Consider the following 288,358-nt stretch of genomic DNA (forward strand, 5'->3'; position numbering starts at 1 on the left):
GCCCAACTAGCCTACACTGGTGACCATAAGGTGAAACTAGGAGATAACAGTAAGAGAGATTGAATGATCAGCCTCCAGCTGCACTAACCAATTCCTTAATTAATTCAGTTCTAGCCACTGTCTGTCTACAACTATATGGGAGCCCTAAACCAGAACTGCCCAATTGAGCCTTTATGAAACTCTTTAATTACTAGGAGAGATAATACAATGACTATTGTTTGAGTCACTAAGTTATAAAGTCAAAATAAGTGGAAAGTATCTACCAAAAACCCCACTTATTGATGAACTAGTAAAAGCTTTCCCTTTGAGATCAAAGAAGCCCATTGTTACCATTCCTATTAACAAATACTATATAGTAAAGCAAGTAAAAGAAATGAAAATTAGAAGGTTGAAATAAAACTGTAATTTTTGTTGTTTACATAAAAACCCAAAGGAAGCTACAATAAATCATGATTAATATTCCACATTTTTCAATTCCAAAACAGTATAGAAAAGTTATTATATAGTATGTACCTCTAACTTGCCAAATAACATATTTTTAAAGATGTGTGTGTTTCCTATATCATCTAGAAATGCAAAGGGCCAAGCACAGGACGGGAAGCCTTGCTCTCCTGGATATCAACACTTTCCAAAAGCTACAGTAATTAAGAAAGTGTGATGATGGTGCAGAAAACACAGACAACGGAAAGAGCAAAGGCGGTCCAGAAACAGACCCATTCCCATGTGATCAATGGTGCTGTGATACAAATGACACAACAGAGAGGGCACATTCTTCAATAATCTGTGACAACTGAGTATCCACAGGTGGGGGATGGAACTGGACCTTCACCTCACACCATATGCAAAAACCAGTCCCAAACGCATTAAAAACCTAACTCTGAAAAACCACATGCCTCTTATCTAAATCAAAACAAACAAACAAACAAACAAAAAAGAACCTTGTGATTCTGATGAGGGTAGGGAAGGATTTCCTAAGTAAGAAAATTAATGATTAATCAAAAAGACTGATAAAACTGAACAGCATTAAAATTAACAACTCCTCTTCATTAAGATGCATGATTAACACAATAAAAATACAAGGCACAGAGAGGAAAAATGCATCCTAGAGTATCGTACACAACTAAGAGAATTCTCCTCAATATTTTTTGAAACACATACACCAATCAGAAAAAAACAAGCTCAAGAGGAAAATGGACAAAAGTCTTGCAGAGCCCTTCACCAAAGAGGACACTCAGTGGCCACTGAACAATGAAAAGGTGCTCAGCCTCCTCAGAGAACAGGGACATGCAAATTAAATCCTACCAGATCAGCAAAATCTAAAACAACTGGCAAACCAAAGATTGGCAACAGGGACGCCTATGCCTGCTCATCAGGGTGTGAGCTGGTGCCTCTCTGGAAAGCAGTCTGACCCCATCGGCCAAATTTAAAGACACCAGGAGGAGCCAGCAATTGCACTCCTTGATGTACACACAGAGAAACTGGTGCATACGTGCTCTTATGACCAGAACCTTCTGTCCCCTCCAAAGTGACAGTAGTGGAAATAGGGCCATGAAAGAGATGATCAAGGTCATATGGGTGGGGCTTTTATCCAATAGGACTGGTGTCCTAATAACAAATGAATAGACAGCAACCGTGGGCACACACACACAGAGGAAAGGCCACATAAGGCTGAGAGAGAAGGCAGCTCTCTGCAAGCTAAAAAGTGAGACTGAACCAGAAATTAACCCTGCCAGCATCATCTTCTTGGATTTCCTGGTGAGAAAATACATTTCTGCTGTTTAAGCCACCCAGTCTGTGGCATTTTGTTTTAGTAGCATTAGCTGACTAACACATGTTCACTGAGTTTCGACCCGAAGCATGTTCAGAGAAGTACTTTTTGTTTTTCTTAGCCCCCTAAACTGGAAATAGCTCAAATTATCACAAACAATAGAAAAGATAAGTAAATGAAAATAAAAGATACAGCATGGATAAATCTAATCACAATATCAAGTGAAAAAAAGTAAGACACTAAAAAATATAGAGAGTTTGATTCCCTTTACATAAAGGGCAAAAACAGGTAAAATTAGACTATAGGATTTAGGGAATGTATAAAATTTTACAAAGAAAGCAAGTTATTATGTGCCTGGGGATGTGTCTCAGTGGTAAGCTTTTGCGTGGCATGCTAAAGGCCCTGGCTCCCTCCCTAACAACACACGCACACACGCACACATGCACACACACACACTCACACACTCACACAGTTATTACTTATAACATTCAGAATAGTGGGTAATTTGCAGTTCCACTTCATGAGCTAAGTAATCATTCTCAAGGGTAATTATTCACTCAATTATCTATTCAAGCATGATGACTTATTCTCTATGTATAGTACATGTATGAAAACAACTTTTAATTCTGAAAATGTTTAAGCTTTATACTGCATCATAGAATAAGTACAAGCAAGCCAACGACACTCTAGTTTCATTCATGCTGGTTAGGCTGATCTATATCCTGTGCCTTAACATTTTATTTTTCTCCTTTTGCAGAAACCCCTGATCACCGCTGTCATAATCATGTGCTATCTGGTGACTAACCCGGTACCAAAGATGCTGGCTTGTCTCAGACCTTAGAGACACAGGAGTAAACTAACCACATGCCATCCACCCTCAAGGGACTGCTATCTGATATATCTCCTCAAAGCCAAATGCCGTCATCATCATTTAATGTCACCTGACATATGGAATTAATTGCCTGTGGAACTAAATGCCCACCTATTGTCTGGCACTCTGCAACTGTTCAATTAAAGTGTGTTTATTTCATAATCCCAGAAGAAATGGTGGACCTCATGATTCTAATTCCACATGGAAAAAAAAATCTCCTTTTTTTTTTTTTTCAACATTTATCCAGCTGTATTCTCCATTCCACTCACAGTTTCTATCAACAGGGTCTACAACTGAGAACAGGGAACAGTAGACTAGAACCAAGGGCCAAGTCCAGCCTCTTGTATGTATAAATAAAGTTTTATTGGAACACCACTGCACCGACTCATTTGCATATCACCTAGAGCTGCCTGCAGTTGCAATAGAAATGATCCAGCCCATAACCAAAACAGTTTGCCAATTCCTGGTTTAGAATTTGGTCGTTTCGGAAGACACATAGTATTAATGTTAGGTGCTAAACACATACTTTAACCGTTACTGCATTACCTAAATGGACAACTGAAGCACCGTATCTTTATTAAGACCTTTCCACCTGGTCTAAACAGGGTGCATAGAACCAGGCTGCTCTCTCAGGTCAATTTATAATTCTAAATTATTTTCTCATCTTTCATTACTGCTTCCATCACCTACCTTTACAGGAATTTTCTTGTCAAAATCAGGGAAATGAATTATTTTATTGAGCTTGGACACATACAGTATCATGATGGTGGCTGCCATCTAAAGGAAAGAAGAGAAACTTTAGCAGAACTCTTGGAAAGAGGTACAATGACATTATCAGAAGAAAACACACACAAAAAAAACCCACAAAAAACTCACTCTCCAGGTTCCAGGAAGAATAAGTAAATAAATAACCATTTCACAGAATGCTAAAACTGCTTGTCTTGCTACTAGACAGATTCCACCAGACTACAGCAAAATGTCCCACATGGAGTCGTCTCTCTCTCTCTCTCTCTCTCTCTCTCTCTCTCTCTCTCTCTCACACACACACACACACACACACACACACACACACACACACACACATTCTCTCAGAGATCCAGGAACAGTGACAGTGGAGAAAGGGTATGTTGTCCCTGACACTGACCACAGTTGGGGAGGCCACACATTGATCCTGGACCACATTTCCCATATGTATGCACATGCACCTTCCCCCAGTACAGGCCAGTTCAGGGGAGAGAGGAAAAAAAATTTTTAGGAGAGTTACACACATAAACACACTTTTTTTAAAAGTCCTATTTTTTTCTCTAACAGAAGAAAAACTTAGAACAAATGAACAGAAAAAAAATTTTAGTGGGTTTCTTTTTCTCCTCAGGCTAGCTGGCATGGCAAAAATATCTCATTCACATCCTGTAAATATGGAACACATGTAATTGTAAACCTTCCATATTGTTATTTTGAGATAAAAGAAAAAAATTTATAAAACTTTCATTATCATTTTTCTATGCAAATTTTAAAATTTATTTCATTTTCTTTATATTAGGTTGCAAAAATTTAAGAAATGCTTCAACATGACTATAATTCAAAGGGGTTTTTTAAATTTTTTGTTGTTGTAGATGGAAACATACCTTTATTTTATTTATTTATATTTAGGTGGTCCCGAGGATCGAACCCAGGGCCTCACATGTGCAAGGCAAGCGCTCTGCCACTGAGACACAACCCCAGCCCCAAAATCTTGATCCTAAGAAGTTTACAAATAATACTTTCATAGATTTCTGTAACTCGCACACACCCTGAATTATAATTAGTCTTCATATTTTTGTTTCACTTCATGTTTCTTGAAGAAATTAACAGTTGAATATGCAACTCGGACTTTTTTCTGGTGGTAGTCCTGGAGGTTGAACCAGGGCCCTGAGCCTGCGGAGCTCCATCCCAGCCCTTCTTATTTTTCATTTGAGATGGGATCTTGCTAAATTGCCCCAGCTGGCCTCTAACTTGTAATCCTCTGACGACAGCCTCCCCAAAAGCTGGGATTACGGGCGTGCACCCTCAGGCCCACACACGTGTTTTTTTTCCCCCAGGTCTAATGGTCTCTTCCCATAACAAGCTACAAGTCAGAAAGGCATATATACTTGAGCATAAACCAATGGGCTAAAAAACATTGGATTTTTTTTTTAATTTGGGGATTATCCAAGGCTCTACTACATACTCACTGATCTTTTTTTAAAGTGTTTTTTTTCTACAACTTATATTTTAGTCAAATGTTTTTGGCTGTAAGGAAATATATCATTTTCTTATGATAATTTTCATCCCTAAAATTGTGCTGCACGGTTACTAATCAGCAAGACGTTTAACTGGAATAATGTTTATTCACATAAGTGACGGGCTTTCCTGATTCACAATCAAAAATTTAATTAACAAATATAACTTCCATAATTTTAAGGATTTTTCCCCCTTTAAATTCAAGCAAAATCAAAACAAACAATCAATCTTTGTTGCCTGTTGTTGCTTCTCTACTGAAAACATGGCCAAAATAGTTACAGGCCACAAAGTCACGTTAATGGGGAATTTTAAAAAGAACCAAACAGACTAGTTTGAAAGCTCATCAAAGGCCATGCTGGCACTTGAGAGGAAAAATCACACACTGGAGGAAGAAAATTGTAAATGTGTTTTGTTTGGCCCATAGTTAATAAAAATTTGAATCCACTGCCAGCATTTGTGAGTTTGGAGATGTGATGTAAAAATTCAAATTCCTTCTTTCTCTTAAAAAAACCCCAAAAGTCTGAGAATAGGTTATGGTGGCCCCACCACATTTCCCCTCCCCCCAACCCCCAAAAGCGACTCCACCTGGTATCCCGTGCCCATTACAGGCTGGACGAGTATTGCCCCTGTCCATCCTGGGCCCCAGACCACTCTCATTTGACACCCACCAGATCTTGGAGGCCTGGAGTCTTCCAGCCCCTGCTTTAGAGTAATCAAATCCAATTATGAACTTAAAATCAGGAGTTGCTTTTCCCACAAATACAATTATTCCTAATTGTAGAATAAATAAAATGATCAATGCATGATATATGCATATACAAAAAATTCTAGTGAATCCCATAAGTTGGTACAATTAATGGATGCTAATAATTTATATTTTAAAAAAAATTCCTGCCAGACATGCAGCTTGGGAGGCTGAGACAGGAGGATCCAAAGTGCAAAGCCTGCCTCAGCAACTTAGCAAGGCCCTAGGCGACTTGGGAAGGCCTTAAGCAACTACCAAGACCGTGTTTCAAAATAAAATATAAAAAGGGCTGGGGTGGCTGGGGATGTGGCTCAAGCGGTAGCATGCTCGCCTAGCACGCATGCGGCCCGGGTTCGATCCTTAGCACCACGTACAAACAAAGATGTTGTGTCCCCTGAAAACTAAAAAAAAAATAAATATTAAAAAACAATTCTCTCTCTCTCTCTCTCTCTCTCTCTCTCTCTCTCTCTCTCTCTCTCTCTCAAAAAAAAAAGGGGGGGGCTGGGGATGTAGCTCAGTGGTTATGTCCCCCTGGGTTCAAACCCTGGTACAAAAAAAAAAAGGATTTTCTTTTAAAGTTTCCTACATGACACTGATGCAGGGACCACATATATAAGAACCAATGCTGTAGGGGAAAAAAAGAAAATTTGTGTCAATATTTCATGTAGTCTCACCAATAATCCCATGATCCTCTAGTCTCACACCAGCTATATAAATTGTTAAACCATAATCTTAAGCAAAAGCACTTAAAATATCATCATGTACACCAATGACCTGTTAAGAGGCCGATTTATTTTTTTCACTTACCTGACCAATTCCAAGAACAATTGGTGATGGGAAACTACAAGAAACACAGAATAATAAATCAGTTTAGCATCAGAAAAAAGGGGAGACAATATAGAAAACATAGTGACAAGAATTACTAAAAAAGCTTAGACAATGGAAACAATACCAGATTTACTCACTTCTCATTTGTTCATTTTTCTTTCATTTATTAACTGATCAGTGTTCAACTTGGAAACTTTCTTTTACCCTTGTATATAAAATGGCCAATATTACTGTTTATGTAGAAAATCTAGAATAGTCTGATGATAAATTATTCAAATTAATAAAAATAACTTTAGAAAGGACACTGACTACAAGAAGACCTCTACAGAGAGAAGCATTAAGATGATATTTTTTAAAAAAACTAAAGATCTAAGTAAAGGCCACAGGTTGGAAACTCAACATCATAGTGAGGTCCGTTACCTACCAACTGGTCTATAGAATCAATGCAACCTCAGTCAAAACACCAACAGAAAACTGACAGGTTGATCCTGAAACTGAATAGACAGGCAAACAGCAAAGACAATCTTTTTCCATCTTGAAAAAGAACAAAGTTGTAGGTGTGACTCCACTAGCTGTCAGGATTCATTTATAATAAATGAGATCGTGTGACATTTTGGGGTTCAGCCTGGTCCCTACCTCACTCCATACTTAAAGGGCAGCTCACTCCTGAACTGGCCCATCCACTTTCTCTGGCTCCCAGACATTCTCTCAGAGCACTAAGAAAGCTAAGATCTCCCCAAAACACTTGATCCTCAATCTGTTCAAAGAGAAAACACACCTGAATCAGGCAGGGTCAGAAAAGAGCAGCGCACCCATCTACCCCATCAGAGAAAATGGAAGGAATGGCTGAACAGAACCACTGTGAGAATAAAGTGAACCCCAGCAGAAGCTGGTAGTGCCACCTGGATCCCCTTCCAGACAGAAGCACTCATTCCTTGGATGGTGAAGAAAGCTCCTGTCAAAAGCACCCCACCCCTCCCACCCCCAAGCGACCTGTGTTCCAACGGCCAGTCTGTTGGGAGTCACCCCAGCTCCAAAGACTAACTTCCCCATCCAAGAAGAGCCATTCAATGGTGAGCCCTGCTGGCTCACATGATCCTGCCGTCCAATGGTGAGCCCTGCTGCTCACATGATCCTTACCCACCAATCAGACTAGCCCTGCTGGCTCACCTGATCCTTACCCACAATCAGACTAGCCCTGCTGGCTCACCTGATCCTTACCCACCAATCAGACTAGCCCTGCTGGCTCACCTGATCCTTACCCACCAATCAGACTAGCCCTGCTGGCTCACCTGATCCTTACCCACAATCAGACTAGCCCTACTGGCTCACATGATCCTTACCTACCAATCAGACTAGCCCTACTGGCTCACATGATCCTTACCTACCAATCAGACTAGCCCTGCTGGCTCACCTGATCCTTACCCACCAATCAGACTAGCCCTACTGGCTCACATGATCCTTACCTACCAATCAGACTAGCCCTGCTGGCTCACCTGATCCTTACCCACCAATCAGACTAGCCCTACTGGCTCACATGATCCTTACCTACCAATCAGACTAGCCCTGCTGGCTCACCTGATCCTTACCCACCAATCAAAAAGCACCCCATGCCAACTGTCAGACCACCCCCTGCTCTATAAATTTGCAGAGCTGTTCCTCAATAAACAGGCATTTTCTCTGATGGCAAGACTTGATTGTTCTTTCACAGTCTATGCAGGGATCCAAAGGCTGGGGCCTCACCCCAATTCCAGACAACCCTGCAGAGCCATCCCAGTGCAGAGCCCCTGAGATCAGGCCTTCCTGTGACTAGGCCACCACCCAACTTCTCCCTCTGCCTGTGCCTGTGTCCCAGGAACATCCTCCAGCACACTTCCTAGCATCCCAGAGGACAAGCCTGCAGCACAGAGCAAGGGTAGCAGGTGGTAAAACAGTAAAAACAACAAAACTGAGAAGATGGACAAAGAGTCCAGCTAGGACAAAACTCAACCTGGGGATGAGGACGCTTCCTAGTCCCCCCAGGCTATAGGCCCCTTAGTAAGAATAAGTAAGCAAGAGCGCAACCCTGAAACATAAAACAGCCAAAGAAGATGAAAAGAGGGCACTGAGACCTCAGGAATCCAGGTAAGGACCAATCAGCCAGACTGCCACGTGAAGAAACACCTACACAACACCAGGAACCCGACAGCCACTGCTGGAAACAACGGCCAGCTCCTGCAGGGTCACAGTGCAGGCCCAGGAAAAAAACACACTCTGCAAAGTTAGCAGGCAGGGGAGACAGGCAGACACGGCCAGCCAGGGCTAATTGCTGGGCCTGGTGCAAAGAACTCAGTAAAAGAGAAGATAATTCAAAGGTAAATGAGAAGTTAGTCTTCTTATCATGAAGGGAAAAATACGTATTGAATCTTCATGTCTAAAAACACAAGGAATTTCAGAAAATCTGGGAAAGCGTGCTCAACAATCCATACCTGTGATTTCCCCATCAAATATTTTGTGGATGAAATATTTTCAGGAAAAAAAAATGAATCTGCACTAAATATGCACAAACTGTTTTCCTTGTCATTATTCCCTAAATGATACAGTGTAACAACTATTTACACAGCATGTACATTGTATTAGATATTCTAAGTAATCTAGAGGTGATTTAAAGTATACTGCCACATTCTATGTAAGGACCTGAGCATCTGGGAATAAGGTATGCTTGGGAGTCCTGAAGCAATCCCCTACAAACATTGAGGGATAAAAATATTTGAAAATCAACAGTTCTTTGAATTGAACTGCAATTTCTCATTTCTCCATTGAATGCAGTTAAAGTAAAATTTCACACATGAGCTCTCTCCTGGGGGCCATGTCCTGAGATCCTTTCCTCTGTCATTTCCTTCCATCATGATATTCTGCCTCATCTCAAGCCCAGAACAATGGAGTCAGCCATTTACAGACTGAGACCTTTAAAACTAGGAGCCCCAAATAAACTAGTTTGTTCTTGGCAAGTCTTTTGGTCACAACAACAACAATAGCAACAAATGATTAAAATGGAAATTGGTATGGAGAAGTAGGGTAGTTGCTGTGACTCACCTGATCATATGGTTCAGAGCTTTTGAAGCTTTTTGGAATTTGTGAGAGCAATTTTGAAAAGTTGAGAGATGCAAGCTGGAAAAGTTTTAGATTGTTGTAAGTGGAGTTTAAAAATGGGCAATTCTGGTGTAAACTCAAAAGACCAAAGTGTTGATAGGGTTGTGGACAGTAATGACTGAGCTCATGAGATTTCAGAAGAGAAAGATTCTATTGGAAATTGGACTAGGGGTCATTCATGTCATATTCAGGCAAAAAAAAAATTGTCAACATTTTTCCCATGCACTGAGACTTTCTGTGAGGCTGAATTTAAAGGTGACAGACTACTTAATCTGGTGGAAGAAATTTCAAGGCAGCACAGCAGTCAGGAAGTGGCCTGGATAGTGTTGGCAGTTTTTAGATGAGTTTACTGTGATAATAATTAAGAGCAGAAAGCAGAACAGAAAGATTTGAAAAACTTGCAGTTTATCCAGAAAAGTGAGAGTAAATCTGGGGCTAGGGAAGTTGCAGTTGTTAAAGACATTACAGCCACTAGGGAGATACTAAATACTTTATCCAGAGATAATAGGAAAAGTGGCTTGAGGGCATCTCAAGAATGGACAAGATCACACGCATGTCAGGCTCAGGAGTGTAAAAGTAAAAATTCCATTGAGAAGAGACCACTGGGGAACCTGCTTGCACACAGGCTGCTATCTATAGCCATGGTCCCAGGAGACTTGACTACCTCTTGAGATGGTAGCAGACCTTCGCATCAACCATGTGGTGCTGGTTCTGCAGGATTGCAAGATGCCGAAGGTAGAGATCAGTCCAGGCAAAGTGCAGGGCAGTCAGGGCCCTTCAGGCCGCCCCTGAGCAAGCAATGCTTGAAGAAGTAAGAGGAAGTCAAAGTCACAGTGGAGACCCCCGAGATCAAGAGATGCCTGGAACGTGGCACGTCAGCATGTCTGCTGAGAAAAGCTGAAGGAATGGAGCAGAAACGAGCCAAGAGAGGCCATGCAGGCTGCGACCAGCAAAGCCATGGGGCAGAACTACACAAGTCCTTGGGATAGAATATCATGGTGCCAGGTGCCCCAGACACCGGACATGGACGTGTCTGCCTGGGGAGGCGTTGGGTCTTGTTTTGGTTCTATCCTTCCTCTCTGTGCCCTTATTGCTCCCTTATTGGAGTGGAAACTTTTACTCTGTCACATATTGGATATATGTAACTTGCTTTTGATTTTTAGAGGGGCTCATACTGAGCCTTGAGCCTCAAGGAGATTTTGGACTTAGACTTTTAGGTAATGCTGGAACTCTTAAGACTATAGGGATTCTTGGAAATGGATTAAATATATTTTGAATGGTGAGATTGGCATATGCCTTTGGGGGCTAGGACAGAATATTTCGACTTAGGTATGAGGTATCCCCAAAAGCTTCTGTGTGAGGCAATGCAAGAATTGTTCAGAGGTAGAACGGTTGGATTGTGAGTTGTAACCTAATCAATGGACTAATGCATTGATATGGATTAACTGGGTGGCACCTGTAGGCAAGTGGGAAGTGAGTAGAGGAGGTAGGTCACTGGGGGCGTGCCCTAGGGCGCTCTCTCTCTCTCTCTCTCTCTCTCTCTCTCTCTCTCTCTCTCTCTCTGCTTTCCATTGCTATGTCCTGAGCTGCTTTCCTTCACTATGCCCTTCTGCTGGGACATTCTTCATCACTTTGGGCCCAGAGGTACGGACTTGACCAACCACAGACTAAATCTCTGAAACCAGGAGCCAAAATAAACTTTTCTTCCTCTAAAAAAAGATGGAAAAGAAAAGAAAGTTTCACAAGTCCACTTGAGATCCCCGACTGAGATAACCCTTCAAATACAACCCACATGAACAGTGGTGGGCCGATCTCTGATAGGATGTGATCTGAAGTCCCCCTGCCACAAATGTTTGCATGGAATGAAATCAAGCCTCCAACTTAACTTTCAAAGGATCAAAGAAAAGTAAGTGGACCAAGACTTCGAAACATAATTCATGTTCCATAATGTGAGATATTTTACCAAACAACTGACCTGATTTTTTTCCAAGGCCATATGAAAATTGAGGTGGTATTGGAGACCTTTTCAGATTAAAATAAACTGAGAAGACATAACTACATGCTTTGCATAAGCCTTTTGTTTCAAGTGGTTTTTAAAAATCCATGAAAACAAGCTGGGTACAGTGGTGCATGCCTGATATCCCAGCGGCTTGAGAGGCTGAGGCAGGAGTTTCGCAAGTTCAAAACCAGCCTCAGCAATGGCGAGGTGCTTAGTAATTCAGTGAGACCCTGTCTCTAAACATAATACAAAATACGGCTGGGGATGTGGCTCAGTGGTCAAGAGCCCCTGAGTTCAATCCCTGGTACCCACCCCCAAAAAAGAAAGCCAACGAAACATCTGGAGACAAACAGGATGATTATAGATGAGGTGTTAGATTATTTTAGGACAGTGTTGTATTTGTGAAAATGGTACAGTGTAGAGCGTCCACGGGTAGGGGAGAGGACAGTTCACATCCCCAGGCCTGCAACCTGCCTTCAGTGGTCTCGGGGGAGGGAGTACTTTGCTCTAGGGCCATGCATGCGGGAGTCCATTGTACTTTGCTTTCTATGTCTCCGTATGCTTGAAACTTCTCATATCAAAAGGCAAAGACCTGGTCATCCTACAAACAGCTAAATAATTAAATAAAGCCTGATTTTTTCCGATTCTTTTTTGGATTAAAGAAAACAATTTAGAAATAAATGAGCAAACAAGTAACATCTATAGCATAGATCCATTCTTATCAAAAGAAATTCAAGGGCTGGGGCTACAGGTCAGCAGTATAGTGCTTGCCTAGCATGCAAGAGGACTGGGGTTCCATCACCAGACACCACACACACACACACACACACACACACACACACACACACACACACGCAATCTAATGTCCCCGTCTCCATCTCTGTATCTATAGGTACATTCATCCATTTAAAAAGATGTCTGAAATTATTGCCTAATATTAATCATAATAAATTTTTAAAATTTCAACTTAATATTTCTTTTAATTTCTTACAAAGATGACAACAGAATGACTCTTTTGTCCTTCAATACAGAGATGGAACCCAGGACCTTCAACATGCTAGGGAAGTGCTCTACCACTGAGCTACACTCCCCAGGCCCAGAATGGCTCTCCTTAAAAAAAAAAAAAAAAAGAAGAAGAAAGATATTTCAATATATTTATTCCAGATGGTAGGAATATGGATCATTATTATCTGCCTCTGCCCTGTTGGGGTCACGGACACATACCACTGCGTCCAGCTCTCTCGAAGTTCTGAACTGAATTCGTGTAGGAGTGGATGAAGTGGAGACAGAGTGGACTCTGAAAGGCCGGGAGACCCGGGGCAGGCGTGGGGTCGAGGGATGGGTGTGCGAGGAGCATCGTTCTCCACTGGTAGAAGGGAGCCACCAGCACAGAGGAGAAAGGGAGGAGTGGAGGAGGGGGCTCGACCTTCCCCCCACAGGAAGACAAGGCCACACTTCAGCAGGAAGGAGACGGAGGGGTCTCATCTGCCAGTTTCCATTTTCTCAATGAAGTGTCAGAGGAGAAGGGAGGAGGGGAGGCGCGTGGTGGTTTCCACGTGAATCAGGATGCACAAGAGAGTCATTCTAAGACAAGAAAAGCAAGCTGCAGGTCATCAGGACGTCCCGTCGAGGGCTGTGGTCACAATCTAAAGTGGAACCCGCCAACACAGAGGTGGCTTTCCACCCAGGACACTCGGAGCCACTCCAGCATTAAAGGAGGAGGGTAGGTGACAAGGACATCCACGGACAGAGAGAAGGGAGGCTCCCTCGCCCCTCCAAGAGCAGTTCCCAGAGGGACCAGAGAAGTGACACCAGGAGAGACAGACAGGGCAAGAAACGAGGCAGGAGGCGGCATAGCAGGGTCGGGAGGGGACACCTGCAGCAGATGACCTGGAGAAGGCAGGGTTCTGGGAGCAGCTGCGGGGAGTGCTGGGGATGAGGCCAGAATGGGTCAGCACCTGGATGCTGAAGTCTGGGGAAGGCTGACCAGGGTCCAGGTGGAGAGCAAGAAGACTCCGGGATGGGTCACCAGAAGGCTCTCAGGAGCCATCACAGAGGGGACGAAAGGCAGTGGACAATCCAGTCTCAACAGACCATGAGCCATGGGGAGCCAAGAGGATCCACCTCCAATGGCGGCTCCCCCTCTGGGTGTCAGAGATCCAGCTTCTCCTGGGTGGGCAGGAGTGGGCAGCGTCTCCAGGAAAGAACCAGGTTTTTACCCAATTAGGAGAAAATCAGGTGTTGGTTTTTGCTTTTTAACATAGCCCTGTAAATTCCCACAGCTGGAGACTCCCATTCAATAACTTTTATAAAAACCTCTCCAAGTGATTCAGGCACCCAAACGGGTTTGGAAGCCACTGTGTTAAAGGGGATCAAAACCCGGCGGTGAATCATGAAGTAAACACAGCAAATACTGAGCAAATATTTGTTAGACTGTGTTTCAGTCAGCTTTTCCACTGCTGTGACTAAAAGGCCTAATAAGAACAATTTTAGAAGAAGAAAAGTTTATCTATCGGGGGGGCTGGTGGTTTCAGAGGTCTCAGTCCACTGATGGCCAACTCCATTCCTCAGGAGCAGAACATCATGGCGGAAGAGTGTGGAGGAGGAACATGGCACCTGGAAGCAGAGAGAGCTCTGCTCAGCAATTTGACAAAATATATACCCCAAAGGCAAGCCCCCAGGGCCCTACTTCCTCCAGCCACCCCCTACCTGCCTACAAGTACCACCCAGTGTACCACTCAGATGAATTCATGGTGGGGTAAGGACTCGTAACCCAGCTATCTCGCTTCTAAACCTTCTTGCAAGGTCTCACACATGAGCTGCTGGGGGACACATACCTAACAGACTGAGTACAATTAAGTTCCATATTTTTTAGTAAGTATCATGAGTGAATTCTCTCATGGCACAGACAATAGCGTTAAAAAATAGAGGAAAAAAAAACACAACTGCAATTATAAACCACCTGCGTGATCCTCAAGAACCTGATACCAAAGAAGCATGAGCATAACCACTGGCCACCGACTCTCAGGTGACCTTGCTTTTTCTCCAGTCCCATCAGGTCTCACAGTTCACATCCTGCCAAAGCCACTTTTTCCAGCCAGGTAAATCTAGCGTGACAATGAACTAAAACTAATAACTAGGGACACCCATCAGTTCTGTACCCTAATCGGAATCTATCTGCCCAAAATGAAGGGGGGGGGGTCCCTGAAACTACATTCCCATGACCCTGTGAATGAGGGAACTAGCAAAAGGTCCTTCCTTCTGTCCTCCACACAAGATTCTCTCCTCAAATAGCTCATATGCTCGGATCAGATTCCCACCATTTACTGTTGAAACAAATCACCGCAACCTTCCTCCCCTCAAAAACATGTGTCCCGCGCGTTTTGAAAGAAGAGAACTATGTTGTTTGAACAGAGCTCTCCCACTGCATAACATATTGCATTACAGAAATGTGAAAAATGTTGACTTACAAAGGTTACAAGGGCTCTCGCCTTCCTGGGGCAAAAACTCTATTTGCTTATTTTTTTGTAGTGCTGGGAATGGAACCTGCGGTCTTAGCGATGCTGGGCAAATGCTCCACCCCTGAGCAAGGGTCCCAGCCCTGGCTCTCAATGTTTCAAAGTGTGAAAAGGCTGCAGCATGAATGTCTCATCCCAGTTCTTTCTGGTGGAATGTTGTCCTGCACCTTCAAAGCGTTGACCAGGGTTTACAGGCCCCTCCTTCCCATAAGAGGACTGTGTTTCTAGAAGCACTAACCCCTTGGCCAGTCAGCACCCACTCAGGCCAGGACACAGTGGGGACTTATTCCCAGCCTTCCTTTGACTAAGTCCTGACCACTCTCAATGAAGCCTGTCAACAACATTCTCTTGTTTTAATCTTGTAGGTGTGGAGATTTCTTTTTTCCTTCCTTAGCTTGCACTCTGTGTGTGAAGTGATCTAGGTTTAGGTTTCGATTTCCTTGAGGCTGGGTTGGTGTTTTCTGTGGACACCAGGGAGCAACCTGCAGCACACAGCCTGTTGGGATGTGGATCTGAAATGTTCCCCAGAAGCTCGTGCGTTGGAGGCCCAGTCCCCAGTGCAGCAGAGGTCAGAGGTGGGGCCTTTGAGAGGTGCCTGGTGGGTCAGGAGGGCTCTGAACCCATGCGTGGATCCATCCATTTGCAGGGTCAGATGCCATGGGTTTGGGGAAAGGAAACTCTCTGCTTCCTGGTCAGCATGAGGTGGGCAGCTTTGTCCACAACAGGCTCCTCACCATGATGCTCTGCTCACCACAGGCCCAGAAACAATGGCCAGGTGACCCTGGACTGAAACTGGGAGCCAAAATAAATCTTTCCTCCCGCAAATTATGTAGTCTCAAGTATCTTGTCACAGAGACAGAAAGCTAAGTAGCACAAGGCCTGGTAAAGAATATCTACAACGAGGCCAGGGCTGTATCACAAGACCACCAAAATAAAAGACAGCCACAGGGTCACCCAAAGGTACCCTACCTCTATCCCTCCCCTCCAGTCAGCTGTCCCCCCGACGTTCACCTAGGACACTGCAACAGCCTCCTCCCCTGATCGGGGGATCACCCCCTGCAGCTTGTAACCCTTTTTATCACACAAATCATACCATGTCATTCCAAGGTTAAAGGCACCCCCACGTGTATTTAGACTAAAATTAAAACTCTCACTATCTCCCTCTTCACCCTGGTCCCCCAGTATCTGGTGTGAATGTGGCAGACTGCTCTGCTTGACACTCTCCGGCCTCCCATCTCGCACAGGCAGCGCCCTACACTGCCTGCCACACCATCCCTCTCAGATGTTCTTCCCCCACCTCCCAGAGCGGCTCCCTCACGCCACTGAGGTCTAGGCTAAAGGTCACCTCTGGAGCCCCCGCAGCCAATGATTTCATCCATCACACCTACCTAGGAAGCCTCCAGGCACACTCAAAACCACAAATTCCCCCACACTCCCTAACTGACTTTCTGCAGTATTTTCTTCTCCAGAACCCTGGCCACACCTGACATCTTAGAAAGGTACAGTTCATTGTGGGTCCAGTGGGATCTCAACTCCCTGGGAGATTAGCCACCTGCACCTGAGGTTCACTTCCACCTCGGGGGCCTGGCGCGGAGCCTGGTGCAGGTGCACGCTAACATTACTCAACAGACCTGGCCGCAGTCCCTCACTCCTGGCCCCGGTGGCCTTCGGTGGCCTTCTCCTGTCTCCCGCAGCAGCCGATCAAGTTCATGGCCACTTCTGCTCACTGCACTTGCTGCCCCCTCTGCTCGGGACATCCCGGCACCAGCCTCTGGGGTCACGTCTGAAATCGCCTGGTTATTCTCGAAGCTGCTTGTTTACTTTGAGATGTTGCTCAGTAAATATCTGTTGGAGGCACAACCTGGGAGCTCAGGGGCCTTGGTTTTCCCAACTTTAAAACAGGAAAGCCCAAGGGGCTCTTAGGTCTCTTTAGGCATTTTTTTTTTAGCCTTAAATTCTCAAAGCACAGGATAGTTCACAGACTCCACTTGTGACAAGCCGTGCCAAGCCCCGGGACGTCTTTAACCTTGGCCCTGGTCCGAGGTTTAAGTCCACAGCCCTTTGGGACAGCGGCCGCCGCCAGCCGGGCTCGGGACGCGGTGCTCGCAGAGGGCTCGGGGAGCACAGACGTGCGGGTTGACTTCACACTAACCCAAGGCGACTTCACGCCGACTTCTGCGGTTTCCCGTTTCCAGGAACGTGCTGGCGGGAAGGAGAGGTCGGCACCGGGCGCCCATCTCAGGACGGGGACGGGGACAGGGACGGGTCTCCCGGCTCCCGCAGACCTGCTCGCGGCTGGGGGCAGCGCGGGCCTCCGCTCCCGGGCTCCCGGGCTCCCGCAGCACCGGGCGGGCCCGTCCCGAGACGGCGAGCGGCCCCTCCGCTGGGCGGCGACCTCGGGCGGGAGAAGGCCGTCCCTGCGCGGGGTCCCCCCGCCCTCCCGCCCGCCCGCCGCGGCGCCTCGCGGACCCGCCGGCCTCACCCGTAGGCGGTCAGCAGCGCCTTGTTGACCAGCACCAGGAGGAAGGAGCAGGCGCCGTAGAAGAGCGCCGACAGCACCCGGGCGCCCCGCGAGGCCGGCCGCGCCGCGTCGGGCTCCGCGCCCTCGGCCCGGCCGCCCGCCGTCATGGCCCGCGGACCCGGCTCGGCCCGCCCGCCCGGCGGCGGCGCCACGGGGAGGGCGCGGCAGGAACAGGAGGAGCCGCGGCGCGTCCCGCCCGCCAGGCCCAGCCGGGCGCCCGGCCTCGCCCGCCCGCCCGCGGAGCGCCCGGCGGCGCGGGGACAGCGCTCCGAGAGCCCGGCGTCGGGGCCCCCTGCAGCCCCCGTGGGGCGTGACTCGCGCGCTCCCGAGGGACCCGGCCCCGCTCGGGCGGCTCACGGCGTGGCCCCCGCCGCCTGGGCCGTGGAAGCCCCCACTTCGTGCCCATTCCGCGCGGTCACTGGCTTTTCTGGGACCCCACGTAAACGGACGCCACCCGGAAGGCTGGTCACATGTCGTTCCATTCGCCGTGGGACACGGTTTCCCGTTCAGGGCCATCAGGAACAAGGCTTCAGTGCCTGGTGGGCAGGTGTCCGTGGGTACGACTTGGGCCTTTGGCAGGTGGAGAAGGGAGGAGGGAGATGAAGGCTCAGCACTTCCTGCCCCTGCGCACGCACTCTGTGGTGGGTTCTGTCCCCACCTGGGCCTGTGTCTTTCCCAAGAGGAAAGCGATTGCACGTCAGAGGCTCTAGTTAACTAAGGAAATCCTCCCAGAACTGGTCATGCTAGCCAGCCTACCTGTTCTAGCTTTGAGCGTCCCAGGTTTTCATTCTAAATAGTTAACTTTAAAAACCTGTGAAAGTTTAGATTTTTGGAAATGCTAAAGATTAGCAGCTCAGTTGGTAGAGCGCTTCGCGTGCACAAGGCCCTGGGTTCAATCCTCAGCACACACACACACACACACACACACACACACACACACACACACACACACACACACAGAGCCGTGGTACAGGCCTGTAATCCCAGCGACTCCGGAGGCAGAGGCTGTAGCAAGTTCAAGGCCAGCCTCAGCAACCTGGGGAGACTATCTCAAGATAAAGAAAAGGACTGGAGATGTGTAGTTCAGTGGTAGAGGAAACCTAACAATTTTCAGTTAAATTCTCGAAGCCTAACTGTATAAATGACAGAACAATTATTACAGCTATGCAAAAAAGATGCCTGGGACAGAACTGGAATGTAATATAAAATGCACCCAAACACTTTCGATGGAAAAATGTAGAGTTGTCGATCATGTTTCTAGTTTTTAAGACTTTTATATTGTGGTTATATTTATGAGGAAAAATTATAAAAACTTCAAGGATAACCATATACTCTTTAAGCTTTAAATTAAAATAAAATTTTATTCAAAGCATCTTTAAAAATTACAGCATGTGTATTCATATGCTGTTAAATCTGCCAAACTACAACTTAGCCACGTGAAGCATAAAACACTTCAAAAGTTTGAATGTAAACCACATTTTTAAAACAAAAAGCAGTCTAAACACACCTCAAATTTTAGATGCCAATGTATTTCCAAGGATATAGCTTATATAAAAAAAAAATCTCTGAACTGTTTCTAGAACTGTAATAATTTCTTAAACTATTCCAATTATACAAATAAAAAATGTTTGTGAATATAACTACTGCGGTTGACAAAAGCTGACTGGAGAAACAAATAAAAACCCCTACTTTTTTTGAAGCCCTTAAATTTTATCATCTGTGAGTTGGCAAGTATTTGTATTTTTTAAATTTGTACTGCCTTTCCTTCTCAGATAAGTTTATCAGATTTTAAATTTCAAGACTAATGAGTGTCGCTTTACAGTTCATATAAATCATATTTGAAAGGAAAAATTCTAGAGTAAATGTTGAAACCTAAACCAAGAAAATTCAGATGCTATGGTCTCTGACCATGCTTGTAAGTGCTCCAAGTTAAAATCCTATATACCAGATTACAAACAAAATTCTTAGACCATTACAAATATAAATTCTCTTATTACAAAAAAAAAAATCCCTAAAGATTTGTAATTTACTGTACAGAGGAATTACATTTTTAAAGTATGTCCTCATCATACACATTATTGGTAACTATCATTTTTCTTTCACACTTCGCTCCTCCTCAAGACATTTACAGACCTCCCCTTCCCAAGGCTGTGACCTGGGCACTGCCACACACTGGGATGTTTGGATAAAGAAGCCTACCTTCTGGATAAGGTGTGAACTGCACTTCAACTCAAGAAAAAAAAGGTGCTGAAGAGCCCATCTTTCCCTCTACTATTCTTGAGGTTCACTCCAATTAAGCAATCTGTAAATTACCATGCTATGCATGTCATTTAGTTCAGCCCAAAACAAAAGCTAAAACGATGGAGGTTTTTGCCTATGTAAAGGAGGTGGACTGCTCAGCTCTTGATTTTCCTGTTCATGCTTCAGTACATAAAGTGGTGTTTAATAACTTCATCTATTTGGAAAAAAAACACCACACAAGTTAACACACTTGCAGTTTAAAACTAGTCCAGAAGCCTACATATTTGAGTAGCTAATATTTTCTGCAGTGTTTAACTCAGCTAAATTTAGTGAACACAAAATAGCTTGGCATGTTATTCTGAAGTAAAGCAAGAAGGTGGCTTTATGCACTGAAAATATAAATACGGAGGCTTCCACTTGCTAATAATCCTAAAAAGCAGTACAACTAAAATTTAGTGTTTGCTAACAAAAGATCTAAAACATTTCACTACAAAACAACCCTGTAGATGTCCCTTTTATTAATAAAAATCCAAGTGCCAAATCTCATTACAGGGCCCATTGTATATAAAAAAAAATTACCAATTACCATGTTACCTAGACTTTGCAAGATTAATCACTCAATTTCAGCAAATGTGAAATGTGCAAAAGTTCCCCAGTTAACATGCTAGGAATGACAAGTGCTTCTCAAACTTAAACATTATAGTGAGTTAGAAAGCCCCAGAAAGATAAGAATAAGACTGATTTTACTCCAATTTTGAAAATTATGAACTACTGTGCATCTTACCAAGATCCTCAAATATCTGTTTTCTTCCAAGTCCATAACTTAGAACATCATCCCAAATAGTCAGCTTCCCATTTCTCAAGCCTTATTGGACACGCTATTTTGTAATTTAAAATATATATCTTACATATTTCATACTTTCTTGCTTCAGTGTTTACAGTATTGTAAAACATATTAATATACATTGTTAAAAATGATCTTATAAATAGTCTCTTTCAACCTTCTTTGGCTATTTGTACCATTCTGTTTTTTTCACAAGTGTCTTATTCAGAAAGTGCTTCCTGTGAGAACTGCTTCCAATGAATGCATTAAACTTGCAAAATCTAGCTTCCCACAATATGTAGTTTTCTACCCTGTACTGTGCAGTCCATATTTACAAAATATTTTAAACTTTACATCCAATCCATTTCCATATAAAAAAAGTGCAATTCTCTCTCACCCCATACTCTGGGGCAATGACATTCTTCATGAATTTCTACAGAATAGCAGCCTATGATAAGCAAATAAGGTGCTTAGCTTATGCCCAAGGATCTACTTTGTAAGTACATGGGCAGTACTTCTGTACAGTGGAGAGTCTGTGCAGGCTACTGGCGGAGCGGTGCCCCCGTCAGGTTGGCCAGCTCGATGAGCGCCAGGGCCCCGTGCAGGCGCTCCCGCTGCTCCTGCAGCCGGCGCTGGGCGCCACTCTTCTCATCGTCCTCCTCATCAGACTGGAGGAACTCCAGAGGGTCCTGCTGCTCCTGGTCAGCCTTCTGAGCCAGCTTGCCCTTCAGGGCGGGGGCGCGCTGCTCTCTCGTCTCCCAGTACCTGGGTAAAGAGCAGGCACGTCAGCTCTGTGGTTGACAAATTCCCAAGAGTTACTTCTGGTTAAACAAAGTTCTTTAACACAGTATTGCTTTTCTGTGTTCCAGTTCTAAAGTGAGTTCACATATATACTTTCCATTTACAAAGGGGAAATAACTCAGAAAGAAGTGATGACTCTGTGGCTCATGCTTCTGTAATCAAAACCTGGCAGTTCCAGATTTTATGCTGGACTCTCTAATCATGAGTTTTTACCATTAAACCACAGCTGCTCTCTAGCTGGGGATGTAGCTGAGTGGTAGAGCACCTGCCTAGCCTGTATAAGTTCCTGGATTTGATCTAATACTAGAGATAAAAAACACAAAAAAAAAACCCTGCCTTAAATCTCATGAGAAATGGACTAGAGTAATACAGAAATATTAGGGGGAAAGTCATTAGAAACCTCATTAGAAACCTATCTAGCTGAGAGCAGTAGCACCCACCTATAATCCCCGCAACTTGGGAGACTGAAGCAGGAGGATAAAGTTTGAGGTCAGCCTCAGCAACTTAAAAGAGTACTGGGTTCAATCCCCACTACCAAAAAAGTACCAAAAAAATAGTCCACAGAAGGTCACCTCTGACAGAGATGACTATGTAAAATATTAAATTTCGAAAATATGACAGAAGGATTAATATCTGTAACATACAGTTTCAAAAACTTAACAATACTACCCTTATTCAACTATATGAATGACTGATATTCACAAGAGAAAATTGATATTTAAATGACAGCACCATTTTATACAAAAATGTCCATACAAAGTCTTATGTATTTGTGTTCATAATAACTTTATCTCTAACAGCTAGAAACAATCCAAAATGTCAACAGGCAAATGAATACACAAGTTAAGATGTATCCACACAACAAAAGGAATGAACTGCTGACACACTCAATGTGGATCCATCTCAGAATACTTAGGTCAGAAGCCAGACGAACAGGACATACGCTGACTACATTTGTATAAAATTCTAGAAAATGCAAACCAGAAGTGACAGTAGGTCAGTGTTTGGGGGCTAGGGTGGGGGAGTTACTGAGGGGCTTGAGGAAACTGGGAAGTAAAGTTCAAGTCCATCATCTGGACTCTGGTGATGGTCTCAGGTGTAGACATATGTCAAGATGTATCAAGTTGAACATTTCAATTATATACAATTTATTATATGTCAATTATACAACAACAAAGCTGTTTGAAAATCACATACAAAAAGTAATTACCAGATTTCAGAAAATCTAGACTACTCAATCTAGGAAAGCACTGGTAATACCTATAAGAGGTATATAGGAAATGCAGTGACTTCAGTGTGACCTGAAGGATGACTAGGAAGTTTAGAAACTAGGTCAGCAGGAACCAGGTCCTAAAGGGCTTTAAATGCCTCTGGAGGTTTAGGCTTTAGCCTGAGGGTAATATTGGCATTTTAGAGACCTCCCTCTGATAACAGAACAGAGAATGGATTGTGAGAGTTCAAGTAGCTAAACTTGAGCTAGCCAGGAGGCAGAGTCACTGATAGGACAGACACCCAAGACCAGTAAGTTTCTGGCTTGGGAAAAATTAGAATCAGGAGAAAGAGTGCTATGGTTTGGGTAGATACCCCAAAAGGTTTCATGTGTGGGACAGTATGGTGATGTTGAGAGGTAGAAGAAGTAAGTTTTAAGAGCTGAGACCCAATACAAGGTAATTAGGCCATGGATTTGCTGCCTTAGAAGGTATTAATATAGCTCTCTCGAAGGACCTGAGTTAGTCGCCTAAGAGAGTGGATTGTTATAAAAACAAAGAACTTGGCTCCTGAATCTCTCTGGCTTCCTATCTGGCCACAGGTGTTTCCACTGTTATGATTCCATCTGCCATGGAGCCCTCACCAAGAACAAACAGATGGGGCTGCCTCACCTTGAATTTTCAACCTCCAACATGTCCACTAAAAAAACCTCTTTCATTTAAAATAGCCAGTCTCAGGTATTTTGTTATAGTAAGAGAAAATGGACTAATAAGGGAAGGGAGGAAGTGATGGAAAATTTTAGTTTAAGGGCCTCAGGGATATCACATTTAAATAGAAAATTTCTCTGCATTTGAGTAATCAAATTGTATTTTCAGGTTCTACTATTTGATTCTTATATGATTTATCCTCACAAAACATGCAGTTTATCCATTCAACTACTGATTAACATCCATAAACTGTGGTAGGCCCTAAGGACACCCCAGGGACAAGACAAACTTCCTGTCCTCATGGACCTTCTAGTCCAGCAGGAAAAGTAGGCAATAAACAAATGTGTGACGGATGCTTTGAAAGGGAAAATAGTGTGTTATATAAGCATCTATTAAATGGGTCCAAGCCTGTTTGTTTTGGGAGCTATTTCAAGTTATTTCATAAGATGTACAGAAGCAACATTTGAAATAAGAACATTCTCTAACCCAGACCCAAGCCCAACAGGCCCACTCCCAGAGGCTAAGCATGGATGCCTTACTTTGCCAGCCACTCGGCAGCAGCCTTGTTGTCTGCAGCCTGGTGCTTGCTCAGTGTGTCCGTAGGCTCCTCTCGCTTCAGTCTGGCATAAGGGTGCTTTGGACAGTGGCGGTTTGCATGAGTGAATCTGCTCAGGCAGCCTTTAAAACACCAACGGAACCACTTGTTAGAACCTGGACATCCAACAGACATATTGAAAATGTTCCACCTCATTGGTATCCAAGCAAGGTTACTTTTAATTAAATGAAGACGGTGAACTTCAACAGACTAGAACCAAACAAGCCTCTGAATGGTCTTAGCAATGCCAGTGGGGGGACAGGAAGACAGCTCTGATACAACTTAGTCATCGCCATGTACATGTGCCAAGCCCCACGAGAAATGCAAGTCATAAACACTGAACACCTCAGAGCTGAGAATTCCATTCTTGGAGTCTATCACAGGAAACATCTCAAGAGATGCTCAAAGCTATAAGTATAAAAACATTCCCTCAACTTTGCTAGTGACAAGCAAATTTTAAAAACTGGTCAAATAGATATTGGATGTATTGTGCATAAAACTATAGTATACTATGTAAAACTATAGTTATAGCAATAGGGTAGAACCATGCTGAATTTCAAATATAACCATAAAAATGTGCATAAGAAAAAATCTTTAAAAATTGTGATTAAAAAATTATGTAAGAAAATATGCTTTCTTCACGTAATAGTTAAAGAATTTAAAACCAACATAAAGGCAAGCTCTACACTTACTTTTAAAGATTTTCTACTCCCTACAACTAAATGTGGTATTTTTAATTGCCTTTTAAGGTTTTCATCTGTAAAGAATACTTTATTTAAAAATCAGTCATTTCTAAGATTTTCAGCATGGGTCACAATTAACAAAAAAAGCTTTATAATGTTTTAAAAAATTTATGTCAAAAATTTCTCCATAGGGCTGGGTTTGTGGCTCAGTGGTAGACCGCTCACCTAGCATGTGCGAGGCCCTGGATTCAATCCTCAGCACCACATAAAAATAAATAAATAAAATAAATATACTGGGTCCAACTACAACAAAAAAATAAATATTAAAAAAATTAAAAATAAATTTAAAAAATTTCTCCATAGACTCCGCTGCTGAGCTTAGCCACAACCCATTCAAGAGACAGTGGACCTTGCTCCACACACACAAACCGTGCTCAAACTTCCACAGTACTTCAACACTGAGAGTAAGGGAGACAAAAAAAAATCCCAAACCAACAAGCAGACCCCACACAGGAACCACCTGGGGAGGGAGGGGCCTAAGGTTCCACTCATGGACATTTGTTCCCACAGCAAAACAGAGAAAGCCTCCAATATGGAGGCTCAGAGGAATCCAGAGTTGAGCAGCTCTCCAAGAATGACCTAAATCAGCAGCTCTACAGTGGCAAATAGAGAGGCACTGGAGCTTGAACTTCGCACTTGGATAACACTGAGCCTGTATGTTGTATACAACAACACACAGGTCAACCACTCACCAAAGAATCCTTGATGGAAGAAGACTCCATCAAAACATGCCAGTCTAAGACCTCTGAAAACTTGAGTAAACAGTCTCCCCTTTAAATTTACAATTCCCTAAGGAACCCACAGATATTGAAAGAATGAAATTCCAGAGAAAGACTAAAAAATTGATTATTAAAAGACCTAAGGAATGAATTAAGAGAGCACATATAGAAAATGAAATACAATTTCAGTAAAAAGCTACAGATTCTGAACAGAAACTAATCAGAACACCCGGGAGTGAAAGATACAATAAAATTAAAAATTCACTTGAAAGTATCATAAAAGTTGGATTACGATGCTGGGGTTGTGCCTCAGTGGTAGAGCACTTGCCTTGCATGTGTGAGGCACTGGGTTCGATCCTCAGCACCGCATAATAAATAAATAAAATAAATAAACAAAGAAATAAAGGTATATTTAAAAAAAAGTTGGATTACATAGAAAACAGAACATCAGCCAGGCATAGTGGCACGTGCCTGTAATCCCAGTAACTTGGGAGGCCAAGGCAGGAGGACCACAAGTTCAAAGCCAGCCTCAGCAATTTAGTGAGAACCTGTCTCAAAATAAAAATAAAAAGAGCTGGGGATGTGGCTCAGTGTTTAAGCATACCTAGGTTCAATCCCTGGTATCAGAAAAAAAAAAAAAAAAAAAAAGGAAAACAGGACTTCAAACCTTAAAGACAGGGTATATGAACTTTAATACTCAGTAAGTGGTTAAGAAAAAGAAAATGGGGAGACCATGATTAGAGTACACAAGAACTCGGGAACAATATTAAGAGACACTGGAATTGAAGAGAGAGTAGATACAGACTAATGGCATTAGAAACCTTTTCAGTGAAATAATAGCAGGAAATTTTCTAAACCCTAGGAATGAAAGTGACATCCCTATATAAGAGGCATCTAGAATCCCAAATAAATAAAATCAAAAAGAATCTCTAAGATACATCATAATCAAAATTCCAAACAGAGAAAACAAGGATAGAATATTAAGTCACAAGAGAAAAAACATCAAGTCACATTTAGAGATAAAACAATAAGGTTTACTTCCAACTTCTCAGCTCACACGCTAAAATCCAGAAGGGCAAATAAGTAAATATAAAGAAATAAAATCCAGAAGGGCACATAATGAGATAATAACTTAAGCTCGATGGAAAACAATTACCAAGATTGCTATATCCAGCAAAGTGAGCAATGAGAATTATAGGGAAATAAAAATATTCCAAGATAAGGATAAACTGAAAAAAATCATGAGCCACTAAGCCACTACCACAAGAAATACTTAAAAACAAACTAGAGAACTCCCAAATACATGAAGCTCATTAGAAGAGCAATTAAGCAAAAGAAAATTAAAACCAAATTAAACATATGAAACAAATCAAAATGGGAGACAACAATAAATATATCTCCATAATAATTGAATATAAATGGTCTCAACTCCTGAAAGACAGAGACTGGCAGAGTGGATTAACAAAAAGACCCAGGGGGCTGGGGTTGTAGCCCAGTGGTAGAATGCTTGCCTAGCACATGTGAGGCTCTGGGTTCCATCCGTAGCAGCTCATAAAAATAAATAAATAAAGGCATGTATCTATCTAAAACTAAAAATATTAAAAAAAAAACCAAAAACCACCATGCTGTTTGTAAGAGACTTATAGGCAGGCATCCACAGCATGAAAATAAGTAGAAAAAGACATTCCAATCAAATTGAGTCCAAAAACAAGCAGGAATAGCTATTGTCATATTCAACAAAGTGATTTCAAGCGAAAATCAGAAGCAGCAAGAAAGGCCACTAAATACTGGTAAAAGGAACAATCTAACACCTCATGACATTAGGTTTCAGATAAACCCCAAAACAATAATAACAGAGGACGGCAATACATCCCTCTCACCAGTAGACAAGTCATCCAGGCATAAAATAGACACTTCTGACCTAAATAATACTATAAATTCAAATGGAACTAAGAGACATCTTAGAATATTTCATCCAACAACAGTTAAATTCACTTTCTTCTCAGAAGCTCATGTAATCTTCTCCAAAATAGGCTATATTAAAGATCAAGAAGCAAATCTTAACACAAAACAAAGGGAGGAAAATGTATATACATATAATCCCTTGCATCTTATCAAATAAAAATGGAATAAAATTAGAAATGAACAGCAATAAATATTACAGAAACCACATAAACATCTGGAGATTGAACAATATTTTTTTTTGAATGAGGAATGGATCATAGAAGAAATGAAGAAAAATCTTAAAAATTCCTGGAATCAAACAATAGTGATAACAACACATCAAAATCTGAGACACCATAAAGGCAGTTCCAAGAGGAAAGCTTATAGCATTAATTGCCTACATTAAAAAAACAGAGAGACTCCCAAATAAACAATCTAATGCTACATCTTGAGGTCTTATAGCAGGAACAAACTAATTACAGTAGAAGACAAGAAATAATTAAGATCACAAATTAATAAAATGGAAATAAGAGTTGGTTCTTTGAAAAGATAAACAAGACTGGTAAACTCTTAGCAAAACTAACCAAAAGAAGACAGAAGGTCCAAACCAACAGACATTTCTGAAATCCAGAGGAACTATTTTGAAAACAGGGAGCAGGGAAGGTACATTTATACATTGTTAATAGGACTGCAAATTTTGGAAAGCAGTATGGAAATTCCTCAAAAAACTAGGAATGGAACCACCATGTGATCCAGCTATCCCAGTCCTTGGTATTTATCCAAACAAACTAAAATCAGTATATTATAGTGATACATGAATATCAATAATTATAGCTGCACAATTCACAATAGCCAAGTTTATAAAACCTACTTAGGTGCCTCTGAACACACAAATGAATAAAGTAAATGTCTATATTTGCACAATGGAGTTCTACTCAATCATAAAGGAGAATGAAATTAAATGGTAAATGGATGGAGCTGGAGAATATCATGCTAAGTGAAATAAGCCGGAAAGTTAAGGGTCAAATGTTTTCTCTCATATGTGGAAGTGGGTGGTGTGAGGTTGGGGGATGGAGGGGAAAGGAATTCAAAAAGAAGAAGGAATCTCACCAAAGGAGATGGGAGACCAGTGAAATAGAGGAAGGGGTTCAAGAGGGAGGGAGAAAGGGAAGACACGGAAAAGTACTAGGGAAAAAAATCTACCAAATTTAGCTGTGCCCATGTACTGTTATACCACAATAAATTTTGTGGTACTTAGGTTTTCCATACATATATGGAATGCACTAATTAAAATAATAGAAGGGAATTAATAGAGTAGAGCAAGTCCTGGGGAAGGACACTGAGCGAAGTACATGCATGTACAAATACGGCATAATAAGCCATCTGTGAGGTATCATGATAGTGCACCAATGAAAAATAAATTGTAAAAGGAGAAAAAATCTCTCCCTCCAAAAAGCAGAAGTAAAACATATTTTAACTATTAACTAGTATCTATTCTATAAATTTAATTTCTAACACCATACCATTTTCCGAACAAACAAAAGGCTTCTCTCCAGTATGAAGACGCTGATGTGTTTTGAGCTGTCCACTTTGAACAAAGGCTTTCCCACAGTCTGGGTAGTCACACAGATAGGGCCTCTCACCTAAGAGAATATATTACATGAGGCAGTGAGTGAGAAGAGGAAGAGTCAAAGAAAAATCAACCTGGTGTACGTAGATCATGACTCCAGCCAACAATAAAACACAGGTCGTAGCCCACGCAGACCAGCAAGCACTTAGATGGTATCAGCAGCTCTCCTCTGGGGAGCACAGTGTTTCCTTAGGTCTTGGGCTTTTGGGAACCCAAGTTCAAGTCCTTGAAGTTACCACTTCAGCTTATCTATCCCATACTTTTAGCCCCATAGTCCAGTCACTAGCTCTTACTGATTCTTTACGATGTCTCCCACTGCTGCTTCCCAGGGGTATTTTCCCTGGTCAGGCTGGCATCCCCCACTGGCCCAGAAAAGACCCTCCAGCAGTCTGCTAGTGGCCTTTGGACACTTCCCTGCACAGGATACCAGACTAGCTGTCATGGAACTCTGCTTTTTTGATACCCACAACCCATAAATCACCCCCAGCCTCAGACAACTAAAAATTGCCTGCTGACTATTCAGTGGTATCCTAATATCTGCACTGTAGCAGCCTCACCAACCTCACTGGCCACAGGTGAGGGACAGGGTTGAATCCTGACTTCCCTTCTGGAGAATCATTCAGTCAGGAGGCAATTCCTCCTCACCTTGTGCTAATCCTCAAAAATCCTATATTCCCAGCCCCACAATCTTCCCAATCCTGTGGGCTCTCAATCACTCTTCTTACCTGCCTTGGCTTCCAAATCCTTGAACTTTGTATGCCTTCATGAACTTTATGTCCTGTGTTGTTTATGTATCATAAAAGCCTTCTTCCAAAAATTCATACCACCTTATACTTCATTTAAATTCCTATAAATAACCCAATGCTAGGCTCACACAAAGTGCTCAAAAATGTTGTTTAAGCCAGGCACAGCTGTGCACACCTGTAATCCCAGCAATTCAGGAGGCTGAGGCAAGAGGATGACAAGTTTGAAGGCAGCCTCCAAAACTTAGCAAGGCCCTAAGCAACTGAGCAAGAGCAAGATCCTGTCTCAAAATTAAAAATAAAAAGGACTGGGGATATGGTTCAGTGGCTAAGCACTCCTGGGTTTAGTCCCCAGTACCAAAAAATAATTGTTCAATCTTAATTACAATTGTTATTTCTTGAAAAAAAAAAGATCATTTAACCAACATATTACACACTGGTTCTTCTTAACCTGACTCAGAACAATAACAGATCGTCCCCTAAATTTTTCATTATATAGAGAGATACTAAGTGGTCATGATAGTTGGATGTATCTTAATAAAACACAGGATGCAGGGGCATTATTTAAAATAGGAAGAGAAAAACTTTTTGCAAAGTACACACTATTAGAGCTTAACTACTTGTCAGGCATGTTGGTCTTAGCTTCCGGGCGAAGCATCAGGTGACACCCAGCAGAGCAGGGGTAAGTCAGGACTGGGCCTTGGGCCTCTCCTCACCAGGCTACAGAGTCTTCACTCTTACCCACACTGGCAGCAAGCATTCTATGACTTGCAAACCAGTTTTTTAGGTGTATTTCAAACTAATAAAGTTAAAAAATATATTCATAAAAATTCTCAAAAGTAACTATTTCATCAAGTAAATTTTTACTAATGGAATCTAAATTCCCCTAGCCATCTTATAATGATTCAAAATTATAACTTTACCCATTTTTCAGGGATTTATTGAAGAAAATATATCTCTTCAACAAACATAAAAAAATATGAAACAATCACCATAATGGGAAAAATAAAGGACCGAGGATTACAAGGCCAATTTTAGACCAGAACAGCCCAATAGACATATATTTTGAACTGCCTATAGAAGCCACTTTAGACAAGATAAAAAGAAACAGGTGAAATTAATGTTTTACTTAATCCAGTTTCTCTAAAATATTTCATTTCAACACCTAAAAATGAATTTCTGGATTATTTATTCCTCTTTTTTCATAGGAAGTGTACCCTTACCTACCATCTCAATTCAGACTGCTCACATTTCAAGTGCCCAACAGTCGCATGTGCTAGCAACTGCAGTATTAGGCATCTGTACTTAAGATAATGACAGTCTATAAACCAGTGGCAATTGGGTTTTTGACACTTCAGCTTCCTCGTCTTTACATTATTAGATGAACTATAAGGTAAATCATTCCTATGAGGCCAACTTTCTAGAAAGAATAGGACCCTCGATAAATTACTTTTTTGGCTCTGTACATGGTATTTAAAATGTAAGTGTATAAGTTCTATGTACAAATAAAGATGTATGAGAATCTTGGGGATACCTACTTACCATTTATTTCAAAAAAAGAAAGAAGAAAAATCAGTTCACCATAGAGTTAATGGTTAGGTCAAACTGAAAAAACTCTACAAATTCTATTAAAATATTGACCATTGCTGTTTTAGTATTTGGCCTAAAAATTAACAATTTCAAAGATAATATTAAGTAAAATTCAGAAGGAAGAACCAAATTTAATAAAGTATGACTGTGACATCTAAATTACTATAACTTTAATAGTTACACGGAACCAGTATTCTTAAAAACACCACTCCCCATCTACAGGAAACTGACTACGCAGTGCCTATTTTTAAAAACTTCATAAATGATACTAGTAACTACAAACACTTTATAAGCACAAACACTGGATCAGTTTTCCAGTTAAGAATTACTTCCAGCATTCTCTAAAATGTGTTCAGCTCACCTGTGTGAGTTCTTTTGTGAGCCTGGAGCGACTTCTCCCTTGGAAACACCCTGTTACAGATGTTACATCGGATCCTGCTCGAGGAATGTTCTCCTTCATTTATTAAATCCCGGACAGTATCTGCTCTGGGTCTACCACGTCGGATTCCATCCTGTGGACAATTTGTATAAACCTTATTAAAATTTCTTGAACTCTACTCAGTAAAGTCATGTATCATAAAAGATATCAATCTTTCTTGTGTAATATTAGCAAAAATGGTGAAGTAGGTGGCTCCAACAGGCCATTCACTACAGATCACTGGAAAAATCCAGGAAAAACTATCTCAATCACCTTTGTCACAAGCCCAGAAATAGAAATTTACAGCAACTCGGTAAAAACAAAGTCAAGAAAATGCCCACTCAAAACAGGAGGAAAGCTGCGAAGCACTTGTACTGGCCCTTTCTTTCTCCCTTCCCCAGAGGTGGTCCTGCAGACCACAGGCTGAAAGCTCAGTGTAGAAACTTAATCCCTGCCTCCAAAGGGAGCAGAGAATACCTTCTTCTGAAAAAACTGTCTGATTTGACCTCCATGGGGGACCCTATGGACTGATGGTAAGACATTTGTTTTTGTTCTGGAACTGTCTTTGTTCTGGAACTTTGTTCTTGGAACTCTCTTGGGGCAGAAAATTGGCTATTCAGAGGGCACTTCTCAAAAACCTTAAGACAAATAATAACCTACTGCATCTGGAGCAAGAGACTTCAAACCCATGAAAAGCCTGGGAGAAAAAGCTGGGAGAGAGTTTCTTTGGAAAATTAGGGCATTGAAAAGTACTCAGGTATTGGGAATCCAGAAAATGACCCAAGCACCCAGGGCATGTGTCAGAAGCATGCTTAAAAAAAAAAAAAAAAAAAAAAAAACTGTATGGACCCTAACATATTCACTTCTGACTGATTATCAGGCTCAGCACAAGCAGGAAATGAAGCACATTTTTCAGTGTGAGCTGTGGATGAAGCTCAGTGGTAGAATACTTGTCCAGCAAGGCTCTGGGAGGGATGGAGGGAGAGAGGGAGGTCCAACACAAAGCTATTCTGCATTTCTTTTCCTTTTGTAGGGAATGGGAGAAAGGGGAGAGGAGCTCTAGGCATTCAAGGAAATCTCAAAATACTAGCTGGCTACATGCTAAAGTAACACAGCTTAGAGAATGCAACAATGAATACAAAGTTTAGAAAACTAGTTCAGAAAAATCACTAAACAACCACAACACACAATAAAAGCAATCAATGAGGAGGAAGAATGTGAGTTCCAGAGTTACCACATTCAGATATTTTTAACAAATGTTACAAAACATGCTAAGAAATAAAGTATGGTACATATGCAAGAGAAATTAACAGGAACAGACCAAGAAGAAGCACATACATTAGACTTAACAGAGAAAGACTTCAAATCAACTGTCAAATAAGCTCAGTGAGCTAAAAGAAACCATGAACAAAGACTGAAAAGAAACCAGAACAATCTCTCAACAAAAAGAATGCCAACAGGGCTTGGGTTGTGGCACAGAGGTGGAGCGCTTGCCTAGTATGCGTGAGGGTTCGATCCTCAGCACCACACAAAAATAAACAAATAAAATGAAGGTATGCTGTCCATTTGCAACTACAAAAAAAAAAAAGAAAAGAAAAGAAAAGGAATGCCAATAATGAGATAGGAATTATCAAAAGGAACCAAATAGATATTATGGAGCTGAAAACTAAAAAATTAAAGTGGAAAAAAAAAATCCACTAAAGGGTTTATATGGCAGAGTGGAGCTGGCAAAAGAATCAGTAAATTTGAAAATGCTAGCTGCAATTATCCATTCTGAAGAACAGAAGAAAAATAAGAATGAAGAAAAATAAAAAGAACATAAGACACTGGTAAGACACCATCGAGGATGCCAATATACACATAAATGGAGTGCAGGAGGTAAGAGAAAAGGACAAAATGAATGTTTGAAGGAATAGTGCCTGAAAATGTCCCAAATCTGGTAAGATACAAATCTAAACATCTGAGAAGCTCAAAAGATAAACACAAGAGATCCACAGTGAGACACACTGAATCATACTGTCAGAAGACAGACTCTTGAAAGCAGGGAGAGAGAAGTGACTTGTCATGCACAAAGGGGTCCCAAGTGAGATTAATGCTGATTTCCTAGGAAAGCAGTGAAATGACACATTTAAGACACTAAAAGAAGAAAAATGAATAATTCTATATCCAGCAAAACTATCCTTCAAAAAATGAAATTAAGCTGGGAGCACCTGAATCCCAGCAGCCCGGGAGGCTGAGCCAGGTGGCTCACAAGTTCAAAGCCAGCCTCAGCAAAAGTGAGATGCTAAGCAATTCAGTGAAACCCTGTCTTTAAATAAAATACAAAAACAGGGCTGGGGATGTGGCTCAGTGGTCAAGTGCCCCTGAGTTCAATCACCAGCACCAAAAAAAAAGAAAAAAAGAAAAAGAAAAAGAAAAAAAGAAAGAAATTAAAGCCATTCCCAGTAAAATAAAAATTCATTGCTAGCACAGCTGCCTTACAAGAGATACAGGGAGTTCTTTAGGTAAAAATGAAATGCTGCCAAGGGCTGTGACTGTAGCTCAGCGGCAGAGCGCTTGCCTAGCATGCCTGAGGAACTGGGTTTAATCCTTAGCACCACATAAAAATAAACAAAATAAAGGCATTGTGTCCATCTACAACTACATAAAATTCTTTTTAATGAAATGATACTAGATAATAATTCACAGCCTGATTAAGAAATACAGAACACTGGGATGAGTAACAATGTAAATATAAAAGCCAGAATTACTGTATTTTTAGCTTTTAACTCCTTTTTACTTTTCTTTATAAAAGGCATATGTCATACTTAAAAAACAATAATTATACATCCATGTTAATAGGATCTCAATGTATAAAGAGACAGGGTATCATTAAATTGCTTAGGGCCTCACTAAGTTGCTGAAGCTGGCTTTGAACTTGCAATCTTCCTGTCTCAGACTTCCTAGTCGCTGGAATTAGAGGAGGCGTGTGCCGCCACCCCCAGTTAAAGATGTAATTTGTGACAATGTAAGGAGGAATGGACAAAGCTGTATAGGAGTAGAGCATTTGTATACTATTGAAGCTATAATCATATTGATTCAAAATATATTATCATAAGTTTAAAAGGTTAATAAAAATTCTCAGGGTAACCATTAACAAATTTAAAAAAAAAAAAGAAAGGAAGGAAGGAATTAAAACAGTATACTACATATAAATAAAAGTCAATTGAGCACATAAGGCATTAATGGAGAAACAAATAAAACAAACATAAGCCATAAAAATCAAAAGAGATGGCAGAAGTCCTTCTTCATCAGTAATTACTTCAAAAATGAACTGGTTAAACTCTCAATTAAAAAGCAGAGATTGACAGAAATGTATTTTTTTAATGACCCAGCTATATGCTGTCCAAAAAGAGTTTCACATTAGATTAAAAACCACAAGTAGATTATAAACAAAAGGATAGAAAAAGATACAATGTATAAGTATATACACAAAAACAACAGTTCCCAAAAAATATATGAAAAACAAAAATTGGCACAGTTAAAGAGAGATCAAAATTATCCAGAAACTTCAAAAACCTCATGTAGTATATAAGGTAACTAAGCAGAAGATCCACAAGAAATATTTTCCAGAACAGACCATGTTGGGCCACAAAACAATCCTCAACAAATTTTAAAAGACTGAAAGTATACAAACTATCTTCTCTGACCACATAGAATGAAACTATAAGTCAACAGGAGGAAAACAGAAATAAGTGAGAATTTAAAAATACACTTAATCAGCCAGTGAATCAAAGAGAAATCACAATGGAAAAGAAAATATTTTGACACAAATGGAAATGAAAACACATCAAAACTTAATTCAGGATTGGAAGACTTAATTTTGATACTACCTAAAGTGAGCTTATAGATTTAATACAATCCCAATTAAAACTCCAGCACCCTTTTCTGCTTAAAGGGAAAAGGTAATCTGCATGTTCAGTGGGGGATGGAGACTCACTGTTTAATGGATAGCTTTCTTTGAAGTGATAAATGTTTTGAAACTCTGCACAACATTGAATATAGTAAATGTCACTGAACTGTACATTTTTAATAGTTAATGCTGTAAAATTTCACCTTAATTTAAAAACAATTAAAATCTGAATATACCATGGACCTCAGTTAATAACATCAATATTGTTCTTTTATTGTAATTAAAGTACCACCCTAATGTAACACGTTGGCAACAGGGGAAAGGGTGCAGTTCCTGGGAACATTTTCTATATATCTTTTTAAATATTTTTAGTTGTAGATGGACACAATACATTCAAAATACATTTATTTATTTATGTGGTGCTAAGAATCGAACCTAGTACCTCACGCATGCTAGGCAAGTGCTCTACCACCAGGCCACAATCCCAGCCCACATTTTCTATATATTTAAAACTACTATAAAGTAAACATTTAAAAAATTTTTTTATTTCCCAGGTAAGTTAACTTTTAACATGCCAGTTAAAGGAAAAACATATATTTTTTAAAAGCATCATGTACAACTACATGCAAAATAATTTTTTTATTTTTATTTTTTGGTAACAGGGAATTTGTTTTTATTTTCTTATTTATTTATTTTTAACCCACAAGGCACTCAACCACTGACCAGCATCCCCAGCCCTTTTTACTTTTGAGGCAGGGTCTCACTTAATTGCTAAGGGGAGTCTCAAACTGGTGATCCTACTGCATCCCTACCACAGCTGCTGGGATTACAGGTGTGTACCATCACAGCTGGAGCTTTTACTGCTTTTAATATAAAACCCTGAATGAAACTTCCAAAAGCTTAAATATCAGCTTAAACATGAAGCCTAATAAGTTACAGCAATTTCACTTTGAAAAGCTCAATCCTTACATTCTAGGACAACTTATGCATTAAAAATCCTTAGATTTTAAAATTTACTTTCAGTACAAGTTAATGACCTGATTTTAATCTTATACCATGGAAATCCTAACTGGTTATACATCTATTTACTATTTTTGTTCTAAAAGTCAACAAAGTGTTTAAGAGTTAATGAAATCCTTACCTATATTTTCATTTGGTCTTTAGATATGGACTATGTATTAAACAGAAACCCCCAAAAATATTGATAATTGAAAAGATGTTTTCTGTTGGTAGAATAAAGTTTCATTAGTTCTCAATAGTTCTTTATTTTTTAAATAATTAATAATGTGAGAACACTACATATCCAAAAGAATTGAAAACAGGACCTCAAAGAGATATTTGTGTACCTGTGTCCTTTGTACCAATATTCACAATACCCAAGATATGGTGAGAACTCAAATTTATCTACTGACTGATAAATGGATAAAGAAAATGTGGTATGAATGGATTATAAAGTGGGATAATACTCCACCTTTAAAAAGGGATCCTATCGGGGCTGAGGATGTGGCTCAAGGGGTACCGCGCTCGTCTGGCATGTGTGTGACGTGGGTTCCATCCTTAGCACCACATACAAAGAAAGATGTTGTACCCGCCAAAAATTAAATAAATAAATAAATAAATAAATGAAATTCTCTCTTTTAAAAAAAAAAAGGGGGGGGATCCTATCATGCCATAGCATGGATGGACTTTAAGGACATAAGGCCAAGTGAAACAAGCTAGTCACAGAAAGACACATTTTGCATACTTCCATTTATATGAGGTATCTGAAGTAGTCAAATTCTTAGAAACAAGAAGTAAAATGGTAGTTGTCAGGAACTGAGGGGAGCAAGAAAAGGTAAGTTCAATGTGTACGAAATTTCAGTTTTGTAAGATTATTAAATGCTGGAGATCCTGCATGTAGTTGGCACTAATGTACTGGATACTTAAAATGGTCCAAGTGATAAATGTTTTGGGTTTTACCACAATTTTTTTAAAAGAATGGGAGAAGACACATTATCACAATTTTAATATTGTAAAAATATTCACCCCTCTCACTGTAGGTCTAGAGAACAACTGGCCATATGCTGGTCAGTAAAATGTGAGTGAAAACAACATGTGCGACTTCTGAGCAAAACCTCTGGAAAACATCACTTGGTTCTACCATCTCTCTTCCCCGTCTTGAGACCCATCTACCCCAGGTAGGGGATTTCTTCTAGGACCTAGAATGAACAGGACGTGGAATACATGTGTATTAGCCATCACAGACATATACCAAGAGTCATGCTGAGTCTGAGACTGAGATTTCGAGGTTGCATTCTGCAACTTGCTTTAGCCTACTAAGTGATTCATGCATGCTATTAATAATAACTATTGTTGATGGAACAAAGAGCTCATCAATTCTTCACTGACACTAAGACTGTAGAAGGAGGTATATAATAGAGGTCTTTCCCCAATCTTAATTAATCCTCACAAGTATCCAGTTATAATGAGGCTAGGAATTGGCATGATACTTGACCTACTTGTCCACCTTAGCAAATCAACTTTGGGAAATTATTGGTGGTTATCAGATTCTTTAACCTTTTTTGGTTACTATCTTCAAGTAGCCACATTTAGCTCTAGTCTTGCTTGCTAAAATTGTTAACCCAGAGCCACCAAGAGAGAGATAAAGCAGGAGTAAAATCAGAGAATCTACTGCCATCATTTATTGAGCCATGATAGTCATATGCATTGTGGCTGGTCATATATATATCAGGGACTGAACCCAGGGGTGCTTAACCACCAAGCCACATCCCCATCCCTTTTTATTTTGAGACAGGCTCTCACTGGGTTGCTTACAGCCTGGCTAAATTGTTGATGCTGGCTTCAAACCTGTGATCATCCTCCTCAGCCTTCTGAGCCACTGGGATTACAGGCATGTGCCACCACATCTGGCAAATCTTGCTTAAAAAAACATAAAATAGGAACTGAGAGTGTAGCTCGGTCATAGGGTGCTTGTCTAGCATGCTTTTCAGGCCCTGGGTTTGAAAGTAGGGGTGGCGGTGGTGGGGAGAGCAAAATAATAACAACTATAAGACAGCACCTATGATAAACAAATAATAGGTGATGCTCTTAAGAAATGAATTTGAAATCCGGTTAATTAAAAACCTGAGTGATACAACTCCTTTGCCATAAAAGGATTTTTTTTTTTTTTTAAACCAGGGATTGAACTCAGGGGCACTTAACCACTGAGCCACATCCCTAGCCCATTCTTATATTTTATTTAGTGATGGGGTTTCACTGAGTTGCTAAGCACCTCACTAAGTTGCTGAGGCTGGCTTTGAACTTACTATCCTCCTGCCTCAGCCTCCTAAGCCGCTGGGATTATAGGCGTGCACTACTGCGCCCAGCATGGAAGGATTCTAATATTTTCAAATACATAAAAATATTTACTCTACTACAATTTGAATCAACTGATTCATTAATACCAAAAACTTAAGTTTAAATTTAGCTATTATTATCTCTGCTTCTAGCTTTAATAAAAAGACAAGCATGTCTAACAGGGAGGGAGACAAAGTTAACCATAGAGCTGTTTTCTAGCAACTTTTAAGGAACATTGTTTCCTCCACAAGTAAATGTCTACATTTTCCAAATGAGAAGTAAAATATACACAACGTTGGCCATATACAGGTAAGGGTTCACTAAATATATTCTTTTAGCTGAGAAAATAATAAGGGAAATTAACCATCTGATGGCCTAAATAAATGAATAAAGAGCATCTTTTAGTAACAGAAATTAAAATAAGTAATATGAAAGAGAACCATTTTTCATCCTGGCTGTGACAATACAATAAAAACATGTTTCTGGGTATGTTGTAGCAATGACAGGAACTCATCCACAGCCAAGGGAGATTATTTGTGGAGCCTGTTGATGAGTCAAATGAAAAAAGCAACACTAGCATGAAATTCTAAGAAAATGATTCCATTGCCCAAAATCATTACATACTTTAGTAAATGTAATTGAACAGAATTGCAATAACTCCAGAAGGCAGGTTAGTGATTTTGAAAGTGTTTAGTCACGTGATGACTAAAAGACCTAAAAGTGCTTGACACAATCTTATATAAATAAAATCCAAATAAAGGGAAAACAACCTAGAAGGGAAAGAAAAACAGGTCTTAGAGGGAGGCATGTGTACCTTGATGAGAAAGTGTAATTGATCCTACTTCCCTTACTTCCACACCTAGATCCAAATTTCCTGCATATCTGCTTCCTAACTCTTATCTCCCACTTCGACCTATCTTCACAATTTTCCAAGTCTCAATTCCAATTCATCCAATCATTATATACCCTTACCTAAAACATCTGAACTGATAGAGATGAGCTATAAATAGTATTTCAGAAGTCTACTTACATAGGCTTATTATTTTTTAATAATAAGTCACTATAGTTAGCTTATAGGTGATATATTTATGAGCAATATGGTACAGGGATTAGGATTAAAACAAGGGAAAGTCCCCATCAGTTCTGCCACCTACCATATAATCTTAACAAGCTTGGTGATTCTTCTTTAATTTCTCCTTCCTTATCAAGTAGGCAGGATTAAATGAATTGTAATTCAGACTGTTCAACAGAGCCTAGCAGTTTGTTGTTAACATTATGAAGTGCTTACTTCATGGCAGACAATAAATGATGCTGCTATGCTAACATTAGATTTAACATGGAGTGATCAAAAATTACTGTATAACAATCAACTGTTTGTAAGACTACAGTCTAGATGTTTGGATATAGAAGGGGGGATGAAGGATGGGCAGTAGCAGGTCTTGAGGGATGGATGGTATCTGAGAAACCACGTCCCTCCAGTCTCATGGTGGAGCTGTAACATCATGAATGTCATCCTAGTTGAGGGCAGAGGCACAAGCTGTGAGGCAGCAGAGGGAAGTTATACCTGCCTCTTCCCTCCCAGAATTCTACAACTTAGAAGATAACATTAATATATAATTATATACCAACAGTGCTAAGCAATCTCATGATGAGAAATAAGTTGGCAGATGAAGGATGTTCTTTTCCCAGGCAAGAGAGGCAGTGTCTAGCAAGAAAAAACAAAAGAGCTAGAAAGCAGACACTGGGTGTTCAGAACTCAGATGTAAACACCTCCCCTGGGAGCAGAGGCAACAGACAGACATTAAATGAGCACAAATGCTCTCAAGTCCACAGCTGTTAGTGCCTCGGAGTAGCATTCTGCTCGGTTGGAGAGAGCATGTTCCCAGCACTGGCTATATTGCAAAAACAGTGTCACCCATCTTCCCAAAAAGTGAACTGAGTAATTTAGAGAAGCAAAACAAAGTAAAAGGGGTCAGGATTTCCTGTCTTTAGTCCAATTTGCTGACCACAAATCAAACTAGGTATACACCAGACCCATCTTTCTTAAATTGGGGAAGTTAAATGAATTTTTGAGTTGAATCTGGATTGCTTCATCAATAAAGGAGCAATATAAAATCAGCTTATCAAATAATTTATAAAAGTTAAAATATGGAAGATTGTGTAAGAAAGGAACAAAGAGAACTATAAAACAGCCTTTTCACTTCTACATGTTCTTCATAACTTCCAATATATTTTACCTCTGGATAAAAGGTGGACAATGTATAAGTAAAATTCAAACCTAGGCATTTTGTTAACGACTTTTATAAAAGGTTTCCGTGACAGTCTGTTTCAGACCAAAAAGTTAATTCATTTATCTATGACAATACTAATCTTGGATAATGCAAAATTAATTACTGAATAATAAATAATCCTCCACAAACATTCAGACATCTATGCCTTTCTCTTAACTATATAACAGAATCAAATGTGTATTTTAAAGGATTAAAACATGCAAATACGTTAGTAGAAAAATATGCCTACATGCCTAAAAATATCTAAGATGGGTGGATCCCAGCCACCTTAATAGGGCTACCTAGAGTCAGCCAACAGTAACAGTCCCCTTCATTAATATCCCCCACTACTAGCATTTCTACTCTTTCAAATTTCTACTGAAGCGTAGTCTCGAGATTTAAAATATCAAAGCACCGTTCTTATAACTTTGTAGTTTTTTAATAACAATGTGAGCAGTAACAAATTAATTTCCTCAGCCAAAACGATAGTTTTGGGATTCTTGCTTCTCATGTGATGACCAAACTTGTTTCAATTTGTAAATAAGGTATCTGCCAACAGATTCACCGTATCCACTCGGTGATTTACCTCTTTAGCAAATTACTCATCTCATACAGAGATAAACGGAATCTGGTATCAACCTTTTATGGTATAATAATAGTATCAGCACCATCTACTCATCATGCTAATATTTAAGGAGCGCCTTTATTGAGCACCGACAGAATGGAAGGCCTTCAAGTCGCACAGTCCACTAGATAGGAAAGGCCGCCCTGCCAGCGCTCGGGGTCTAGGAAGGAAGGCACGGCCACAGAAAGGCAGCAAGACCAGGGCCCCAGAACCCTGGCCAGCTCCGGGCTGTCCCGCAGCTTGGTCGTGTGCTCGGGAGGTCATCCACCATCCTCCAGCCTCCACTGGCTGGTCTGCAGGACGTAGGTGCGCACCAGGCGGGCACACCCTCCAGCGCTACGGTGACAGCGAGCCACTAGCGGTCAGCGCCCATGTACCACTGTCCAGTGAGCTTCCCAGAGAGCAACAGGCTGGATGGATGAAAGGCAGCAAGGGCTCAACTTCCGCTAGGAGGATGCCCCGAAGTCCCCTCCCGGACTCGGTCGTCTCCGCAGGACACCTCTGGCAGGGCGCGGCGACATCAGTGACAGCGCAGTAACCGCGCGCTGCGCTCCTTCCCGCACCCCGGCGCACCGCTGCGGGCGCCCGGCCCTCGCCTCGCTCCGGGCCGGAGGAAGCGGCGACCGCTAACCTGGCGTCCGGCGCGCCCCGAGCGCGCCGCACCTGCCGGCGGGGCGCCGCGGGTCCCCGCCGCCGGCCGCCCACGTGACACCGCCCCCCCGCGGGCGGGTTTTGGCGCGCGGCAGTGACGTCAGGGCCTGTCAGCCGCCGCCCCCGCCGCGGCCAGAGGGACCCGGCGTTGCCACTCGGCCCGGCCCCGCCCCGCCCATCCGCGGGGCAGCCGGCAGCCGGCGCGCCGTTAACGGGCCGCGGCCCCGCGCTCACCTTGAGGGGGCCGCCGTCCGGGCTGCTCGCCTCCTCCTCGTCCTCGCCCCCCGAGGCGGCGGCGGAGGGGGCGGGCGGGGGCGCGCCCCGGCCCCGAGGCCCCGGGCGCTCGGCGGCGGCGGGCGGAGCGGCCGAGGCGGCCCCCGCAGCCCCCGGGCTGAGCGTCACGTTGTGTGCGTTCTCGCCCCAGCGCCACGGGTACACCATGAAGTCGCTGAAGCCGGGGCTGGTGGGCACGAGCGGCGGCGGCGGCTCCGGCTCGCCCCCGCCGCCGCACACGGGCTTGATCGGGGTCGTCCTGATGACCGACACCAGCACCCGCTTCGGGGACTCGTGGCAGAAGACGACGGGCGGCGGCGGCGGCGGGTGCTCTGCCATCGGCGCCTCCCCGCCGCGGATCATCGCCGGCCGCGCCGCGCTCTCGACCCGGTCCGGCCCTCGCTCGCCCGCCCGCGCTGCTCCGCGACGCCGGCTCAGGCCCGCCGGCTCATGGCAGGCGGACACGGAGGAGCGGAGCGGCGCGGCGGGCCCGTCCGGGCAGGAAGGCTGGACCCGGCCCGGCCACGCCGCCCTCCGCTCTCTGTAATCCCGAATGCAGGTAGCGGCGGCGAGAAGCGACGGGCGGCCTGGTCTTGCGGTGACAGGAAAGCAGGACGCGCGATGCCGAGCCCCGAAAATAACAACCTGCGCCGCGGTCCCCGCTTGGTCTTTTCCCGCGTTACATTTCGCGCCTGGGCGGAACCAGCCACCGCTAGGCGCCTGCCCGCTGGCCGCCGCGGCGAGTGACAGGCCGCGCGAGCCAATGGCCGGACTCGGGATTCTTTTTAGCGGAACGGGGCGGGGCCGGACCTGCGCGCGGGTCCCTACTGCCTCGCCATTGGCTGCCGCGCTCATATTTTTTCTGCCGCGAGGGCCAACAGCGTTCGAAACTCCGTGGGCGCGCGCGACGTCGGCACCCGCCCACACACGCCCGCCAAGAGTCCCGCCCCACCGCCCTCCGCGGGTCGGCCTGGACCGGGACGCGGGGGCGGGCCGGGGAGGATTTAAGAAAGCTACTGATTGGCCAGGCCTTGGAAGGGGGCGGGGCCGAGGGCGGTCGTTGGTCGGCCGCAGCGCGCGCCCCGCCCCGCCCCGCTCGGCCCCGCCCGCCCGTGTCTGTTGGGCCGCGTTTCCCGCGCACAGAAGTTTAAAGGGCTGGGCAGCGCCGCCCGCCCCGCCCTCGGCTCCAGCCACCCGGGTCCCGCGGTCCTGCCCCTCCCGCGACACCACCTCCTAGCAAGCACGGAAGACGCTAGGGTTTTCCGTCGAGTTCTCTGCCCAGTTGCGCTCGCCGCGCGCCAGCCTGTTAGCGTCTGAGACTCGCGGGGCTGGCTGTGAGCGCGACTCCGCGTCCCTGTAAGGACGCACTCAGGCCGGGTCCCCGCGGGCACAGACCCAGCAGGTGTCGGCCCTGCCATCCTGGCGGGCGCACCGCCACCTGGAGGGTCCTCCCCCTCTGCCGCGCGCAGAGCAGCCGCCAGCCGGCCTCCCCCTGCCCTGGTCCTCGTTCCGCGCGGACGCGCCCGCCTCGGGGGCCGGCCCTGCCCACACCGTAAGAAGGGCCATCTGGCGAGCCCAGGGCCAGCGAGGGCTCGCACGGTTAGCCCAGGACGCCCAGCCTCCTGTTCGGTGCCGTGTCCCCGGGGCCATTTGTTGGCTGAACGAGCGAATACCCAGTGGTTCAGGGCTGGAACCGGTCATCGGAGCACAGCTGCGCGGTAGTCGGTGGCTCGCTCCCCGCGCTGTCACAGCCCTGCCCGATGTAGCCACTCTTGTTTAAGAGGAGAAACCGTGCCCAGTGGTGCTCATCTGTGATCCCAGGGGCTGGGGAGACTGAGGCAGAAGGATCCCAAGTTCAAGGCCAGCCCCAGCAAATTAGCGACCCCTAAGCAACTTAGTGAGACCCTGTTTCAAAAAAACGAAAAAGTGCTGGTTAAGCGCCCCTGGGTTCAATCCCCAGTACCAATAAATAAATAAGGAAACTACTGAAATGGACAATTTTCAAGCTTAAAAGGAAGGCAAAAATAGGCAATAGCATGATACTATTTATGAGAATTTTTTAAAAGTGGGGAAAATATACTTTTTTCTTTTAGATACACAAAAGACATCTGGAAAGATACACAAGAAATATCTTGGTTGACTTCATGGAGACAATTTTTTAAAATATTGTTTAGCTGTGAAAGAACCTTTATTTTATATGTGGTGCTGAGAATCAAACCCAGTGCCTCACACATGCTAGGCAAGTCTCTACCACTGAGCCATAGCTCCAGACCCATGGAGGGAAATTTTTAAGTGGCTGGGGAACAGAAGGGAAAGATTTTAAAAGATACAACGTATAGTGCTTTGTATCTGTATAACTTTGACCCAAGAAAAAGTATCTTTTCAAGAAATAAAACAGCACATAACTCCATTTCCCAGAGGCCTAATGGGATCATAGCTTCTATCTACTGATACACAATATATGTGGTCACTTCCCTTAAATTCTGCTCTATGATTCTGAGTTAAATATTATTACTCATCTTACAAATGAGGAAACTTGAGGCTTGTCCAAGAACATAGCTCAATAATAAATCCCTCAAGATGGCTCTGAAAACAGCTTTAGGATTATATCTCAGTCTACCAAGCACACAGAGGAAAGGGCTGATAAACAGGCTACATAGATTTCTGAGTCCCATCCCATGTTTCAAAATTTTCTCAAGTTTTAGAGGCAAATCCAATTTGATACTTTAATAAGAGATCTAGAGAGCTGAAAGTTTAATTCTTCTCCATTAATTAAATATTTATTTTGTGTTTATGATTTGCTGTCTCATAATTGTACCATATTCTTCTGAATCCATTGGAAAGAAAATACAAACCATCTATTTAATATTTGAAAGGAGTGGAAAGAAAAAAGTGATAAGCATCATGGACACTTAAGTTAAAGCAAGAGCCAGAGAATAAACACCATCCAATGGTTCCTGTTTAACATTCACAGTGTGCTCAGAGTGCAGGACACTGACTTAATGCTTCTAAAAATTGCCTTTCCTCAGCAGTAACCTGGCAACCCCACTTCACTCTCTGCCACCAGAGATGAAAGGCATGCCAGGAAAGTGTGAACTGGACTGAGGGTGATTCCAGGATTAGAGCTGAGCTCATGCAAGATCTTTGCCTGTTTGGCTCCACTTTCTTGCAACTAGGAAGCTACCTGAAAAGTGTGGGTAGTATTCGTGATGTCTTTGTTCTTCCCCAAATATAATCAATAGCCCATATGAACACTAACTGCAGAATATTAAAACCCATCTCAGGGTACTTATTATTACAGTAGTCTTTCCAAGTACTAGAACAGAGCAAGATTTTTTTTCACCTTCAACATGTAATATCAATAAGAGTACTTGAGCTGGGCAAAGTGGTGCAAATCTATTAACCCAGCAGTTTGGAAGGCTGAAGCAAGAAGATCGTGAGTTCAAAGCCAGCTTCAACAACTTAAGGCCTCAGTGAGACCCTGTCTCTATATAAAATATAAAAAGGGGCTGGAGATGTGGCTCAGTGGTTCAGAGCCCCTGGGTTCAGTCCCTGGTGCCAAAAAACAAATGCACTTGAAACTATCATAATAAGTAGGGACCCTTTACATAAATCCTTTTAAATAATTTGTTATTACAGCTAAAACTGCAAATAAAACAGCTTTACAAATGGTGATAAAAATGGAATAAAATACTTTGTCGCTGATTTAGGAATTAACAAGAAGATATTTTACCTTAGAATTTCTCCAAATTAATATCTGCTATATTCTACTTGGCAGCAGATTCAAATTTGAGTTCCTCTTACAAAGAAATCTAGACAGAAATGATTTCTCATGAGCTTCCAATGAGATTTTTAACTCTAACAGCAGGGAAATATCTGTGTAGACCAATCAGATACAGTTTTCATCCAAAGTGCTTCTTCAAAATATTTTCTGAGGGGCTGGGGTTATATGTCAGTTGGTAGAGTGCTTGCACAAGGCCCTGGGTTCAATCCCCAGCACCGCCAAATATACATATATTCTGAGAACTTTGCCCATGAAAGTTTCATCAAGCCAAGATGAATACAGAATCACTTTCCGCGTCAGTTTGCCACGTATGTTGTAACCAAGTGCAATGGTGAAGAGAGTTAAATAAGGTTTATTATTTACAGGGAGATAAAACAGTGCAATAAGGTTTATTATTTGTAGCAGATAGTGTAAGGGTCTGGCGAAACGTCGGAGGGAGAGACCACCCAAGAGACTGACTCCATGCAATTGGCAAAAGGGGATTTATTGGGGATCCATTCCAGCTCGCTGGGACTCTGTGCCCACTCAAGAAGGGAGAGCAGCCCAGAGCCCAGAGCAAAGGTCAAGCAGAGCTTAAGTACACTTTTTGGAGAGGTCGGTGGGCTTTGCATACATCAGAACAAATTATCATGAGGCGCGGGAAAATTAAACAACAACTCTGAGACGTGATTGGCACATTCATTGGCGGGAACAGGTTGGGCAGGGGTGATTGGTCATTCCTAAGCGGGGTACACATTCAAACTGATTGGTTCAGGCCCTGTGACAAACTGCACAGGGCCCTAGGCTAAATGGCCTGTAGGGCATTGTCTTAACTATCTCAGGAATCTGGGTGTAACAGAGGAACTTAATAATACCCAATTTTAATTCAAGCTTTCCAGCTTAGAAACTTTACACTTTCATTAAGAAGAGCACTTGAGATAATTTCCAAAGCACTGCCTCTACCCACACAAAGTAAGGGGAGGTCTGAGGTTGTAGCTCAGTGGTAGTGTGCTTGCCTAGCATGTGTGAGGCCCTGGGTTCTATCCACAGCACCACATTTTAAAAAACAAATTAAAAATAGTGTGTCCATCTACAATCAAAAAAAAATTTTTAAAGAAAGAGGATTTTATTGCAGAAACATTCATCATCGTTGCATGTAGAAGTGAGCACGTTACTGAGCATGAAGTTCAAGGTCATCCTTCTCCATAAGTCTCTTGTTCAAGAAATGGCTGACTGAGGTGGGCTAGGTTGGGGTTCAGCAGTAGAGCACTCACCTAGCACATTCGGGGCTCTGGGTTTGATTCTCAGCAACACATAAAAATAAATAAAATAAAGATATTGTGTCCAACTAAAACTAAAAAGTAAATATTCAAAAAAAATGGCTGACTGGGGAAGGACTAATGGGCCGGGAACTCAGCTTTATGATGAGATTATAATGAGTAAAGTTTATTCTAGGTCACCTACAAAGGGGCTGGGAGGCCTTGACTGGTTTTAATTGGTTCCTTTTGGTTTTCTCTGGAGGGTCTTATCTGAAACAAAAGAATAACTTGTCCCTCATTTAAAGGGACAGCAGCTTTTCCCTGTTAATTATAGGAGCTTACCCCTAAAAGTACCTCCCTGGCAGCTAATACTGCCACAAATGCCAGAATAACATCTCCTAATGAGCAGGATTGTATTGCTACTTTTCATAGAAATAGCTCTTTGGGTTTCAAATGGGAGCTCTAAGTTGGGTCAGATCAAGGAAGTGTGAACCTGCTAGGCCAGGTTAGAGACAAAGGTGGGATTATTAAAAGGAAATAGGTTTCTCATGGATTCTAAAATCAGGTTTAGAACTGGGTACCACACTGTCATGGATGGTTTCTGGCTTTCGTCTGTCTATGTTGGTGTTCTTCATTCTTTTTTCTTTGTAAGCACATGTCTTTGATTCTCCATATACATTGCTAAGCAATACACAACCATCTGCTCAATCCCTTAATTATGTCACCAACAACAGACTGGTCTTTGCAAATCTCAATTTCAAATTACTAAAACACAGAATTTGACTGGTCCATCTTAAGTAGGATGGTTCAATCAGCAGACATCATCCAGTAATAAAAGGTGGACTGAAATCTTCTTATATCCAAAGAATAGTTCTCAGAAAAGAGTAGATGGCTTGTAGACAGCATTGAGAATGCCAAAAGCTATATATTTTCTACTTCATGACAAATGATGAACATGATTCACGTGTCATTACTATTCTTTCTTGGTAGTTTAGGTGACCTGACTATATATATATATTTTAAAGAGAGTGAGAGAGAGGGGGGGACAGAGAGAGAGAGAATTTTAATATTTATTTATTTCTTAGTTCTCGGCGGATACAACATCTTTGTTTGTATGTGGTGCTGAGAACCGAACCCGGGCCGAACGCACGTTAGGCGAGCACGCTACCGCTTGAGCCACATCCCCAGCCCCGACCTGACTATATTTGGTTGCATAAGAAAACAGTAACTTCTTAAATAAATCCTGTTTGAAATTTTTAAATACTGCTATTTGTTTTAGTTTGCTCTAATGAACATCCAAAGAGTTAAATCTTTTCATGAACCCTTGGTAATTTTCTCAGATTGTATTTTTCTATGTAGAATTGATAGGTCAAAAAGTTTGCCGTCCTTAAGCTTTTCGTGTGTACTAGAATATTATTTGACTTTATTTGTCCAATTTGATGGTCCCTGAACTCAATGGACTTAGGTCTTGTGTCTCTTCTTCATCCTCTCCAGCAGCTTTCAAATAGCAAAGAACTACATACAGGCTAAATTAACATGCGCTAGTTCACCGACTGACTTCATAAATGAATAGATGAGATGCAACTGGGAAAACATTAGACTGAAGCATGTGAAACACATAAACAGGGATGACAACTGGTGATCATTTAGACTGTTAGAAATTGGAAAAAGAAGTCAGGTGCAGTGGCGCACACCTGTAATCCCAGCAACTCAGGAAACTGTGACAATAGGATGGCGAGTTCAAAGCCAGCCTCAGCAAAGGTGAGGCACTAAGCAACTCAGTGAGACCCTGTCTCTAAATAAAATACAAAAGGAGGCTGGGGAGGTGGCTCAGTGTTCCAGTACTCTTGAGTTCAATCCCTGTTTTCCCCCCAAAAAAAGAAATTGGAAAAAGAACAGACCCTAAAGTTTTTGTAGTCTATTCATTTATGTAATCAATATGACTAATCAGAGGGAATAAATGTGCCATATCAAACCTTTACCACCTTGAAATGTGGTAGGAAGCAGTAGATTCCTCCTTTCCACACTCAGAGCGACCCTGTGGCCCTGTAGACTCCCCAAACATCCATTTGCCCCTTCTCTCCCCATGATAAAATTGCTCTGCTGTTGGTACGGCATTGCATCCAGCTAAAATTGTACTTCTACCCCCCTCGCTTGACATTAGATGTGGTCACAGTCAAGGAGGTACCAGGTGATGTTAGAGTCTGTAAACAAGTCAGGATGGCGCCTGGCATTTTGCCAGAGAAATGTTAGAGTCTGTAAACAAGTCTGGATGGCACCTGGCAAAATGCCAGAGGGAGTGGTTTGTGAAGTAGCACCAGCTAGCCATTAAGTGTGGAGATTCCTTATTGGTTGACTGATGTATCTAGTTTATGCTAATTAAGATAAGCTGTATGGAATGTATAAATACCGTTTCTGTCCTACAATAAAGGGCTCCTACTCCTGCTGTATCAATGTACACAAGTTGCTCGTCACCCCCCGGTTATTTTGCCCAGCCAGCCTGGCTGCGGCAGATGGTGGCCCGTTACGGGGAGCCCCGGGACACTCTGGGGTAAGTGACGGAAAAAAAAAGCTGCCCATCCAAAGATAGGACGGGAGCAAATCTGCTCGTCCCTAGATAGGGCGAGAGGAAAAATGGCCATTTCGAGAAAATGGAGAAGATTGATGCAGTATATTTGTGTCTTGTTTTGTCTCAGTGTATTGTATTGTCTTTATGATGAAAATATGGAAGGGGTGAGAAGTAAATTGATAAGGGAAGGAGGCACCCCAGTGGAACCAAAAATAGTTAGGGCATGTGTTGATAAGAGCCCAGGAACTCTAGTCAGAAAGAAGAAAAAAGTTCAGAAGAAGAAGGATTATTAGGAAAAAAGTTGCAGCAAAAGGCTATTACTAAATACTTTTCGTTACCGGAGGGTGTGTGAATCAGAATCGGGGCAGCGGCTGGCACGTGCGCGAGCCAGTCATGGTGCAGCAAGGACTTTCCAAGTGGTGGCAGCCGGCTCTTCCAGTGCGTCGAGCCCAAATCTAGACCTGACCTGGAGGCACAGTCTCATGGGCTCTTGCTCCCTGTGCTCCAAAGCAGTTTGAGTCCCGGACTCTCCCCAGGGCCATCTGGGGATCATTTCCAAGGCCAGTAACTACAATGGTTCTCCAACACCTGGAAGCTAATGAGTAATGAGCAGTATTAAGGCTTATTTCAAATGTAAAAAAACCTTGAGATAATGTACTAAATTGTTCAGAAGGTTGTTTTCTTAGTGCCTGCTGGAATGCTACAGGATTTTCTTTAGCCAGCGTTGCGGAGTTCCTGCCTTCATCCCAGTGCTGGTGAAAACGAAGGTGAAAGAATTTCCAGTGTTTCTGAGAACCTGATGAGACTTCGGCTGAGAACCGGACAAGACTTCAGATCAAACTAGCTGCCTGCAGAACTTACCTGGACTGTGATTTAAGCTAGCTGCCTACAGAACTTACCTGGACTGTGAACTTACCAGGACTGTGATTTAAGCTAGCTGCCTGCAGAATTTACCTGGACTGTGAGTTAATCTATTGAGACACTGCTTTACCTGGCCTGAGACACAAACTGTAATCTACAACAAATTGTAACTGGGTATCTTTGCTAACGGTGTCATCGCTGGTATAATTTTTCCAAGGGCTTCTTGCATGGAGCCATCAATTGGCTTGGTATTGTGGCATTTTGTATCCTCCCTTTCTGTTTGTAGCAGGTTATTTATGGTGTTTCTGTAAAAACCACTATGGTCGTTATTTAAATTAAACAAAAGAGGGAAATGTTAGAGTCTCTAAACAAGTCAGGATGGCCATCCAGACTTGTTTACAGACTCTTAACAAGGTGACATGTTTAGGTGGAATTTTAGGGAACCTTTTTAAAAGAAAGCCCATTAATCTTTTCTTGCCCCTTCTAGCCTATAAGGAGCTATATATATGGCTACAGATCTAGCAGTCATTTTGAAAGACAAAAGGAATCTAAGTCTTTGATAGCTTGATCTAACAGCACAATCTGCCCAACCTCTCAGTTCTGGATAATGTTTATGTGAGAAATAAATGTTGATCTTGTTCAAGACACTCTTATTTCTGGAATACATTATTAAGAGTCAGCTTTCAACTGGATGGCTGTATGATAGGGAGGTCTGGTGTGGCACACACCCAGATGTCCACCAAGCTTTGTGCTTTCTTTCCACATGCGATGCTTTGCCACAAAGGGACCTCCCAGGTAGAGCCCCCTGCCTGTGTACTCTGCACATCTGGATATGGCCACAGGACTGGTTCTTAGCCAGGAAATGTGAGCTTGCCCACTCCTCCCCTCCTTACTCCATACCTTAACATGACTTTTCCACTTGACGGTCTTGGTTACTTTTCTGGGATTTTCTTCATTACTTTATTGGGATGAGAGCAAAGATTGGAGAGTTCACTACAGGAACTTCCCAAAGACCCATTCCCACTTCGAAGGCAAGAAGACATCCACAGCTTGTGCCGGAGAGTCACTGAACCCAGGCCTCAATGCCTCCCGTGTTTCCACCATCCTGAGCTGATCTGCCTGATGCTCACCCAGTTCTAGTAGTGAGCCTGGACCCGCAGGGAACAAGCAGTGTGCTCCATCACTCCCTTGGAGAAACTTCAACAGAACTTCAAGGACCTACAGCTGCTCTAAATTGCTTCTTGAAACTTGGAGCCCCCAAGCTTGCGCCCATTCCCACCCCAACTCTGCTGTGGAAGGGGAAAACCACACCTGAGCCCCTGTCCCTGAGGTCTCATGTCGCTGGCAGCCAGCACCCTGCCAGAGGAGTTTCCTGCTCAGAAGGTGTGACCACCTGAGAAGAAGAAAGTCTGAAATAACTAGTAGAGAACACGAGATAAGGGCTGGGGTCGAGCACTCGCCTCGCACGTGCAAGGCCCTGGGTTCCATCCTCAGCACTACATAGAAATAAATAAAATTATTTAAAAAAAAAGAATAAGAGATAGAGCCAGATCTTAGATCGAAGAGGAGCATCTGACAGGTTGTCCAGTCCTGTTAGGAGCTGGAACTGAACAACCAGAAAACGGTTCGGTCCTTTTTTAAGGGGCAGTACATCAAAGGTAGGGACAAGGTTTCAGCGGGAGGAGTCTTGTTTCTGGGTGTGGCAGGGGAGCTGCCATCCACAGGTTAATTGGCATCTTGGCAGACCACCATCTCTGAGAGGCCGTGTGGCTGTGTGGCTCCTGGGGGTCACCCCATCTGCGGTGCTGCTGGACCTGTGACAGAGCTGGGTACCGGGGAGTCCCAAATCAGCAGGTTGCCGCTGGGAGTTCCCAGACTTTCCTACCCAATGGCCTCTGTGTGGATCTGGTTCCTGCAGAGTTCACGGATGGCCCCAGCTGTCTTAGTCTAATGGGGACTGGTGAACTCAGACCTGAGGATTTACAGGAGAAGCACAGATCCTGGACAAACCCAATCCCCTTGTGTAGGGATCTTGGTCATGTGAGACGCAGGAGCCGTGAGACACTTCCACGGCGGGGTTTAGAAGGTGGGACTTCCACAGGGATGAAAACATTGTGGGGCCTCCACAAACTGAAAAAAAAATTGTATAAAATCATACTTCACAAGTTTAGCAGTCATTTTGAAAGACAAAAGGAATCTATGTCTTTGATAGCTTGATCTAACAGCACAACCTGCCAGATCGCTCAATTCTGGATTAACTGGAAAAAGAACAGACCCTAAAATTTTTGTAGTCTTTTCATTTATACAATCAACATGACTAATCATAGGGAATAATGTGCCACATCAAACCATTATCACCTTGAAATGTGGTAGAAGCAGCAGATTCCTCCTTTCCACACTCAGAGCGACCCTGAGCGATCCTTTCCTTATAGAGAGGAAAACAAATGAGTGGCTGCCTTGGGCTACAGGTCGAAAGAACATTGAACTCTGATTGGGCAGAGGTATCTTTTGGGGGTGAAAGAAAAGCTCAAAACCTGCATTGAGTGGTGGTATACAATTGTGTAAGTTTATTAAACTGAATTTTATACTTGAAACAGAAGTCTGTGTGATATACATCATGCCTCAACAAAGCTGTTCTTAACAAAACCCCAAATTACCCTTTTTTGTTTAAAAAAATTTTTTTTTAAATGTACATATCATTGATGGAACCCTCATATGAACAAGCATCCCAAGGTACTGCCTCTGCCCCTGTGTTAGTCAGTTTTCTGTTACTAGAACCAAATACCTGAGGCCATCAATTTATAAAACAGTTTTGGAAGTTCCAGTCCATGATTAGCTGACTCTATCTTTGGGCCTGTGGTGAGGCAGCACATGGTGGTGGAGAGCATGTGGTGGAGCAAACCGTTTACCTCATTACCAGATATGAGAGAGACGGAAAGAGACCCAGGTCCCCCAGTCCCCTTCAAAGGCACACACCAATGACCTATGCTCTCCTACTAGACCCTACCCCTTAAAGGTTCCACCATCTTTCAGTAGCACCGAGGACTGGGGACCAAGCCCTCAACACATGGGACTCAAGGGGTCCCCTATGCAAACCACAGCAGCTTCCTTTAGAGAAGAAACAGAAAAAAAGTCAATTCTAGAGCATTTCATTTGAAGTACCAAATAGGTGACTGAATTGAGGACATGATCATATGGTACAGTTGGGATGCCGAATGTCCCCGAAGGCCCACGCATTAAAGACTTGAGTCTTATGGGCTTTCTCATCTTTTAATATTAACTTAAGATTCTTTCCTTTCCTCTCCTTACTCTTTGGTTTCATTTGTTTTTGTTTTGTTTTAGTTTGGTTTGGATTTTTGGTTTTTTATGTAGTTTTTTATGTAATCCTGGACCTGAGGTTATACAGGTCCAGAACCTAGTACTTGATGATCAGACCAGTTCTCTTGTTTACAACATTGTGTGTGTGCACGTGTGTGTGTCTGTGTGGCGGTGGGCATGTGCCAAGTGATCACACCCCTTGTTCACCTCCCTTCTTTTTATGGGTTTTGGAGGAGGACAGGTGGTATTTTGGAAAGCGGAGTAATGTGCTTCCCTGCCAGTCTGCCTCTGTGACACCAGGTCTTGATAGGAGATTTATGCTGACTCTCCATCACACGGCGGGCATTTGGGTAGTTTCTTCTTTGGGGCTGTTAATAACGCTGCCATCAACACTCACACCCGAGTGTCTGTGTGAGCATATGTCTCCAGCTCTCTTGGATGTGTGCCTCGGGGAAGAATTGTGGGTCACGTGGTAGCCCCATGTTTCAGTTTCTGAGGTCCTGCCACGCTGCTTCCCACAGAGGCTACACCACCTTACATTCCCATCAGCAGCGTGTGAACATTCTAGTTTATCTGCTCTCGCACCAACACATGTCAAGTTCCTTTTTAAAATGATAGCCCTCCTAGTGGGGGTGATGTGCTTTCTCACTATGGTTTCGGTTTGCCTTTCTGGGAGTCTCCTGCTGATGGACATCTTTCCCTGTGTTTATTGGCCACGGCTGGATCCTCTTGGTGTGCCACAGTCATCCGGAAGCCTAGGTCTCACCCTTGGAATGCCTCAAGTAAGAAACATCTAGGGATGAAAAGACCCTTACCGTGAACTCAGACGCCCCCAAAAGTATTTTTGCTGAGCTGGAAGTAAGAAGAAGCTGCATGGTAAACATTTTACTTGGCATATAGAAACGAGACCCGTTACAAAGTGAAAAATGGTTATGTCAGAGTCTGAAGCTTCTTGCAAATCAATTCTGAATGGTTCCAGCAAGAGCCTCCAGAGGGCAAAGGTGAGAACACAGGTGAGCGGAGCTCACTGGGAGGCCTGGGCCCTACAGGGACCCCAGCGAACTTGCTAGAGCAGATGGAGCAGATCGGCTCAGCAGAGGAGGGCCCGCTGTGGGGCAGGAGTGAGAGAGGGAGCGGGCTGTGCCAGCTACTCCTGGGAGGGGAACTAGCTAGAGAACTAGGATGCCCTTGTCACCTGCGTGTGCACCGACTTGTTTATTCATCCCTCACCAAAAGGAGTCATCTCAGGTAGGCTACCAAAGTCGGTGGGTAAGGACACAAGCTTCCTAAACCCAACGCCATCAGCAGGGGTTGTAACTATTTTATTCCTTCCAAATCTGGGGACTCAGGTGGGTGACATTTGCCATGGAGAGTCCCCCACTTTCTCCTGAGCACCCACCCTAACAACAGAAGACGGAGTCAGCCCCGGCCCCCACTCCAGCCCCTCTGTCAGCAGCACAGCCGACTTCAGAGCCAAAGGCGCTCCCGACCTCACCCCGAATCCTTACGGGGACCCCATTCAGGATCCCCTTTATCTCACATGTCACCAAGGGGTCTGCTAACCTGCCACAAGCCCTCCTGCTCGGCCTCCTGTCCCTTGCACACTTCTGTTCCCTTTTAGACGTGGCATCTGGGTGGGTCTTCCTCTCCTGTGTCACTCATTCATTTCCCCAGTTTTACCTGAGTCCCACCCACTCATGAGACCCCATCCTCAGACTCGTCAATGGTGTCCCAACAGCAAAAACCAGTGGCTCCTTTAAATCCATTTCCCATAGCCCTCCCCAGACATGGCCTTAGAAGGGTTAGCAGGGTCTTTCAGGCCTTTCTAATGCTCTTTAGGCCTTTCTAAATGAGTGTTCACAAACGCATGATATATACTATGGCTTTTTTCTGTTTCACCTTTAAATTTTTTATTTTGTGGCTTTAAAATATGCATTATAAATAACATCAAACTATTTCTCTTGCTCCGTAACTTGCTTTTTTATTTAGGAAAAAAAAAATGTCCTGGGGCTCTTTCCATGTTGTGTGCTGAACTTTGCCTCATCCTTTTTATTCACTGCCTAGTATTCTACAGTATGTTCTGAACAGCATGGTCCACTTAACAATATTATTCCTATGTTGTTTTGGTGGACATTTATATTGCCTAAATTTTTCTATATTTTAAACAACAATTCAATGAATAGTCTTAGTTATTCCACCTCTTATACATGTGGAAAATCTTTCTAGATTGAGGGCTGGGGATTTAGCTCTGTGGTAGAGTGCTTGTCTAGAGCACAAGGCCCTGGGTGCCATGCCCAGCACGAAACAAATTGCTAGGTTGAAAAATTACTGTGTGGAAAGCTACAGAAAAAAATTAACTGACAGAGTCAAGTTGCCCTGCTAAAGTGCTGTGATGACTTGCATTCCTACCAGGATAATAAAAAGAGTGCCTATTTCCTTACTTTCACTTTAATACTGAACATTAAAAATATTTTCTATTGTTGCCAAATGGATAGGCAAAAAATATTGAAGTTTCTTTTATTGTTCAGATATTTTGAAATTACATGTAGTTAAATCTGTCAATCTTTTCTTTTATAGTTCCTTGGCTCTGTGACATTTTTAGTCTTTCTAAACCCAAAATTTTTTAAAAAATGTTCTATTTTTGATCTAATGCTTTATGATGAAGTTTGGTGTTAGCTTACTAATTTATTATTATTATTATTATTATTATTATTATTATTATTATTTTAGTTGTAGTCAGACACAATATTTATTTATTTATTTACTTTTATGTGGTGCTGAGGATCAAACCCAGGGCCTTGCACATGCTGGGTGAGCACTCTACTGCTGAACCACACCCCAGCCCTAGCTTACTAGTTTATATTAAATTTTTATATAATTTGTCATTATGAATTTAATATGAAGTACAATTCTAGCTTTTTTTCCCCCCAGTCCGAATGGATAGCTGTGGCAGGAAATGCTAAATACCCACAAAACCATTTCTTCTTCTCTCCCTCACCCCACATCCCTGGAGCTGGGATTGAACCCAGGCCTTGCACGCGCTAGGCAAGCGCTCTACCTCCGAGGACCTTCCCAGCCTGGAGCCATTTCTTCCTCCCCAGCCCACCACGCCCCGAGACTCAGGTATTGGCGCTCTCAGCCTCCTTTGCGGTGTGACCCTGTGAGTCAGTTCATGCCAATGAAATGTGGACACAAACATTAGTCCTGATCTAGAACTGTTGCACCCCAACTTCCCACCCTCATCCCCCTGTTCTCTTCCCTCCTGCCTGGTGCAGATGAACTTGTATTCTGAGAAGTTTGGAAATGGAAGTGTCCTAAGGCAGAAGTCTCCATGCCTCACTCACTGCTGCCAGGAGGTGGCCTGACAACCAGGAATGCACATTTTACAATCTGGAGGAGAGAGAAGCAGTCTTTTATGGTGTTGAACTCCCGCAGCTAGTGTAGCTAGCAACTGCCTGCACTGTTTATGGAAAGGTCCATTCCTTCCCCTCTGACTTGAAGGCTGTTCCCTCTTTCAGAGAGCAGCACAGCATTCTGTGTGAGCTTTGGCACGGGGCTTACACTCCCTGAATCTTAGTTTCCAGTAAAACAGAGTCCATGAGAACGTATTGGTCAGCTTTCCGTCACTGTGACAAAATGCCCAAAGATAATCAATTTAAAGAGGAAAGATTTATTTGACTTGTAGTTTCAGGAGTTTCAGCAGATGGTAGCTTGGTCTGCTGCCTTCGAGCCTGTGGCAAGACAGAACATTGTAGCAGAAAAATAGGCAAGAGAAGCTCTTCAAGAATCAAAGGAAGCCAGGTGCCCGCCTGTAATCCCAGCGACTCGGGAGACGGAGCCTGGAGGATTGAAAGTTCAAACCTCAGCAAAAGTGAGGTGCTAAGCAACTCAGTGACACTCTGTCTCTAAATAAATACACAATCAGGCTGGGGATCTCCCTCAGTGGTTGAGTGCCCCTGAGTTGAATCCCTAGTACCTCCCCCCAAAAAAAAGAACCATAGAGAGAGGACCAGGCTCCCAATATTTCCTTCAACCGCATACTTGACCTTATTTCCTCCCATTCAGTCCCACCCCCTAGAGATTCCACCACCTCCCAGAAGCACCACAGGCTGGTGATCAAGCCCTAGACACCCGGACCCTTGGGGACCGTGTAAGACCCTGGAGCAGGGAACATGGTGCAAAGTGAGTCTTCAGCAAATGTGAACTGTTGTCGATGTTGTTCTAATGATTCTATGCTGAAGCCCATGAGCACGAGTCCGCTCCATTCCGCAGTACATCTCTATTCCTGGTTGGTTTATTTTAGCCTGTGACTTCTTTGGGATTCAATTCCCATTTGTTGGACTTAGTGTTGCCCCTACCCCTGGGCAGATGGGTCTCTCCTGTGGGCCCCTTCTACTCTGGAAGCCAAGCGTCTCCCAGAGAGTAGAGATTACCAGAGGCCTGCCCAGGCCCATGACGCTGCCTTCCAGAACTCCAGATCCCCTTTCCATGGGTCCCAAGGCCACTTCCAGGTGTCTGCAGCCCTCTTCTCTCGGCCTTACCTCTCAGAGCGGACCATACTTCCCACTAGACCTGAGGCCCGCTGGTGAGAGGCTGCTCCAGGTGGGGTGGGGGTCTTGCTTGCTGGGATTCCTGTGCGCATGATGAGCTGGGAGATGGAGCCCAGGGGAGGAGGGGGGTGCGGAAGGTCACAATTCGGACATCTTCATTTGTATTCACATCTGAGCTCTGTGAAGGTGGAGGAAGCCCCTGGTTGGACTGTATCCCCTGGGGTTATTTTTTCAGTGGATTTGTGTCCGGAGGTACGGGGTGACTTGAGCACTCGCACTCAACAAGACTTGATCTTGTTATCGAATCTGAGAGCAAGCTGAGCCGGGACTAGGGTTTTGTTTCCAATGTAGCTTTGCACTAGTGATTTCCAGCATGTGGCTTTTCTGATGAGCGGAATGAAGCCATCTAATTCTTATCCCTCCTGCTGCCGAGGCCTTTAGGATTCCTTCCGAATCCTTGGTGTTTTGAAATTTCACCATAACAAACCCGAGCATACCTTTTTACATTTATCTTGTTAGGCACTTGTGGACGTGCTTTTTTGTTTGTTTTTAGTGATGCTGGGGACTGGACCCAGGGCCTTGTGCATTCAAGGTAAGCAGGTACCAACTAGGCTCATCCCAGCCCCTTGTGGACGAGTTTAATCTGCAGACTCCTACCTGGATTCAAGGATAGAAGTGTTCAAATTTTGCTCCAGATCCTGAAGTTCTGTCTCTGGCCAGTTGCTACAGGTTCAATGTGGAATGTCTCCCAAAGGTGCTGAAGGCTTGGTCCCCAGCTTGAGCACCATTGGGAGGGGTGGAGCCTCTAGGAGGTGGGGCCTAGTGAGAGGAAGTGAGGTCACTGGGGGTGTGTCCTTAAAGCAGGTTTTGGCAGCCCGCCCCTTCCTGTCTCTCTCTTCCCTGCTCTGCAGGCTCCTGACCTGGTGTGCTGCCTTGCCACAGGTCCAACGGCTCATTGCATGGACTGAAACCTCGGAAACTCTTCTTAAGTTGATAAACGTGGGAATTTTGTCACAGTAATGTAACCACACACTGGTTTTAAGAATTTGGACCTTCTAGACAGTTCTTCCCATCGTTCCCCTTGTCTCTGTTGTCAGTGAGTGTCCTGGCCACTGTCCACTACGAAGTTCTTATACATTCTTGCAGTTACTTGGTATGTGTATCAATTAGCTAGTACCAAAGAGCAGTGTCATAACCCCAAACCTCAGGACATTAAGCAACGTAAGCTTAAAACCTACTGCCTCTGCAGCTGCCTGGGGGCTCTTCCCTAACCAGGCTTCGCTGGGGCAATTGGGTTCCACCAACTTCTCATCCCCTGGGAGGAGTGCTCTCCCGGGGTCAGGGAGACCCAGGAGTGCGCAGGCCTGGTGGTGCCCACCCCACATCTGCTGAGGACCCTTCAGCCAGAGCAGGACACGTGGCTGGGCCCCAGGTGGGAGAATCACACCTGACGTGGGAGGACACAGCAGAATAACATGGCTGGGGACAGGGACAGGGATGGGGACAAACAGGCTCTGACGTCAGCGCAGGCTGGCTGTGGGGCCTTCCTGTGGTGCCTGGTGTCAACTCCAGCTCCACAGTGGGAACAGCCTCCGTGAAGTAGCAGCCTCCCCGGAGCAGCTCAGTGGCACCCTGTCTCAAAGGAGGGCTGGCGGTGTGGCTTAGTGGTTAAGCACCCCGGGTTCAGCCCCCTACCTAAATAAAGAAATTAATAAGGTTTTTGAACAGTGGCAGAGCTGTATGAGGAAAATGTTAAAATACTGTAAGACAGGAAGAGAACAAATGGGAAGCCATGCCCTGTTCTTAGAGAGAATTCTATAAAGGTGTGAGCTCCCTGATCACTTGTAAATGCATCCCCAAATTTCAAAAGGGGACTTTGTAGAGTTAACTAAATGGGTACTGAGGTCACACAGAAAAACAAATCCTGCAGAAATGATGAAGAAAATACCAAAAAAGGGAAACTGTGTGAGACCACTGGCTCTCTGAGACATTAATACCTGTGAGCCACTATAATTGGACCATTTCTCACTCAGGTCAGAGCTGTGTGGTGCTGGTGAACCAACAGGCAAACAGATCAGTGGAAGAGAATATAAAGTTATAAAGAATTAGACCCAAATCCATGTGAATACAGTACACGACAGGTGGCCCCTCAAATCACAAGCGTAAAGATGACATAGTTAATAAATTTTGACGACAGTTCCATCAACAGCTCGAGGGGAGACATCGGCAGGTCCACCACAGACAAAAAGTCACGATTCCAAGATATAAAGAACTTACAAGTTAAGGGACATCACAATCACCAGATGACCATGACCACAACCAGAGAGGGGACAGGCGTTGGCAGGAATGTGAAGAAATTGGACAGTACTGGTGGGAATTCAAAATAGCACAGCTTCCCGGGAAAACGGACAGATCCTGAAAATGGTGAACACGCAGCTGGAATTCTACTCCCATAACTGAAGGAAAATAGAAAAGATGGCCACGTAGAGCTCATGTGGATGCTCAAAGCACCTGCTGTCAACACAGCCCCAAAGGGGAGGCTTAAACATTCATCACCAGGTGAAGGGACAAACAAACATGGTACACAGTGGAACATGATTCATTCATAAAAAGGAATGAAATCTTGGATTACACAATGACACAGGGAAACCCAGAAAACGTGCTAAGGGAAAGGAAAGCCAGTCACAAATTCAAGCTTAGGACATTTCCACAAGGTAACTGATAGATTGTCCTCAGAATGTCAGAATTGCCCCGCACAGTGGCACTTGCCTGGAATCCCTGCAGCTCGTAGGCTGAGGCAGGAGGATGAGAGTTCAAAGCCAGCAAAAAAGCAACTCAGTGAGACCCTGTCTCTAAATAAAACACAAAACAGGGCTGGGGAGGTGGCTCAGTGGTTGAGTGCCCCTGAGGTCAATCCCTGATTACCATCGCTGCAAAAATACAAAAAACAAAAACTGTCAGAATTATGAAAAATAGAGAAACACTGGAAAACTGGTGCTCACTAAAGGCAACAAAGGACAAATGGTAACAGAAGGCTATGTGACATTCTGTGCAGGGTTTCGGAACATTGAAAGAACGTGTGGAAAAATGAGTGGAATTACAATAAGCATGGTAGCTTAGCAAATAATATAGTACACATGTTAATTTCTCTCTTTTTTTGGGGGGGGTTGGGGATTGAACCCAGAGGTGCTTAACTACTGAGCCACATCCCCAGCCCTTTTTATATTTATTTAGAGAAAGGGTCTCGTTTATTGCTTAGGGCCTCTTGCTAAATTGCTGAGGCTGGCTTGGAACTCACAATCCTCCCCTCTCAGCCTCCAGAGCTGCTGGGATCCTAGGAGTGCACCACCATGCTCAGCTAATTTCTTGGTTTGGGTAGTTGGCTATGGTAATATTAAAATAGAATTTGGGGAAGACGAGTGAAGGATATAAATGAAACTGCACTACCTTTGCAATTTTTCTGTCAACCCCAAATCATAAAGTTATTCTCTGACACAGGAAGAGTAATAGAATTCAAAACTAAAAATCTGTCCATCCTTACTTACCTTCATTAAATGACCACAATCATGATGGGTGTCACACTGGAAAGTCTCCAAAGATGCAAAGTGTACTCACTACCTCGCCACATGCTTACAACTAGGGCGCTCAGGGTACCCGCAGAGCCTAGGTATGATAAAAAGGGAAACTGTCCCAAGAGTCACTTCAGTGACCTCTTACAGGATTTAGGTGATTCTTGAAAGTTCTGCTCATCAGCCGCCCTAATTAGACTATTTCATCTAAATCTACTTTGGATTTTATTCTAACCAGTCAGATTAGCACGTATAGAGGGACAGCCGAGTCTCTCTGACAGTGGACGTCCCGAGTGGCCCTCTGCATCGCAGGGAGCCCTCTAGACGTCCGGGGAATTCATCTGCTGGAGTAACTGAGACTTTGTCAACCTCGTGACCATCGTGTGAACTTCCTTCCTAGTTTAGATCCACATGCAGCTCACGCTGCGCCCCACTTACTCTGAATGTGGCTGAGTCCACGGCGTTTCCACGCAGAGCCCCTTGCCTGTGAGGTTAAGCCCTTGAACTTATCTGTCATAGCCGCGCCTGGTGCTGACCTGGAGTCCCAGCCACTGGAGGCTGAGGCAGGAGGATCACAGATTCAAGGTCAGCCTCAGCAGTTGGTGAGACCCTGTCTCGAAAAAAAAAAAAGGGGGGGGGGCTGCGGATGTGGCTCAGTGGTTAAGCCCCTGGTTCAGTCCCCGGTCCAAAAAAGAAAAAGTCCATTGTACAGTTTGCATCTGGAGCAGCTAGAGGGCCGCCATTAAAGGCACGATCCGCGAGGGGGCTGGGGGCTGGGGGCTGGGGGCCGAGGCAGGTGGTGAGGCCTCCTAGAAAGTCCTCAGGTCCTGGGGGATTCCGGGGCCCGGCCTCCTCTTCCACTTCCTAGCCTGTCATGGACTGGCTCCTCCGAAACTGTGAGCCAGACAAGCCTCCTCTCCTTCTAAGTTGCTGACCTCCGGTATTTTCTTTTGTACCAGGGATTGAACTCAGGGGCACTAGACCTGAGCCACCTCCCCAGCCCTGTTTCGCATTTTTTTAGAGACAGGGCCTCATGAGTTGCTTAGTGCCTCACCATTGCTGAGGCTGGCTTTGAACTGTGATCCTCCTGCCTCTGCCTCCCTAGCCCCTGGGATTACAGGCGTGCACCTCGGCTCGCGGGCTCGGGATGACCTCACAGTGATCAAAGCCGACCCTGGAGCCCGCTTATTACAAAACTTCTTCTGTGAGATTGAGTCATCCATCAAGGTATCTGCAGAGGCACGGAGTTGCAGCTGTGCCCTGGAGAACACTTCTGATTGATTGATTTATTTTATTTATTTGGTACCAGGATTGAACCCAGGGACATTTAGCCACTGAGCCACATTTTTTAATCTTATTTTGAGACAGGATCTCACAAAGTTGCTTAGGGTCTCACTAAGTTGAGGCTGTCCTTAAACTCAGGATCCTCCTGCCTCAGCCTCATGAGCCACTGGGATTCCAGGCGTGGGCCACTGGGATTACAGGCCTGAGCCACTGGGATTCCAGGCGTGGGCCACTGCACCAGGGGAGGCATTACTTCAATGCTGTTCCCACTGTGGAGCTGGAGTTGACACCAGGTACCACAGGAAGGTCCCCCACAGCCAGCCTGAGCTGACGTCAGAGCCTGTTTGTCTCCATCCCTGTCCCAGTCTCTGGCTGAAGGGTCGTCAGCAGACGTGGGGTGGGCACCACCAGGCCTGCACACTCCTAGGTCTCCCTGACCCCGGGAGAGCGCTCCTCCCAGGGGATGAGAAGTTGGTGGAACCCAATTGCCCCAGCCAAGGCCACATTAGGTCACACTGTACATGTACCACACATGCGCATTTCTTCTCGTTGGTTGTTGAATTTAGTCCTAAACACTTAATTTTGTTTGCTATTAGAGCAAATGGGATTGTCAGTAACAGCGCGCCATCTGGGTTTTGTTCATCTGTGGAAGGGTTATTGATTTTTGTACGTTAATTTCATATCCTGCTACTGTCCTTAATTTTTTTAAATATTTATTTTTTGTAGTTGTACACAATGACTTTTATCTATTTGTTTATTTATTTATTATGTGGTGCTGAGAATCAAACCCAGGACCTTGCATGTGCGAGGCAAGCGCTCTACCGCTGAGCCATAACCCCAGCCCCTGTCCTTAATTTTTTATTGTTTAAATTAACTTTATTATTGACTTTCTGGGGGTTCCTAGGTGCTCTATCATGTCTTCTACAATCTTTAACTGTTCTCTATCCTCTTCATCCATTGTTAACCCTATACGTGATTTCCCCCATCTGACTGTATTGGCTGACACCTTAATATCGTGCTCAATGGTAGCCCCTTGCTTGTAATCCTAGATACCTGGGAGGCTGAGGCAGGAGGGTGACAAGTTCAAGTCCAGCCTGGGCTACACAGTGAGCACCTTACCTCAAAATAAAAATAAGAGGTGGGGGTGCTGGGATATAGCTCAGTTGATAGAGTGTTGGCTTCACTTGCACAAGGCCCTGGGTTCAATCCCCAGCACCAATTTAAAAAAATGAGTGTACTTTAAGAGATGCTTAATATGAGGAATAAAGACAAGATAAGGACTTTCTTCATTTTGGGTTTTTTATTTTGGGGGGTTTTGTTTTGGTGGTATTTTTTTTTGCTATGTTTTCATATTATTTGAATATTGTAAGGTGGAAATATTCATTACAACAGGGATTGAACCCAGAGGTCTTTAACCACTGAGCCACATCCCCAGCCCTTTTTTATATTTGATTTAGAGACAGGGTCTCACTGAGTTGCTAAAGGCCTCACTAAATTGCTGAGGCTGATTTTGAACTTGTGATCCTCCTGCTTCAGCCTCCTGAGCTGCTGGGATCACAGCTTGCATCACCATCTCTGGCGATAGAATTTTTAAAAAAACAATATGAGCAAAAGAATAAGGCCCCCAAAGGGACACAGACACAGACAGGATGGTTCCTAACCTCCAGGTGGCGATTCTGTGGAGTCAGTGGCTCCATCAGTGCCCTGTGATATTCATCAGCCTGTCAAGATGCAACTGGAGTCAGCAAATTTTTTTCGAAGCCTCCATGGGCATCTGAGGTACAGTGTAGAGACGATGCATCCCTGGGTGAGCAGTGTCTTCACGCACCTGCTGTCCCCCATCCCTGGACTGCCGAGGTCGCTCTAGCAGCTCAGATGTAGGCTTCGAAGGTTGCACCAGGTCTCCAGAGTAGACAGGCAATGACTGCTTTACGTGCTGCCAACTCCTAACACTTTCACGAGGCTCTTCAGGCGTTTAAGCACTTCTGTTTTCTATCCGACCCTCTCACCATCCCTGACAGGCAGACTTGGTGCTGTGTGTTTGAACTTTATAACTAAAGAAAAAGATTTCAAAGAGACGAAATGGCTTCACTGCAGCTGTGTGGCCCATATGAGGTGAGTCTAGCACTGGTTCGAAGTTCCTTCCTCTTCATTTTGTGCCACAGAACTGGCCCAAGCCTGACCCTTTCCAGTGAGGGGTTTTGGCAGCATGCCTCATCAGAGTGTGCGACATTGGACACAGACGTTATGCAAGTTTGTTTGTACTGGAGATTTAACCCCCAGGCGGTGGACCACGGAGCTCCATCCTCAAACCTTTTTATTTGAGATGGGGTCTCACTAAGTTGCTGAATGCATCCCTAATTTGCTGAGGCTGGTGTCTACTTGTAATCCTCCTGGCCCAGCCTCCAGAGTCACCAGGATGACAGGCATGCACCACCACACCCAGCAAACCTAGCCACTTTTAAAGACTTAGCCCTAACAACAGAAATGATCTTTGATGCTGAGGACACTGTATTGCTTAACATTTCCATTTCATAAAGATTTCCACCCACACCTCCACTCATCCAATAAACATTGATTAAGCACCAAGTATGGACCAGTCTGCTGTCAGCCCTGAGAATGTAGCAATGAACCAAGTGGTCTCTGCTCTCAGAGAGCTCCCTCTAGTGGAGGGGAAGAGACAACAAGCACGAATATGCACAGTGGACAATGGACATGGAGGAAGAATAGAACATGTGGGGGGGGGTCTTTAAATAGGATGGACAGGGTAGGTCTCTCTGATAAGGAGATGTCTGAGAAGAATCTAGAAGAATATCTAAGAGAATTTAGAGATTAAGCCATATTATGGAAGCTTTGGCTCCAAGAAGAGGAAACAGTAGGTAGAAAGACCCTGGAGTAGGAAAGAGAATCCTGTTATTCTTGAAAGTGTAGAAGAGAAAACAGATCCCCTCATCCTCAAATGATCCACAGGATGGCTGACAGAGCTCAGCATTTCCCCCAGATCTGGGAGCTAGTAAAAAAGGTGTTTTGTATTTATACAACTGCTTTTATCTAAAATAACATTTCTAACCAACAGTTAAGTCTGCTATGTTTCCCTTGCCTAATCAAGGTCAAATATTGTCCCAAAATAAAATATTATTTTATTTATTCATCCTATTACATCTTCCTCACATAGATGCTTTCATTTTTGTTATTTAATAAATTGGATTTTTACCTCTAGGGCTTATTAAACTACACATCATGAGAGCCTTGAAAATTTTAATTGGCAAGAGAACAACAATCAGCAGAGATGTCTTTTCAGCTGAACGTTTGTTTTAGTCAGCTTATTTGCTAATGGGACCCGAAGACCTGACTAGAACAGTGGAGGAAAAGTCCATTTTAGGGCTTGAGGTTTCAGAGGTCTCAGTCCACAGATGGCTGACTCCATTCCTTGGGGACCGAGATGAGGCAGAACATCATGGCGGAAGGATGTGATAAATCAGCTAGGGACATGGCCCCAGGAAGCAGAGGGAGAGAGAGCTCTGTCACCCCAAAAGCACAGCCCCAGGGACCCCCTCCCCCAGCCACACCCCACCTGCCTCCAGTTACCACTGAGCTCATGCTATCAGGGGATTCATGCACTGATTAGGTTAGGGCTCTCCTAACCCAATCATTTCACCTCTGAACTTCCTGGCGTGGTCTCACACCTGAGCTTTTGGAAGACAGCTCATAGCAAAACCATAGCAGCATCTGTTGAGCTGAGATGCCGTTTGTGATAAGGAGAGCATATTTCTTGTTCAGAATGTTCATCTGCTTTCCTCTTGTATTATTGTCTGTGCTGTGGGAATAGAATAGCCAAGCAATGAGGATCTTTGTGTGTGGGGGCGGGGGGTACTGGGGATTGAATCCAGGGGTGCTCTACTGCTGGGCCACATTCCAACCCCTTTTTATTTTTTGATCCAAGGTCTCACCGAGTTGCTAAGGCTGGCCTGGAACTTAGAGTCACTGGGTTCACAAGTGTGTGCCACCATACCCAGGAATGCCGACTATTTCTATGTGGATGACTGACCCACCTAACGGGCTCCAAACCCATACCCCAGTGGCTTAAAACAACAACCATGTCATTATCCTGTGACTCTCAGGGTTGATTTGCTGGTCTTGTGTGTCACAGGCAGTTGCAGACAGATGGCAGGAGGGGCTGACGTCACTGCAAGCTTTCCAGTGAGGCAGGAAGGAACCTCTAAACCTTTCTCCCTCCCAGAGAGCCTGGGCTTTCTCTCTCCACATGGTCTCTCCACACGGCTGCCTGGGCTTCCTTACAGCATGGCAGCTGGGTGCCAAGGACAAGTCCAAGAAAATGAAGCAGAAGCTGGTATCCCTCTTAATTGGTGGCCCTAGCATTGGCACATTATTTCCACTATGTTCTATTGGTTATCACAAGTCATGGCAGTCCCTCAGTGACAGTGGGGACTGCACATGCACAGATGGCCCCCATCTTGTGATGGTCTGAGAGGATTGTTTGACTCTATGGTGATGCAGAGCATACCCATACAGCCATTCTGGTTTTCTCTCTCAGTACTATATTCAACAAATTGCATGAGATATTCAATACTTTCTTATAAAATGGGCTTTGTGTTACATGATTCTGTCCAACTGTAGGCTGTTGTAAGCATTCTGAGCACATTTGATGTAGGCTCGGCTATGGTTGTAGTAGGCGGGGTGTATTCAATGCATTTGTATTTTTCAATTTACAAGACTTTATTGGGGCGTAAAGACATTGCAAGTCAAGGAGCACCTGCACATGGGTACGGTGGCATGTGGTCATTGTGAGCCATCTTTAAGATCAGTTGAACACCTTCTTATTCTGCATTGATAGGGAGTATTTGCTCCTGTTAGATAAATGCGCTAGTCAGCTTTTCATCTCTGTGACCAAAATCTCTGTCAAGAACAACTTAGAGGAAGAAGATTTCTTTTGGCTCCTGATTTCAGAGGATACAATCCGTGGTTGGCTGGCTGTGTGTCTGGTCGGAACATCATGGCAGAAAACTTTCAACTCATGGCAGTCAGGAATCAGAGAAGGAGATAGAAAGGGCAGATATTGTCCCCAAGGCCACATGCCCCCCATGTCCCACTTCCTGCCATGTCCCACCTGCCTATCCTTTTTACCACCACCATTCAAACTGCTAAACCATCAGGTGGATTAATCCACTGCTGAGGCCTGAGCCCTCATGACCTAACCCTGTCATCTCTGAACACAGCTGCACTGCCTGACTCGGGAGCTGTAGGGGACACTCCAGGTCCAAACGGTAACAATAACCAAACAGGCCCCAACACAAGCTGGTACAAAGCACTACGCAATCGCAGGTGGAAAGGAGGAACTAAGGAACACTGTGCGGTGGAGGAAAGAGCAACTCGGGTGAAGGAAACTTCCCAGATAATCAGGAGTGATGAGTAGTCACCTTGAGCAGCCCAGGAAGACCAAGTTAAGCAAAAGAAACGGCATGTGTGAGGTCGCGAGCCCTGAAGGAGCCAGGGGCGTCCAAGGGACACGGTACTTTAGGAAGCATCTGATGGGGGTAAGAGTGAGCGGGGGGGGGGGGGGGGGGGGGGGGAAACAGAAAGTAAAGGTGGAGACTCGGCAAGAAATGTGGGTTGGGCCAGCTCAAGGTTAGGGGCACAGTCCCCAGACAGCCTGGCGTGCCAAGACTTCTGACACCAAGCGCAGTGAGTTTGCAGGAGTTCAAGGTCAAAGGCACCTTTAGACATCAGCAATCATGTGGGGATTTTCAGGGGCCCTTTCAATGCCAGTGACTACAATGCCAGTTCCCGACGACTGCCCTCAGGTTTGATGACTCACTAGAGTGACTCCCGGGCTCTCGGGGAGGCCTTGTGCTCATGACGGTCGTTTCCTTATAGTGGCAGGACACCAGTGAGCACCAGGTAAGGGGAGAGATGCCCAGAGAAGAATCTAGAATGGGCATCGGTGTGAACCTTGCCTACCCACGTCCCTCCTCTGCTGGTGACGATGGTGACAGTGCAGCCTCTAGGGCGTGTGGGACTGCCTGCCCTGTGTGGTGCCACGTGGCTGTTCACGACAGCATACCTGGTTCTCTTCTGGGCGGATGGCGGGCTGTGCTTCAACACGCCTTCTCGAGATGTGGGGCCGTATGACCCGCGGTCACGGGGGTGACTGATTGGAGCCAGGGGCAGGCCAAGCCGCAGAGGCCAATTTGAGGTCCTCCTCCTGGGGACGTGGAAGCGGTTGGCATGGCGCTCCCTCAGCCTGCGCCCAAGGGACTCTGGCCCAGCCTGCTGCACTGCGAGGACTAGACCTTCGACTTAGTCTCTCTTGCTGTGACAGCATGAGAGACACTGGGACATTCTCTACCTCCCGTGCCTGGCTCCTCCCTGGAAACAGGGACCAGAGTTCCTACCTGTTGAAGCTGAGCTGAGAACATGGGTTACACATCTATATTCATCTTCCAGAGACTCCAGAGCCAAGTCAGGAGGTTTGAACATCAGAACTGATTTCCTCCCACTCTGGAGCTGGTCTCCATGGGGGTCCGCAGGGCTGTTTCTCCTGAGGCCGTGGTTTGCACAGTCACCTTCTCCCAGTCGTCACATGACCTTTGCTTTGTGTGTGTCTGTGTCCTACGCCGGTCACATCGATTACCGGTCACCACACTGACGTCATCACCTCTTCAAGGGCCCCTCTCCCCTGCACTCTGAAACCCTGGGGGTTAGGGCCTCAGCATATGAAGTTTAGGGGGACCCAGCTCAGCCCAGTCCACACATGGAGAACACTTACAGCAGAAGTACAAGGCACATAGCACAAGTTCAATGGTTAGCTGTCACTGCCATTACCATTATTATCTCTTATACACACTGACAAGAAAATACAGCAAGATTTACACAGCGTCAGCTTAAGAAAACTACTGAACAGTCTGGGTAGGGTGAGGCACGCCTGCAATCCCAGCAACTCAGCAGGTGGGTTGAGGCAGGAAGTTCAAGGCCTAACTGGGCAGCTTAGAGGCCCTGTCTCAAACAATAAAAAGGGCTGGGGATGTGGCTCAGTGGTTGAGCACTCCTGAGCACCCAGCACACAAAAATGAACAAGCCTGCCAAACAATATGTTCGCTATTTTCCTTATCTAATTAATTCTCATCAAATAACAGTGTGTATTTAGGGACAAAAAATTCTAAGAATGATAAAAATAATGTCAATCTGAAAAGGCTGCATTGTGTATGAACTCAACTGTATGACAAACTGGGAAAGGTCACTTACAGTGACAGAACACAGTTCCCTGGGACAGACGGGGACGCACAGGGCAGCACAGAGGGTTTTTAGGGCAGCGAAGCTACTGTACATGACATTGTGATGGTGGATGGGTGTCACCACACATCTGTCCAAACCCAGACACCAAGAGCGAGTACTAAAGGAGACCACGGACCACGGCCATGTGTGAGCGTAGGTGCCACCCTGGGGTGTGGGGCTGGCTGTCGGTGGCGTGGGAACTGCGCTTTCTGCTCAGTTTTGCTGTGAATCAGAAACTGCTCTAAAAACGTCCATTTGGTTTTTTTTTGTTTGTTTTTGTTTTTGTTTTTTCTGTTTGTTTTGGGGATTGAGCCCAGGGGCTCTAAACCCCTGAGCCCCATCCTCAGGCCTTTTTTATATTTTATGTTGAGACAAGGTCTTGCTAAGTTGCTTAGGGCCTTTCCGACTAGCTGATGCCGGATTTGAGTTAGCTGTCCTCGCACCTCCGCCTCCTGAGCCTTTGGGATTACAGGCATGTGCCACTGCACCTGGCATCATTAGTTTTGTTTTAATAAAAAAATAATATGTCAGGGGCTGGGGCTGAGGCTCAGTGGTAGAGCGCTTGCTTCGCATATGTGAGGCCCTGGGTTCGATCCTCAGCACCACATAAAAATAAAATAAAATAAAGGTATCGTGTCCACCTACAGCTAAAAAAAATACAAAATAAGGAAGTAAAATGATATAACAGAAAACGCATTATTCTCTGCCCCGTCTGAAGAGTTGAATTGTAAGTAAAATAAAAATAAACATATTGTGTCCATCTACAACTAAAATAAATAAACAGTCAAACTGTTAGTGATCATTGAGGTGCATTCTATGAGGATTTTCTCGTTACATATTTTGATGGTGTTTGAGGTTCTTCCTAAGTATGTACACACACGTGTGTGTCTTTCTGTAAATCTGTAATAATAATAAAAACATGTAAGCAACAAAAGGGTAGGCAGCTCCTGCTGGGGACCCGTGGTCAGAGGGAAGGCGGGCCGTCCACATCCTGTGCCTCTGTGTCACACCTGCAGCTGGTGCCCCAGAAGGTGTCCACATCCTGTGCCTCTGTGTCACACCTGCAGCCGTGCCCGGGAAGGTGGGATCTCCTGAGAGATGCTCCGGGAAGAGCAGCTCCATCCCTTCAGAGCACCAGCTGCCCTGCCCTGGTTACCTCCAGGGGAGCAATGCCTTCAGGAGGCAGGGCTTAGGAGGGAGCCCCGGGTGCAGTAGAGGAGTCAGGTGTCCAGGACAAGGGCCCCAGCAAGGCGAGCCAGCAGGGCCTGAACACACAGGGACTTCCACAGGGCCTTCGGAGATCCCGGGGCATGATGAGGCCCTCTCAGCCAACACAGATCAGCAAGCCTACTGGGCCTTCTCCTCTTAAGTTATATATTTTCCTATAACATGGTGGTTCCTGCAGATTGGACTTGAGGAACCTGGTCTCAAATTCCAGCGTACTACTTGCTGCCTCTGTGACCTCAGACAAAGCAGGCAGCTTTTAGCCATAGATTCCTTGTATATAAATGGTCATAAGGTTATCTTTTAGGATTCTTGTGAGGTTTGCATGGCATAATGTTCGTGCCCAGTTAATTAATGGATTGAGGTAGATCTTCAATATACTTCAGGGTACAGGGCGAATGTGAAAGATTCCTAGTTCAGAACTAGGAATGGGGACGGGGAAGACAAACTCCCTGTGCAGAAAACAGGCCCCCCTAGAGGTTTTTTGTTGTTGTTGTTTATAAACATTTACCTACACTGGATCATTTTTTTGATACCAGGGATTGAATCCAGGGGAGCTTAACCACTGAGCCACATCACTAGCCCTTCTTGTATTTTGAGACAAGGTCTCACTGAGTTGCTTAGGGCCTCACTGAGTTGCTGAGTCTAGCCTCAGCCTCCTGAGCCACTGGGATTACAGGTGTGCGCCACCACACCTGGCTGAATACTGGGTCTTATCTAGCAATACAAATTTTAAAATATTCCCAAGGGAAATGAATTAATCTCCCAAGGAGAAAGACAGGATCCTCAGGTGCCAAATAAAGAAGTTCAAAGAGCAAGGATGGTCCCCGGGGTGAGAGGGGAGGGGAGGTTACACTGACGGAGGCCTGAATGGCAGGAGTTTGGGCTTCAATGACATTCACATGGGAGACGAAGCTTCAGGCCTCTGAAGACTTCTCAAACAGAAGTTGTCCTGGTTCTGCAGACTATTTAGGAAGCAGCGGAGGCCACCTAAAAATAAAGCCCTTGGCCCTCTCTGAGTAATCCAGGCAGCCACTGATGTCCACATTTCCCCCAGACGACTTCAGCCCAAGATTTACTTTGATTGATTAACCCAAGAATGGAATACAGATCTCTTCATGTTCTTTTCCTCAACTGAAAATCCTCTTGAGATAATCCTTCAAGTGTGACAATACATCTGCTTAGGGTCGTTCTAAGAAGTTTTGTTGAGAAAGGTGAAAAATGGGACATGCCATGATGTCCATTAGTAGGAAACTGGTAAAATGCACTGTGATGTGCCCTTACTGAGATATCAGTGGCACACCCCTGTGATTCCAGCCACTCAGAGGCTGAGGCAGGAGGACCACAAGTTCAAAGACCAGCCTGCGCAACTTAGCAAGACCCTGTCTCAAATAAAATTCACAAACAGGAGACGCTGGGATGTAGCTCAGTAGTAGAGCACTTAACCATGCTTAAGACCCTAGGATCAATCCGTAGCCCATCCGAAGCTCCGAAAGAGAAAAAGATATCCCCTGACAGTCCACCCTTCATTGCCTGCTCTGTGAAAAGGATCCGAACCTTTTAAGTAGTCTCCTTTGGCAGTAGAGGGAGGTGAAGCCCTACCAGTAGAGGGAGCTAGGGAAAGAGCTGCTCCCTCCTGGTTCTGGGAGGCTTGCTTTTCCCGCCACTGTCTAGCTCCAGGTGTTCTGTTTAGTTCTGTTTACCTTAGTGGCTGCTAGGCTTTGGCTTTTTCTAGCTCTCTACTTGAGAAGTGGCAGGATAGTCAGGAGCCCCAGAACACATGGGCCTGTGCTCCCGCCAAAAACTCTCTGTCCCTCTTGGTTAACTGGACTCTTTAATCATGTGCTACTTCCCTGGCTGAACACCTCAAATGTTCCAGGTACCAGATAAGGTAACCTGCCTCAGCCATGGATGAACAAGCTTCCGTCGCATGGCACCACAGACCCAATGGCTGACTCTGTTTTCACATTAGTTAGTTCAGAGTTTCTCAACTTTTCCTCTGCACAGGCATCTCCTAGGAATGTCATAAGGTGCAAATGTTGATCGTCTAGCTCTAACATGGGCCTGAAATTCTGCATTTCTAACAAGCTCTGGGTGGGAGGGACCTGCTGGCCCACAGAACATACTTAGGGGAAAACAATGTTAGCTTACTTTGGAACACATTTCTGAAATATAAGTAGAAGAACAGCCTTATTTTGACATCTTAGTCCAGTCTTAGCATGGACGCAATTTAGCTTTCACCCTGCAGAACGATATTTTGGGACATCTAAATATACCGCCTGCCCCAACTAGGGCCTAAGTGATCCCTCATGTGATTTTGATTAATGATATAATTATGGACCCTCACATAACCCCCACCCCTTAGGACTTTTCTGTGAACTAATGTCAAAAGTGCACAAAATTGTTTGTCCCTGGCTTATATTGGTATTTAAGGAGAGTGATTATGGCCTGTGCAAATCCCAGTGCTTAGCACAGTGAATATTAGCAGTGAAGCATGACTCAAGCCAGGACGCCTACGTCCCTGAGCCCGATCTCCCACTTAAAGAGGCACTCATCCCCCTGTCATCAGGTTGGTGTGAGGACTAAACAGAGCAAATGTGTGGGAGGCCATCCTCCCACGTGATTTGAGTTACCTCCCTGGCTGGGTGAGAGGCACTTAGACACAGGACCTCCAGGTCCGAGGGCTTATCCCTGCAGAGGCATGTCTGGCCACTGCCCTGAAGACCCAATCGTTTCCCCTGACCTTTGGATGCTGCCCCCCCCCCCAATCTTCATTGGACGGGATTTTCCCCAGCATTTTTTGTTTCCTAATAAAAGCCCACTCCCTGGCATGTTCTCTCTCGATAGCCTCTTCAGTAAACCTCTTGCTACCACTTTTGGTGGCTTGAGGCTGGAGCTGGGAGGAGCCGCCCTGGAGCTGGTTTTAAAGGTAATTAGAGTCTTGTCTCTTTAATTTAAAACTCCCTAGCGTTTTCTCACAATTCGAACCTTCTTTCAAGAAGCCAGTGCTGGTCACGGGCTAGACAAATGCTTAGAATGACGGCTGGCACCTCGTAAGTGATAAGATTCAGCTGTGATTACTAGCAAACGTAATCAGAAAAATTAAATAGTATCACATCCATTTGACCCGGTGACTTGTATTTCTCATCAATTCATCTGTTGCACTTTGACTTCATTTTTTAAAATGTTTCTTTAGTTGTTGATACACTTTTATTTACTAATTTATATGTGGTGCTGAGAATCGAAGCCAGTGCCTCACACATGCCAGGCAAGCATGCTACAGCTGAGCCCCAGCCCCAGCCCTTGACTTCATTTTTAACACATGCAAAATTATTTACTGTGAGTACACGTATACAAACAAGAAACTCGTTCATCCAAGCAACAGAGAGTTACTGAATGAAAGGTGTCTGTCCTGGAACTGCAGATGAAGCCAGGAAGAAGGGAAGCAAGGGATTCAGAAATGACCTAGTGATTTCTGACCTTAGGGAAGAGAAAGGAGGAGGAAGATTTATAACAGGGTCATGCCGTCCAAGGTCGCAAGGGGCACACCATCGACATGTCTGTGCAGATCACAGCCTGTGGGGAGTTCCGGTCACCTGCCCAGCATCTCTTCCTACCTGTTATTAGAAAGCTTATTTTCCCCAGGGAAACTCCACTGGCCCCCATATCAGCTACCAGTCCCAGTGGATCATGGGAGGCTGATTCCAATCAGATTCCTGCCTGGATGGGACCTGGGCCTGCCTGACCAAGGAATCAGATGCCCTTTGCTACCGCAATGGCTCCATGGTGAACCTGTCACCCAAGATGGGTCAGAGTCAGCAAGCTTTGAAAGGAAAGCGCTCTCTCTTTTCCTGCTGGGGTTCAGACTAAGGCTTCCTCATGGCACAACAGGGCTTATCAGAGAAGAGAAACTGGTAAAAGTGAAGCAAACACCTATGAAAATAAAGCAGAGTAATGAGGAGGCAGAGAGATGGGTCAGGTCTCCCTGTGATTCATCCCTGATCTACTCGCGCCAATTTCACCCTTGGACTTTCTTCTTGAGCCAACAGGTCTTTGCTTTCCCTCTTCTAGATGGGTCTTCTGTTCTTGAATCAGAAAGAGATCCAGGATAAATGAGAAAATAAGAAGTGCTTGTCAGGGTTTGGACCTGGAATGTTCCCAAAGGCTCATGTGTTGAAGATCTGGTCCCCAATGCAGCCATGTCCAGAAGTGGGGCTTTGGGGAAGTGGTGGAGTCGGGAGGGCTCTGGCCTCGTCCATGGATTAATTCACTGACGGCTGAAAGGACTCTTGGGAATTGGTGGAAACTGTCCACAGTGAGAAATGGTTGGTGCAAGTCGGTCACTGGGGTGTGCCTGGAGAGGGTATTTCTCTTTTTTTTTTTTTTGGCACTTGGGGTTGAACTGGGGTTGGGGTAGATACCACTGAGTGACATCCCCAGTCCATTTTATCTATAATATTAATTCAGGGCCTCACTAAGTTGCTTAGGACCTTGCCAAGTTACTGAGGCTAGCCTTGAACTTGCGATCCTCCTGCCTCAGCCTCTTGAGTGGCTGAGATCACAGGCGTGGACCACCATGCCTGGCAGGGAAGGGCATTTCGTAACCTGACCCCTTCCTCTCTTTCGATTTGTTTCTTGCTGCCATGAGTTAAATACTTTTCCTCAGCCAGGCCCTCTGCCATGATGTGCTGGCCCCACATGGGCCCAGAACAATGGAGCTGGCCAACTGGGGAAACCCTGAGCCAAAATAAATCTTTCCTCCTCTAAGTTGTTTTTTTGTTACTTGTCAAAATAATGAATAGTTGACGAACAGGTTCTAAATCCCAAATTGTTTTATTTAGTCTCAATTGAAGTTACAACTGAAGATCAACCTTTTAATAGAAGGAATTTGAAAGAATAAAAACTTCTAATGTTGTCATTGCTTTGAGCACTTTGCTAATACAAAGCACTATGCTAGACAGTGACACTTTGTCCTAAGAGAGTTTGAGAGAACCTCAACCACCCAGGAGGGAGGTAGTGCCAGGTGGGGGTAGAGGCCTTTCCTGATTCTGACCTTCTGTGTCTAGTCATGATAAATGGATTCCAGCTTGCTGGGAGTTTGCCTGCAGCATCCCAATTGTGAACTAATGGTTCATGGTCCCCAGTGCCTGCCCTTGGGACTATGTACTTGCTTTATTCACCTGCTGTGACAAACTGAACTTGAATTCATTGATCAACCTTGGAATAGCTAAACTAGGACCTATTAACTTCATCAATCTTGTCCTCATCAACTCAATTGTCAAGGTATGTTGCTGGGCACCTGAAGTCTTATCTACTTGGGACACTGAGGCAAGAATATCATTTAAATTCGAAAGTGTGAGGTCAGTCTGGGCAACAGAGCCAGACACCTTAAGAGTCAGGAAAAATATTTTTGTTCTTGCATATATCATATAATTAGAAACAATTATTCAATAAAACATTTTTTGAACTTTTTCAATTCACTTCTTTGTTTTCGTCTTCTCTTCAACCACATAAGATGAACTATAATTATCCTGATTTGGAGGGTTGGGGAGGGGTACCAGGAATTGAACCCAGGGACACTCGACTCCTGAGCCACATCCCCATCCTTATTTTGTATTTTATTTAGAGACAAGGTCTCACTGAGTTGCTTAGCACCTCACCATGGCTAAGGCTGGCTTTGAACTCATGATCCTCCTGCCCCAGCCTCCCAAGTCACTGTGATAATAGGCATGCACCACCACGCCCAGACTAATCACTCTAATTTTATAGAGGAGAAAAGATCAACAGCAGTAATTTAGTGGCAAAACTAATAGGTGGTGTGCAGTTCTTTGGCAATTAACAAAAAACTTGCATTCAGTGCAGTCTGGCCCAGCCCCTCCTCCTTGGCCTTTACCTAGGTGTTGCTCCTTGCATGCTATTGAAAGCAATCAAACTTTGGAACTCTAAATTGATTTGTTCTGTGAATTTTAAGAGAGTGTGGAAGACTTTAGTGTGTTTTAAATTATTTCTAATGTAATTACTCTATTGAGTAACTCAGATTAATTTACAGTTGGTATGTGGTTAAGCTTCACTGCATTTCCACTGGTGGTAATAAATAACCACTGTCGTACACACAAAGACATCCCATAAGCACACAAGGGCTGCTAGTATTGTGCAGCATCCACCTTTCATTGCTTTTCTTGGTGTGCTTCATTTTTCTACACTAAAGACTGTTTTCTTACCTTGGATTATTAGAAAGTGGTGTTGTGAACAACTCATGCTAGTATGGTAGAGTTGTATTTCAGAAATTCACTAAAGGATGCAATCTTTCAGTAGGAAAATGGTTGATGAAAAATGTGAGGGTGCTTAATACATTACCCTAGATGTGCTGTAATAAAAAGCTCCTTCAGAAATCTATAGACAGGCCTGGGGTTGTAGCTGGGTTCTATGGTGCTTGTCTAGCACATGCGAGGTACTGGGTTTGATCCTCAGCAAGATATAAAAATAAATAAATAAAATAAAGAAGCCAGGCATGGTGGTGCATGCCTATAATCCCAGCAGCTCTGGAGGCTGAGTCAGGAGGATCAAGAATTTAAAGGCAGCCTTAACAAAGGCAAGGCGCTTAGCAACTCAGTGAAACCCTGACTCTAAATAAAATACAAAATAGGGCTGGAGACGTGGCTCAGTGGTTGAGTGACCCTGAGTTCAATCCCTAGTATCAATAAACAATCAAACAAAAAAAGCATACTATATCCATCTACAACTAAAATTAAAAATCTTTAAAAAAAAGAAAAAAATACCTTTGGCCAGCTAATACCAGCTAGAGACCACTCATCTGTATGTTAGTGGCTCTAAGCACTTTAAAATGTTTGGGACATCCGTGATTTGGAAATCAGGATGGAGGGTCATAGGACACACCTTGAAAACTATAGTGGTTGGCTCTGCTGCAAAGAAAGCTGAAAGAAGTCAGGAGTGGGCTGGCCCAGAGTCCCAGCGGGAAGATGCTTGCCCTCCTCTCAAGTGGAATGGTTTCATGGTGCTGTCATTTGGCGACAGACTGCTTAAAGATGTCAGAGACAACACTGGCTTGAAGCAATGTTTTTCAAACTGTGATCTTGCATACATGCAGTGATGCTGGTGCACTAAGAATATCTGGAAATTTCTAGAGATGGCTCTACTTGCTTTTGAGCCTGATTCAAGATGATGACAATGATGATGATACTACTAATGATGATGATAACAATGACTCTGAGGACTTGGTCTGTTCTAGGCACTGTGCTGAATGACATGCATTATCCCACTCAGTCTTTACAACAACCCGAAGAGGTAGAGACCATGATGTCTCCATTTTACAGATGAGAAAACTGAGGCACAGAAATGAGCACGTCCAAGGTCACAGAGTTAATTAATGGTACAACTGGGACTGATCTAATTCCAAAGTACACACTTTTTGTTTTCATTTTTCTTAAATTGGGGTAAACAGATAAAATCCATTATTTTCACAATTTTAAAGTATACAATTCAGTGGCATATAGTACAGTCAATTTTGTTAACTATTACCACTGTTTTCAGAACATTTTCATTGCCCTAAAAGAAACCCTGTATTTAACTCTGTGTTATTCTCCAACATCTCCTAGATGGTATCTTGCCCCTGGTATTTGCCCATTCTGGACAGTTCTTATAAATGAAACCATATGCAGCGTTTGCTTCTGGCTTCTTTCACTTACTGTTTTCAAGGTATGCTTCTCTTGTAGCTTGTTATGTTGTAGCATCAATACTTCATTCCTTTTGATGGCCAAATAATCATCTGCTGTACCACATTTTATATATCCATTCATTGGCTGATGTACTTGAGTTGTTTCCACTCACTGGCTATTGTGAACAGTGTCTTTGTATACTAGTACAAGTTTTGTTTGAATAACTGCTTTCAATTCTTTTGGCTAGAAATTTGTTGATTCAAAGAAGGAAATGACTAAATATCTTGAAATCTTCAGTCATTCAACATATATTACTGAGAACCCAGAGTGCCAAGCCCTGAGAATACAAATTGCAACAAATGAGACAAGAAATCATCCTTGAGCTCCTTAAGAATGACAGTTGAATAAGTGAATAAAACACAGACTCTTGCAATATTTAGGATTAAAAATTTCCTTTCATTTGCTGTTGAAGGTAAGTCAAAAGTGGTCAAGAAGCATCTGAGCAAGATGCTCGAACAGGCTGTTTTTGGATACAAGAAAAAAAACTCAACTCAGAATAGCTTCAACAATTCATGCATGGATCATCTTATATAGTGATGTCTGAGGTACAGGGGTTCCTAAATGAGCCAAGTCAGTGGCTCAACAATGTCAAGGACCTAGGGCTTATCCATCCTATTGTCACAACAAGAGGCAACAACTAACTCCAAGCATTTGTCCTCCCCATTCAGTAAGGACCAAAGTGCAAAAGTGGGGAAGCTGTGGGAAAGATTTGGTTTTGTTTTGTTGGCACTTGGGATTGAACCAGAGCCACTTTACCTCTGAGCTACATCCCTAGTCCTTTTTATTTATTTTTATTGTTTTGCAACAGGGTCTCAGTAAGTTGCTTAGGGACTTGCTGAATTGCTTAGGGGCTTGCTAAACTGCTGGGGCTGGCCTCGAACTTGTCATCCTCCTGCTTCTGCCTCTTGCACTGCTGGAATTACAGGTGTGCACCACCTAAGGATTCTTTCTTAATCCCTGTTTAGGTGCAAGACAAAAGTTTACCAGAATATTCCCCCTCTACTCTGTTCTGCCAGATTTGTGACACAGACTATTCCTCAGCAATCACTGGCAAGGGAATGGAATTACAATAAATGATTTAAGGTTAATCGAGATTGAAGCTGGAAGGAGCCCCACTTCCCCTGGGGCCTACAGCCACCTGACACCCGAACAGATTAGAAAATGTAAGAGGGAGAGAATGACTGTAGCATGGGCAGCCAAGAGTACCTGTGCCTGGGCAAGATTTCCTGGAGGAAGTCCAATTCAGCATTCTGAGCTCCAGGCCTTAACTGAATATCTCAACACACACACACACACACACACACACACATACACACACACACACAAACCTCAACATGGCCAGGACTGAACTCACGATTTCCTCTTCCAGTGTTCGCTTTCTTTGTGACTAGTACTCCCATTCCAAGCCCCAAATCAGAAAAATAGCCCTCCTGCCCTGTTCCTCCTTCTCCATCGCCCATACCCGTAGGCGCGACGCCAGGGCCGGCTGATAGAACGTCCTGGACAGCTCTGGAGTCCACTCACTCTCTCACTTACGCTGCCATCACCCTGGTCCGAGTTGTCATCGTCACTTCTTCCCCGGACTTCAGCAACCGTCTTCTGCTGGCCTCGCAGCATCCATTTGACCCCTTCCTCCAACGGGATTCCCTCACGTTAGAGGCCTTTTCAAGCGCCAATGGGCTCCTGCTTCCCCCGCTCCGACACGGGAGCCGGTAAGGCCCTGCCCCAACCCTGGCTGAACCCCGCCGCTCTCCCCGCCGTCCGCACTGGCCTCCCTCCGGCCCTTAACCGTCACCTCGGCTTCACCGTCACTTCCCAGGGGAAGGCCTGCAGCAGGACCGGTCCCTGCGCGGTGAAGAACCGTGCCTCCTCTCCGCGCACCTTCTTTCCCTCCACAGCCTGAGGCCCGGGAAAACACCGAGTGGGACCCTCCGACACAGTACCCGGCGCACAGTACGAGTTCAACCGCCAAACGGCTAAAGGAACAGCCACCTTCAACGACGTGTGGCTGGTAATGAGCGCGGAGCCAGTCCTGAGAAAACGCGTACCGGCGACCCGCTCCGCGTCCGAACCGCCCGCACCGCGGCCCCGGGTCTCCCTAGTGGCTCCGCCCCTGGCCCCGCCCCCTTCCGAGTCTGAGGGGGCGGGACATAGAGGTCGCGTGACGCGACAGCCGCCGGCCGGTGATTGGGCGTCAGGGCGCACTGGATAGGGAAGGGGGCGTGTCTTCGCACGCTGATTGGCTGTCGGAGGGCGGTGGGGCGGGGCGGGCCGCGGCAACGCCAGGCGGGGGCCCGGAGGGCCGGGCCGGGCCGGGCCGGGTAGGGTAGGGCAGGGCCGGGCAGGGAGGGCGGTGGCAGCAGCGGGATGGGTCCTCGCCGCCGGCTTCGCTGAGACTCGCGCGCGTGGGCTGCCCGCGGCGGGCCGCAGTGCCGCGGCGGCATGAAGGGCGCCCTGGGGAGTCCTGTGGCTGCGGCCGCCGCCGGCGCCGCGATGCAAGAGAGCTTCGGCTGCGTAGTGGCCAACCGCTTCCATCAGCTGCTGGACGACGAGTCGGACCCGTTCGACATCCTGCGCGAGGCCGAGCGCCGGCGCCAGCAGCAGCTGCAGCGCAGGAAGCGCGACGAGGCGGCGGCAGCGGCGGCGGCCGCCGGTGGCCGCGGGGGAAAGAGCCCGGCTGGGGCCTCGGGTCACAGGCCCGGCGCGGGCGGTCGCAGGGAGTCGCAGAAGGAGCGCAAGAGCCTCGCTGGAGCGCCGCCGGACAGTCCCGGAGGTGGCCCGCAGCAGCCCGGTAGGCGTCCGGCGGAGCGGGGCGGGGGTGAGGGTCGCGGGGCCGGCAGGCTGGGCGAGGGGTCGGGCTCACGTCCCTCCTGCGCTCTCGGGACCCTGAGCGGAGAGGGTCTGCGGATCCTGCAGCTGGGCCTGCGCAACTCCGGCCAAGTTGCTGGGGCGCGTTGGGGGCGAGCACCGGGCACTCCGGGGGCGGAGCCCGCAGGACCTCCGCCGCCCTCCGCCCAGCCGCGGCAGGTTGCGGGTCGGGAGCGGCGGAGAAGCCTGATGGGAAGGAGGGGTCGCCGCCGGCCTCGCGGATGGAACGGGAGCCGCGCGGTGGCCGGGCTCGGCTCTGTGACGGAGGGGCCCCAGGCGACCGTGGCGGGCTGCCGCGGGGCCCGGCCTCCGCGCGCTCTGCGCCTCTGCCGGTGTTCGTGCGGCGGTCCAGGTGCCGCCCGGTGCTGTCTTCCAGTGCCGCCTGGAGTGTTGGTGGGATGTGTAACTCGTGGTGGACGCGAGCCTGCATTAGGGAAAGCGCATTTAACCTTCGGATCAGAAGGAGCGAGTGCGCAACCTGGGCGACCGGAGCGGCCACGCGCGGCTCGTGTGGTGCTGTCCGCAGCCCGAGGTCTCACCTGGACTGCGTCAGGGCCTGGGTCGGCGGTCCTCCTCCGGTGTCCTCCGTGCTCCTGAAATAAGGTAGTGGGCCTGCGGAAAGAGTGTTTGGAAGTGAGTGAGAGTCAGCTTTATTGGCACATGCCTGATAACAGTTATGCATCCAGCCCAGGAGAACACTCCTGGTCTAATGACTGGCTTTGAGCTTGCAACTAGGTGATGTTTACCTTTGTGAGAAGTTAAGTTCAGAAACGTGCTTGAGCATCATCAAGTCACTACAATAAAGATGTTGAAAGTTGTAAAAAAAAAAAAAATGCTATTGGATACCGCAGTGTCTGACCGTATCAAAACAGTGAGACAAAATATACTGCACGTTTTGTATTATGCTCTGTGTTTTTCTCAAATTCATTTGGATTCATAGAAATAACAGAATTGAGGAAGATCATGCTTTTTAAATGTATTTTTTAACAAATGAAAATATGCTAAAAGAAGTGTGAAACCGCAGTTAGTGCTTTTAATATATTGATTTTTAGCCCTTTTAAAGTTCAAATGTATTTTTATTATGAAAATTCAAAGTCTCAAAATGTAAGAGGTTAAGTGAAACCCCAATTTTTCCTACTGTTAGCACTGTGCATTTATATGCATAAATTTATACACAGAAAATGTACAGTGTTTTCTATATTTTTCTAAACTTAAATGTTAGAAACTGGGTTGCAACCTACTTCTTTCGCTTGACATTGTAATCTAGTACACACGCTTATAGCTTTTTTTCCTGTCAGTTGTTCACAGTCTAGTCAGTCTGGCTTTTGAGCTCTTTATTAAAGATCTTTAGTTGATTTTGTGGTTAGAATGGAATTTTGTCATTGTAGGTATTTTTCAAGAATATGTAATTTCAGGAGTAGACATCTCATTAATTTCACTTATGTAGTTACTGTACTAAATTTGTAGTGGGTATTAGCCATTCTCAAGCGTTGGTTATTAATAGGAACTGAGCTTTTCTACCCTCATAATTTTAATTTTGTTTGAATGTTACAGGTGGAATGCTTAGTATAAATATCAAACAGGTTTGACATGTAATAGAAACATTTATTAATCGCAAAAAAATTGTGAAAGTTGTAAGATTTGTCCTAGAGAAACATTGGGTTTTTGTATCCTGGAGGGTCTAGTGATGTGCATAACCCCTTGGGCTAAACCTTGCCCAGTAAATTTGTTCTTGAATCGCAAGAGGCTGTTTAAGCTTTGCTTTTTCCTAGCCTTTCAAAATGGTCTTTGAGCCAAAGCTCAACTTTATTTTATAGTAAATATTAATGTAAATTTCACTGTGGACAGTTTCTCCTGTGGGCTTGGGTTTACATAAGTAATCAAAGTGCATGTGCCAGCCTTTTATTGGAAAGGGCTGGTGAATTGCAGTGTTTGCAGTACCTACTTGAAGCTGCTGATCCAGCACAGAAAGACAAGTGAGGTGCAGTTGCACTCTTGATCCCTTAGAACCAAGTGGTAGGGAAAAAATGTTTGCTGGTTATCTTTTCCTCTCTGCATTTTGGAGGGAGAATGGAATGTTTTCAGGGTATTGGTAAATTATCCTATCTTATTAAGTAACCAATTGTATAAATGTGTAATAAATGTAATATTTTAAGTTTTGCATGGTGGAGTCCAAATTTTATTGATATAGTTAAAAAATAACTTAGAGAAAGTGGAAAGTAGGTGGAATAAACACCCACATGCTTCTGTAGTTGGATGGGAGATGTTTTTCTTCCTTTCTTTCTTTTATAAAATTTATTTCAGTTGTAAATGGACCTTTATTTTATATTTATGGGGTGCTGAGACTTGAACCCAGGGCCTCACATACACCAGGCAAGTGCTCTACCACTGAGCCACAACCTCAGCCCCTCTTTTTTTTTTTTTTAAACTACAGGTTACAAATAGGGAATCTGAAGCTGAATTAAAACAAATTAGGGGAAAGTATTGCTGTTGACAAATGTGCTGAGGTCTGTCAGGTCCTGGGTAGACCTTTTACATTTTTGATTTGTTAGTTGATATTCATAATGACATTTTCTCTCTTAAATTTCAAATAGTTGTTCTAATTTTGTTCTCTTGATAATGTATGTTTCTGCAATAAAAGCTTAATGCTCTGTTTATGATAGTGTCTTTCCCATATCCTAACCATGTCACAAGCTTAGATTGTGACCTCACTACAGAATGCAAATTGGATTCAATATTTCTAGTAATAGGATATTGAAACCATGGCTGATTAGACTTAGATCTGTCATGCAACTTTTTACACTGAAGAAAAATAAAGTAGTAAGTTGTGCTGGGAGTGGTGGCACTGCTGGGAGGCTGAGACAGGAGGATCATGAGTTCAAAGCCAGCCTCAGTAACTTAGCGAGGCCCCAAGCAACTCAGCAAGACCCTGTCTCTAAATAAAATACCAAAAGTTGGGGGGGGGGGTGGCGAGATGTGGCTCAGTGGTTAAATGCTCCTGGGTTCAATCCTTGGTACCAAAAAAGTAGTAAGTGGCACAGTTTTGTGTTACTGATGTTACAGACATGATTTTTGCTTTAAATAAGATCTGATAATATTTGCTTGTGTCTAGGTAGGGAATGTTAGTGGAAAATGCAATATGTGTATGCATATATTTCTCAAGAATTATAGTGTGCATCTAAGTGGGATGAGAATTCAGTTAAAATACACCCATGAATTTGAATAATATTTAATGGCTATAGAATCAATGTGAAGGGTAATTTCTACCAAGAAAAATCGAAGTCAACATAATACCAATTGTACATCGTGTTTGAGAGAAGACCTTCTGAATGCATGCCACAGCAGATAATCGTTCTGGAAAGTGGTCTACGATGTGACAAAGTTCTCCACAACGTGTTTTTACCAAGGATTAGGTGGCTTCAAATGCAGACTTTGGTTAAAAATTTTAAAGCATCAAAACTAGAGGGGGGTAAGAAAGGGAGAGGGAAGAGAGGAAAAGACTAGAGCTACCCCAGCGTCCTGTCCCTGCCCCAGGCCAGCTGGACTTTGAGTGCACAGAAGGGATGCCCTCTGAGAACTCTCTGGCTCCTGAGTGATAAAATACCAGATGGGCTCATACTTGAGAGCTGTGGTGGCAACTGTATAAATCCTGTCAGCAGAAAAATCTGTTTTAATTTTGAAAACACTCCAAAGTATGTAAAAATGAAAATCTTAGTAGCCTGTGATTAACTGTAGTTGCCCTTGGCTATGTGCAGTTGGAAATCTGAAAGTACAATCTGGAATGTAGTATATTTCCCCTATAATATTTTGGATGGGGCTTATGATCATGTTTTGGTAAAGCTGATTTTATGAAATATAGTTTATTTAGTGAAGCAAAGCAGTAGCTGTGTCAGAGTTGCTGTGAGATGCCTATATGATAAGGAGGCTTGTGTTTCTAGAATACAAGGGAAAGCATGATTCTAGCAGTAGTAAAGTTTTATGGAACAGTAGTAGCGTCTCCAGGTGCAGAGGTGCTCATCTGTAATCCCACCCCCTTGGGAGGCTGAGGCAGGAGAATCACCAGCAAAACGTGGGCAACTTAGCAAGACCCTGTCTCAAAATAAAGAACCAAAGGGCTGGTGGTGTGGCTCAGTGGTGAAGTTGCCCTGGGTTCAACCCCCAGTGGGCTCCACTCTAGGCAGTGGTAGTATCAGCACCTTTTGTTCATAGTAATTTCTCAGGCTTGCTGGATTTGGGGTGACCTTGATTTCTAGGAAAATGAGAAGTACCTGTTGCACTTCCCGCGCAGGCGCTGTGGTGGGCGCCGTGTTCAACTGTGCGCCTTGATTTTCTGCTGCAGGCCAGAAGCGAGCTCCGAGGAGAGGGGAGCAGCAAGGATGGAACGACAGCCGGGGGACAGAGGTGACGCTTGATAGAGCAGAGCGGAGGCCCTACAGAGAATATCGACCCTATGAGACCGAGAGGCAGGCGGACTTCACAGCCGAGAAGTTTACAGATGAAAAGTGCGTACTGCGCCCTCCCAGAGTGGGGACGTGCGCCCTGGCCTTTCTGTGGTGGCCATCCTGGGGTTATTTTGTCAATGCCGTTGAATCCGATCAGGTGACACTGGGGGATCGCCCATGGGTCTCACAGATGACCTTCTACCATTGTTCAGGAAATGATGGGCCAGTTGCTGGAAAGGGAATGGCTGGCTGGGGAGGTGGCTCAGTGGTGGGATAATGGCCTGGCATGAAGGAGGTCCTGGGGTCAGTCCCAGCATAACCCCCACCCCCAGTACTGGTTTTGGTAACTATGAGAAACACTCTTATGAAATTACATGGGAGTGTGTTGAACTGGTTAAAATTTCTTTTACAGTTCTAGGCTCGGGAGCTGATTTGGAGCTAGGGGTATAATAAATTAATTTGATTTAGCATTGCTAAACAGATTTAAGCAAATTCCCAGCTCCCTGGGCAGTCAACAGGCTTTCCTGATGAGGTTTGAAGGAAAACCTGATGACATGTGATACTGATCTCTGACCCCCGCATCTTCTCTCGGGAGCACTCTTAGGTCCTTCCTGAAGGATGGCAGCACACAGGCATCTAGCCCCATCTGTACATAGTGGCAGTTATGTATATATCTTGTGCTTGTCCTGGTAAGGTGGGTGCTTGCTGCCTAAAGTGCCTAACGGAGTTTAGGTTAAAACAGAGAAAACCAGTGCGTCACATTTAAAGGGAAATACACTCATCTGTCAGTATCTCCCAGAGACTGGCCCTGGGTCCCCAAGGACACCAAAATCTCTAGACGGTCAAGTCGCTTTTATTAAAGGATGTGGTATTTGCAGAAAACCTACACACATCCCCTTGTATACTTTAACTCACCTCTAGATTACCCATAATGTTCAATACAATGTAAATAGTTGTGCTGTATTTTTTAGAGAATAATGTCAAGGAAAAAAGCCCGTATCTGTTCAGTACAGATGCAGTCTTTTTCCCTAAATTTTTAATTATTTTTTGTACTGAGGTTTGAATCCAAGAATGCTTTACTACTGTCCACATCCCCAACCCTTTTTATTTTTTATTTAGAGACAGGGTCTTGCTGAGTTGCTTGGGGCCTTACTAAGTTGCTGAGGCTGGCTTTGAACTCAAGTTCCTCCTGCGTCAGCCTTCCCAGCCACTGGGATTACAGGCGTGGGCCACCGTTCTCTGAATATTTTTGATTAGAAGTTGGTGGAATCCACAGATACAGAATCTGACTCTCACCCAGGGACGTGGCAGGCTGACCAGAAGAGTGTTCAGTTCAGTGACAAGGCAGCCACTGTACCTAGTCTTGCAGCTTCTTGACTAATTCCATCTAGGATCCTGGCCATTGGTTTTAACCAGAGTACATGGCTTTGAAAAGTTAGGTGCCTGTTAAAATACCCTCCCACCCACCAAACAGCAGCGCAGCAGAGAGCTGCTCAGTCTGAGAGGCCATGCAGGAAGTGACTTTGTCACCTGCATCACATGCAGAACTCTGAGACAGTGGAGGCCACCAGGCTGAAGAGAGTGACAGAAAAGCTTGATTTGAGACCTTTTTTATTTTTGCTGATAACATCAAATTTGCTGTGTAATGGCCACAGTCTACTTGTCTATGAAAAACCTCTTGGGCTACTTAATTTTGAAACATTTTTTTTTTCCCCTCACATCAGAGATTTATTCTGTGGAAATTATAGTTCAAATGCACAAACCTGTTTACCACCTCCTTTTCAGTGGTAAGAGCATGTAGCCCTTAAAAAGGATAAAGTAAATCTCTGTGTGTGACCTGAAAAGATGCCTAAGTGAGCTAGTACTCACAGGTAAGGTGGGACATGGGAGCGTGGATTCGTCTCTTTCTTTTAAAATAATTTCAGATTGACAAATGTTGCAAGAATTATATGAACAGTTCCCATATGCCCTTCATCTAGATTCCCAAATATTAACTTTTTACCAAATTCATTCTTTCTTTGCACATTGATATGCGCACGCATACACACACACACACACACACACAGTTTTTTCCTTTGTCATTTGAGAGAAAGGCTAAAATCACGTATATTTCCTAAAAAATGGCATAGAGGCTGAAGATGTGGCTCAGTGGTAGAGCACTTGCCTGGCATGCATGGGACCTTGGGCTCTAGTCTCAGCACTGCAAAAACAAACCAAAATACATGGTACAGTTATCAAACTCATTAGCATTGATACATGAGTACTGTTATCTAATGCCCTAAATCATGAAATCTTCAGACTTTGCTGAAATTTCCCCAATTCTCCTAGCAAGGTTCTTTTAGCCAAAGAGAACATATTTCTGGTTCAGGGTCCAGGAGTGTACATTGTGTGTCACTGACTTTAATCTTGAATAGCTCCTAGTCTTCCTTTATCTTTTATGAACTTTGTATTTTCAAAGATCGTGGGCCAGTTCTTCGTGTAGCACATCCCAAAACTTCAGTTTGTCTGATGCTTCTCAGAGAACAAGGTTGTGCACTTTTGGCAGGAACTTGGAAATAGTGTGTTCTTCTCGTATGTCCTATTAGGAATATGTAGGGCATTTTACTTTCAAGGAAATTCGAATTTTTTCATAAGTCCTGTGATATCAGAAAAGATGTTCCCTGGTTTCTTAAAATATACTCTTCTGCTTAATAAAAGTCCATAAGATCTTTAACAAAAATAGTCACTTTAGACAATTCAGGAAAAAAAAAAGAAAATTATAAAGAGAATTAAAACCACCTATTTTGCCACCTAATATGATTACTCTTAGCACTTTAGCCCATTTTCCTGCCACTGTGGTACTGGGGTCGAATCCAGGGCCTGGCACATGCCAGGCAAGTGCTTTACCACTGAGCCACATCCCCAGCCCACTTCCTCTCTTATGTACTGATCTACTTTGATGTTAAGATGATAATCATGTACATTGAGTATTCCATATTCTTTCTTTTCCTCTTGACACATCGGCCTTTTCTTCTTAGAAAGTCAGTACTTTTCCCTGCTCTGTGCTTGCTGTGTAATATAACCTTTCCGTAGCGTCAGAGCTTTGCTCAGCGTCCGGGCCTCTGCCTTATAATCCGTCGACCCAGCGAGCAGCGGAGGGTCTACGTCAGGAGGTCCCTAGATGGAGTCCTGGAGGTCGGGCCCCGTGGGGTCTGTAGCAGAGGCTGCCAGGTGGGCACCATGTGTCCAGGTCAGGACCCACCTCATGCTTCAGTGCAAGGTGGGACAAGGTGGGACAGTTGTGTCATGTGACGGCAAGTAAAATGTGTGTGCGGTGGGAGCTGTTGAAAGTGACAAATCACCATCCTCTAGCCTGTCAGGTGAGAACATTCACAGCATTTTCTCCAAACATGAACATAATCAAGTTGGATTTCTTAATTTAATATCGAAAACTGGTATTACCTGGAATTTCTATGGTACATGTTTATTGGACAGAATTATGGAACCTTGGGACTGGAGTTGTGGCTCAGTGGCACAGTGTTTGCCTAACACATGTGAGACACTGAGTTCAATTCTCAGCACCACATATAAATAAACAAAATAAAGGTCCATCAACATCTAAAAAATATTAAAACAAAACAAACAAACAAACAAAGAATTTTGGAACCTTGCTAGTCTTGAAAGTCTATCTGAAGTCAGCCCTCTCGATTTGCAGATGAGGAAACGGGACCCAGGTTTTCAGCAGTGCGTGTGCTGGTGGCAGGTGGCACGGGTTTTATTCTGCCGAGACAGCGCAGTTCCCCTGGGGAGTGACACCATGAGCAGTTCTGGGACTGCCTCCCAGTGTGTCTGAGCGCCTGAGCTGAGCTCCGTCACGTGGCACACGTAATATCTGGGAGGACAACTGTGGTTTCCAATGCAGTAGGAATTCTTCCTTAGGCTCCAAATAAACTTAATTGAACTCTTAGAATATAGACTATTAAGAAATGTGTCTGCCACTGTCTGGATATATTTTGGCTCTTCCTTTACTGCTAGTCATTTGAAGTCAGTTCCAATTGTGAAAGAGCCACTACTCAGATGTTTAACTACCTTTCCTCCCCTAAATAAGCTTAAGAAAAAGAGATGTGGTACAGTATACCCATAAAATTCACCCGACGAGCCATTCTGTTGCATTAAGTACATTCCAGGCCTTTTCCACCTTCCATACTGAACCCCTGTGCCCATTGAACACTAACTGACCATTCACCCTCCATGAACTTCAGTCTCTTTATCTGTAAAACTGGTACTCATGTCTCATTAGGTGTGTTAGCCAGCTTTCCTTTACTGTAACAAAATAACTGAGATAATCCAGGTTTTTTTTTTAACATATCCCCAGCCCTTTTTCATATTTTTATTTAGAGATGTGATCTCGCTAAATTGCTTAGTCTGCTTTGAACTTGTGATTCTCCTGCCTTAGCCTCCCGAGCAGTTTGGATTATAGGCGTGCGCACTGCACCCGGCTCGATCACTCTTATTTTAAAGGGTTTGGGGTGCTGGTATGGTATGTGGATGTCTGTGAGTCAGACCCGATTCCACCACATGCTCTCCATGTATGCTTTTGCTCTTCGTCTCCTCTTAATTTGGGGGTAGACTTTTTTCTTTTTATTGGCTTGTTGAACTTCCTGGCTAAGGATTCACTTTTACTTTCTTTTGTTACTGTTTGAGAACCCTTCTTGAGACACTGACTAGTTTAGAATCAGGTTTTATAAAGATTTCTATTTAAGATTCAGCTTGGGGTGGGGAGGTGCAGACCCAGAAGCCAACGTGGAGAGTTAGATGTAGGATCCTGTTTCTTGTGAGAGATTGGCATAAAAGTAACAGTTGATACTTCTGTGTTTCTTCTTCTTTTTGAGTAAGGAAAATTATGAGTTTTGTTTATTTTACCCACTACCATATAGTGACTTTTATTTATTTATTTATTTTTTGGTATGGGGATTGAACCCAGGGTTGCTTAACCACTGAGCCACATTCCCAGCTCTTTTTATTTATTTATTTTTTATTCTAGTTGTTTTTTTGAGACAGGATCTTGCTAAGTTGCTGTGGCTGGCTTTGAACTTGCGATCCTACTGTTTCAGCTTCCTGCGGTGTCGGCCACTGCACCTGGCTCTAATGGCTTTTTTAATTTTAATTTTTTAGTTATAGATGAACACAATATCTTTATTTTGTTTATTCATTTTTATGTGATGCTGAGGATTGAACCCAGGGCCGAGGTAAGCTCTCTACCACCGAGCTTCAGCCTTTCTAGTGGCTTTTTAATGTAATATTTTATCCATGAAAGTAGGCTGCTAGTGCAGGTATTTAAGTTACTAACACCAATAGGTTGCTTGATGCCAGGACAAGTAGTTTGTGGTGACTTTAAATGTTTTAAAAATTCTAATTAAAAATTTAAAACTTGGGGGGATGGGAACCAGAAAGACAGGGGAATGAATCGGACACCACTCTCCTGTGTTCATATGTGCGTACAGGACCAGTGAAACTCCACTCATGTCCAACCACAAGAATGGCGAGTCTGGGCTGGGTGGAGCTCAGTGGTACAACCCCCGCCTTGCATGTGTGAGGCCCTGGGTCCCGTCCTCAGCACCACATAAAAATAAGTAATAAATAAAGATATTGTGTCCATCTATAACTAAAGAATATTAAAAAAAAAAAGAATGGGAAGTTGTACTCCATGCAAGTATGATATGTCAAAACATACTCTACGGCCACGTGTAACTAAAAAGAACAGATAAAAAAAATTGTATAAAAATGTTAAAAATAGGGGCTGGGGTTATAGCTCAGCAGTAGCGCACTTTCCTCGAACATGTGAGGCACTGGGTGTGTGAGGCACTGGGTTCGATCCTCAGCACCACATAAAAATAAATAAATATATTTAAAAATTAAAAATAAAGACACCACATTTAATAATAAAAACAAAATTAAAAAAACTTATATTAACCTTTATAACAACAAAAAAGATGTGGTCCTTTCCTGCGGGAGCCTCAGGTCTGGCGGAGGAGGGTGGGTGTTGGCGGGTGGCAGGAGGGAGTGGAGGAGTGGCGTGGGTTCTCTTACCTGTGCGTTAGGGACCGTGGCAGGAGGGGGTGGGGTGAGGGGGTCAGCACAGGTCATGTCTCTGACGGGCGGGAGACGTCCAGGAGACGTCCAGGAGGCAGCTGGCCTTGTGGCCTGGAATCGGGGAGGCCCACGTGCGACAGGCCGGTGGCATCGGTGAAGTCACGGAGGCTGCGAGCGGGAAGGGAGTGGCACGCGGTGGCTAAGCCAGAGAGTTCCGGGGCAAGGAGGAGGCTCTCTGGAGCTTCTGTGCTCACTGTGGGGTGTGATCTGGAAGTGGCTGCACTGAGAAGTGGAGGGGACCGAGAAACGCAGGACTTGGTGCCACACTTGGGTGACTAATGTTAAAGAAACAGTTTTTTCAAGGACAGATTGGGAGAGGGAATCCGGAGAGGTCAGAGGGAAATGACACAGGGAGGCGAAACCAGACCGAGACGATGATCGGGTTTAACACACAGGTCTCTGCTGACCTTGGAAGTTCAAGAAGCAAGACAGGTTTAAAGTCGGGCTATGGCAGGTCAGTGTTCTCCATGCCAAGTGTCACCCACTGGCTGTGGGCGAGGAGATCTGGGAGGGCATGATGTAACGTCGGCCGTTTGTCTTACTGGGTGAAACAGTAAGCAGAGATCAGCCCTGGGACAGGACGGAGCCTTGGAGTCTCCCTAGGGATCAGGACACCCTGCGCAGGTGAGTTCAAGACCTGTCTGGGGTCTGCACTGACCCCCCCACTCAGCAGCTCTGCGTGACCTTGACCTTGATCCAGTCACCTGCCTGCTCTGCGTCACTCTCTTCAGGTGTATATCTTAGATTTGCTTGTGAAATTCCACATGTGAGGTCTTCAGAAGGACCCCAGGTGTGGTGGGCACACAGTGAAGACAGGGTGACATTTTATGCCAGCCACCATCCTTTCCAGCGTACTAGAGCCAGGATGTCCTTCTGGGATTGTTTTCTCAAACAGGTTTTAGACCTTCAGTCCAGTTCTCCAGGTTTCACTGAACCCATGTCTTCCAGACCAGTTGACAGGTTTGACCGAGACAGACCTCCGAGAGGACGCGGCGGCCCAAGAGGGGGCATGCGGAGCAGGGGCAGAGGTGGTTCTGGGAACCGAGCTGTCGACACCCTTGACCAGAGAGGGAAACGGGATTTTGAAAGATATGCTGGGAGCGACAAAACGTGAGTCTCCCCAAATGCCCTTTCCCCTGCGCGTCCCTGGCAGCGTAGAGCGTGAGTGTGTGCGCTGTGTGGTAGCACTCAGTTGGCTTCTGTTGGTTCTGTGGGTTCTCGTGGGAAACTGACCCTGGAACATCTTTTACAATCAGCCTTCTGTGACTTAGGCCAGCTTAAGGGATACTCGTTCTTCCTCAGGGCTCTCAGAACGGAAGACAGCACAGGTGGGTGTGGAGTTCGCACCTGGGCATCCGGGAGAGACACCAGGTAAGTTGCCGACGTGTACCCTCAGGGAGCCTCCATTTAGATGGGGATTTATGGATCTTTATTTGCTTTTTAAAATTTTCTTTGAGAATGAAGTCCTCTTGGTTTGTTCTGTGGCCAAGGGAATAAAGAGAAAGTTGTCCTTGAGCCCTGTAGCTGCTGGTGGGCCTGAGGGCTACTGGATGCTTAAGTCAGGGGACCCCCCGGGTTGTGATATGCAGCTGTGGGTTCCCGAAGCAGCCTCTAGGAGCAGACCCCTGCTGTGCCCCTCCCCAGCATTTCATTTAGGATCCTTTTTTGTTTTTTAAAAGTAAAAGATAATCAATCAAATTTTTAAAAACAGGTTTTAAAACTTGATCATAATTGCTTAGAGCTTAGAATTTAAAAATTATTTAAATTGAAATGATCTATTATTACAATTCAACTTATGTAACTTATTTATTTTTATACTTATTTGATTGGCATATATTTAGTTGTAAAAGGACAATACTTCTATTTATTAATTTATTTATATGTGGTGCTAAGGATGGAACCCACTGCCTCACACATGCCAGGTAAGCGCTCCACCACTGAGCCGCAGCCCCAGCCCCTTAACTTAAACTTTTAAAGCCCTCATGAAACTTTTTTCCCTGAGGTAGGATTAAAAAACAAACAAACAAAAAAAAAAACCTGGGTTCTGTCTGTAGACTGTAAAATACGTCTAATGGACATGCAGTTATAGCAGTTTACTGAAAGCGAAATTTCTTTTGCTGGGACTTTTAAAAATAATGCTCGCATAGGATTAATGTTCAGACAAGATGTGAATTTAAACCCAAGCTATTTTCCCTCGTGGGTGCGTCTGGAGGGGATGGCATAGAAAGCCAGGTTGCACAGTGCTGTGTTTCCGGAGCAGTTGTCACGGACTGTCTGAAGTCACACCTGCTCAGTTTGTGGGGTCTGTCTCCCCTTGTGAGCATTTTCAAATAGTTTGGTATGGAATAATCTTATGTTTAATAAATCATTTAATACTTACAGTTTCAGAATTCTTATGGCTCCATTTAATAAATGGAAAATAAGAGTTTTGAGTGGGTGTAGTGGTGCAGCAGCCGAGGCAGGAGGATTTCGAGTTCCAAGCCAGCCTCAGCAACTTAGGGAGGCCCTGCCTCTAAATAAAAGAATAAAAAGGTCTGGGGAGGTGGCTCAGTGGTTAAGCAAACCTAGGTTCAATCCCCGGTTCAAGAAAAAAAGAGTTCTGAATATTTTTTCCTAATAATTTATGTTTTTTTGATTTTAGATCATTCACAAAATCATTTTTGCCAAAGAACTTTAACCATTTTGCAAGTCATTTACGTGAATAAGCAATTCAGACCGTTCCTTCTTTGGTTTGGATGTGGAGACCTGAGTGTGTAGCTTCTTGAAGAGTGCGCCCTCGAGCAAAAGGACACGAGCATGTGCGTCTCTGTCCAGATACAGAGAGTGATTGTGCCCGTACCCTGTGAACAGAGGGCGCTTGCTGTTTTTCAGTGACGCGGAGCTGGCTGCCCCGATGGAGGAGACGGCGGCGATGCAGGAGTCCCAGGGCCTCCCCGAAGAGGAGTCTCCAGCCAAGTAGGGGCTTCTCCCCCTCCCTTTGGGCCACAGGCTGATTTCCTTGAGAGTCTGGCCTCGCCCCATCCCAGCGGGCTGGCCTTGTTCATTTACTCAAGGGAGCGCGTGTCACAGAATGTCGTCACCTGTATTTTAGGGCACAAGGCTGAGGAGCCTGTCCTGGGTGATCTTGCCGTACGTGGCATGGCTTGTGGACCTGCAAGTCACCAGGAGAAGGTTCCAAGGGCACCTCCCGCTGTGCCCTCCAGTGCAGGCCTGGCTGGTTCTCTGTGGAGGGTGTCACCTGGCATAGGCTTTGAGTCCCACCTGCTTTGCTTGAGGTGCCTGGGTCACTTCAAGGTTGTACTGCTTGGATCCAGTTCTTAGATATGAACTAAATCTCAGACAAAAACCTGTTAATACTAAGTGTTTCCTGTGTTGTGTCAATACAAAATCTGTTCTTACTGAACCTTCTGGAATTTATTAACTTTTATCAGGTTTTCTTAGTTATGAAAGAATCCCCAAATTTATAGCGTCCAGTTCTGATTTCTCAGTTCTGTCACAAGCTGCCTAATGAAGATTTATGACCTTTAATATTTCTTTACTTCTAGCTCTGCATAAAAAATGATGGGAAAATTTATATAAAGCAAGTAAGGAAGGTCCCAGTAATTTGTTCTGCTTAAAGCCTTGTCAGGTCACAGCCATTCCAGGGCGTGCCTACCTCCTCCCCCTCTACTTCGACCCCCAAGATGCCAAAGTCATTCATGACCGCTCAGGACGTGATGTGGGGGGGGGGGCTCAGTCCATCCAGAAGGTCCAACGCTTCCTTAACACCGTTAATAGCAGGGCAGTGCATTAGTCTCCCTGATTATCTCAAAAACTTTTTTAAAACTACTTGGTTGAATCAACACCAAAGTATACATCCTCCCGGAGTGTCCTGTGTTCCCGTCACTCCTCTCCCGCCCTCTGCTCTCTGTCACTATGTATTAGTTTGCAGTTGTCATGATTCTGCGTCAGTGTGTCTGGACAGCTTGGACTCTGAGACTTGTCTGCGCTGCTGCACTCTCAGTGTCTGTCCCTGTGGCCAGCCTGTGCCTCAGAGTCCCCGTGGCTGAGCCTGTGCTGTCGCTCAGACACACCTGTCCCTGTGTGATCAGGTGGTGGCTGTTTGCATTGCTTCCAGTCTTTGTTACAAAAGCTACTGCAGACATTGGTGTAGACAAGTCACTTGTGACATCTGCCTTCATTCCTTTTTTTGTTTTTATTGTTTAGCTGTAGATGGACACGATACCTTTGTTTTATTTATTTTTATGTGGTGCTGAGGATGGAACCCAGGGCCTCTCAGTGCTAGGCAGGGGCTCCACCGCTGAGCCCAGCCCCAGCCCCGCCTTAGTTTCTTCTGGATGAATACCTGGGGGTGCAGCGGGGGACTCTAGGTGGCAGGTGGATGTTGACCTTTGTAGGAAACTGCCAAACTCTTCCCAGCATGGCTGCATCGTTACTATTTTCCCACTGACAGTAAATGAGAGTTTAGTTCTTTTGTGTCCTTGCCAATACGAGGCAGGGTCAGCTTTTATAACTTTTGACCATTGTGGTTTAAATTTGCCTGTCCCTGATGACTGACCATGTTGAGCACCTTTTCAGTGGTCATTTGCCATCAGTGTATCATTTTTAGGAAGGCAGCCTTAATTAGGAGCCACTCCTAGGCTTTTGATGATCCTTAGGGTGCTCAGTGGACAGAGCTGGAATAGACAGATATATAAACATCGCGAGATAAAACACGTTCGTTCAGTACTTGCCCATCAGATCGAGTATGGAGGGTCTTTACCTGACCTTTCTTACGTGCTTCTCCTTTCTTTAAATACTGGGGATCTTGGCGCTCCGTGGTGTCACCCCATCAGGCATCTGCTCCGTACACAGCAGTCACTGTATACAACTCAGTGTTCCAGCCCACACTGCCTTCAGTAACACAGCTGCTGAAAAGTCACTCAGGACAAGACAGCCATCAAATTTGTATTTAAAGCCATTTGAAATAGCCTGTGAGTGGCTGGATCACCAGCTTGACAAACATTTAGGTTAATTTTGATTCATTTTGCTTTCAAATTATAGAGATTGATTTTCATTTGGTAATCATGTAAAAGATTTACATGTTTCCAAAATTCAGTCTGAAAAACATGGTATTTTCTATCCCTGTTCTTTCCTAGCTTATATTCCAGTTTCGAGTGTGTGAATGTGCATGTGTCACACATGCTCTTGCCTGCCTTTGCACTTCCTGAGTGGTCACACACTGTCCCCCCCACCTTCCTTGCCGGATCTGGGAGATGCTCCAGTGTATAGACAGTCCTATGTCCTTGTTGGCTGGTTAGTGTCTGCACGTGATTAACCATAATTTTTCCATCAAGTTCCTCTCTAAGTGGTCTGAGCTATTCCCATGAAGTCTTAAGAGCTTTTCATGTTGTTGCCAATTTATGTTTGAGGACTATTTTAATTCGTACCTTCCTACATTTTGTTAGGAAACTTCTCGAACAGCACACTTTAAGGCATTTTACAGGAACTGTCTATTTCTACTACCCGAGCTTTGCAGCTCGGCTCTCTTGTTCCTCTCATCTGTCATCATCAGTATGTTGTGTGGGGCACACTTCACCGTGAACCGAAGGTGTCCGTTCTCCTCCCCGTAGCTCAAAGTGCATGTCACTGGCGTGTGAAAGTCAGTATTTTTGGTCTGTTTGGATGTAAGGTCTTCACACCATGAAATGTGCAGAGCCCAAGTGCACGTCCCCTGTTGGACGAGGGCGTGTGCTTGTGGGGCCTGGACATCTGGGAATGCAGAACCCTGCCAGGCACCAGACAGTTCCTACGGTCACCCTCACAGGCAGCCGCAGCCGCAGCCACAGAGGTTTTCCACCGCCACTGAAGGCCCTGCAGATGCGCGTCTGGGGCCTATGGTCAGGGTCCTTCCTGATGTCAGCTGCGTGTCTCGGGTCGTCACCCAGCGGTGGCTGCAGGACCCTGAGCTTGCCAGCCTTTAGGTGAAGGTGCAGATAGACCCTCCCCCACTCCGTCTTCTTTTTTTACTTTTAAACAATTTTAATGAGAGAGAATTATCCGACTATACAAGTCAGTCACTGTATATAATTCAGTGTTCCGGTATTTTTTAAACTGCGGTAAAATATAATTAACACGAACGGCCATTTTGCATACATGATTTAGTGCTTCCTCACAGCTGTGTGTGTGCAGCGGTCCCCGTCATCTCCTCATCCTGGGCAAACTCTGGCATCCACCCAGCCAGCTCTGGTCACCCCTGGCCCCAGGCATCCTGTGTCCCACCGTTTGGGAGTTCGCTGGTTCTGTGCCTCTTGAGACCGGAGCCACCTGCAACCTGAGTGACCCCATGTGGCCCCCACGTGGCCCGGCGCTGTCAGGCTCTGCATGTCACAGGGCATCACACCTCGCTTCTTCCTCTTCTGCATATTATCTTTAAAAAATTGGTTTTTGTTGTTCTTGGTGGTAAAATACGTACAGAATTTACTGTTTTAACCTTTTGAAGTGCATAGTCCTCATGACATGTACTGCCACAGTGTGACACACCTGTCACCCCATCTCGTTCCAAGACATTTCATTGTCCCAGTACCCACTGAGAATCGGCCCGATGTGCTTGGTGTCCTATTTTGTCCCCTGTGGACATTTCAGGTCACTGTGACCCTGCCCAGAAGACACACCTGCCTGTCCAGCCTGGCTCCTTTCATCCCCTGATTCCTTGAGGGCAGCAGGCCCCCTTGCCCTGGTGACATGGGTTAGTATTCTACTTGCCAAATGACACCTTTACAAATGTACTGTATCTTGCTTCTCTGTTCATCCCTTGTTAGACGTCGAGGTCGTCTCTGACTTTTGGCTACTGATGACCAATGCTGCTGTCCACACTCGGGATGTCTTGACGTGGACATGTCTTGATTTTTCTTGCTATACATTTAAGAGTAAAATTTCTGGCTCAACTGCTTCACTCTACGTTTCAGTTTCTGTTTCCCAAAGTGACCACATCATTCCTCGGCGACGCGCCTGAGCTCTGATCTTTGCGTGTCCCCACCAGCACTTGGGTGCCTCTGATTCTGGCCGTCCTAGTGGGTGGCCCTGGTCTGACTCATTGGCATTTCTCTGATGGATAATGATGTGGCACATCTTATTGGCTATTTGTGTATCTTCTTTGTAAAAATATCTATTCAGATCCTCGCCTGGTTTTTAGTTGGGTCTTATGTTAGAATTCATAATCCTTTGTCAGATGATCTTAGATCAAGTCCCTATTCAGATAAATGATCTGTAAATTTCCTCTCCATGTTTGTATTGTCTGCACACACCATGTTAATATTCTTTCTGATTTTATGCCTTTTGCTTCCTCCTCTTGTCTTATTGACTCCCACTGGAATGTTGAGAGGAGACATCTTTGCCTGTGAATGAGCTTAGGAGAAAAGCATTCATTATCGCTAACCATTAAAAAATTACATTTTAGCTGGACATGGTGGTGCGCACCTGCAATCCTAATGACTCAGGAGGCTGAGACAGGAGGATTGTGAGTTCAAGGCCAGCCTCAGCAACAGTGAGGTGCTAAGCAACTTTTATTTAGAGACCCTGTCTCTAAGTAAAATACAAAATAGGGCTGGGGATGTGGCTCAGTGGTCGAGTGACCCTGAGTTCAATCCTTGGTACCAAAAAACAAACAAACAAAGATTAAGAAGATTTCATAGTACTTAGTTTACTGGGAGTTTTTGTTAGGAATAAATGTTGAATTTTTAAAGTGTTTTTTTTTCTGTATCTGTTGAGATTATTAAATGGTTTTCTTTTACAACTTGCTAATTTGAGGGGCTGGGGCTATAGCTCAGTTGGTGGAGTGCTTGCCTTACGGCATAATACCCTGAGTTCAATCCCCAGCACCACAAAAAACAAAAACAAAAAAAGACAAAAACTTGCTGATTTGATCCATTAGTGGGGCTTTTTGTTGTTTTTTTTTTTTTTTGAGACGGTCTCGCTGTGTTGCCCAGGCCAGCCTTGAACTCCTGGCTCAAGTAGTTCTCCCACCTCAGCTCCCTAGTTGCTGGACTCCTAGGCGGGCACTTCCACACCCGACCTGTGATGTCAGAGTGTCACATCAGTCCTGCATTCCTGAGTGAGCCCCGTCGTTCTCTTTCCCATGTTCCCTTGGTTTTGGTTACCTAGAATTTGGCTGAAGCGTTGTGAAGCACACTGTCTATAGAGTTTTTCTTTCTAATAGTGTGTTTTCCTGATTTTGGTATCTGGTTAATGCTAGCTTCTTGCAGGGAGTTGAAGAGTCCCCAGAAGTTTCTGTTTTTCTGGGTTTGTGTGGAATTTGCATTTCTTAGTGTTTATTGGAATTCACAATGAAGCCATCGAAGCTTTCTATTTGTTTGGTTTTTGACCACTGGCTATATCTCCAGTTCTTTTTTATTTAATTTTTAAAATTTTGAGTCAGGTCTCACTAAGTTGCTTCGGGCCTCCTAGGCTGGTCTTGAACTTGTGATTCTCCTGTTTCCACCTCCCAAACTGCTGGGATTACAGGTGTGCACCAACATGCCCAGCTGAAGTTTTCTTTTTATTTATTTATTTATTTATTTATTTATTTATTTTTTTTATTGATTGTTCAAAACATTACAGAGCTCAAGACATATCATCTTTCATACATTCGACTCAATTGGGTTTTGAACTCCCCAAATACATAATACAGACTCACTTCTGTTACATACTCACATTTTTACATAATGGCATATTAGTGACTGTTGTATTCTGCTACCTTTCCTATCCCCTACTATCCCCCCTCCCCTCCCCTCCCCTCCCATCTTCCCTCTCTACCTCCTCTGCTGTTGTTCAATTCTCTCCCCTTTTTTTCCCCCCACCCCCTTGCCCCTCATAACCTCTTATAATTTTGTGTATCACTGAAGGTCTCCTACCATTTCCATATGTTTTCCCTTCTCTCTTCCTTTCTCTCCCCCCATTTGTCTTAGTTTACTGTTAGTCTTTTCCTCATGCTCTTCCTTCCTGTTCTATTCTTAGTGGCTCTCTTTATATCAAAGAAGACATTTGACATTTGTTTTTTAGGGCTTGGCTAGCTTCACTTAGCATAATCTGCTCTAATGCCATCCATTTCCCTGCAAATTCTATGATTTTGTCGTTTCTTAGTGCTGCATAATACTCCATTGTGTATAGCTGCCACAATTTTTTTATCCACTCATCTATTGAAGGGCATCTAGGTTGGTTCCACAGTCTAGCTATTGTGAATTGTGCTGCTATAATCATTGATGTGGCCGTATCCGTATAGTGTGCTCTTTTAAGGTCCTCAGGGAATAGCCCAAGAAGGGCAATAGCTGGGTCAAATGGTGGATCCATTCCCAGCTTTCCCAGGAATCTCCATACTGCTTTCCAAATTGGTCTCACCATTATGCAGTCCCACCAGCAGTGAACAAGTGTGCCCTTTTCCCCACATCCTCGCCAACACTTATTGTTGTTTGACTTCATAATGGCTGCCAATCTTACAGGAGTGAAATGGTATCTTAGGGTGGTTTTGATTTGCATTTCTCTGATTGCCAGAGATGGTGAGCATTTTCTCATGTGCTTGTGGATTGATTGTATGTCCTCCTCTGAGAAGTGTCTGTTCAGGTCCTTGGCCCATTTGTTGATTGGATTATTTGTTATCTTATTGTTTAATTTTATGAGTTCTTTGTACATTCTGGATATTAGGGCTCTATCTGAGGTGTGAGGGGTAAAAATTTGTTCCCAGGATGTAGGCTCTCTATTTACCTCTTTTACTGTTTCTCTTGCTGAGAAAAAACTTTTTAGTTTAAGTAGGTCCCATTTGTTTATTCTTGTCATTAACTCTTGGGCTACGGGCGTTCTATTAAGGAATTTGGAGCCCGACCCCACAATATGTAGATCGTAGCCAACTTTTCCTTCTATCAGACGCAGTGTCTCTGTTTTTATATCTAGCTCCTTGATCCATTTTGAGTTAACTTTTGTGGCTGGCGAGAGAAAGGGATTCAATTTCATTTTGTTGCATATGGATTTCCAATTTTCCCAGCACCATTTGTTGAAGATGCTATCCTTCCTCCATTGCATGTTTTTAGCCCCTTTATCAAATATAAGATAGTTGTAACTTTGTGGATTAGTCTCTGTGTCCTCTATTCTGTACCATTGGTCCACCTGCCTGTTTTGGTACCAGTACCATGCTGTTTTTGTTACTATTGCTTTGTAGTACAGTTTGAGCTCTGGTATCACTATACCTCCAGATTCACACTTCCTGCTTAGAATTGCTTTTGCTATTCTGGGTCTTTTGTTTTTCCATATGAATTTCATGATTGCTTTATCTATTTCTACAAGAAATGTCTTTGGGATTCTGATTGGCATCGCATTAAACCTGTAGAGAACTTTGGGTAATATCGCCATTTTGATGATGTTAGTTCTGCCTATCCATGAACAGGGTACATTTTTCCATCTTCTGAGATCTTCTTCTATCTCTCTCTTTAAGGTTCTGTAGTTTTCATTGTATAAATCTTTCACCTCTTTTGTTAGGTTGATTCCCAAGTATCTTATTTTCTTTGAGGATATTGTGAATGGAGTGGTTTTCCTTATTTCCATTTCAGAGGTTTTGTTGCTGATATACAGGAATGCCTTTGATTTGTGCGTGTTGATTTTATATCCTGCCACTTTGCTGAATTCATTTATTAACTCTAGCAGCTTCTTTGTAGATCCTTTTGGGTCTGTTAAGTAAATTATCATGTCATCTGCAAATAGCGATAATTTAATTTCTTCTTTTCCTATTTTTATGCCTTTAATTTCTTTTGTCTGTCTAATTGCTCTGGCTAGTACTTCGAGAACTAAATTGAATAGAAGTGGTGATAGAGGACATCCCTGTCTTGTTCCAGATTTTAGAGGGAATGCCTTCAGTTTTTCTCCGTTTAGGATGATGCTAGCCTGAGGTTTAGCATATATAGCTTTTACAATGTTGAGGTAAGTTCCTGATATCCCTAGTTTTTCTAATGTTTTGAACATAAAGGGATGTTGTATTTTGTCAAATGCTTTTTCTGCATCTATCGAGATGATCATATGGTTCTTGTCTTTAAGCCTATTGATGTGGTGAATAGCATGTATTGATTTCCGTATATTGAACCAGCCTTGCATCCCAGGGATGAATCCTACTTGATCATGGTGCACAAGTTTTCTGATATGTTTTTGTATTCGATTCGCCAGAATTTTATTGAGAATTTTTGCATCCAAGTTCATTAGAGATATTGGTCTGTAGTTTTCTTTCTTTGAAGTGTCTTTGTCTGGTTTTGGGATCAGGGTGATGTTGGCCTCATAGAATGAATTTGGAAGAGCTCCTTCTTTTTCTATTTCTTGAAATAGTTTGAAAAGTATTGGTATTAGTTCTTCTTTGAAGGTTTTGTAGAACTCCGCTGTATACCCATCAGGTCCAGGGCTTTTCTTGGTTGGTAGTCTTTTGATGGCTTCTTCTATTTCTTCCTTTGTTATTGGTCTGTTTAAATTGTGTGTGTCTTCCTGTCTCAATCTGGGCAAATCATATGCCTTAAGAAATTTATCGATATCCTCGCTATCTTCTATTTTATTAGAATATAGGGTTTCAAAATACTTTCTAATTATCTTCTGTATTTCTGTAGTGTCTGTTGTGATATTGCCTTTTTCATCCCGTATATTAGTAATTTGAGTTCTCTCTCTTCTTCTTTTTGTTAGCTTAGCTTAGGGCTTGTCTATCTTATTTATTTTTTCAAAGAACCAACTTTTAGTTTTATCAATTTTTTCAATGGTTTTTTTTGTTTCAATTTCGTTTATTTCTGCTCTAATTTTAATTATTTCTTGTCTTCTACTACAATTGCTATTGTTTTGTTCTTCCTTTTCTAGGTTTTTGAGGTGTAGTGTGAGTTCATTTATTTGTTGGTTTTTTCTTTTTTTGATGAAAGAACTCCAGGATATGAATTTCCCTCTTAAAACTGCTTTCATTGTGTCCCATAGATTCCGGTATGTTGTGTCTGTATTATCATTTGACTCTAAGAATTTTTTTATCTCTTCCTTTATGTCTTCTGTAACCCATTGATCATTCAATAACATATTGTTCATTTTCCATGTGGTGTAGGATTTTTCCTTCCTTTTTTTATCATTGATTTCCAATTTCATTCCATTATGGTCAGATATGGTGCATGGTATTATCTCCACACTTTTATATTTACTAAGATTTGCCTTATGGCATAATATATGGTCTATTTTTGAGTAGGATCCATGTGCTGCTGAGAAGAACGTGTATCCACTTGATGATGGTTGGTATATTCTATATATGTCAGTTAGGTCTAGGTTATTGATTGTGCTGTTGAGTTCTATAGTTTCTTTATTCAGTTTTTGTCTAGAGGATCTGTCTAATGGCGAGAGCGGTGTGTTGAAGTCACCCGTAATTATTGTGTTATGGTCTCTTTGACTCTTGAACTTGAGGAGCGTTTGTTTTATGTAGATTGCAGCTCCATTGTTTGGTGCATACAAATTGATAATTGTTATGTCTTGTTGGTGGATGGTCCCTTTTAACAGTATATAGTGTCCTTCTTTATCCTTCTTAATTAACTTAGGTTTGAAGTTGATTTTATTTGATATGAGTATGGCCACTCCTGCTTGCTTCCGAGGGCCATGTGAGTGGTATGATTTTTCCCAACATTTTACCTTCAGCCTGTGTATGTCTTTTCCTATCATATGAGTCTCCTGAAGGCAGCATATTGTTGGATTTGTTTTTTTGATCCAGGTTGCTAGCCTATGTCTCTTGATTGGTGAGTTTAGGCCATTAACATTTAAAGTTACAATTGAGATATGATTTGTACTTCCAGTCATGCTTCTTTATTTATTTATTTTAGTTTGGCTAGTTTTACTTTTTTGGTTATTTTCCTCCTCCTTTACTGAGATACCTCTTGTTGTTAGTTTTGGGCACTATTTTTCAATTCCTCTTCTTGTAGTATATTGCTCAGAATGCTTTGCAGTGCTGGTTTTCTTGCTGCAAATTCTTTTAGCTTTTGTTTATCGTGAAAGATTTTAATTTCGTTGTCAAATCTGAAGCTCAATTTTGCTGGATACAGTATTCTTGGTTGAAATCCATTATTTTTCAGCGTTTGAAATACATTGTTCCAGGATCTTCTCGCTTTCAAAGTCTGTGCTGAGAAATCAGTCGTTAACCTAATTGGTTTACCCCTGAATGTAATCTGTCTCTTTTCTCTGGTAGCTTTTAATATTCTCTCCTTGTCCTGTATGTTGGCTATCTTCATAATTATGTGTCTTGGAGTTGGTCTATTATAGTTTTGAATGTTTGGGGTCCTGTAGGCTTCCAGGATTTGGCAATCCATTCCATCTTTCATCTCTGGGAAGTTTTCTACAATTATTTCATTTAATATGCTGTCCATTCCTTTGGTTTGAATCTCTGTGCCTTCTTCTATCCCGATGACTCTCAAATTTGGTTTTTTAATGACATCCCATATCTCTTGAATAGATTGCTCATGGGATTTAAGCATCTTTTCTGTGTTGACTATACTCTTTTCAAGTTGATAAACCTTGTCTTCATTATCTGATGTTCTGACTTCTACTTGATCAAGTCTATTTGTAATATTCTCGTTTGAGTTTTTAATTTGGTTTATAGTTTCCTGCAATTCTAGGATTATAGTTTGATTCTTTTTTAAGATCTCTATCTCCTGGTAGAGCTCGTTCTTTGCCATTTGAATTTGTTTGTTTAATTCATTTTCAAAATATATTTTTATTGCTTGGACTTGCTGTCTCATGTCTTCTCTAATATTCCTTTCCATTTGAGTTAGGTATGCCTTGAGTTCTTTCCCTATCCCTGCTTCTGATGTTTCTATGTCCTCTTGTAGAATTAAGTTGTCTTGCATTGTTTGTACTCCTTTTTTCCCTTGTTTTCTCATGTTGTCCCTGTTGCTTTCCAGCTCTATTTGATTGTCGTGTTTCTACTCTCTTCTATAGATTTGTTTTGGTTCTGTATTACTCTGATGCCTCTCCTTAGTGTTGTTAAACTATGCCTGCTGACGTGGATTCCACTGTGAAGGAAGATCCGACGTCCGAGCTCCAGTGACGACACTACTTTGCTATGACCGGCCCCAGTTCCTTGCCTGGGTGTCCTGATGAGGTGGTGTGACTGGACTGTCTCTGTTTGATTTCAGCTCCCAGTCGCGGCAGGCAGGCGGTCTCTAGCCGCCCAGTATCACAGGCCGCGGGCGGGTGATCGGTCACCTGCGGCCGGGTGTTCTCCTACCGCCCAGCTATGCGGGCAGTGGGTGAACTGTCGCCGGCGGGCCTGCAATTTCCAGCTGCCCAGTCTCGAGGGCCTTGCCTCTAGCCTCCTGGTTTCTCCTGCTAGCCTTCTGTAGCCGCAGGGCAGGCCGCACGAATCAGTGGGCCTGGATCTCCGGGGTCCCACAGTTGGCAATTGGGATCCCAGGCACTCTGTCCTTTGGATTTTTCCTGCTTGCCCCACCCCCAGCTCTAGCTAGACAGGATTCCTTTTGGCTGCAGATGGGTAGGGGGGGTTGCAGGTCAGGTGCCTCTAGTTCCCCCCTAGTCTTTATGCAGGCTCACTCTGATTCTCCCTCCCCCAGCAAGCCTGGGAGAGATTTTATGCGAGTTCCCAATGTATGGGGGCTGGGCTGAGTGCCACACACCTGTTTTGTTGTTGAGATCTGTCAGAGAATGGCGGTGGATATTTCAGCTGTTCAAGGTGCTGACTGCTGATTCCCTTGGTGGAGTGTCCGCTGTGGGGGATGGGACTATACCGCTTCCTTCCCCGTCTAAACTCCCGTACTCAGCCTGGGGGTCAGTGTGGGCTTGGCTGTCGGGATTCCACCTGATCGCAGCCCAGCCTCTCCCTGCTTGCTAATTAATCGTTTCCCTGGGGCGCCACGCCTTCTGTAGCCGCAGGGCAGGCCGCACGAATCAGTGGGCCTGGATCTCCGGGGTCCCACAGTTGGCAATTCTGAAGTTTTCTTTATGGGAAGGTTTAGTCTGTGTTTTTTGCTGTAGATTGAAATTTCTCCAGTAGACATGGGGCTGATGAGCCTGGATGCTGAATAGGCTTTGGTATGTCGTGCCTTTTAGGGAATTGCCTACTTCACCTCACTGGTTTGACTTATTGGCACAACGCTGTTTACGTACGCAGCCATTTACCTTTTAACACCTGCCGAGTCTCTATAATAATGTCACCTTTCCTAATTCCTGGCAATTTGTGTAGAAAAAACTGGAAGGAGGGTTGCACGTCTCTGTCCTCTCCCAGGACAGACTACTAGATATGCGTACTAGAGACGTGACCAGAATGAGCACGTAGACTGGAAGGCCTGTGTTAGTGGAGAACATTGTCAGACGTGTGCGTTCGCGGCTTCCTGTTGCTCTTCCCGGGGCTTCTTGCATTTTCTTCCCTGTGGTCTCATTTTGTCTGTCTGCCATCGGGAGGGGAAGTGCGGGTGGTGAGGTGCCATGATCCTAGCATCGGGACGCTACCGTCCCCACGTCCCGAGATGCTCTGCAGCCACACATGAAAGGACAGGACTGAAACAGGGAAGCCGCGATGCAGAGGACTTTCTTAATTATACCTGAGATCCACAAAAGTGCACTAAACCGAGCTATTTCTTTGCTAAAATAGACATTTCAGTCCCAGCGGCAGTGATTTTTCCACGACTGTCCCTCTTCACAGAGTTCCTGAGTTGGAGGTGGAGGAGGACACTCAAGTTCAGGAGATGACCTTAGACGAGTGGAAAAACCTGCAGGAGCAGACCAGGCCGAAGCCCGAGTTCAACATTCGGAAGCCAGAATCGTCGGTTCCTTCCAAGGCCGTGGTCATCCACAAGTCACGGTACCGAGATGACGTAAGCAGGCGCTGGGCTTCCTCCTGCTGTGACGGGCGTTGTGGCCAGGCGTCATCAGGTGGTGGTGGGAACCCAACCTGGTGGCCTGGGGTGCCCGGCACTCGCCTGGAAGTGCTGGCACTCCACACCCTTTGACGACTGGCCTTTCCTCTCCCAGGTGGCACTCCTGGACACGCCACTGCAAAGCGTGGCCGCCCGCGTTGTCTTAGACCACGCTGCCCCCCCCCATGAGCATTGCGCGTCACTACCGTTGGGACCCACATTGGGGGCCTGGGGCCTGGTGTCAGCAGCTCTGTTCCCGCCACCACACTGCAGGGGTTTTCCTGGGTGGCAGTGGCCACCGTGGCCTGGAGGGCTGCCAGGGAGGCTCTGGGTTCCGAGCCCCACTTTGCATGATTGACACTGAGCTGTTCATCGGACGCTAGAAGTTGCACGGGTGTTTACAGGTGTTTAGGGATGTTTACAGATGTTGACCAAGAGATGAGCTGGTCCTCGAGTCACTGATTACATTCTCTTTAAGGTACTGACCTTCAGGGTACACTGAAGCATTCCAGTGGTAGAATTTAGAATCTGTCACCTGGTCCCTGTGTGGATGACGGCGAGGAGCAGGCTCTTCCTCTGCTGGATAACATTCACTGATTTTCGGTAGAAGCTCCAGATGCTGTGGGTTTGTTTGTGTTAGCTTGCCGTCGCTGTGACTGGGAGTTGACAAGCCTGGCCCAGGTTCCAGAGTTCCAGTCCGTGGTTGCTTGGCCTGGTTCAGCCCATCCCTCTGGTTTCTGGTGAAACAGAACATCATGGTAGAAACAGAGGGCCAGGGGACAGAGACGGGAAGGGCCAGGATCCCAGGGTCCCCTCCAGCAGCCCAACTCCCTCCCACTGGGCCCCACCCCCTCCCAGCAGCACCACAGGCGGTTTCGGAGCCTGTGCGGGTCACTGAGATCTGGACCATCACAGTTCCCGCTTCCTTGGGTTGTGTTCTTGGAGGGACCGTTTTCTGTAGAGGCCCTTCATGATGCAGTGTCCCCGCTGCCCATGTTGGTCAGCCCAGATCTTCCAGCAGAAATGGCTTTTCCAGCAGGAGGCCAGAGCAGCTCCTCTCCAGGAGACTCTGGACACGTCCAGGAGGTGCCTGCAGGCCCCGAGCTGGCCGGCTGCCTCTTCGCCTGCTTTCGTGGTCCTTTTTGTCCTGAGCATGTAAATAAAACTTGGAACAAGGATGCCATGGGGCTGGGGACAGGCAGCTGCCGTCTCAGGTGACCAGAGACCTCTCCGCCGACCCCCGACCTGCCTGGCTCCCGAGGCCGCTGGGGTATCAGGGCAGTGGGTCGGCTGAGTCACTGCGCTTGGCCTCAGTGAAGCCCTGGACCCTCTGGTCCTTGCTCATCGTGTGGCCTTGTAGATTCCAGCCAGAGACTCTTCTCGAAGCAGCCCAAGCCCAGCCAGCCATGGGCTGCTAGTGTACCTCGTTCTGGGTGCCTGAGAGGCAGGAAGCCTGGGACAAGACCTCGGCCAGGGCCAGACAGCAGGGAGCCAGCCTGGGCCCTAGGCAGAGCTGGCCTCGCTCTGTGGCGAGGCCTTCACACCAGGAGCCCGAGTGGCCGTGGTGCTGATGGGGAATGTCTTCTAGGAGGGCAGGACTCGACTCTTTCGTTTGACTCCTTCCCGGAGTGCAGAACGCCCGCCCAAGTTGTTCTTGCCTTCCCCTTTTTAAAAGGCGTCCATCCACCCAAAGCCTCTACACTGTTTTAATCTGAAACCTTGGAGGAGATAACCGCTTCAGAACCTGAAGTCCCATGCACATGTGGCCCCAAGGAACCGGAGCTCTTGTGGAAACCCCAGTGCATTCTGGGGCAAGCTGCAGGACACCGAGCATCGGGGGCTCTGGAGAGTCCCTCCAGGTCCAGGGCACGTTCTTCTTCCTGGAGGGTTGACTTATGAATTGAGGCCAAGTCAGATTTGGAGGAGATTTACTGTAGTTTCTTTTAAAAGACAGAAACGTAGAGCGTGTTAACAAAGCGGTTCCTAAACGCAGGTTTTGTGCAGCACCAGTAGCGATGCGCAGGTAACCATACTTGGTTATTTACAAAATTCCCACACATTTCGAGTCAGAATTTCTCATTGTAAGTTGTGTGGTTCTTAACACAGTGAGTCCAGTCAGTGCCCATGTTGAAGGGACTTTCTGTTTTGTTTTTTAATATTTCTGTTTTAGTTGTAGTTGGACACAGTACCTTTGTTTTACTTTTATGTGGTGCTGAGGATGGAACCCAGGGCCTTGCATGTGCTGGGGGAGCACTCTACCACTGAGCCCAAACCCCAGCCCTGAAGGGACTTTATCAAGTTCTATTCGTGGAATAGATATTTTCCTTATTTATCGAAGTAATATTTGTGAACAAATAAAATAAACTATGCAGAAATTAAAGCCTTGACCTCAGCCAAGTACACTTAAACCACTCCTATCGATTGCTGTTGGTCACGTCAGACCTCACATCCTCACCACACTCACAGAAGTTTAATCTCACGTGAAACAATAGTAGGTTCAGAGAGTGAGACTCCTGAGACTGTGGCGCACAGGACTCACCGAGCAGGAGCCAGAGCAGTGCCACTTTTGTCCAGTCCTGCAGACAGGGTCAGGGACACACTGCAGGGATGGCTCTTCCCAGCCCACAGTGGCTTAGCTCCCAGGGCGTGTACAGGAGGTGCGCTGTCCCTTGGACACCAGCCAGGGGACCCCGGGGACGCTGTGCATGTGAGACGCTGGCGTGTGTTTCAGATGGTGAAGGCCGACGAGGATGAGGCCCACGTGTTCCGGAGAGCCGCCAATGACATCACGTCCCAGCTGGAGATCAACTTTGGGAACCTGCCTCGTCCTGGGCGCGGAGCCAGAGGTGGCACCCGGGGAGGCCGGGGAAGGATCAGAAGGGTGGAGAACTATGGACCCAGAGCAGAGGTGGCGGTGAGTGTCTGGCTGCGTTGCAGCCCGCGGTGGCCTTCTGAGGGAGGCAAGGGCACCGGGACGCACTGAGCCCGCCGTGGTGACTTGTCAGTTCTGCAGCTGCCTCTCCTCTAGGCAGCATGGCTGACGGGAGGGCGTCTGGGAGAGGGATGGAGCCTTCCAGAGGTCAGTCGGGAGCAGACCTCTGTAGCCCTGGCCACTGCAGGGAGCTCCAGTGTCCTCTGTGACCTGTAGGAACCTTCCCTCCAGCGAGCGTAGGCCGAGATCTCCGGGCCTGACCCCAGACCACCGGACAGTGCGGTCAGGCCGGGCAGAAGCCCCGGAAGCTCCAGGGCCCTGTGTGGGGGGCTCTGTCCCCACTTCCTCCCCGCTGCTCGGAGCGCCTCCCTCTGCATGTCCTCCCGGGCCGGAGCGTGCTGATCCGCCTGCTGACCTCAGAGAGGTCCAGCCTCCCTTCCTCCAGTATAAGCCACATCTCCTCCTGGACCAGCCAGGGCCTGGGACCAAGGAGCTTCTTCCTTTGGGCGTTTTGTCCATTTGCAGTTGTAGCTCACTGGTGGCCACGGATCGGCCTCGCCAGTGGACAGAACCACGTCTGCTCATGACGGTTCCCCAGCCCCACGCACACGCTCAGCATGTCCTAAGTGTACTCTGAACACACACGGACACCCAGGGTCGAGGCGTGTGGCTGGCCTGGGCCATCCTGGGCCCACTGGCCTGGAGCGGTGCTGGTCTAAGCCGTCCTTGGGCCCCTGAACTCCCCGCAGCCACCCGAGGGTCCGCCCTGCAGAAGTGCCTGGGTTTTGTTTTCCTCTAAATGCAAAAGCATGCCTTTTGTTTTGGGTGCACTTGAGGCCAGGTGCACGTTAAGGTCCATTCTGGGAACAGCAAATACTTGGCTCCTGTCCAGTGGCAGAGTGTAGCGTCCACCCTGAGGCTTACCTCAGGGAAACTTGCCCCTCTTCTTTGTACTGGAGGTCCCTGATGGGGGCCCAGTTTCCAGGGCATCTGACTGAAGGTCTCAGCCTTCCCGGTGCCTGTCCCTAAGGCTGTGAGCTCCTGGGAACAGTCGCTGCCCTGGCCCGTCTGTGTGGGCCTGGCGGGTAGCAAATGTTGACTGGATGAAGTTCGTACCAGATCCTGACTTGGCAGGAAAATGGGAGCACCCCCACCCTGTGCAGAGGTGTCCAAGGGGAGCTCAGATGCCTGCCCAGGGTGACCCTGCCACCTCCCCTCGGCTCTGCCCCCAGGGTGTGTGCCAGGGCCCCACTGCCCGCTCCTGGTGCCAGCCACAGGGGACGGTGGGAGGGCACATGGGAGGGCACACAGCCTGACCTTTCTCTCTGCTCTAGACCCGAGACGTTGCCCCCAACCCCGACGACCCTGAAGACTTCCCTGCTCTGGCTTGAAGGAGCCGTCCCCTGGCCACCTGGGGCAGCACTGGAGGACCTATGAAGAGACTTTTGCTGTGGGAAGAGTCAAACTCTAAGAACAATAGATGTTGCTTTCCCGTGTCGTGACTGGCACTTTTCTGGTCTGGGGTGCGGGCCAGGGAGTGTCCCCGCTCGAGTTGGGTTAGGCGGGCACGGTCCCGAGGTGAAGAAGGCTGTTTTTTATTTAAGGACCCCACGTGAAGTTCGGGAATCACGTGTAAACCGTGTACATACTGTCCAGCTCCCAGGGGTGCGGGGGGCAGACACGCTGTAAACACCACCCGTCGTTCCTTAGTGAGCTGTAGGCAGACCCCCGAGTCCCAGGACTCCCAGAACTTGAGCTCCGGAAGAGTCCCAGCCTCGCGTGGACTGTCCACTTGTAAATGCTCGACTCTCCTCAAACTCCTGAGTTCTGGTTTTCGTTTGACCAGTGACTTAAACAGCTATTATGCAGCCAGTGGTCACCACCAGTGACAAATAGCAGTATTGGTTTTTTAATGGTCATTTAAACTACCTCGTGGTTTCCGTGTGTCGCGCACACACTCATTTAGTGTACCTGTACGTGGACCTTTAGTGTCTGGGGGTTTTTAGGATGAACGTGGAGTATGCGACTTAAGTCCTGCAATTTAACCCACCAATGAAGTGACTTCCTGGCAAGAGAAGAGCGCAGCCTCCCTCATAACCAGTGTCCGAATCCCGCAGCTGCGTGCCCAGCGCCCCTGGGCAGCCCTGAGACAATCCTGTCACTCGGGTGACACCTCTCAGAGGTTCGGCACTCGCTGGAGTCCCACCCTGAATGTGGCCGAGACCCAGGGCCCGCCAGGCACCAGCAGGGCAGCGGTGACAGTGGCTGGAGTGGGGCGAGCCACTCCACAGAGGGGACGGGGTCCAGCCTTCTGTGCTTGGGATGAACTGGAGCGCTGGCCCCGGGTCTGGGGGCTCTGAACTGGACCAGGTGCAAATAAAGGTTGGTGTTGCCTCTGAAGCGTGTGCAGAAACAGTCCTTTGGTCGTTCCTGAGCCACAGAGAGGTTGTCCGCCCTGGGCACCGCCTGCTGTCAGTTACTGAGGTGTCTTGACTGACCTTTCTCTGGGGAAGACGCTGCAGCCTGACCTACGTGAGGTCTGAGTGGGCGTCAGGCCACAGTCCCCAGCTGGCGCCATGCGAGGGCCGTGTCATTACTCAGCAGGTCTGAGGTGGTCACGTTGTCACTTTGAAGACGGGCAAAACATCTCTTCTGAGAAAATTCCCTTTGGTGCAGTGAATGACCTTGACAGGCCACAGCACTGGAGCTGACATTGGGCGGCTGCATCCTCAAACCCTGGAGATTCCTGTGGTCAGGGCCAGTGGACGCCTGGCCACTTCTGCACCTGTAATGGGCTTCTGCTTGCTCCCCAGGGCTGCCTTGCTAACCGAGCGGGACACAGGGACATGGCTTTGTGTGTGGCCTTTCTAGCTTGTGCTGGGTGTCCAGAGGACAGCAGGACAGAAGCCAAGGGCAGAGGAGGTCACTGGCTGACAGTCCAGTGTGGACCCTGTGGCTGGAAGTCCCCGCCAGGCTCCTTAGAGGGGCAGGTGAAGGGGTGTTGGCATGAGGCAGGGCACCCGGAGCGGTTTTCCAGCTGGGGACTTAAACCTAGCGGGTCGACCCCACCGAGGAAAACGAGTCTGCCAGGCCCAAGGTGCTCTGGGAAAGTGGGTGTGGGGCAGCTCTGAATTCTGCCCAGCCCCTGGACAATCTGATCCGCTGAATCCCCAGCTGCAGCAGCTGCAGAGGGGAGTAGGGTGAGGTCCCAGGGCTGCCCCTCGTGACAGAGCTGGGGCCAGGCCCTGAGCTGCCCTGAGCCAGGAGTGTCTGTCTCCCCGGCCCCTGGAGGGTGTTCCACTCAGACTGGCTGCGACCCTGACCCACCGGCCGGGAGAGGTGGCCTTCACCTGGAGGCTGCTGCTGCCAGGAGTGCCTCCAGGGAAACGCACACACGCCCCAGCTGCTCTGTCACCTTGGTGTCCCCCCTGCACCCACGCCAGGCCCTCCACACTCTGGGCCCCTCCAGCATGGGGCGTCCACAGACCCGGGCATCTTTCCTCGACTCCGTCCCCGCGGTGCCGGCTGCTGAGGAGCTGGCCGCGGCTCAGACAGGGAGAGAGCAGAGTGTCCTCCGGGAGGAGCAGCCCGCCCCACGGTGCTCCCCGGCGACCGCCTCTGCAGGGGCACATCTGCCCTCCTCCTCACCCACTGCGGGGTGCCCTGGGCCTTCTGCAAGGACCACACCTTCCAGGGCCTGCTCTGTCCCCAAGTCCTGCCAGCATGGCCGGAAGTGACCCGCTAGTGCTGTGGCTCGGGACGGGCTGGTGTGGAAGAGGGAGTGGAGGAGAACCAGCAGTGGGATTTGGGGGTTTGGGGTTTTTTTGTACCAGGGATTGAACCCGGGGTGCTTGGCCCGAGCCCCATGCCCACCGGCCCCTCTTCTCAACACTATTTGGAGACGGGGTCTCACTGAGTGGCTTAGGGCCTTGCTAAGTTTCTGAGGCTGGACTTGAACCCGTGATCCTCCAAGCAGAAGTATTTGAATAATAAAATTAGATAAAACCCCGGTGACAGTGGGGAGCTTCCTGGGGACCTCAACTTCATCCAGACACTTCCTTGGCGCCTGACCCCCAGGCTCCCACGGCCCCCTGTCCTGACCCAGCCATGGCGGGGCGCCCTCAGCACAGAGCTGCGCCTCGAGCTCACGCCAGGTCTCGGGGCCACCGCCACCCACCTGCTGCCCTGCACCCGTGGCAGTGGGACCGCTGGGGGACAAGCGAGGACACCATCTCCCCCACCCCTGCTGGGCCCCGGGCAGCAACGGACGGGGGTGTTGGGGGGGCTGGAAAGGAGGCTGCCCCCCCCAGTGACACCCAGCGGGCACCAGGTGCAGCAGGCCCACCCTCGGGTTCTCTCTGTAGCCAGGGTGGCACTAGGCGTGACCAGGAGTGGCACAGGACACTCCCTGGACTCCTGCACAGGTGACATGCGAGGCACCTGGGAGTCGGCTCAGACGCTCTGCCCTTCCAGGGCTTCAGGGAGGTGACCACAGGCCTCAGGGCCCGTGGCTCCTGCCACCCCTGCCTGTGCCATAGGCTCCCCGTGACTCTAGGTGTCAGGCACGTCCCTGATGAAACCACACAGAACACGAGTCCCGTGGGCACAGCAGGCCCCTGCGGGATGAGTGGGCCCAGTCAGCGGAGCAGACGGCAGCCTCCTCAATATCGTTTCTTTGCAACATGTCCCCAGTTCAGAAGGGTGACTCCAGAGTTGTGACATACAAAGCCATTTGAGAATTGGGGGACGTCTGTCATGTGAGAATGTGGTGACATCAACTTTACATAACCCCACCGAGTGCTCACATCCTGAGGCAGGGACAATCTTTCCTCAAGAGCAGTCACCCTGCACACTGTCATGTCACGTCAACCTTGGTGTGCCTGACACTCCTTGTGTGATGAATGACCTGTGCAACCGTGCTGGGCCCTCTCGGACACTGGCTGATGCCTGTGCAGCAGAGCACCAGGGAGGAGGGTGTGGAAGTCTCTGTGGTGAGGCCGGAACCCTCAGGATGCAAACTGGGCAGAACCTGTCGTCCTGGTGGTTCTGGAGAGTGGAAGTGAATGGGGCACCAGAGAACCTTCCAGTAAGAGGGAAAGGTGGACAGAAGGCCTCAGGTGGGAACACCCTGTGGAAGGGGGAGGGGACTCTGTGACCGTTAGGACACACCCAGCCCTGTGAGTTGACGGGGGAGCCCTGGGAGGCACAGGCACCTCATGAACAGTGTCCCCAGTGTCCCCCAGCCAGGGACGCCACAGTGGGCCTGTGGAGTGCGTCCTTCAGGGACCGGCAGAGTGCTAAGGAGGCAGAGGGGCACCTGGCGTAAGCAGGTTGGAGAAGCCAAGCCCCTGGACAGGGGCCTCCCCACCCCGTCCTGCCACCGGCTACCTCCAGCAGGCGGGGCTGCGGTCCCACCCAGAGAAGAAGGAGGCAGAGACGCGGTGGAGGCTGAGGCTCAGGCCTGGGGCCAGGCTTCAATTGCAGTGGGAACCGCAGCACGGGGTCGGGGAGATGGTCTCTAGAGGTCTAGTCCCTGCGGATACCCAGCCACATTAAAAGCCGGTCCAGGAAGGTGATAGCCCGAGACAGCCAACTGTCGCTGGGAGGAGAGGGAGGGGACAGTTAGAGCTGAAGGTCCCTCGGAGCCCCGTCTCAGGGAGGGCAGGTGGGGACGGGTCTCAGGCTGGTCACACTCCTGGCCACAGCAGAAGGCTCCAAGGGAGAGGGGGCCAGGGCGGCCACCAGTCAGCTCCCCTCCTGTCCTGCCCCACGATGCCAGGGGACACCGAATGGCTCCTGAGGACACGCAGCCACCCAGCCGGCACAGGGGTCCCGGGTGGGCTCCAGCTGGGTGACGGCAGCCCCCTCCCTCCTCCGGGGACGAGACGCACACGGGCTGCCCCACCCCGGGTGCAGGCTGTGGCAGGACAGGAAGGCAGGGGCCCTCTGTAGGTGAAGGGTCTCTGCCCTTCCTCTGCCCAGCGGGCTTGGGCTGGACCAGAACGGGGCAGGGAAGTCCCTCCGGCAGGGCCCGGGCACGTCTGCTGTGGCCATCAGGGCCTTGCACCGTGAGTTCTCCACTGGAAGCCAACCGGCCGGTCCCAGGTGGGGACAGCGCAGCCCGTGAAGCTGGCTGGGAAGGGGTGGGGGTGTCGCTCTCCACTGGCTGGGGACGTGCGGCGCCGGGTAGGCAGGGGTCCTCGACTGCCGCATTTTCCAGAGTCCCACGCAGGGAACCGTCCTGCGTGGGAAGTGGCCTGTTTCAGAGCCACTCGCCCAGGGCGGGACGGCGTTTTCAACACCATGCCACCTCCCTCTTTCCCACCCAAAACCTCTATTTACAAAGATGGCCTGTGGCCATTCTGAGATTCGGAGGGCCACAGCCAGCACCTCGGTGGCAGGCAGCCTGTCCCTGCGGGGCCTCCTCACCTGGGGTTTCCGCCGTGGTCAGAGTCCTCGTCACCCAGGAAGTCGTCACAGTCATGCAGACTTGCTGGCAAAGAGATGAGGCACAGTTACGGGGGTGGGGCGAGGTGGCCAGTGAGCCGCAGGATGGACCTCCTCCATGTCCACCCGGGCCAGTGTCCCCGGGGAGGGCGCTGGGGGAGGGGCTGGGAAGGGTTCACCCGCGAGGACCCACTTCCTCTAATAGGCAGGTGGAGATACCGAGAGGACGCCAGGGCCCTACCATGCCCGCCTCTTAGGACACAAAGTGTCCCACGTCCTGCTCTCTCCACATAGAGCCTGGCAGAGTGACAGTGTCACCCCACTTCAGACAAGAGGAAGCAAGGTCAGGGAGGGGCGTGACAGGGCCCAGCCACAAGGCTACCAAGTGGGCGGAGTGGGGCTTGGCGCTCAGTCTGGGCCGCGCCCCACGTTCACCACCGTGTCAAACTGCGCTCTGATGCCCGGCCTGTGACCCAGAAACCTCTCCTGTCCCAATTCACCCCAGGAAAGAACCAGCCTGGCCCAGGAAAGACGGACACAGGGCAGATCCACACAGGGCTATCCCCAGGAAGGCGGGTAGCCACCACACGGCCAAAAGGCAGGGCACTATGGAAAAGGGTGACAACTCCTTCCAGTGACCCGCGAGTGCCCACAGGCGCCTGGGGAGGCGACGACAGAGCCGAGGCCAGTCGCCCTGGGCAGGCCCTTCCTGTAATCCAAACCGGACACTCACTGGCCAGCTCCACAGGTGAGCCAGGTGAGGCTCAGAGGCACACTACGGGTCCCCAAGGTGGCAGAACAGTGGCACACCCAGGACTTGCCATCTCAATAACAGAGCCTCACCAAGGGGCGCGTCCACCTGCTGACAACCCGCGGCCTGGTCTGTGCACCAACCACTCACAAGAGACTTACCTCTGCTGGATGGACGTCCCTCTTCCACTCAAAATATTTTGTGTCTTTTAAAATAACAGCATTATGGACACACAAGGGAAAAACAGATCCGGAGCCGCCACAACCTGCTACAAAATCCATCTCTGCCTGACGCCTAGAGACAATTCCCTAAAATTCACGGCAAATTTATCTGAAGCTGCGTGCTACACAGTAGGACAGCCTGCCACCCGACACGCCTCAGGGGACACTGTAGGGGGACAAGCAGATAAGGAGCTCTGCACAGAGGACAGAGCCACTTGCTGCCCCACCCTGGGGAGCAAAGTGCGGGAGTCTGGAGGGGCAGGGAGACAGGTTTGCGAGATTTTCACTTTGAAAATCTGTGTCCCAGTGTGAAGCCAAGCCCAGTCCTTGGGGAGCAGAACAGGACTCGGGAGGGTCCCCAGTTCCGACACAACCTCTATGAGGTGGGGGCTCTGGGTCTTAGGATCCTGCGCAGCGAGGGACCACGAGGAGGGAAGTGGGGAAATGGCATCCGGGGTGCCAGGTCAGGCGTGGGGGGCTCAGGACCACTCCTGCCCAGCCCTAGAAGCTCCTATGAGGGGGCCTCCGCCTGCGCCCCACACCCCGGATGTCCCGGTCTCCTGGAAGGGGAGGGTGCGTGCAGTGACTGTGCGGGAGCCCCCACTTGTCTTACTCCTGTGTCCCTGGAAGTCTAAGTCCCCCCAAGCACACCCCTTGGCACCTTAAGGTCTGACTGTGTCTGGGGACGCTGCGGAACGATGGGGCTAAGGAAACAGAGGCGACTGGGTAGGACCAAGTCCAGCCTGGCGAGGGCTTCTACAGACGAGGACAGAGACATCAGGGACAGGGAGGCAGAGGAGGCCCATGAGAGGGCCCAGCTAGGTGGTGGCCTCGGGACAGACCCAGCCTGCCACACCCTGATCTTGGGAGAGAGGATATTCTGGACTCCATCTCGGCTGTGGAGCTGTTTTGGTGGCCCTGACAAACCCACACAGAAGGGTACACCTGCTTTATATTCCAACACCGGCTACCCTGACAGAATGCTCAGTAAGTGAAGAAACCGGAAGCCTCTTTGGTTAATACTTTTAATTACACGATTGTAATTGTACAATTTCCACTATTCAGTGTTTCGTATAAAACCAGTTCCAATACACAAGATTTTCAAATGCAACAGTATGTATCAAAGCACATATATATGCAAAGTTTACAGGCCATTATGAAGCTGTATCTTAAAAATACCGTCAGGAAAATACACATTCAACCAGTTCTCTCAGCTTTAAAAAATATGATTAGAAATATACATTTTAATAAAAAAAATCAAAACAATGATTGCTCAAATACTGATTAATCAGTTACATTTTAAAACTTTTAATAATCTGTACATGAGTGCACATTAGATAAAAGTCTGCAAATAATTAATATAAATCTGCAGTACTCTCTACGGGTGATAAGGAGGTAACGTCCTACACAGTATGGGCGAATGTCCAGTCTTTTAGACACGTCCCTAGTATTTCCACTTAGAGGCGGGGGGAAATGGAGGAGCAGCGAGGGCCTCACCAGGACATCTCAGTTGCTAAGAACGATTCGGAAAATCCCATGTTTTTAAGGTGGAAGTTTGATGAGCATTGCTTTTTAAATGCACTAAGGGAAGAGAACAGGGAGAGAGAGCAGCAGCTGGGTCCTTCTAGAACACTTCAGGTAAGCACGCTGCTCACCTATCACAGAGGGCCACTCGACAGCGGGGAGAAGGCTCCAGAACTCCTGGCACAGGGCACCCGGAGCACCCGCAGCCCCCGTGGCCTGCAGGCCCACACTGTGCCCCAGGGCAGGCACCAGGGCCTCAGGGGGACACTGGGAAGGCCTCAGGAGACGAGTCTGGGCCTGAGCCAAGAGGTAGAAACCACCCCGGGACGAGGCAACGGGTGGGTGGGGCAGATGGGGGGAGTGAAAGGCTCAAGCTCATAACCAGAAAAGTCTCGAGACAAGTAAAGCTGCCACGCTGGGCAAGTAAGGCCACCTTTGAACGAGGCACGGCTCACCAGGACTCTGTCCCCTGCAGGGAGCAGGGTTCGAGTCTGTCTTGGCATTCCATGGGTCTGTCCACACTTCCAGGAGCCCAGTTGTGTAGACACTGCTCCCAGGGTCTTTCCCCGACTCTTGATGATCTGAGTCAAGGGACCTATAAATATTTGTTTCTGATTTTACTTTCCCTGGAAGTGGGCTTGGTGTGCTTCAAAGCTATTTAAGGCTGGCTCGTTGCTCAGCCTGACGAGCACTGCCTCATCTTCCACAGCCACAGGGTCTTCAGCAGGACCCCCAAGCTGGAGGCCCAGAAGATGCGGGTGTTTTGTGGTTTCGGGTGGGACGGGGTCTGCTCTTATTCACAGCAGGAAAAACTTTGAGTGTCAGACCCAGAGACTTCTGGATCCTACCCGTGTCCCCGTAAGCTTAGTGATGTTTCTGTGAGCTCCTTCTTGGGCCCTGGCCCTGCTTCTCTGGACACCCCAAGGAACGTGTCTTCCAAAGCAGCCTCAGACTCATTTCAGTGAGCTAGTGACACAGGGATGTTTGGCAAGAGCCACAGTGATAGCGATTTTAGCTGGAGAGCTGCGAGGCCGACACGAGAAGGCGACTTAGAGGAAAGCACTGTGGTCACCAAAGGCTTTGGCCCAAACCCAGCTGGCTTGCCCACACGAGGGGCCAGCTTGGTAGGAGCATGTGGGTAGACGCATGCTCATTCTGGTGCAGGAGAGAGCCCGATTCAGATGGGCATGTGGCTAGTTGGGGAGGAGGTGGCTCTGGCAAGGTGTCCCTGAGACACTGCAGCCCACTCCTGGCGTGCTCAGCCTGGCCTCAGCCCACAGATGCTCCTCCTCCCAGCCAGCTCCTGGGCCTATCTGCCTCCAGGCACAGAAAGCCACTGCTTTCCTGTGACTAGTCCCTAAGGTTTAGAAGCTGGCCTGACAGGACTGGGTGTGGAAATCCTGGCACCCTGCCTTTGCCCTCAGTGCCTGTCCAGGCCACGCTGCTCTCTAAGGCAGAAATCCTGCAACAGGCACGGCCACCTCTCGATGACTTCATCCTGTCCCACGTCCCACTCATGGGCAAGGCCGCTCTGTGGGATCCCGCCCCCATACATTCATCTGGTCTTTGGAGGAAGGTGGTGCCCGGAGCCGCCTTCCAACAGCGCCCTCTCCAGACTAGCCAGGAAAGCGTGGCCACCACGGAGGAAAAGCGCTTGCTCCTCAGGGAAGGTGCTTGCAAAATGTTCTTGAATCACGGGCCCTGTTTTTTTAAGCAGCAGATAAACTGCGTGACTGCTGTGGTCACAGCCACCAGCGGTGGTGCTCCAGGAGGTGAGGGGACAAGGCACAGTTACTGTTGGACTCCCTGACCAGAGGCATCGGTAGGGGCTCACTGCCAACTACTGAAGCCCCAAGCAACGCCTGTCAGCCAGGGGGTAGCCTCGGCCCAATGGCTGAGGAGGAAAGCCCACGCGGTTCAGAAAGACTCTGAAAACCTGTTGACAGTTTTCTTTTTAAAGCCACCACAATGTGAGATGGCTGTTTCCTGGGACAAAGCCCCACTATGTGTGCATGTGCGTGTGCATGTGCATGTGTGTGCATGTGCGTGCGTGTGGGATTGTTTCTTCATGTCTAGAGGAAAACACTACTTTACTGCCTGGCTGGGCCATACAGGAGCGCAGAGCCTTCCACTTCTTCAGTCCCTAAATGATATCAGAAAGGAAGGACCCACCATCGCCTTCCAACTCGGAAACCAGCTTCTCCTCCTGAGCCGACTAAAGCTTCCATTCCAATTCTCTGGCAAGCCTGAGGTGGCCCAAGTACCTCGGGGTGAGACAGCGTGCGACAGTGTGCAGGTGTGGCTTTCACAGGTTCTAGTAATAAAGCACTCTTTGGTGGAAGACAAGCAGCTTGGGTACTTCACAGAGGGAACGTCACAACAGTATGTCAAAGGGAAAGGGAGGACAGGGAACTGAACAGCATCCCGTGTGGAAAGGACCACGCAGGCGCCTGCGGGGCCGCGGGGCAGGAGAAGACCAAGGCATTAAGGTGCACCCTCAGATGCTCCGCTCTCCTGAAGGCCAGCAGCCAAGGGGACTGTGGTCATGGGGACACAGGCCACACACACCGGGCAGCTCTCTGGACGGCAGAGGCGGCGACTGACACCTGAGCTGGGGTTACAACAGTGTTCTGTGGTTTAACTCGAGACAATGCTAGAGAAGGGAGAGCCGGGCCCTTGGCGCCGCCGCCCGCACCCCGGGCTCAGTGGCACCAGACGCCGGTGGGTCTTTCCTTCTCTGAACGAGCTTCTTGGGTGGAAAGCGGCTAAGGCGTCTGCAGTTTCTTTTGTTCTCAAAGAAATTGTGCTACGTCTTGTTGGAGTTTTGTGTTCCCAGAGTCTCCGGCACTTCTGGTCACGGGTTTTTAACTTAACGCAAGACTGTTTTAGTCCTTGACAGAGAGGGACTGGGGAGAAAGAAGAACAAAGAAGAAGAAAAGGGTTTTACCGTGAGGTTTTAAGTGTCCCAGAGGCAGTCACCAAGGACGAGGGGGGCAGCGCAATGAAAGGATCGACATGCGGAGGAGAGCAGGCTTCAGGTGCGTTTGAATGACAGACGCTTTGGAAGGGACAGCACCCCACAATGACAAAGTACAGACAGAGAGGAGGAGGGCCGAGCGGAAAAGGGCTCAATTCTGAAAAAAAAAAAAAGTTTTAAAAATAAAAACAATAAATAAAAATGAACGGAGGTGGGAGGGCAGGGGTGGCAGAGCGAGGTGAGTACCATACTGCCACCAAGGGCACTGGCTGCAGAGCTCTCCTTGTCCTTCCTTCCCTCTGGGGAACGCGGCTGCGAGGAAGGCGGAAAGAAGGAAAGACGAGGAGGTTACTGCAGAGGCCATCAACTGGTCCCAGGCACCACACGCCATTCCCAGCTCCGCAGGGCCCATTGGGCACATCTGTGACGGGATGGCCCAGCAGGGCAGTGGAGCACACCCAAGGACCCCGTCCTGCTTGATGATGACCCTCCTGGATCCTCACCCCCCTCTCCCAGCCCCACCATGCGCTCGTCTCTCTTCCAACTCAGGCACAACTTGCGGAGAAAAGCAAAAGCGAGAGTCACAGGAAGGCTCCCTGTCTGGAGGAGGCCTCACTCGGATGCCCCTGCTGCGTCCCCTTCCGAGAGCCCAGAGTAAAAAGGTCCTGGTCACCTGGTGGAGGCAAGTGGGAAACAGCTGGAATTTTAAAGGGTCGTGAATTCACGTTTGGAAAGACCGGAGAGAACTTCCTGGGACCCTGCAGGTCTGGGTCAACCCCAGTGGCCACAGGCCACCAGACAGGCCTCCCATCTGCGACTTCTGAATCCAGATCAGCCACAGGCAGGACAGAGGGGACTTTGCAAAAGGACTGAGGAAGTCGAAGAAGCCAAGGTCACAGCCCTCAGCCGTGGGGGCTGGAGAAGGATCCCCAGCATCCCTCCCCCCACCACGGGAACCACCGGGAACAAAGCAGCCCAAGGCCACGGGCAGCAAAACGGTGGTTCCCAAAGACGCCACTCACAATGAAAGAGTCACTTGTCCAAGAGATTCCTTAGAACATGGGATGGAGAGTTAAAAATAAGACTGCCCAAAAGAACAGGCAGGGGCTTCCAGAAAGGGGCGCTCAGTGGGAGAGCGGGGTGAAGACAGGACCGGAGCACAGGCCAGCAGGCTCCAGAGGGACACGGTACACGACGCGCCTCCAGACAGCTCACGGGAACCCAAGAACGGGAGGAACAGGCCGATTTTCCACCGCGCTTTCTAGTTCTTAAGAGAGAAATGTCAGGCGGTCCCGTGGCTCAGCCGGAAGTGGGAGGAGCAGCCCACGGATTCTGCTTTTGGACCTGAGAAAGGGAAGGAGGCGTCACAGAGTCTCACGGGCACTGAGGGCCACTGCTCTCAGTCACCAGGCCACACGCCCTCTGCGTCTGCTGTGCCTGGGCCACTGCATTGCGCGTGGCTCAGGTTTAGCATGGTGTGTCCAAAGGGACACGTGACAGAATGATCACCTGCCAGGACAAACATGGAGGCGTCTCTTTCCCAATAACTTAGCACAACATTCCCGTCCCCACCGGCTACCCAGTAAGCTCGCTGAACAGGTTTGGAAAAAAGTTCTCCAAGGCTGAAGACCCCCTCAGCCGATGGCCCAAATGAGGAGAGCCATGAGGAGAGCCAATCCAGCGTGAAGTGACATCCGACAGCCCCCGCCCCCGCCCGGTCCTGGAGCCTGGAGGAGCAGACGCGTAAAGGATCCCTGGAGCTCCTGCGCCCCAAGATGGGGTCGAGGGAGGAGGCGGGCGGGGCCTGCAAGACAGAGGACCTGCACAGGGAGGGATGGCACGGCAGTCTGCCTGTGCCCGGAGGGGACAAGGGACGCCTGTGGAAAGGGTCCTGATTTTAAGATACTCTGCTGAAAGGAAAGACTTCAGCCCCGTCCCGGGAGGACTTGCCGGTCTAGCCCACACTTCTCCTCCCCGAGTCAGGCCACGCAGCAGGGCCATCGTTCCCGCTCTGTTCCTGTGCCACCCTCCAACCAAAAACAAGTACTCAGGATGACCCGGCCGGGGCCCTGGCTCCAGTGCTCCCAGAAGCAGTGTGGACGCTGCACCTGGTCTCTCTGTCTTTCTTCTGAAAACAGGTGAGATGAACAGAGGTGAAACCCCGACCCCGGGGAGGAGGTGGCTGAACAGAACCTGAAAACCCCACTCACTCGCTGTCTCACTCCTTGGCTTCTCTAAACAGCCCCCTCTGAAAGTGCATCTCAAAATTTAAAAGAAGTCTTTCTTGGTTTTTGGCACTGCCCCAAATTCCCGGAGCCTGCTCTGGGCCAGCTCACTGCTGAGCCTGGGTCTGAACTCCCCACGAGGACCCCCGAGCACCCTCTGCGGAGGCTCCCTGCATCAGAAGCCCTCTCTCCTGAGCAACATGAGCACAGGCCACCCAAGTGACATCAGAAAATCCTGACTCTGGTGCACGGCCCACCCTCCTTAAAGGAGCACGGCAGCACTCGGGCACGTGCAGCTCTGTGACTGGACTCTGTTCCTCCACAACCTAAAAAGGCACAACCCAGAAAAAGCAGAATTAAGTACCCAAGAAACGCGACGCTGTGATGGAAGCCCTGTGATACACCTGAGGAGGATGGTGTCCGTTCAGAGCATGTTGAGATTTACCATTTTAACTTCTGACGGTCTGCCTCACGTAAAAAGTGTCAGAATCAAAACACTCCCATTTCCTACCGTTTAGCATAGAAAAGTTGGAAAATAAGAAAATGAGCTGGCCTGGTGGCACAAGCCCGTGATCCTGGTGGCTCTGGAGGCTGAAGCAGGAGGATCATGAATTCAAAGCCAGCCTCAGCGGCCCCTGTTTCTAAACAAGATATTAAAAAGGGCTGGAGATGTGGTTCAGCGGCTGAGTGCACCTGGTTCAATCTCTGGTACCAAAAAAAAGGATAAAGAAGAAAACCACAGTCCCCAGCTGTTGTGTCAATCATACGTAAGAATGTTAGTGTCATGACACATCTTTCCTCTGGTCTTATTTCTCTAGACACAGAAATCCGTACATCTGCCAGTGTGGCTGTAGCTGTGCACCCCTCTTCCTACAGTATAACGTGCATACACAAAATCAGGGCAATATCTCAGGTTTTTTGTGTGTGGCCCTTTCCTTTTGCTTCTGGATCATTTACTCAGGTCACTGGATTTTCTTCAAAAACATGTCCGAAGCTTTGCCCATCATGGATCAGGCCCTAGGTTGCTCCCCAGCATCACCAAAACCAAAAATAAGTAAAAACACTGCTCTCAACTCCTTTGACCTGATGGGACAGCTTGGGTCATCTCCTCTTCCCTGCTGTTATAAATGACACTCTGACATCATGCTAAGGATGGAGTACCCAAATCTAACCTTCTGCCAGCAATTCTCTAAGCCTCCTGTCAAGTGGAATTGGTCGGTGAACACAGTGTGAATATTTGATACATTTCTCATGAAAAATTAAAAGCCCCCAAAATCATGAGTCAGTGCCCGACAATTCTCAAACACTCAAGCAGGGGCACTGTCACCTTCCCGTGTACATCGAGTAAGGAGTGGACATTTATAAAGGAGTCGGCCATGAGGAAAGGCGTCAGAACTGAGCCACTTCTTAGGTCACTAGCGCACACAAGTCCCAGACCAGGTCTGCTGCTCCTGGCACCCATCAGGGACCGACCAGCGCCACCAGGGAGCAGCGAAGAGAAGCAGGGAGACCGTGCGGACGCGTGACCTGGACACACGAGTGCCTGGTTCTGCTTCTCCACAGGCCGCCAATGGTCTCCGGTAAGAGACCTGTGTGACCACAGCACAAAACCAGAGCCGGGCAGTGGCAAAGGGGCCCCACCTCGCATGCCCGCGACAGCTGTGACCACATTACTAACGCGTCCCTCAAAGAGAACGTGTTTTCAGAATCCTTTCAGAATTCAACGTCCGTCTTTGGTCCATGATAAGTAAACAGGGACAGTGGCAAGTGGCTAGTGTGGTCCTAGGACAGGTCCACGTCCCAGTCAGGGCTTATATTTAAAGGAAGAGGTGATGAAAACTGGATCACAAATGGAGGACGAAGGAGCAGCACTGGATGTGGGCGTGGCCACGAGGACCGGCGGGCCTCGGGTCAGGAAGGGCCTCTGTACGGGCAGACACTGGCCACCAGCTGAACTGCAGCCAGTGCTCCAACAGTGGAGCTAGCAGACAGAAAGATGGTCAGTGGTCTAGCAGAATGGAAACTCCATTTAAAACTCTTCAGAACAACCACATTCTCAACTCTCCACAGCCCACATTCCGGGGGTAAGAATTTCCTGAGCCACAAAAGGAAACAAAAGCCTGCATTCAACCGCCCAGAACCTCACACGCCCCGGGTGAGTCCTCTCCCACTGCAGGGATCCTGCCCTCTGCCGTCTTCTGCCATCTTGAGAGCTAGGGCCTAAAAGAGCAATCTGGAAACCCGTGCTGGGAGCGGTTCCCAAGAACAAGATTCTTTTCTCACCTTTTAAAACTGCCTTTCCTCGCAGCAGATCGGGTGGTTCTTTTAGTAATGCCTGCACTGCCAGAAATGTCAGGTTCAGGTGTTCTACAGCTCTGAACACTGGACTGGAGAATTACTCTGAAAACAGTTGGAAAAAAATGAGATTATATTCACCGCAACGACTTTCAGACACTTTGACAGAGGAAGGCATTCGCGTCTTTAGTGCAAATTATTTTCTAGAGAATGATGAGATTGTCTATCAATACACTTGCCAAAAAAATACCCCAAAACACATTCTAACACCAAGCCTTTTTGAGATGAAGCATCTCCTTTCCCTTTGAAGGTTAAACAAAGATAACCAGGGTGCTCTGCTTTTGGAGAACAAATGCCAGGCATGATAACCGATTCCCACACGAAAGAACCCATCAAACGAATCTGTGAAGACAGACTCAGATTTCTAGTCATGGAAACAAGTCATAAACCCCAAATTCTGAAATATTTGAATATGATTTAGGAATAGCTACACAATACTCTGCTGATAACAGCTCAAAGTATGTGATGAACACAAATCAATAATTTCCTGTAACATTTCAAAGTTTTAAGATACTTTCAAGCAAAATTTGAGTTTTGTCTGGATTGTAACTGCTTACTAAATTTCTATGTACCATTAAAATGACAGTGAAATCATTTAAATGTCGTGAAACTTGCCTTAACTCTAAAAGACAAAACCTTCCTGCCATAGCAGACTGCCCAGGAGGCAAAGGCAAGAATCGGAAAGAAGAGCCGAGGTGACGGCCCAGAGCCCTGCTCACAGGGTTTGTTTTCATCTGCCTGAACTGTCACTGTGAAGATACCCAAGACTGCACAGGCACGTCCTCACTTCTGAGCTCACCACTGGAGAACTAAACAGCACCCACTCACTGATGCCTATCAACGTTTACTCATCTGAAAGAGAAAACACTGACTTGGAAAAGCTTTCTCCTCTCACGTTTGAGCCTCAGGGTGAGAACTGGTCAGGACCCAGCTTGCAAAGTGAAACAGCCACTAGGACCCACCGGAGCCTCCTGGGCCTCTGCCACCACCTCGATTAGCTAACGCCCAAAGCCAGGGCCTGACTGTGGCAGGATCAGCCAAACTAAAGCACAAGCGACGTTCGGTAACATGGGAACACCTCATGGCTCAAACAGCAGGTCTTCCTGAACACGGCACAGACTGGGACTGGTCTCTGCCAGGGGCCTCAAGCCCCCAGGGAAGAGGAGGCGGTCCTCCTGTGGCAGCGGCTGCCCTCGTCCCTGTAAGATGTCTCAGTCCCCTGAAGCAAGCCCTCCACCTCACAGAAAAATCAAACCCTGGATGAATCAGCCAACGCTTGGTCCAGCTTCTCCTAAGGTCTCGTCACTGGGAATACAGAGTGATCTAACAAGACAGAAACGCCGCACGCAGGATCTCATGTGGTCAAGTTCTTGAGGCACGGACTGCCTGGATTCTGAGCTCCGCTCCCGAGGAACGGGACAAGCTCATGACATTTATGGGGTACACTGTGACACTTCGACACACATTTGTGACACGTAGCCATCGGATCAGGGCCATGGCCTCACCCTTGCCTCGCACACATGTCAAAACCCTTGCTCCAAGCTATTCTGAAATAATTACCAACCACTGTTACCACACACTGGGCTACGAACGCTACTCCTCCTGGCCGACTGCTAACTTCTCTCTGGTGACATAAGGTGAGGAAGAGACTCTTACCCGTCTCTGTGAAGGATCTGACTCGGGATTCTGCATAAAGAAAAACAGCACAAGCCAGATGCAGTTCTGCACACCTGCGATCCCAGCTACTTGGGCAGCTGAGGCAGGAGGATTGCAAGTTTGAGGCCAAAACTGAAAAAGGAAAAATGAAACTCAACTGTCACCTCCTAACTCCTTCTGAGGTCCAGGTCCAGCGGGGTGGCCGCTCTCACCAGTCCCCCAAGCCACTTGTCAGGTGGAGAGAATGGGGGTCCTGCTGGCTTCTCTGAAACACCACACCTCATTGTTCCCAAATCTCAGGGATTCTAATAATCAAAGGCCTAGACATTTCCATACCGTAAAATCATTAATACGAAAAAACCACCCAAGAGCCTGTACATTGCCTGCTGAGGAAGCCTGAGCTCTGACTCCTTCGTCTTTACTGAAAGGTTAAAATACTACTGAAAACAAAGCTCGGGCTCCGCTGGGAAGTATTTCTTAGGATTAGAAAATGCCTTTAAAAAGTACTTATTTCCCTGTAAAATGTGCATAAGTTGATATGAAATATCACACCAGTAGATAACGATTTCTGTGAAATACTGAAACTAAGAAGAGCAGGGCAGACACTCGGGGTGCAGTTGCTGCACCGGGCAGACCCACCATCTGTGCTCCTACTGCGTGCTCGGCACACCTGCAGGCAGGCACCAAAGTGGGAAAGCCCCACCGCGCGCTGAAGTCTTCCAGAGGTGCCCAGAGGTGAGACCCAGGCCAGCTGAAGGCTCTGGAGCCACATTCAGCACAGATCTTCCTCCCTCCCATCCTCCCTGAGGGGTTCCCCAGCCCCACTCCCCTCTGCCTCAGGCCACGTCCACTCTTCACATGGCAGCATTTCTGGGCCCGCAGGACCCTCGGATGTGGGCACAGGGACACCCGCACCACAAGGCACAGAGCAAAGCAAAATGCTGAAAAGCCACGCGTCTTGCCTGTCAGGCCAGCGAGGGCCTGGGCCTCCAGGGCCATGGAAGCCCATTGAGGGCGCCACGCACCTGTCCCTGGGCAGCCCTGAGGTGGGGTCTGGAACGAGGACCCTAAGACACCTTTCCCAGGACCCGAGGCTGCCACAGGAACGGGATGTGCTGCTCCGGACAGTGCTTCTCAGCACGGCCAACCCACCAGGCCAGGCTCCTTCACCTGCCCACAGATGATGACCTGGAGTGGTCGCCTTCCAGAGCAAAGACCCTCTGAAACAAGCAAGGGGAGGCAGTGACCACGGGGGTAGGACCTGTTCAGTCACTGGCACTACGGACAGCTCCTGGCTTCCGGGCACTCCCAGTTAAAAGGCCAACCTGGACACTGAGCTCGGGTGTGGGGCGCAACGCCGACCCCGGGGTCAGGTGTCTCCGAGCCAGCTGGGAAAAGCCGGCAGCAAGGGACCCTGGGAGTGAGGTGCCCAAGCACCAACTCCCCGACTGGAGCTCCGTGGCCACCTGGACAGTCTGAGGTCAAGGAAGCGCCCAGGCTCCTGCGCACGTGGACCTCAGAGCTCACTGAAGGAGGGAAGGAGCCGCACCCAGAAGACCACGGACGTCAGAGACCGCCAGGGTGAAGAGACGCCAGGAGCTAAGGACACTCAAGAAAGTGCCCTGAGAAAGGACAGGCAGAGGGGTTTCCTTCTCAGGATGCAAAGAGCATAATCTGCTTCATTTTTCAGTCTCTCTTGTCCATGTGAAAACACTCACTGAAACCACAAGGCACCCAGTTGGCGGCCGTGGAATTTGACTTTGGAAGAGATCCTAGAAGGAACTCTCTGTAATTTCCAACTCCAAGATGGGACCAGAAAGCATTTCTGAAATATGAGTGAACGAAAAAATTTTAGAAAATAAAGAATGTAGGGTGACCAGCCTCAGGGTCACCGGTCTTGATTCAGTGGCGTCCCACCGACACTTCTCACCACATTCTCCTGCACAGAGCAAGTGTCTCCACTCATTTCAAGGATGAGGGGTCTCAGGAGAATGAAGACATTCTGGTTATTTTTGGGAAAGGAGAAGAGCGGAGCCCAGAGACGCCGGAGGGGATGCAGACACAAGCACCCAGCCTCTTGCCTTCTATGTCCTTTAAGTCAAGGTCAACAGCTCTGCCCACTGCGCTCCCTACAGAGGAGGAGGAAGGAGACGGAAGACTCTGGAGAGCCACTGTGTGATGGCAGGGGCCGGTCACAGGCGCCACAAGCCCACAAAATCACCCTGCTGCTGGAAGCAGACCAGAGGGAGAGGATTCTTTTTTTGCCACGTCAGTGAGGACATGCTCAAGGTACAGAGAACGAGAGGGGGGCAGCAGAGGCGACCGACTGGAACCCCCGCTGGCCCCAGCGAGACGCTCCTGACAGGAAGCAGGAACAGGTGAAAATGCCTGCGTTAACAAGTGGCCACTTCAGAACACCAGGGGAGAGTTCAGTGCAACTTAGAAACAGGCCGTGTTAGGTTTCAGATCCTGCGTGAAAGGAGCAGCGAAGCCCTCCCTCCTTGCCAGCAGCCCCGGCACTGGGAAGAACCTGTGGATGGGGCAGACCCAGCAAGCAGCAGAGCCGGCATGGAGGACGGCATGCATGGCAGAACCACGCCGCAGGCCAGCAGAGAGCCAGAGAGAAGGAGCGGGACTTACAGCAGCCACCTGTCAAAGGGTCCCGCTGGCTACTGTGCTCTGAGACCCTCGAGACAGAAGAGGAGGACGGGAAGAATGTAGTCACACACAATCCACCAGACGGCCACACCACACAGGGCCGAGGTCAGCACAGCTAGGGGGCATCTGGAAAGGGGCGAAGGGAAAGACAGGTGTTCACTGGGGGACGCCACAGTCGTCACGTAGGAAACAAACAAATTAATCCATCGAGCCTTATGGGAACCGCAGACACCCTGACGGGGCAGGAGCAGCAAACGGGACGAAAAGGGCCAAACGGATCTTAACCTTCTGCATGGAGGAAGAGACATCGTCTTCAGCAAAACAGATTCGACACCTGGAAACTGTTGGAGAAAGGGAGGGGCTGCAGGGAACCCGACTCTGCGGGCAGGGCATGCTCCCCAACCGGCGGGCGCCCTGTCCGCTGTCCACCTGATGTAGAGCTGCCCTCGGCCCTGATCAGAGGCTCGGGCAAATCTACGCTCATTTTAGAATCAGGGTAAGCAAAAGGGACAGGCTACTGCAACTGGCTAAATGCTGCGCTTTGAAAAGGCACCACCACACTTTCTACCTCTCACAGAACAAAGGGCCAGACTCAGTCTCTAGTTAAGTGACCGCCCACACTGACGTAACTCACGACCTAGACCGCTCACAGTTAAACGCACAATAAAGCGGACCACAGCGGTGGGAGCTGGGCCTAGACTACCTGACCAGCTCACAGGAGGCACAGCTGCCGATGGACACAGCTCTGACGCCCACTCATCCAGGAGTTGGGGCAAACTCTACAGGGGCAGCTGGCCCTGAGCCACACCCCACCCAGGGCAGCGGACAGCACACTGCATGCTCTGGTCTGTCTCCCCACGCAGGCCAGGTCGGCTTGCGCTGGCTGCTTCCCGTCCACAGGTCCTGGGAACCTCCCCACACCTGGAAGGACAGTAGCTCCCTCCAACAGGGAGCTACCACTTCCACAGGGTCCCCTGGACACACATGTGACCAGACACAAAGGGTTCTATGGAGCATGTGCTGTGTGCAGAGAACTGGGCTGAGTGAGTCAGAAGTGCCTGGCTCGCCTCATGGCCACCTCTTCTCTTGACCTTGTCATCGTGGTCATTAAAAGCTCTGTGCCAAGGAAGGGGACCATAGCAAACGGAGAACCTAAAATAAAACCTAACTTGTCCCAAGTCATACTTACGTCATTTTGTTGGTGCTTCCTGCAAAACAGTGAATCTAATAATCAAGGGTTAAAATGACATAAGACCACATTAGCATACAGACAGAGCACCTGGGAACCCTGGAGACCCCACCCATCCCCACCTGCACCTGCAGCTGTTACCCTGAAACCCTGGCGAACCCCGCGCATAGGAAAGCCAAGCAGCCTGGCTGAGTTTTAAAAGCCACCCCCTCAATCACCACAGAGAACCTATTGCCCAGCAGGTCAATGTCTTGCTGCGTGGTTTCTATCTCCACCCAAGTCATGTCTGGGACAGGTTCTGAGGCAGGGGCCCGTTTACCATTTCTAGTAACCTCACTGCTCCCCAGATATGGGCCTCTCTAAAGGAATAGTATTTGACGTGCTTTCTCCTAGAGTCCCCAGGACTCGTCTGTTTCTCACCAAGCGTTCCTTCCTGCAGGTATGTCCACATGACTAAGGACCAGTACCCAGGCAAAGTGACTCCCCGGCACGAACAGTTGAGTCAAGCCCAAACTGGGGGATAGCATTTCTCTACCCAGGCTATGGCTCAACACTGGGGTGGGGTGGGGCATTTCTAAAATACCAACAAAGACCTGGGAGGGAAAAAAGGTAAGAAAGCTAACCTCTCCCAGGGCCAGAAGGGCCACAAACAGAGCAAAAGATGTTGATGAGAAATGCAAAAGGGTCTGAGAAGTGGAGGAGGGCAAACCAAAAGGCAGTAAAGGGCCAGGAAGGTGATTCACTGTGTCACTTAAAAGCCCCCAGGGACTAATTAAGAGATTAAAGGGAAAAAAACAAAATGCTCAAATTTTTCTAAAGCGTGGACTACAAATTTGTGAACTCCTAAGCCAGGAGGGGGGGAGTGGGTCTGGTCTGGTCTGCAGCTCCCAGTTACAAGGCAGACCCCCCAGCAGCACCACCTCTGCTTGGGTGGGTTTGCTCTTACCATTGCACCAGGAAGGCCAGCCGAGCCACACCCTGACGCTGCGGAGAAGGCGGACCGCCATCCAGGCCTGCTCTCAGTGGCTAACGTGGCTCTGCTGCCCTGGCCCGACCCTGCAGCCTCTCCCGTGAGAGATTCCCAGAGCCTCCAGAGATGCAGGAAGTTTCTTCCTTCAAGTGGGCTTTGAATAGAACCCATTTTCCTACCACCTTCACTCTGGATATCTGCAGCCAGCAAGCAGGGAGTCCAGGTAACCATACGATCATTCGCCAAAACATTCCAGCTGACTTTCCATCCCGTTCCTCGAAGGTCGGGTGAAAAGAAAGACATCCAGGGTCACCTGCAGGTTCCCCGGCTAGTTAAAATCTGAACACCAGTTTCAGTTGGGCACAGTGGCCCACGCCTGCAATCCCAGCAGCTCAGGAGGCTGAGGCAGGAGGACCTCAAGTCCACAACCAGCCTCTGCAACTTAGCAGGCCCTGTCTCAAAATTAAAGAATAAAAAGGGCTGGGGACGTGGCTCAGTACTGAAGGGGGAAAAAAAAACTTACCATTTACAAATTTTATAATCTCAACTTTCCCAGAACTGAGCACCAAGTGATTGGAACTCTAGAAAACATACCCCTGAAGGCCGTGCAGAGGGCGACTAAAGGACATCTCCTACAGGGCCCTACTTAGTGGAAACTTTACCAAGAAGCATCTAAGCCGGGTGCAGTGGTGTACACTTGTAATCCCAGCGGCTCGGGAGGCTAAGACAGGAGGATCATGAGTTCAAAGCCAGCCTCAGCAAAAACTAGGCCCTAAGCAACTCAGGGAGACCCTGACTCTAAGTAAAATACAAAATAGGGCTGGGGAGGTGGCTCAGTGGTCCACTGCCCCTGAGTTCAATCCCTGGTAACCAAACAAACTAATCAATAAAAATTAAACCATGTTAACAAAGAAAAAGAAGAAGAATCTAGTCCAATCCTAACCCTGAGGGCAGTGACCTATTAAGAAATAAAGGGCTAGTGCAGATTCTTTTTTGTTTTGTTACCAAGGATTAAACCCAGGGGTGCTTAACCACTGAGCCACAAGTTGCTTCGGGCCTCACTACGTTGCTGAGCCTGTGATCCTACTGCCTCAGCCTCCAGAGTCAAGCCTCGCCACTGAGATTACAGGCATGTGCCACCTCACCTGCCATGCTGCAGATCCTCAAAGAACAAAACAGAAACTTTGGACACAGCCAAAAGCGTCAGTTTTCTAGAGCCTGCAATTCACAGGATGGTCAGCAGCCTAAGCGCATCTGCAACAGGGGAGCCTGCTGGGGGGGCAGATTCTCTAAAGCTACATACAGCCCCGCCCCCCCCAGTACAGTCGCATTATGAGGAGCTCCCCAGGAACTCAAGGGCACTGAAGAGTCTCAGAGGCTGCTCGGGCCTCCTCCCTACCCTTCCCCATCACGTCTAATTCCAGGACGATGATTTTCTAAACAAAAACAAGTACTAAGGCCTCAGATAAAAAAAGTTTATGAATCCCAGCGGCTTGGGAGGTTGAGGCAGGAGGATCATGAGTTCAAAGCCAGCCTCAGCAAAGGCAAGGCGCTAAGCAACTCAGTGAGACTCTGTCTCTAAATAAAATAGAAAAAAGGCTGGGGACGTGGCTCAGTGGTTGAGTGCCCCTGAGTTCAATCCCTGGTACCCCTCCCGCCCAACAAAGTTCAATGAGTTGGGCATGTGGAGGCATGGAGGAGGGCGGCTGGAGTCCAGGAGTTCACGGCCCACCTCGCCACACAGCAAAACCCCGTTCCAAAAAAATAAAGAAAAAATTAATAAGATCAAATCAAAGGCCTTGAATCTGAAGTGTATCCCACAGTGCACTCCACTTTATCTACTCACAGGACACGCACCTCACGAAAGGCACGCTGTGCAGGGCCTACCTGACGTCAGCACCACTCACAAGGCACTCTGGATGGAAGACCTGATTCTCCGCTTGGGGTGTGTAAGATCTTCCTGGGGAGCCTGGTGTGTAATGTGACCTCGGCACCTGAATCTAGGGGTGGCACCACTGGACCACTTTTAATTAAAAAGAAAGCCTGTCCCGGCTCACGTCAATGATTTGTTAAGCTGTCAGCTCCTCACCACGTTACAGGATGTTTCCTAAATAAATGACTTGCTCCTCATGACGAAGGCCAGAAACCTGTTGGCCCACAGTGAAGGGAGGTCACTAGGAGGAAGGGACCCAAGTCCGGGGGACACTCGCGGAGAAAACCTAGGAAAAGTACGATGACCCTCCACACCATCCAACAGCCCAGGATGGCCGTGAGCTTGACTCCAAGCCAGCGACGTGCAGAGAAGCCACACGGGGACACACCCTCCACGGTGGCACTTCCTAGTCTCACGTGCTGTCTCTGCAGCAATCTGAAAATAACTCCCCAACAGGAAATCTACCCAGGTATCATCTAGACCAGTTCACTGCGGTCCCCACACCACACGATGACTCTACGGTTCCACTGGAGCACAACAGGGAACCTGTGGTGGGTAGTGGACATCAAGAGTCGTCATCACAACTCTGCTGGCGTCCCCCGAGGGCAGCACTGTGGTCCACCAAGCACAGGCTGGCCTGGCCAAGCACAGCTCCCAGGGTTATGACCAAGACGTGGGCAGGCGGGCGGCCCAGGGCTTCCCAGGCGAGCAGCCCTGGATGTGGACCACCGTCAGCACCCACCGCAGAGGGCAGCCAGGGGCTGGCGGCTGGAGGAGAGTGCAGGGGACTCTGCGCGACCACCCACCCACACTAAGCAGAACCAACCACAGCAAAGGAAACCAGACTCACGTGAGCGGGATAGTGTTAGTTTTTGATTGTCTTCTGCTTTTCAGGGCCCGGAGTCTGTCACCTTGTGTCACTCCACTGATTTCCTCGTCATCGCTGTACTGTGTAAGTACAAAGACACCAAGCTAACGATGCAGGTCGCATTTATTAACGCAGAAAAGCATAGCAGCCTCTCTCTCTCTCTCTCTCTCTCTCTCTCTCTCTCTCTCTCTCTCTCACACACACACACACACACACACACACACACACACACACACGTGAGTTTCTGCTCAACTTTAAAACATTTTTCTCTTTCCAAAATCAAACGAGCCACATATCAAGTTCACAGGCATCAACCCCGATGGCCCTCTGGTGACAGAGCTTACAGACAGTGGAGTGGCACATGGGTTTTCAGTTTGGGAATCATTCTTTATAGAATGTCACCATGCCACTTACGACAGGTGGTACCACAGCCCTCTACGAGTCCTCTCCCAGTTCCCGAATCAGCAGTCGGGAGAGGAGGGAGCGGGTGGGCCAGGGCAGGGAACCACCAGATCATCTAGAGAGCTAAAACCAATTTTTAATTCTGGGGACAACACACAAATTTGTTTTAGCTCTTGTGTGGACAATGTTCCTAGGGAGGGTTATACGTATGAAGAACTACGTGACCATGGCCCCTCGACTGAGAATATGTGCTTTCTGATTTCTAACTAGTTGTCTCCATCGCCCTACAAGGTGCGCAACAGCACATAAAGCGCCAACAATAGCACACTGAGGATGGTGCTGAGGACAGTGCTGGGGACCGCTCAGTTACCGGTTCAGGTTCCTGCTTGTCCCGATTCTCCACACCATTTATTGAAATGTCATCAACACCCGAGAGGAGTCTGGAGAAGGCAGCCGCTGTCCGATGTGCTCCGTTCTCCTGCCCCCTTAACTTTTGCCGAAAGTAGTCCCCTTCTATCCAGAGGCTGGCTTGTTTCCTAGAGCATGCAAGCAACAACAAAACACAGCTTTCCAGAAGGATCCATGAGTGACACTTTCCGACCAGACTGCCCCTACTAGAAACTCACTCCCCAGTCTCCAGACATGTGTGTCCCCGAGCAATGACAAGAGCTTCCCGTCTACTTACATGACCAAGAACTGCTGCTGGGGCCCAATCACAGAGCCGGGTCTACAGATGCGGACCCAGGCGATGGTCTCGGCGGCTGTCATCCTGTAGTGCTTCATGATGTAGCAGGCTATCAGAGTGCCTGTGCGACCCAGGCCGGCTAGGAAACAAACCAGCGGATGAAACCTCGTCTTGCAAACTCTAAAATTTTCTGGGCAGGTGAAAAATAATTTTAAGACTTCCCATGATCCTGCTTATCTCAACACTGGGTCTCAGGGCTGGTTATACACTGGAACCTCAGGAGGCTTTAAAGACTGATGCTGGACAGAGTTTCTAAAATCCCCCCCATAACTTGAGGTGTAGCTCAGACTGAGAGTCGCTGGATTCTCAAGCAGGGCCCTGAATCTTACCCAAGTCTTGCCCTTACAATCGCATCCAATTAGGACCTGCAAGCACTCTGCCGATGGGCTACAGCCCCAGCCCTACTGCAACTGCCCTCTTTTCCTTGTGTCCAGACGATAGACATTGCACCCTGAGATGGCTAATGTCATGTGCCGTGTCTGCTGGGAAGGAGTGCTTGGGTGAATTTAACATCTAAATGCAGAATTTTCAGGGAGCACACGCATAATGTGGGTGGGCTTCATCCAATCAGCTGAAGAAATGAATGGAACAGAAAGACCCGTGTCCCAGAGAAGTCTCCTGCCAGCTGCATCTGCACTTCACCCAAGGGCCTAATCACAGTGGCTGCCAGTCCACACTGCAGATTTGGGATTCACGAGACTCCATGTTCACATGAGCCAATTCCTTCTCACACACATACACACACCCCTATTGCTTCTGTTCCCTAGAAGATCCTAATTCTTACGTGGATCAGAAAAGGTATGCTGCTGTAACAAATACACCAGCATGCAGAAGTGGCTTTAAGGTCAGATTTACAGGGGCCTGAAGAGTTTTGAGGCATGTTAGAAAAAGCTGTGGACTGGGGTGTGGCTGTGCGGAAGATGCTTCCCTAGCACGGGCAAGGCCTTTAGCTCATTTGCCAATACTGCTCAGAGGAGGAGGAAACAAAAGCAGCCCAGGTAGCCCTGAAAGGACTGTTGCTAGGAATACGGATGCTGAGGGTGATGCCGGGCCACCTCAGGTGGAATGCGGGATGCACTACTGCAAACTGGAGGGAAGTCGTGATTAAGTGGCAAATCAGCAGCACACACTCCGTGTTTTGCGGAAGGCAGTGTTTGTGAATGAGAACCCTGGAGATTTAGTAGAAATTGGTGAAAGAAGTGAAAAGGTTCAGCTTGGCTTCTCCTTGATGGCTAGTTGAGTGCAAAAATATGGGTGAAGAGGACTTGGTAAGCAACAAGGAACCAGACACTAGAGGTTCAGAAATTCTCAGGCTAGCCATACTGACGGGAGAGGAAAGAAAGAGAAAAACCACCCCAATAAGTTCTAGAGAGAGCATGGTGGGGCTGGGGCTGGGGCTGAATGGTGGCGCACCTGCCTAGCATGTGTGAGGAACTGGGTTCGATTCTCAGCACCGCATGTAAATAAATGAATGAAATAAAGGTTCATCAACATCTAAAAAATATAAATTAAAAAAATCCAATGGTGTTTGCTTTGCTAGTTCTGGACTTGCTTGGGGGCCTCTCCTGACCTCTCCCTTCTGCAAGAGGAGTGTCCACCCTAGACTTCCTCGGCCACCGCGTCGTGGAAGCACACGGCTTGCTTGATTTCACAGGCTCACAGCTGCAGGAGACCTGCCGCAGGGAGGACCTCACCTCCAGGGTCTCTCGAACCTGATTTAGAGGATGGGCTAAGCAGTCGCTCTACGACCAAGCTACCTCCCAGCCCCAGATACATTGTGGACTTGGAGTAGGTGTTCAAATGGACGAAGACAGGGGCTGCTGCGACTCAGTGAGTGAAGGCCACAAAGACATGGATTTTGAGGGGCCAGAAAGCAGAATCACGGACCTGAACTCACCACTACCTCAGTGTACGTGGCCTTAACTGCTCAAGTGATCGTATTTGGAGAGAAATAAGGTTGAGCGAGGCTGGAAGGGAGGGGCCTTTCCTTGTAAGAAGAGACCCAAGAAGCCCTGAGAAAGCTCAGGGAAGACAGTACTCAGCAAGTCAAGGACAGAAACTGTGCCAGAGCCCAACCCTGTGGGCACCACCACCTCAGGCTGCCTGGGGTCACAGGCCTCCAAAGCGAGGGGAAAATAAGGTCTGTTACTTGAGACACCCAGGTGTGGCGCTCTGTCCCAGCAGCCCACAAGACAGACATGCTTCCTAATGCATCTCCGCTTCCTGCCTCCTAGGGTCTTCATCCAGCGCTCCTGCGTCAAATCCTCTTCGGGTTCTAACTAGACCTCAGCCAGGGCCCTCCACGGCGTCAGGAATGGCCCTGCAGGGTGGCTGATCCTGTGCCTTGTGGGAAGTCTAGCAACTCCCTGATGTCTACCCGCGAGACAGAACAAGCACCTCTTGCCAACTTGTGAACACTAAGGAACAGACGTCTCTGTACCGTTGCCAAATGTTCCCTGGGGAAGGCAAGAGTGCCCTGGCTGAGAATAAGCTCGACTGCACCGTATAATTTAAAAACGAAATGACCAGTGTTGGATTGTGTCTGCTTGAGTGGCTTTTTAAGGTACAGCTAAAACACTTACCATAAAATTTACCAATCTTTTTTTCCATGTATCATTTTCCTGATTTCATTTAATTATCTATATTCTCCTTGAACCTACTGACCATTTTTAAGACAATTGCTTGAGTCGAACAGGTAATTCAGACACCAATATTTCCTTAGAATGTTTTTTTTCTTTTTTCTTTTTTATTATACCAGGGATTGGACTGGGGAGCACTTACCTACTGAGCCAACCCCAGCTCTTTTGGTATTTTTATTTAGAGACAAGGTCTCACTAAATTGCTTAAGGCTTGCTAAGTTGCCGAGGCTGGATTTAAACTCATGATCCTCCTACCTCAGCCTCGTGAGCTGTGGAATGACAGGCATGCACCACCCATGCCCAGCCCAAGATGTCTTTTCTGCACTGATGGACATTCATGTGGGCCTGTCCTTCCTTGTGTTAACTTGGAGTATTGTACTGGTCTTTGTACGCTGGCCCACCTTTGTAACCCTGGGATAAACACCACTTCATGGTGGATGATCCCCTCAGTACACTGCTGATTCCGTTTGCTGGCACTTCATTCTGAATTTCTCCATCAATGTTTGCAAAGGCAACTGGTCTAGTCAACTTTTCTCACGTCGGCTTTGTCTGCTCTGGTCTTAAGGCGACTCTGGTCTCACACGAAGACTTAGCAAGCGCTGCCCTGTGGGCCAATTGGCTCGCTGACTCCATCCCATGATCTAGTGGCCTGTTCAGATTTTCTTTCTCATTATGATTCAAGGTTGGTAGGTTCTGTTTCTAGGAATGGGTCCATTACATTTGGATTACCCAGCTTGTCCCAGAATTGTTCAGGGGACTCTCTTATTGTCCTGTTATTCCTATAGAAACCGCAGTAGTGTCCCCCTTCCATTCCTGACGTTCGTGATCTCTGTCCATCAAGCAGCTTAGCAATGTAGCTAAGTTTTAAAGAACCACTCCTGTGTTTGGTTGCATTTTATTTTGTTTTTCCACTGCTTATTTTGCAAACTCTAATGCTTATATTACAATAATTATAGTAATAAGCTGGGCACGGTGGCACACACCTGTAATCCCAGTGACTCAAGAGGCTAAGTCAGGAGGATTCCTAGTTCAAGGCCAGCCTGTGCAACCTAGCAAAACCCTGTATCAACGTAAAAAAATAAAAAGGGCTGGGGATACGGTAGAGCACTTCTGGGATCAACCCCAGGTACAACCCCCCCCCCAAAAAAAAACCAGATGCAGTAAAAGCAATTTTACAAGTTATCATAAGTTGCAGTGAGACCAGGCTTTATAACTGTTCGTTATTTACCTTAACCAAAAACATTTATTTTTCCCATGCCTTCAGGTTATTGCCTAGTGTCCTTTCATTTCTGCTTTCTGAAGGATGCTCTCGGGCACTTCTTGTAAAACAAGTCTAGCAGTAACGACTCCCCCCTGCATTTGATTACCTGGGATGTCTCAGTGTCTCCCTCATTTTTTAGGGACTTTTGCAGACTACAGGGAAGCTCTAGGGTCCTGGGCTGACTGGATCTATCAACCCCCTGCCTCTGGCTTCCACGGTTTCTGTTGAGATGGTGAATAACCTGCTGTCTCTCTGGCTGCTTTCAAGATACTTTGTGTCTCCAGCTTTAGGCAAATTGATTACAGTGTGTCTTCATGTGAGCAGCTGAGTCTGTCCTCTCCGAGTGGCTGAGCTCCTTGGATGTCCATTTCATACAGCGGGGCGGCCGGACTGTGTCCCAAGGTCCGCAGACTCTGCTCAGGGCTCTTCCCTGTTTCCTTTCTCTTCCTCGGAACTGATTGTCTCTTCACAGTTCTATTTTCTTCCCACATTTTTTAATTCCTGTGTCACAGCTGTACGTGCTGCTGGGACTTGCTGCTCCACGTTCACACACGCACACAACACAGACACAACAAGTCACTCCTCCGCAGTCCCTTCCCTCCCCTGGGTCCCTTTCCTCTACCGATCTCCTTCGATTCTGGTGAGATACCCCCCACCGTTCTTTTCCTTTTCCTCTTTAGCTTCCGCACGACAGAAAACACACTACCCTTGACCTCATGAGTCCGTCCATCATACTTCTGTTTTTGTAATCATTAACTCTTTACCTGCTTCCCCAAATCTTCTCTGGAATCCCTCCAATAAAATTTTCATTTCGTTTTCATACATTTCATTTCCAGAATTTCTTCCTGGTTTCCTCCTGCTTTCCATATTTTTTTAAGTTGATATGTCCATTTTGTTTATGCATCATTTTCTTGACACGTTCCACATTCTCTTTTTACTCTTTGGCATCGTCTAAAAAAGTGGTTTGAAAATATCTGTCTAGCAAGCCCACGGCTTGTCTTTCTCGGGGACAGTTTCTGTTCACTCATTTTTCCTTTTGAATTGATTACACTTTTCTGCTTTCTTTGACTGCATGAGAATTCTTCACTGGAAATTGAACATCTGGATATTACTATAGTTATAACTACAAATACAGTGGTTAACTCTGGAGTTCAGAGTTTGCTGGGTTTTTCCCTAATGTTGGATTTTTCTTAACAATAATATATCCCTTGTCTTATTAATAACTAATGAGAAGACTTCAGTACTTCCTAGCATATTTATATGATGCATTATCCCACAGCCATTCATTTGGAAAACATTATGTACCAGGCACTGTTGTAAGTGCGGAAAACACAGAGGCCTGTGTAGTCTCCATGAAGACCACCTCTCCTGAGAATCTGCCGTACTCACCGGCGTTCCCAGAACTGGCCATACCACAGGCACACAATGGGTATCTGGCAAATAGATGAGTGCCTTTCATTGTAAACTCACTTATAAAAATACTTTACTAGACTTTTCACATAGATCCAGGGTTTTGAAAGCCTTGCTTTAAAAATGTAGGCCTCTCCATGTGTCCTGGCATGGAACCGAGCGCTCACGTGCACGCCACCCTCACCACCCTCAGGAACCCACCTTTACAGTGCACGGCAATGGCACCCTCGGCATTCTCACAAATATCCAGAAACTCTTTGACAATGGCATCGGTCGGGGTGCTGCCGTCCGCAAAGAAAAGATCGTGGTGATCAAACCCAGCATCCGTGAAGCGCTTGGCATCATACATCCTTTTATTCAGACGAATAATGGTAGTGACATTGTGAGTCTTAAAATATGGAATGTAAGTCTCAGGAGAATGTTGGTGATAACCTACATAAAGAAATGCACCAGATCTTGTGAAAGGCAGGAAGAAAACCATGAACAGTAGTTTCACCTGTAACATTCACACACGCACACTGGGAACAGTATCTGGACTGGGGAGTGAATACCAATTGGATTCTAACTGTAAAAAACAGAATAAAACGAGTTAAAATCCAGGTGGAATGATGAATTCAAATGACCAAGTGTGTATGGATAATAAAAACTCAGTCAAGCTGAGTTTAACTCTCTGGTCTTCTTCAAAGGAAAACAAAGAAGGGACATTTATATCCACTGGCCCCACAGGACGGCATACCACTTTCAAGTCTGGATCTTGCGTGAGGTCCACAGAAGGCAACGAAGCGGTCTGGTATTATCCAGTTTAAATCTCCATTTTCTGCTCTCTGCAAAGGGAAGAGCAGCACAGTTCACTTGTGGGCTCTCTCTCCTCCCACCTCCCTTCTCACTAGGGCGACATCCAGGGAGGACACCAGCTGGTGTTCCAGCGTTTGGCTTACCTAGATAGAGAAAACATGTTTTATTGTAAATGTTCAATTTTATAGGGACAGGCACAGAAAGGAAGTGCATGACTCCAATACACTCTACAGAGTCTCGGGTGAGTTATTGTTATAGAGACGTAAAGATAAGTTAAACTCGGTGAGTCCTAAAATGTGCTTTTTACATCTTTGGTACACCACTGCAAGAACTATCATTATTAACCTAATGCATCAATTGCAAACCTCTTATTCTTAAGGATTCCATATGACCGCATGAAATGCTGCCAGAGAAACCACCTCTCCATTATCTGAGGGTTTGAGGCTCAAAATAACCATGGTAGGAGTAACCCCAGCAGCTGGGGAGGCTGAGACAGGAGGAGCCAGAGTCCAAAGCCAGCCTCAGCAACCTAGCGAGGCCCTAAGCAACTCTGTGAGGCCACATCTCTAAATATAAGGTATGAAAAGGGCTGGGGTGTGGGTCGAGGTTAGACACCCCTGGGTTCCACCCGGTACCAAAAACATGAACCAGAATCTCTAAGTGCTTCCACCTGAAGGAGGCCTCAGCACGCACCTTTCCCATTACCACAAAGAGAAAGGAGCCTTAAAAACCAAACTACTTATTTATTCCCTCCCCGCCCCAGTACTAGGGATTGAACCCAGGGATGCTTACCACTGAGCCAGGTCCTGTTGAGAGCCACAGCCTAAGGGGCCCCAGCAAACTTCCAGCTGATTGGCTCACCATGGCCCCAGCAAACTTCCAGCTGCCAGCTGATTGGCTCCCCTGCAGTGATGCTCATTGGGTTGTTTCCCCGCCCTTTCAGACCACGGAGCTGCTCAATGGGGGACTCTTTTGGCTCCGCCCACGCAACCCAGCCAATCAGCCTCAAGAGCGGGAGGAGTTGGGGTTGGGTGGGTGAGAGGCTTGCCAGAAGCTGGTGGTGGCAGTTGGGCTCTGAGGGATTTCCTGAAAAGCTCGTGTGATGCGGAGTGTGTGTTCTAAAAATAAAGTTCCTTTCTGCTTGATAAGTGGCTGGTGAATTGTGCCCAGCCAGACTGCGGCATTTTGCTGGGCTGCTGTGAGCCAATCAGCTGGAAGTTTGCTGGAGCCCCTTCAGCTGTGGCTCTCAACCATGTCCCTAGCCCTTATGTTTTGAGACAGGGTCTCACTAAGTTGCTGAGGCTGGCCTCAAACTTGTGGTCCTCCTGCCTTAGTCTCCCGAGTCACTGGAATTGTAGGCGTGTGCCAATACACCAGGCTCAACATTTTTAAATGTTTTAGAAATAAAAATACTATTTTTAAAAATGTAGATGGTTCCTGTGGAGTTTCTGCCTACCTGACACACCCCCCCAACTTTCTTCATTTTTGTTTGGACTGTCTGATAAGGCTGACCCCAGTACCCCCGCTTCTGGGCAGGCCAGAGAATTAAGTCTGGCCAGAAGACTGCACACCCGTCCGCGGAGCACAGGCTGGTGCTGGGCCAGGCCGACGGGCGCATTCCCGGGTCTGTGCTGGAACTCGGCACTCTTCTCTCCTGAGTGTGCTGACCCAGTGGGTGGAGGCTGCTGCGGTCACCCTGATGGCTCTCAAGGGCTGCTCTGGGAACAGCGCCTGCTTTAGTCCAGCTTCTCTAAGTGTCTGAGCACTAGACAGGTTCATGCTTGAGCACTAGGAATATCTGCTCCTGGATTTTTTTTTTTTTGGGGGGGGGTGTACCAATGATTGAACTCAGAAGCGCTCAACCACTGAGCCACACCCCCCAACCCTATTTTGTATTCTATTTAGAGATGGGGTCTCACTAGGTTGCTTATTAGCACCTCACTAAGTTGCTGAGGCTGGCTGGCTTTGACTTGCAGTCCTCTTGCCTCAGCCTCCTGAGCTGCTGGAATTACAGGCAAGTACCACAGCGCCCGGCCTTACTCCTATGTTTTTAATTGATGGGATCCAGTAAAATATCTCTGCTCACTTACGCCACTTGGGTTTGCTTCCTATGATTGCGAGACAAGTGTCCTGACTTAATACAAACAAAAGTGACAGGGGCTGGGGATGTGGCTCAAGCAGTAGCGCGCTCGCCTGGCATGCGTGCGGCCCGGGTTCGATCCTCAGCACCACATACCAACAATGATGTTGTGTCCGCCGAGAACTAAAAAATAAATATTAAAAATTCTCTCTCTCTCCTCTCTCACTCTCTCTTTGAAAAAAAAAAAAAAACAAAAAAACAAAAAAAAACAAAAGTGACATTTCTCAGAGGTCATTAGATGGGAAGTGACCACTCACCTCCTCACACCCTATGCTTCATGAACTCGCTCTATCAGTCTATGGGAGTAGACAATGCCAACATTTTTTAACTTAATATTACAAAAAATGCACAGGCGCACTCTCCTCCGCGCTGCAACCACTAACCCCGCCCGCCATACCCCTGTGAACTAGGGCTGGAGAGACGGGTAAGGGGGAAGGCATGAAGGGCTAGTCTACACATACAAACCATTCTGAATTTTTTTCAAAACATAAGATTTTTACTTACTTCTGCAAATACCACAGGTGAACAGAGTTGAAAACGGGGGGAAATGGGGTTTTTCGTCAGAGCATGGGCTTTGGGTAGTGAGATGAGTAAGTTCTGCAGACCTGGCAAAGCAGGTACTATATGATGGGAGAATGTGCCAAGCACAGCCCCGAGTGCTCTCACCAACACACAAGAAGCCAACTGGGAGTGATGGCTGTGCTGACTACCTTGTGGTAATCGTCATCTACTGTGCAAACATTAAGCACCTTAAATATCTATGTTTGTCATTTATAGCACCCTAGAGCAAAGGGGGCTGAAAATATTACTCTTGAAAACTTACTTCGTAGTGTTCGTACTCCTCAAGGTCAAATGTGTTGAAATTTAAGAAGCCATACTGCATTGCCTAAAATCCAAGAGAAAGCTTTTAAGAACAAAGATGCAAATAAGGAAACAATTTCCTAATAACAAAGAGGTATCCCAGAAAAGCATTATTACATTTGGATTACTGTCCACTGAACAGTTTTCAAACAAAGTGGGGACATGCCTTTCAAATGCTTCCACTATCTGGAAATGACTCATGACAACATTTAAGGAAATTTTGTGTCTATATTTCCATTCACCAAAGATCCTATCCATGCATAGTGAAATAATCATACCTGTAGAGTAATCCTAACCAACTTATTAGCTCAACCCCACCATGGTGGAAGATTAGGACGTTGAGAGTAAAAACACAATGCTCGACCCAAAGGTCTCTTAAGTAGCTACTAAAGAGGAAAGAAACCATGGGCCGCTCCACCCCAAACAGAGCCCATACATTCCATCAACACCTTCACTTGCAAATTCTTAAAGTCTCATTAGAGACCAATGTTCCCTATACTTAAAACAGCCCAGATGTAACACGAAAATTCAAAGGAAAAAAAAAAAAAGTATTCTTTTCATAAGAAAGTTTTCTGTCCTATCCTGTGACCCTGCTGAGTCACAGCAGGAGAGGACATTAAGCAAGATTCGCAGAGCATGTTCGCCTAGCTCATTGATGGCTGAGCTACACAGGACAGGAGCTAGAATTCTTGAACACCACAGCAACCGGTTCACAAGGGATGACTCCTATAAACCCGGTCTTCAGAAATATCAATGTAAAATAAGGAGGTAGAACAACCACCAAAAAGTCCTTGTTTTATAAAACAGAGTTACAGCACTCCCTCCTCGTAATCTGCAGAACTATGTCCCCCAAGACTCCCAGTGGGTGCTTAAAATCAATGAGCCCTAAGTATGCTGTGCTTTTTCTTAAACAAATGTTCCTATGATGAAGTTTCATTTATAAATCAGGCACAATAAAAGTTTAACAATAACCCAGAATAAGATAGAGCAATTATAATATACTGTACTAAAAGTTATTTGAAATTTAGGCATTATTTATTTCTGGAATTTTCCATTTAATATTCTCAGATTGCTACTGATCATGGAAAATGAAATCAAGGGTAAGTGGTACAAGACCAAATCCACGATGAATTTTCCTTCCTTGAATTTAAGACATTTATATATTTAACGTACTTCATGATATTTGGAGATTTTCCTACAGAATGACACAGTCAAATGTGGTTTACGGGCTGCGGGGGAAGCTCAGTGGTTGGTACATACAGGGCCCTGGTTCGACCCCCAGCACAGCCCTCTCCCAATGTAGTTTACTTGCAATTCTTGTTTGTCTTTGAATTTTTCTTTTTTGGTGGTGCTAGGGATCAAACCCAGAGTTCCACATGGGCTAGGCAGGCACTCTACCACGAGGTCCTTCCCCAGTCCCTTCCTTTAAATTTTATAAGGTCATCCTACAAGCAGCACTAAAATCAAAGCACAATCACAATGATATTTCATATATACAGTAACCCTCAAAACCAGTCACACACGAAAAATGTTTAAATTGAAACTCAGACATAATAAAATAAAATAAAATAAAACCAAATATTGTGTAAAAAGGGAATCTTCGACCTAGCACAGAGCTAACTGGGCTCAGGTGCAACACAGATCAAACGAGGAACACAACGCCCAAGTCAGTAAACAACAGTGAACTGCGACGGGGTCGGTGTCAGAGTGGACGGGTCCAGGCCCTCAACCGTTCCCTTCCTTCCTCGTGAAGGGGATGTGGCTGCTACGTTAGCCATTTCTGGGCCCAGCTGGCAGGGACCACAACCAGAGCCAGAAGTTGTCATCTGCAGCTGTCGTCCCTCAACCTCCATGTCCCCTCCCCCTGGGCCAACACCTGCCTAGGCTGAGGTCCTGCGTCCCGTGAGCTGGCTCAGGGCTGGTGGCGCCTACACAAAGAGCTCCCCCTGCCCAGTCACTGGACTGAAATCCAGGATCACACCCACGTGTCACTGCCCAGTCCAGGAAAAGGAGTCCACGGTCAGACTCTGGGTTTTAGGCCAGTTAGTCTCCTTTAAAGACACAATTTCTGCCCAGATTCCCAGAAAGTCTGTTTCATTACACCAGGAAGCAAACCCCAGATCCTCCGGCCTCAGAAAAGCCGCCACAGAACTTGAACTTCAGGTGGAAGCTTCTTCTGTCTGCAGCTACTGATCCAGTGCCTGTGCTGTCCCCAGCCAATAAGCAGGCCTGAGGTGTGGTGTGACGGCCCTGCTGATTTGCACTGTGATCTGACCTTGTCCCCTGGAAGGTCACACACACACACAGGGCCTAATACACAGTTACCTGAAACAGTTTGGGCAAGTGGTTGTCTTTTGTTTGGGCTTTGGGGTGCAGAGGACTGAACCCAGGGCCTCCCACAGGCTGAGTGCATGCTCTTCCACTGAACTCCCCATCCCCGCCCTGAAAACGATTTTGATGAAGTAACAGTGATCCACTGAGTCTTACATAGTCTTTAACTAGTTGAGTAACCAAATTCCTATGCTGAACCGAAAACTGAACACCTGGAAAAACAAAATCTGTGTTTCAGTTACGGTATTACAGACGTACGTTTGTAGAGTAGTATCAGTGAGACGACACATAAAACATATAAATAAAAGAGAATTTGGAACTGGTCATCTATTTACTTAATGTTTCTTTCAAATTACAAAATGCTCAAAATGAATTCTGGATCTAGGATCTAATTCCTAAACTGTCTCTTAATATCCTTTCCACCTCCTGCCCCCTGCCCTTGCTCTGTAGTTCTGGGGCTGCTGGGGATCAAACCCAGGGCCTTGCTTGTACCTGCCTGGCAAATGCTCTAATGCTGAGCTGCACCCCTGCCCTTGTACCCAATCGTGCACAGCAGCACTCAGAAAACTCTCCTGGTTTGGTGTCATTCTGATGTGAGCTGGAAAATGGAATGCCTCTGACAGGGGACACATCCTGCAAAAAATTCCAGCAGATGGATCTTTGGGGAAGAAAGCCGGGTGACACTTGGGCTGTCCTCACTTCTAGCACAGCCCTGGGAGCACTTCCAAGTCACTTACCTTCTTCACCGCGTGAAAACAGTCGAGAAGAGTAATGTAGAAATTGCAGCTTCCGTAGGCAGCATCTCTGAAATTCCCAAAGTATGGAAACACATTAATTCAGTGGACTTTCCGCAGTAAACTCACCTCAAAACAAAGCTGACCAGGATTTAAAATCAAATACGTCTGACTGTTCTAGTGACCTCTCTGGGTGGCTTTTGGTTTAAGACCTGGATTCATTCTTGAATTTAGACAAGAAACATCTATTCCTCCTCACAAAAGAACGGGGCATCTGAATATTTTTTCTTATCAAATTATTATCAGAAAAGATTGCCTTTGAATGCCAAATCACACGTGTATGTGTGTCCAAATACGCACTTGTGTCTGTGCATGTGTCTCCAAGTAGAAAGACACACTGAGAAGTCAAGGTAGTCTCTGAAAAATCGGTGAAAACTCGCAAGCACTTTGTTGCCATCATTGTGTTCAGACTTTAACGATTTAATGGAAAGCTTCTTCTGACTCTGAAGGACAATAAGGCCACAGGGACAAAGGCACCCACCCCCCTGGGTGGGAACACTCCACTCTGGAAAAGTGCTCACAACAGCTGGCAAGACAGCTCCCTCCGACCACCACACAGACACCCAGCTGTGATCTGACCACAAATCTCTTCACATCGGCTAAGACTGTACCCAGGAAAATAAGCTACCCTCCTATTTGCTTGCTTTTCAGTTACCCTGAGCTGTTAAAGGATAAAATCTTTTGAAATTAGGCAAGGTGAGAATTTGATTGTGATCATTCTAGGTAGGCCAAACACCAGGCCTGGAATAGCTCTCACCTGGGCCCCAGGTGGAACCAGGCTGCCCACAGGGCATCATCAATTGCTCACCTTGGCTGGGTTTTCACACAAATACCTGAAAAATTAAACTGAATCCCTCCCACCCCCACAACATTGGGGATTGAGCCCAGGCTCTCTTTAGCACGGAGCTACATTCCAAGCCCTTTTCATATTGAGACAGGATCTTGCCAAGTTGCTGAGGCTGGCCTCAAACCTGTGATCTCCTGTCTCAGCCTCTAGAGTAGCTGGAATTACAGGGTACACGTGTAATTCACCCAGCCTACACATTAACTCTTAGTTCTTATCCAAACCTTAAGGGACTGTGATTGAAGCAATATTAAACTAACAGTGAGGGAGAGAAAGCACATCTTTTTCAGTTAAAATATTCTACTATTGAACGGGTTATTATTGAACGCCTCCCTGGCCTCCTCGCACCGAAGCAAGCGGCCTTCTTCAAACAGGCAGAAGAGAAGCTCTGAGCCTGGACGTGAGCCTGGCGGGCAGCTCTTGTCAACATCATCTATCAAACTCGGGAAAACAGATGCGATCCACAAAAGGGGGATTCAACACCGAATACTAGCTTTAAAAATACCAGCTTTCAAATCAGGACTAAAAACTGCAAATGACCCCCAAAACATCCAGGAATAACAGGAGACGGGGCTGGGGGTGCAGGCTGTGGTAGGGCACTCGCCTCGGCCCTGGGTCGATCCCCACAACCACACACACAAGAAGGAACAAAAGACAAACCACGGCACACGGGGCTACGGCAGCCCCCTCCACAGCCTCTCGGGGACAGACCTGTGACACCTCTGATGTCACAGGAAGCCTTTGAAAGGCCAGCCTCCAGCCTCCCAGGAGACGGACCAAGGATTCCAGATACTGAAGTTCAAGGGAAGCAAAGCTGGTGGTGACAGAAGGAACAGCCAAGGCTACTTGGGAGGTGACAGGGGCAGCAGGAGGGCGTCTTGGGGGTGGTGGCAGCCTTCTGCACCCTGTGGTAGTTCAAGACCACACAGAACTGGGCTGTGCTGAGCACTTAGGATGAGTGTTCTTAAAAGCTGTACATGGACCAAGTAGCAGCAGAGCAGAGCCCAAGCCCCATCTGCCTGATGTCCCCAGGAGAGCTCCGGACAGACAGCCTCCTACACATCTCTCCAGAACAGAAGGTGGAGCCCAAGAAGAGAAAGGAAACCCCGGCCCGTGGCTCAGTGGTAGAGCACTTGCCAACGGGGTGCCAGCACAGGCCCTGGGTGCCAGCCCCGCCACACACACGCCAGTTCAGGAGCCCAGAGGGGTACCGAGGACACCAAGGAACAGGACCACCTGAGGGAACCAGAAAACACAACGGTGCCCACTATTTTCTTACTTAGATAAATATTTATTGCAATAGAAATCACATAAGGAAGCACACTTTAAACTCAGTGCTTAAAGAGACAGGTTCAATTAAATTTAAATATTGCTTCTGAACATTAAATTTATTTGCTGTAAAAGAATGCTACTCTTGCAAAAGCTGCTGTTATCCATACCTTGTTACACTGATTCTTTACCCTTCAAGTGGCAAAGATAAAAATGATCTACTCTCTTTCTTTTTTAAGTATTGTCAGGCTTAATCCAAACTGGACTTCTTTCTAATTAGAAAGTCCTACAGAACAATAAAATGGGATGAAGCACCACATTTTAATATTTTAAGTCCATTATAGGCTGCTCCTTTTGCAAAGTACAATAAATGTAAAATATAAATAACCTATTGCATACCCACAATGATGCAGTGAACTTAGTTTATCAAAATGAATTACTAGGGTGTAGCTCAGTGGTAGAGCACTTGCCTAGCATGTGTGAGGCACTGGGTTCGATTCCCAGCACCACATAGAAAATAAAATAAAGGTCCATCAACAACTAAATATATGTACATATATATGTATAAACACGAATTATTAGAAAAATGGAAGGGTTTAAAAAAACTAATTTATATATATATATATATGTATAAACTTCCATTACTTATTTTCACAGATCTAAAATTACTAAATTACTATAAATGTCTCTTAAATCTAACTCTCAATTTATTTATCTCAGCACAGGGTGGTGACAGAAAGTTCACAGACTGGGGTCACTACTCAGACCACACTTTGAGAAAGTGCATCAAGTTTCTGGCTATCTTTGTCTAAAGAGATTCCAACTTCACAAAACTGAATGGCTTCCAGCTAAGTCTGGTTGTTTAGAGGATTTCTGGCTGGTGATCCTACGCCAGAAACGACTGGTTTCATTTCTCAGTTTCAGATTTCAATGATTTTACACACAGAAATAGCAGTGGACAACATTTATTGTTCTCAGGGCTTATATGAATACATGAACACAGACCCTTCCTCACATCAACAGTGTGTCACAATCCTTGCTTAAGCCTGTGTTTATTCAAATGCATGCCCTCATGCTGTAAACTGGGAAAAACTATCAACAGGGTGACCCAAGGCCCTGTGACTCGGGAACCACAAATACAGCATTTCTTTCTTTTCTTTTTTTTGGAAACCCATGGCTGCTGATTTATTATGGGCTGAAGATGAATGGCACACTCTGGGGACAGAGGGTTCAAACCATGTCTTCTAATTTGCTCAATTACTAATACAGTCTTCCATCCAATGCACTACTGGATTCTGAAGACTGTCCCTAAAGTCTCCCTCACAAGTCAAGTCCATGGGCCATCCAGAGTTCCTGGAGGAAACTGCCTGTGGCTAGAGAGACCCAATCCAAGGCTCAGCTCCAAGAACATCAGATTCATAACCTTAGATTTCTGTTTAAAGGCCTTCCAGGTTGCATAATAACCCACAACAACCGACTAATGTGTGGATGGAAGAATAAGGCAACCATGGCTCAATCAAGAGTGCAACAAGCAAAGTTATTTCACACATTGACTACTCGTTAAGCACCATACAGGGCTTTAGATTATCTAGCTAAATCAAGCAACTTGATAAATGAGTAGAGAAACTCATACAATTCAATTTTATTAAAGAAAAAGAACAACTTTTCTTTAAAATACCTTTAGGACAAGCTCATGGTAAGTTTAAGGTGAGGATGTCACTGCTTTATGAAAAGACCCTGCCATCGTCCGCCTGAGCCCCACAGAGTCGACTCCTGGTCACAGGGGAGTCTCATCGCCTTGCTCAACTCCTCAGGAGCCACCTGCCAGTGTTAACGCTGAGCACTGTCACCTCAGGGCCTCGGCTGATCACAAAGCCTCTTTCCACCAAGGCAAGAGGAGACCTGGCTCCTCCTCCACCAAGCACTTCCAGGCACACCCAGCAGCGACTGGAAACCTTGAAACCTTTGGGTGTTGATCACTGGGTGGGGGTGTCACTGAGATCTGCTGAGCAGAAGGCAAGGACACTGCTCAACACCCTACGATGTTCAAAATGTCAACAGTGTCACTGCAGAGACCCAGAGAACCTACGATGCTACCCACCAGGTCTTCTGCTTTCAGAAACACCACCCAGAGATTCCTGAAGGGTCTGAGTGACCAAGTCCACCCATCATTCTTATATTTACCTGAAAGGGATATAGGATGTATCGCCAAAGATTAATATTCTATAGGCATCTTCAGGAGTTCTCCCCAAATATATAACCTACATTTGAAAAGAGAAGAAAAAGGCAGTTTACTTCTCAGCGAAGACACACGGCGGCAAAGCTGTGCACAAGTCCTGGCCACAGGCTGAGCTGCGTTCTCAGACTTCCCGGGGAAGCTGAGCCACGGTGCCCGTCTGGGAATTCCTCCTCTGTTTCGATCTGCGCCCTAGAGGGCTTGGAACTTTGAGAACTCTTCATATGGACCTTGGGTGCCGGTGAGTGCGCCATTTTAATAACAGAATGAGGGTTTCCCTGCACCCCCATCCACAGAGGACCCATGGAGAGAGGGGAGGGACGGGTGCCAAAGGAGGAGCCACCAAAGCAGGCCCTGCCTCTACTTATTTTTGCAGGGCTGGGGACTGAGCAGGCAAGGCTCTACCACTGAACCTCGGCCCAGGACAAAGATTTTTGAGGGGCCCTTTCCATTTAGATGCTGATCCAGTATTATACAAACTCCCATTTGCCTCTTTTGTCTTTGGAACTATGTCACGGGTCGGTTTTCATGTGACAGAGCACTCCAGTGTATGCCCTAGCATTTGACCTTTGTGGTGTTCCTTGCATTTCCTACAATTCCAATTTTTCGGCTTTGACATTTATTGCTGGACCATGTACAGGATTTCTGGTCTGTAGTGCTTTTCTCTCAGTACTTTACATTGTTCCAACGTCTTTTTGTTTCTAGTGCTGCTAAAGGATTTTACTATTCTAATTCTCTCCTTCTGCTCCTTCTTACAAGTTATATGTTTGTCCTAGAAACCCCGCCATCTGAATGTCATCTCCAGGACCCCGCTGAGCCTTCCTGGGACATCACAACCTTACTGAAGGGCATTTTCAAGTCACATGTGGGGTACAAGACACAAATGCATTAGATTTGGCACTATATCATTATCAAAATTAGATTAAAATCCAGATGACTTGGAAGATACATTTTAGATTTCACTAATTAAAAAAAAAAGGTCACCAGGTTGGGGCTGTGACTCACAGAGTTTGTGCTTGGCGTTCCCAGGCCCTGGTGTTCATCACCAGCACCAAAAAAAAAAGTAAAAAAGAAACCACTATAAAAGCCAATTTAAACCTTTTTTATCTCTCCTGCTTACCCTATACATGTCAACTGTTTCTACAAACAAATTATAAGCATTCCATATCTGCTGGTTTGTTTTTAGCTTCTAATTTAGACATTATATACAAACTCTGATGAAACTCTGAAATTCACTTATAATAGGTAGAAAGTCAGTAAACTATTTCATAAAATGTTGAAATAAAATACAAAATACTGTTTGATTAAAAGAATTATTATTGTAGAAATCTAAGAGCTGGCAAGATCTAGGGAAATCATATCTTAAAACCACTCACAAGAGTTCACAGACTACAGAGGGCATTTCATCAGTGGGGCTGTGGCTATAGACTCGGTGGAGCACTGGCCCACATGCACGAGGCCCTGGGTTTGCCGCCCTAATGCTTGCCACACACTCACACACTCTCACACACACACACACACACACACACACACACAAAAACTCATAAAAGAAACATTTTCCCAATCACTAGCGAATGGACAGGATATTCTAATCTCTATCTATCTAGAGCAGCATACGAACCCACAAAATGACTAACATAAGATCAATTCCAAGAATAAAGCAGTGCTTTGTTCAATCTTATGTAATATCAAACAAATTTCCAAGTTACAACACTGACTCAGCAGAGTGTCATTTATCATGAACCAACCTCAAGGACATCACCGATGATCTTGTGAACCTATTTGTACATCCATTACTTACTCTCCACTTCTCAGCAATCCATTGACTGACTCTTTTATCATTATTCATTCAGAAAAATGGCTTAGAATTATTTCTTGAAAATGATCTAAATTAAACCTCCCAAAAAAAGCCAGTGGCAGTTGGACAGAAGGTGGTCCCTAAAGCAGGTTTCCAGAGACAGAGAGCTTTGGCTAATGACAGGGTTCTAAACACACAGCGCCAAATTGCACTGCAAGGCAAACTCACTGTCCACTCAACACCAAAGGACAGAACCCGGGACGTGCCCTCTTCAGTGAACTTGCACAAAAAAGAACTTTACATTAAAGTCTGGTCATCATCAAGCTGCCGCCAAACACAGCTGTTGTCACTGCCCCAGTACCTGCCCTCGAGGTGGCGATACTGAAGGAGATGAGAGCTGGCGCTTTAGTACTAGTGCTGGGTTTTACGGGAACGTCACTGATGATCCTTAGGGAACTACAGAATGTGCTCTCATATGATGGAGGGGCTCCTTCACAAATGCGAACTTCCTGTGGACCCCCCAGGGATGTCTACTTTTGGCCATCGCAGGAGAGGCCATGGAGCTCACTTGTTCCTGGAAAACAAATCCATCAGTGTTTGTTCCAACTGCAACTGTGTTAGTCAGCTTTCTATCACTGTGAGAAAACGCAGGAGCTAATCAACTTATAAATCAGAAAGGTTTTCTTTGGCGCAGAGTGCTAGAGGCTTCAATCCATGGTTGCTTGTCCCTGTTGCTCTAGCCTGTAGCAGGCAGATGTCAAGGGGGAAGCAACTGGTACAGGAAGCCTGTTCACCTCATGGTGGCCAGGAAGCAAAATGAGAGGAAAGGGAAGGACTTGTCCCATCAGGCCCCACAGGGATTTCAAGGATGTGCCCCCTGTGACTTAACTTTTTCCTAGTACACCCTGCCTCCTAAAAGCACCACAGGCTGGGACCAAGACTTCAACACATGGCCTCTGGGGGACAGTCCAGGTCCAAACTATAGCAGCAACCCAGTGTTCTTGTCCTTGGTGCAAAATGACCCTCACTGGATGCGTGGGAGCAGATGTGATGGGGAGGCTTCTGACCCAGCAGCATCTTGGGAAGCCCCATCCAGGTTCTCAGCTGGACAATTAATCAAGGAAAAGGTGACAGGTTTCTTTTAGATGGACAGTTTTTCCCTGATAACTTCAAAGCTGCCTGGACAGAAAAGAAACCCCCTCTGTTTCTAGATCCAGGAGAGTGCTGTTCACAGCTACTCATCAACTCGACCTTTCCAGAGGGTCATAAAACTGGTGATAAACAATCACAGAAAAAAAAATCAAAACACTGGATTTCATCGTGCTAAAAACGCTTTTCATTCTACAGTGGAATTACCTGAACAAATACAAAAACTCTAGAAAACATACACATTCCTTGAAGCCAATCACGGTGAAAACAGGGTTAGGTACATGATGTGTACACACCTAAATATACCCAGTGGGATCCAGAGAAACCCTTCAGAATTTTCCTATGTTTCTAAGACCTTCTCTCAAATTATGTAAGTTTACATTAAGCACCAATTTAACATAATCCTTCCTACTCAAAACTGTGGTTCTTGGCTTTAATTACCAAAACTGCAAAGGGATACAATCTCCTTGTAACTTTCAAAACAAAAATCATCTCTAATATATTAACTAATTGTGAGCTAGTCTTAGAACACAAATTCAAAGAACACAAGGACAATGCAATATTTTTTCCCATGATGGGAACCTAAATTCTTACTGATGAACTTTGAAAAACTATAATTTTCAAATCCACTTGGGGTTGGGCATGGTGGTGCATGTCTGTAATCCCAACCACTTGGGAGGCCCAAGTCTTCAAGGCCACTCTTAAGCAATTTTAGCAAGATTCCATCTCAAAATTAAAGAATAAAAAGGGTCAGGAATGTAGCTCAGCAGGTAGGCAGAGCACACCTGAGTCAAACACCAGTAAACACCTCCCCCCAAAATAAAACTCATGTTGGGGAATGACACACATAAGGTACAATGAGATAAACTAAAAGAAACCTGCAGATTTAGACTAAATCCACTTACAGAACTAGCAAAGGAGCCTTTGTTAACAAAATTTCTGCTTTTCTGCTTGCCTACTCATCTTCCTGATTCAAAAGGCTTTCCCAAGCGAAATTATTCTAAATGCATATGTTAAAAGAACCCTACTAAAAGCTTCCTAGAGAAACACAAAATCTCAGATTAGGAAACTGTCCTAACAGTTTGGACACCAGGCCTTTTTCAAATTCTTTTGGCATGTCTCATCAGAAGCTATGCATGCAGAGTGCACACCCCAATCCCACAGCACTGCTGGGCACCACGGAGCAACAAAGGGTGACCAAGAGAGTGACAGCTGTGGCAGCGGCTGCCAGGACAGCCAGGAAGACCCCGGTGCTTCTGCCTCGTGCAGTCCCCTCCCCCAGTGGGCCCTGGGTGGATGGGGGCAATACGCAGACTCCTGCAGAACCACAGTCTGACGTATGCCTTTCGCTCACTTGGATCCCTCACCGGGCAGGAGTGTCACTCTGGGAGGACACTCCTGTGCCCAACACTTGGCACTACCTTGCCAGGCTTGTGAATAAGCCACCTTAGAAGTGGACCCATTAGGTAACTGCAGCCCGGGAGAGATCCAGAATCAGACCCAGGCAGGCAAAGCCATTCCTGGGAACCTTGACCAGAGGAACTGTGCTGCTGTCTGACACTGCTGTGTGCCCTGTGTGCGGGGAGTCTGCTGGCGGCAGGTGACAGAGCAGCTCACCGCCCCTGTCAGCCTGCAGAAGGGACAGGCACAGAGATGCGGCTACATGGGCCTACAACGAGGAGCTCTGTGAGGTGCAAACAGCAATCCTTCAGGAAGAACCTAATGCTGTGCAGAAAGTACTTTAGAAGCCAGCAGTGTTCTTCCAAGTCATGGAACAAGGTTCTGTTTTGCTGAATAAAACCACAGCTAGCTGGATGTGGTGGCACACGCCTAGAGCCCCCAGCTGCTCAGAGGCTGAGCCCAGGAGTTCAAGGCCAGCCTGGGCCATAGAGTGAGACCCTAACTCTTCACCAAAAAAGTGGGGGAAGCATTTCTAGAACTTTCTATCACCTCCATTTTTAAAACCATGGTCTGCATGCCCCAGAGCTCCTGAGAGAACCTCTGGCCAATGTTTCAAATCCCTGCTCACTTGACAATGGACAGACGCAATCGCTGGCTTGAGGAGAAGGACCACAACTCCATCCTTCATCAGTTCACCTCGGGCGAGCAAGGCCTCAAGTGATAAGAACCCAGTCAGGCCTGGGCTTCTTATCTCTATTCCTGTAGATGACACTTAAAGCTCTATCTGCATTCCCGGACTTCCTCTGGTACAGGTTAAAACCAAAACATCACACAGCTCACACCCAGAGTTAAAGACAGAAGACATGAAACCCCAGCACCAAACACAGCCTGAGAAGCCAGTGAGCTATTTCCAAACATCTCTGTGGATAAATGTCACAATGTTTGCAGCATTTAAAATCCTTAAAACTGTTTTCACGACAGCCAAATGACACAGTCTTTCCTATGCCAAGAATTTGATTGATCTTAAAAAAAAAAAAAAGAAAAAAAACCCACTTTCCACGTCATCATAGAATGTTGGTGAGTCAGTGGAAGTCCACACTGAATGGCTGGAGGGAAAAAAGTGAGCGGGCAAAGAGCACTTGCGAAACCACAGCTCCTGCACAAACACGGGCAGGGGACACCCTAACCCACAGTTTAAGGTAATCAGATGGAGGGGCTGGGGTTGCAGCTCAGTGGAGGACGTTTGCCTCACACAGGGAGGCAGCACCATGGAGGAAGGAAGGAAGGAACTGTGTCCATCTACATTTAAAACATATATTTTAAAAAATCAGATGGAGCTGGGCGTGGTGAGGCACGTCTGTAATCCTAAGGAAGCAGGAGGCTAGAAAGTTCAAGGCTAGCCTCAGCAACTTAGTAAGACCTTGTCCCAAAATAAAAAGGGCTGGGGATGTGACTCAGTGGTTAAGCGCCCCTGGGCTCAAGAGTTTCTAGCCACCGCCCCCAAAGTTAATCAGGTGAACTTACCTTTCAAAATTTTTTAACTTTTCAAATTATTTTTTTAAATTTTTTATTGGTTGTTGCTGGATCTTTATTTTATTTGTTTATTTATATGTGGTGCTGAGAATCAAACCTAGTGCCTCCCACATGCTAGGCAAGCGCTCGACCACCAAGCCCCAGCCTCAGCCCTCAAACTACTTTTATTTATACAGGCAGACCATGGGTTGGTGTAATGATCCTCAAAGTATGAAAAAGGAATCTGTGAGTCTGAAGTGGCAGGCGCAGGTCCACAGAGGCAGGACACAGCTAATAAAGTAAGTGCACTGCCCCTGGGTACAAGAGCACATGGGATGCACTGTTTTGAGGAATGGGGACATTTTTTAAAACAAAGTAAAAAATCTTGATTTCCTTTTTTATGAGCTCTCCTGATTTTGAACTTGGGCCGGTGGGAATCCCCACGAGTCAGGTGCAGAGGGCAGGCTGTGGCCTTCCTGTCAAGGGCTGCTCAGGCTGTTCCTCACGGGCATTTTGCTGCTGCCTTATTACAGACAAGAAATCCCACTGAAAAAAGCAGGAATCCTGAAGTCCTGAGCCTCGTCACACCTGCAGCCAAGGATCAGAATGCCTAGAGCCACCTCTCAGAGCCGCCCAGCACGCACAGGGCAGCTGGAGGTGAGAAGGGACAGTAAGGTAACAGTGTGGCTGCCGCTGCCTACACCCACACCCGGGCCTCTTCCGGGGCAGCCTCTGCTTCTCAGTGGCAGCTGTGTCCAGTGGCCCGGTGGCGACCTTTCACCATCACCAGGAAGGAGGTCTGCAGAGACGACACCTGCCGAGCCCTGGATGCCCACCCCATCAACCTTTGGTCTCCGCTGCCCCAGGTGGGTGTGGGGGACCTATTTGCTGAACTGAATTATGACCCCAGGCTCCTCCCCCTGGGCTCCCCACGCCCCCTGCAGCCACCTTAACCCCAGCACCCACAATTTTAAGTCCAAAGTAATTAAATCACTTAAAAAGTGGACCACAGGTTCCAACAATGATCAATGAATAATGATGAGGTCCCCAGGTGCCTGTCTGCTGAGGTGATCTCAAAGTCGATGCAATCTGGGATTCCATTTGCAGACTGCGGAGTTAACATCCTCTTAGAATTTAATTAGTATCATCATTATCCCTATAAATGTTTACCCGGCAAGTCATTCCAAAGCTCTGAAAACTTAAAAAATATATATAGTAATAAAACTTTTCCAGGGAAACGGACACGTTACTACCATAATTACCTCTGCCAAAGTTATCTCTCAAATACTAGACAACAGCAAATTTGCAAGCTATATGCCAATAGTTTGCTTATGTTATATATTTTTTACTCAGAATGCTTTGCATTTACTTTACACACAGAAAAATGTTAGAAATGGTGGTTAATTTTCCAGACTAGCCCTCAAATGTACATTAAATCTGTAGAAGAGCTCAGTAATGTGGTACAGCAGGAAAACATGAATTCTCTGAAGTCAGTTCCCTAAATCACTAAACGCCATCTACCAATCCTCGGTCTCTTTCAAATCATTCAACCTCCCTCTCTCTCTTCTCTCTCTCTCTCTCTCCCTCCCTCCCTCTCTCTCTCTCTCTCTCTCTCACACACACACACACACACACTCTTTCTTCCCAGTGCTGGGGACTGAACCGAGGGCCCTGGGCATGGTAGGTAGCACATGCTCTACCACTGACCTACACCACCAGCCCCTCAAATGTTTTTTTGCAACTAGAAATCGTTGTTTCTACCTACTGCTAGACCCAGCACACCACCTCCATTAAAAAGTACACATCTAAAACTTTGTGATAAAGTGACAATTATCTATAAGGCACCAATTTAAAAAAAGAAAAAAATTAACAATTTAAAGTTAATGTAACTGATATATGCTTCATTTTTTAAAAAATTCTTGAAGTGATTTTTAAATCACTTCAGTTCTTGAATGGCTGCCAAAAACAACAACAAAATTTTGATTCCTAAATACAAATGTGGTAAGTTTATCCTTGGCTTAGCCAACCAAAAGATCATGCAACTCTCCCTTGATCCTTAGGACTGGTCCCAGAACTTCCCTCAATTAAAAAAATAAATAAATAACCTTATATCAAAAGGCTTGGTATTTGCCTACAGCCCATGCACATCCTCTGGTGTGGTTTAAATTTTCTTTCAGCACCTAAAACAACACAAATGCTATCTAAATAGTTACTGCAGTCTATGATCCAGGGAATGGTGAAAAAAAGAGCTTCTGTGTGCTCCGCACACGTCTCGATGGGCTGGAACCCAGGGCCTCCTCCTGGCCAGGCAAGCACTCTCCCACTGAGCCACATCCTCAGCCCTTTCAGATGCAATTTTAAAATAGGTATTTTCTGATGTGCGGTTGGCTGAACTCATGGACATGAAACTCACTGTTTAATCCCACCCAGCAAAGATGCACATTCATTTAGAGAATTCCCAACTCCTCAAAAGCTAATGAGATGTTTTCTTGCACCTCTTTTTAAAATATATATATGAGGTTGTTGATCGACTTTTATTTATTTATTTGTTTGTTTATTTATTTATTTGCAGTGCTGAGAATCAAACCCATTGCCTCATGCATTCCAGGAAAGTGCGCTGCCGCTGAGCCCCAGCCCCAGCCCCAGCCCCTTCTTGTGCATTTTAAAAAATGTTTAGCAGATGTGTTCATCTGCCTTTGTTTAGATTATTTTAAAACAGGTCATAAAATCCTTGTTCTGCAGCAATCAAAACTCCTTCCTTTGAAAACTGGCAATTAGAGGGGAATGACCGTTCGCTCGGCCTGTTCATCTGGACACTTGGTAGGGGGACCAACAGTCCAACTGGAAGAAGGAAAGCTTGACTCCCTTAAAAGAAAGCCAGGGAGTCAACAAAGGACGAGAGGAACACACACCGAGCCCCGGGGAGCCTGGTGTGGGCAAGCGCAGGGGACGCAGCTCACCCCCGGATGAGGTCTGAGGGTCACCTTCAGGTGATTGCACCACTGTGCAAACATCACAGGGTGTGCTGACACACTCGTCCAAGACATCACTGAGCCCTGCAACCTGCGGCCACGGCCCGTCGCTGGCCAAAGCATCATTGTCTTATAAACTGCTGTTTAAAACACTAGACTGAGAGCTGATGTGACGATGCCCAAACCCACCTGTAGGGGGCTGTGAGTCACAGGAGAAAGGCACACACTGAGGGGCTGGATGGCTACCCACAAGCCAGTGGTCATTTTCAGCGTTGTTAATAGTGATCCAAGTATTTCATGTTTTCTGATGTTGTGCAACCTTTACTATTAATGGATAAGCCTCTGTTTTAACTTCCAGTACACAAGAAATACACAGAATGGAGTAGCTTTGTGGAGTTAAAAGAAACCACAAGAAAAAAAACAGTGAAACTCAAAAAGCAAAGAGACCATTCTACCAGATGCCAAGGCTGGTCCCGTTGATAAGTCAATGCCATCAAGAAGTGATTGTGCCAGGCTTGGTGGCACACGTCTGTAACGGTAGCAGCTCAGGAGGCTGAGGCAGGAGGATCTCAAATTCAAGGCGAGCCTCAGCAACTTAGCAGGACTCCAAGGAACCTAGCAAGACCCTGTCTCAACATAAAAAATAAAGGGGCAGGGCTGGGTTGTAGCTCAGTGGTGGAGCGCTTGACTGAAACGGGTGAGGCACTGGGTTCCATCCTCAGCAACACATAAAAACAAATGAAGAAAAAGTAAAGTTTAAATTCTTTTAAAAATTAAAATGAAAGGGGCTCGGGATGTGGCTTAAATGCCCCTGGATTCAATCCCTGGTATTTAAAAAAGAAAAAAAAAAAGGATCCTATCAAGAAGAGACAGCAAAGGCACTGAGCCTCATGCATGTGGTTGCAGATTAGGTCATTTGGACGTTTGAGGCCAATATGGAAAACACCAATACAATCTGGGCATAAAGATGATAAAATATGTACTAATACAAAAGAACAGATCACTGACTAAAAAACGAAGCAGGCAATAAAACTGCTTATAAACACAAAACCTGTAACATGCATGTACATGACTGCATACATATGTCCTGCTTCTATAAAACATAAAGGCTCTTCCTAAAATTCTCAAGGGTGCAAACATAGGTTTTTGTGCATGATATTACTTTTTACAAAAACAGAATTTCAAAATTTACAAACTGTGTTTTAATCATGAATTTGCTTTACAAAGCATTTCCATTTCCATTTCCAATCTCACCTTAAGATTGGCATGAGAAGGCTAACCACTGGGACCCCAAAATCTAGCTAGAAAGCAGTCAGTGGCATATCCATAGAATAGAGGCAAGTTCCCCATTTCACGAAACAATAGGGCACACTTATTCTTTTGCAGAGGAAAAAACCTCTTTGAGTTCCTACTCTTTTCACAGAGGTGCAGAAGAATTTTGGCTTTATTCTGCTTTCAATTACCAAAGATTCTCCCACCAGATGGGTGAACTAGGAAAGCCACTTACCAGGCCACAAAAAGGGCAAAACTTTGAAGTGCACTTAAGACAAAGGAATCTAATACACAGCACACCCGACCGTCCGACCGACAGAAGGGCTAACGGAGGCCAGGCATGACTGTCCATATTTAAAGCTTCGTGAAGCCCAACCTCTTTTGTTTTACGATAAATAATGAAGTATGAATGCTTTATATCCAAAAGGACACATGGGACATCCTCTCCCCACTCCCTGTCAAGTCTTTTTACATATAAAATGATGAACAAACCATGATCCCTACAGAAGCCCGGAGTTTAGAGGAAGGATGAAGTGGACAGTCCATTTGGAGTATTTTCTTCCTAATGATTCTTCCTCTGGGTTTTTGGTCTTAACGTCGCCAGGCAAGCTGACTGTGAAAACTCTTTACCATCTGTAAAATTCCTCCACGACTCCAGCAAAGGATATCGGAGCTGCAGGTGAATTTATAGGGATCATCACTCCTCTCTACCAGGCTTCAACAGAGAGCTCACTGGACTTTGACCAGTCAAAGTTTCACGGATGGCTTGGGCGCTTTACCTTCTGGGCCGGCCACCTCATACCCGACACTCCTCCTCCACTATAATAAATCTCCTTTTCCCGGGAGCGTCTCTCCTGCTCCTAGGAGATCATCATGGCTGCTCCAACCTCCTCCTTTCTCCAGCTGGGGAGGGCTTCAAAGGCTTGTCACAGCCAAACTGTAATCCTCTGGCTGGGATCTGAGCAGAGCTGGAGTGCAAGTCCTGATCAGCTTACCCTGGCGCTGTCCTAACCAATCACCCCAGAACCAACCAAAAGTGCAAAATCCTGAAGGATTTCTAAATACGAACACATTAATCATTAAAAAAAAAAAAAAAGCTTCTGTGTGCCAAGACACAACCAAGAACAGTCAAAGTCACACCAAGCTGGGAACAAACATGACAAGAAATTGTCCATAACTATGCCAAGAGGTTATTTTTTTCCCCACTAGTAGTTTAAAAAAAGCAACAGCAGAGGGCTGGAAGCGCAGTTGAGTGGTGGATGGATTGGTGGGTGCCTGCTTGGGATGCCTGGGGCCTGGGCTCAGTCCCCAGCACCCCGGAGGCAGGGAGAAGAGCAGAAAGATTTGAAAAGCAGTTACTCATTTCCAACATTTATCCAGTGTTCTGTTTTATTTTTAAGAAAACTCTCCATAGGCTCCCCACCCCCACCTAAGCACTGTCTCCTTCAGCAGGTCAGTTTTTTTTTTTTTTAAATACCTTTGTTTTGTTTATTTAGGGTTTTTTTGTTTGTTTTTAATGTGGTGCTGGTGATTGAACAGTGCCTCACACATGCCAGGCAAGCGCTCCACCACTGAGCCACAACCCTGGCCCAGCTGGTTGGTTTATAAAAAGCAAAATACATTCCCTCGGTTTGTTTTTAGAAACAAACCAAGACAGAACCTTAGAAAAAGTGACTTCAAAATTCCACCCCGAGATTTAAAGAACCACCGAAGTATACGTTTTTATGAATAGGTCAGGAAACCAGTGAAGTACTTACCATATAACATCCAACAAGGAAAGCAGCATTAGCTTGTTTTCTCTGATCAGAGCCAGTAAAATGAATAATTTTCTTCCTTATCATTGTAATGGACTGCGTGAAAATAAATAGTTGTTAGCATTTCCTTTTTGAGTTTTCTAAAACTTCACTTCGTGATAACACAAATTCACAATCTCACCAGAGAAGCACACACGTTAGCAAGGCTGTGGGAAAGACCAACACTGCTACCCAAAGATACCAGGCACCTTCCCACAAAGGGCATGCTCTGAAGCACAGATGAACATGAGGCTAAAGGGACAGAGACGCGTCCTGATCCAGGCTGACAGCCCACCGCTGGCTCATTTCCAAGAGGACCTGCAGGGCCGTAAAACCGACCCTCGGGACCGTGCTCAATCTGAATGCCACAGCCGCTCACAGTGCTGGGCGTTCCCAGGCTGTGATGTTCAGCCACTGGTCTCCACATTGTCCACAACTGGTCAGGTGTGTGGGTGTGTAAGCAAACGTCTCAAAGTCTAAAAAGCAACAACAAAGGAGACGGCACCTCTGCCACACAACTTCTCTTTCCTGTTCGCTTTTTCAAGTAATCCAAGCACCACTGTTAAAACACAAAGGTAGAGGCCGGGGCTGTAGCTCAGTTGGCAGAGTGCTTGCCTCCCATGCACAAGGCCCTGGGTTCAATACCCAGCACCACACACACACAAAAATACAAGAGTTTACAGAACAGTGCAAAAATATTCCACGCTGCCTAGAACCCGAAGAGTGGAATCCTGGGAGGGGCCGTGGAGGGGGCTCGGGTGGGCTCCTCTGGGGCTGCTGACTTTGTCCTGGATCTGCTGCTCAAGATACTTGCCCAAAGAATTCAGTCTGCACATGTGCAGAGCTACACACCCTCGGTCTGCATGCACTGCACCCCAACATGCATGTCATACTCAGAGTCTAATACAGAGTCTAATACAGAGAGAAACGGAAGTCAGAGGTGAAAGGAGCACTTCCCAGCTGCACTTCACTGCTGCGAGGAAAAGAAACTGGGGGAAGGAGGGAAAGGGACACGTTCAGCTGAGTGTATCTGGCCTGGCTTCTCTAAGTCCATTTTCCAGTGTTTCAATATTCTGCGCTTTCTTGATGAAGGCAGACACAGTTTCCTTTACTGGTTTACATAGAGTAAGAGACACAAGTTGATTTTTTAAAAATTTTATATATGATAATTAAAAAAACAAAGCCCTGGCAGTGGCACATGCCTGCAATCCCAACCACTTGGGAGGCAAAGACAAGAGGATCAAAAGTTCAAGACCAGCCTCAGCAACATAGCAAGACTCTGTCTCAAAATTTAAAATAAGAGCTGGGGAGGTAGCTCAGTAGCAGAGCAGCCCAGGGTTCAATCCCCAGTGCCAAACCAACCAACCCAACCAAACGTCAGCCATCTAGTAGCACAACAGGACAGTCTTCACATTGTAAGTCATTCTAGTAAACTACTTTTAAAAAAATTGAGATTGGTTTGGGTTGACCCAGACCAAAGGATAAGAGTCCAGGGACAGCTAGGCATAGTAGTGACTCTTTCAAAATTAAAGCAAAGAAATACAAGAAGGGGCAAATAAAAGGAATTATTTTTAGCTTCCCAGCCCTGTGGGAAACAAAATATCTGCCACTGGCAAGTGAAAAGAGGGGAGGGGACACGTGTACACAAAGCCATTCATGTTCACATTCCTATTTAAGGGAGCCCAGGAGGAATACAAGGTGATGCTTGGGGGGAGGGGGTTCCTTACTCAAAAGTTTTTAATTAAGGCAAATTAAAATTTGAAAGTGAAAAAATCTGTAAAATTGCCTGGTAGACAATCCACTGAACAACTCTTTAAAAAGGACCTGTTTCCCAAATGCAGACAAAATACAGTAAACTAATGCGTTACTGCTTGCAAGTGGTACCATAAACCTTTCCAATTGTGCCTGACCAATAATTCAAAGTTTCTAAAAGAATGAGGTCAAAATTTAAACCAAGAGAAATAATCTTTAGTGATATGCCGTTTGTCTTTGCCCCCCTCAATCATGAAGTATACAAGGTCAAAGAGTCACAACTAGTACTATATAATGGGGATTCTAAGACAGGAGAGATAGCAGAGCCCATTTTTCCTGTTACTTTGCTAGCAATCCCTCATCACAATAAAGAAAGAACAATGACCAAAGCCCGGAAAGAATTTCTCATGCCATTAAGTCAGACAGTAGAGTCTTACTGAATTAACCAACCTCCACTTTGACTTTTCAAGTATTTGAGCATCAGCAACCCAAGTTAAATCAGCTGGCCCAAATTTTAACTGTTGCAAAAAAACTCTAGAAAATAAATATAAGCACTATGACTTTACAAGACAAACAAATGTTTGTCCTAAACACCACTACAGCGACATCCTAAAAAAAGTCATTTCAGTAAGAAATGGTATTCTTAAAGGGAAAGAATGCTTTCAAACCCTCTATGAATTTTCTTAAAACCTTAAAAAAAAAAAAAGAAGTTGTCCTTAATTTCTTCCCAAGACTAAATTAACAATGATTACTCAGGTCAAATCTTAAACAAAAAAGACTTTACCTTGAGTTTCTTATTTATCTTGCAACAATATCTGTAAACCATTGCCAGATTGAGTGGTCCGAAATCTGCGTAGAAGCTTTAAAAATAAAAAATAAAAGCATGTATGTATATGCTAAATACTCTGAATACAAATGCCTGTGTGTGTGTGTGTATAAGATCAAATTAAGGACCAGAGTACATCCACCAAACCAACCGATCAGGTCACACAATTCAAAGCACCCCTTCTAGTGGTAGGAAAGTTCCGGTAAGCAATGCCTACTGAAAATAGCAACCAGGGGGCTGGGGGGGTGACTCAGTGCTGGAGCACCTGCCTGGCACACTTGAGGCCCTGGTGTTCCATCCTCAACAAAGTAACACACACAACACACACACACACACAAGCAACATGTGTCACAGCCTCCCTGAAACTTCAATTAACATGAAAATACCTTCCAAAATAAGCAAGTTGTTCTTCTATTCAAATTTTCTACTGGAGAAACCCGTGTTTAACTTAGTATACACTGTCTCATTGCAGTGCAAACTATTAAATACTGAATATAGGAAAGGCCTTTCATTTTCATTTCCCTCCTTAAAGGTCTATTTTATTACTAGTTTTTTGTTTTTTTAAAAAGCATCTTGCAATGAGCAACCAACAGTTTTGTAAGTTTCCAGGGCTTTGCGCATAATAAACATACCTTTAGATTGTTCAAAAAACAAAAAAGTTACAATCTTTTTAAAAGCAATACTTACTTCTCATATTCAAGTTCATTATCTATGCTGAAATAATGTTCATTTGATGCACTCTTTGGTCTGCTGTAGAGAATGGCAAAACAAAGGCGATCTGAAATGGAAAAATTGCAATGTTCCTTCCTTCAAGTTATTTAAAATAAAATTTTAAAAGTTTCCTATAGCATGGTGCAACTATTCCTCAGATTAAAGTCAAGAGTCTTATTTTTTTCCATGCATGTTTCAGATGGTAGTGGTGGCAAAAGATAATTTCAAAATATTCTGACTGTGGATGGATAAGAATAAGCAAAATTTTTAAAGGAAAAATTGCCTTTAAACCTAAGTTTCATCAGTAGTGACATCACATCTAGTGATAAGGTCTGACTTCTGAAGGAACTAAAACTTTAGTTCCCCTGGACTAAGACATTTCAACAAAGACCACACAGCATACATTTGGTGCTTTACTACTAGCTTCAGCTCAAGCTTCCAGCCATCTGGAAAGTCATTTCGGTAAGAATGCTTTCAAAATTACTGTTCGCAGCTAGCAGAAAACAACCAAACAAACCATATGTTTACCCAACTGTTGGCAGGGATTGCTGTTTTTTTTTTTTTTAATTTGGAATCTCTACTTTGTGTTTTTTAAACAATAAGACAAATTAATATTAATTAAAACACAAGAAATGAGAGGTTTCTGCATAATGAGACAGATGAACTTGTGCTTCTTAACTGCAGACAAGCGGGTATGGGGCACGAGAATGTTCATGTTCAGAAGCTTCACCCTTCTCCCCCCACTCAAAAAAAGGTGGCCTAAGTCCTCAAAGCCCTCTGCACAGGGTAGTGACTCCAGTCGTGCTCGGGGATACTTACACTCAAAACGTGGCAAAAATGAAGGCAGCCTTCAAAGCGCGTGTTACTTTCAGACAAGAAACAGGGCGCCAGCTGGCATCCTTTCCCCCAGTGGTAAACTTTTTTTTCCTGGTCTGCGATTCAACTCACGCCAACTGCTACATTTATTTCCTCATAAACTCAGCTCCACATTCCTGGCAGCGGGTGACAGCTCACTCCTTCCCAACCACCAGCGACCTCTGATCCCGCACAGCACCCAGGACGTGGGGGTGGCTGCGAGGCAGGGAGGACACGGGCCTGTCCACCTGGGAGGCTTCGCCAAGCCGGACCCTGGGGTCTGCCCTGGACGCCCACCTCTCCAAGCCCAAGGGTGCCCGCGAGTGCGGGCTCGTGGGCACCGCCCGTGCCTCCCGCCGGCCCTCTGTCACCTCAGCCACCAGTGAGCCCTGCGCCCAGATGCCTACCCTAGTGTCACCTCAGTCCCAAAGCGCCCCCCCTCCCCGCCTCACCTTGGATCACCTCGGCCACCAGAGCGGACCCTGCGCCCGGGCGGCTCATAACGCTGGGGCATCTGGAGGGCGGGGACAGAGGGACCCGAGGGTCGGGACAGCCAGCAGAGAGGAGAGGTGGAGCCGCGACCACACCCCCAAGTTTAAAAACAGAAAGTTTAAAGGGCCGCGCCCAGCACAGCACCGCGCCGCCCCGGGATGACAGACAGGCGCGGGCCAACCCGGAAGTGCAGAACTGGGTCCCCGAGGTGCCCGAGGGTGGGCGGCGAGGCGCGGGACAGACAGGGCAGCGGCGTCAGAGGCCGCGGGCCAGAGCGCCACGGGGCAGGCCCGGGAGGACAACCAGGGCACCAGGGCGCGGCGCTAGGACGGCGGGGCTCCAGGCCGGGGCCTGTCCGCCGCCCTCGGCCGCCCGCCCCGCCGCCAGGGGGCGCTGCAGCCGCAGGCGCTCGCGAGGAGAGGGTCCTGGGCGTGCACCAGAGGCAGCCCAGACCCGCGTGCACGGCCGAGACCCCCGAGACCCCCGTGGGCAGCCAAGACACACTCCGGGCAGGCTTAACACCCTTGCGCAGCCATGACACCCCTGCGCGGCCAAGAACCCACTGGGCAACCATAACCCACCCCGTGCGCAGGGAGCGCAGCCACACGCTCCTGCGCACCTATGGCTCCTGCGCACCTATGACCCCAAGCGCAGCCTCAAGGCCCCACTGCGCAGCCACAAGGACCCCCTGCGTGACCACGATGCCTCCTGACGGGGCCAAGGTCCCCCTACAGGGCCAGGACACCCCCTGAGTGGCCAAGGCCCTCCGGCACGGCCAGAATGCCTCCTGCGCGCCCCAGGTCCACCCGCGCGCGGCCGCGACGCCTCCCCCTACGAGGGCTAAAGTCCCCCTGCACGGCCACGACGACACCCCCTGTGAGGCCAAGGTCCCCCTGCAAGGTCACAACTGCGCCCCCTGTGCGGCCAAAGTTCCCCTGCACGGCCACGACTGCGCCCCCTGCGCCACCAAGTCCACACTGAGCGGTCGCGACTGCGCCCCCTGTACGACCAAGCCTACACTGGGTGGTCACGACTGCACCCCCAGTGCGACTAAGCCTACACTGAGCGGTCGCGACTGCGACCCCTGTGCGACCAAGTGGTGCACCCAAGGCCCCACTGCGCAGCCTGGACAACGCCCGCTGCGCAGCCAGGATGATCCTCCCATCCTGAGAGGCCAGCACGCCCCCTGCGACGGCCAAGGCTCCACTGCAAGACCACCACGCCCCCCGCGCGGCCACGACGACGCCCCCTTCGCTGGCCTAGTCCCCACTGCACAGCTACGACGATGCCCCCTGTGCGGCCAAGCCCCCACTGGGTGGCCAAGGACCCACTGCGCAGCCAGGACGACACCAGCTGCGCAGCCATGAAGATGCCCCTGCAGCAGCCAAGGCCCCACTGCGCAGCCACGACGGCCCCGCCCCCGGGGTCCAGCAGGATGGAGGCACTGCCTCAAAATTGTGCAAGATCTAAAGATAAGCCTGCCCTTAGGAATTACCTGTTACCAAGATTTAAAAACAAAACCTCTGATATCCTTCCCAGTAGCCATTCAAAATCTCTCTAAACCTATGTCCACATTTTAATCTTACGTGGGGGGAAAAAAAAACACAGTATGCGTGTGATCCTGGCTGTTCTAAGACTTTTCTAAGAAATAGAATACCTACAAGCCACAGGAGATCAACTGCTAAATTAATCACACTTTGACACACAATCTTAAATGGTATTCACGGCATTCAATACATAAACTTTAAGAGGAGAACTGGAAAGAATTTTTAAATTCACCTCAAAGATGCCCAATTTTATGTGATTGCAAATATGACAGAAGTGCACATTTAATCTATGAAGTACTATATTTTCCCTCAAAAAAAATCAAAAGCACTTGGACAGTGTTCTGTGCTAGGAAGGTTGTGGGTAAACAGGCATCCACACACACTGCCTGTGGGCAGGAACAGAAATCTGGCCAGCCTCCTGAAGGACCACAAAAGGGCAGTTTGGCAAAAATGTTTATGAAAACTGGAAAGATTGCCAAAATAAGACTGTTAATTACCATTTACACACGTTTCAGCATGTAGAGAACTGTATGTGAAACCTTTCCAGGAGACACAAGAAACTGGTATTCAAGGATGCCTTGTTGACAGGAAGCTGGTGTCTGAAATAGCATCCTTTTTACAGCTTTTGAATTTTGTGACATATATTATTACCTAATGAAAATGACCACATTCTGAAAAGTTAAATGTGCAAGCCAACAAGTTTCTCTTCATCAGGATAAAAACACTGGCCGGGTGTGGTGGCACAGCCTGTAATTCAGCAACTCCGGAGGCTGAGGCAGGAGGATGGCAAATTCAAAGCCAGCCTCAGCCACTTAAGGGAAGTCCTAAGCAACTCAGAGAGACCCTGTCTCTAAATAAGATACAAAATAGGGCTGGGATGTGGCTCAGTGGTTGAGTGCCACTGAGTTCAATCCCCAGGACCCAATTTAAAAAAAAAAAAAAAAAAGATACAAAGCATGGCATGAAGGAACCCAGAAAACATTCTTGGTGAGGTTGAGGTTTTTCCTGAGTCCAGTACTGGAGTTTGGTTCCTTCATCTCTACCTCATGCCAGTGTTCTCTGGTTACCAGCACTGCACTAACCCACCCCAGAGACTAGCGACTAGCGTGCTGGTGAAGGGGCATTTGTTAGGAACCTGGAGCTAAGACACAGGGCTCTGTACAAAGCTGTACTTAAAGGTCCACAGCTGACACTATTATCCTGGTGTAAACCTGTGTCCCCCTTAAGTGGTGGGACATAGTGTATACAGGACTCAGTACCACTGCTGTTTCAGGCGTCCATGGGGCAGGTGGGGGGTCCAAAAATACACCACACAGATGGGGGGGGGACTACTTTATTTGCATGTGAACAGAAAGAACTCTCCCTGGATCAAGAGACACTGGCTTGCCACACTCCATAGTCCCCCTGGATCTGGGCTGACTGCTCAGGCCCTGGCGGAGCAGCTGGGGGAGAGCAGGGCTTCCCTAGACGGAGGGACAGCTGGCTTGGTAGGCAGGCAAGGCAGGTGCAAAGGAGATTCCACGCTGCAGGCAAAGAAAAACACAGCCCAACATGCAGGGCAGTACTGTACGCCCGTAATCCCAGCAGCTTGGGAGGCTGAGGCAGGAGGACCTCGAGTTCAAAGCCAGCCTCAGCAAGAGCAACTCAGGGAGACCCTGTCTCTAAATAAAATACAAAATAGGGCTGGGGATGTGGCTCAGTGGCCAAGTACCCCTGGGCTCAATACCCAGTACCAAAAAGAGGCCCAACCGCAGGAGGCATCTGAACGCTCAGGAGCAGGCACTGGGCATGGCTCTGGCTGTCCTTGAGAAGTGGCCAGGGGGCAGAAAGGAAGAAATGGCACAAAGGTACTGATTAAATAAAGAGGTTATCCATTAAAACAATGACAGCAGGCAACTACTCAGAGTGTGGAGCTAGGTGCTGTAGAGACCACTGACATTTTCCCGAGGCAAGTGCCAGCCTGTACAGGTCATGCAGCTTGCTGGGAAGTGGCCGGAGTCTGCACACAGGCTACTGACTGGAGTCCGCAGTGTCTGGTGTTCAGGTCTCAGCTACACAGACATGCCCTCATGCGAAAGAGTAATCCAAACAACTTCATGAGACCTGGCTCCTGCCGGGCACGGTGGTGCACACCTGTAATCCCAGTGGTTCAGGAGGCTGAGGCAGGAGAATCACAAGTTCAAAGCCAGCCTCAGCAACTTAGCAAGACCCTGTCTCTAAATAAAACACAAAATAGAGCTGGGGGATGTGGCTCAGTGGCTAAGCATCCCTGGGTTCAATCCTCAGGGCCACAGGAATGCTCAGCATGTGAGAGAGCTGGTATTTCAGCTCTGTGACAAAGGCGGTCTTCTCTCATAAGGGGCAAGTAGCTAATTATCACAACAGAGAAAAATGCCTGCAATACAGCAACCCATTGGGGAAAAAACTCCATAAAAGCTATTAACCATCAACTCAGAAAAGATAGACAAATGACCAACTGCCTTTGGAAAGAAAATGAATCTCACCAGTGGCTTGTCATAAAAAGCAAAAAGTCTATCCACATGGACAGATTACAGGAGAGAGTCACATGATTATCATTGAATACACACAAAAAAGGGAGTGCCTAAAGTCAGCACCTGGACGGGGGACATGGCTCAGTGATAGAGTGCTGGTCTAGCACAGGAGAGATGCTGTTCACCCCCCCAGGACTGCCAAGAGGAGAAAACCAATGCTCACTCACAATCCAGTGTGTCAGTGTGAAATTCAGCACCAACAGGGCAAAAAGACAACTCCTTCACCTGGTAAAGACCATCTTCCAACCACAGCAAGCACCACACTTCCCACCCAACTGGAGAAGCCACAAGAAGAAACAACAAGACAAAAATCCCTCTCATGACTTCTAGTTAATAACATGATTTCTGATGCCAGCATAAGCAAAAGGGATAATTAGAAAGGAAGAAACGAACCTTGTTTTCAGACAGTGATTATGTACCTAGAAAACGCAAGAGATTCTGTAGGCAAACTATTAAGGACAAATAAACTAAAAGTTTTACAAAGCTTCTAGATAACAACGAGTAACTCAGAAAACCAGGAGCTTTTCTACATCCCTGTATTAACCAATTATGAAATGCAAGAAAAAAATAAAAGATGTGCCTATTCTTTATGGCTAAGTGGACAAAAAAATAAAGCAAGTATATCAATGGGAAGATTCAATAGCTCAAAGATGATGATCTTTCTTCAAACTGATTCTGATCAAACTCAGGATCTGATCCGGGAGCAAGTTCAATCTTCCACAGGCCTCTCCATGCAACCTGGCAAACATCTCCTAAAATTGTTCTAGAAGAAAAACAACACAAGCAGGACCTTGTCCTGCTGAAATATTATAATGTAGAACCACTTGGGCAGTTCTGGCAGTGCAGCCACAGTACAGGAGCTCAGAACTAGAGCCACACACCTGGAATCGCCCAGGGGGAAGACGCATCCCCCCACCACCGGGTAAGAGTACTGGACATCTGGTGTGGACAGTCCCCTGCCCATACTGCAGGGTGGGGGAGGGAGGACGTCCATCCAGGTCTCGTGCCATACCCTCCTGCCCCCCAGGAAGAAAAAAAAAATCTCAGGTTAAAAACCTGGATACAAGAAGACAGCTTGAAAGTTTTCAGGAGAAAAAACAGGTTTTAAAAGGTAACTCCCAGACTAAAAAGAAGATAGCAACATTTGTGTCTAAACTAACCAAGGATCGGTATTTAGAAATAACAGAGGATAGGAAGGGAGAGAGAAACAACCAGCAGCACCCCAGGAACCGGCAGGACGGGGTGAGAAACACACAGGAGAAGCACACAGGTTCAACCGCCCTGGCTCCTTGCTGGACCTCCTGCTTGCGCTGGTGAGTGGTTCTGCCTGCTCTGCGCCCCGGGATGAAATAAGCTCATGAGTCAAAAAAAGAGTGCAGGGCTGGGCTGGGCTGGGCTGGGCTGGGCTGGGGCTGGAGGCAGAGCGCTTGCCTGGCATGTGTGGGGCACTGGGTTCAGTCCTCAGCACCACAAAACATTAAACAAATAAAATAAAGCATGCGTCCATCTACAGCTACAAAACGTTTTTGTTGTTGTCATTTTAATTGAAAAATAAATAAGGGGCTGGGATTGTGGCTCAGCGATACAGTGCTTGTCTTGTATGTGTGAGGCACTGGGTTCAATCCTCAGCACCACATAAAAATAAATCAATGAAATAAAGGTTTAAAAAAAGACATGGTTTTTTAGGGTGGTTCTGCTGTCTGCAGATGCACCATCTGGAACGTGTCCTGCGCTCCTCCAATATGCCAGGGACAGTTTGCATAAGTAATTCCAGGTGCCTGCAGATCTGAATGCACAGACACAAACCATATCCATGTGTTTGTCAGTTTACCTGTGCTCCTCAATCCACTGGCCTAGAATTAAGGGAAGGAAAAGAGGAGTCGAGACATCCTCACAAGACGTTGGTCTACTTAGCCACACTTCTGAAATACTCTAGAAATGATTTTTAAACAGGTGATTGAATATTTTTTTTTACCAGTATGATTTTTTTTATACTACAAGAACTATAAGTTCTCATACTGTCCAAATTGTTAGAGCAAGATAGAAAAATGAAATTAAAAAAATGAGATTAAGCCACTTAAAAGCAAGAAGAAATATCCTGACAAACAGAGTAAGACGGTGGGAATAAATTCAAACAGGTTACTCATAACAGAAAATGCAAAACATGTCAACTCAACTGCTAAGACAAGGTTTTCAAACTGAGGTTTAAAAACTCAAGCTGTATGTTGTTTAATAAAGTCACTGAAACAACACCATAGTGGGAAAATTTAAATGCAGGAATACAAAACAGTATGCTAATCAGTTGCCAGAAAAGAGAAAGCAGGGTGATAGTAACTTCAGCTCAAATAGAATTCCAAGCAGAAAGTAACATTCAACCAAAGACCAAGAGGATGCAGAATTAAAGATACAAGCTACCAAAAGATAATCATCACAGCTTTTTTATTAAATGTTTTCTTTTTTTAGTTACAGTTGAACACAATATGCTTGTTTACTTTATGTGGTGCTGAGGATAGAACCTAGTGCCTCACACATCTAAGCAAGCCCTCCACCGCGCAGCCCCAGCCCCAGCTCTACTGTATATTTTATTTAGAGTCAGGGTCTCATTGATCCTCCTGCCTCGGCCTCCCGAGCCGCTGAGATCACAGGTATACACTGCGCTGGCTGACTACATCCTTTAACAACAGATTTTAAATCTACAAAACAAAATTTAGTGAAAATAGGAGAAATTAATAAGTCTATCATCATGAAAGGCAAAAACATCCCGAACAATTTAAAAAAAGAAAAAAAAAAAAAACTATTAGAAGCCCATCTGGTGGATATAAACTGTCTTCAACAGAAAACACACAAACGTCTCAAACACCAGGACATTGACTGAGGCCATCAGGGGTTGAGTCATGAAGAGACCAGAACAGATTCGGGGAAGCAGAAGTCGTACCCGCAGACCACGTTCAATGCCACGAGACACTACCACCTGACGCAAGACAATGAAATCCAACAACCTGAAATGTTAACAAAGAGATATAAAAGGAAATTCAATACAAAAACTACTTTAAAAATTCAATAAGAATTCTTCTTTAAATCTGTAGAATACACTTAAACAAAAATCTGAAGAAAAGCCACGTGCGGTGGCACATGCCATAATCCCAGCAGCTCCAGAGGCTGAGGCAGGAGGATCCCAAGTTCAAAGCCAGCCTCAGCAACTTAACAAGGCCCTAAGCAACTCCCTGAGACCCTGTCTCTAAATAAATTACAAAAAGGGCTGGGGATGTGGCTCAGTGTTCAAGTATTCCCGGGTTTAATCTCTGGTACCAAAAAAAAAAAAAAAAAATCTGAAGAAAGTGATTTGCCTAAAAATCATGATTTGCCATCTCTGTCACACTACTCACAAAAGAGTAAATTCCACCTGGATTAAAAAGCTGAACACAAGGACCAGCCCCAGCTCTCCACATTCCAGCCCGAGGACAGACGCCCTGGCTTCTGTGAAGGCGCACAGCAGTGAGAGGGGCCATCACTGATTGATGGTGCAAACTCCAAAACTCTTCCCCTGCCCAGCCAGCAGCAACCAAGATTATAGCCGAGAACCTCGTTTTAGAAAACAGACAATATTTGTTAAAAGAAAGAGTACAGACAATAGAAAATCATACACATTTTCACCAAGAAAGGTATAAACAAGTTCACGGAATCATTATTTCCAGCAGCCAAAAACTAAAAACAATCCACATTTCCACAAACAGAGAGAAAACATGCTTTCCCACAGTGGAATATTATTTAACAATGACAATGGATGAACTGTGACTCATACATGGTGGGTGAATTCACAAAGGAAGCCCAAAACAAGAGGATGCTCAGATGCCTCCATTCGCAGTTTCTGAAACTGGAAAGAACAAGTCTATGGCGATAAAAACCAGAGGGATGTTTATCCTTGGAGGGGGTGATGATCAGGAAAAGGCACCAAGGATGGTTTCTGGGGGTTATATTAGTCCATTTTCTGTTGCTATGACAAAATGCTTGAGGCAGAGTGCTTAACAAACAAAAAAAAAAAGTTTATCTAGTTCAAAGTTTCAGAGGCTTAAGTCTAAGATGCGGGTTGGGGGAATCTATTCTGCCTCTGGCTGTATCACATTATTATAGAGAAAGAAAGGAAACCGGCTGCATGCACAAAGGGCCAAATGCATGGGGAAGCCTTGTTTCCCGACAACTGAGTCCCACCAGAACCAGCCAGCGTCCATGAGTGGCACTGCGATGACCCCATCACCTTCCACTGCCTCTGAGCACTGCTGCACCTGGACCAAGTCTCTGGACTTTGAACCTTCAGGGATACCCTGGAGCCCTGGCCAAGCACAGCAGGTGAGCAGGTGCCACCTCGAGTTCCAAAAGTGACCGTTTCCACCTAGCCGGCCATGGAAAGGTGTCAGAAGCAAAAAGTAAACCTCTGCTTATCCCATTCCACCAAGATTTTTCTGAGGTGGCATCAGAGCATAATGTGCCCGTCCTGACAGACACCAAGTGGAAGACCTGACAGCAGGACTGGAGCTGTTGCTACGGCATGTGGTGCTTCAGCACGCCCGAGGCCCGGGACTCATATCCAGTGCGTGTGAACTTACACGTGCGCATACACAGGCACCAGGCACACAGGCACACACACACACACACACACACAGACACACAGGCACAGACAAAACAACTCGGACACACAAACCCAGGAAGAGAAGGGACTAGCGAAGCAGGTGTGGCCTGCACCTGCAGCCCAATGAGGCCGAGGCAGGAGGGTCACTTGAGCCCAGCCTGGCGAACAGCTCAAAAAAAAAAAAAAAAGAGATAAATTTACAAAAATCACCATAAAATTTCTTTTAGAAAAAGAGGGGAGCGGTAGGATAGACGGACCAGCCTGAAGAAACCGCCAGATGGCTCAGACTGGACAATTTGAACACTGAAGTGCTGCAGTCCAGGGGCACTGCCCAGGACAGTCTCCACCCTCAGAGCAGATGGGCAGAGTCCGGCTGCCAGAGAACCTCACCAGAGAGGCCCCGTGTCCGCACCCCACAGCCACGTGGTGGGACGCGCTCACACCCCACGAGGGAAATGACAGGCAACCCCAGGGCAAAGGACCTTCTCCAGGACACCCGGCCACACTCTCAGAACTGTCCAAGTGGGGGGGGGGGCACAGTGACAAAGGCGATGACAACCACATGCCATGGGACACCCTGGACCGAATCTGGAAATGGAGAAAGGAGGTCATGAGAACGGGGTCTGGAGACACTTGAGAGCGCTGGGCCAACACGGTGACCCAGGGCAGAGCACGCACTGCGCACTGGCCGGGATGTCAGGAGTCGGGCCTTCTAGGAGGGGACTAGGGTTAAATGAGGTCACGGGGTAGGGCGCTAATCCCAGGGGACTGCTGGCCTTTAAAGAGAAAGAGACACCACGGAGCCCCTCCTCGCAGGCCCAGGGGAAAGGTCACGGGAGGACAGCGAGAGGGCAGCCCAGGAGAGGCCGGCCCTGCTGCCCCTTGACCGTGGACTTCCAGTTTCCACAACCACGAGCAACCAACCACCCAGTCCGCGATCATGGAGTCATGACGTGGACCAAGGGGACATCACTAGAGAAAGCTGAAACGGGGTGAGGAACACACAGGACTCGATGCAGTCTGCAACTTTCTGGAAATCACACTTTTTTTAAAGCAACCAAGCCTGGCACGCTGGCACACAGCTGAATCCCAGTGACTCGGGAGGCTGAGGCAGGAGGATCACAAGTTTGAGGTCAGCCTCAGCAAGTTAGTGAGGCCCTCAACAACTTAGCAAGACCCTGTCTCAAAATGAACAAAAATTAAATGAGCTGGGGATGTAGCCCAGTGGTAACGCATTCCTGGGTTCTATCCCGGCACCAAAAACATAAAAAATGATCAAAAAGTTTAAAAAGCAATTGGGAGAACATACCTGTAGCTTATATAACAAAGCATAAGCATAAATAAAAATACTATAAAATATCTCAAATTTACAACAGTCCAATACAAAACTAAGTCATATATAAAAAGAAAAGAAAGAAAAATACAAATGACCCCCAAACAAGATGTTTGACCAAATAACTAGAAAATCACAAAGCAATGAAATTTTATTTCATAGTATCAAACTGGAAAAACATTATAATACTGGTAGCAGGGGTGGGAGGTATAGTTGAAGGGCAGAAATAGGCTCAGCATGCAGGAGGTCCTGCATCCAACCTTCAGCATTAAAAATGAATAAATTACATGCCGATATCAACAGGTAAATGCCACAAGGAACGCGCTTCTCTTCCATAAAGAAGGGGAGACTCTAAGTGGGCGGGCGCTCTGGAGGGCAGTCCCAGGGTCATGTCTGTGACCTCTGACCCAGTCAGGGCCCTCTTGACGTCCACCTGGGAGACATGCCTGGGTGCAGGGCCAAGCAGCTGTTTGCGATGGACGTCTGCAACACAACTACAGCACAGCTGTCACCAACCAAGGGACAATGACACAAACCACGTGACCAGGGTTTACAAGGAACACAGTGAATGGGGTACAGTGGTGCACACCTATAATCCTGGCTTCTGGGGACAGGCAGAGGCAGGAGGACCACTTGAGCCCAGGGGTTCAAGGCCAGCCTGGGCAGTCCAACAGAGCCCACTCTGTAGGGAGAGGGAGGGGCCTCTCCCCCCAGCCTCCCCCAGCTTCCCCCTCCCCCAGCTTCCCCCTCCCCCAGCCTCCCCCTCCCCCAGCCTCCCCCTCCCCCAGCCTCCCCCTCCCCCTCCCCCTCCCCCAGCCTCCCCCTCCCCCTCCCCCTCCCCCTCCCCCTCCGGGTGGTGCAGCCGCAGCTATTTCCAGCCAGGACAGGATCTACTGTCCCAGCGCAGGCCCGGGCTTAAGTCCGGCTTGGAAGTCTTTCGTCTCTCCTGGGCTCACCCTCCCTTCAGCCAGGGCTGCAGATGCTCAGCGGTGACTCCAGTGGCCCTCAGGCCCAGCCACTGGGGGACACTCTATCTGCTCTCGCTTCTCCTCCTTTAAAAGCAAACCAAGGGTCCCTGACACATCCAGGACTGGGGGAGGGGACACCACTGCTTTTATCTGGAGCCTTTAAGGCATCTGCCAACTGACAGGAGGCTGACTGGCCTCTCCAGATGCCTCCACTCCTCCACCATCTCAGGTGGCGGCCGGGTTACGGGGACTTCCTTCCAACCGCAGAAACAGAGACCAAGTGCGCAGCGGGTCTGAGGCACACCCTGGATCCGGTTGTGCATCTGGGGGCAGCTGCTCCCATGAGAAGCTCCCGCTCCAGGGACCACAGCCATTATTTAGGCAGGAAGCCACCAGGGGCGGAACAGCAGCTTGTCTGTCACTCAGACCTCTAGAGAATTTATAACTCAAACCCTGAATGCCGAGCCTTATTGCTTCCTTGGTAAAACAGCAGCCTGTGAGTGCACACAATGGCTGTCAGAAAGGGCTCAGGCTGGGTGCAGCCCGGAGTCCCAGCTGCTTGGGAGGCTGAGGCAGGAGCATGTCTCAGGCAGGATTGAGTCCAACCCGGCAGCGCAGTGAGCAATCGTGGCAGGGCGCTTGCCCAGTGTGCCCGGGTCCTGTGCTCCGTCCCCAGCAGCACACGGGCGTGCACACACATCTGCTGAGACTCACTCAGGGGGCGGACCTGAGACCCAAGTCTGGCTGTCCCCCTCCAGTGACTGGTTGAGAGCTCTGTGACTGCTCCACCCGCTGCAGGCCCAGGACCTGGACCCGAAGTTCAGGGTCAGCTTTCTCAAGAGGAGCGGCCACAAGGCCAGGAAAAGAGGCGAGCTAAGCTAGACAATTAGCTGTTCTGTACCTGCTTGCTGATGAACATTTAGTAAGTGACAGCCGTGTGACCTGAGACTGGCTTTGCAGGTTACTGTTACCCATCAAACAAATCCGCTGCGTGTGGTGGCGCACGCGTGTGATCCCATCCACTCAGGAAACTGAGGAGGGAGGATTGCAAGCTCAAGGCCAGCCTCAGCAACTTAGCAAGACTGTGCCTCAAAATAAAAATAAAATGGGCTGGGGACGGGGCTGAGTAGTAGGGCACCCTGGGTTCAACCCCTGGTACCAAAAACAAAGTCCTTAGGAGCAGAGCGTGACCGAGAGACTCGTGTGCGTTCACATCAGGGGGACAGTGAGATCAAGCAGGAGCATCGGGTGGCCACCATCACCATGGTGCAGTCAGACTCCTGACTCCGCAGTCACGTGGGAAATCCAGCAGGATGCTCTTCCCACATCGTCAGCCCAGAACTTTGACAGATTCCAGTTTTTCTATGAAAGCGTTGCAAAGGTGGGTGGCGCTGCCCGCGGCCTCAGTCTTCTCGGCGGTGAAGACAGCGAGACCGGCCTTCAGGTAACTCACCTGCAGTGGGACACATCCCAATTCTAGGCCACTGGTCGATTAACAAATGATTTTTCTTGAGAAAAACTAAAGGAAACTTAAAAAGCGTGATCATGACTTTTTTTTTTAAATGGCAAAGAGTGGATCCACGTGTTTGTATCAAATGTTCTTAACGGGAAACCAGGGCAAAGGATGTGAAGGTGTTTCACAAAAGGTGATGCAGAACAGCCTGGGAGCTCATGAAAAAACTTCCCCATCAGGAAAAGGCAAACTAAAAACAACGAAAGGGCCCTCCCCACCCCCCAGAATGGCTAGGATCAGAGCACACACCGATGGCTGGGGAGGACGCAGGGCAATGAGATGTCCCTGCACTGCTAAGGGGGACCTAAAACAGCACTGAGATGGGGGGGGCCCCTTCTGTACCACTGTGGGGTGTCAACTAGCAAAGCCATGACAAGAAACAGTAGGAAGTGCCTAAAAAAAAAAAAATGGGAAACAGAACTACTGTGTGACCCAGCAGCCAAGATACAGAACCAACCTAGGTGTCCACTGAAGGTGGTACCTGCACACCACGGAGTATTACTCAGCCATAAAAAAGAGGGAGATTCTGTCCCCTACAGCAACATGGATGGAACTGGTGAAAACATGAGAAGTGAAATTGATCAGGCACAGAAAGGAAAGGTGCCAGAGAGAAGGATCATGGAGAGGAGGCTTAGCAAGAGCAGCTAGGCCGCCCAGCAGCAGGGGTGGGCATGGTGGACAGCAACCCATCGACACTGAAGAGGAGCTAGTGGAAGCCAAAACACAGAAATGACGTCTGCCATGACACCTGCTGTTGCAGTGACCCCATCCACTCATGACCCGATACCCCTCTGAACTGGAATGTCACACTGTGCGCACAAACATGTACATTGTGTGGACAATCACAGACAGAAATGGAGCCTGGGGTTGTGGCTCAGTTGGTAGAGCACTCGCCTGGCACGTATGAGGCCCTGGGCTGATCCTCAGCACCACGTAAAAATAATACATACATAAAAATAAAAACTGTGTGTCGGGAGCGGCCACGAAGGAGCTGAGCGCCCTGAGCTATGACCGAGGGGACCGTGGAGTCGTGGGCCTAGGCCACGTGGGAGCCGTGAGCACCTTGGGCACAGAGAGGACTGAGCTGACTGAGCAGCGTGGACTGAGCAGCTGTGCGCCGTGTCCCCGGATGGCTCGGCCTCTGGTCCTCTCCTAGCACTTGGGGTGGGCGTGGCCTCCCTAGCTGTCAGTCAACCTCCTGGCAGCAGAGGTCGGGAGCAGGACTCAACCCCTGACCCCAGGACCCCGTGCCTGTTGGAGGTGCTCCTCCTTCTCTCTCTTGCCTGCCTTGACCCCTGTGGGAGCTAGGTCAGGGAAGCCGTCTCGGGACCCCAAGAAAAAGGTATTCTCCGTCTCTGTGTGGTGACTTGGAGCAGCCAGTTCACCTGGAGAGCCCTGGGTTCCATCCATTTACAACTAAAAAGATATTTTTAAAAAATCAGAAGTGGAGTGCGGTGCGGTGGCATGTGCCTGCAGTCCCAGCTCCTCAGGGGGTCACTGGGCCCAGGGCTTCAAGACCAGCCCGGGAGCAGAGGGAGAGCCCTGTGAATGCGGGAACTAGAAATGCCACCTCGCTGCCCAGGCCTGGGGTCAACCCCAGCACCATGAGCAAACAAACTAGAAACTCGGTGGCCTCTTCCCGTGACACACACGCTCCTGTGACCCAGCCACCCTGCCTCCCAGGCAGACCCGAGGGAAATTAAAACATGTCTGTGAAACGACTGGTACACAAACATCTGTAGCCAGCAGCACCTCCGGCAGGGGCCCAGCCACACTGCCCAGTGCGCTCCAGGGGACACCACGGCCTGGAGAACACAGGTCCCGAGCTCCTCACCCACAGCTGAGACCCCAGGCCCCTGTCTGCTCTGGCCCGTGTCCCACGAGTCTCCTCGGGAGCACCAGGCCTCACGGCACCCAGCGTCACAGACATGCCCGCCTGGCACACAGCAGGCTCTCGGCCACCAGAGGAAGGACAGATGCGGCTGCTGAAAAGGAAACACTCCTGAGCACATCCTGGCCCAGGCATGTGACCGTGTCACCTCCCTGCCACTCCTCGTCACAGAGGGGAGAGGAACACCAAGGAGGAATCAGGAACCTGCAGGTGGTCACTCATCTTGTACCATGTGTCAGAAGGAAGCTGAGTGTCCACAACTGATGTGAATTCTTCGTTAGGAGCCTGGCTACAGGAAAGGCCCAGGGCATTCCAACCATCTGCAGCTCCCACCGAGTCACCCCGCCACCGAGTCACCCCGCCACCGAGTCACCCCGCCACCGAGTCACCCCGCCACCGAGTCACCCCGCCACCGAGTCACCCCGCCACCGAGTCACCCCGCCACCGAGTCACCCCGCCACCGAGTCCCTTCAAGGAAGACCCATGGAACAGTAAGGAGCCGCTCAGGATGTGACCTCCTGCACCCCCTATTTCCCCTGGGACAGCCTGCAAGGTCCCCCCTCCCAGGACAGAGCAACCCTCCAAACCCTTCCCACACACACGCGCTTCCTGTGAGCTTTGCCCAGAGCTGTGCCTCCTGTGGGGCTGTGGGGGACGCTCCTGGGGGACCCTGGAGGGGAGCCAGGCAGCAGAGATCAGGCAGGGAGCAGAATGGGGAGGTGCACAGGAAGCCCCCCAGTCCCCGCCCAGGGGCGCTGGGCAGAGGCCGTGGCCTGTACTCGGGCCATTTGTGAGCACAACAGGTTTCCACAGTGGACCTCGGGGCTGCGGCCAGCAGCCAAGGTCGCCAAAAGTGACGTGTGCGCTTGGACCGCAGAGGAAAAGCCCTGGCTCAGTTTCCCAAGTCGAGATAAAAATTCTGAGTTAGTCTTAGAATGGGAAATGTACTCAAAAATGTACTTTAAAGTTGGAGGTTTTTAAATATTGCTTTTCTTACATGAAAAGGGCAGTTTCAGAGAAGTCACTGAAAACCCAGGAATATCAATGTCAAGTCTGAATGATATTCAGTCTCTATTTCCCAACAGTGAAATTTAGCTCCTAACTACGGAGTAGTCTACTCTGTCAGTATTATTTGGAGAATTATAACAGAAGAACAATGCCTGGAAGCAGGGTTCACCTTTCTATTGAAAAAAATCATAAAAGTACTAAAAACTCCCAGTAAAGTTTACGCCTGGCTGAGCACATTTTCTCTCTGTTAAACCTGATCCTGCAGGCGTCCCGTCCACGCGGACCCACACATCCTCCACCTCCAAAAGTAATTCGGATTCCAAATGCTCTGTTTGGGGCTGGGGCCGCGGCTGCAGGGCGCAGTGCTGGCCAACAAGCCCAGGCTCTGGGTTCCAACCCCAGCCCCGCAAAGAAAAGAATCAGTCTGCAAAGAGAAATGCCTGTGAGACGGGGCTTTCTTAACCCAGGCCGCACGCGATGCACCGTGCTGCACAACACGTCTCTACAGCGTTCCCGGCTCACTAGGCCAGACTACATTCTCCATCAGGAAGTCCCCCTTCTCCTTCAACCCCAGGCCACCTTCCTTTTCTCCTTCTGGGATTTCTATGTAGAAACTTCATGTAAACAGGATTATGAAGTTATTGTCTCATCTTTTAAAAAAAACATAAATCAGCCATACATGGACACAGCATCTTTATTTTGTTTATTCATTTTTACGTGGTGCTGAGGATGGAACCCGGTGCCTCCCATGGGAAGGGCAAGAGCTCTGCTGCTCAGCCCCAGCCCCAGCCCAACTGTCTCATCCTAACTGGCTTCTTCATTTAACCTGTCCTCAAGGTTCAACCGTGTTCTACAATAGGACAGGATTTCCTTTTCTTTGAGGGAGCAGGGACTGAACCCAGGGGAGCTTAACCACTGAGCAACAGCCCCAGCCCTTTTTATTGAGAGACAGTATTTCAGTAAGCTGCGTAGGGCCTCACTAAATTACTGAAGCTGGCCTCAAACTTGTGATCCTCCTGCCCCAGGCTTCCAAGTTCCTGGGATGACAGGCCTACACCACAGTGCTTGGCAGATTTCCTTCTTTAAGGCTGAATAATATTCCATTTATACACACATCCTTTTTTAATATATTTTTAATCCATTCATCTCTTGATGGACACTTATATTTGCTCCCACCTCTTAGCTATTGTGCAAAGAATGCTGTAGAGGATGTGGGTATGAGAATCTTTGAGATCCTGTTTCAATATACATTCAGACGTGTAATTGCTGGCGCATGTACTAATTAGACTTTTAAACTTTCTGAGACTCCTCCACACTGTTTTCCGTAGTAATTGCACCACTTTACACTCTCACCCACAGTGTGCCAGGGTCCTCCTTCTCCATATCCTCACCGACACTTAGCTCCTGAGGTTTTGGAGAGTGGCCATCCCAGCGGGTGGGGGTATGATTTGCACCTCCCACATTCCCAGGGATGTGATACTGATCATCTCCTCATCCGCCTGTTGGCCCTTTGTATTCCTTCTTTGGAAAAAAGGCCTATTCGCATGCTCACAAGGCAAGGCTCTGACTCCAGTCTTGTGCGGGGCCAGCTCCAGTTCTTCCAGCCCCGCTGGCTGGAGAAGCTCTTCCCCTCACTGCTCAGACTTGGCATCCTCCTCAAAGACGGCTGGGCCAGGGCTGGGGCTGGGGCTCAGTGGCAGAGCACTTGCCTGGCATGAGTGAGGCACTGGGCTGGATTCTCAACACCGCACATAAATAAGGAAAGTCCACTGACAACTGAAAGGTGGCTGGGCCATGGTCATGAGGGTCTATTTCTGAGCTTTGCTCTCTGCCCTTGGTCTGTATGTCTGCCTCATACAGAGGTCACACTGATCTGAGGACTGCAGCTCTGTAATTTGTTTGAAATTAGGAAATGAAGCCTCCAGTTTATTTATTTATTTTTGCTTTCACAATATTTCTGGCTGTTTAGTGTCCTTTAAGATTTTATATCAGGGCTGGGGCTATAGCTCAGCTGGCAGAGTGTTTGCCCCGCATGCAGAAGGCCCTGGGTTCAATCCCCAGCACCACCGCCAAAAAAATGAAAAAAAAAAGAGTCCATATCAATTGAGTATCTTTATTAACACACACTAATCATACCCACTGACGGGTTACAGCACACACTGACCAGATCTGGCTTTGGTTCCCCCTCCCCCACACACCCTTGCTAATCTCTAGTCATCATTTCTCTACATTCAATTCCACTTCCACAGAGGAGGGAGAACACACAGTGCTTGTCCTTCTGTGTCTGGCTTATTGCACTTAACATAACGTCCTCTGGTTCAATCCACTTTGCTGCAAATGACAGGGTTTCCTTCTTCTTTATGGTTGAATAATACTCCACTGTGTAAATCTACCACATTTTCTTTATCTAGCCATCTGTTCAGCATCTGGGCTGATTCCATACCTTGGCTGTTGTGAACAGTGCCACATAAATATGAAATTTAAGTGGATTTTTCTGTTTCAGCAAAATATGTCATCAGGATTTTGACAAGGACCGCATTCAATCTGTAGGTCACTCTGGATAGTAGAGACATTTTGACAATATTAAATTTCCAATCCATTTATTTGTCTTTAATTTCTTTCAGCAACATATAAAACTAAGATTTTAAAAGGTTATTTTGCTTCCCAAGCAAATTCCTATTCACTTTTCAAAGGAAGAAGTCTATTCACTGAAAAGTGACCTCCATTAGCCCTGCTAGCCTCACACACTGCAAAAACACAGCTGTGCTGAGTAAGATCAAGGACTCTACGTCAGGCCTGTCTTAAGATAAATACCTAAAGTCACCAAAACAACCAATCCCTGAACTTTAATAAACAAAACACGAAGCTCCGGGGATCATCTAAGACCTGTAGGTGTGCCTGGAGGGGGCCTGGCACGGAGGGCCCCCGCCCACCACGGCTCCTCAGTCACTCACTCCTCCACACTGAACAGCCCTGCGGGGAGCGCTGGTGTGGGGAGCTGGGAGCTGAAGATGAACGAGGTTAAAACGCTTTCCGAAAGAGTCCGGCTCACTGTCCAGAAAAGGCTTCATCTGTGAAGTAGAATGGGGGGGGGGGGTCCCACCGAAAACAGTGCTGACCAAGACCCAGTGGCTAGGACGGAGGGAGTTCAACAGGCAAGGTGACCAGACAGGAAGAGACCTCGCTGTGTGTAGCGGATTTGGTGTCACGGGATTCAGTGTCACCGTTAAGATGTTTTCCTCCCCGAGTTCACATGATTATGCAAGTAACTACCCGGCTCTTGTTTGGCATTATGGAACGGGCTCGTTGATCCCCAAGTTTGTCTAGAAACATAAGCAAGAATAAAACAACAAGAACCCCTGGGGAGCTGGGGGAGCGCCTTACATCAGACCCTGGTTCCCTGCCAAAGCAGCAGCATCTGGGGAAAAAGCCCCCACCAGCCACACACCAGGTGACACGAAGAGGCCGGGGAGCCTGGGGGGGGGGCAGAGCCCTCCTGCCTGGCACTCAGGAGCCCCTGCTGCAGCCCAAGAAAGTCATAAACTGCAGTGTCGCTGGTACCTGGTGCCACACACGCAGGAGAGGTGCCCACAGCAGACCAGACAGAAATGTGAGCAGGATGGCAGACCACCCCAGAGGGCCAGCCAGTAAGCACGCGCCATTAGGCGGCCATCTGAAGACGCGATCAAAGTGGCCCCTTGAATCGTAGGGGCGTGGATCTCAGACAGAAGACACAGACAAACCAGGAGTACCAGCGCAAGCCAGTGGGACTCATGTCAACCTGAGTGGCCACATGACTGTGAAGAAGGATTCTTTAAAAATACATTTAAAGGGGCTGGGGCTGGGGCTCAGCGGTGGAGCGCTCGCCTGCACATGCAAGGCCCTGGGTTCGATCCTCAGCACCACATAAAAATAAATGAATGAATAAAATAAAGATGTCCTGTCCAAATACAACTAAAAAATATTTTTTAAAAATACACTTAAAATGTTTTCCACCGGCTCAGTTAGCAGAGTGCTTGCCTAGCATGCACAAGGCCCTGGGTTCAATGCCCAGCACCACCAAAACACACACACACACACACACACACACACACACACACACACACACACGCAAATATGTACATATAATATAAATATATATATATTTTTTCTAGCTAAGCAACTCGGCAAGACCCTTTCTCTAAATAAAATATAAAATAGGGGCTGGGGATGTGACTCTGTGGTTAAGTGCCCCTGGGCTCAATCCTTAGTACCAAAAAAAAACACAAAACACCCTGCCAGGCATGTGAAGCAGAAAAGCATGACTCATGAAGAGTTTGATCCACTAAACTAGACCCAGAACTAACACATGCGTTAGAATTAGCAGAGAAAAGACATTAACATTACTGTAATTACACTCCCACGTTCAGTATGACAGGTGGATGAGAATCTGTGTCCACCTAAAGACCTGTAGGTAGGTCCACAGCAGCATTATTCATAACAAGCTAAAAGTGGCAATGTCAGTCACCCGGCAGGTACTGCTGGGGACAGCCACAGTGGACAGAGGCCGAGTCCTGCTCTGGGTCACTCCCCCAGATACAAACAGCAGCTCTCAGGCTGCTACCCCTAGTTACTCCATTTTGTTTTTTGGGGTTTTAGGGTAACTGCAGGTTGAACCTGGGGGTGCTTAACACTGGGCCAATCCCCAACACTCTATTTTGAAACAGGGTCTTGCAAAGTTGCTGAGGCTGGCTTTGAACTTGTGATCCTCCTGCCTCAGCCTCCCCAGCTGCTGGGAGGCTACGCTCCCCACGGCGCCCTGTGAGTGAGTCCAGCTGGGCACGAGTGACTCATGTCAAGTGCAGGTGCCAAGGCGGAATGCCTCCACCCCTTGGCTGGACAATAAACCGCCACCTCGACTGGACCAGGAAACGGCACAACCTAAGGACACAACTCATGAAGGACTTATTTGTCCCAACTTTTATTAAACTAAACAGCAGTGCCTGGCCAGGGGTCTCCCCTCTCCAGACACGGAGCTTACCCTCCTCAGTCGTAACCCCGCCTCTACGACCACAGGAGGAGCCCCCAGGACTGCACACAGCACCTCCACCTCCGCTGGATACACCCCCACTGTGCCCCAGCGCAGGGGCTTTCCGCTGCCCATGGCCATGACGCTCTGACCACCCACGGGACCCTGCCCTTCACCTGCTCCTGCCTGTGCTCCAGGCACAGCCTCCTGTCACCTGAGGCCTGACCCCTCCCTCAGTCTTTCTGTGACCTATGGGGACACACACACCTGTCACTGTGTGCGGTAGCCGTGTGACTGAGTGGTGGATGTGGAAATGCAGACTGCACTGGAATAAAGGAAAGTAGGATGGCCCGGCCCGCGCTCCGAGGTGACCACGGCTCCGAGGTGACCATGGGCACTCAGTGAACTGCAACTGATGACAGTAGTGGAGCCCGTGAATTTCTTGTCTCTCAGTGAATCGTGACACTGGGGACAGGCGAGATGTGTCCTGTGCATGTTCATAGTGTAGATGGCTGGTGACAGTCACCTGAGCTTGCAGGAAAGCTGCCACCCCTCTGGACGACAGAAAGTGCTGGGAGTTGTTTTCCGTTTCAAGGGCTTTGGGGAGAAGCTTGGGGAGAGGCCAGCAGTGAGCCATTCTGAGCCACCCCGCGCCTGGCCGGGAGCCTTCCTAGCCACCGTCATTAAGAGGTGGCCTGTGAAGGCGATGACCTGCCCCATGCAGCTCGGGATGTGCCCGCCCTGCAGGTGATGCATCCCCTCGGGGGTCCCCACTTGGGGAATCACCCCCCTGTGCTCCTTACTGCTGCAACTGTCCTCACTGCTCTGCTCTCCAGGAGGTGGACCCACGGCTTTGGAACACAGGAAGAATCCTAGTGCCCAGCAGCTGATGGAGAAACCGACTAAGGCAGAGCCAGGCCGTGGAATACTATTTAGCCATAAAAAGCGCCAGCCACATGCTGGGATATGGTTAAACCCCATAAATACTACACTGCATGAAAGAAGCCTCTCACAAAAAAGTCATAAACATCAAGTATCAGCAAATGGGACGTATTCAAACTAAAAAGTTTTTTCTCAGCAAAAGAAACAATAAGAGAGGTAAATAGGGAGCCTACATCCTGAGAACAAATATTTACCCTCACACTTTAGATAGAGCCCTAATCTCCAGAGTATACAAAGAAATCAAAAAATTAAACAATAAGAAAACAAATAACCCAATCAACAAATGGGCCAAGGACCTAAACAGACACTTCTCAGAGGAGGTCATACAATCAATCAACAAATACATGAAAAAATGCTCACCATCGCTAGCAGTCAGAGAAATGCAAATCAAAACCACCCTAAGATACCATCTCACTCCAGTAAGATTGGCAGCCATTATGAAGTCAAACAACAACAAGTGCTGGCGAGGATGTGGGGAAAAGGGTACACTTGTACATTGCTGGTGGGACTGCAAATTGGTGCAGCCAATTTGGAAAGCAGTATGGAGATTCCTGGGAAAGCTGGGAATGGAACCACCATTTGACCCACCTATTCCCCATCTCGGACTATACCCAAAAGACCTTAAAAGAGCATACTACAGGGATACTGCCACATCCATGTTCATAGCAGCACAATTCACAATAGCTAGACTGTGGAACCAACCCAGAAGCTCTTCAATAGATGAATGGATAAAAAAAAACGTGGAATTTACACACAATGGAATATTACTCAGCACTAAAAAAATTTTAAAATCATGGCATTTGCAGGGAAATGGATGGCATTGGAGCAGATTATGCTAAGTGAAGCTAGCCATCCCTAAAAAACAAATGCAGAATGTCTTCTTTGATATAAGAGGGGCGACTCAAAACAGAGTGGGGAGGAAGAGCATGAGAAGATCACCATTAAACAGGGACAAGAGGTGAGAGGGAATGGGAGAGAGAAGGAGAATTGCAGGAAGATGGTAGGAGACCCTCATTGTTATGCAAAATTACATATAAGATGTGAGGGGGGAGGAAAAAAAGAGAGAAATGTGTCACAGTAGATTGGGTAGAAAGAGGTGATGGGAGGGGAGGGGGGATAGGGAGGGGATAGGAAGGCAGCAGAATACAACAGACACTAGTATGGCCCTATGTATAAACGTGGCTGTGTAACCAACGTGAGCCTGCAATCTGTACACGTGGGAAAAATAAGATTATGTACCCCTTTTGAATCAAATGTATGATATGTCAAGATCACTGTAATGTTTTGAGCAACTAATAAAAAAATTTTTAAAAAAGAGCAAAGAAATAACAACAAAAAATAAAGACCCATGTCAGGTCAAAAGAGAGACACACAAAAATAAAGTTTATATTTTCTTATTCTTAAAAAAATAAGTCACAAACAGTATGTTCCCACTTACATCAACTACCCAAGACAGGAGATCCATGGGGTCAGAGAGGTGGGTTGCTGCCTAAGGCTGCGATGGAGCCAGGGAACTTGGAGCTCCTGCTGTGGGTTCAAGGTGCTGGTGCTGGTGGTGTTTAAATCTAAAATCACATTGTGGTGACAGGCACAGAGCTCTGTGAAAACTGTCAAAAATATTTAACACTTAATATAAAACATGCTACTAAAAAAATCAACCAACCACACACACACACTTTAAGTCGTACAGTGTGTGAATTACACGTAGACACAAAAATGACAGCGAGAGACACTGAAGGGTTAAAAGGCCCACACTCTGCTTCTATGAAGTTGGAAACCCACACACTGGAGGGAAATACAGCGGAAGGGCAGGCTACGGGCAGGACACAGCGTGGGACACCGCAGGCACAGCCAGAGACCCCAAGGAGAGACACGGATAGGAACGCAGAGAACCTCAGGGCAGCTCCACCGGCCCGGGAAGGAAGGCAGACTCTGCGTCAAGGAAGGCAGCACAGATTAGGGAAGTGACCCCAGAAGTCCCCAGACTCTCTAAATCACAGATCCAAGGAGACCGAGCACAGGAATAAGAAAACGACGCCTCGGCACCGGGAACCCAGCTGTCAAACCCAGTGATAAAAAGGTCAAAGTCAGCCAAAGAAAAAGTGCATGGTACCCAGCCAGAGAACAGGGCTGGGGGGTGGCTCAGGGGGCAGAGAGCTGGCCTCACAGGCTCCAGGCCCCGGGTTCAACCCCCAGCACCACCAAAAACCAAAACCAAACAAAAAACACAGCAAGAAAACAAAGAGAAGGGGGTCAGATTTCTCGTGGGGACCCATGCGAGTGTGACAGTACAGCCACATCTCTAAAGTACTGAAAGAAACAGGAAAATGAACTGGAATTCCACACCACACGGAAATCTTTCTAAAGGAAAAGGCATGCCGGGTGCGGGTTGTGCACCCCAGCGGCTCAGGAGGCTGAGGCAGGAGGATCATGAGTTCAAAGCCAGCCTCAGCAACAAAGCGAGGGCCTGTCTAAATAGAATATAAAAAGGGGCTAGAGTTGTGGCTGAGTGGTTAAGTACCCCTTGGTTTAATCCCTGGTAACCAAAAAAAGGGGGGGCTGGGTGGCATAATAAAGGCATTTTAGACACTGGAGAGTTGAAAACATCTGGGAGATCCCAGATGGACATCTGGACCCTCACAAAGAACGAGGAGTGAGGAGCAATGGAAATGTCCACTGGGTGGAGACTGTAGGATTTACCGTTCTTACTGAAGTCTTTAAAAGATGATTGGCTGGGACAGGAAAAATGGAAGAAAATGCACAATTCCTTAATAATTTTGTTGAGTTCAACGATGACTTAAAATCCAGAAGCCATTAATATTTTTTTTAAAAAATTCCTGTTAAAAACAGGGCTAGGTTTGTGGCTCAGCAGCAGAGCGCCTGCCTAGCATGTGTGAGGCACTGGGTTCGATTCTCAGCACCACATATCAATAAAGAAAAAAAAAATAAAGGTCCATTAACAACTAAAAAAAAAAAAAGATTGATTCCTGTTTAAAAAAAAAAAAACAGAAGCCATAGGATAAAGGATTACTGGACATAGTTGTCAACTTTGTGGCGACAGCATATCACCCCAACAAGTATAAGCAAATCACAATGCCAGCAATGAATAGGGAAAAAAATGCTTTTGTCATTTAAACGGGAGGCCCAGGGTTCAGTCCCAAGCACAGAAAAGAAAGTTTGGAAATGGCCAATAGTCCATTAGAAAAAGGATGTTGATAGCCATTTCAGAATCTTAACCTTGGCAGAATGATTTTCTATCTATGGACTGTTAAAAACCTCAGTTTGGCAGCCCATGCTGTTGGTAAAGATAGAGAGAAATAGTGCGGTTATGCATTGCGAGTGGGATTGTAAACTGGCACACCCTCCATCAAAATTACAAATATACACGCGCATACCTCCTATTCGGTGACTGCCTTTTGAAAAAGCATCCTCCCTACACAACCATACACACTGGAATGACACAGACGGATCAGCAGACATAATGCTGTAAAGTAATGCTCTAACTGAAAACCAAAGACAGTCCGAATGAGAATCTGCAAAGGCTTGATTAAGAGCTCGTATATACTATAAAATGAAATTCTGTGTAGCTGTAAAAAAAAGAATGAGGAAACTCTCAATGAAATCAAGTAGAAAGCTCTCTAAGATATAATCCATCAATTCCAAAATGTACATCTTTTCCACATTTAAACATATCTGAAACTAAGCCATATCTCATAAATCAGTGACTTGTAATTATAACTGGCAGTGTATTTCTTTCTTAGGAAGTCCTTAAAATAACAGTAACATATTCTATTGCATTTCAGAATCAATGGAATCTGGGCCGGGGGTGTAGCTCCATGGTAAAACCCTTGCCCAGCACACAAAAGGCCCGGGGTTCAACCCCCAGCACTGAATATAAATAGCAATTAAAAAGTAATTTTAAAATAAAATAACAGGAGGGGTAACTACGTCAGTTCTTTTCTGTATTATTACTGCACCTCTTCTGTAAAATCTATAATTATTCCAAAATAAAAAAAAAATGTTAACAGTTTCAAAAGAATCTGTTTTTGCAGATGAACTCTTTGGAGACCTCTGGAGGGACGCTTGTGGAACTGAAGTGGGGGAGTGGACAAGGCCAGGAAGGGCCAGCGGGAGGCTGGTCACTTAATACTTGTGGTTCTCAGAACCACGGGACTGAACTATCTAAAATGTCAAGTGTAAAAAATCATGAAAAGGAACCTTATGCGGGACACAAAGGGGTTGGATAAGCAGGAGGCTCTCTAAACAGACCCCTGTTGACGCCAGAGGCCCTACTAGGGGAGGTGTCCAGGACCACTGAACTTCTCTGCCCGGTTTGATGCAAATGGATTTATAGACATTTTTCTCAGAAGAAATCCTCAGGAGACGTTTTATCCATCTGTGCAGGACAGAACCCTGCATCCACTGACAGAAGCATCTATGGCCACGAAGGATCTCATCGCCATGTATGAAGGGGCCAGGGAATCGCTGTTTTCCCCTGGACGGCGACCCCTCCAGGGCAGAGTCTGTGTGTCCAAGCCTGCGCCGGGTCATCGGAAAGGCTAATGGGCTGCCATCACGCTGCTCACCAACCACTGCTGCTCCCTGCCCGACAGGCACATTCCAGCCCTGCACTGCAGGGAGGACCATCCGACTGATCCTGGCCAGGGAGCAAGAAGAGGGGAAGGCACTGAGCTGCTGACCCAGCCCCTCCACAGCCTTCCCCTCTGGCTGGGAGAACAACATTAAGAGGCTCGAATCACTCCAGGCCCCAGCAATCCCCACAGGCAGAACCACGGGCCGACCACAGCACCTGTGAGGGGAATTCCCCTGCTCAGACCTGGGGGGTACTGGGGATTGAACTCAGGGGCACTCAACCACTGAGCCACGTCCCCAGCCCTATTTTGTCTTTTATTTAGAGACACGGTCTCACTGAGTTGCTTAGCACCTGAACATCGCTGAGGCTGGCTTTGAACTCTCTATTCCCCTGCCTCAGCCTCCCAAGCCATGGGATTAGCATCACCACCCTGGCTGGGGGGATTCTTGTTACTATAGATTAACCAAAGCTAAACCAAACTGATAGGGTTGACAACCCAGCTAGTAGGTTCACTGATCAACCTCCTGTGGTTCTGTCTATTTATTTTAATAATGAGCATCTCTCCAGGTCAGGTGCTTTAATCCCAAACAGCTGCGGGGCAGAGACAGGAGGACCACACAAGCCTGGGCAGTTAAGCTGGACCCTGTCTCAAAAGATTTAAAAAAAAAACAAAAAACAAAAAACCTGGGCACATACCTGTCATCCCAGCAGCTAGGGAGGGTAAGGTAGGAGGATTGCAAATTCAAAGCCAGCCTCCGCCACTTAGTGAGGCTCTAAGCAACTTAGTGAGACCCTATCTCTTAAAAAGAAAAAGGACTGGGGTATGGATGACTCAGAGGTGGGGGTGTCAGTGAACAGTGCTTACCTGACATGGGGAACATCAACTCCCCATACTACAGTCACCACCACCTCCATCACAGAAACTGCACACAACCTGACACTGGCCTGAGGGTCAGAGAGACACTGAAACCACATCTCACCTGGGAAAGCCAGAAGCCACCGTCCATCTCCCTTTGTTCCAGTTCTGTGCCCTGAGCCCCAGTAAAGCAGGCGCAGGACTGTGGGGATAGCGTGCTTTAACTGGTAAGAGGGCCCTGGACACATGCACTCCTGTTAGCATGGAGTGGACGTGTCCCAACATTCATATGCTGGAAGCTTCACCTCCAAACTTGTAGGGTCATGGTTTGGAGGTGGGCCCTCCAAACCATGTTCTCACAGCTCAAGGGTAGGGTCCCCACGATGGCACTAATGACATGATAAGAGCAAAAAAGAGAGATCTGAGTAAGCGCGATTGCTGTCCTGAGTGCGGCCCCTGCGCCAGGGTGTGAGGCCAGAAGGCACCCACCCCCCAGCCCCACCCAGTGGCTGTGGCTGACAATCCCAGCAACCAAGGAGGCAGAGGCAGGAGGACGGAGTCACACACACACACACACACACACACACACACACACACACACACACACCTATTTCTAAAGCTTCCAAAGTCAAGGCTTCCATGACGGAACTCACAGGTGACAGCATCGGTGCTGCTGAAGTCCCCCTTTCACCTGGTCAGCAAGACAGCATGTTCGTCCCCTGCGCTCAGAACAGCAGACTAAATTACTGTTTCCAAAGGAAAACTGCAACTGGGTCATCGAGGCCTGAGGGACGTGGGGCATGACCACAGGTCCAAGGGCATAGACTGGCCACGCTGCAGCTGGGGACCACGTGCAGTGTCACACGGGCACAGCACACGGGGGATAAACAGCTACGCCAGAGGGTGGAAGTTCCTTGAAACTGCTCCAAGGGTGCCTACGGCTTGTCACTGAGCCTCGTCAGAAATTGAACACTTGAGGGTGACCACGCAGGCGGGGTTCCTGGAAGTGCCGCATGCACAGGTCCAGAGGGCTTCCTGGAGGCCCACTGTGGGCACTTTGCACCTGCTACTACCCACCTCCCTTCTGGCACTTCACATTTACCCCAAGTCAGGGTGGCACTGCCCACAGTTCTTTGGGGTGCTAATCACACGACTGCTCATCAACGCCCCCAGCTACAGTGATGTTCACAAAGCCTTTCACAGAAACTAACCTCCCAGCTGCCGGGGCTGCGGCTCAGTGCTAGTGAGTAGGAGCACTCACCTAGCAAGTGTGAGGCACTGGGTTCGATCCTCAGCACCACACAGAAATAAAGGCATAGCCAGGCACAGTCGGGCACGCCTGTAACCCCAGCAGCTCGGGAGGCTGAGGCAGGAGGACCAGAGTTCAAAGCCAGCCTCAGCAACAGTGAGGCCCTAAGCAACTCAGTGAGACCCTGTCTCTAAATTAGGGCTGGGTATGGGGCTCAGTGGTCGAGTGCCCCTGAGGTCAATCCCTGGCACCAAAAGAAAGAAAAAGGGAAGGTACAGAAAAATGGAGGTGACTTTTTAAAAAATCAGCTGCCAAACTCTTAACTGCACACTGGTCTTCACCTCTTCTCCTAGAGGAGCCTCAGTGAGCCTGAACTCTCACCTTCCCGCCCAGTGTCCCTGCACCGGCTCTAACAAACGGCCCTGCAACTGCCTTTGCTCAGCACCAGCTGTCAGAACCGTCATCGGCCCCAAGGCTGGGGTATAGCTCAGTGGCACAGTGCCATCGCCCCCAAGGCTGGGGTATAGCTCAGTGGCAGTGTCATCGCCCCCAAGGCTGGGGTATAGCTCAGTGGCACAGTGTCATCGCCCCCAAGGCTGGGGTATAGCTCAGTGGCAGTGTCATCGCCCCCAAGGCTGGGGTATAGCTCAGTGGCACAGTGCCATCGACCCCAAGGCTGGGGTATAGTTCAGTGGCACAGTGCCATCGACCCCAAGGCTGGGGTATAGTTCAGTGGCACAGTGTCATCGCCCCCAAGGCTGGGGTATAGCTCAGTGGCAGTGTCATCGGCCCCAAGGCTGGGGTATAGCTCAGTGGCACAGTGTCATCGCCCCCAAGGCTGGGGTATAGCTCAGTGGCAGTGTCATCGCCCCCAAGGCTGGGGTATAGCTCAGTGGCACAGTGCCATCGACCCCAAGGCTGGGGTATAGCTCAGTGGCACAGTGTCATCGGCCCCAAGGCTGAGGTATAGTTCAGTGGCACAGTGCCTGTGCAGCACACTCCAGGCCCTAGGTTCAATCCCCAGCACGAGTGTGAGTGTGTGTGTGCCTGCACACACATACAATCCTACCAGGACACAACACAGAGACAATGACCCACTCCACTGAGGGTGACGGTTGAGAACTAGCTAAGAACTCACAATGTCAACACTCTGCACTAGAAAAGAAATGGCAGAGACAGAACTAGCTGCAGCAGGCCCTGTAAAAAGCCCACCCATGGCCCCTCCCCACTTGAGCAAAATTTCAAATTGCTCCAAAACTTTTCCCAGACTTCCTCTGGCCTACAGAGACCGTTTCCCTCCGGTCCTCGTAAAGGTCCTCACTTGCCCTCCCCAGCAGGCCGGCAGCAATGACCCAGCCGCCGGGGTAAAAACTCAAGCGTGAGTTCCGCATGGACTGCCAGGTTTTCCCCGTGGGATCCAACTCCAGGTACCAGAGCAGCACCTGCTAGATAAAACCACGACTGCAGTTTGCATAAGCCTGTTTATTTTTAGTAGGAGAGTTCAAAGACAATGTAACCCTAACACAGCAGCACTACCTAGGTTATGTTAAAGGATGTACACAGAAAACTCACATTATTAAAAAAAATTACGGACAAAACATGTTACGTGCTCGCTTCCCAGCACATATGCCAAAGTTGGAGTGACAGAGGCTTCCCATAGCCACTGTGCAAAAATGACAGATCAGGGAAGAAGGCACTCCATTTAAAAAGAAAAAAATCCAAAAGTAAATCCCTATGCTAAATAATACTTGTTTCTCTGAAATCTTTTGTTTTTTTGGTGCTGAGGATTGAACCCAGAGCCGCACACATGCTAGACAAGCGCTCTACCACTAAGTTACACCTCCAGCCCCTGAAATCATTTTTATTCCAAAGCTTAGATTTAAAAAAAAAAAAAAAAGAACTGTATTGGTTAGCCTTCAGAATATCTCATGTTTATTTTGGAAGTGATCAAACCTGTTTCATTAAGAACAAAATTCCTGGGCTGGATGTAGCTCAGCGGCAAAGCACTTGCCTTGAATATGCAAAGCCATGGGTTTGTTCCCCATTTCCAAAAAAAGAAAAGAACAAAATTCCTCAGGGGTTGTAAGACAGCTCAGTGGTAGAGCACATGTTTATGAGCATGCAAGAGGCCCTCGGCTCAGTCCCCAACAGAAGGAAAGACACAGAGACAGACAGAAAGGACATTCCAGCAGCACCGTGGCTGGAAATGGTTGTCAGTTTAAACTCTAAAAGTTTATTTGATAAAACAACCAGATTATGCCCAAGTAAATAAAAGATACTTTAAGGAATATCTTCATTTTCTTCCCCTCTTTGGTGAGAGAGATTTCATTGATTTTTTTTTCCGTTTTGAGGCAAAGTTGTTTTTTAATTCAGATTAAATGTCACATTGCAACTCTTGCTCATGACAGAATAGGAGCACCGAGGAGCTGTTCTGGAGAAGCACAAGGAGGCTCTCAAGAGAGGCCATGCCCAATCCAGCAGCCACCAACCTCCTACCAGCTGCCACCACACAGGGGCAAGGGCGCTGCAGAGAGAAGCAGAGGCCAAGCGCAGCACAATGTGGGTGGGGGAGGGGGGCGGTGCCCTCAAAGCCAGTCTCAGCAATTTAGTGGGGCCCTGAGCAATTTAGCAAGATCCTGACAGCTGGGGATGTGGCTCAGTGGTTCGGCACCCCTGGGTTCAGTCCCAGTGTGCACACGCACGTGCACAAGCACGCACATGCACAAGCGCGCACGCGCACATTCAAGTTCAAACCCCTTCCTGGAGACCCACACAGGCATCACTCTTTGAGGATCTGTGACACTTACAAGTGAGCTCCTCCGTGCGACCCTGCCAGCACCAGAGCACCCTCGAGTCACCCACCCCTGCACTGGTGCCACTAAGAGATGGGCCCTGTGTCTGCCACCTCCTCTGCAGCTTGTGCAGCAGCCACTGCTTGCAGGAGACTATAAAATGCACGCAGATGTGCCTCCATTGAATCTGTGCTTTAAGCCCTCTCAGTCACAATAGTTTAAAATTAGAACCTATTAACAGTGGAGTCAAAATCCCAGCCGCCTTGTGTTTTGGTAGCTAAACTCAAAGCTTTTTTGACACTTCACTGTCAAAAGGGAAAGACATGAATGCTAAGATGCTTCGGCTTCACATACAGGCTGCTTTCAACGAGCCACCTAATGACAGTATTATAATAATGAATTCCAAGAGCAATTTGCCGAACAGCTCCCAAAAAGTCAAGACCATAATTTGAATCCTGTTATACGCTCATGTCAAAGCAGTTCTTTCTCGGCACCCACAAAAGAAGGTGAAAACCAGAAAGCATTCAGTTCAAGTCACACATACCACATCTAGTCCCTGAAATACTGAGCAATCTTAATCTACACTGCCTTCAATTTAAGAAGCAATATTCTGTTTAAAAGACATACTGTACTAAAAAAGAAAAGAAAAAGCACTGTAATTACTTCTTACCAAGAATAAACAAGAAATGTTATTTTAAATTATATCCTTTGGGATCATTTAAGATTCAGATTCAAGTCAGAGACACAGAATTAATTGAAATGGAGACCTTTCACTTTGATTCTGTCTCAGTAGACAGAGCGTTTTCAGTAAATTCTTAGCTATGTTGACATGCCCGCTTGTTAATAAAAACCTAGCTTTTCCCTCGTTTTTTTAATAGGTTAAAATGTGCACATATATGGGATCCTAATTAGAATAAGGTATACTCTGTGTTTATACAAATATGCCAAAACATACTCTACTGTCAGGTATTAAAGAACAAATAGAAATTTTTTAAAAATGTTTGCACACAAAAACACACAAAACAGATCATTTTCACCAGACCCTGGCAAAAATGATTCACTTTGTCTAGAATGATAAATGGCATTTCCAACACAAGGTTCTCTCAAACTGATGCCTGGAAGAAGAGAGCCAAACGACCAACCACACCTCTCTTCGTTCCCTGTCTCCATGAGATGCTGATGCAGCCTGTACCTCCCCAGGCTTCAGGGGAAAGGAACCCACTGTGGTAACTTTCCTTCCTCTCTGGGCTTCTTCAAAAACATTTGGCCCAATTCCTTGCTCAAAGTAGTGGCTCAATAAACACTTGTTGAATGGGTCCATTAATTCCACAGCACAATTCATACAAATGAGTACAGATGAACAAATACAGAGAATGACTCAGCTAAGATGGTCCTAAAATAGAGGGCTCCGCAGAATTCAGAAGGCGTGATGATATGGATCACTATGGACTGGGTATAAAAAGATGGATGCCATCAACGGCACAGCAGTGCCAAGAAAGTAATTTTACTTTCAAATGAGAACTGGAGGGAACAACAACTATCATCGACATCAGGAACAAGGTGTTTCTCTCTTGTGAAAAGTACACTGCCAACCACACTTTAAAGGTATAAAAGTGAGCCGCCTGAGAAGTCGGTACGTGATCCGTAGCTAGAATTAATTTACCCGGCTCACCCCTCAGCTTTTCAGACTTAAAGACAATAGGACCAAAATCTTTGAACTGACTGGAGCCTAAAGCACTTGAAAACTGCTCCCTGGAGTAGAAAGAGTATTAGCCAACACACGCCTGTGATCCCAGCGGCTCAGGAGGCTGAGGCAGGAGGATCATGAGCTCAAAGGCAGCCTCAGCAAAAGTGAGGCCCTAAGCAACTCAGTGAGACCTGCCTCTAAATAAAATACAAAATAGGGCTGGGGATGTGGCTTAATGTTGAGTGCCCCCGAGTTCAAGCCCCGGTACCAAAAAAAAAAAAAAAAAAAAAGGGATGAAGGGAGCTGGGTTGAAGATCTAGAGAACAAGGCTTGAGAGCTGGGGCTGTAGCTCAGAGGCAGAGTGCTTGGCTAGCACGTATGAGGCCCTGAGCTTGATCCTTAGCACCACATAAAAATAAATAAAATAAAGGACTTCTGTCCATCTAGAACTCAAAAAAAAAAAAAACAAAAAACTTAAGGAGAATAAAGATTGATATATTTTAAATTTAAAAAAATAGGTGGACGCATTCAAATTTGTTCTTTAGCTGACTTTACTTGAGGAATTTGAAAATCAAAGTGAATCAATTTTTTTTTTAATTTTAAATAAAATATAGAGGCTGAGGATGTAGCTCGGTGGTAGAGTGCCTGATGTCAGGCTCAAGGCCCTCGGTTTGATCCTCAGCCACCCCCACTCTGTAAAAAAGAAAAAACAGAAGCCCTTCCGGGCTCCCCAAGTTCAAGGTAGCATTTCATGAAATGTCCCTCATGCAGGCTGGGGATGTAGCTCAGTTGATAGAGAGCTTGCCTCCCATGCACAAGGCCCTGGGTTCAATCCCCAGCACCACAAAAACAACAACAAAGAAATTTCCCTCTTGCCTCACTGATATGAATACCAGAAATGTTACGACTGTGAGTGTATTCATTAGTGAATGGTTATAAGCAACGTGCCCCGTAATGTGAGCTGCAGAACTCAGACAGATTTAACTTAGTGGTGTAAGAGTCTATACCCTGGGTACCCACCCCGGGCCTTACCCAGTTATCAGCTGCAAGCACGACCAAGCTAAAGTCTGACTTAAAACCTAGACTTTTCTGGGCTAGCAGGACCAACAGGACCTGGACAGAATGACCAAGAACTCCACCGCGGCTCATCTCCCGTGCGCCACACTCCTCCCGCCCAGATGGAGTCCCAGAGCCCAGGTCTTAAGACGCATCCCAGGTGAGCGTCTGGGACCCTTGGGTGGGGACTCAGTTAGGACTTAGAATCAGGACGCCCGTCTGAAGCTGATGAGCATTACTAAAATAGACGTGATTGAATCTAACTGTGCTTCAGACTGAGTCTGTAGAAACCCGGTACTCCTGATACTTAGTATAAATAAGATATAAACTTGTCTATTCAGCACAAAAATGCCTAGAAAGAGCTAATAAACAGGGATAAATTAAAAAATAGCTGTTACATAACAACTCGTTGTCAGTATTCTTTTGGCGAAAGACTACAAATTGGTTCAATTACAGACAAAAGTTTAGTGTATACCAAAAATATCCAGCACCCAAAACTTGTGATTCCTAATTAACCCAGCAAAATACCACAGGAACTACTTCCTGTCTTACCTATAAAAAAACAATACTTTTCATAGAAAGACAAATTTCAACTCCAGTTCATAAACATATCAAAGGTCCTCCACAGTTAGAAAAAGCCAGATCTGCTCATCTAAGACCCAACTGAAGACAAGCAAACGGGACAGACAGAACCGAGAATCCCAACTAACAGATCAAATTCTACCTTTTAAAATCATCAGACGGAACTGCAAAGTGGTCAAGGATCTGAATACCTCTGCTGGAGCAGTATCCGTGCACAGCTACAGAAGAAAGAGAGACAGAGGGCATAAAACCAGAGTCCAGATGAGATGTGCACATTCCAGCTCCATATCCTTGAGCTTGGGAAAGTTAAGATCAATTTTGTTTTGGGAATGTTTTCTAGGGTAATCCCTGCCTAGTAGTGAAAGTCAGTGCTTCTTATAAAACTTTGGAAAAACCAGTGAATAACGTAAAGAAACAGTGCTGAAGATTGGTTAGCTCCGTGGAACCAAATTCTCTGTCATTAATACAATTTCTTCACTTTTTCTTTCTTTTCCTTTCCTTTTTTTTTTTTTTTTTTTTTTTTTAATTGTTGTTGTTGTTGTTCTTTGGCTTGGCTGGGGAATTCAGCCCAGGGCCTTGCTCATGCTGGGCACCTGCTGTTCCTCTGAGCAACATCCCCAGCCCTAATCCTCCACTTTTGTCCACAAGGATCCCTGCACCTACTCACCTCACTCTTACAGGGGCCCCTCCCAAGTGAGAAGTGGCTGGCAGATGTTCAGATAAACAGTCCCTCCGTGCTTTTCATTTCAACTTATGGATCATTATAAGAAAAAAAAAAAAAAAGCTAACTACTAAAACTAATTTTTCCAGTGCAATAAAAACTAGACTCAAAGACATCATTTCTTACCTACATCTGACTCCCCACCCTTCCCAACAGCTCCAGTCTGTGCTGCACACCAGCACAGAGAGGTCAAGGCAGCAGCCCTCCAAAAACAAAGTACAAAGGCCCAGTACAAAGGTACTGGGGTTACACACCACTCTATCAGATCTTGGGATAATCGCCTGGGAAGGAAATGCTATTTTAAATCAGGTGTGCTAGGACACGGTCATCCTGTCCCCACTCTGCGACATGCCTGCCCTCAGTGAGGACTGGTTTTGATGACATCCCACCTGCGCACCCCACCTGCCCTTGCCATCCCCTAAACCCAGCTGCTGCTTGGCGGGTGCAAGGCAGCCTGCAAACCCTCGGTGCCACAGGCATGGCAGTGGCCCAAGCTTGAAGTCACAGCCTTGGTTTGTCCTTCCCCTCACACAGCTTTTAAAGAAGGCCAACCTCCCCAGGGGGAGCTGGAGCCCACGCTGCGCTCCCATCACACCTTAGGGAGACCTGCCACCTGTGCCACCCTGGCACCCCTGCAGTCTCGCCACCAACTCCTGGGCACTGGGCCAGGAACGCAGCCGCTCATCTGTGAGGTGCCAAAGGTTCCAAGGACCACCTGCAATCAAGCTCCGGGGCAGGCCAGCCTCTCCCGTCCTCCCCACTGGTGTTGTCCCCTGGAGGAATCCACCGCTTCACCTTCCACCAGGAGGGCCACCACGGGGCAAGAGAGTCCAAGTTCAAGGCTAACCTCAGGAAGTTAGCAAGACCCTGTCCCAAAACCCAACAATACCAAGGGCTGGGGATGCAGCACAGTGGTACAGTGACCCAGTGGAGTGCTTGCCTGGCATGTATGAGACCCTGGGTTTCATCCTCCGTACCACCAAAAAAAAAAAAAAGAAACTTTTCCATCAATGATTTTCTGACTCAAAGATTTTAACCAAATTATGATCCCTCCATTCTCTAGTTCTCCCTCTGATAATCCAGATTCTAGGTTCTCAATTAACACAGAAAGCAAACCTCAGGAGAGCAAGACTATCCCCAGCAGTCCTCTATTTTTAGCATGGAGAGTAATATTTCATTATGCATTTGCCGAATGGATGATGCATCTGAAAAATTTGGGCTGCAATGATGGTCCATTTGGAAAACAGCATGACCTCCAGAGGACCTGAATTATGTATTGGCTTTGTTTGTTCAAATTCACTAGGCAATTCTTCATGGCTCTACTTTTAACATGAGGGATGCTATTGGAGAATCACCTGCTATAGGAGGTCTACTTGTGCAGGGAGCAGAGACAGGACTAACCAGCAGATGGTCAGCACCTACAACTCTGTGAAGCAGCTTCATCTGCTGGAAAAAAAATAAAACCAGGTAGTTTTGGCTTGCCAAAAAGGAAGCCATCAATGGGGGGGGGGGGGGGCTGGGGTTGTGGCTCAGCGGTAGAGGGCTCACCTAAGGCATGCGAGGCCCTGGGTTCAATCCTCAGCACCACATAAAAGTAAATAAATAAAGGTATTGTGTCCAACTAGAAGTAAAAATAAATAAATAAATATTAGGGGAAAAAAGGCATCAATTTGGCCAGATCACTTCTCTGGCCCTTGGCATCCTCAGGAGAAAGAGCAAACGACTGCATTACCTCTGGATGATCGTCTGAAATCTTTAAAACCACACACACACCTGTCCACCAGGCAGAGTGACACATGCCTGTAATCCCAGCGACTCTAAGGCAATTTAGCAAGACCTTACTTCAAAATAAAAAGGGTAGCTGGGGACGCACTCAGTGGTAAAGACCCCTGGATTAAAAAAAAAAAAAAATCTTTTCTGTAAATATAGATACCCGGAGACAATCTCAGAATTCTCCAAGAAATATCCTGTCCTCTTTGCCTCCTAAAACCCACTGAGTGGTTGGAGATGTGGCTCAATTGGCAGAGTGCTTGCCTTGCATGCACAAGGCCCTGGGTTCAATCCCCAGCACCACCACCAAAAAAAAAAAATCCACTGTGTGGTCTCAGACCAGCTCTCCCTAACCCCAGAGGACCGGGGGAAATTGTCCCCAATCAAAAGCACAAAGCAGCTACATCTGCACCTACTGGGGACTGCCTGGCATTGGAATCTCTCTGCAATACAAGGTATTCTACTTTCCTCCTTCGCCCAACTTCCCTTCATGTCCCTTTAAGGACTAACATTTGAAACTTAAATTTTTGCCTCTCTGGGTACTGGAATACCCAAAGAATAATACTTAAAGCAGGATACTGACATGAACTATCAGAAGTGAAGATGCTGAAGAATTAAGCAAGCATATAAACCAAGACAACAAATTCACATGATCAACACTAAGAGTAAATATAGAGACAAATCATCCACAAGAAGACTTTTAACACTGATGAGCTTCGGGTCCTGAAACTCAATAATCTACAACGTGAAACTTTAAAAAATTTTTTTTTAGTTGTAGATGTAATTTTTTTTTAGTTGTAGTTTTTATGTGGTGCTGAGGATTGAACCCGGGTATCACTCACGTCAGATGAGCACTCTACCACTGAGCCACAGCCACAGCCCTAACAGGAAACTCTTGACTAAAAATGAGTTGATTTCCTTCTTGACTCCGTGTAACAGCACTCCTTCTCTATCACTGCAAACATGCGTGAGTATTTTACATAGCACACATTCAATAAGCACTTCTTAGATTAAAAAATGACCCCTGATGATGTCTGTTATGAATTTTAAAGATCCTAGAAAGAAAGAGAACATTGCTGTTACCTGTTTCATTTCATCTGCTGAGTACCCAGCACACCACGATTAATCAGTGCTTTACAATGAGAATCCTAGCCCAATGTGGTGGCACACACCTGGAATCCCAGCAATCTCAGGAGGCTGAGGCAAAAGGATCCAAGTTTGAAACCAGGCTCAGCAACTTGGCAAGGTCCTAAGCAACTAAATGAGATCCTGTTGCAAAACTTGGGAAATGTTGATCAGTGTGGTGAAGCACCTCTGGGTTCAATCCCTGGTACCAAAAAATCCTCCTCCTCCTCCTAGGGGCTGGGGATATACCTCAGTGGAGGAATGCAGAACACCCTCAGTTTGATGGTAAGCACTAGAAAAAATAAAAATCCTGACCTCGACTAGAGTTTTCTCCAATAAAATTATTTGCTGGTGGGGCTGGGGATGTGGCTCAAGCGGTAGCGCGCTCGCCTGGCATGCGTGCGGCCCGGGTTCGATCCTCAGCACCACATACAAACAAAGATGTTGTATCTGCCGAGAACTAAAAAATAAATATTAAAAATTCTCTCTCTGTCTCTCTCTCTCCTCTCTCACTCTCTCTTTAAAAAAAAATATTTGCTGGTAAGTATATAGAAATTCTTTAAAGGTTCAATTATAGCAGACACTGGAAAACCTTTAAAACATAAACTTACAACAAACTATGTAGAACCTTTTAGCCAATAGTTACTACCAATTTAATTTATTAATCCAATTTGTGAGGGGTGGGGAAGGTGTGCACACGTGTGGTACTGGGGATTGAACCCAGGGTTTCCACAACTGAAGGACATCCACAATCCTTTTATTTACACACACACACACACATACACACACACATATTATACACACATACACACACACATACATATATGTTATAGGTGAACACAACACCTTTATTTATCTATTTTTATGTGGTGCTGAGGATCGAACCCAGTGACTCACACATGCAAGGCAAGCGCTCTATACCACTGAGCTACAACCCCAGCCCCAGTTCTTTTATTTTTTTTTTTTGAGAGAGGGTCTCACTAAATTACTGAGGCTGAATTGGAACTTCGCAATCCTCCTGCCTCAGCCTCCCCCAGGTAAGTAGGACTGGCTCCACACAAATTTTAAAAATAAAACAGTTAAATAAATCAAAGTCTACACCAACTATTAAGTCCTACAAATGTCCAAAATAGACATTTTGCAGTCGTATTAAGGGTCTTTAAAATATTTTTCCTCTTGCTGTCAATAAATGGAGGACCCTATTTAAAGGATAAAAAAAGGAGCTGGGGTTGTGGCTCAGTGGTAGAGCGCTTGCTTAGCATGTGCGGGGCCCTGGGTTTGACCCTCAGCACCACATAAAAATAAGTGAATGGAACAAAGGTATTGTGTCCAACTACAACAAATAAATAAATAAATAAAATAAAGGATAAAAAAAGATTCAGTCCTTGACATCAAAGAAAGCCATATGAAAATTAAATACCTGACAAAGTCCAACATTTTTCCTTTAGTTTTTCTCCCATCTTGAGTTACCAAGTTTCAAATCCAAGTAAAAACCCTCCTCCTTCTTCCTTTGCCCCAGGCTTCCTTGATGAATACCAGCTTATCCTAAAGTCTTACATCATGTCCCTACAGTATTAATGCATTCAGTTTACACTGCCTTCATCATGTTGTTCTCATGGTGTACTAGGACTGCCCAGAGATGTAGCTTAAAAAAAAAAAAAAAAGTCACTGCACAAGGCAAGGAGTGGCGAGATGAGAGGATAATCAAGTCAAAGTGGGAATTAAATCCCTATTATAGTCTGTTCCTGGTACAGTAATGTGGCTGGTGAGATACCAAACAATAGTGATCAGATAACTCATGAAATACTCTGGGATCCACAGGACTTCAATTTACACATTAAATACACTGCCATAAAAATGTCAAGTAATGATGGGTGTGGGTGCCGGTAATCCCAGCAGCTGCAAGGATACCAAGTTCAAGGCCAGCCTCAGGAATTTAGCAAGGCCCTAGGCAACTTAATGAACCCTATCTCAAAATAAAAAACAAAAAGGGCTGGTGACTGGCTCCGTGGTTAAGTGTCCCTGGGTTCAATATGTGGTAACAAACTTTTTTTTATAACAAACTCCCCCCACACTTTTTTTTTTATAACAAACTCCACTGTGAAACAATCTTTGCCGCCCAATAACAAGTGTTGGCAAGGATGGCATAATTGGGGCATGCTGGTGGGAATTTGGTGGCGCTGCTACTGTGCAAGAGTCAGTCTGGCAGTTCCTCAAAGCCCCTGCACGGGTGTGATATCAGCTACTCTGTAATCCAGCTGCTAGGGAAGGTGAGAGAGGGTGGTCACACATCCACTGCCAGCCTTAGCAATTCAGAGAGGCCCTAAGCAACTTGGTGAGACACTGTCTCTAAATAAAATAGAAAAATGGGCCGGGATGTGGCTGGGTTTAATCCTTAGTACCAAAAATAAATAAATGAATAAACAAGCGGGGATGGAGATGTATCTCAATGTCCCTGGGTTCAACTACCAGTACCAAAACAAAACAAAAATGTAAAACATGGAGTTACCACATGACCCAACAACTACACTCCTCAGTAAGTACCCAAGGGAACTGAAAACATGTCCATGCAAAAACTTGTACATGGCCAGACACGAAGGCCCACGCCTGTAATCCCAGTAGTTTCGGAGGCTAAGGTAGGAGGATAGCAAGTTCAAAGCCAGCCTCAGCAACGGGGATACGTTAAGCAACTCAGTGAGACCCTGTCTCTAAATAAACTACAAAACAAGGCTGGAAAAGTGGCTCAGTGGTCAGTGCCCCAGAGTCTGATCCCCAGTATCCCCTCCCCGAAAAAACCTTGTAAATGAATGTTCGTAGCAGCATTATTCATAACAGCCCAAAAGCTCACTAAATTTTAGAAACTTACAAATACTGTGACAAATGTAGGCAGAAAGGTACACGGATGCTACTGAAGCCATCTGCAAAAGAGACTTGCAATACCTCAATCCCATCTATCACCGCTGAATAAACCTCAGCACCACATAGAAACAAATGAATAAAATAAAGGAATTGTGGCCAATTACAACTAAAGAAAAAAATTTTTAAAAAGAGAAAGAACTGTGGGCTGAGGTTGTGGCTCAGTGGTAGAGTGCTCATTTAGCATGTGTGAGGCACTGGGTTCAATCCTCAGCACCACATAAATAAATAAAATAAAATAAAGGCATTTATTTTAGTCCTTCTACAACTAAAAAATATTTTTTAAAGATTTTTTTGGGGGGCTGGGGATGTGGCTCAAGCGGTAGCGCGCTCGCCTGGCATGCGTGCGGCCCGGGTTGGATCCTCAGCACCACATACCAACAAAGATGTTGTGTCCGCCAAGAACTAAAAAATAAATATATTTTTTAAAAAAAGATTTTTTTCCCTCAATACCTTTATTTTATTTATTTTTATGTGGTGCTGAGGATGGAACCCAGGGTCTCGCACATCCTAGGTGAGCGGTCTCTACGGCTGAGCCACAACCCCAGCCCCTAAAAAATATTAAAAAAAAAAAAAAGAACTGTTCTTACAGGTTCATTAGGATTTTCTATATGCACGGAAAACTGAAGGGGGAAATGACCAAGCATTTGATAATGCCTGGCTTTTTAGAAGTGTGAATGTGAATTAAAGTAAAAGATCAATCTGAACTCAGCACCCAAAGTGACCATAATTTGTCTTGTATATCACACTGTTGATTTTCTAAGACGCCAGGATCGTCACTGAAGGACACCTGGTGACATTCCAGGAAAGGTTGACCTTTACTCCTCAACAGCTATCTTACATTGGAGCTCGACCCTTCCCTTATCAGGGCTTGTAATCTAACAGTGTTTTCATTTTTTATAATGTACAAAGTCACCTCACTACTCCACTCGCTGACATTTTCTGAAGTTAACTCCTCAACCACTGCCTCACAACAGCTACCCACTCCACATCTTATCTCCCAAGGAGGAAGATTTACTCCAATGACTTTGCTGTCAAAAATGTTTTTGCTGGGATGTAAATCGGCGTTGGAGAACTTGCCTAGAATATGCAGGCCCTGGGTCAGATCCCCAGCACAACAAAAAGCAAGCAAGACAAAAAAAAAAAAAACCCTTTCTGATTGAAAACCACCAAAACATTCAACAGGGTACTGTGGAAATATGTTACAAGTCATTTAAATCTACATATGCATTTAAGTGCATACACTTTTTATAGTTTTATTCTTTAAAACCATATACACTTTGACCTAAAAAGCAATTAAAATCTAATGAGGCAGCTTTGAATGCACCAATACAAAACTATTGTTCAGCTAAGAAATACCGTGCAAGAGAGCAATGTGCAGAACACATTGTAGTCTCTGCTGCGTGGGTAAGGTACAGAATATACACATATGTATGCCTGTCTGGTCTATTTTTGGAAAGATTCACAGGAAACTAGCAACAGTAGTTGCTTTTAGAGGACATCCGACCCCCTGATGTGAGGCCAACTTTTCTCTATACTCTCCTGAGCATCTTTAGAATTAAGTGTTCTGTGCCATATAAATGCATAGTTTGCCCGAAAAGTAAACAACAAGGCCAACAAAGGAAGATCCTTTTAAGAGGTATAGATAACAAAAGGCGGAGGAATGCTAAAAACGTTCCTGGCTCCACCCCCTCTTGGCAGGGCCCCCGGGAGTGCACACCAAGGAGTCCTGCTTTCTCGGCCTGGGCGAGCTGGCTTCAGAACTGCAGTGCACCCTTATACCAAGGACCCGGGCAGGTGCCAGTTCAGAACAAGTAGGGGAACTCCCTTCCTCTTCCTTCCTCATTTCCACCAAACGTTGAAAAACTCGCCCCTCTACTCTCAGCTTTGTTTAAAATGGATCTTAGTTTCCAGACTGTCCACCTACTAGAATACACTTTCAATTAAAACGTCTAAGTACTTCCTAAATTCATGTTATCACCACCCCCACCCACCTGGTTTATCAAAGGCTAAGGGCGGGAAAGTTTCTAGAAACCCGCACGCCGAGGCTGGCACCGTCCGAGCCGCAGAAAACAAGCCTAGAGAATTCCCTGGGCACAGCTGCGCGGCCGCCACAGCATTTCAGAACCCGGCACCGCACGGAATGCTTGGCAGGCTTGGGGTCAGTCCTGGCAAACCTAAGAGCTGCCGGGTTGACTTCTTTTCGTCCTCCACAACTGCAGAAGCAGAACATGCAACCTCCACGAAGGCTGCTCTTCTACCTGCTGGGGCTGGCTGGGATTTCTCCGGAGTGACAACTTGGGCTTTCAGCCTGCTGACTGGCTCAAATGCATCAACGTGACACCTTCCTCCTGGAGGCCCAGCGGCGCGGGGCCGACACCCCGGGAGGTGTGAGGAGCGCTCGAGTGCGCGCTGGGGGAGGGAGCGCGGACGGGGCAGGGACTCTGCTGGCGTGCCTGGCGGGGACGCTGCCCAGCTCCCGGCCATTGCTGGCGGAGGCAGCCCGGCGCCAGGAGTCCTCGGGCTGGTCAGCGAGTTCAGACTGCTCTCGCAGCCCGGGACGCGGGATCAGCACGAAGTCAGGAAAAGCCCGAGGGCAGCACTGCACGGTACAGGCGCCGAGCTGACGCCCGCAAATTGGAAAGGTGACCCTCGGTCCCTCGTGCAGGAGGAGGAGGGTGCGAAGCGGATAAAGTTACAGCCCGCGGCACACGCAGCTCGAAACTCGGGGTGGTGGGGCGCTCCCCGGAGACTGGACCCGAAGGGGGTGTGGCGGCCGCGGCTCCGACAGCGCACGGTGGAGGCGCCCCCGCAGCCGGCGCGGGAGGGCCGGGAAGCCGCGGGGGCCCGCCACGCGCTCGCGCACCGGCTCACCAGTGATGTCCAGGTACAGGTCATCCTGGAGGTCTAGGCGGTGCAGGTCCTGCGACGTGGAGCTCCGGCTCTTCTTCACGCTCGGCGAGGTCGACGAGCAGCGCCGCGAACAGGGGGGCGCGGCGGCCCAGCTCGGCCGCCGCTCGCTCTTTCGCTTCATGGAGGCGGCCGCGGCCCGTCAGGGGGCCACGACCATGGCCCCGCGCGCGCGCGCGCTGCCGAGGCCCCCGCCGGCCCGGAGCGGGCGCTCGGGGGGCGGGCGCGCAGCGGGGACGCGGAGCGCCGGCCGAGCCCGCGAGAGGCGGCCGCCCGGCAACCAGCGCGCGCTCCCCCGCGGCCGCCGCGGGACCCGCGCCGCAGCCCTCCCGCAGCGCCTCGGCCGCCGGCCCCCGCCCGCCCCCCGGTGTCCGCAGCCCGCGGGCGCACCGAGGCGACCGCGCTGCCGCCGGCGGCTGGGGCTGCCCGGGTCACCGCGCGCCCACCGCGGCCGCGGACGCTGCTGCCGAGGCGCCCGAGCACAGCGGGCCGCGGCTCCCGGGGACCCCAGGAGGGCTGCTCCGTGCAGCTTCATTCACAAAAAAGGGCCCACAACCCTCCTCGGGGCCCTCAACCGAGGCCTCTCATTGGCCAGGGCGGCGTGACGTCACGGAGACGGGGCCTTTCTACAGGCAGGTACCCGGTGACGCCATAAAGAAAAGTCTGCGCGGTTTCACCAATCAGAGAGAAGGTGTGCCCACGACCCCTCGGGCTGCCCACCAACTTTGTCTCTGTGCCCTGCGGGTGCCCGCATGCCGGCTCCGGCTTCCTGCTGTGAGTCCCCGAGCCCTGCCCTGCGCAGCCCTGCCCTGGTGACTCGCCAGGTCTCTGGCGTGTGGATGTTTGAAATATCTCTGGGTTTTCCTTGTAATTCGCGCCCAGCGAAGGAGGCTCCTGCCATGGCTGCCGGAGGGAAGCGTGGGGACTGCCCCAACTGTCCGCAGTGGAGAGGTCTTAAGGTGGAGTCATCTCGGAACTTAACCACTTCAACCAGCCCGGTGCCGTGGACCTGCGTACGCCCAGCGCTCAAAGACCCCCGGGGCCGCGGAGCTGACGGAACCAGTGGGAACGCGACGCACCTCGGTTTGCACCGTCCAGCGCCTCATCCCGGGACCCGGGGCCGCCTTAACTCGGTGGCTTTCTGCACCGCTGCTGTGGACGTCTGAGGTGCCCACAGGCCCGCTTGTACTGTGAAGCATTGCAGCAAGTTGCAAACTCAGTTCTTCAACTTTCTTCTTGCAAATTGCAGGGTCGCATCCCCTTCTTTTCCTTGTGGGTTAACCACTGGCTGATCTCTGGAACTGAACCGCGCTTCTCATTCTGGAGGGCCTTAAGGCCAACGTCCGCGACAGCGTCCAGCAGGGCGAGACTCTGGAAGGCAATCTTTCCAGAATCGGCGGCCCCAAGGTCTACATGCCCAAGCTGTTCCTATGTGTCACCCGCATTTTAACAGCGTTTCCGGCAGCCCAGCGATTACCGCCTGACTTCGGCAGAGAATAAGGTTTTCAGTGCGTGCTCCCGGGAAGCCTTTCAGAAACGTAGATTTCCCCAGTGTCGGGGAGGGCCACTTGACTTCCATTGTTGTGGATTTTCCCTAAAGTCCTGCTAAATGAGGAAGGAGGGGACTGAGCGGCGGTTTCCGCGGCCTGGAACCAGAGATCGCGACTGCTGAATTTGTGTTTCTTAAGCTCAATGCTCCGTGCTTTCTTCCCCTGTTTCCCAGGAGGAAATGGTGAAGGCCTTAGGTCTAAAATGGCCTAAGCGGTTTGCCTCAGGGGCCTGTGGAGCGCTAGGTTCGTGAGCCCTGGTGCGCTGAAACCTTGGGGTCACGGGCCTCTATTTTGGAGACCTTTCATACCGTTCTAGGACTCGGTGGTAGAAAAGGCCAAGTGTCCCAGACAACCAGAAATTTCCAAAGAATGAGTCTTGGTTTGAAGAGATAATACCTGGGAGCTATCCGATGGCTCCCTAGAGTTGTGGACAGGCAGCATCCCGCAGTGCTCGGGTTTTTGAGAGTGGCTTACAGAAATGTCAAGCTAACACCGAGTGCTGACAAGTCCACTTAATGCCAGTTCATTTTCTCTCACTTTCAGTGTTTGGGCTAGACAGAATGCATGTGATTTAAAAAAAAGGAAAAGGTCATTAATTTAGTTATATCATGTAAATATTTTCACATTTTGCAAATATATAATTTTATGTTTTTCCATATAATAAGTATCATCAAAAAACAAGGAATATTAGGTGCTGGGGTCTAGCTTAGTAGTAAGCACTCTCCAGCATGTAGGAGCCCCTGGGTTACATCCCCAGTACTGCTCATAGTGGATAAACAAGATAAATCAATATATTCTAGGAATACAAGTCCAATGCTAGGTGTATTTGGGGCTAGGATTGTGGCTCAGTGGAAGAGCGCTTGCCTAGCACCTGTGAGGCCCTGGGCACCACATAAAGATAAACAAAGATATGGTGTCCATCTTTTTAACTATTTTTAAAAATATTTTTTTAAAAAACGTTTTGTTTTGGTACCAGGAATTGAACCCAGGGGCAATTTACCACTGAGCCACATCCGCAGCCCTTTTTATTTTTTATTTTGAGACAGGGTCTCACTAAATTTCTGAGGCTGAATTGAACCTACAATCCTCCTGCCTCAGCCTCCCAAGCAGCTGGGATTACAGGCATGGGCCACCAGTCCAGCTATTTATGAAAGTTTTAAGCCCTCTTAATATTTGTTCTTAGGTCATGTTTAGATTCTGTCAGAAAAAGTGCTATTTCTTAACTATTTTGTGTGTGAAGACTTCTTGGAACAATTTAACTCCCCTCTTCAATAAGTTGACCTCTAGGCTGAGAATTTGATCACAGGAAATTTGAGTTTGTACTTTAGTAATAGAATATTAGAGCCTGAAAGCACCCAGGACAATATGTGGTCCAAGGCTGCCCTTTCACAGTGAGCACCAGGGGACACAGATGCCAGGCCCAGAGGAGGCCCGAATGAATGCCCTCTCCCAGTCTCTCTCCAGGAGTTGTCTGAGCTTAGAGAAGTGGCATCTGGTTGTGCTTCTCCGATTCTCAACAGTATGGCAACCAGCACCCTGAAAAGTAAGAGGAGGAGGAGGAGGAAGAGGGGGAGGGGAAGGGGAGCTCTTTCAAATAACCCTATCCCAGCACTACACCAACAATACAGAAATTCCCGTCTTTTCTAGGTAAGTTCACTCTGAGAGCAATATGGAGCATCCTTCTTCATGTTTATTTCAGGTAAATCAAATTCAGCATTTTTTTATTTTTTATATTTTTGTTATTAGGAGTTGAACCCAGGGATGCTTAACCACTTAGCCACATCCCCAGCCCTATTTTAAGTATTTTATTAGTCTTGATGAGTTGATAAGTGCCTCACTAAATTGCTGACACTGGCTTTGAACTCACAATCCTCCTGCCTCGGCCTCCCAAGCCTCTGGGATTACAGGCATGTTCAGAAAATTTGAAATCAAACATTAAAATTAGTAGAAAGTGGTTGATAGGTGATTTCAAATAACAGCCTAAATTTCAGAATCAGTGAGTGACACTTCAGTTACATAAAGATAAATAATTTGTGTCAGGTGGACAGGTCCAGAGGCAGGCACAGGGGAAGGGGAGCAGAACCTCTTCACTATCCTACCCAAGAAGGCTTTGGGGCTGGGGCTGAGCTCAGGAAGAGTGCCTACCTGGCGTGCGCTGGGATTCAGACCCAGGACCACATACACACAAGATTTGGTTTTCTTTCATTGGATACTGTCGTCCAGGCATTTATCTGAAGTCCCCATGTTCCTGTCCCAGAGGCTGAAAGTCTCTGAGCACTGGAGAGGGAGGGAGGGAAGGAAGGAATATTTGTTCAGCTTCAACCACATGCTGGGCCCTGTGAGTTCCATGCAAATTCTCTGTTAGGTGATATTCTCATTTTATAGGTTGAGGGACCCTCATTTGACAGGTCAAGGTCGTTATCTCTGCTACCTAGTGTGATTTGGAATCCTTGTGACTCCAAAGTGTGGAGGGACAGGCACCATCTTCACAGGTGAGACCAACACCAAGGGCTCCTAGCTGGCCTTCTGAAAGGAAGTGACCTCTCTACCTGCATAAATGTCAGAATGTCGGGTTGATTTCTTTGGATGTCAGACCGACCCTAATGAAGACTTTTTTTTTTTTTTTTTTTTGCAGTGCTGAGGTTCAAACCAGGGGCTTCATATGGCAAGAACTCTACCACTGAGGTATACCCCAGCCCTTTTCATTTTATTTTGAGACAGGACACTTCGTTTCCCAGGCTGGTCTTAAATTTGTAATCCTCCTGCCTCAGCCTCCTGAGTAGCTAGAATCACAGGCACCACCACACCCACCTAAAAACACGGCTTTTCAAAAAATAAACTAGTCCATATTGTGCATTTTATTCTGTGAACTGCTTTTCTCACTTTGTGTGGTGCTGTAGTTTAGATCTGAAATGTCCCCTGAAGGCCCTGGTGTTAAAGGCTTGGCCTTCAGACTGGTGCTCTTGGGAGGGGTGGAACTTTAAGGTGGAGCCTCCTGGGAGAAAGTTAGGCCCTTGGGGGTCCCCTGGAAGGGGTGTCTTGGCCACAGGAGGAACGGTACTCCCACCTTGGTGCACCAGTACAGGCCCACAACGGCAGGCCCAATGGACCATGGACCAGAACCATGGACTGTGAGCTCAAGGAAACCTTTTCTCATCATAAGTTAATTATCTCAGGTGTTTGTTACAGTGGTGGAAAGCTTACTCCCACAAATGGCATCTTTTGCGTTTCCAGCATTGTTAATACTGCATTTTGAAAATCATCCTATGTGTTGTAATCTGGCTGGGCACAAATAACCGAGCCGCCACAAAGCCTTGTAGGTTCAAACAGCAATTCTTTATTCCCCAACTCTCACCGGCACTCTACACACACTTCCCGGGAATACACTCCCTCCACCCGGCTCCAGGAGCCAATTCTCCTGGAGAACTCAACTGGAACTCCAAAGTAGAAGGCCCCCAGAGGCAGCAGGAGCCGCCCTATTCCCAGCAGGATCCGCCCTAATCCCGGAGCCCTATTCCCAGAGCGGGGTCACCTTTCAACCATTCCCTCTAGCAAAATGCCAGGTGTCATTCCGACTAAACTGTGGCTCTCAACACCTAAGTCCAATTTCACTCATTCTGATGTCTGCATAATTTTACCTTGTGCATTTCCCATAATTAATTTTCCTATGAATGGACACTAGGTTATACATGGACGGAGGTGGGGGAAACACTATTATACAGTAAACAATGCTGCCACAGATACCACAATACACACTGCCACTGGAGATGAAATTGTTGGATCAAAAGATAATCACTTTAAATTTTAACAGCAATAATAAAAGGTTATACCCTCAAAATCACTAGAGAGACATACATATCTTCATGTTGCTTGGGATTGCACACATTAACCAATATTTTAAGTTTTAGAATAAAAAAACTGTATCTGTTATTTTTATGGCCTTTCCCTGATCTCTAGGGAGGCTGAGCATTTTATAAAGCTCTCATTACATGTTTGCTTCATTGTTTCTGGGAGGGCCTTTGGTCTGTGTTTCTCTTTGATTGTTTCTGTTTCTTTTAGATTCTCAGGAGCTTTTCTCACACTGTGGATGGCACCTGTTTATTCTTTGTCCTGTTACTCTATTCAGGTCCATTCACAAAAGTTTTATGGAATATGTCACAAGGAGGGATGCACCCTGATGAACCTAGGGTAACCTCTGAAGCATTCATGTTTCCCCCAGGTCTAACTGAGCTTGGTTACAGGAAAGATAAGGGTAGAGGAGCACTTTACATGACTTCTGAGGAGACAATCTGACGAATGAAGTTTCTACAAACTCCGTCTCCTCAACAAGTAAACATCATGGGGGGGGATGAGGCCAGTGGGCAGGGAGACCTTGTGGTAGATTAAAAGATCCTGCGGGGCCCACCATCCAAACCAGCACCTGGGCCCAGGTCTGAACAGACCAGCCATGAAGGACAAGCCCAGGGCTGTGCTGCGGCCCTGCTAGAGCAAATGCTGAGCATGCCTGAGGCCCTGGTCCCATCCTGAGCACGAAGGGGCACACAGCTGGAAAGGTTTGGATGTGGACCAGTGTTGGTGGTGTTAGGGGACTGTTGTCAAATGCTTGGGGCATGATGGTGGTAATGTCAGTGTATGGGTCAACGACCTTAGTGTTAGCGTGGACTGGACTGTGTCCTCCCTGTGTTCCTGTGTGGAAGGCCTAACCCTCACTGTGACAGCCCCTGGAGTTGGAGCCCGTGGAGATAACTAGAGTAAGCGTCCGTGCCCCTGTGAGATGAGTGCCCTCAGGAGAAGAGGAAGCCAGAGGGCACGGGCGTGCTCTGCCACCTGAGGGCACATGCCAAGCCAGGAAGAGAACCCCCCAGGAACCTGGTCAGCTGCCACCTTGATCTGGTTCCCCAGCCTCAGAGCTGCCTGGAGAGCGAATGTAAATAGACAGTCGAATGTGAAGCCGCCCCGTAGGTGTTTGTCACAGCAGCCCGACTACCTTGGACCCTACACGGGCATAAACCATCAGGGCCTAGCACGCTTATTTATGTACTCACTTACTTATTGGTCCTGGGGGCCTTTCCCACCCAGCCACCTCCCCCGCCCTTCTTATTTATTTGTTTGTTTTGTGCTGGGGATTGAACCTAGGGGCACCACTAAACCACACCCCCAGCCACATGAAGGGGTTGGACCCAGGACCTCGCAGGGTCTCACACATGCCCTGCTACCCAACTACACCCCAGCCCTTCCTAAATTTTGTTTTGACACAGGGGCTTTTTAAATTGCCCAGGCCGATCTGGAACTTATGATCCTCCTGCTTCAGGCACCAGGTAGCTAGGATTACGGGTGAGGGCCACCTCCTGAGGCTTTATCTACCTATGGTCCAACTGTGGCAAAGTGTCAACAATTGTTGGATCCAAATAATGGTCACTTTTTCTGTTGTGCTTCTATATTGGTCTTTTTGAAAACTCAGAATCAAGGGTTTTTTTTTCTATGTTATTATGTACTTTAAAATCCTTACTGTGATTTTGCTTGGGGTAGCCTTAAATTTTCTAGACTAGTTAGTATATTCACAATCTTGAATTTCTTTAGTAGGATATATTTTTTTAAAGAAATGCTTTTTAAAAAATATTTTTTAGTTGTTGATAGACCTTTATTTTATTTATTTATATGTGGTGCTGAGAATCAAACCCAGTGCCTCACACGTGCCAGGCAAGTGCGCTCCCCCTGAACCCCAGCCCCAGCCCTAGTAGGATATTTTTAAATATTGAATTTATTTCTTTGTGTGTGGGGAGCCTGGGTATTGAATAGGGGTGGTCTACCACTGAACTAATGCCAGCCCCTTTTTATTTTTATTTTGCGACAGGCTCTCACTAAATTGCTAAGGCTGGCCTTGGACTTGCACTCCTCCTGCATCAGCCTCCAGAGTCAGTGGGCTTACAGGCCTGCCCCACCACCCCCAGTTTAAATACTGAGTTTCTTTAAAGCCAAAGGAATATCTTTCCACTTAAGTCCTCTTTATGTCCTTCAGTAAGTAAACCATCCTAGATTTATTGTGACACACTGCATAATTCTGGCTGCAATTGTAAATAGACATTTTTTCCCCAAAGACAGGTTCTAACAGGACATTGCTGGTAGACAGGGAAGCTTCTGATTTTGTGTGTTATTTGCAGTGCTAGGGATGAACCCAGGGCTCTTCCACTGACCTACACCCAGACCTGGGTATTGGTCTTGCATTCTACTCCCATCACAACAGGGTGCAGTCTATATCCATTTAAAAAAAAATGCAAATTGTGTGTGTGTGTGTGTGTGTGTGTGTGTGTGTGTTAGTGGAGACTGAACCCAGGAGTGTGCTACCTCAAGGGTACATAAGATTATGCTTCCATAAACAGAAATTTCCTTCTGTGTCTACCTGGAATACGCCCATGCGCACGCACACACATACCAAAACAAAACACCAAGGTATGATTAACATTGTAATAAAAACAAATATTGCAGGTGCTGCAGTTTGGATCTTGCGCATCCCCAAGGCCCACAAGTTAAAAGCTTGGTCTCCAGCTTGGTGCTATTAGGTGGTGGTGGAAACTCAGAGGTGGGGCCTACGGGGACTTTTAGGTCATTGAGGGCCTGCCCTGGAAAGGGATTGGAGATTCAGGGCTCTCTCTTTCACTCCCCAGCTACCCTGAGGAGAGCAGCTTTACTCCCCCACATGATACCCTCCATGATGTGTTGCCTCATCACTGGTCCAAAAGCAATGGGCCAAGTATGAACTGAAGCCTCAGAAACCTTGAGCTAAAATAAACCTTTACTCTTTTTAAGTTTTCTCAGGTATTTTGTTACAGCAGCAGAAAGCTGACTAACTTAGTTGGCACTAATTCAATGAGTTTTCAAGTTGTATACCTCGATGTAATTTCAGCCTCAAACAAGATATGAATCATTGAGCCCTTTTAAAATACCACCTACTACGGTTTGGATATGGTTTGAATGTGTCTCCCAAAGGTTCCTATGTTGGAGGCTTGTTGTCTCTGTGGGTGTGGTGAGGTCTAAGAGGCCTCATCGAAAGTGATTAGGTCATGGGACTACACCCCTGGAAGGGCCCTTGGAAGGGATGTCCTGAACTGGATTGTTTTCCAAGAGATAGGTCATTACAAGGGAGCCTGCACCTCCTCTGAAGCTCTCCTCTGCATGAACCACCTGCCACTCACACTTGATGCTACCACTGTAATGCCATCCACCATGGGGTCCCCACCAGAGTTGAGCAGATATTAGTTCATGTTCTTTATTCTCTGAAACTATGAACTAATGAAATTGTAATGCTCTTAAACTGTCCAGTAAATGTGTACTGTATATCACCTGCTACGACAGTTGTAGTACTTTCTAAGTACTTTTTTATAAAAAGTACCGAGCCTCAGGTATTTTGCCATGCAAGAGAAATGGACTAAGAACCATGTAGCACAGTTCCTGTGTCAGACCATCCCTTGTGGCCACTCTCCTGCATCCTCGTCCCCTCCCTTGGTCTGCACCCTAAATGTCCCCAAAAGTCACGTGTCCCCAAAGGTCTGGTTGCCAGCCTGTGGCACTGTGGGAACCTTTAAGAGGTGGGGCCTGGAACTGTGTTCCCAGCTGCCGTGCCACACTGCTGTCACTCCCTGAAGCCAGTGCCACTTCTAGCTAACCAGCTTCAGTGAAGGGGAAGAGGCCAGCTAGGAGGGCTTTCAGGTGAGACTCCTGCGGGGCCCACCGCCTGCAAGTCCATCGGTGGTGAAGCGCCCAGGAAACCACCCCAGAAAAGCCTCTCACAAGAGTGTGCCCTCTCCTGGGGGGGGGGGGGAGAAATGTCACCATTACAGCCTGGTCTGGACCCTGAAGGGAAACTGTGGGAGGCCAACCTTACACGTGACTGAGTCACACTCCCCGGCCTCCACTGAAGCCCGATCTGCAACTCCCCTTGCAGCTCCTGGAGAGAGAAATGGCTCCGGATCTCAGATCTGCACTTCCAGGGGCAGCTGTCGGTGCAGTGGGGCCGCCCTGGTTGGGCTTTCTGAAGACGCCAACCTGTGAACTACCCAAGCAGGCGAGTAGCAAGCAAGCCAAAGACACCCGGCAACACGGCTGCAGAACCCACTGGGAGGGGAACATTCCGTCCCTTCCTGTAACGGGTGGTTCTGAATGTTAGATATATATTTTCCATGGGGTCAAAAGGTACCTAAGCATATAATTGCAAGTGGAAAACTAGGGAACAGAAATCAGGTATTGGCAGTTTCACTTTTTTCATTTGCTTGTGAATTTTTACTATAAATGCAGGTAGCAGAGCCCGGGGACCCATGCCTATAATCCTAGCCACGGGGGAGGCTGAGGCAGGAGGATCACGAGTTCAAAGCCAGACTCAGCAACTTAGGCTCTAAGCAACTAAGTGAAACCCTGTCTCACAATAAAAATTAAAAAGGGCTGGAGATGTAGCTCAGTGGTAAAGTACCCCTGGCTTCAATTCCCAGGACACACACACACACACACACACACACACACACACAAATATATATATAAAGTTTTTTCTGGACAGTGACAGCTTTTGGATTTTAAAAAAACAAGTAAATGTCTTACAGGCAGCAACTCAATGGTATTTGTAGCACTTTTATGCTGTATGGTCCATCCATTCCCTATAGTTATTCTGAGTTGCCCTACATGTAAGCAGTGTTTTTAATGTTGTCTGTCTTTTGTGCTGTTTCTGTAAGTTTGCTATATTAAAATACATGAACCTAAAAAGAAATTAAAGAGAGGTGGGGCCGAGTGGGAGGAAGTTAGGCCGCTGGGGGTGTGCTTTTGAGGGGGATACTGGGACCCCTGTCTCTTCCTCTTTCTGCATCTTGGCCACCAGGAAGTGAGTAGCGTACCCACCATGTTCTTCTCACCATGATGTGCTATCTTGCCAGAGCCCCCAAAATGACAGAGCTAATTGGCCATCAGCTGTCCAGGAGCCAAAACTAATCCTGTCCTCCTTGTAAGTCGATTATCTCAGGTATTATTTTGTCACAGCAATGGACAGCTAACACACCTTACTATTTTTTTTTTTTTAGTTGTAGGTGGACACAATATCTTTTTTTATTTTTATGTGGTGCTGAGTATCAAACCCAGGGCCTCAGGCGTAGGAGGCAGGTGCTCTACGCTGAGCCCCAGCCCCAGCCCCACACCTTACTCTTGTTTGCTTTTCTGTCTCACACACTGCTTTGGCACCACATCTTGGCTTCTGAAATCACCTCTGGCTTTCTAACCCTGACCCAGTTGGACCAGCTCTTCTGGCTGGAGCCTTGGTTCTGTCATTCAGACAGAACTTGGCTCTTCTCTCTTGGACCCTGCAAAATTCGCTACAGATCCAAGCTCTCTGCCCAGCTGCCAGGTTAACCCCAGCAGGCCTCCTCCCCAGGGGCAGGGAGTGGCCCAGGAGCCTGTTCACAGACTCAATCAGCTGAGACCATCTGGGAATTCGAGGCAGCTAACAGCGTCCTTTACCCTCACTACACAACTTTTTTTACCAATGGTAGCAGGACAAGAAAGACACCCTTGTCTAATTCTCCCCTTATCCACACAGAAGGAAATGAAAAGCATCGATTTCGATTATCTTCTGAAGTTATAGAAGGCAACAGCATTTTTTTTTTTCTTATCTCCTGTTGTGGCTGGCAAGAAAACTCCTTGCAAAGACTTTTCTGGCTTTGGAAGAGAGCTAGCTACCCATTCACATACATGGGGTTCATTTTTTTTCTTGTTCTGCAGTGCTGGGGATGGATCTGAGTGCCCAGTGCATGCTGGGAGAGTGCTTGCCCTGTGCTGCTCTCTTATCACCCTTTCCAAATATGAGGGCACCCCCCTCCTCCTGGGCCCTCCTGGTTCCCCACTTCCAGCCATTATTCTCCCCAGGAAGAGACAGCAAGACACCAGCAGAGCACAGATGTGCATCAGGCTGATTCTCTTTTAATTTCCTCTCTCCACTTTTTTTTTCTTTTTTATTTTTTTATTAGCTACACATGACAGTACAATGATCTTGACAATTCATACATTTAAGTGCAACTTCGACTGAGCAGTGAATTATTTTACCCAAACTTAGGGGCTATGTAGAGTCAAAAAACAGAAGGCTAAGATAGCCCGCAGAATAGGCAATCTGCTTCTAGAAACTGTCAGAAAAGTGAGTTGTCCTCTAACAATATTTATCTAAAGAAAAGCAAGTCCATCCTCATATTCAATATATTAACTTAGTTTGTGAGCTATTGAATATTGTGTTTAAAGAACTAGCTGGGTGGCACTAGTCTGTAATCCCGGCTCCTTGGGAGGCTAAGGCAGGAGGATCCCAAGTTCAAAACCAGCCTCAGCGACTTAGGGAGGACCTGTTTCAGAATAAAAAATAAAAAGGGCTGGGGATGCAGCTCAGTGTAACTCAGCCCCAGGGTTCAATCCCCAGTAACAAAAACAAAAAGAAAACCTGGGGGCTGGGGTTGCAGCTCAGTGCCATAGCGCTTGCCTGGTATGTGTGAGGCACTGGGTTCCATTCTCAGCACCGCATATAAATACATAAATAAAAAAAGGCCCATTGACCACAACAAAAATTTTTTAAAACCCCCAAAACTTCAGAGTTTGGAATGTAGCTCAGTGGTAGAACGCTGTCCTAGCATGTGTGAGGCACTGGGTTTGATCCTCAGCACCACATAAAAATAAATAAACAAAAATATTATGTTCATCTATAACTAAAAAAGGAGTTAAAAAATAAATGAATAAAATAAAAGTACTGTATCCATCTACAACTAGAAAAAAAATTAAAAAATAAAAAGACACACACCAAAAAAAAACTCCAGAATACCAAAACTTCAGAGATTGGGATGTAGCTCAGTGGTAGAGCGCTCGCATAGCACGTGAGAGGTCCAAGATTTGATCCTCAGAACTATGAAAAAACAAAAACTATGCTGTGTCTAAATCTAGCTGCTGAGATAATATTAAAATATATTTAGAAATAGCAGAGTGCAGAATTGAAAAAAACACTTGGCTGTTCTTTGGCTCCACCCTGCCCTCCAGTGATTTTTTTTCTGTTTTTTGGTGGTGGGGGGATTGAACTCAAGGGTGCTTACCCACTGAGTCACATCCCCAGCACTTTCTATTTTTTATTTCGAGACAGGGCCTCACTAGGTTGCTGACAGCCTTGTAAAGTTGCTGAGGCTGGCTCTGTAAACCTGTGATCCTCCTGCCTCAGCCTCCTGAGCCCAGCGGCTGGGATTACAGGCGTGTACCACCAAAGCCAGCTCCCCCAACGAACTTTCAAGATGACAGGTCTAATTTCATTATTTCATCAATGAAGATACCCCACCCAGTTTAGGCACAGTCTCTCTTGCTTTCTCTTCTGCCCCGGTACCCGTTTGTATGAGGGCAACATTTGCTTTCCGTTGCTGTTGGTTGTTGCTGTTTGGAAATTTTCAAGCCCCTGCGAAAGTGGATGGAGCTGTGCACCACCTGGCAGTTGCTGGAGACACCAAGACCTGCTTCTCCTAAGAACAGGGACCGTCTCTCCTCTAGCCATACAGCAGTCGTCAAAATCAGAAAACTGAACGTTACAATCATTAAAGTGATGTGATCCATCTTCTCCTTTCACCGTTGTCCTAAAAATGTCCTTTATAGCCCCCCCCCCCATGCACACACACCGACTGAGGAGGCAATCCTCAGCTTCCCAAGGACGGCCCCGGGGCAGTTCTCTGGGGGTGGCCTTCTTAGACAGGATGAGAAGGCCCTTGGGCAGTTTGTCCTGTCCTGGGCCATTCATGAACCTTGACCTTTGGGCTTATTCCTGTGTATCTGTAAAGCTATCACTTTTCCTTTGAAATGAATCATTTGTGGGGAGAGACTTTAAAACCACAGGCTTCTGGACTTTGATTTACGACTCAGTGATGATTCTGGATTGGTTGTTGGGATGATGCTGTAATAGTTGTAGAATTTCCTAATCGTTGTACATTTATTAATTGTCATTCTTTAGAAAGAAGAGCCTCTCTCTTTTTAAAAAATAAGAATTTATTTTTAAATTCATTTTTATTTATTTATTTATTTTACTTTTTTATTAGCTACACATGATATTACAATGATCTTGACAATTCATATTTATTTATTTATTTTTAGTTGTAGTTGGGCACTATACCTTTAATTAATTAATTTATTTATTTATTTTATTTTTATGTGGTGCTGAGAATCGAATCCAGGGCGCCTCGCACATGCTAGGTGAGTGCTCTATCGCTGAGCCACACCCCAGCCCTCTCTCTTTCTGAATGTATGGATATAGTCAGGTATGTATTGGGAGGATGGATGAATGGATTATGGCTTTTTTTTTTTTTGTACCAGGGATTGAACCCAGGGGTTCTTACCCACTGAGCCACATCCCCAGCTCTCTTTATATTTTATTTTGCAACAAGGGTCTCAATAAATTTCTTAGGACCTTGCTAAATTGCTGAGGCTGGCCTTGAATTTGAGATCCTCCTGCCTTGGCCTCCAGAGCTGCTGGGATTACAGGTGTGTGCCACTGCACCTGCCTGGATTCTTGTTTAATATGATAGGCTGTGATCCCTTACTGTTGTTATTTATTCGATGCTCAAATTGCTCCAGATTGGCAAAGTGGGTGCCAGGTCACACGGCTTTTGTCTCCTCTTGACTCGTCCCCAGTCCCCATTGTTTCTTTGCAGTGCTTTCTTACTTTCTGGTCCAAGAGGTTCCTGGTGTTTGGAGGTTTGCTTTGATGCTGGCCTTGGAACCCAGGCCTAGGCGTGCTAAGCCCAGCTCTACCACAGCTGCTCCCAGCCCCTGACCCAGGTTCACCCTCCTGTGCTTGTCCTGACACTCTGGTTCCTCTCTTGTCGTGGTGTTCAGGAAGCGTCCGGGACTCCCTGACCTGGCTCTGGTCTATCAACCAGCAGCTCCTCCTGAGAACCCTTCATCTGCTTGGTGGCTTCAGTCACCTACCCGCCAGTCAGCGTCCCCAGCAGGGCCATGCTCCTTCACACACTGTGGCTTCTGTAGGTGGCCCTGGTGCTCTTCCTCCGCCCCTTTTTCCAGGATCCTGCAGGTACTGGCCCCTGGGAGTGCTTCTCCTCCCCCAGCCCCTCCTTGGACCACTCAGGTGTGGGGGAGTGGCATCTCAGTGTTTTAACTGACATCTTCCAAGTCAATGCGATGGAGCATATTTTCCTTTGTTTGTGGGCAATAGAGAATAAAGCTGGTCTGGAGAGACTGCATCACAAACACACAAGGTTGCTATTCTTTTTGGCTCCCTTTTTAATTAAATCTTTCTTTCTTTAAAGCTTTCTTCCATGCTTCCTCTCTTTTTGGCAATACTGGGGATTGAATCCAGAACTGCATCTCTATTTTATGGTTTTGAGACAGGGTGTCGATAAATTGCCCAGGCTGGTCTCCAACTTGCCATCCTCCCGTCTCTGCCTCCTGTGCAGATTACAGGTGTGTGCCACCATGCCCACCTTAGTTGAATCTCCTAAAAACAATTAGTACCAAATAATGTAGGGAAGATTGTTGTGCAATGATAATTTAGGATTTTTATTACTTTTTAAAGTAACTATATTTTTCCAGAGGCTTGGGAGGCTGAGGCAGGAGGATCATAAGTTCAAAGCCAGCCTCAACAAAAACAAGGTGTTAAGCAACTCAGTGAGACCTTCTGTCTAAATAAAATACAAAAAATAAGGCTCAGTGGTTGAGTGCCCCTGGGTTCAATCCCTGATACCAGGAAAAAAAAAAAAGAATCTCATCTGTTTGGTGTCCCCAAACCACCCGGTGCCTTCCTTATAGGTAAGCAGTTTGCAGTTTTTCCATATACAGATATAGCTTATGCACCTACAAGCCTTATATGCATATGTGTGTATACGCATTCCTTCTGTGTGGTCTAGTGTAGGTGTGTATGTGTGTGTGTACACACTCCCTGTATGTGGTCTATTTTTCTATCTGAAAATAAAATGACTTATGAAAATGTGAAAACAGAATTATTTTTATAATCTTTAATAGGGATACATGATTACCTTGCATTTTGTGGATTATAAATTAATATTAGAATGTTTCATTTCTCAACATTACAGAAGTGAAGACATTTTTCTTTCTTTTGAAAGTAATATAAAAATGCTTGAGTTGTGTACCTCTGGTCACAGGTCTCTCTACAGGAAGCTCTCTGGGGCTATATTTAATTTTCTTAAGGACAGAACATACATAGATCATCTCTCCCTGTCCCGGTCTCCCCCCAACGTAGGTATGTGTAAAAGAATTACAGATAGGTATAGCAAACAGAATTAATTCACAGGAGACTCTCATCCTTGCCAATAGGGACACGAACAACCAGATATCAAAATCTGGGCATTTAGTCTAGAAAAATGGAGTGGAAAGCCTAGTGGTTTAAGCAGAAAGGAGGAGGACTATCTGTCTTCTACCATGCGGATGTGTGTTGCTTGGAACTCTGAAGCTGCTCTCATTTACACACACTCAGGTGGCACCTGAAGTCCTTACAGATCAGTCTGGAGATGTCAGCGGCTGTAAGCTGGCTGCACCTAGGTGAAGCTAAGTGACCGTGTGCTCCCATGATTTCCAAAGAAACTTTGAAAGGATTCTGACTGCTTACCTACTTTTAAAAATGGTGTTGCAGGAAGACTGGCATGATGTTTAGAATGGTTTTCTAGAGACAAGTTTTACTTCCACAAGAGCTTTGATCAAATACCGCATCTCGTTAAATAAGGCTAATTACACTTGTGGTCTTGAGCTGCTTTTAGCAATTCATAAGGAAACCTTTGAGCACTTCAGATGACCAGGATCCTCTGTGACCTTCTTCAAACTACTGAGGGATTGACTGCATCTCGCAAAGGGCTGTTGGCTGCCCTGTTTTGCCGGTTCCTTTGATGTTACTCCAGTTCTTCCAAATATGTTCAGAATGATTCAAGAGGCAGACCTTCAGCTGACTCTGTTCTTTAACTGTCCTGGAGACCTAAGGCACACCAGGCGCCAGGACCATCCTGTCCTTGATCATCAGACCACAACACCCACCAGGGAGCACACAGCACGCAGGGGTCCCAAGCAAGAAAGCTGCCACCTGCTCTTCTAGGTGGGGACCGCGACCACAGCTCAGTAAAGCCGTGCATTCCTCAGACACAGGAATCACTTTTCCCTTCACTGTGTCAAAATATGGAACTGCTGATGCCCAGCCTTTCAGCCTTTAGACTGCAAGGGAAATTCCTGTGGAGTCAGGTGGAGTGCAAGCCATCCCCGCAGCGTGAACACACACTAGGGCATGGACACGTGTGTATGCAGACACAAGCACATGTGGACATATATGTACATATACTTCTTTTTTGTTACTGGGGATTGAACCCAGGGCACTTAATCACGGAGCCACCTCCCCAGCCCTTTTTATTTTTTTATTTCGAGACAGGGTCTCACTAAATTGCTTAGGGTCTCACTAAATTGTTGAGGCTGGTTTGAACTTGTGATCCTCCTGCTTCCGCCTCCTGAGCTGCTAGTATTACAGGTGTGGGCCACTGAGCCTGGCTTAATTTTCAAAATGCACCATTTAAAAATAGAAATGTGTGACAATGACCTTACAGATGCCCACATACCCCCCTCACTTAATGAAATGTTGCCAAGTCAGTCACAGCCTCTGGGTGTGCGCCACCTTCATCCCCAAAGGAATCACCCTTCATTTGTTGCCTATAATTCCCTTCAAACTATAACACACATGTAGGAATTCCTGTGCAATATACTTTCTAAATCCTTACACGAACTGGGGTGTGGTAGTGCACATCTGTAATCCCAGCAGCTCAGGAAGCTGAGGCAGGAGGATTATGAGTTCAAAGCCAGCTTCAGCAACTTAGTGAGACCCTAGGCAATTCAGTGAGACTCAGTCTCAAAATAAAAAATAAATCAGGCTGGGGATGTGTCTCAGGGGCAAAGTGCCCCTTGGTTCAATCCCAGGTACCAAAGAGCCAAACCAAAACAAAAAACAGACAAAAAACTATAAACAGATAATTTTTACTGTATGATTTTTCTGTTTCTTTGAAATTTTTATTTCAGGGGTGAACCCTACATAGTAATGGTAAATTAAATATTTTATATATTTTTTGAATTTGTTTGCTAATATTTAAGAATTTTGCATGTAATCATGGCAGAATCTAATTTACAGTTTTCCTTATACTACTTTATCCTGATTCATGTAACAAGGTAAATAATGCCTCATTTTCTATTTTTGGAAAGCTTGTAGAAGTTGGAAGTATTTATTCCTTGAAAATTTGGTGGAATTTACTTGTAAAACCCTGGGATCTGTTTTTTTTTTTTTTTTTTTTTTTTTTGTGCTAAGATTTTCAGAGCTGATTCATTTTTTGAAATGTTTATACATTTTATAGGAATTCCATTTCTTAACTCTTCTGAAAGTTGATTTTACCCCATTTTGTCCCATTATCCCAGATATGGAACACCCATAAAAACTTAAATATAGAATATAATATATAAACATAGTTAAATATACAGTATAATATATAATCAATAGTAAACTTAGAAATATTAATATAATGATAAATATAAACTCTAGATTATGATTTCTAACCTATTTAATTAATTTATTTATTTGGTACTGGGGATTGAACCTAGGGATATTTACCACTGAGCTACATCCCCAGCCCTTTTTATTTTTAGATAAATTTTTATATTTATTTTAATTAAGTATATATGACAGCAGAATGCATTTTGATTCATCGTACACAATTGCAGCACAACATTTCATTTTTCTGTACACGACTTAACATCGTACCATATATACAGCCATACATGTATCTAGGGTAATAATGTCCATCGCACTCCATCTTTCCTGCCCCCATTCTGCCCCCCTCCCCACCCTCCCCTTTGCCAAAGTTCCTCCATTTTCCCATGCCCCACCCCCCGCAATTATGGATCAGCATCCACTTATCAGAGAGAACATTCAGCCTTTGGTTTTTGGGGATTGGCTTACTTCGCTTAGCATAATATTCTCCAACTCTGTCCACTTACCTGTAAATGCCATAATTTAATTATCTTTTAATGCTGAATAATATTCCATTATGTGTATCACAGTTTCTTTATCTATTCATCTATTGAAGGGCACCTAGGTTGCTTCCACAGTTTAGTTATTGTGAATTGAGCTGCTATAAACATTGATGTTACTATAGTAACATCAACTATAGTATGCTGATTTTAAGTCCTTTGGGTATAGACTGAGGAGTGGGATAGCTGGGTTAAACGGTGGTTCCATTCCAAGTTTTCTAAGGAATTTCCATACTGCTTTCCAGAGTGGTTGCACCAATTTGCAGTCCCATCAGCAATGTATGAGTGTGCCTTTTCCCCACATCCTCACTAACACTTATTGTTGTTTGCATTCTTTTAAAAAAATATTTATTTAGTTAGTTAGTTTTAGGTGGACACAATATCTTTATTTCATTTTTATCTGTTGCTGAGGATCAAAGCCAGTGCCCCATGTATGCTAGGCAAGCACTCTACCACTGAGCCACAACCCCAGCCCTCTTTCTTTTAAAATATATTCATGTATATATGTATGTATGTATTTTAGTTGTCAATGGACCTCTATTTTATTTATTTGTATGTAGTGCTAGAATCGAACCCAGGGCCTCACACAGGCAGGCAAGCACTCTACCCTTGAGCTACAATCCCAGCCCCATTGTTGCCTGTACTCTTGATGACTGCCATTCTGACTGGCATGAGATGAAATCTTAGAGTAGTTTTGATTTGAATTTCTCTGATTACTAGAGATGTTGAACACTTTTTCATGTATTTGTTGATTGCATGTATATCTTCTGAGAAGTGTCTGTTCAGCTCCTTAGCTCATTTATTGGTTTTTTTTTTTTTTTTGGGTGTTAAGATTTTGAGTTCTTTATATATCCTGGAGGTTAGTGCTCCATCTGATGTGCCTGTGGTAAAAATTTGCTCCCATACCGTAGGTTCTCTCTTCACTTGATTGTTTCTTTTGTTGAGAAGAAGGTTTTTAGTTTGAATCCATCCCATTTATTGATTCTTAATTTTATGTCCTGTGCTTTAGGAGTCTTGTTAAGGAAGTTGGGGCCTAATCCCACATGATGAAGATTTGGGCCTGCTTTTTCCTCTGTTAGGTGCAGGTCTCTGGTAATTCCCAGGTCCTTGATCCACTTTGAGTTGAGTTTTATGCATGGTGAGAGACAGGGGCTTAGTTTCATTTTGCTGCATATGGACCTTTTTATTTTTTGAGGCAGGATCTTGCTAAGTTTCCTAGGCTGGCCTTGAACTTTTGATCCTCCTGCCTCAGCCTCCTGAGTCACTGGAATTACAGACATGCCCCACTGTGCTCTATTCCAATCTATTTTAATGCACCTGTGTCCATTTTGTTGAAATACTTGCAGAATCAAAAACCTAGGCTTATTATTTTCAATTTATTGGTGTAAGGTTGTTTGGAATATGCTCAGCACCTCAAAATAAAGTTGAAATTAAATAGGTGGCTCTGAAGGGTTTTAAGTGTGATGTTTTATGGATTTTAATATAGTTATATTGTGACAACATATCATGGTCTGTATGAACTCAAATCTCTGAAGTTTGTTGAGATTTCCTGTAGGGGACAATACATGGTTAATTTTTGTTAATGTTTCACCTGTGCTGGAAAAGAAACGAGAGTTTTCAAATTACACTTGTTCATTAATCAAGCTCACTGTGTGTGGTTCTATCATTTATGCTTCGTGACTTTCCTTTGCTTCATCCATCAATGAGGATGAGCAATGAAGTGACCATGTAATCTGTGAGGCAAACCAGAACATTCAAGAGTTAAAACTGACACCACAAAAATAAGATTATATAATTTCTTGAAATATTTATTGACTGACAATTGTTTTCATGTTGGGAGTAATAAAATCATTCTATCTACAAACTTTATTTTTTTTTAGTTGTAGTTGGACACAATACCTTTATTTATTTATTTTTATGTGATGCTGAGGATCGAACCCAGGAACTAGTATGTTGCAGACGAGCACTCTACCACTGAGCCCCAGCTCCGGCCTATAAATAATCTTTATACTGAGTATCTGAACTGTTAATACAACCAATAGAATAATTATGCCAAGCACATATCTACATTCTCTAGTCTACTTAGCTCACTAATGCCACTGTTATTGGTACTCTTCTGAAAACTATTTTCATATGGTTTTATTATTTTTGCAGTGCTGGGGATGGAACCCAGGACCTCACGTGTACTAGGCAAGCTGTCACCACTGCGCCACATCCCCACCCTTTTTTTTTTCTTAAGTTATTTGTTTAGATGTTGATGGACCTTTATTTTATCATTTTTATGTGGTGCTGAGAATCAAGCCCAGGGCCTCACACATGCTAGGCAAGCGCTCTCTACTACTGAGCTACAAAACCCAGGCCCCCACCCTTCATTTTTAATTCTTAAATAAATTAAATTGCCTGCAACCTCCAAAGTTGCATTTTACAGTCAAAATGACTTGAAACAGCTGACCTTTTCATTTGGCTTTTCTCTGGACCATTTTTCAAATTGAGAATATTCTCTCTCTACAAGTACTGAAGGAAGTACCTGGAAAACTCGGGCAGATTATGTTAAATTGAGGACACCTTCAGATCCATTCTCTTCACACTAAAAGCATGACTCAGCTCTGACATTTCCAAACACTGTCATTTGCCTCTATTCAGAGTATCTTTCTTTAGCCCTGATTTTTACAAAATGATACTTGTCAAATACATTCTCCATTTATGTAATTCCCCTGAACGTTCCACCCAATTTAGATGCTGCGAAATCACAGGCTGGTTTACTCTTATTTTTCCATTTCACTCCTTGCTGGTGCAGAATTTACATTTACCCAATTAAAATCAGAGAACGTGTTGAGTTACAGAATTTTAAAAACAATCTTATGTTCTATTTTAGCTTTCAGTGAGCAGCTATTGCTTCATGGGGACAGTCTCGGCACAGGATGGGGACCAAGACCTGGAGATGGCTGGTGGGATGCTCACCACACACAACTGCACCACAGAATCATGGTGAAAGGCAAATTTTATATTTATTTTTATCTCCATTATATACCTTTGTTTTTTTGCAGGGGTACTGAGATTGAACCCAGGGACGCTCAACCAGTGGGGCACGTGCCCAGCCCTATTTTGTATTTTATTTAGAGACAGGGTCTCACTGAGTTGCTTAGTGCCTCACTTTTTGCTGAGGCTGGCTTTGAACTCGTGATCCTTCTGTCTCAGCCTCTCAAGCTGCTGAGATTACAGTTGTGTGACACAGCACTCAGGTCCATTTTATATATTTATATTTATTTTTTTAAATTTTTATTTACTTATTTTTTTAGGTACTGGGGATTGAACTCAGGGGCGCTCAACCAACTGAGCCACATCCCAGCCTTATTTTTGTATTCTATTCAGAAACAGGGTCTCACTGAGTTGCTTAGCGCCTCACGTTTGTTGAGGCTGGTTTGAACTCATGATCCTCCTGCCTCATCCTCCAGAGCTGCTGTCCATTATATTTTAATTGGTAAACTTTAACAACTATGATCTCTGTTGATTGATACCTTATTGAGACATAATTATGAATTATGTGTGTACCACAACAAACTCCAAGTACATCTGGAGTAGTGGTCACACCTGTAATCCCAGCAACCTGGGAAACTGATGCAGGAGGATGGCAAGTATAAGGCCAGCCTTGGCAATTTAGTGAGACCTTGTCTTAAAATAAAAAAACAAACCAAAAGGACTGGGATACAGGGGCTAGCACTGTGGCTCAGAGGTAGAGCAATGCCTAGCATTCGTGAGTCACTGGGTTCGATTCTTAGTACCACATAAAGTAAAATAAAGACATTGTGTCCACCTATAACTAAAAAATAAAATATTTAAGAAAAAAAAGGACTGGGATATAGCTCAGTGGTTCAATTCCCAGTACCACTAAATAAATTAATTAAAGAAAATCCAAGTACATTTCTGCTCCACAGATGTAAGTATTAACATTATATATATATATATATATATATATGTGTGTGTGTGTATATATATATATATATATATATATATATATATATATTTTAATATTTATTTTTAGTTATCGGAGGACACAACATCTTTGTATGTGGTGCTGAGGATTGAACCCGGGCCGCACGCAGTGCGGTGCACTACCGCTTGAGCCACATCCTCAGCCCCCATTACATATATATATTTTTAAAATGCATTAATTCAAATTTGTATTCATCAACACAAAAACAAATACCTGTTTTTTTCCGTGTTGAATTGTTAAGAATTTAGAGCAGCATTCTTCTGTCAGATATTTTGCCTTTGAAAGTATGAACTTGCAAGGGTTTTGTTTAGACTCTGAAAACTAGATGGAAAAACAAGCCACTGTTAGGTCGCCTGTTAGGAATTAATTTATCTGATTATCTATTTAAAGCATCTGATAATACAAGCTAAGCCTGGCATCCCTGAACTGTTCCCAGTGTTTCTGCTAACAGGGCCACCACATGAACAGCACTACTTCATTTTAGATACGTGCATGAGGCAGTGGAAATTGAAAAGTGAATGCAATTATCTTAACACTTTAAATGAAAGTCATCCTTTAGAGGATGATGAGTACTGTTCGCAGCTGTGTCTTAAATTATCTCCTGAAACACTGTTTTTTTCAGCTCTGGGGACAGAACTAGGGCCTCAGACCTGCATCTGCTCTGTCACTGAGCTACACCCCAGACCAATTCTTTTGTTTTGTTTGCTTTCTGAGATGGGGGTCTCAATGGTGTTGCCCAGGGCTGCTCTCAAATTTGTGGGCTTATCGACTCTCAGCTTCAGCCTCCAAAGTTAGCTGGAATTACAGGCATCACGATTTTTAAAAATTAAACTTATACTCTCATTTCACTGAGTCTTGTTTCCCTAGAAGTTCATCATAGATTCTTTTTTTTTTTTTTAAAGAGAGAGTGAGAGAGAGGGGGATAGAGAGAGAGAGAGAGAATTTTAACATTTATTTATTTTTTCTTAGTTCTCGGCAGACACAACATCTTTTGTTTGTATGTGGTGCTGAGGATCGAACCCGGGCCGCACGCACACTAGGCGAGCGCGCTACCGCTTGAGCCACATCCCCAGCCCCCATCATAGATTCTTTACAACAAATTTCCTCACTGGGTTCCTGGGCCTAGGGATGGATTTGATGGTATTCTTACAAGGCTGCAGCCCTTGTCTCAGGCACAGTTGTAGGCGGTCCTTGAATCAGGAGTCATAGTTTTAACTCTGCTGTGCCAGGCATTGGAGAAGGCCAAGGAACAGCCTGCTCAGTTTCTTGGACAAATCCCAGCTCCTCAGGGAGGTCCACGGTGTCAAAAGTGGTCATCAGTCTCATTTCTGAGAATGCTTTTGGCCTTGATGGAAGCTTCCTCACTTTATTATAAGCTCAACTTAAAAAAAGATGTTTCTTTGTAAAATGGGAATAGTGATGATAATAAAATCATACCAATGCTACCCAATGTACACAAAACACCTGGATTTGTCCTGGCAAAGAATCAACACCACAAAATGTTATGGTATTATCCTCTTATCCAGTATATCTATGCACATATCACAGGGAGGTTGTTCAGAATTTTGAGTCCAGTATTATGACTAGATGTGGAGGATGCTTATATAGTTCACAGCATGTGTTATATGTAGTTTTGTTAACATAAACATATGTATGTGCGTGCGTGCACACATACATACACACACACACACACATACACACACACACACACACATATTTTTAAGAAGTGGGGAGTTGCTCTGTTGCTTAGGCTGGTCTCCACCTCCTGGGCTCAAGTGGTCCTCATGCCTCAAACTCCCAAGTATATGTGAACATGGCACCACACCCAGTGGTGATTTTACAAAAAACACATTTATTTGGGTGGGCAATTTACCCCTGAACTCTATTAATGTAACTACCTGCCTGAAGCCACATAAAGGGTACTTATTTACCTTAGAAAGATGTGGTGTACATGTATGACTACATAGATTTTCCTGTAAGCTTTTGACCAAGCATTTTTATGTTTGATATTGACAAAGGGCTCTGAAATACCACTCTTTAGTATTAAAGATAGCATGAAAAAGTCTAATTTTAAATTTTATGAGAAACTTCATTTTAATTGATTAAAACATGACCGCTCAAGTATACAGATGTGAAAATACAAATGTTTGGGTTCATTAAATATAGATTTTTTTGTAATTTCATGAGATATAAAAGTATTATAAGTTCAAAGCAGTATTATACTTGCTAATTACCGATATTTTTATGTAACTATTTTTCATCAGTATTTCTCGGTTGCTTCCCCAAAAATATTAAGATTCTAGAAAAATAAAAGATGACATAGTTCTCTAAATAAGAGCAATCTGGGGGTGAGAAATAGTAGTTGTCTAGGAATGTACAACCAAACCATGGTGTACATTTGTTATAGAGTTTTAAAAATTCACACATTCTTAAAATTTCAAAAAGCATACTTTTACATATATATATAAACACATGTATATAATACATATAATATATGTGTGTGTATATATATATCTCTATATATGTGTTTTAGTGTAGTCCCAGGGATTGAACCCAGAGCCTCATGCCTACAAGGCCAGTGCCCTACCACAGAGCTATGTCACCAGCCCTGACCATATTTTAAATACACGAATTAAATATCTTAAATGGGCTGTGGGCATATAGCTCAGTGGCAGAGCACTTGCCTCTCGTGTGCGAGGCCCTGGGCTTGATCCCCAGCTCCATGTTAAAAACGAACAAACAAAAAACCCAAAGACCCTAAAATATTTTTCTCCTTCACTTCATTTCTTCCTACCAAGAAACCCTAGTGCAACAGGCAGCTGGTGTGGCTGGGTGTCAGGGGCGAGGTCTGTGCCTAGGCAGAGCACTAACAGGATGGCAGCTAGCAGGCCTCAGCCTAGGTAATCTGCACCTCTGAGGAGGTATTTGTCCTCCGGTGCTTAAAGATCTTTGCCTAGTCAAAAAAATAAGAAAAGAAAAGAAAAAAAAAAGAAAGGAAAAGAAAAAGGTCAATCATGCTCTTTAGAGAACAGTTGGAAAATAAAGAGAAGTTTGAAAAAGAAAATAAAAATAACTGTAATCTTACAATACTGGCAATTCTCCTGTTTTTTTTTTCCCTAAGCATACCAAAATATAAACATATACATATAAAAAAGTGGTTGTATCTCTTACAGAATTTGATATCCTGCTTTTTTCATTGAATAAAATGGTCGAGTTGTTTTCCATTTCCTTTATATGTTTAAATTGCTGAAACCATCTTTTACTGAACTGACTACGTTATTTAATTTTAGCAAATGTGTTCCTAATTTTATGATTTTTTGGGGTGTGTATGTGTGTGGTGCCAGGGATTAAACCCAGGGCTTTGTGCATGAGAGTTCTATAACTTTTAAAGTTTTCTCCTGTATACCTATAAGTATGTATGTGTGTATTTTTATTTTTATTTTTGCAGTGCTGGGTAAACCCTGGGCCTTTTTCCTGGGAAGCAAGTGCTCTCCACAGCCCAAAGTAGACTGACTCTGTTATTTTTTAAAAAGCTATAAAAAGCTACAAAATTTAAAATATGTATCACATTTTTGACAACTGAAGCCTCAACCTGGATCCAACTGGAAGGAATCTGCTCTCATCCTCCCTCAGAGGCTGGGAGGGGCCAGCCCCAGAAAGCACAAGGTGCTGCATGCGGGCACTGAAGGTCAGGTTCCCAAGGACCACTGGCAAGTCACACGTGGATGACGGAAGGTCTGCTTGTGAAGTTCACATGCGGAACTCCTACAAGCTGTAAGACAGAGTTTATGGGTTTGTGATCCAACCTATTCCTATCACGGTGCATAAAATGGATGTTGTTACCTAGAAGAAAATAAGAACAAAAGCTGAGGTTTGAATGTTAACTATTATTTATTTTATTTCTTACTAGAATCAAGAAAGGGCTTCAACTTTTAATTAGTCCAAAGGGGAAAATTAATCACCTAGAGTACATTATATTCTCTGTACAATGCCATAATACTTTTTAATTATAGCAATAAAGCAGGACAAGAATTATGGTTAAATAAGAGTGGTTTTATGAGATCCAAGGAGAAAGATTCTTTAATTATAACCTATTAGGTTTTATTGAATATAATTAAATAAAATGTCCTGTCACACAGGCAGAATACTGAACATAGATACCAAGCTGGAAATCACATCTGTTTCTTGAATATATGTAATAATGAAACAAATCACTTCTAAAAATCCATGCCCAAATAATGATTAATAGGCTATCTGTTTTATAAACAAGGCCCAAAACAGGTTTAAAAATAAGGCATAAGGCCATCTGTTACAAGCTGGGTGCGTTGGTACTCGCCTGACATCCCATCAACTCGGGAGGCTAAGGCAGGAGGATCTTAAGTTCAAAGCCAGTTCAGCAACTTAAGGAGGTCCTAAGCAACTTAACAAGACCCTGTCTCAGAATAAAAAATAAAGGGGCTAAGGATGTGGCTCAGTGGTAAAGTGCTCCTGGATTCAATCCCTGGTACCAAAAAAAAAAAAAAAAAAAAAAAGACCTTGTGTTACAATACACTCAGAGGTCCACAATCCTTATTATCTGCTCAAGTAAGCTGCAAGTTATAGTCTAGGTTCTGTTCACTTTGATTCTTGGACTCAAAACTCAGCACCGCATATGAATAAATAAAATAAAGGTCCATTGACAACTAAAAAGTATTTAAAAAAATAAAGTCATTAAAAGTCTGTGACTTATGAAGGCTACGTTATTTATCTATTTATGGTACTAGGGATTGAACCCAGGGGCAATTAACCACTGAGCCACATCCCCAGCCCCGTTTATTTTGAGACAGGGTCTCACTAAGTTGCTTAGGGCCTTCCTAAGTTGCTAAGGCTGACTTTGAACTTGTGATTCTCCTGCTCAGCCTCCCAGGCCGCTGGGATTATTAGGCGCGCACACCAGGTGCCACCGTGCCCGGCTTACAGTAGCTCTAACTAAATGAGCTGCCCTGCACAGACCTGCTTTCGAACACTGCAAGTCCTGCAGTTTCGTTAGCTATAAATGACTAGACAGAGTTTTTCACTGACAGAAAGTGTTAAGGATTTCCTCCTGTTCAGAAACATTCACCTCCAATGAGCTATTTCTTTTCTTTTGTGGTGGGTGCTGAACACACGCTAAGCACATGCTCTCACTGAGCTACACTCCTGGCCTCTGCTGAGCTTTTTAAAGTGTGAAATAGCCATAAACAAATCAGCATCTCACAGCTGCTTCCCCTGTCCCGAGCCCTGCAGTCCCTGGGGCGTGGAATGACAGGCACACTCATCAAACACACAGATGCCAAAGAATAGAAGCCTCTGAAAACAAAAGATGCCCTGAGAGAGTACGGCACCCTGAGTGAGGTCCAGGTGCCCACTTTTATATGCTGTCTGCTTTACAGAGAGAACAGGTGGCCTTGGGACATGTAAGAGGCACAGGAAGTGCACACAGCTGATCTGGGCTTTCAAGCTCACCTGGACCTACAATGAGGGTCCCGCCTTGCTGGGCTGGGTCTCCTTGGAAGTCAAAAAGAGGGCCAGTCACTGCCCGCCACAGGCTCCGAAGGCTTCCTGAGAGCAGATTTGACTTGACGTGGGGGCTCTGTCCTGGAACGTTAAGAGTGTCTTTAGATGGGGTCATTACACACACCGTTAAATGTTAAGGAGACGATGCTGGCATTTCTACAAGACATTCGCTTTCTTATGTCACATCTCACTTCGTATCTCATTTGCCCTTTTTCCTTTTCTTCAAAAAACGGCTTCCGTATGGACATTCTGGCCCAGATGATCCTTTGTCTGCGTGGGGTCGGGTCTCAGCAGCACCCTGGGTCGACACCCAGCGCGCTCTTGGCACTGCTTGCCAAGCTGCAACAACCGACTGTGTCTCCAGAAAATGCCAAATGCCCCCTTAGCAGGGGGATAATGTCCTTGGTGAGAACGGCTGCTCTCAAAAGGTGATGACAGACACCCAGGTCACTTTCTGCCACAGAAGCCTGTCAGCTTCAGGCTGCACTGCACTGGAGCAGTGTCTGAGCAGGCAACACGGAGGCGTTTGCAGCGGGCAGAGCTGCCACCCGACTCCCACTCTGCTCTTCAGTCTCACCCACTAGTGGCTGCTCCGGCCCTGTTCTGGGCACACTGGCCGGTGGTTAAATGTCGGTCACAGAGCCGTTCCTCTCTCTGGGCTGTAGCCCAGCGTCCTCACAGCTGGTTAGACTCTGTTCTAACCAGTGGGTGAGAAGCTCGCCTGGGACCCCAGCTCTTGAGAAGCCCAAAGGCGGCTTCCTTGTCCCCTCCCTGGGGTGAGGCTTGGGGGCAAGGACAGAGCAGGAGCTGGGAGGGGCTGGCCCCAGGGCTGCTCTCCTCAGAGTAGGCCTGGAAGGGAATGCCCCGCCTCAGAGTTCAAAGGGGGACAGCCTGCAGCGCCAGGCCTGGAGAGGCCGAGAGGCAGCTGCCCTCCGCTCCTCCTCCGCCGTCCACTGACGTCCCCTCCCCACAGAGCCTGTGCTACTCCCACAACGGACTTTCCTGGGGTCTCTTTTCTGTCTCGCCTTTAGCTTTTCACTGACAACTGAGTAGGAAAAACGAACTCAGACTTGACCTCGGCTCTCTCTGGCCTCTCACAGCTCAGTCCACTTCTGCTGCCCACTGGCAGAGCTTCTCCCACACGCCAGGGGAGCCAGCCTGCACCAACCACGGGGGGGGGGGTCCTCCAATGCAATGCAACCCTGACACTCTCTGAGGGAGACAGCATCAGGTCCCCAGGCCGAGGGTGCAGTTCCCGAGACAGGGGCCAATTCAGATGCCAGTCTGTCCCCGACCGTTCGCCCTGAGCTGTGACTGCCTGGCTACAAACCAAGGTTCCCCTGGGCCCTCCTCAGGTTCCTTCAGCGAGCTTGCACGGCTCACGGAACTCGGGAAGCTTCCTGACTCTTGCCAATTTGTCATAAAAGATGCCACAGGGGACACAGATGAAGAGATGGCCAGGGCGGGTACAGGGGAGGGTACACAGAGCCTCCTGGGCCTCTGCACACCCTACCCTCTAGAAACCTGCACGTGTGTGGCCACGTGAAGCTCCCCTGAGTTTGTAATGGAGACTTCACTGCATAGGCTCGCCTGAAGTACGGGCAACTCTGCAGAGGGCTGGATCTGGTGCTGACAGGCAGGGGAGGGGAGCCAGCACGGCCTGTCCAGATTCTTCCCAGACTCTGTGCAGCCTTCCTTCTGGGCAGGACCCCTTCCCAAATGGGGTCTCATGATCTACTATCAGGTCAGGTAGAAAAGAGAACTTCTTTATGGCCAGCTCCAACACAGCACGGTTGGGGAGGTTAGAGTATATTTTTGGTTCGTATGACCTGCCTTAAGGCAGCTATGAGCCAGGAACTGTGGATGAAAACCAAAATATAGGAGAATAATATCACGTTGATCATGCAGCTCTGGACCCACTGCTTCCTGATAGTTCCAGATTCATATTATTTCCCAGCTTCTTCCAGCTGTTTGATTTCTTCCATGTTTACACTGTGACATCATCTTACCACGAAACAAGAACAGGCGCGCTGACTCAGAGACGTGAGTCAAACACCAAATTTGTTTTACAGGATTCTATATCTAAAATAAATGTTCAGAAGTCCAGATGATCTCATGTCGATAGAAATTCAATTAAAGGAGATGCCAAAGCCTAGAGCTGAGCCATTGTTCCCATTAGGCATGATCTAATTTTGCTAGTTTGAATTTAGTTCTTGTGTGTAAAACTCTTGTTTTTTGACTTTAAAACAATTTAATGGTCTTATTTTCTTATTCTTTGTCTTTATAAAGTGGGTACTGTTAACTCTAAATTATAACTGTATAATGTGCCTTAGTTTTAAGTGCCTTAATTTTCAAATAAGACTACTCTGAGGACAATTCTGATATTTATGCTTTATACTTTATACAGGTTCAAGCTTTTAAAAATGTATTTTGTGAAAATCTAATATTTTCTGTTTGTCAAGATAGTACTTTAAAACTATAAATCAAAACATGTGGGCTGGGGATGTGGCTCAAGCGGTAGCACGCTCTCCTGGCATGCATGTGGCTCGGGTTCAATCCTCAGCACCACATACAAACAAAGATGTTGTGTCCGCCGAAAACTAAAAAATAAACATTAAAATTCTCTCTCTCCCTCTCTCTTTAAAAAAAAAAAACAAAAACATGTGCCAGGCACAGTGGTGCACTCCTGCAATCCCAGTAGCTCCCCAGGCTGAGGCAGGAGAATGGCCAAATTCAAGGCCAGTGTGGGCAACTAATTTAGCAAGACCCAGCTCCCCCCCAAAAAGACTGTAGATCAGTGGTAGGGCACCCTTAGAATTGATCCCTAGTACCCCCCACATGCATATTATATAATTTCATAAAATCTATAATATAGTGGTTTATATAATATTTACAGTGTAAGCTTTATAACTATACATATTATATAAAGTATATTTAAGTTAAAGCACATTAAAAGATTTGAACATACCTTCTCATAATTAGAAGCATGCATTTGGTTTAGAATTCATCTATTTTCTTTGCAACTCCATACCTTTATTGTGGCAATGGATGAGGTGCTACTAAAGTGAAACTCACAGTTTATATCTAAAGTGCTAAATGATAAGCAGACCTTACACATGCTGAGACTCCGTCACAGCACGTGAAAATAGTGTGCCAGGAGGAAAGGGCCACAGTCTGCCCTTTCCGGCAGATCTGCTGCCATCTCCTCCACTGCAGGGCTGGGGGTGGGGGCAGGACAGAGGGAGGGAGGTAGAGGCAGGGGAAGGTCAGATCAAGCGCAAGCTTAAGCTAGCTCATCCTCAGTTTTAATAAAGTCTGTTTTTTCCCTTCTTACTTCTGTCCTCCTCTTCTTTTTGCAGCACTGGAGATTGAACCCAGGGGTTCTCTATCCCCAGACCTTTTGAATTTTTTATTTTGAGATAGGATCTCCTCAAGTTGTTGAGACTAGTCTCAAACTTTTTTTTTTTTAGAGAGAATTTTTAAAAATTTTTATTTTCTAATTTTCGTCGGACATAACATCTTTGTTTGTATGTGGTGCTGAGGATCGAACCCCGGCCGCACGCATGCCAGGCGAGCGCACTACCGCTTGAGCCACATCCCCAGCCCTAGTCTCAAACTTTGACCCTCCTGCCTCAGCTTCCTCAGCGACTGGGACCACAGGTGTGCACTGCCACGTCCAGCTTAGGCTGCTTTCTTTAAAATCACTAGTGAGCTGGGTATGGTGGTGCACACCTGTAATTCCAGCTGCTGGGGAGGCTGAGGTAGAAGGATCAAAAATTCAAGGCCAGCCTGTCTCAAAATAAAATACAGAAAAGGGCTAGGGACATAGCTCAGTGATAGAGTGCCCCTGGGCTAGTCCCCAGTACCACAAGTAGAAATAAAAATACAAAATAACGGCTCGGGAGGCTTAAGACAGGAGGATTGTGAGCCTCAGCAACTTAGTGAGGTCCTAAGCAACTCAGTGAGACTCTGTCTGTAATAAAATATAAATAAGGTATGGGGATGTGGCTCAGTAGTTTAGGGCCTCTGGGTTCAATCCCCAGTACTTACTAAATAAATAAATAAACAAACAAACAAACAAATACATAAATAAAATTAAGAAAAAATGAAATTAAAATATCAGCAAAGGGATCAGGGCAATTCTATCTCATGAATGGCTCCCAGGTCCATCACGCCTCTCCATCTGCTCTGGAGGCCTCCCATTTCTCCCTAGTTAATCACTAGAACCTTCTCACTGACATCACTGGATCTGGTTGGGCTGGTTCCAGTTCCTCCTCCACACTGGGATGTGTCTGTCTCACTTTGCTGTTTCGACACTTGATCAACTCCCCCGGTACTTTCAGAACAGATCCACAATCCTTGGAATGTCATTCCACATCACTGTGCATCAGCCCGACCCACCTCTTGGCTCACACCAATTCCCCAGCTGGCTCTGAGAGTCCGGCCAGAGGCAGACACCTGCACTTCTCCAGTCCTGCCTCTGTGTACCTGCACATGTATCTGTGTCCTGAGCACCTGCTCGCCCTCCCTCCACCAGCCAGCTCCTTCAGGGGGCACTGAGACGTCCCTCCTGGGAGAAGCCGTCCAGATCCCTTTGCTCTCGTGATGCTGAGGCGGGCCCCCAGCACACACTTCTCTACCACAAGCCCTTATGCAGTGTGGAAATCTCTGGAAGGCAGGGCTCATTCATCTCTGTTCTCCAGGGAGCATCTACCACAGCGGGTGTCAGAGACAAGAGCTCAAAATATAGTATTTGTGGCTCATGAGTCTGAGTTGCCTTATTCTGCATTTCAGAAACTGAGTTATTCCTATCCAAAGCACACACACTGGGTTTGACTGCAATTACTAAGCTCCATTAATCACCAGGAATCGTGGTCAGGTGGGGAATGTGGAGCTATGACAATCTTCAACTAGCTGCACAGTGCCACCTGGCTCCTCAGCGCAGTAAGAGCAGCTGTGGAGACAGGGGCTGTCCCACCCAAGAAAGCAATTCCTCCACCTGGAGAGCTATGAAGAACCTCTCTGTACTGTAATCTTTCTTATAACCTTTTTCATCACATACACAAACACACGCATGCTTTCATACCCAAATCTTTATGTTTGTGAAAATTATTTTTGCTTTTACAAAAATGCAGTCATATTGAAAATACTGTTCTGCAATTGCCTTTTCTTTCAAAAGTACATTGCCAACATCCTTCCACGCCATTTGCCAGGGTTTGTAAGGGACCCCCAAAGGCCTATGTACTGAAGGCTTGGTGCCAGCCTGAGGTGTTGGGAGGTGGTAGAAAGTAGAAGGTGGGTCTTCATGGAAGGAAGTTAGATCATTAGCAAGGGGAAGGGAGGTGCCCTTGAAGGGGCATGGGGTTCCTGGCCCTTTCCTCTCTTTTTGCTTCTGGCTGCCATGAGATGAAGAGGTTTCCTCCAGTGCATGCTCCCTGCCATGATGTGCCACCTCAACACAGGTCCAAAAGCAATGTAGCCAACCAAGCACGGACTAAAACCTCTGAAACCACGAGCCAATGTAGACCATTCTTCCTGATAAGTTGATTATCTCAGGAATTTTGTCATAGCAACAGAATGCTAAAACATCATTACGTTCAGAGAACAAGTCTTTCAATGTGGGATAGCTGGATCATTTACCAGAATCATAAGCAGCAGCCTGACTTAGGAATTTACCATTTGCTTCCCTATGCACATATACACAGATGTGAAAACACAACACTGCCTTATTCTATTTGAAACATGCTGTCTTACCTGAGGAGGCAATTTCTTCACCTCTTTTCATTCCCAGTCTTTTATAAATTTCTCTCTCAGGATCAACATAGATTTCATGGGAATACCCAGTCAGTTTGCAAAAAGGCTGAAGAGAGAATAGTTGGAGTTTTTATAAGAACAAATGAGAAAAAAGTAATGATAATCTAACTTCAGCCAATTTAGCCTATACTCACTGTTCTATTAACATAATTTTTACACCTGAAACTTTATTTTATTTGGTACTGGGGACTAAACCCAGGAGTGCTTAACCACTGAGTCATAGCCTCAGCCCTTTTAAATATTTTATTTAGAGACAGAGTTTTGCTGAGTTGCTCAGAGCCTCATTAAATTGCAGAGGCTGGCTTTGAACTTATGATCCTCCTGCCTCCTAAGCCACTAGGTACAGATGTATAGCACTTAAACCTGAAACAAATTTAATCTCTGAGTTCCCCAATTTGGTAGATATTTACCTCAATATGATGGTAGGTTGACTGTCCAATCACTATAAGGGTGACATTTGCTTCCTTTAGGAGAAAAAAAAATGTGCATGTTAACAGAATTGTTTCCTAGTCTTCCTCTAATCCCACTCTTCTGTTTCATTCTAATGCCACCTATAGGCTTCTAGAAGAATGGAACAGCAAGATTGTGTGCAACATAAAGAAACTTGTTCTAAAATGTCTGATGAACTTAGATGATTCTTTTGCTCAGTAAAAATTCCAAGACTTAAATGGAAGACTAAAGTTGTAAAAGTATTAGAAGAAAACAGGGAAAAGCTCAATGACATTAGATTGGGCAATGATTTCTTGGATATGACCCTAAAACACAAGCAACAAAAGCAAACATAGGCATGGTTGTATTATAAAGCTTCTGCACAGCAAAGGAAATAATTAGAGTGAAGAGAAAGCCTACAGTTTGGGAGAAACAATAAACTCTGTATCTGATAGGGAACCCAAATCCAAAAAATATAAGAAGCTCAAACAATTAAATAGCAAGAAAACAAAGTATCCAATTAAAAAAAGGACAAAGGTGAGTTGGGGATGTGGCTCAATGGCAGAGTACTGACTAGCATGGGTGAGGCCTGGGTTGGATCCCCAGCTCTTGGGAAAAACACACACACACACTCACACACACACACACACACACACACACACACACACACACACACAGAGAGAGAGAGAGAGAGAGAGAGAGAGAGAAAGAATAAAAGGGCATGCAGAGGAAAAATTAAAAAAAAAATTTCAAAATGATGTATTCCTCAGGCATGGGTGACACATGCCTATAATCCCAGCTACTCAGGTAGTGGAAGCAGGAGGACTGTAATTTTGAGGACAGCCTAGGAAACTTAAGAATACTAGTCTAAAAATTTGCTGAGTTGCTCAGGGCCTCACTAAATTGCAGAGGCTGGCTTTGAACTTGTGATCCTCCTGCCTCCCAAGCCACTAGATACAATGGGGATGTAGATTAATCCTAAGTACTGCAAAAACAAAGATAATTAAAAAATTAAAAACCACAACACACAAGCAGGCTTATTTAATGAGGCAATTTTATTTTTTCATTCCAATAGATAAGGTCTACTGAAAACAGACCTTAGTTTTACAAAGCCTATCTAATATCTTCACTTAAAAAGCTTAAAAACAGAGTAGTGAAACTTGCAGTCTATTAACAAATACAAATTGGCATCTGTAAGATACATTACAGGTGCTGGGGATGTGGTTCGCCTGGCATGCACAGGGCGCTGGGTTTGATCCTCAGCACCACATAGAAATAAAATAAAGATGTTGTGTCCACCAAAAACTAAAAAATAAATATTAAAAAATTCTCTCTCCTTCTCTCTCTCTTAAAAAAAAGATACATTACAATTTTCCTACAAGTAACAACTATTTGGTGGCGTAAAAGGGACAACAATATCAATTTCCAGCTGATCGCAGTGGCACATGCCTGTAATCCCAGTGGTTTAGGAGGCAGAAGCAGGAGGATAATGAGTTCAAAGCCAGCCTCAGCAATTTAGCGAGGCACTTAACAACTCAGCGAAACCCTGCCTCTAAATAAAATACAAAAAAAAAAAAAAAATGGCTGAGGATGAGGCTCGATGGTTAAGCCCCCCTGGGTTCAATCCTCAGTACCAAAAACAAAAAACAAAAAACAAACAAACAACCAACTTCCAGCACTTGATTTGGAGCATTATCACTCAACATTTACTAGGCACATTACTAGGTAATTACTAGGTAGCACTGTTTACAAGCAAGTGGCAATAAATTAGGACAAAACATCTCTAACTTCTTTCCTCCTTTTTTGAGGGGTTGGAGAAATGGGAGGAAATGGAAGATTTGGGGATGCAGGTCATGCACCCTCCACACTTCACGCCGCCGGTTATGAACGACAGGCGCCACTCACTCGTCCTGAGGCAGGACACTGTGCCCCCCACTGTCGGGAAACTTACTTGTAGGAGTCGCTCGGGGACTTTGGCCAGGTCCTCCACGTATTCTTTGCAGGTGTAACACAGGAAATGCTGAAACCAACACAGCAACGGGGCGAGTTAGCAAGGCGGCGCCGCGGCCGGGAGGGCCCGTGGGACACGCAGCGCCCGCGGGGGCAGGATGTCCCGGCTACGCCGCCGCTGGCTGGGACGGCCTCGCTGCGGAGCGGCGGGCACCGGAAGGCCAGGCCCGGCCGGCCCGTTCGCGGGCGCCAGGACCCGCGGAAGCCACCCCCTCTGGGTCGCCGCGCTCACCCGCACGAAGACCACCACGGCGCGTCGCTCCCGGAACAGTGCGCCGAAGGGCAGCCTCTTCCCCGTGGCGTCCACCACGGGCAACTCGGCCACGGAGGGCGCCAGGGGCTGCCCGCTCTCAGGGCCGCCCAGCGCCGGGCTCGGGGACGGGGCGGCGCCGCCGCTGACCTGCTGAGTAACGGGCGCGGCCATCAGGACCTGCATCCGAGAGCCCGGGGTCCGCTCCAGCCCGATGCGGGGCACAGCGCACCGGGCGGGGGGGGGGGGAAGGGACCCGGCGAGCGCCGCACTCCCGGCTGAACCCGCGGGGAAGGACGCACGGGGCGGGGCAGGGCTGAGGGGCGGGGCGGGGCGAGACACGGGGCGGAGCCTGAGAGGGGCCGAGCGAGACGGAACGCGGCCCTCGGGACTGAAGTAGCGTAGGGGAGGGCGCACGGGGTGGAGGGGGCGGGGCGAGAGGCGGGCCAGTGCCTGAGAGACGGGGGCAGTGTCCGAGAGGGGCGGGGCGAGATACGGGGCGGAGCCTAATTGGGGCGGAGCGAGGCGGAGCGCGGCTCTCTGGGATGAGGTCGCGTAGCGGAGGGCGCACGGAGCGGGGCCTTCCCTGAGCCGGGCGGGGGGCGGGGGCGGGGGCGGGGCCATGCCCAAGCAGGGCGGGGCCGTGCCGGGCGGGGGCCGTGCCTGGGGCGGGGCGGAGGGCGGGGCCGTGCCTGGGGCGGGGCGCGGGGCGGGGCGGTGCCTGGGGCGGTGCCTGGGGCGGGGCGGTGCCTGGGGCGGGGCGGGGGGCGGGGCCGTGCCCGAGCCGGACTGGCACGCGGGATTCGGGCGAGCGGTTGCGGTCTCTTTCCTCTGAGTGCCGCAGCCAGCGCGTTTTCAGGCTGAGCTCTTCCTGGTAGGACGGCCCCGCGTGCATAGCTGTGTGAATCCGTTTTAGTTTTATTCAGGAAAACTCGTTACCGAGCAAGTGAAGAGGGATTTCCTGTGCAGGACCATCGTATCTATTGCCAAGTAAATTGTCCTGTTCCGTTTTTAACCCACCCCTCCTAAATGCAGGTGCTTTTTTTTTTGGTGGGGGCGCGTATTAACATATAGTGTGACTCAGACACGACGTCTTACGTGAACGGCTCAATTAAAAATTTCCATTATGAAAAAATGTCACAGTGAAGACTCTGTTACCCACCCGCTAGATTATGCCATTAATGTCTCCTCCATCACGGTATGTCTCCTGTCCACAGGGCGATTTTGACTCCTTATTCAACTGTCATCCACAGCTCTTGAAATATGAAACATTTTGGTCACTTTTGAAAAAGTCTGCTTTCAAACAGTGGGCCCGATAAATCTATTTTAGAAACATATTTCAGGAGTCCATGTGTTCTATTCAAAAGGTTTATAGCTAAGACTAGTTACCTACCATACACTCAGGTGAGATGATGCACTGAGGTGAAGGGTGGTGATGGATGGCAATGGAGTTGGATGGTTGAGCATCAGACTTCTGCTTTTTGTGGTACTGGGGATGGAAACCAGGCCTCCTGCATGCAGGGCAAGTGCTCTAGCAGTGAGCTGCACACCCCACCCTCAGCATCTGTTTTGTATTAACCTCTGTGAGAAACGCTCTCTCCTGTCCAAACTCAGAGAATGGCCTAAGAGACACAAAGTATAGCAAAAAGGGAGGATTTCCTTTAATAACAATCTTGCAAGATCAGGTACCTGGTGGTCAGGGACACACAGATTGGGTACAACCAGCATTTTATTCCCTAGAGCACAAGGGTTGTCTCCCTCCTCCCCCAGTTCCTCAGTGACTAAGTACTATGGGTGTACAGTCTTCCCAAGGGTCACTTACGGTCTCTTATTTGAAGAAATATACCTTTAGTTGTCCCCACTTCCATTTGCTCTCTTGTGGTGGGCAAGTCCCCTGGGACTGAGTGCCTCTGGGCAGGTACACAGTTCATCTCTGTGGGTCAGGTTGGGTCCTTCTTTCTCACCTCCTGTTTGTCAAGAGACTGTGGATTTTTACACTCCAGTGATAACTTTTCATCCTGCTCTCCCCTCCAGCTGCCTTTCTTACATCCCAGGTCATTTTACATTTAAAGCTAAACACTGGATTCTGATGGGACTTTCTGTTTTTCGCAGGCCCGCACTTCCTGTGCTGGCAGGTGGCCACAGCATCTGCAGCCTATATGAAATCCGGTTGGCCTTGGATGAGGAAGCTGGTTGTCACTGGGGTGTCTCATTGTTGGACCTTTTGCCCAAGATTCCCAGGGCTGGACCAGAGAACATTTAAGTTCTTTTGTCTTCATAACTTCCTTAGTCCTTGTTTTTATTATTAGTTTTCATGTATAAAGGCTAGAAATGAAAGCACAGTTAGTAGGAGATACATGCTACACATTGCTCTCAATGTCTTTGAAAATTGAGCTGTCATCATGTCATCTTCTCAGTAGGGCCTTCTAGGACCATCAGTTTAAAGGGCACTCTTCACTTCAAGACACCCCTTTCTCCCCTTGCTTTTAAGCACTTCCCCACTCTTCTTACTCCTGAAATCATATTTCATAGTCTCCACTTATCTGTGATAACTGAAAACTTCAGAAGCACTGCTGTCCAGGGTGACTAACCCTGGCTCCTTATCTCATGTGGACCTGCCGTCCTCAGGATCCTCAGGTGCCATCCTTTTGTGACCCTTGGAAATTCATTTTCAGGAATTGGCCCCTATGAAGGTCGTAGGGCCTTGTACAGTCTGGATTTACACCCTTGTCCTACCTTAAACTGCCTCTCACTCCTCTATCTCTACAGCATATTGAGGCTCAGGGCCCATTGTTGGTCCTGAGAGAGTTGTGAACAGTCTATGCCCAGAATCTTGTTGGAAAGCAGTATAATTGATATGGTCAGAGAAGGCAAAATGGAACAATATAAAATGCTCATGGAAAAGCAGAGAAGGCAGAATGAGGGTGGAAGACAAACAAGAAAAAAAGACAAAGGTAAACAATAAGACAGTAACAAATATGGTAGATATTTAAATTTATCGATAATCAATTTAAATATCAATGATGTAAATATACACATTAAAAGACAGAGATTGTTTGAGTGGGTCAAAAAACAAGCCCCGGAGCTGGGGATGTGGCTCAAGCGGTAGTGCATGCAGCCTGGGTTTGATCCTCAGCACCACATACAAACAAAGATGTTGTGTCTTCCGAGAACTAAAAAATAAATAAATAAATATTAAAAAAATTCTCTCTCTTAAAAAAAAAAAAAACAAGCTCCAACTATGAACTATCTATAAGAAACCCACTTTAAATATGCAATGCAGATTAAAAATAATTGGATGAAGAAAGATATTACCACTCCAATACTTATCAAAAGAAAGTTATAATACCTATATTAATACATAGCAGACTAGAGCAAGGGAAGTTATCAGGGTCAAAGGAATGGGAGACAGGGATGAATAGTGAGGATGGGGGATTGTTTGGGTAGTGAAGCGTTCTGTATGACATTCTAATGGTGCACACATAATATTATGCATTTGTCAAAACTCCGTGAACTCACAAGGAGTGAACCCTGATGCAAACTATGGATTTTTATTGATGGTAATGTATCATTATTGGTTCTTCAATTATGAGAACTTTAATCCAGGATGTTAATCATAGAAGATACTGCAAGGAGGAAGAGTAAGTGGGTATATGTGAACTCTCCTACTTTAAATTTTTCTTTAATTTACTTTATATCTATAAGGTCTAAAGAAAAAGCATAGAAAGAATCAATTTTTCCTGAGGGCCTTTGGCCACCTCCCCCCACCACAACTCAAGCCTGATCAGACCCTCAGTTCTCTATACCCATGAGACTGTTTGTTGTGTCGCACACCCCATGGGAGACAATATCCAGTACCTCTTGAGTCACGCTGGGCAGCCCTATCAGTGGATGGAAAATGGGGACACCAGGTGGCATGGCGTCCTGTCCTAGTTCACTGCTCAGCTCAGGAGACAGGAGTGACCTGCTGGAGCCAGACAGCCTCCCAGACATAGGTGTGGCTTGTCAAAATGCTAATCGACTTGTTTACTGCAAGAACACTGCCAAGCAGAGAAGCAAGCTCCAGAACAAGACGCCTCCGGCTGAAACTGATCCCTGCCTTTGGTGTCCTCCCCTTAATAAAAAGGGCCTCTTTTAGTTGTTCTGTTCCAGTTCCCATCAGGACAGGCAGGCCCGGCAGGTGCTCTGCTTTCTGTATCTAATTTCTGGCTTAGTCTTTATTTCTAATTTTTGTAGACTTTTTATTTTCCCAGGTGGTTCACACCTCCTGATCAGGAACCTGCTCTGTCGGGTTGCTGTCACCCCAAGGGCCTGTCTGAAAGATGCCTTACCCTGTGAGGATTTGGGCTTGGCTAGTTGACTCGTTGCTCTGAGGTGGAAACCTATATTCTTTACTCAGTCCTCTGAGCAAAAGAAAACATGCCTACATGCTTTTGCCAATAAGTTATTTTTGGCTCTTAAGGGCAGAAAAGGGAGACTAAGGGGACTGGGAGGAGACCAAGAGAATGAAGGTGAGAAGCCAAAGTTTAACCACATTGGTCTGTGCTGAAATAAATAGTTGCTTTTCCTCCTTGGATGAAAGAGGGGAGGATTTATGGAGGAATGTAGAGAGGTTCTTGGTCAGAGTCAAAATTCAGGGCTAGAACTGGTAACTTGTCTGAAATATACCTCCACATGGCCCTTGCAACACAACATCAAGGCAGACAGACAGAACTAGGCTCACATACCCACCTGGGTTAGTGGCCAGCCTCCGTGACCACTCACTGGGACAGTCGTTTAACATCTCAAGGAGAATCTACTTTCGGCTGTCAAAATATTGTCTGTTTTCTGGGGCTGGGATTGTGGCTCAATGGTAGAGTGCTCACCTAGCTCGGGCGGGACCCAGGTTCGATCCTCAGCACCACATAAAAATAAAGGCATTGTGTTGTGTCCATCTACCCCTAAAAAAATAAATATTAAAAAAATATCGTCTGTTTTCTAACAAATGGAAAAGACTTGGAAAAGTGAGGTCCTCTCCATTTGCCTTCTGGGATGAGATGTGTTCAGAGTCATCTTTCCCCAGTTAACAACCCGAACCTTCTGCTAGACTCTGACCCAAGACCACCACACCAGCCAGTAAGTACAGCAAGCCATGAAAACCGTGGATGAGAGCTCACTTGGAGTCTATAATTAAGTAACTTGTGTCCTTTTCTCAGTTATGCTAAAGTTTTATCAATTTCATTGAAGTTTACAAAGGATCACCTTAGGTTTCATGGGTTTTCTCTATTTTTTGTTTTCCATATCATTGAAGCTTCCTCTGAAGTTAACTATTTATTACCTTCTGTTTACTTTGCATTTATTTTGCTGTTTCCTAAAGTGAGAGCTTAGGTTACTGATTTACTAACTTTCTTTTCCATATGTAAACATTTGGTGGTATAGATTTCCCTCAGTACTGCTCTTGCTCTCTGACACGCATTTTGACAAGCTGGTTTTCCCTTGCATTCAGTTTGAAATACTTTTTCATTACTGTAAAACTTCCTTTGTCCCATGGTATATTTAGTAGTATGATGTTTTAATTCTCAAGTGTTAGATTTTCTTGTTATCATTTTGTTACTAATTTCTAGTTTGATTGCATTGTAGTCAGACCACTGAGGTGGCATGCCACCAATTTTTAAAAACTTACAATTTGTTTTATGACAAAGTACTAACTTGCGAAATGGTCAATGTATACTTGAATATATATTCTGTTGTTGGGTGGAGTGTTCTACAAATGTTCATCAAATTCAGTTGGTTATTGGTGCTATTTAATTCTTTTATATCTTTGGTGATTTTTCTGTCTAGCGGTTCTATCAACTGTTGAAAGGGGGTGTTGCATTCATCAACTATAAGACATTTTCCTATTTCTCCTTTCAATTTCTTAAGTTTTGGTTTCATGTATATTGAAGATCTGCTGCTTTGTGTGCTTAGGGTTAGTGTTTTCTTGATCAATGGGACCTTTTATAATCATGTAATATCATTCTCTACCATGGGAATATTCTTTTTTATTTATACAATCTTTGGTATTTGGTTTCTTTCATTTACAGGCTTTAAGGTTCATCTCTGTTTTCTCAGCATGTTATTTTATGGTGGAATACTTCTGTGCTTTATGAATACATCACATTTTGCTTATTCATTCATCTTTCGAACATTTGGGTTCTTTCTACCATCTGCCTATTATGAAAATATTGCTGCCATGACATTTATGCACATTTTTCAGTGCTTTTGGATATATACACCCAGGAGTGGAATTCTTGGTTCTCATGGCAATTCTTTAAATACTGAGGAAACAGCTAAACTGTTTTCCACAGTGACTCACCATCTTATATTCTCATCAGAAATGTATGAGGTTCTGGTGGGGATGTGGCTCAAGTGGTAGCGCGCTCGCCTGGCATGCGTGCAGCCCGGGTTCGATCCTCAGCACCACATAAAAACAAAAATGTTGTATCTGTCGAATACTAAAAAATAAATAAATAAAAATATTAAAAATTCTCTAAAAAAAACCCAAAACAAATATTTAAAAAAAAAAAGAAATGTATGAGGTTCTCAAATTCTCCATGTTCTTTCCCAGTACTTTTTAAAAAATAGATTACAGCCTTCCTAGTGGGCTGGGAAGTGATATGATGCTGTGCATTTTATTTGCATCTCCCTGATGACCAATGTCCTTGAGCATCTTCTGATGTGCTTATAGGTCATTTGTATACTTCTTTAGAGAAATGCCTCTTCAAGTCTCTATTCATATTTCATTAGATTTTAGCTCTTTGTTGTAGTTGAGACATGGAAATTCCTAAAATATTTTGGATATTTGCTTCTCATTAGATGTATGAATTGCAATTCCCTATCCCCACATTCTTTAGGGTTTCTTCTTTCTTGATCTTGTCCTCCACTGTATAAGTTTTAATTTTGATGAAGTCCAATTGGTCATTTTTTGTAGTCCTTTCCTGTTTCATTCTGCGGTACTTGGAATTGAACCCACAGGTGCTCTACCCCTGAGTTACATACCTAGCCCTTTAAATTTTTTAAGATAGGGCCTCACCAAGCTGCAAAAGCTGGTCTCCCACTTGTAATCCACCTGCCTCAGTGTTCCCAGTCTCAGAGATTACATATTTGCATCATCATGCCTGGGTACCATTTCCAAGAAATGATTGCCAAACCCAAAGTCAAACATGAACGTGTTTTCCTCTAAGAATTTTATAATTTTAGGTCTTTTTTTTTTTTTTAAAGTTAGAGTGAGAGAGGAGAGAGAGAGAGAGAATTTTTCAATATTTATTTTTTAGTTTTGGGCGGACACAACATCTTTGTTGGTATGTGGTGCTGAGGATCGAACCCGGGCCGCACGCATGCCAGGCGAGCGCGCTACCGCTTGAGCCACATCCCAGCCCCATAATTTTAGGTCTTACATTTGGGTCTTTGCTCCATTTTGAAGTAAACTTTGTAAATGGTGTGAAGTGGGGGTCTGATTTCCTCTTGCGCATGTGGATATCCAATTGTCCTAGCTTCATTTGTTGTCTTCCTTTCCCATTGGATGGTTTTGTTTTTGTGGTGCTGGGGATTGAAGCTCTACCACTGAGCCACACCCCAATGCTTCCATTAGATGGTTTGGTACTTTTGTCACGAATCAGCTGAACACAGATGTATAATTTCTAGGTTCTCCATTCTATATCATGGATAATCTTAGGCCAGACCACAGTTCTGATTACTGTAGCTTTATAAGTCTTGAAATTGAGAAATTGAGAATTATGTCCTCTAACATTTTACTTATATGACTTTTATTTCTGAATTCCCATTTTCAGTTCTGATTTTTAAAATATATTTAATTTTTTTAGTTATAGAGGGCATAATATCTTTATTTTGTTTGTTTTTATGTGATACTGAGGATTGAACCCAGTGCCTCATACATGTGAAGCACTCTGCCAGAGTCGCAACCCCAGCCCTTCAGTTCTGATTTTAATAACCTTTTTCTCTTGATCAGGCTACCTAACGGTTTGTCAGTTCTGTTGATGTTTTCAAACAACAAACTTTCTGTTTTGTTGATTCTACTTGGCATTTTGCTTATCTCCATTCCAAGATCTATTATTTCCTTCCTTCTATAAGTTTTGGTTTTAGTTCACACTCATTTCCCTAGTTCCTTAGGTGTGTACAGCTAGGTTATATATTTATTTATTTGGTACCAGGGATTGAACTCAGGGGCACTCAACCACTGAGCCACATCCCCAACCCTATTTTGTATTTTTAAAAATATTTATTTTTTAGTTATAGGTGGACACAATATCTTTATTTTTATGTGGTGCTGAGGATAGAACCCAGTGCCTCATGTGTAGTACGCGAGTGCTCTACCTCTAGCCACAACCTAGCCCCCTATTTTGTATTTTATTTAGAGACAGGGTCTCACTGAGTTGCTTAGCACCTCGCTGTTGCTGAGGCTGGCTTTGAACTCATGATCCTCCTGCCTCAGCCTCCTGAGCTGCTGGGATTACAGATGTGTGCCACTGTGCCCACCATGGCTAGGTTATTGATCTGAGCTCCATTTTTAAAATGTTTTCATTTATAAATTTCCTTCCCAGTACTGCTTTAGCTACATTCTTTTTATTCACCTCAAAAGTGTTTTCCAATTTCCCTTATGATTTCCTTTGAACTTTTGGGTTTAAAAGAACATTTCATTTTCACATGTGTGTGAATCTTCTCATTTATCTCCTTATTAACTTCTAGTTATAGAAGATAATTTGAATGACTTTAACCTTTATTTATGGGCTGGGGATGTGGCTCAAGCGGTAGCGCGCTCGCCTGGCATGTGTGCGGCCCGGGTTTTATCCTCAGCACCACATACCAACAAAGATGTTGTGTCTGCCAAGAACTAAAAAATAAATATTAAAAATTCTCTCTCTCTCTCCTCTCTCAAAAACCAAAAAAAAAAACCCAAACCTTTATTTATTTAGACTTCTTGGTGTGGTCTAACATATGTTCTCCCAGACAATGTTTCATGTGCACGTTTTACACTGGTGTTGCTGTGTGTTTCTGCACAGGTTTAACTGTTTAATAGTGCATTTCAAATCTTCTGTTTCTTTTTTGGTCTCCTAATTGTTTTAAATTATAAATTATATATTTATAATTGAGTGTTTAAGTCTCCACTAAGCAATCAATGTACCTTATTATTGCTATTTTTATCCTTTCAAATGGGATTGCTGTAATCCTCCCTGTTCCTTTATTCCCATACAATATCATGAATATAACTTTTCTTGAAGCCCATAGTGTCCAGAGGGAGGACAGTTAGATACTATTGTTGGTAGAGCTGAAGGAGAAGATGGAGACCTTAGGAAACTGGTAAAACGTAAAATCAGGATTGGCAAGAGAGGAAATATAAGCCCTTGGGAGGAAGGATTGTTACTGTTAATGGAAGCATTAGAAAGATTATTTCTTTTTTAAAAACACACCAGAGCTGGGGCTGTACTCAGTGGCAGAGCACTTGCCTAGCATGTGTGAGGCCCTGGGTTCAATCCTTTGCACCACATAAAAATAAACAAATAAGGGGCTAGGGTTGTGGCTCAGCGGTGGAGTGCTTGCCTAGCACATGTGAGGTGCTGGGTTTGATCCTCAGCACCACATAAAAATAAATAAAATAAAGGTATTGTGTCCATCTACAACTAAAAAAAAAAAAAAAAAAAAACACCCCACACAATTAAAATAAAGGCATTCTGTCCATCTCCAACTAAAAAAAAAAAAAAAAAAAAAAAAGTGTTGCCTCTTTTCAATTGCCCACTTAAGTGAGCTATGAAGAATTTGTGCATTTGAGACTAACATTTGGTGAATAAGGAATTGAATGACAGAAAGAGCATGAGTGCAGACATTGCCCATCTTAACCCTGTCCTTTGGCCCTGGCAGATCTTATCAGTCAAGTTTACTGAGTTGCAATACTGTTGTTTTCACGTCTGTTTTGCCAGGTCACGTGAATTAGTTCCTCAGCTATTGGTAAAGCCACTTGTTCTGTGTTCCTGAGAATACCAGGTCATTAGAACAGCTGGCTGGCCAGGCCAAGAGTACTTGGAGACTGTGCAGCCTGACAAGAAACAAATTGCTTTCTCTTTTAAGAGTCTAAAGCTCAGACCAGAGGAGGAAGCCCGCCCTGCGCACTAGTCCGGAGGACCCCATCAACCCTTAAAACCCATCAAAGGGGGTGTGGCTTCCAGCATGGTTCTGCGGCTGATCCAGGTACTCGGTTTCCAATTCCCCCACCCTTAGCTGCCATAACTCAAAATATTTCCCACAACCTTTTGGGGGGTGTAGCTATCAACGCAAAACAACAACTGTACAGGCACCTGGTTTCCATGTCAGAGACTAGAGTAGGGAGGCTACAGGTGGAAGCTCATGTCCTTTCACACTGGCTACATCCACCATCCTGAACACAGAGGCTCAAGCCAGGAATAGACAACGCCACCTACTGGAAGAAAGGAAAAGAGAGTTTTGACAGACTTTTTTTTTTTTTTTTGCTCTCTTCTCTCTTTCACAACCTCAACATATGTGAAACCAAGAACTGTGCATGAACAACTGAATCACCAAAATAATATAATATAGAGGAATTCCATATGCCCCACCTCCCCCCATTTTTTCTTTTTTCTTCCTTACTTTCTTTTTTCTCTTTTCTTCCTTGTTATTTTTATTTTTTTTCTTCATTCTAACTCCCTCTATCCCACTTTCAACCCCCTAACTTTTGCTATCTATACGTAGGGTAACTTTCTAAATACCAATAGGAGGTAGAATCTATAGATTGAGCAGGTCTGCACTCATGCTCTTTCTGTCATTCGATTCCCTATTCACCAAATGTTAGTCTCAAATGCACAAATTCTTCATGGCTCACTTAAGTGGGCAATTGAAAAGAGGCAACACATTTTTTTTAAGTTGGAAATGAACAGAATGCCTTTAATTTTCCATAAATTACCAGTCTATTGGTTAGAGTTCTCCAAAGTTGCTAAGTTAGATTAACCTCATACCCTCACTCCTTTCCCCCTAAGTATAACATCCTTTGTCTGAAATTCAGTTTTCTATATGCCACCAGATATGGTACGCCTTTTATGAAACTAATGACTATATTTTAAAATAATAATTGAAACCCAATATCTGAAGACTTAGATTCTAACTATAAATGTGTTAATAATGAAAACTTGTGCTTAGATAATGTACTGTTTTTTTTTAAAGAGTGAGAAAGAGGGAGAGAGAGAATTTTAATATATATTTTTTAGTATTTGGCGGACACAACATCTTTGTCTGTATGTGGTGCTGAGGATCGAACCCGGGCTGCACGCATGCCAGGCGAGCGCGCTACCACTTGAGCCACATCCCCAGCCCAGACAATGTACTGTTGATGTTGGGAACTGTTAACATTGTCTTTCTCCACAAACGAGGAATTTTGGAGCTATACAAGAGGAATATAAATGAATAAATGAAAAACCAGTAACACAACAGTTTCACAAAGCTAGAAAGAAACATGAGCAGTCTGAAAAGACAAGGAAAGAAAGGACCACAAATAATGCAGGTCAATTTAACATTAGAAGAGGTAATATCTGCAGCAGATGGAATATCAGATAAAGAGTTCAGGATATACATGCTTCAGATGATCTGGGGTCTTAAGGAACACATTAGACAGCAAAATCAGACAATGAAAGACCACTTTGACAATGAATTACATAAACAAATCCAAGAAGCAAAAGATCAACTCTACAGGGAGATAGAGGATATATTAAAAAAACAAAACAAAACAGAAATCCTGGAAATGAAGGAAACAATAAACCAAATTAAAACCTCAAATGAGAGTATTACCAGCAGAGTAGAACACTTAGAAGACAGAACATCAGACAACGAAGACAAAGTATTTCAACTTGAAAAGAAGAACATAGACAGCTCAGTGAGAATGTTAAGAAATCATGATCAGAACATCCAAGAAATATGGGATAACATAAAGAGACCAAACTGAAAAGAGTGATTGGGATACAAGAAGGTATAGAGGTCCAAACCAAAGGAATGAGCAATCTGTTCAATGAAATAATACTAGAAAACTTCCCAGACATAAAGAATGAAACAGAAATCCAAATCCTAGAAGCCTACAAGATACCGAATGTACAAAATCATAAGAGATCCACACCAAGACACATTATAATGAAGATGCCCAACATACAGAATAAGGAGAGAATCTTAAAAGCCACAAGAAAGAGGATGCAGATTACATTTAGGGGTAAACCAATCAGGATAATGGCTGATCTTTCAACACAGACTCTGAAAGCTAGAAAATCCTGGAACAACATATTTCAAACGCTGAAAGAAAATGGGTTCCAACCAAGAATCGTGTATCCAGAGAAATTAAGCTTCAGGATTGAAGATGAAATAAAAATATTCCACGATAAACAAAAGTTAAAAGAATTTGCAGCTAGAAAACCAGCTCTTCAAAACATCCTTGGCGAAACATTACAAGAAGAGGAAATGAAAAATAACAATGAAAACCAATAGCAGGAGGTAGTACAGTAAAGGGAAAACTAATCTAAGAGGAAAAATAAATCATGTTAAGTAACATAAACAAACAAATATGGCTGAAAGTACAAACCATATCTCAATAGTAACCCTAAATATTAATGGCTTAAATGCACCAATCAAAAGATATAGGCTAGTAGACTGGATTTAAAAAAAAAAGATCCAACAATATGCTGCCTACACAAGACTCATCTGATAGGAAAAGACATACACAGACTGAAGGTGAAAGGTTGGGAAAAATCATATCACTCATACGGACCTCAGAAGCAAGCAGGGGTGTCCATACTGTATACAATAAAATAGACTTCAAGCCAAAGTTAATCAAAAGGGATAAACAAGGATACTACATACTGCTCAAGGGAACCATACACCAACAAGACTTAACGATCAGTAATATATGCTCCAAACAATGGTGCAGCTACGTTCATCAAACAAACTCTTCTCAAGTTCAAGAGTCAAATAGACCACAACACAATAATCATGGGAGATTTTAACACACCTCTCTAACCACTGGACAGATCTTCCAAACAAAAGTTGAATAAAGAAACTATAGAGCTCAATAATACAATTAATAATTTAGACTTAATTGACATATACAGAATATACCACCCAACGATACTTTCTTCTCAGCAGCACATGGATCCTTCTCAAAATGGATCATATATTGTGCCACAGGGTAAATTTTATCAAATACAAAGGAGCACAGATACTACAATGCATTTTATCTGATCATAATGGAATGAAATTGGAAACCAATGATAAAATAAAAAAGAAAAATTCCTACATCACATGGAGAATAAACAATATGCTACTGAATGAACAAAGGGTTATAGAAGACATCCAAGAGGAAATTTAAAAATTCTTAGAGGTAAATGAAAACTCAGACACAACATATTGAAATCTCTGGGACACTATGAAAGCAGTACTAAGAGGAAAATTCATTTCATGGAATTTATTCCTTAAAAGAAGGAAAAGCCAACAAATAAATGACCTCACACTACACCTCGAAGCCCTAGAAAAAGAAGAACAAATCAGCAACAAATACAGTAGAAGGCAAAAATAATTAAAATCAGAGCTGAAATCAATGAAATCAAAACAAAAGAAACAATCGAAAAAATTGACAAAACTAAAAGTTGGTTCTTTGAAAAAATAAATAAGATTGATAGACCACTAGCCATGCTAACAAAGAGAAATAGAGAACCCAAATTACTAGCTTATGGGATGAAAAAGGCAACATCACAACAGACACTTCAGAAATACAGAAGATAATTAGAAATTATTTTGAAACCCTATACTCTTAATAAAATAGAGGATAGTGAAGGCATCGATAAATTCCTTAAGGCATATGAGCTACCCAGATTGAGTCAGGATGATATAATCAACCTAAACAGACCAATATCAAGTGAGGAAATAGAAGAAGCCATCAAAAAACTACCAACCAAGAAAAGCCCAGGACCGGATGGATATACAGCAGAGTTTTACAAAAACTTTAAAGAAGAACTAATACCAATACTCTTCAATCTATTTCAGGAGATAGAAAAAGAGGGAGTACTTCCAAATTCATTCTACGAGGCCAACACCACTCTGATTCCAAAACCAGATAAAGACACCTCAAAGAAAGAAAACTTCAGACCAATATCCCTAATGAATATAGATGCAAAAATCCTCAATCAAATTTTGGCAAATCAGATACAAAAACATATCAAAAAGTTCGTGCACCATGACCAAGTGGGATTCATCCTTGGGACACAAAGCTGGTTCAATATATGGAAATCAATAAATGTAATTCACCACATCAATAGACTTAAAGATAAGAACCATATGATCATCTTGATAGATGCTGAAAAAGCATTTGACAAAATTCAGCATCCCTAATTTAGAAAAATTAGGGATAACAGGAAATTACCTCAACATGGTAAAAGCTATATACACTAAGCCTCAGGCCAGCATCATTCTAAATGGAGAAAAATTGAAGGCATTCCCTTTAAAATCTGGAACAAGACAGGGATGCCTTCTCTCACCACTTCTATGCAACATAGTTCTTGAAGCACTAGCCAGAGCAATTAGACAGATGAAAGAAATTAAAGGCATAAACATAGGAAAAGAAGAACTTAAATTAGCACTATTTGCTGATGACATGATCCTATACCTAGCAGACCCAAAAAGTTCAACCAAGAAATTTCTAGAACTAGTAAATGAATTCAGCAAAGTGGCAGGATATAAAATCAATACCAATAAATCAAAGGCATCCCTATATATCCATGACAAATTCTCTGAAATGGAAAAGAGGATAACTACTCTATTCACAATATCCTCAAAAACAAAACAAAACAAACAAAAAACAACAAAAAACCCTGGGAATCAACCTAACAAAAGAGGTGAAAGATCTACACAATGAAAACCACAGAACCCTGAAGAAAGAAATAGAAGAAGACCTTAGAAGATGGAAGGATTTACCTTGCTCATGGATTGGTAGAATTAATATTATTAAAATGGCCATATTACCAAAAGCACTTTACAGATTCAATGCAATTGCCATCAAAATCCCAATGACATTCCTTGCAGAAATAGAAAAAGAAATCATGAAATTCATCTGGAAAAATAAGAGACCCAGAATAGCTAAAGTAATTCTAAGCAGGATGAAACTGGTGGTATTGCTATTCCAGATTTTAAACTATACTACAGAGCAATAGTAACAAAAACAACATGGTACTGGCACCAAAACAGGCTGGTAGACCAATGGTACTGAATAGAGGACACAGAGACAAACCCACAAAATTACAACTACGTTATATTAGACAAAGGTGCTAAATACATGCAGTGGAGAAAGGATAGCATCTTCAACAAATGGTGCTGGGACGGGCTGGGGATGTGGCTCATGTGTAGTGTGCTCGCCTGGCATGCGTACGGCCCGGGTTCAATCCTCAGCACCACATACAAACAAAGATGTTGTGTCTGCCGATAACTAAAAAATAAGTATATAAATATTTTTAAAAAAACAAATGGTGCTGGGAGAACTGGAAATCCATATGCAACAAAATGAAATTGAATCCCTTTCTCTCACCATGCACAAAAATCAACTCAAAATGGATCAAGGAGCTAGGAATCAAACCAGAGACTCTGTGTCTAATAGAAGATAAAGTTGGCCCTAATCTTCATCATGTGGGGGCAGGCCCAAAATTCCTTAATAAGACACCTATAGCACAAGTGTTAAAACGAAGAATCAACAAATGGGACAAATTCAAACTGAAAAGTTTTTTTCTCAGCAAGAGAAATAATATGTGAGGTGAATAGGGAACCTACATCCTAGGAACAATTTTTTACCCCTCAAACATCAGATAGAGCTCTAATCTCTAGAGTTTACAAAGAACTAAAAAAGTTAAACATCAAAAACAAACAAACAAACAAAAAACAAATAACCCAATAAACAAATGGGCCAAAGACTTGAACAGACACTTCTCAGAAGAGGATATACAATCAACAAATACATGAAAAATGCTCACCATCTCTAGCAATCAGAGAAATGCAAATTAAAACTACTCTAAGATACCATCTCACTTCAACAAGAATGGCAGCCATTATGAATTCAAACAATAGGTCCTGGTGAGGATGCGGGGAAAAAGATACACTCATACACTGCTGGTGGGACTGCAAATTGGTGCAGCCAATTTGGAAAGCAGTATGGAGATTCCTTGGAAAGCTGGGAATGGAACCACCATTTGACCCAGCTATTCCCCTTCTCAGACTATACCCAAAAGACCTAAAAAGAGCATACTACAGGGACTCAGCCACATCAATGTTTATAGCAGCACAATTCACAATAGCTAGAATGTGGAACCAACCTAGATGCCCTTCAATAGGTGAATGGATTAAAAATGTGACATTTATACACAATGGAATAATACTCAGCACTAAAAATTAACAAGATCATGGCATTTGCAGAGAAATGGATGGCATTAGAGCCGATTATTCGAAGTGAAGTTAGCTAATCCCTAAAAAATAAATGCTGAATGTCTTCTCTGATATAAGGGGAGTGACTCAAAATGGGATAAGGAGGAAGAGCATGAGAAGAAGATTACCACTAAATAGGGAAGAGAGGTGGGAGGGACAAGGAGGGAGAAGGGGTGTTGCACGGAAGATGGAAGGAGACCCTCCTCATTATACGGAGTACATGTATGATGCTGTGAGGAGAAAGAAAAAAAAAGTGTGTCACATTAGATTGGATAGAGAGAAATGATGGGAGGGGAGGGGAGGAGTAGGGGGACACGAAGGGCAGCAGAATAGACATTATGATTGCTGTATGTATATAGGTGACTCTATGACCAGTGTCATTCTGCAATCTGTACAATCAGAAAAATGAGAAATTATACTCCAATGATTCAACTGTATGAATTGCCAAGATCATTTTAATGTCATGTGTAGCTAATAAAAAAAAGTCTAAAGCTGTTGTGGTGAGTGGAGAGAAAAAAATTCCTTGTGGTCTACAGGAGACATTCAATATGAGAAACTATAGGAGATAAAAAGGGAAGTAGGCCAAATGTTATGGCCCTTCTTCTGGTCAGACTTCTCTCTGAAGAGCTAATCTCCAACTTGACAAAATTGAAAAATAAAAACTTCTCACCATTCAGGGCAATGATTTGGGAAGTAAAAATGAGGAAACTACTGATAAAATGGACTAACGGGATAATTCCCAGCAGGTTTTTTCCCCCCCTAATCGATTTGGTTGACCTTAGAAAGTATGATTTTTGCCTTTATAATTGTTTTGCAAAATTGCTTGTATACCTCTCTAAAATATTTGTGTGAAAGCAAACTAAATAAAGAAGACTGCAGTCTATTCTGCTAATACTAATTTTAATAATAATAATAAAGTGATATAGAGAAAAAAACCTTTGAATTGGGAATCTTTAAGTTCACTAAAAAGTTTTGTGCAACAAAGATCAGAATAGTACTCTTAGTTCTAAATACTAAAACCATTTTTAATTAGTAAATGCAGAAAATATCTAAAACAGAAATTGTTGAATGTGGACCTTATTGTAACACTTTTTAAAAAATAATTAATGAAAAAGAATTTACAGTATCAAAGAGGTTCATATTTCCCTTTGGCAACTATCTTCAAGAAAGATTTCCAAGTGTCTCATATATCAAGGGACTGTTTCATATGCATAAGACATCATACCCACCCCCCCAATTTTCCTGTCCTCATGGAGGTTTTTTTAAATCATAAGGTGGGCAGACAAAGAAATAAACATCTCTAGGTTTACTAGATGAGGTCCTGAGATAATACTACAACTTGTTAAGAAGAGCCAGGAAGCGAGAGGAAAGGAAGAGTCAAGATGAGAACACAGACCATGATCTCTAATTGGTGGTGTGTTATGTGTAAAAGGGACATCAGATAAGGCCTAAGTGCCCAGTCATGGGACTTTCATTACCTGGCCACTTGGATGACTTAGTTCCATCTAGGGGTTGGGGAGTACGTAATTCTGAAAAGCAAACCCAATCATGATCTTAAAATATTCTATTTAAAAGGGAGCAGAGAAGGAGATGATTTTAAATATCTTTTTAAATAAAGTGTCTAAACAAAACCCAACAGTTTAAAGAATGGAAGACCTTATTTCTAGCACTCTTATAAAGAACAAACATGGTATTTGCTTCTTGGGAACTATAGCTCTACTGCCAATCTCCCTGTCCTGTCTGCTTCTCTTCATGTGTAACCTTATATTGCAGATGCATTTCCTTGCCAAGGCTGCTGGCCACTCAGTTACAATGTCACAGGTCAATGATGCTCCATTTCTAAAGTCCTAGAATTCTCATTTTCCAAACTTGATTCAAATATCCGTCAGTATCAGACCAGAAATATTGAGTATTCTGGCTCATGAGGTATGTGCCAGCCTAGTTTGTACAAAATATCTTACTGAAGTAACAGAATACAGGGAATGATAAACCAAATGTAAGGGTGATAAACATGCAATATCTTTACAACTGACAATTTCATATGTGAAGACATAAAAAATCATGGCATTTTGCAGGAATGGAGGAAGTTGGAGGAGATAATGCTAAGTGAAGTCAGCCAATCCCAAAAAAACAAATGCTGAATGTTTTCTTTGATATAAGAAGACTGATTCATAGTGGGGTAGGGAGGGGGGCATAGGAGGAATAGATGAACTCTAGATAGGGCAGAGGGGTGGGAGGGGAAGGCAGGGGGTTAGAAATCATTGTGGAATGTGATGGTCATTATTATCCAAAGTACATGTATGAAGACACGAATTGGTGTGAATATACTTTGTATACAGAGATATGAAAAATTGTGCTCTATATGTATAATAAGAACTGTAATGCATTCTGCTGTCATATATAAATAAAAATATTTGTTTTTTAAAAAAGAAAAAAATCAGTGAGAAAGGTGTTATCTAACCAAATGGTATATAGAATATTGTCTATTCATTCAGAAGGAAAAAATGTGTAAATCCTTACATCAAATGATACCTATAGAAACGTGGGATATACACAGACTTTTGTGCCCAGTGTGAGACACAGAATGTTCTCACATAACAGCACAATGATGGACACAAGTGACAATATCTGAAGAGAGACCACTGGATCAGCAGCTTGCTTCCACTTGAGCATCACTGGAGAACAGTTTAATCATGGTCATCTAGTGGAGCACACTGTGGGTGCTCGGCAGCTGTTTTCTGCCACAGTTCAGAACACCACAGAGGGCCTTTAATCTGTATATAGTTTCTAATTGGAATTTACAATAGCTAGGCCACAGCAAGAGCCCAAGGGTCAATCAGAATGCACTGTGTAAAAAAGCCCAAGAGTAAGGCCAGGGTTTATGAAATGAAGTACTGGACAGTGTGGAGAAATCCTTGTGATCTGTTCACTGAGGAGTGACCACTTTCATTTTGGAGTATATGAAGACAAATTTAAGCAGATATAGCATTCTAGTGCTTTCAAGTTAGCCAACAAGGCCCAGTTAGATTGACCTCCACAAACTGAGGACCCTACTAAGCCAGAAATTTTGTTTCAGGTAATGAAGTAGGAGATAAATTTCTCTTTTAACAAAAGCCTGCCACTGTTTCATGTACAGCTAAGACACTGTGGGCTTATGAATCTGCAGTTTAAACAGTTTTCAATCCGCTAGTTGAGGCTTGCTGGGCTACCTTCATTTTGTTAGTTGTTGAATCCAAGATGACATACCCCAAAACTGGAATTTAAGGCAGAGGCCTCTACTGAAGCCAAAGGTTTCCACTGTGTAAAAGAGCCCAAGAGTAAGCTAAGAGCTGATTTTCTTCTTTACATTCCATTCTTCCTGACTGGGAGAATTCCTTGTATGACTTGTGGGAAATAGAGCATATACCATATTAATTCTTACTGTTTTTTTTTTTTTTTTTTGCAATGGGGGGATTGAACCAAGGGCCTCACACATGCTAGGCAAGTACCTTATCACTGTGCCACATCCCCAGCACTACTACACTTTGAGATATAGAAGTAACCACAGTATATTGATTGCAATGGCCTAAACAGTTCCATCCACCAAGTTACTTTTGTTTCCCTTCCAAACCATATTAGCTAAATCTAGGGGCCCCTACCTCCATCAGAATTGGCAAGTTGTGGACTTGGGCACTTGTATCCAATAAAGCCATAAACATTTGAGTCTTTTCCCGTCCCAGACATCACCCTAGAATACTCAGGTTTCCAGCCCTGATAAGGAAACCTTAATCTTTAAAGAGTAAGGCTGTGGTATAGGACTGAAGGAAGTGGTTTTATGCCATTCAACAATAGTTCGTTTGAGCTGTATGGTGGCTGTTCACCATTCAACCCAAATCAACCAACAAAAATTCCTCTCTCAACACTTCAGGTTCATCTACAACACTGTATCAAGTGATACCATCTACTTCAATATATGGAAAGGATGACTTTTGTATGAATTCTCTGATCATCCTGGAGAGACTCCTCAACCCAGTAGTCTTCTGATGAGGCTGGTGTCCTCTGGATGACTTAGACTTGGTTTACATACCCATATTCTGCCTTCCTAACAGAGTGAGAGCTAAACTAGATGTAGAAACAAATACATCAAGACATGCAAAACTTCAATAGAATAAAGTCTAATTTTTGCTCAAAATATTTTTCACCAGCAAAGATATGGAAGACAACTTCTCTCTTATCAATTTATTCAGGCATGCTGGCCTTTCTTACCTTGGGCTATGCCACATTAAGGCATGACAACCCAGAAATCATTCATTTTATTCTTACAGGTCCCTGGAAGCTTCTCAGGAAGACCTCTGATTTGTAAGATCAGGTTATGGCATATATCACAGGCATTCTCATTCCAGCAGCCTATCACAAATCCCTCTTGGGTGAAAGGGAAGTTCAGAGAATTTAGACTAGCTGTGTTCCTTAAAGAAAAATAAAATGAAAATTACTGTTGAACAGATTAACAGACTGATGCATGAATTATCTAAAAGGGTATGACTTCATTCAAAAGGACTTTGTATTGTCCTCTGAAAAAACAGAAGTCTTTTGTGAATTCTTTGATATATCTTAGCACTGCCTTCTAGACAGAACTCTTCCTATGCTGACATCCATTGGTTTTTTTCCTTACGTAAACAGTTGTACTGTAAGGGTTAATTTCTGGAACTATTAGCATGTGTGTATTTCCAATTGAATTTCCTGGATATCTTCTGTTGTCATATCCATCTTTGTCAGAAATATTTTCCATAGTTATCAATAGAGTTTCCTTCCTCCCTGAGTTCTCTGACATAGAGTTGACTTATACACTTTTCCATACTCACTGCACTCATAAGCTTTCTCCCCACTGTGAATTCTCTGATGTATTCTGAGGTTTGATTTCTGCCCAAACATCTTCCCACATTTATTACACTGAAAGGGTTTCTCCCCTGTATGAATTCTCTGATGATCACTAAGGATTGCTTTCCGTACAAACTTTTTCCCACACTCATTACATTTAAATGGTTTCTCCCCAGTATGAATTCTCTGATGCACTCTGAGGGTTGATGTCCGGGCAAAGGTTTTCCCACACTCATTACACTGAAATGGTTTCTCTCCTGTGTGAGTTTTCTGATGTTGAATTAGATGATCTTTGCGCCAGAAGGATTTTTCACATTCATTACACTGGTATGTCTTCTCCCCACTATGAGTTCTTTGATGTATTCTGAGGTTAGATTTCTGGCCAAAAGTTTTTCCACATTCATTACAATGAAAGGATTTCTCCCCTGTGTGAATTCTGTGATGATCTCTGAGGGTTGACTTCTGAACAAAAGTTTTCCCACACTCAATACATTCATAGGGTTTCTCTCCTGTGTGGATTCTCAGATGTCCCCTGAGGGTTGACTTTTGGACAAATGTCTTCCCACATTCATTACACTTATAGGGTTTCTCTGCTGTGTGAATTCTTTGATGTGTATTGAGGTGGGACTTTTGGGAGAAAGTTTTTCCACATTCATTACATTCAAATGGTTTCTCTCCTGTGTGAGTTCTCTGGTGCTGAATGAGATGGCCTTTCTGACAAAAGGATTTCCCACATTCACTACATCTATAGGGTTTCATGTCAGAGTGAGTTCTCTGATTTACTTTGCAGGTTAGTGTCTGATAAGACCTCTTATTTTCATATTCAAAGGATTTATCCCCAGTGTGTATTCTGTCAATACATACTGATGGATTCTCTTCTGCAACAGTTCTCTGAGGCTGAATGAGGTTTGACTGCTTGCTGAAATAATGTCTAGGGGCATTAGGTTCATGATACTTCATAGCAGTGTTATATTTATTGTGTTCCTCCAGGGATGACTTCTCAAAGGAAGACTTTCCACACTGGTGAAGACATGGGGGTTTCTCCCTGCTGTTAATTCGTCTATGGTCAAAAAGAGTTATCTTATGAAGGTTTTTCCTACATTCACCACCTTTATAGGAATTTTCTTCTGTGTGAAAACTCTTATATGTAACAAAGTCGGCATTCTCACAGGTTTTTCCCATCTTTTTACCTTCAAGATCTTTCTCCAATGTTTGAAACTTCTTATGCTCAAGAGTTTCCTTATAACTGAGGTCTTGCATGTTTTTATTGTATTCATAAAAGTTCTCTCCAGTATGAGTTCTGCCAAACTTAATTTTGAAAGGCAAATTCTCACATACATTATGGCAATCTGTTTTCTTTGTTGAACAGTTTCTATTATTTTGGACAAATTCAGAAATATCTTGAAAATTCACTCCCCATGATTTACATCTGAAGGACAGTTTTGCGGAACAAATTGGAGCTGTGTGCTGATTAAATGGTTTCTCCCAAATTTCCCCTCTCTCTCTAGTCAATGTTTTACTTTTGATGAATATTATCTGTTTTAAGTCTTTGTCTTTGATTTTCTTGTTACTCTTGATCAAGTCATCAACTTTGCAATTTTCTAAAACAAGAAAAATTGAACACATGAAGTAAATACTTCTTATGAGTAGGGTTTATGCACATAGTCTGTTTTATTACACTGAGTTCTCAAAACCTAATAATTCAAATATATGTATATGTGCAGCCTTTTAACAATAATATTAATATAGAGAGGAAACTGTTTGTGAATACTATTTGTAGTAAATGAGTATTTTCTAAGTACATAAAAGAAAGGAAAGGAAATAGAAAATAGTCTCACAGGGGTGGTTACTAGGCCTCAGAAAAAGTGGAGAATAGAATGAATACAACAAAGACTATAAACTTCAGTAGAGTATTAAAAATTGGGATAATATACATGAAATAGACTCAATATGGAAAAAGTTTGGTTTGGGAAGTAAATTGCAGGCTAGGTGCAGATATCACCTAGACTACAATGAACTATATTGTTTAAATTCTTCCAATTGGATATCACTCATTTCCATCAACTTTTCAATAGTAAATGTATAACAGCACCAATTTCCATATGATTATGAAGAAGTTTTTAGCTATCTTACAGTTATGATTCACAGAAATACAAGCAATATATGAATTATATATATGTGTGTGTACATATGTAATTTTTAAAAATTATAGACAGACACAAGACCTTTATTTTTATGTGGTGCTGAGGTTCAAATATGCTAGGCAGGCCCTCTACCACTAAGCTACAGCCCTAGCCCTGCAATATATAAACTGATTAAAAGAAAATCCATTCTTGCAACTTAATTAGATTCACAGTTCCATTCTGGCTCTCATCTTTTATTAATTTTGTCATAACACAACAATAAGCGAAGTTGACTCCATCCTGAGTTTCCACATTTCAATGTGACACACGAGTTCAATTTTAAATGAGGAATCATGGAAGAGAAGTCATAAAAAAGGTCCAGATTTTTTATGTATTCTAAATGATTGTCTTGGTAATTTATATCGCAAAATATGTAACTTGTCACGTTCCACCCATTAAAACTAAGTATCATAGGTTAGACTGGAATTTCCCCCAAGGCTCATATGCTGAAGGCTTGCTTCCCAACAGAGAAATATTCGAAGGTAGGGGCTTTGGGGGAGTGATCAGATCATACATGCTCTGATCTCATCAGGGGATTAACTCACTGGTATCTGAATGGACTACTGAGAGGTGGTGGAAACCATAGGCAGTAGGTCACTGGGCTAAGCCCTAGAGGGGTATTTCTTAAAACTTAGCTCATTCCACTCTCTGATTTCCTTCCTAGCTGCCATGAGGTGAACAGCTTTGCTTCTGCCAGACCCTTCCACCCTGATGTTCTGCTTCACCTCAGGCCCACAGCAATGCAGTCTGCCAACCTCTGAAACTGAGCCAAAATAAATCTGTCCTTACGTTGTTCATATCAGATATTTTGGTCAAAGCAAAAAAAGCTAACATGGCATGGAATAATACATAAGTGCATGAAACTTTCATGTGTAACATTACAGTGATATGTATGTATTGATATTTTGTTGGGTTAATCTTTATAATCATTGCACAGAATTTTATGTGGCTACATAATTTTTCCTTAAAAAATACAGTTATTTCTTTACCCGGTGGCTGATGAGCCAAATTTCAGCAAATATAAACAATATTCCCATTAATATTATTACATATACTAGAGAATACAATTATACATTTGGTAGGGTGTACAGAGATCAAAGGGCTTGCTTGCTTATAATGTAAGCAAAACATAACCAGACTAGGTGGCATGTTCCTGACTTCACAATAGTTTTACAAGTTTACACTTCCAATCTATGAATACTGGTCTCTCATAATTCATATCCCCACCAGGACTTGGTATAGCCAGATTTGGCAATCTTATCTTACATCTCTTATTTCACTTTGCAGTCTATAAAAAATGTGATAAATTTTCAGATTTACTGACCCTTTAAAAATTTCCTGTTCTGAGCTGGGATGTAGCTCAGTTGGTAGAGTACTTGCCGCTAATGCACAAGGCCCTGGGTTCAATCCCCAGCACCACCAAAAATAAATAAATAAATAAAACTAAAATGAATATTTTCTGTTCAAAGTCTTATGCCCATTTTTCTTAATATATATATATATATATAGTTGTTGATAGACCTTTTATATTATTTATTTACTTGTGATGCTGAGAATTGAACCCAATGCCTAAATACGTCAGGCAAGTGTGCTACCGCTGAGCCCCCGTCCCAGTCCTTATGCCCATTTTTTCAATTGTGTTGTCTCCCTCTTCTCACACTGATTTATAGAAATCCTTTACATTTTCAGGAAGCTTACTCTATCTAGGTTACTTTCACTATATTCCAATTCTGCTATTCTGTGGTCTTTTACCCTTTTAAAAGATATCTTTTAAAACAAAAGTTTTAAACTTTAATGGAGTCAAATTTATTAATCATTTCCCTTTGATTAGTTGTTTTTACAACTTTGATCTTTTAATAAAAGTTTCATGATACAAAGGTGTTCACTTGTAAACTGACCATCTGGAGTCTAACTACTGCAAATAGATCTGTTCAGTAACTCACCTGGGTCATTTTGGTTTGAAATTTCCTCCTCTGAGAACCAAGGTGCTTCTCCTTGCTCCAATTTGAAGACCACCTCTGGTTTGAAAATGCAGTACCCTATGAATACGGAACAATTGAGGGCTTAGGCCAGATACATGAGCATTCTGTTTTCCAAAAGTAGAAGAAGGTATAGCTTCAGGAGCAGAATCCTCAAAGTAACATTTGAATTTATCACTGAAAGCTGACAACACATTCTCTGTGGTACTCTTAAAAGTTCAGTTACTTTGGATTCTTGAATGAAAATCCTAAATACCATGAAACTTGCTAGGTGTTTATACATGATGGTAAGTAAAAAGGAAGTGCCTTCTCCCGGCATTGCGAGGGTAAGTTAGGCTTATATGCTCACCCAGAGAGACGAGGTGGCTGTAGTTTTCCAGCATCACCTCTCTGTACAGGGTCCTCTGAGCAGGACCCATGTGTTGCCACTCCTCCTGGGAGAGTTCCACAGTCACATCCCGGAATGACACTGAGGCCTGGAACAACACATTTTGTTTCATCTGTAAGGTCCAGAATTAGAAACAGATATAGAAAATACTCATAAAAATGATTCTTATTATGTTTACTATAAAGAGGTTAAAATGACTACAAACAAAGTCTATTCTGAATTTGATATGATCTCATTCTTTGAAGTTACTCAATTAGTAAAAACATAATAATTCATGTGTATATATTTTTAAGTCATAAACATGAACTACCAATGTTAGCAATATTTTGGCATTTTAAATTATTTTTTATAGTCAGAAGATGTAAAATACCATCAGAGACTTGCAAATGTTGATAGTGAAAATATTTACTACCTGATAATTTATAGGAAAATTTGCCAATCTCTACACCAAAATATCTGATTTAAGGAAAAATCATCAGCACAAAAGCAACAACAAAGATAACATTTTATATAAAAAGAAATAGGGTGCTGAGGCTGTGGCTCAGCGGTAGAGTGCTTGCCTAGCATGTGTGAGGCCCTGGGTTCGGTCCTCAACACCACATAAAAATAAACAAACAAAATAAAGGTATTATGTTAAAAACTGTCATTTAATCATTTGCCAAAAGAAAGTTGATATGGTTATATTAGTATTGAGAAAAGTAGATTATAAGGTAAGAAAGCATGATAAAAGTTGACAAGTAACAACCTAGAATGATAAAATGATCCTTTCAATAGATTATATATAACAAACATAAACAGGTATGCACTAGAAAATAGAGCTTTCAAATACAAACATTTGTTATTATTCACAAATTATGTAATTGTGAACTCAATCCTTCACTTAGGTTTATTAGTAACCTCAAAATGAATATTCAGAGTTATCTGTGGTCACTCTTGGTCATCCGTAGAATAACACAAAATTTGAGTTTCCCTAGGTGAGGTTGAATAAAATGATGTTTTTTTGCCTTTTATTTTAGTTCTGATGAAGTGGGACAGAAGAAGCTGGACAACTGAGGAATTTTCAGGAATCAGGTTTATTGACCACAGGATTCAGAGGTGGCTCTTGTCTAAGAATTCTTCCCCTGAACAAAGATTTTGGAAGACTTTTGAACTTTATACCCAGCTGGAGGGGGTTGGGGGTGTTGGAGGTTCACATGACAAATGCTCTCTATTCCATCCCCTAGACCAGACACAGATTTCACAAGTTTTTAATTAAGAAAATAGAAATATATTTTTTTCACAAGTTTGCAAACTAACTCTGTCACACCTTTTGTGTACAAACCTAGCATTTATAAGAAAGAGGTAACTACCAACCACAATAACCTCTGTAGACATCCTGCTGACATGACAAGAGGAGAAGCTTAGTCATGGCAAGGGTGGAGGTACTTCGTCTGCTTCACCAATAATGTAAACAAGCATCCCTTTCTCAGTTTATTTAGTTCCACATTATTTGCATTTTTGTGCTTTTTCTCAATGATTTCGCTTTTTAAAAGTGGCCTCTGCTATGGTTTGGAGATAAGGTGTTCCCCCGAAACGCCTGTGTTAATATGAGAATATTGAGGTGAAATGATGAGATTATGAAAGCCATAAACCTACTCAGTTCATCCTAGTTTGAATGGACTGACTAGGTGTAGAGGTAGACAGGGAACGGCTAGGAGGAAATGGTCACTGGGGACGTGCCCTGGAAGGGTACCTCTCTCCCGTGGACTCTACTTCAACCTCTCTGCTTCCTGGCTGCCATGAATGGAAGTACTCCTCCACCACATCCTTCCACCACGATGTTCAGCCTCACTTGGGCCCAGAGCAATGGGGTTGGCAGACCATGGACTAAACCTCTGGAACTGTGAGTCAAACTTTTTCGCCTCTGAGATGTTCTTATTGGATATTTTAGTCACAGAGACAAAAAGCTGCCTAATATAGCCTGCTTGTTTGATATTGATGGACTGTCTAGTGCTCTTAAGATAGGAAGGATTGGATATGCTCCATGGAGAAAACATTTGAGCTAGGTAAGCTTTGGTCAGGCCTTAGCTATGGTGTGCTGTTGGCTGTTAGCCCAATGTTTATAAATCAACAATATTATAATTTATAACATTATTTATGTTATAAATGTCTTTAAACAGAAACATGACAAGATTACATATTGACTGGCTTAAGAAAATGTGAGCCGAGATTTGCAGGACTCAAACCCTGTATATCCCTTCTTAGTCATGGTTCAGTATTTTACTAATTCAGTATTTATGGTGACTTTATAGAATGTTACAACTGAGGACAACAGGGAATTGCTTATATATAAACAAAAGGTTAAAAAAATTATAAAAAGGCAATTAGTGATTTTAATAGAACTCTTCCAGTAATACAGAAAAGCAGATTGAAAGAACTAACAAAGACATAGAATAGGAATCATCAACTTACAATTCAAAAGCCAAATCTAGCTCATCATCTGTTTCTTTTTATAAATGAAGAAAAATATCATCACCACTACCAGTCCTTTTTTTTTGTAAATAAAGTTTTATTGGAACACAGACATAATCACATATTTTGCTTACTTAAAAAACAAAATAGAAAACATGTCTCAGTGATACAGAGAAAAACAAACAAATAAATCTGAAGAGACCTTTCAGTAATTAAAATTCTCCCAAACAGAAAGCCCCAAACCAAATGGCTTCACTGGTAAATCTACCAAATTATTTAAAGAATGGATTATAACACTTCTCTAATTCTCCCCAAAATAAAAGTGAAACATATCCAAATTCAATCTATTCAGTTACCTTGATCTAAAGCCAGACATAAGAAAACTATAGATCAACATCACTTATGTATATAGGTGCAAAAGACTTCAACATAATACCAGCATAATAAAAAGGATGACAAATGTTCCTCTACATACGGTGGCCTGACTTGTCTGTTTTAACTTCATGATGGGAAAGTGATGTACATGCTGTAGAAATTGTATTTTAGTATAACACAACTTTGTGTTAGATGATTTTTGTCCAAAGTGTGAATGTTCTGAGCATGCTTAAGGTAGCCTAGGCTAAGCTTTAATGTTCACTAAATTAGTGTATTATGGGCAATTTGGACTTATGGTATCATATTTTCAATGTATAATGGGTTTATTGGGACACAACAAACAGTAAGTATAATTTGCTGCATAATTGCAATGAGACTTGTCAGAAGAAAATCAATGTAATACATCACATTGATAGAATAAAGGAAATATACCACATGATAATCTTTGCAAAGAACACAGTAGGAACAGAAGGGAACTTCCTCAACATAATAAGAAACATTTATGAGAAACTGATGTTAACACCAAACATGGGGCCAAAAGACAGAATGTTTCCCCTAAAAGATGAGGAACAAGACAAAGAAGGCAAGCTTTAATCATTTCTATTCAGTGCACTAGAAGACCTAGCCATCTTAAATAGGTAAGAAAGGAAGAAAAAAATCATTCAAATTGGAAAGAAAAAAAGTAAATCTCTCTATTCATATACCAAATAATTTAATATAGATAATATTGAAGAATCCACAAAAATTGTTAAATGTTGCTTAGTAAATTCAGAGGAATTGTAGGATACTAAAGAATACACAAAAATAATTTGCATCTCTATACAGACAATGAACAATTTAAGAAAATAATTCTATTTACAATAGAATAAAATATAATGAAACAATTAGGAATAAATTAAGAATTTATTCTAGTGCATGAACACTAGAAAACATTTTTGAAAGAACTAAAAACCTAACAAATGAAAGGGCATTCTATGTGCATAATTGGAAGATTTATATTAAGATGGCAATTTTCCTATGAGTGATTTACGATTCAGTGAAATCTGTATCCATATTCCAAAGGCATTTTTGCAGAATGTCAATCCTCAAATTCATACAATTTTCAAGGAACCCTGAATAGTCAAAACAATCTTGAAAAAAAAAAAAGCTGGAAGACTTGTATATTCTTAGTAATTTAGACAGTGTGATTCTGGCATAAATACAGTCATGTGGATCCATTCCGTAGAACTGAGAACCAAGAAGCAAACCCAGATATCAATCATTTAATAGGGAGAAATAGCCTGATGAAGAATTAATATAGTTCCTGAAGAGGGTGATATTGTAGGAGAAGCCTGACATCCTCTTCTGTCTGTCACAGCCCACTGCCCTTCTACCAAGAGACCCAAGAACAGCCAAGTGGATGCAGTATCCATGACCTTGCGCTTATAGCGCTGGGAGCCCAAAGACCTCTCTATAAATGACCCAGTTTCAGGTATTTTGTTATAGCAACAAAAACAACAGATTAGGACACACCTTCCTTAGCCTGCTCTTAAAAGGTTAAGAACCTCCACGCTTTGTAACAGCTATAGTACCACCCATTCTTTAGGGCTGATATCATCCTCTTCACCTCTCCCCCTTTGATCAACTGAGCCTACACCAGGCATCTTATCTCCCTTCGTTGACAAACTGTCAACCTCCACTTGTTTTAGTCATCTGAAAAATTGTTTTAACAAAATCCCCCCTTGGTCCAAGGTATTCTACTAATAGTGAGGAAAAAGGAGAAGCCATATACTGCACTACCTCAGGGCTGTTCTTGGGAAGATTTTTTACTCTCACTTACATGAAGACCAACAAAAACACTTTCCTCAATTTTATTAAGTTTAGATTCCACAAGGGTTCAGTCTGGCTTAAGTCTCTCCTAAAGACAAATCTTTAAACAAATACTGTCAGCCACGGATATGAGAAAGGTCGGAATGAAAATGGCAGCAGCACTTTGCAAAATCTGAACCGGAGGATCTGCACTTTCTACACACAAACTCTGCTGTGTTTTCATGAGTTTTTCTATGTCCCATCTGAAAGGTTCTGGTCCGCTCTCATTTTCACTCTTCCACACTGACAGACCCTTCAATACTAGAAATCCACGATACCAAGGTTGTTGGTTAAAAACTCACCTGAGACAGGTTCATTTTCTGTCGCTCTTGGAAGAGAGTTGGGAACTGAGAAGGAGGACCTGGGGGTAAGGACACAGTCATTAGGGGTCTGGTCAGGTTCGCACTGCCCTCCTGAAGGGTGTCATCAGGCCAGCAGGCGACGCCCACCCCGGACACGGGTCTGGACCCCGGACAGCGCAGGACGCCAGGGCAGACCGCCACGTGTGCACATCCCTCTTCCCCTGGGTGGCTGTGAGTCCTTTTTCCTATTAATTCGTCCTAAATGTGTCTTCTTTTACTGAGGGCTGAAAAAGTTAACATTCATGTGACCATTTTAATAACATTCCTCATATCGATTGAAAACTCATAGAAAACTGGAAAAAAACCCAGCTGCTTAAGGGTGGGACGCTCCACGTGTTTCGCTCCAGTTCCGTGCACTTCTTCACGCCGGCCGGGGCGGGCGCGGGGTGCCGGGGCGGGCGCGGGGTGCCGGGGCGGAGGGCGCGGGGTGCCGGGGCGGAGGGCGCGGGGTGCGGGACGGAGGGCGCGGGGTGCCGGGCGCGGGGTGCCGGGGCGGAGGGCGCGGGGTGCCGGGCGGCGGGCGCGGGGTGCCGGGGCGGAGGGCGCGGGGTGCCAGGGCGGCGGGCGCGGGGTGCGGGGCGGAGGGCGCGGGGTGCGGGGCGGAGGGCGCGGGGTGCCGGGGCGGAGGGCGCGGGGTGCCGGGCGGCGGGCGCGGGGTGCCGGGCGGCGGGCGCGGGGTGCCGGGGCGGAGGGCGCGGGGTGCCGGGCGGCGGGCGCGGGGTGCGGGGCGGCGGGCGCGGGGTGCGGGGCGGAGGGCGCGGGGTGCCGGGGCGGAGGGCGCGGGGTGCCGGGTGGCGGGCGCAGGGTGCCGGGCGGCGGGCGCGGCCCTGGGCTGGCCCCCGCTGGGTCGCGGCGGCAGGCGGTCTCCGGCCGGCACCGCGGGCTCGCGGTGGAGGGCCCAGCGCCCCGCGCACTCACCGTCCCCGCAGCGGCCCGCAGCACCCGCCGCCCCGCAATCCGGGAGGGCTTCTGGCTGCGGCGACATCCCCGGGCCGGCCCAGGGCCAGGGTAGGAGACCGGACCCGGCTCGCACCGCGAGGGCGCGCCGGACACGAGCACGTGGCCCCACGCGGCTCCGGAGGCCTCGCCGAGGCGCGCGCCCGACGCTGGGCCGCGCGAAGAGACGTGGCGGCTGTGGGCCAGCCCGTGCTTCTTGCGCACGCGCGGAGGCAGCCCACTCCCAGAAGGCTGCTCGGCACCCTGCGGACTACACTTCCCATAAGGCCACAATCCAGGTGTCAGGCTTAGGATTTTTATTTTCCTTTGGAAGGTTTAGCTGGGGACAACCTGTTACAGACAGTCTGTCCTGATACCAGAAATCCAGGTGCTGCCACAGCCTCAGAGGTTATACGGAATTGTTGTCCTAGTGGCACCTACAGTGTGTAGTCCTTGATCTCATTTTAGTTGCAGAAAAGAGGAGCTAGAAACTCTAGTTGGGAACAATTGGGGAAATTAGCAAATGGCCTGGACATTAGAAATATCGAGGAAAGTTACCATGACTTTCGTTTATTGGGATCACGTAGGTAATTTTACACATTATTAAAGAACTGCATGTTTAAGTGCTTTGTGTTGTACTATACAATTGTGACTTTTAATAAAATAACAACTGGAAAAGGCAAGACATGAAGACTTTCTACCTCTAGCGCTGAGAATATAACTTGGTGGTAATGTGTATGTTTAGCAAGTCTGAGGTCCTGGGTTTAATATCAGACACTTCCAAAGAAGAGGGGGAAAAAATCCACCTTTAGAATATGGATATTCTCATTTTACTATTTTCTATCTTTTTTAATTGATTTTATTTTTTAAAGTACACGACAGCGGAATACATTATAATTCTTATAGCACATATAGAACACAGTTTTTCATATCTCTGTATATAAAGCTTATTCACACCAATTCATGTCTTCATATGTGTACTTTTGATAATGATGTCCATCACATTCCACCATTATTGCGGATCCCCTGCGCCCTCCCTTCCCCTCCCACCCCTCTGCCCTATCTAGAGTTTGTCTATTCCTCCCATGCTCCCCCTCCCTACCCTACTATGAGTCACCTTATATCAGGGAAAACATTCGGCATTTGTCTTTTTGGAATTGGCTCTCATTTTATTATTTTCTGTGTTTGAAAAAAAATTATTATAAAGTTTATAAAACGTGGACTATCATGTTACAAGTGTGCCTTTGAACTCCAGCTGCCAAGAGAAAACAAATATAAATAGCTTTTTTGAGTAAAGAAAGCTGTAAAATGTAACAAATCCTAGAAAATGGAGTCCATTGTTTTTAATACAGGAATAATACTTATGATCCTTAAGTAACCCCATTGATATTACATTATACCTGAAAGTGTACAAAAATCCTACAACAGAAAACAGTATACAAATTATGCACATCTTGGAGAAAAAACTTGCCTAAATCTTATATATGCACACTTCTGAAATTAGGAATCATGTTAGAAACCTCTGGATATATTTTATGACATCCTTTTTACTAATACACATGTGTGTGTACAGATTTCATCATTGATACTTCATGACAGGTGATTTTATTTGGCAAGGATAAACATGAATGAATTTTGATTAGCAAGAAAAAGGCAATTATTTTTACCAGTTAGTGTAATTTATGTGAATCAAGGTACAAAATTTTAGTGTTGACATTAATAAAACTTCAATAAATATCAGATGAAATAGTATAATTTAAAAAATTCCAATCAGCATTCTAAGACTTCTATGTGTAATTTTTCTTTGTTGACATTTTTTGTTTAACCTAATGAACTATTCCAACTTTCACTTGAATTAAAAACTTGCAATGACCATAAAAGTCCTGAAAACGACTCAATATTTAACTTGCCTGCCGCTGTTGCACTAAAACTCAGGACCAGGAAGAGAAAGAATGAATATAGCATGTATCAGAGCCAGCTCCATCCTCCTTACAACAGGTAGGCACTGGAAGAACGTAAGGACATGTCCATGGCACGACCATTATAATAAATTATTTTTACAAAAGTTAAAGCTATAACCAACTAAATGGAATTTCTTTTTTTTTTTTTTTTAAAGGAATTATTTATTTATTTATTTATTTTTCAGTTCTCGGCGGACGCAACATCTTTGTTTGTATGTGGTGCTGAGGGTCGAACCCGGGCCGCACGCATGCCAGACGAGCGCGCTACCGCTTGAGCCACATCCCCAGCCCCAAAATGGAATTTCTAAGGTAAACATTTTATATTTCTAAATGTGCATGTGTGTGTGTGTGTGTGTGTGTGTGTGTACTGGGTACTGAATCCAGGAGTGTTCTCTTTCTGAACTACATCACTGGCCCTTTTTAAAAATTTGAAACTTAGTATCACTGAGTTTCCCTGGCTGCTCTCAAGCTGGTGAGCCCCTTCTGTCTAAATTTTCAGAGTAGCTGAGGTTATAAGGCATGCACCACTGTGCCCAAGTTAAATGTTAGAATTTCTTAAGTTTTTAAAGTAAACAAATGCTTCTAAATAATAAAACTACTCACCTCCTTTCCAGGCAGTTGCCCCTGATGCCACTGACTTTGCCAATGCCCACAAAGCTCCAAAATGGGGGCTGCCAGCGTAGGTGCAGTACCGCCAAGGTCATAGCTATTTGCAGTGAGACATTCTAAGGCCATTAAACACCCTGTTTCTTCTTAAACTGTCACTCACTAATTTCCTAGTGTTTATTCATCCATCCAGGATAGCTGGTAGTTCGCAATTTTTGACAGTTATAAAAAGCTAGTGTAATGTAACGTTCACATACGTTTCTTGAAAATTTCAATTTACAGGGCTGGAGTTATAGCTCAGTGGTAAAGCGTTTGCCTCACACATGTGAGGCAATGGGTTCGATTCCAGCACCACATAAAAATAAATAAATAAATAAAATAGATATATAAAAAATAAAATTTCAATTCACTTAAAAATCATGCCTTTAAATTGCCTTATATGCCTATTCTTCTGCAGGTATACTGTTCAGATTACTCTTGATTTTATAGAAAGATGTGGAATATAGTATAATAAATCCTCCACTTTTGTTCCTTTTTCTTTAGAATTGTTTTCAATTTCTATTTCCTTTGCCTTTGAATGCATACTGATATCTGCAAGGACAGCTGCTGAAATTTGGGAGAATTGGCATCTTAATATTTAATATTTCAGTTCATGAAAACTGTGTAGTGTATCTGTGAGTGTATCTCATGTCCATCTTTGATTTCTTTCACCTGAGCTTTATAATTTTCAGCACACATTTCCCACACTTATTTTGATAGGTTTGTACATAAGTCATTTCTTCTTTTTTTTCTTTTTTTATCCCTCCTTTTTTTATGATTATAGATTTTTTAAACGTGTCAAATTCCATTTGTTCATTTCGGGTACATAGGAATAGTACTGGCTTTTGTGTATTGGCCATATCCTGCTAATTCATACTCACTAAAGTTTTCTTTCTTTTCTAGGTTGGACATGTTCTTTTTTTTCTTTTTCTTTTTTTTTTTTTTTTTTTTTTTTTTTGGTATCAGGGATTGAACTCGGGGGCACTCGACTACTGAGCTACACCCCAGTCCTATTTTGTA

At 45.7% G+C, this 288,358-nt stretch overlaps 6 protein-coding genes, 2 long non-coding RNA genes and 1 other non-coding gene across 41 annotated transcripts in view; 3 read left to right on the forward strand and 6 right to left on the reverse strand.

Moving 5' to 3' along the window:
* Positions 1 to 17,763, reverse strand: part of Slc35d2 (solute carrier family 35 member D2) — a 141,627-nt gene extending 123,864 nt beyond the window's left edge. For 3 of the 6 annotated variants that reach the window (XM_078030552.1, XM_078030550.1, XM_078030549.1), the window contains exons 1-3: positions 17,603 to 17,763; positions 6,451 to 6,484; positions 3,330 to 3,416 (exon numbers count right to left, since the gene is read on the reverse strand). In XM_078030552.1, the coding sequence (XP_077886678.1) occupies positions 3,330 to 3,416; positions 6,451 to 6,484; positions 17,603 to 17,748 (267 nt within the window). In that variant the 5' untranslated portion in view covers positions 17,749 to 17,763. Of the gene's footprint in view, positions 1 to 3,329; positions 3,417 to 6,450; positions 6,485 to 9,546; positions 9,570 to 16,751; positions 17,190 to 17,272; positions 17,521 to 17,602 lie in introns of those variants that run through there. The other 3 variants (XM_078030553.1, XM_078030554.1, XM_078030551.1) reach the window with 3 other exon arrangements.
* Positions 17,764 to 18,982: 1,219 nt separating this feature from the next.
* On the reverse strand, positions 18,983 to 43,587 carry Znf367 (zinc finger protein 367). The gene is made up of 5 exons (XM_078030548.1): positions 42,813 to 43,587; positions 31,748 to 31,898; positions 28,947 to 29,066; positions 23,962 to 24,100; positions 18,983 to 21,470 (listed from the first exon to the last, which is right to left on the reverse strand). The coding sequence occupies exons 1-5, from the start codon at positions 43,212 to 43,214 to the stop codon at positions 21,248 to 21,250; spliced, it is 1,035 nt and encodes a 344-aa protein (XP_077886674.1). The 5' UTR covers positions 43,215 to 43,587; the 3' UTR covers positions 18,983 to 21,247.
* A 37,065-nt stretch (positions 43,588 to 80,652) lies between these two features.
* LOC144369998 (uncharacterized) lies at positions 80,653 to 87,546 on the reverse strand. The gene is made up of 3 exons (XR_013429902.1): positions 87,414 to 87,546; positions 83,685 to 83,757; positions 80,653 to 83,569 (listed from the first exon to the last, which is right to left on the reverse strand). It is a non-coding gene; the product is annotated as an uncharacterized LOC144369998 (long non-coding RNA).
* On the forward strand, positions 82,600 to 114,941 carry Habp4 (hyaluronan binding protein 4). 2 transcript variants are annotated; one of them, XM_078030567.1, is made up of 8 exons: positions 82,601 to 83,068; positions 87,485 to 87,647; positions 94,668 to 94,829; positions 95,022 to 95,090; positions 96,591 to 96,674; positions 109,396 to 109,567; positions 112,341 to 112,523; positions 113,876 to 114,941. In XM_078030567.1, the coding sequence occupies exons 1-8, from the start codon at positions 82,720 to 82,722 to the stop codon at positions 113,930 to 113,932; spliced, it is 1,239 nt and encodes a 412-aa protein (XP_077886693.1). In that variant the 5' UTR covers positions 82,601 to 82,719; the 3' UTR covers positions 113,933 to 114,941. The 2 variants fall into 2 exon arrangements, with proteins under 2 accessions (XP_077886694.1, XP_077886693.1); XM_078030568.1 differs by lacking the exon at positions 95,022 to 95,090 and having other exon boundaries at positions 82,600 to 83,068.
* Positions 107,494 to 217,421, reverse strand: Cdc14b (cell division cycle 14B). 20 transcript variants are annotated; one of them, XR_013429895.1, is made up of 15 exons: positions 215,574 to 216,153; positions 171,205 to 171,295; positions 170,476 to 170,551; positions 167,904 to 167,996; positions 155,991 to 156,067; positions 151,637 to 151,703; positions 148,531 to 148,593; positions 145,509 to 145,596; positions 144,974 to 145,204; positions 139,403 to 139,541; positions 139,088 to 139,253; positions 138,298 to 138,395; positions 128,970 to 129,086; positions 118,971 to 119,034; positions 107,494 to 118,140 (listed from the first exon to the last, which is right to left on the reverse strand). XR_013429895.1 is itself a non-coding variant. In XM_078030565.1 (15 exons), the coding sequence occupies exons 3-15, from the start codon at positions 170,515 to 170,517 to the stop codon at positions 124,354 to 124,356; spliced, it is 1,284 nt and encodes a 427-aa protein (XP_077886691.1). In that variant the 5' UTR covers positions 170,518 to 170,551; positions 171,205 to 171,295; positions 217,302 to 217,421; the 3' UTR covers positions 120,972 to 124,353. The 20 variants fall into 20 exon arrangements, 15 of the variants coding, with proteins under 15 accessions (XP_077886691.1, XP_077886684.1, XP_077886692.1 ...); XR_013429894.1 differs by having other exon boundaries at positions 107,494 to 118,782; XR_013429893.1 differs by lacking the exons at positions 107,494 to 118,140; positions 118,971 to 119,034 and adding exons at positions 120,972 to 124,390; positions 125,484 to 125,805 and having other exon boundaries at positions 215,574 to 216,154.
* Positions 209,505 to 209,577, forward strand: Trnaa-ugc (transfer RNA alanine (anticodon UGC)). Its single transcript has one exon. It is a non-coding gene; the product is annotated as a tRNA-Ala (tRNA).
* A 301-nt stretch (positions 217,422 to 217,722) lies between the features above and the next one.
* Positions 217,723 to 220,628, forward strand: LOC120884880 (uncharacterized). 3 transcript variants are annotated; one of them, XR_013429900.1, is made up of 3 exons: positions 217,723 to 218,015; positions 219,420 to 219,471; positions 220,408 to 220,628. It is a non-coding gene; the product is annotated as an uncharacterized LOC120884880 (long non-coding RNA). The 3 variants fall into 3 exon arrangements; XR_013429901.1 differs by having other exon boundaries at positions 217,723 to 220,264; XR_013429899.1 differs by having other exon boundaries at positions 217,723 to 219,471.
* Positions 220,629 to 236,019: 15,391 nt separating this feature from the next.
* On the reverse strand, positions 236,020 to 253,193 carry Prxl2c (peroxiredoxin like 2C). Of its 3 annotated transcripts, none has more exons than XM_078030570.1 (6): positions 252,854 to 253,191; positions 252,563 to 252,631; positions 250,593 to 250,646; positions 250,123 to 250,228; positions 244,318 to 244,449; positions 236,020 to 239,154 (listed from the first exon to the last, which is right to left on the reverse strand). In XM_078030570.1, the coding sequence occupies exons 1-6, from the start codon at positions 253,055 to 253,057 to the stop codon at positions 239,141 to 239,143; spliced, it is 579 nt and encodes a 192-aa protein (XP_077886696.1). In that variant the 5' UTR covers positions 253,058 to 253,191; the 3' UTR covers positions 236,020 to 239,140. The 3 variants fall into 3 exon arrangements, with proteins under 3 accessions (XP_077886696.1, XP_077886695.1, XP_077886697.1); XM_078030569.1 differs by lacking the exon at positions 236,020 to 239,154 and adding an exon at positions 239,773 to 242,676 and having other exon boundaries at positions 252,854 to 253,189; XM_078030571.1 differs by lacking the exons at positions 236,020 to 239,154; positions 244,318 to 244,449 and adding an exon at positions 239,773 to 242,676 and having other exon boundaries at positions 252,854 to 253,193.
* A 20,363-nt stretch (positions 253,194 to 273,556) lies between these two features.
* Znf510 (zinc finger protein 510) lies at positions 273,557 to 284,967 on the reverse strand. Of its 4 annotated transcripts, XM_078030578.1 has the most exons (6): positions 284,715 to 284,967; positions 283,884 to 284,020; positions 283,737 to 283,795; positions 278,722 to 278,872; positions 278,337 to 278,432; positions 273,557 to 275,811 (listed from the first exon to the last, which is right to left on the reverse strand). In XM_078030578.1, exons 2-6 carry the CDS (start codon positions 283,945 to 283,947, stop codon positions 274,127 to 274,129), a joined length of 2,055 nt encoding a protein of 684 aa, XP_077886704.1. In that variant the 5' UTR covers positions 283,948 to 284,020; positions 284,715 to 284,967; the 3' UTR covers positions 273,557 to 274,126. The 4 variants fall into 4 exon arrangements, with proteins under 4 accessions (XP_077886704.1, XP_077886705.1, XP_077886703.1 ...); XM_078030579.1 differs by lacking the exon at positions 283,884 to 284,020 and having other exon boundaries at positions 278,722 to 278,848; XM_078030577.1 differs by lacking the exon at positions 283,884 to 284,020.
* Between the last annotated feature and the right edge of the window lie 3,391 nt (positions 284,968 to 288,358).

This window comes from Ictidomys tridecemlineatus, chromosome 13 (assembly GCF_052094955.1).
Source record: "Ictidomys tridecemlineatus isolate mIctTri1 chromosome 13, mIctTri1.hap1, whole genome shotgun sequence".
NCBI classification, from domain to species: domain Eukaryota; kingdom Metazoa; phylum Chordata; class Mammalia; order Rodentia; family Sciuridae; genus Ictidomys; species Ictidomys tridecemlineatus.

Coding starts and splice junctions, on each gene's coding strand:
- Znf367 (XM_078030548.1), bottom strand. CDS start 43,214: ATGATCCGCGGCGGGGAGGCGCCGATGGCAGAGCACCCGCCGCCGCCG. Junction 31,899..42,812: donor CGGACGGCGGCCCCCTCAAG/GTGAGCGCGGGG, acceptor AATTGTCCACAG/GATGGAATCCGACGTGGTAG. Junction 24,101..28,946: donor TTTTGTTTGTTCGGAAAATG/GTATGGTGTTAG, acceptor GGTGTTTTAAAG/GCTGCCTGAGCAGATTCACT.
- Cdc14b (XM_078030555.1), bottom strand. CDS start 215,799: ATGGCCGGGAGCTGGGCAGCGTCCCCGCCAGGCACGCCAGCAGAGTCC. Junction 138,396..139,087: donor ACAAGCAGGAACCTGAACCG/GTAACTGAGCGG, acceptor GTACTTACACAG/TACAGCGATGACGAGGAAAT. Junction 124,774..128,969: donor AGGAAAGGCAGTTTTAAAAG/GTGAGAAAAGAA, acceptor CCTTCCTCGCAG/CCGCGTTCCCCAGAGGGAAG.
- Prxl2c (XM_078030569.1), bottom strand. CDS start 253,057: ATGCAGGTCCTGATGGCCGCGCCCGTTACTCAGCAGGTCAGCGGCGGC. Junction 252,632..252,853: donor CCGTGGTGGTCTTCGTGCGG/GTGAGCGCGGCG, acceptor TGTTGGTTTCAG/CATTTCCTGTGTTACACCTG. Junction 242,677..244,317: donor GACCCTCATTGTAGGTCCAG/GTGAGCTTGAAA, acceptor ATTTTCTTCTAG/GTAACAACATCCATTTTATG.
- Habp4 (XM_078030567.1), top strand. CDS start 82,720: ATGAAGGGCGCCCTGGGGAGTCCTGTGGCTGCGGCCGCCGCCGGCGCC. Junction 87,648..94,667: donor GAGAAGTTTACAGATGAAAA/GTGCGTACTGCG, acceptor CATGTCTTCCAG/ACCAGTTGACAGGTTTGACC. Junction 94,830..95,021: donor TATGCTGGGAGCGACAAAAC/GTGAGTCTCCCC, acceptor GTTCTTCCTCAG/GGCTCTCAGAACGGAAGACA.
- Znf510 (XM_078030577.1), bottom strand. CDS start 284,781: ATGTCGCCGCAGCCAGAAGCCCTCCCGGATTGCGGGGCGGCGGGTGCT. Junction 278,873..283,736: donor AGAAAATGAACCTGTCTCAG/GTGAGTTTTTAA, acceptor TGGACCTTACAG/ATGAAACAAAATGTGTTGTT. Junction 278,433..278,721: donor CAGCCACCTCGTCTCTCTGG/GTGAGCATATAA, acceptor CCGTATTCATAG/GGTACTGCATTTTCAAACCA.